Source organism: Stigmatopora nigra, chromosome 2 (assembly GCF_051989575.1).
Source record: "Stigmatopora nigra isolate UIUO_SnigA chromosome 2, RoL_Snig_1.1, whole genome shotgun sequence".
In the NCBI taxonomy this organism is placed as follows: domain Eukaryota; kingdom Metazoa; phylum Chordata; class Actinopteri; order Syngnathiformes; family Syngnathidae; genus Stigmatopora; species Stigmatopora nigra.
The window spans coordinates 7,843,440-8,050,628 of NC_135509.1; the positions used below are offsets into that span (position 1 = coordinate 7,843,440).

The 207,189-nt window shown below is 39.2% G+C and overlaps 8 protein-coding genes across 17 annotated transcripts; 2 read left to right on the forward strand and 6 right to left on the reverse strand.

The window, feature by feature from the left end:
• Positions 1-401: 401 nt before the first annotated feature.
• LOC144213128 (zinc finger protein 536-like) lies at positions 402-45,388 on the reverse strand. 6 transcript variants are annotated; one of them, XR_013329890.1, is made up of 6 exons: positions 44,110-45,385; positions 31,203-32,901; positions 21,102-21,773; positions 13,824-14,106; positions 909-1,089; positions 402-768 (listed from the first exon to the last, which is right to left on the reverse strand). XR_013329890.1 is itself a non-coding variant. In XM_077741422.1 (4 exons), the coding sequence occupies exons 2-4, from the start codon at positions 32,710-32,712 to the stop codon at positions 13,874-13,876; spliced, it is 2,415 nt and encodes an 804-aa protein (XP_077597548.1). In that variant the 5' UTR covers positions 32,713-32,901; positions 44,110-45,384; the 3' UTR covers positions 13,382-13,873. The 6 variants fall into 6 exon arrangements, 3 of the variants coding, with proteins under 3 accessions (XP_077597548.1, XP_077597555.1, XP_077597565.1); XR_013329896.1 differs by lacking the exons at positions 402-768; positions 909-1,089 and adding an exon at positions 20,153-20,237 and having other exon boundaries at positions 13,960-14,106; positions 44,110-45,388; XR_013329895.1 differs by lacking the exons at positions 402-768; positions 909-1,089 and adding an exon at positions 20,153-20,374 and having other exon boundaries at positions 14,035-14,106; positions 44,110-45,388.
• Positions 45,389-45,452: 64 nt separating this feature from the next.
• On the reverse strand, positions 45,453-51,401 carry uri1 (URI1 prefoldin like chaperone). The gene is made up of 11 exons (XM_077741462.1): positions 50,995-51,401; positions 50,163-50,197; positions 49,808-49,886; positions 49,537-49,672; positions 48,320-48,411; positions 48,179-48,239; positions 47,906-48,107; positions 47,630-47,843; positions 46,963-47,114; positions 46,671-46,902; positions 45,453-45,900 (listed from the first exon to the last, which is right to left on the reverse strand). Exons 1-11 carry the CDS (start codon positions 51,070-51,072, stop codon positions 45,712-45,714), a joined length of 1,470 nt encoding a protein of 489 aa, XP_077597588.1. The 5' UTR covers positions 51,073-51,401; the 3' UTR covers positions 45,453-45,711.
• Positions 51,402-51,563: 162 nt separating this feature from the next.
• LOC144182171 (glycine cleavage system H protein, mitochondrial-like) lies at positions 51,564-53,059 on the reverse strand. Its single transcript, XM_077710239.1, has 5 exons — positions 52,873-53,059; positions 52,632-52,714; positions 52,498-52,561; positions 52,283-52,414; positions 51,564-52,217 (listed from the first exon to the last, which is right to left on the reverse strand). The coding sequence occupies exons 1-5, from the start codon at positions 53,024-53,026 to the stop codon at positions 52,120-52,122; spliced, it is 531 nt and encodes a 176-aa protein (XP_077566365.1). The 5' UTR covers positions 53,027-53,059; the 3' UTR covers positions 51,564-52,119.
• A 440-nt stretch (positions 53,060-53,499) lies between these two features.
• Positions 53,500-69,692, reverse strand: fam107b (family with sequence similarity 107 member B). Of its 4 annotated transcripts, XM_077711951.1 has the most exons (5): positions 69,523-69,691; positions 64,629-64,789; positions 57,734-57,905; positions 54,701-54,857; positions 53,500-54,266 (listed from the first exon to the last, which is right to left on the reverse strand). In XM_077711951.1, the coding sequence occupies exons 2-5, from the start codon at positions 64,666-64,668 to the stop codon at positions 54,147-54,149; spliced, it is 489 nt and encodes a 162-aa protein (XP_077568077.1). In that variant the 5' UTR covers positions 64,669-64,789; positions 69,523-69,691; the 3' UTR covers positions 53,500-54,146. The 4 variants fall into 4 exon arrangements, with proteins under 4 accessions (XP_077568077.1, XP_077568087.1, XP_077568072.1 ...); XM_077711961.1 differs by lacking the exon at positions 64,629-64,789 and having other exon boundaries at positions 69,523-69,692; XM_077711946.1 differs by lacking the exons at positions 64,629-64,789; positions 69,523-69,691 and adding an exon at positions 59,073-59,242.
• Positions 69,693-76,688: 6,996 nt separating this feature from the next.
• Positions 76,689-77,828, reverse strand: LOC144208948 (uncharacterized). Its single transcript, XM_077735053.1, has 2 exons — positions 77,406-77,828; positions 76,689-76,817 (listed from the first exon to the last, which is right to left on the reverse strand). Exons 1-2 carry the CDS (start codon positions 77,787-77,789, stop codon positions 76,689-76,691), a joined length of 513 nt encoding a protein of 170 aa, XP_077591179.1. The 5' UTR covers positions 77,790-77,828.
• A 1,833-nt stretch (positions 77,829-79,661) lies between these two features.
• elapor2a (endosome-lysosome associated apoptosis and autophagy regulator family member 2a) lies at positions 79,662-90,467 on the forward strand. The gene is made up of 22 exons (XM_077711511.1): positions 79,662-79,958; positions 82,236-82,356; positions 83,276-83,465; positions 83,555-83,702; positions 83,917-84,006; positions 84,099-84,204; positions 84,275-84,427; positions 84,513-84,601; positions 84,676-84,856; positions 84,930-85,058; positions 85,553-85,643; positions 85,719-85,821; positions 86,215-86,352; positions 86,417-86,680; positions 86,793-86,966; positions 87,534-87,720; positions 87,800-87,896; positions 88,666-88,767; positions 88,835-88,961; positions 89,038-89,216; positions 89,771-89,942; positions 90,016-90,467. The coding sequence occupies exons 1-22, from the start codon at positions 79,818-79,820 to the stop codon at positions 90,082-90,084; spliced, it is 3,051 nt and encodes a 1,016-aa protein (XP_077567637.1). The 5' UTR covers positions 79,662-79,817; the 3' UTR covers positions 90,085-90,467.
• Positions 90,468-94,787: 4,320 nt separating this feature from the next.
• Positions 94,788-143,691, reverse strand: grm3 (glutamate receptor, metabotropic 3). 2 transcript variants are annotated; one of them, XM_077710327.1, is made up of 15 exons: positions 143,644-143,691; positions 121,426-121,522; positions 120,839-121,304; positions 118,060-118,160; positions 110,923-111,384; positions 110,711-110,854; positions 105,838-106,107; positions 105,136-105,718; positions 98,688-98,930; positions 98,414-98,603; positions 97,152-97,461; positions 96,887-97,080; positions 96,206-96,338; positions 95,836-96,016; positions 94,788-95,587 (listed from the first exon to the last, which is right to left on the reverse strand). In XM_077710327.1, the coding sequence occupies exons 5-15, from the start codon at positions 111,235-111,237 to the stop codon at positions 95,511-95,513; spliced, it is 2,640 nt and encodes an 879-aa protein (XP_077566453.1). In that variant the 5' UTR covers positions 111,238-111,384; positions 118,060-118,160; positions 120,839-121,304; positions 121,426-121,522; positions 143,644-143,691; the 3' UTR covers positions 94,788-95,510. The 2 variants fall into 2 exon arrangements, with proteins under 2 accessions (XP_077566453.1, XP_077566452.1); XM_077710326.1 differs by lacking the exon at positions 143,644-143,691 and adding an exon at positions 124,250-124,895.
• Positions 143,692-156,140: 12,449 nt separating this feature from the next.
• sema3d (sema domain, immunoglobulin domain (Ig), short basic domain, secreted, (semaphorin) 3D) lies at positions 156,141-184,645 on the forward strand. Its single transcript, XM_077735411.1, has 18 exons — positions 156,141-156,332; positions 165,213-165,448; positions 169,626-169,786; positions 172,058-172,120; positions 172,221-172,337; positions 172,586-172,679; positions 172,930-173,058; positions 174,736-174,872; positions 176,447-176,561; positions 177,446-177,515; positions 177,637-177,781; positions 178,249-178,471; positions 178,772-178,860; positions 178,961-179,002; positions 180,019-180,176; positions 180,326-180,390; positions 181,169-181,308; positions 183,372-184,645. Exons 2-18 carry the CDS (start codon positions 165,250-165,252, stop codon positions 183,789-183,791), a joined length of 2,367 nt encoding a protein of 788 aa, XP_077591537.1. The 5' UTR covers positions 156,141-156,332; positions 165,213-165,249; the 3' UTR covers positions 183,792-184,645.
• The last annotated feature ends 22,544 nt before the right edge of the window (positions 184,646-207,189 follow it).

A 207,189-nucleotide genomic window follows, 5' to 3' on the forward strand; every position in this document is an offset into this window, starting at 1 on the left:
TTTTTTTGCTGCAATTGTTTTGAGATAGCTACAATCGTTTGAGGCCTCCAACGCATTTTCATTAAAATTGGCCTTAGATTGAGTGAATAAACTTATATACTTAGATATTGTATTTTAATTTGTAGTGATGACGTTAGTGTATTCGTTGTTTTCAGTTTTGTTGTTATTATTTGGAGATAGTTACAATCATTTGAGGCCTCTACAGCATTTTCATTTAAATTGGCCTAAGATTGAGTGAATAAACTTTTACACTGAGATATTGTATATTGAATTTGTAGTGATGACATTAGTGTATTTGTTATTTTCAGTTTTGCTGTTATTGTTTGGGGAAATGTTTCAATTCCTTTAAAGGTCAATCTGAGGTCAACCAGACTTTTTGTCTCATTTTAAAACAAAATATGACGGACAGGTTCATATCACAAGAGCAACAATAGTCCTGGTTCATTCAGAGGACATCAAGCAAAGTGATGATAGAACATAACGCATCACTTCTTTTACATGTCCACACGTCAGATAATTCACGCTTTGTCTTCACCGTACAAAAAAAAATAATAAATAAATAAGTCTACCACTACTGAGGGTCAGAAAGGAAAACGTAGAAAGTGTTTATAGGCACACATCAATACATACAAAGGCGTTAAGTTTATATACCGTACTGTAGCGCTCCAAAACGCGTCGAGAATTCATTAGCTCGTAAAATACAACAATAGATAAAGCGTAAATCTTGACGGGCATCCATAATCAAGACAGGAAGCAGATGTACAATACCTGGAAGCAGCAAAAGTGGACACATTCAGCAAGTTGACGTCGGGGCAAACAGCACTTTACGGCTCACTTGGACCATTTGAATGTTTTCCCTGCGGTCCACTACAGCTCGATCAATATTTACAACATGAGCGATGGCCTACCCGAATCCGGTGTCACAGCTCGCAGCTCGGTCCTTTTGGCGAGCTAACAAACGAACACGTCGTACATCAGCAAACGCTAAATGGTTGGAGGACACTTCGGGGGTGTTGCGGATGTATTTTGCAAGTGTTCTTTCCGTTCCCCGGCTTGAAAGGAACCTTGAAAAACTGAACTCAGCTGCTTCTTCGGACAAAAAAAAAACAAAAGGGAAATATTGCAGTGTTAGCCAAAAAGCATATTTTGAAAAAGCCAAGTCAGTCAAAAATGTCTGATTGAGTTTGACATTGTGTTCGGTTTTATAAAACGATGTCATTTTAAGTTGAATTTGTAATTCTCACCAAGAAAAAAAATGCTTTCATAAAAGAAAAAAACTATTGTATAATGATTGCTATTCATTCTTATTTTTCAGTCCCACTTGTCCCTAAAAAGGTTCGCAGGGGGTGCTGGAGACACCATGAAATGTTAAACACGTTGAAATAAATACAAAAATACATTTGTAAATGGAATGGCTTGAAATTGTTGAATTTGTAATTCTCACCAAGAAAAAACAATGCTTGAAAAAAATCTATTTTATAATAACTATTCATTCATTATTTTTCAGTACTACATTTCCCTACAAGGTTCACAGGGGGTGCTGGAGACACCCTTGAATAACCTGTCAGCAAGTTTCAGGAGAAAGAAAACCATTCACACGCCTAATTTAACATCAGATTAGCTGAGGACGGAAGTAGGAGAAAACCAGAGTACCCCCGAGAAAAACCCACGCAGGCCTGGGGCCAACATGCTCTTAAACCTCTTTTAAATTCAATCCGCCATCGCGAAACCATCAAGTCATCACCGATTTGATGCCATTATGTTGCAAGCAAAACATGGCTTCCTCCTTGCCACCATCTACCTAATTTTGCATTCTGTCCACTGGCGTCCATTCGTGACGCATGTGTTTTTCCAGCCAGTTTGTCCCTCACTTAAAAGTCCAGAATGAATTATTCCCCCTTTAAAGAGATTGATTTTCCGTGACGCACACTCACTACCTGAGACTGCAACAAACCATTCACGTGAGTTAGAGAAGCCAACGGCAGGCCTGTCAAAGCCTGTCAAAGCCGCCCAGTCCGGCCGGCAACTGCTCTCGTTCGTCTCGGCTGATGGACTGGCCGCGGCTTCGTCACCCTTCCTACCTGTCGCGCTTGAGTCCAAACAGCTGCCCGCTAACGTGGCTCTACATCCAAGTTCGCCTTCACTGTCATTCTCACTCTACCGAATGACTTTGATTTTTGTTTAACTGCGGCCATTGATAGACATCCAATCCATTTCCACAGGGAGAGGCTAAATGAACGGTCGTTTAAATTACAAATATGTGACTCATAGGTATATTAAAAATAAATAGATGAATGGATAAATAAATTAAAGTTGAAAGAAAAAGGACTATGAATTCCAAAATGAAATATAAATATTAGGCGATGAAAAATAAATATTAAAAATAGGTATGTAAATGAATAGGGAAAAAATATATCATTAAATATAGGTAAAAATTAAAATAAATGTAAATAGAAAAAGAGGTTTAAAACATTAAATAAATATTGAAAAAAATACATTTAGAATTTGAATGGGTTTAAATGTTTTTTTTTAAATTTGTTTTAACAAGAAACGTGAAGTGGACACATTTTGCAAGCTGCAAATAATTAATTAGAGTAATAGATTTGGACTGGAGTTTTTTTGTCTGAAATACCAAAACTAAAACAGCTGCCAAAAACAACTTCTTGATTTGAAAAGTCTGTGTAGTAATTTGACCTAATCACATTTGCCCTGTGATTGACAGCTGATAAGGTTTAGTTAGACCCCGCCTCCACCTTTATCAAGAAAAGGATAAAAATATATATAGATATTTTTCCACTCATTCCATTAAATTACAATACAACAGCACAATCCTGAAGTCATTTCACCAGGCTACTTTCTCAATGTATGACCATTATCATAGTGTTTGTTTCCCAAAATGCACTAATATGAACATAAATATTACTACGATTTTCCAATCCAAAGCAATGTCCCATTTTCATGACAATTAATCTTCCTTCATCTGCCTTCACAAGATCTTAACATAATTCTTAGCAATGATATTTTTCATTTGATGGCTTCAATCATAATAAAGAAAAACACAGGGAAATTAGCTCACCGATTGAGCCCGCGATAAATAACCCAACGGCAAAGGGGGAGAATGTCAGCGCGATACGGCATAGTTTCCTGTGTCACTGGTCTTCCGGGTATTCTGCCTAATCCTCTTTTTCCCAGTCTTGTCTGGGAAAGGCCTTTCGCTTCGGTGGCCTGAGGGACATGAATAATTGTTGCTACAGAGACTGTCTCATAAACTCCTAACACTGTAATCGCGCTCTGACAGATGTTGGCCCACAATGTACTGCACACACACTTGGAAAGAGAATTTTAACCCCTCCTTCTCTCGCTTTACTCCACAATTCATAGCGGGGTTACGCTAGAAGATCCCAGTTTTGGACTCACGCCTATGGTTGGGTTTTGCTATGGGCAATGTGGGCGACTGCCCAAGGGTAAAATCTAGAAGGGGGTGCAGGATAGCTGTCGAAAAGACATATTTTTGCTGATATAATAGCAGTTGTCTAGACTAGGCTAAATGGTTCACAGCCTGGGGGACCAAACTTTTTACTATTCTATTGTGTTATTTACATATACATTTTATTTTTTTGGCAAAAATAATACTCGATGAAAGGTTATGACATGATTTGTGTCATTCTGTTTTGTGTTTTCATTTCTGTGTGATGATGTCGCTGAGCAAAAGGAATATTCATTCACTCATTTTCCGTATTGTTTATCCTCACAAGGGTCACAGGGTGCTGAAGCCGATCCCAGCCAATTGCAGACAGTGTGTTGAGTGGCATCTTGAATTGGTGGCCTGCCAATCGAAAGGCACCATGAGACAAACGACCATTCACTCATACATAGGTACAATTTAGCATACAATTAACCTAGCATGCATGTTTTTACGATCAATTCCAAATACCTCATAAAAATTATTGGTTGCACACAAACAAATTAATAAATAGTGGCAATGGACACAACTAAAAAGTGTGCTTTTCATCATTTACAGAAAACCCCCAAAATAAACAGCCTACTCTAGGGGTGGGCAAATTGACTTTAAAAATTTGACAGATGGGCCTGGTCAGCACAAGATATGATACATATAAAAAAGTGCATCCGTCAACAGTACATATGAAACATAAACAGAAAAAAAGGACCAAAGTATTAACATACTCATCACTCATCATTAAAGTAAGTATAAAGTACAAAGTCAAGTAAAAAGGAATGTATTAAGAAATATTAAAATGTAATTTTAAAAAAGATAGAGGGGCTATAAAACACAAAAAAACAATTAAGAGTGGACAGAGCTACTGCCACTGGCTTCCGCGTGACGGCACCATTTTAGGGAAAAATTTATATATTTGGACAACGTTGGCGGGCCGGATTAAAAAGCCTAGCAGGCCGGATGTGGTCCGCGGGCCATAGTTTGCCCCTGTCTGGCCTATTGGCTTGAATTTAGAGCGACCACCCTGTCGTTGGCGTTTTCATTAATTGCGTGGTAATCTAAAAGGAACGACATTTGTGAGGCTAACCCGAACAATGGCTGGCACCGTAACCTTTTGTCCCCCCGTTAAGTGGCGGCATCCTGGTATAGATCCCGCCACGATGAAACCTGAATAGTAATTGTTTACCTGGAGTTGCTACAATGTCAACAGTCTAATCCATCACGCCAACCCTGTCCACTTATTTATAGACAAGGGAATAAATCCAATGAGTGGATGAAAGTTGAAAAGACAAACACAAGGACACAAATGGGAGCACTATGGATAATCCTTTAAACATTTTAATCAAAACGTCAGCGACGGGGAAAGATAAATGAAGCGTCCGTCCATCCGTAATTAAACTTGTGCATCATCATAACATGATAAACATAACGTGATAAACAGCCTGACGGGCGGCTGTTGATATACGCGTGCCTATAGTAAGATGAAGGAATTCATCTAAATCATGGCTGATGTTTGCATTGTGAATGTGAAGGTAAGCAATTTGAGCTTTGTCGTCAATACAGATGAATATAATGTCAAATATTTGAAGATAACACTGAAAGATTGCGTCTCCGTGACAGCAGTGGACGTCCAATCCATTTTGACTGGGAGTCAGCGGCCTATTATTATATTATATACTATTATATATATATAAAGTCGTACCTCTAGATAAAAATAACTTTTTTCAAGTTATGAAATCTTTTAAGATGCAAATTATTGCATTGTTTGATTTGGATTGGACGTGTATTGCAGTCAATTGCGGTGAAATATGGTCCCTAAAGGCCAGCCTTAATATTTTGAACAGAATTCATGTTAATATAACTAGAATTGGTAGTTAAAGAGTTAACATAGTGTTTCTATTAACAAAATGTAACATTTTTCTACTCTTTTAAGAAGTCCAATATATTTTGACGGGGTACTTTATGAAATTTATCCTTTAAACCCTTATCAATATCAATTATTATCTTATTTTATACATATAATAGTTATTTTTTTATTTCTGCGATTGGATGTTAACCAATGCAGGGCAATAGGAGGGACTCCAGCACCCCTGCAACCCTTGTGAGGCTAAGCGGGACATTAATGAATGATGTTATTTTATGACATTAGTACATCATACCAATACATTATAATACATGACTTAAAATCACGATATTACCATTTTTATACACAAAAAAATTGACTCGATTCTAATATCTAGCTTTTTTGTCTACTCATCCCCATGCAAAAGAGTAAATTATGTACTTATATATATCATTTTTTTGCTAACATCCCATGACGTTCACACATGTATTTCCCAGCATTCACTGCAGTGTCTTTTTTTTTTAAAATATACCACATGAAGATCATTTCAGTTTGCAAGCAAAAAAAGCAAAATGTTATTTTATCATGTAACATGTTGGACATTTCCTGTAAGTGACTTAAATGTCTCCTGGGTTTCTTCAGAAACAAATGAGTCGGAAAAAAAATCCCTTTGCAATATGTTATTGTGAGCGCTTCTCGGACTGCGGCTGAATTGCTTTCAAACCAAACAGTTCATCATTTACCCAGAATATTCCCCCAAGAGCAGATAAGGAAAGAGACGCTGCTGCGGATGGCGTGTTTATCAATATTTTCCACATTTTCCGACTCGTAACATTCCACGTCAGTCTCTCGCTACCCTTCAAGACGTGTTGTCTCCCAAGTCATCACGTTTCTAGGAGAGGAGATGCTACGACACCTTCCGACGCTTGCCAATAAAATGTGAGGAAGAAAAATGGAAAACACACGTCTTTAAAAGCAGTGGTGTCAAAGGTGTGGCCCACAAACTGTAGTGGTCCACTAAAGCATGGGTCAGGAACCTTTTTTTCGACGAAGAGAGCCATAAACAATTCATATTTTCTAATGTTATTCTTTAAGAGCCATTCTCCCAATTTAAAAGTCAAAATACATATGGGTGCCTATGTTTTTTAGTAATTTCACCATAAAAACTACTTTTTACATTCTTATGGAGTTGCTAATAAATGAGAGTATGCATTCCAGTCTGATGGAATGAAAATGAAGATTAAAGTAGCTCTAGATGTAGTATCTGGTTTCCATATTTTAGTTCACAGGTTAGCGGAGAGCCAGATCAACCCATCAAAAGAGCCACATGTGGCTCCCGAGCCATAAACTTATGGCTCGGGAGCCACATGTGCCCTACCCCTGCAGTAAGGGGTCTAAATATATGGACAGCTAGTATTTTTAGTATTTTTAGTAGTTTTAAAAAAAACAAAATAGTCAACGTATAATCCGGACTATAAGACGCAAAATTTTCATAGTTTGATTTTGTCTTTTTTTTCCACTCTTCGATTTTTAGAAAAACAAAAATAACTCAAAGCTCTAATTCCATTCAAGTGAACAAAGTTACTCGACTTCCAATGACGATTAACACCATTCTTTTTAAATCTGGGCGTGTGCCAGACAGCTGGACCGCCATGCCGCTAAAACGGGATCAATATCATCGGGGGGGAAAGGGAGCAGACAATCTTTTACCCCCTTGAACTTCTGTCCCCGTGATTGATTTGTCCCCCGCCGCCGCTGAGGAGACATTAGAGACAAGAAACATGTGCGTCCGTCCGCACACGTGCGCGTGTACACCTGCATACGTGTGTTGAAAACATGTTTTGGTAAACGTGCGTGAGAGTGATTGACGATGTAAAGTGCGCACACATCATCAGCGAGGTGTGCGAGTCGGGGCTGTCATCCCCCCCCCCGCCGGCACCCCCGGCAAAGGCCACCCTCAGCGCTTGATTTATAGCAAATCGTTAAAATCTGCTTATTATTGCTGCGGTCCGCTCCCCTCTTTTGGCATCCCCGCCCCCAGAAAAATCTAACACAGAGATGGTCAGCAGCTTCTGCTGCCTTACATCCATTCTCGCAGAGCAGGGTCGGTTTTTGGTATGGGCAAAGTGGGTAATCGCCCAGGGCACATAGTCTCTTCTAAGGGTGTCAGAATCGGGTTGGTTCATGGGGCTGCTTTAACGTCAACTTGATTTCACGTAGGCCGGACCATCTTAGATATAATATTTGAATTTTTATTTTTATAAATGGATTAAAAGAACTGGATTAAAGGCCATGAATATTCAGTTTTTTATAGATCGAAAACAATGTTTGTTTTAGCTTTTTTTATATATATATTTAGATTTTACAAAATGATTTTTGAACTAAAAACACAGAAAAAAATGATAAAAAATGACAATTATTGATTTAAAAGGGGGAAAATCAGGAAATTTAATATAAATCTATACTCTTCATTTTAATTTGATCCTAAAAGAGAATGTTGGCTCATTTGTACTATTTTCCTTGCTAAAATGAACCCCTATGTTTATATGTAAGTGTATATTTGATAAACATAAATAACATAATTTAATATGGCCATTGTACATTGAAGATTGAGTATATGTCTTGGGGTGAGAGGGTTGTGCACCCAAAATTGTCCAAGAGCGCCTCTGTCGCCGTGTATTGGAATATCAAGATCCAGATGTCTTATTTCATAAACATGGCCGATGAGGGAAGCTGGCCGCGTTCCGGCACGACAGCTGGAGTCGATGCGGTGTCTGTCCTTAAAAAGCAGGCATTGGGGGGATCGGGAAAGTTGATGACACGTACGCACACCTGCGCGCCGCCGCTATTGTCTGGCGTCTTCGGATGCGTAAACGTGATGCGACTCCAACGGTGACAAGTGCGTTTGTCAGAGATGTGGCTGTCGCTTCAAATCGGACGTTTCTTGCCTTGCACCCTAATGTGTGCGCATGTTGAAAAACTAAGTGTTATTTGGGTGTCTAGTCTTGAGCCTCTTCTTAGGAAATTAAATCCTTAAAGAAGCAGTTTTTGAGTCACATTTTACATATTAAGGTCCCCAATACTACAAACTGAAGCCTTAAAAAGGATTAAAGTATACACATTTAGCATAAAATACATGCAGAACACAAAGTAAATGAGTATGTTTTAAGACATTAAAATTAAAAGACATGTAAAGATATTTTCCATTTGGGTGGATTGGCGAGACAAATGTTTGGCAGCTGAGTAAACATAAGCACGTCAACACAAAACTTGACCACATAGTTTTGAGAGTTTGGAGAGCAACTCTATCCAGGAAATTTACATTTTTGACTTTTTGAGACTTTATGTTTTGTAACTCAATTTTCTTTAGTATCCTGAGAAGCAATTTGTAACCTGAATATTGCATACGTAGATACGTTCTTAAGTAGAGGTATCACTGTACTCCCGAGCAGATCATTAGCTATAAAAAGTACACGCAGGTTCTTCCAGTGACGCATACTTCCAAAAGAAGAATCATTATCAAGGCGTGTGTCCATCTCGAGTCCATTAGCGGCAAAACAAAAGTGAGAATCAGTATTTGACGTACTTTAAAAGCGTCGCGTGAAATGATGCTGATTATTTCCACAGAAGAAGAGCAGAGAGAATCACAGCTTGTCTATTGTCGCCTCGGTTTGTCAAGCGCTTTTCAATTACAGCCTTTAACTTGAGGCACTCTCGCATCCCCATGAAGTGATTTTAATGGAGTTTTGCGGCAATTGTTTGTTATGCCAGACAGGTCTTTTCACAGGGAAGGAAATGAGAGAAATTTAGAGAGATAACGACACGAGTGGGTGAGCAGATTTTTAGATTTTAGGTGAATAGTCATTTGTTGGGTTCACGCTCTGCTCATTTTCTCCAGGGTCACCGGCGGGATGCGTAACAGTGGACTTACAGCCAGCCAATCACGCCGCATGCTTTGAAAAACAGTCATCAAGTAAAGAAACTGATGGGATTTTATACCAGGCATGGGCACACTACGGCCCACGGGCCACATACGGCCCTTTAGGCTTTTTAATCCGGCCCGCCGACGTTGTCCAAATAACCCAAAGATGGCGCCATCACGCGGAAGCCAGTTGCAGTAGTTCTGATCACTCTTATTTGTTTTTCGTGTTTTACAGCCCCTCTATCTTGTTTAAATGACATTTTATTATTTCTTAATACATTCCTTTTTACTTTATTTTGTACTTTATACTTTTTACTTTTATGATGAGTGATGAGTATGTTAATACTTTAGCCCTTTTTTCCTATTTATGTTTCATATGTACTGTTAACGGATGCACTTTTTTATATGTATCATATCTTGTACTGACCGGCCCATCTGTCCAATTTTTAAAGTCAATGTGGCCCCCGGGCCCAAAATGCATAAAATAATACCTGAAAATTATTTGGGATATTAATCACTCGGGCAGGACCAGTGGTTAGCGCGGTTCTGAGATTGAGGGTTCAATTCCTAGTGGGTTCTGACCTAGGAGTTCACATGCTCTACCCATCCCTGTGTGGGTTTTCTCTGGGTACTCCAGTTTCCTCCCACATCGGGTCCCGTTTTTTTTATTCCAAATGATCAAATAGGGCCAGTTTCTAAACAGATTTAACTCAACAAAAATTTGATTGGCACTGAATGACCACATTTTAACATTTTGACTCCCGATCAAAGCGAATCAGACGTCTTTCGCCATCCATTGAAAGTTTCTCTGTGCCTATTCCCAACAAGCACATATGTTTATTTCCCACCATCTAAATCGGCGCCCGCCGTGGTGTCAGCGCGCTCCGCCTCCCATGCCCGCATTTCCAAGACAGATAAGGCAATCTGCTTTCAATTGCCACCATGTCCCAATTTCCTCCTACTCGGTCGCCGCAATCTCATCCCCGTAAAGCTCCCGGACGGTCCGAGAGCTGTCTCGGGCACCCCCAAAGGCCACGGGAGGCCAAAAGCAGAGAGTCCGGGCGGGACGGCACGCGAGCAGAATAACAATGCCACCATTCCTCACACTGACATAATCCCCGTGTTTTATTTGTTCCCTTGTAATTCTTTTTATATCTGGGGCTTATGTTCACTGGCACCCGTTCAATCCCAGCCTGGGGGACGCGGGGCTCCATATGTGTGCCTTGCTCCACTTAACGCCTATTAGTTCCATTGCAAGTGTGACTAAACTGGCACGTCTCAGCCGGGAGATGGGTCGCTTTTGATTGACAGCCCATGTCTGGATCCTCTACTTTGAGTCTCACGCCGATGTGTCAAACACGGCCCGTGTCAAAGCATCCGCGCGTCTGACCGTGTGACTTTACATTCCGCGTCGGAGCGTGAAGTCATGGCTTGTGTTAGGTTCTTTGGGATTTGGGAGAAACGTTTTCCCTATGTTGTAATAGCAAATGTGGAGAAAATGACGAGAGGCAATTTATTGTGAATATTTGCAACTTGTGTTGCACTAAAATGATGTCATCAGTATTGGGTAGTACTACGAAATAATGATAAATATGCAATATGTACTTTGGCCGCTCTGATTTTTGACATCTGTGCTCGGACGTTTGGTCGCCGGTCTTTTGGTCACCGGTCAAATGGTGACAGAGTTTACTGTAGAAGCCAGCTCTCAAAATTATATTCATGAGAGAGAGTTAAATATCTAAGAGAGAGTTTAATATCTAAGAGAGAGAATCTAATATCTAAGTACTGTTTAATATCGAAGTACATTTGATCAACGACCAAAAGACCGGCGACCAAACGTCCAGTCACGTTTGACATCTGCTCGGCCTACCCAATATGGCCGCCTGCTACGCACAACGCAGTAAAAAAAAATTAAAAATACGTTGACGATAGACGTCCCACTGTGTACAGTCCATTCAGCTTTCTGTTGTATATTTCAATTTGGTGCCATCCCTCCCGTTTCAAATAGATTGGACAGCTAACAGAGTGGCACCCAGTTTGTTACAGCCCAAAATGCACACTGTCACCACTATCACTATTATCAATATCACTATTATATCACTATTAGATATCCAGTCCATTTGAAATGGGAGGGGCTTCAAATGTTCAAATGCTCCTATTGCAAATGAATTGGACATCTGGCATTGTCAATGGCATCCAGTGTATTAAAACTAATCATTCTTCCTCTGGTTATGATGAGTAGAGATACAATTTTAAAGTGGGAGGGTTGGCAGGGAATAAGTGAAGCTGCCCTTATCCCATTTCAAATAAATTGGACATTTAGAACCATCAATAGCATTTGGTCAGTGAACATAAAGTATAATTTTTCTTCTTCCTCTGGCCAAGATGACTTTATAGTGTAACAGTAGTGTTTTGCATCATGTGACGCCAACTTGAATATTGTTTTCACAACTGTGCAAGCTAATTACCTTTAATTTTTCATCTGCGCTCCGAGGGTTGTAGGAGACCGTGATTAGTGATTCATTACTTCTCATTACCTGACCTGTCAAACTGTTTCCTTTCCTTATTGAAGCTGATTAGCCAACACGGCCCGTCTATCTGCGCCGGGTTGAGAAAGACCTCAAGCGTGACCTGCTGTGAGTGTCTGAAGAGACACTGATAAAGAGAACCAAGAGGAAGAAGATAAGCCAGCAACACTGTTCAATTCGATCGACATCGTATGGACATTTTGGGCTATTTTACAGCCATGTTGGACGTGAGAGAAGGCCTGGCTCACAATCTGTGGCGATTGAACTTGAGGTCAGGACCAGTTTTGACAACTCCGAGTTAAGAACTACAAGCAAGAAAATAATCCAAAGGATATTTCAAAGTATTTATATAGTAATACCTCGTTTATCGAAGTTAATAGGTACCAAGACTTGTCGTAATGGTGAATGACCACATTTTTATGGTGTCTATTTCATATTATTTGGAGTTTTTAAACCCTCTCTGTACTATTATATACCTCCCAAAGGTAGACTTTGCCCCCAATTAAAGTACTCTTCAATTTGATACCCCCCTTTTCATTTTTGTCTGTACTATTTCCAATAAACTGAACAAAAATTATAGATTTTTTGTCATTTGTTTCAACATGTTTTGACCCCTCAGCTACTAAAAAGACACTTTTTAAGTGACTAATGTCTTCTAGTGTGAAACCTGAGCATTACAATGTAAGCTGAATTTAAGCTTCATGTTCAGGCCATATCCCAAAATATTTTAACCATTTGCTGCAGACCAAAAAAAACTATGTCCACCAAAAATGTGTTTTTTAGCTTGAACACATTTGATTAAAGGGATTCTAATTAGGATTTTTGACACACCTTTACGTGTAGTTGATAACAATCAAACAAATCCTCCTTGAATTGTTTTTCCAAAACTCTGTGCCCTTGTTCTAACTCAGAAGACAGTGGAGAAAAAAAGTATCGACAGCTATGACAAGACTCCGATTAGCCAGTCAGCCGGAGGCCTGGACCTTGTCACCTGTCAAATAGACAGATGAAGGCTGACGGAACAGTCGGTCGCCTTAAAAAAAGCAGGCGTGCCGAGCCGTAGAATCGGGGTCTCTACAGGGAAGAACGCCCTTAAAAGTGCGCTCGGAAGGAGGACGGTAAACAAATGTCAGATGGCAGAGCGGGCGGGTTTTGACAGACACGTCTCACCAAGACTGACGGCGCCATCAATCGCCTCGGGAAGGCCGTCCTGATTGACAGCGAGCAGGTGGCGCCTGAATGGAGTCGTCAGGACGACCGTCACTCAAAGTCACATCGCCACGGTGACGGTTCGCGTGAACGGGCGCGCAGCTGCCCAAGGTGATTTCCGGGTACAAGCGCCAGGTCGAGTCGGGCGTTTAACACCGTTTTACTTGGAGTTTGATAGAGATTGACTCCGGTTTCCTTCCATTTTCTCAGCTCGCCTTAATTGCGCGTTGTTCCGGCACGGTGGCGTAAAGTTAATGGGCAATAATTATATGTCAGAGAGCTTTTCTCCCCAGAGTAGAATCTAGAACAAATGGAAGCTCTGATGTGCAACATTCTACTTCATTACATCTGCCCCAACATCTGGTAGCACATCCTGACAGATAGACAAGGTTTGTCAACTGGAAGCAAAAAAAAAAATGGAGTGGATTTTGCCTATTTCTTTTTATATAGTAACCTAAGACAAGATATTTATTTACTGGAAAGGACAAATGCTTTAGGCAGAAATGCTTGCCATTTCCTCAAAGCTTGAACTCATAGTGAACTGCACTCATTTTTTTTTTTACACTTTCACATCACGGTGGACTTTATTATTGTCATGATTATTATATTCAACCTCAGTGCTACAGATAAATACATACTGTGGATCTTCAAGAAACATTGGAATGTACATCAACTTTTGCTGTTAATCCCACATTGCACAAAAAGAAAAAAAAATACCCTTATAATCGTTCTCTAATGGAACCGCAAAAAAAGGTCAACTTGTCTAGTACTCAAGTGTATGAACACCCCAAAGTGTTATATTATAATCCAACATAAGAAAGTGCGTAATAGCCCCTTTTAACTGAACGTCTCCGTCGTGCTTACCACAGCAATAATCGGAATTGTCCGCGTCGTTGGTTTCCACGACGACGACATCAAGTGACGCAGAGTGAAGTCGTATCGAGGGGCTCCCTCGCCCCCCGGTGGTCCTCCGCCACGCTCGGAGGCGAATGGGACGGCCGCTGCGACGTGTGTGAGCGGCGGAGACGGCGGTCGGGGTACAGGCTGTTGTCGAAGGGCTTTCTGTGGACGCAGATGACGTGGGTCTTCAGGTTGCCTTTCTGCGAGGCGCTGTAGGGGCAGTACTTGCATGGGAAGGGCTTCCGAGCTGAGAAGATGGAGAAGAATGGTGGTCACAATCAAAGTCGCTGAGAGATGACATGAACGGAATCTTTTTCCAAAGCCTTTAAGATGGATGGAAGGTTGGATGGAGATGTGGATAGATGGATGGACAGAAGACAGTTGGCAAAAAGGAGCAATGGATTGATAGATGGATGGATGGTTGGATGAATGGATCAATAAAGGGATTGGTTGATGGACAGAGAGAGGGTTGGATGGTTGGTCAGTCAGATGGATGGATAGATGGATTGATTGAAAGGATGATTCCATGGATTAATTTTTGGATGGATGGGTTAAGGGACAATTGAATGAATGGATCAATGAAGTGATTGGTTAATGGAGAGACAGATGGTTGGTTGGTCAGTCAGAGGGATGATTGATGGATTGATTGACAGATGGATAGATTGATTGAAAGGATGATTCCATGGGTTAATTTACTGATTTTTGGATGGATGGATTGAGGGACAATTGGATGAATGGATCAATAAAGTTATTGGTTGATGGAGAGACAGATGGTTGGTTGGTCAGAGGGATGATTGAGGGATTGATTGACAGATGGATGGATTGATTGAATGGATGATTCCATGGATTAATTTATTGATTTTTGAATAGATGGATTGAGGGACAGTTGGATGAATTGATTGATTGGCGGATGATTGGTGGATGTCTACAATTCATTGATTGATTGACAGTTAGGGGAATAGATGGATGGATTGACGGACAGATGAATTGTCGGTTGATCTGTCAGTTAGATGTATGGATGGGCAGTTGATGAATTATGGGAGTTTTGATTGATGGATGTGTTGGGTTGGTTGGTTGAAGGAAGGATTGATGGACAGTTAGATGTTGGATCGATCAATTGATTGAAGGATGGACAGACGGTCGATTGGTTGGTGGACTGGATTAATGGACAGATGGGTGAATTGGACAATTGGTTGGTTGACAGACAAATGGAAGATTGAAAAATAGACAAACGGATGGAAAGGGAGTCAATGATATAACGTCTGTCATCCATTTGGTCCACATTGATTTCCCTGTCTAAGACTATCCTGCCATTTTCCAAACCCATGTACAACTTACCCAACAATTTGTTTTCTTAGTCGTCAAAAGACAACTTGTTAGTCAACCCTTCACTTGTCGAGGCAGTGCTTTGGTCTGATGTTGAACATTAGATAAGAAAACCCCTTCTAATCCATTGTCATCCATTTCCTGCTCGCTAAGAATGCTTGCATACATACACACAAATAAACACGCACACACTCACGCACGAGTGTTAAGTTGAGGAATGACAGACGTCTGCAGCTGAGGAAAGGAATGCCGAAACTTCCTGCTACGAATCAGCTCCACTCGCCAACTTAAAAAATATAAAATCGACTACCATAGACACCCATAAACGTCCATTTGTACTAGAAAACGCCCTGCCATCCTCCCAGTTCAAATGAATTGGACATCTTCTCATTCCAAGAGTTGTAACCTCATTTTAACACCCACACAATCAGACGTCTATCACCCCGGGATGTAAATGACGTCCTTTTTCCCCGTCTGTCTCCCACTTGAAGGTGTTTTTCAGTGATTCAGTTTTACAGTAAACCGTGACACTGACGTCATTTGACATCACTTCCCAAAAAGCTGTCGTTTTCCCCCTCTCCCTTCACATTCCCCCCTCCCCCCTTTTTCCTTTCCATCACGCTCATCACCGGACAGCTGCGGGACGCCGAATACCGGGCCGCATGTCTCCATAAAATTCTTCCGGGGGAGGAAATGGTAGAAAACTCACAGAAGGTGCGTACCATAAAAAGCCAATGCTCCATCTGCTTGTGTATAATAACCTGATGGCCAATAAAAGGACACACACACACATACAAACTCGTCAAATTTGGACACATGTGAATGCCGTCAGAGCAGGGGGCGGAGCTTAAAGGGGATGCGGCTGCAACAGAGCCCTGGTTGCTAAGGGTAAAGGGGGCGTGGTAAGAAGAGAAAAGAATATAAAATAAAAGGTAAGATTATGTTCAGAGATATAATCTAGAACTGCTTTAATCATCATTTTTATGTTCAGAGCTATAATCTAGTGCAGGGGTAGGGAACCTATGGCTCGGGAGCCACATGTGGCTCTTTTGATGAGTGCATCTGGCTCTTTCCTAACCCGTGAGCTAAAATATGGAAACTGCTGGTGACACAACTGAGATATTACATGTAGAACTGCTTTAATTGTCATTTTTTTTGCAGTAGACTCTTCTGGTATGCATCCTCTCATTGACAGCATAAGAATCTTTTAAAAAATATTCATTTTTTTCCACTTTAAAAGTGGTGAAATTACCAAAAAAATGGAAAAACACTCATTTACATGTATGTATTTTGACTTTTAAATTCATAGTATGGCTCACAAGGAATAACATAACAAAATATGAATTGTTTATGGCTCTTTTCATCAAAAAGGTTCCCGACCCCTGATCTAGTGTTTTAGTGTAAAAATATCAGCTCGCTCAAGGGGGCCGTTGACCCTCTCCGCACCCACGTTTGTTCCGCCATTGCATCAGAGTCAAAGAAAATAGGAAGGTCTTTCACCTACATGGGGTCTTTGATTCTTACTGGCCCCCACCCGTCCCCCGGAAAAGGAGAGGGGAGGTCTGGGAGAGGGCAACCTCCAAATAAGTTCCATTAATCACACAGCAGAATCTAATGTAACTAATATTTTACAATTAGAGGAGACAGCGGAGGGCTCGCGGCCATCCATCTCGTCGGTATGCCGTCCCCTATTCGTGGCCGGCTTCTGGTCAGCGACGCAGGTTGCGCGATTCGATACTTTTACATGCGTAGATTGCAGCGGAAATGAGAAAAGAGCGACATTGAGGTGCTGACAGGAAGAGCGATGAGAGGGACACAAAACAAGCGTTGCTGACTTTGGAGGAGGCAGCAGTTGGGATTGGGAAGGGGGGGAGGAATGTTACTCGGTTGGTGCCTGTGACCGAGGTAGACGTCTAATTTAGTTGAACTTGGGATTTTGTAGGGGAATATATGGCAGCTCTAGTTACCAGAATTGCATTTAAAACAGCTATTTAAACAAAATGGAATAAAAAAACGAACTGACTTTAAAGCAAACAATGAAAAAACGACTAAAATTCTGCAAAAAGTGAAAAAAGAAACCCAAAACCTTAAAAAAAACTAAAAAATCTAAATACTAATTTAATTTTTAAACATAACTTATAAAAATGGTATGCAATTATATATATTGTATATATAAAAGACTACATGTAATGAATGCTATGAATTTTACTGTGAAAATTTGTTGAAAATATACATAATATACTATTTTACAGTACAAAAAAACTTAAGATCAAGAACATAAATATTTAAATTCATGATTTCAATGCATAAAAAACTAATACAAACAAACAAAATGAAAATATAATGACTTAAATCAACAATTAAAATAAAAAAGACCATTTAACAGTCTTCTACTCTTGCTAACTTTCAAACAAATAAACTCTTAAAAAAATCTCATATCCTGAAGCGACACAAGAGTTCAATAAAATCTCCCAAATGATACTAATAAACACCTGCCAAAACATCTTTAAAATGTATCAATGAACCAAAAAAAGACCCTATTTAATGGCCCATCTTTGACCCCCATGCTCCTCCCACGCTTGAACAACAGTCAAAAAAAAACACTGAAAAGCTCCTGCTGACCCACTCGAGCAGCGTGCACACGCACGAGCACGAGCGTGAGCCTGTGAGATAATGACCATGATGACAGTGGCGGGGCCGACGAGGGCCAGAGGAGCCGAATGGTGACGGATGACACCGCACTGAGCTCCGATGGCACCCAGACATTGAGTGATGAGCGCCCATCCTTCCCACGCAGCACTCCACCCTTCATTATCCGACCCGAGCCAGCGAGCACAAAGGAGGGCCGGCTACGTTGCCCCCTCGCTGCCCTCTCGCGACATCTGCTCGCGGAGACGCCGTCGCTCCATCCAGCCGTCCATCCATCTCCATCTCCATCTTCCATCTCCGACCATCAACAGAGGTCAGACAATAAGACCGTGACTCATCCCTATCGTACCGGGAGCCTTTTTTCTTCCTCACAGTTCTTAATCATTTCTCCATGGATCTTCTCATATTGTCATATTTTTCAGTACATTTGTCAACGGCTTCAAAGTTATCCAAGGGCGTCTTTGCAATAGAGCCGCCTCGGGAAATTGACTCAATTTAGCATAGCGACTGCTGCCATCTAGCGAACAACGTGATGCATTACAAGGGGGCTGACTTGAGAGGAAGAGGGAGGGTAATAGTGGAGCTAATGAGTATGCAGACGGGTTCAACCCGAGGTCACCATCTGGCCAATTACCAACGTTGGCACATCGGATTCGACCCGAACTGTCAGCGCCAACGCATCACTCCTTGTCCACGGTGCCCGGCAATATGTCAGCTCGCCACCCGACAGGCCAATCCGGCGTGAGAAGGACGGGGGCCGCCGGGAGATGACGGGCCCACCTGCTGGACGCCGTGGACGGGAAGGGCCACCTGCTTTTGGAGGACACCAAGCGTACTCTCAATGTCGCTCATCTGTCTACACGTCCCGTTTGATGGGCACAACTGAGTGTGGATGAAGAATGTTGCCGACCATACTTGACGACCATACTTGCTTAAGTCATTCATGTGAGATTATTTAGTGAGGAAGGATTAGTCAAACTTTTTTACTCAAAGATCTTCTTATCAAAGAGCCATTTTTCCACGATCTACCAATTTTTTCAGTGGTCCTTGACAAAGCTCAGTAAGTTATGTATGCCGATGATAAATAAACCTGAGGCCAGCAGGGGCCGAAATAGTGTAGGCATGTAGTAATTGTGCGTGGACTCACGAGGGCGCTGTTTCCCAACTAAAATCGCATATAAAAATTGTACTAAAAAGCCAATCCTTGGCTCAAATCTTACTGTGCCAGTACCTTAGCGATCAATTAGTAGCTTGCGATAGACATATTGAGCACCCCTAATATAAAGACAAGCCCTTTTAAAACTTCATTCATTATCTGCATTGAAAAGTACTGTAATACTTCGTATAATACAATGGATACCCAGTATTCAGTTCACCATGGCAAAGTTAAGCACAGGTTGGCATGAATCTTACTTCAAAACTAAAACGCCGTCGGTTCTAACGACAACAGCGAAACGACTTTGAGGAAGACGCACCTTTTTGCCACATTATAATAGCCATCTGCGAAGAATGAGACAAAATGACAAGTTACTGTTCCAATCCAAAAGAAAGAACAGATGTGAATCCTTAATGGAGCTGACAGGCTCTTTCCTGTCTTTCACGTGAACATATTGGCTTTTGGCATGAAAAGGGGGCGGGGTGTATCACCTAATACATGCATATCAAAGACCCCAGCTGTTGGATCTTCTCTCCTGAGAGGCTCCGTTATTAAATCTGCACTCTGCAAGCGGCTCCAACCGGCACAAGAGAGCATTAAGCCTTTCTATCATGGGGGGGTCTCAATTGGTTTGGGCCTCTTAGCGACCTATCGCAGAAGGAGATGATATCACTCCTTAAAGCGTGGAGCTCATCAGTGAAGCACACCTGAGTCTTACTTCCGTTTTGGCATCAATAACAAGAAAACTTACACGTACTTTTCACATTGCAACTTGCCAAAGTTTCTTTTTTTTATAACTTTCACACAGGCTGACAACCTCACACGTTTGTCACTCACGTCGAGGAAATTTGAAGTGATAGTTATACAAATCCCCTCCCACGCTCAAAGACCACAAAGCAAATGGAGTAAAATGTACTTGTTCCAGCAGAGGGCGGTGTCGAACTGAAAATTCGAATGAGAGCAAACATGCGACTATACAATAAAACAAACATTCTTAGACGATTAAGATTGTTTTAAACGTCTGTGAACAAATGAGGCGAATGTTGTTGTCAAAATTTAAACATTTTTCAGCATATCACCTTACTCTGAAAACCACACACATGCTTGTCCGAGAGCAGAACTTCAATGTCAGGACTTGGGAGTTGAAATCGAAACAACATACCTGTTAAATCCCCCGATTTGATCGTGAGAAATCCCGATTACTTGCAGTTTTCATGGCATCCGATTATCCATTACAACTCCCGATTCTTTAAAAAAAAGATACTGGTACTAAATCTGCCAATCTGTTTCCAATCGTGTTGAGTGTGGTCCGTTCAAACACCAAACTAAAGTCACGTGATAATCGCGTTCTTCCACATGTTGATTTGAATTATTGCGAGATTTCCTGAGAGAAGCAAAAAGGCAAGATGGCTGACGATAACATTACCCCAAGAAAAAAAAAGATCATCTTGGTTGACAAAAACTGACCGAGGACAAACTTTAGATTTTTGTTGGATCTGCTGTGTGCAAATGTCAATCAGCCACAGAAGTAAAAAAAATATTTTTCCCAACATGACAAAACATACATTTACTGAAAAGACAATATCTGCGTTTCCAAAATTATTTGTATTATTATTCAAACAAAGATCGTTCCGACTTTAGCATTTGAATTGAAGGGGTTTTTGGAAAACGTGGCCTTTGTTTAAATTTGGTTATCTTTCATATTAATTTAAAGTGGTTTAACCTATCACCTATTTAGTAAAAAAAAGATTTTTGCAAGAAAATAGTTATGTTTTGTTGAACTCTATGAGGTTTGGGTCTGATACACTATGAAATTTACCTTTCAGTCCTCACTGGGTTCTCCCCAGGATTGTGTGGGTTTTTTCCGGGTACTCCGATTTCCTCCCACATCCTCAAAACATGTATTCTACGCTAAATGTAGACTAAAAGATCCCTATGTGTGTCTATCTCCTTGAGCTCTGCGATTGGCTGGCAGTGTCCCACGCCTGGTGCCCATAACTAGCTGGGATAGAGTCCAGCACCCCCTGCAACTCTCGTGAGGATAATCGGTTCAAAAAATGAAGGAATGACAGTAATGAAAGGAAGTAATATCTGATGACGCACATGCTTACCTGACGCCAGATGGATGTCGCCATCAACGACACATCGTTGGCCGTCGCTTCGGTTCTTCTGCGCGCTGAGAAGCGAAAGCAGGCCGGCTTGCTGGTAGGACTCCATCCCATCCGGTAGCGGGGTCTCGGATAAAGACGTACCGCTTTCTGTCGGGGCCCGGCGACTCGTCTCGTCTTTGGCCATGTTCCACGCGACGCCTTCGACGTCTCCGTCTTCACCGTCGAGGCTTTTCCCGTCCGCGTCGCCTTCGCCGTTCATGGCGTTTGAGCCCAAATTCTGTCGCTCTTTCAGTCCCAGCAGGTCGCATTTGTACACATTTTTTGCCCCGAGCTCACCCGAATAACTAGCGTTAAGCCCGTTGCTAAAGACGCCGGACATTTGGACCAGAAGAGCTGGAGACAACGTGGAATGGGCGGAAACAGACAAATCTAAAGGCTCGTACTGGGACTTGCCAGCACGTGCGGGAGAAGGACTTTGACCAGATACGTTCTTGTCGGGCATCGTGGCTTCTCTATCGAAGGCTCCGTCGCTCCCGGGCCGGGATTTCAACCTGGAACCGGGGCTGGAGTGTCCGCTGGGTGGAGACGATGGGTCGCCGCCGTTCTGCCAGGGCGGGAAGTGGAAGCGATCCAGTTGGAAACCGATGACCGGGTAGTCGTAGACGTTGTCGCCTGGCGTACACAAAAAAGGGGGGAAAAATCAAATTCTGGGGAAGCGTTTTGTCGCCATGAAGGCGCCCGACTATTCTCGTCGTGAAAAATGTTGCAATCCCGCATGCACCGGCTTGCTTTGAATGATTTAAGCGCTGGCCCGCAGTAAATCATGCTTGTAATCAGCTTTCAGCTCCAGTGATCCATCATTTTACAGTACGGACGCCACCGCCGCGTGCAATAAATACAGCCAAAGATGTTAACGCTAAACAAGATTCCTACGGAAATAATAAAAGAGGGAAATTGTAAAAGAGGGAGGGAGAAAATGGAGGGGAAAGCTCTTGCTTCAGTGCCATTTCCGGCGATAGACGTCCAATTGTTTTTTGATGGCTGACACTCCCCGGTCTAAATGGATTGGACATCTATTAACGTCAACGGCAGAGAAATATGATCACTCATTAGGTTAAAAATAGAAATTGATTTGATGTTATGGTAATAAATAAATTCAAGTTTTGTTTTATATTATACTTATATTTGACAGGGTCTCAAACTTGAGGTTCAGGGGCCAATTACGCTACAATTTGACATCCTTTTATACTAGTATTAGTATTTTGCGATGAACAATTAAAAATAAAAATAAAAAATGTATTTTTTGGGTACCCATAGTACCAAAAAAAGGATAGAACCTGCAAACCCCCCATTGGAAGGAATTGAACCCTTGATCTCAAACCTGCGAGCCAGACATGCCAACCACTCAACCACCGTGCCTCACCACAAATTCCTTCTGTAAATTCCACTTCTCTTCATTTATTCTCTCCCATTGACATTGATGGACGACCAATCTTTTTAATTTTTTTTCCTGCAACGTTCATTTGCGCCTCCCACTGGAAACTGATTGGACGCCCATCGCCGCCAAGGGTTGGCAACAACTCACACACAGCACATACTCCATTCCCAAAATACGTGTTAATCCACATCCGAGACTGTGATTGTTTTTTTTTATTTCCCCCCTTTTGATCCACCTCAACTTTTAATTACGGCAAATTCCTACCGTCTTCTTTCTCGTGTTTACCTCCGGCGTAATCCCGGTAATGATCCCCGAAACAGCCTCCGGGGTTAAACACACTCGTCTGCGAGCGTTTGGAAAAAAGAGACGCTCGTCCTCGTACTGTCTTTAAACAGCACAGCTGTTTGGCTGCCATTCCAATTACAGTAAAAGTCATCCAACGCCATTAAGCCACAAATATTGGCAGTTTATTGCCCAACACTCTCTTGGCATTTGAAGGTCAGGCCATACATTATACTGTGTCTTTTAGGGATGCGTCTGGGATAGGCAGATAAAGCCACCACCATTAATTTAATTCCATGCATATTGATGCCTTATTGTTCTTCTTTAATGGACTAATATCGGAGTTACAAGAGTGATTCATCCCCGCCAAAGAAATATCAATTTCATACACCTCGAGATGTGACCCTGAGGTAATTCTGCACATCTAATGATCTCAAGTCGGCGCTCCACTTTGTTTCCAACTTTAATAGAAACCCACAATTGCGCAGTCAACGGTAGTAAAAGGAGCGCTTTTCTCTTTTTTTTCTTCATGTTTGGAATGCAGAAATCCATTAAATATCAACGTCCTTGAACAAAAGTCCTTCTTCTTTGTGCATTATTCTACACACTCGATATCAGGTACGTTTGCAATGTGTCTGAAAAGACTATTCTGGCCAGAATCAGTCTATGCAAATTTTTATGCCAGAGTTACTCCGTGGGATCGCAAGATGTAATCTCACCGTATCTTCTGCACTATAAGACACATCTACAATGAATGGTCTATCTTAATCCACTAAATAGAGCTGTAGTAATAGTAGTAGTAGTATTGGTGTTGGTAGAAGTAGTAGGAGAGTAGTGGTGGCAGCGGTGGTGGTGTTAGTAGTAGTAGTGGTACTAGTAGTATTAGTAGTGGGAGTAGTAGTGGTACTAGTAGTAGGAGTAGTAGTGGCACTAGTAGTAGGAGTAGTAGTGGTACTAGTAGTATTAGTAGTGGGAGTAGTAGTGGTACTAGTAGTAGGAGTAGTAGTGGTACTAGTAGTATTAGTAGTGGGAGTAGTAGTGGTACTAGTAGTATTAGTAGTAGTAGTAGTAGTGGATGTAGTAGTAGTAGTAGTGGATGTTGTAGTAGTAGTGGATGTAGTAGTAGTAGTAGTGGATGTAGTAGTAGTAGTAGTAGTGGATGTAGTAGTAGTAGTAGTAGTGGATGTAGTAGTAGTAGTAGTGGATGTAGTAGTAGTAGTAGTAGTAGTAGTAGTAGTGGATGTAGTAGTAGTAGTAGTAGTAGTAGTAGTAGTGGATGTAGTAGTAGTAGTAGTAGTAGTAGTAGTAGTGGATGTAGTAGTAGTAGTAGTAGTAGTAGTAGTAGTAGTGGATGTAGTAGTAGTAGTAGTAGTGGATGTAGTAGTAGTAGTAGTAGTGGATGTAGTAGTAGTAGTGGATGTAGTAGTAGTAGTAGTAGTAGTGGATGTAGTAGTAGTAGTAGTAGTGGATGTAGTAGTAGTAGTAGTAGTAGTGGATGTAGTAGTAGTAGTAGTAGTGGATGTAGTAGTAGTAGTAGTAGTAGTGGATGTAGTAGTAGTAGTGGATGTAGTAGTAGTGGATGTAGTAGTAGTAGTAGTAGTAGTAGTGTTATGGATCCAGTAGTTGGAGCTGTGATAAAGGGAATTTCATCCAATGACGAACCAATATTGATCCAAATATAAAGCAGGTTTTTGAGAAAATTGCAATCTTTTAGTTGTGCTTTGTAGTGCAGAAAATACAGTGGTTGGCGGGCAATTTGATTTGTAAAAGTGTCTTATGGGTTAATTTTGATATGACAAAAGTGCCCTAACAGTAAAGTGGCATTAAGAGTGGCACGCCCTTTTATCTTCAGTAAGGGAGGGACAAAAAGTCCCTAATGGAACGCTTTGAGATCCGTCAATTATTCTGCGGTTTAAATGACAAAATGTGAGCTCATCTTTTAGCCTCCTGAAGCCATTTGCCTGGTGAAGCTGCGCCGTAAAACAACCTTAGAAGAGAAGAATCTTGCTCTTTGTGCTCTCCTCTGGACCGCTTCCATCTTTGAAATTGCCCAGTTGCTGCTAACTTAATCAGCGTAAGATTTACTTACAGTGTCGGAGCTCACAATATGTGAGGGGAGTCATTTCACAGCTTAGATTTATCAAGCAAAACTCCAATTACAGCGTCATTACAAGCTGCCGCCTCTCTTGCCTCTCATAAACTAATGCATATGCGGGATCTGACCTTACAGACAAAACTGTAAATAAATGTAGGACTAAAAAAAAAAAAAGAAAGAAAATCCTGGTGAGAAAGCATTATGATTAGAGAATTTAAAAAAATGCAATGTGGACAGTCTGATTTTATTCTAATTCAGTTTTTGAATGAAGATTTTCACTTTAAACTTTACTTGCAGGATTCTCATCAGAATCTTGACTTTTAACCATTTTATCCCATTAAAATTTATAAGAGAAGTAACTGAGAATAAAGTGAGAATTATCATGCATTTCATTTAAAATGAGAATTCCAAAATCTGTCTTTAAATTGCGAATTCACTTGTCACAATTCTGACAAAATTCCCCCAAACAAACCCCATTTTATTCTAGTTTTTGAATGAAGATTTTACCTTTAAACTTTCTTATCAAAATTCTCACCAGAGTATCGACATTCACCCTTTTCCTCCCATTTGAACTTATATGACAAATATCTAAGAATAAAATGAGAATTATCATGTACTTCATTTAAAGTGTTAATCCCAAAATCTGCCTTTCAATTGACAATTCACTTGTCACAATTCTGACACAATTCCCCAAAACAAAACCCCATAGAGAACCCCGTTATTCCCCTCCCTGGCCCAAACCCAACTCATCCCAACCAGCCATTCATTTCTCTCCGAAATTGCCTTTAAGATTTATCCACGTACGTGCCCATGGACGCAATCACCGCCCGTCGTAGTACCCGCTTACGCAGCCGTTTGGCGTTTATATCGTCGACATCAAAGTCTATACACCCTACTTTTTTTTTCTTTTTTCCTATACGTGTAATCAAGCACCTGAGATGCAAAACAGTCGTCGTCGGGCATCCGCTTTGGTTTAAGATGAAACGGAGTACGAGTGGCGCGCCAGACTGCTGAGAAAAACAGGGGCGCCAGATGTTCTTTGATGTTTATAATAGCATATATTATTAATATTAATTAGAGCACATAGTCAATGACGCGTTTGGGACGTTTCCAAGTCAATTAAGCCGTGTGGCATTCAGGGTACAGTGGAAACAATATTTCAGGGCAGGTGTTCTAAACTCCCCGGGTAAATCTTTTTATCTGCACGCTAGGAAAACAAGCGTTTTGGAGCTGTATTTCGCTCTCCTATCTGCAATAATAATTAAAAAGAGGATTAAACGACAGTCAGGCGCCTGAAGCCTACAGCTTAAAGCACCCCGAGTGGCGTTTATTAAGAAGAGGAACACCTTTACCCAATACCGTGGAAACGTGGGTGAGTATTGTGGTGGATACAAAAGCCCTTGGTTGATTAGTGGAGATGATTTTGCTAATAACCTAGGGATTCTTCTGCTATGTATGAAATGATACCAAAAGAGTAAATCGTTTTTTTTTGGTGGTTTTTTCCCCCCCGACTACACCGCTGAACTCAATTACTTTATTTCCTGAATGATAAACAGGCGTCTGACGAGAAGAATATTACGATGGTATTAACGAAAATGCAAAAGCGACTCTGTTGCGTCCCTCTGCTCGAGAGGCAGAAACGTGAAACCCGCTTTTACGTCATTCGTCGATAATGAGTTTGTCGCCGAGGAATATTCCGAGTGTTGTTAATGATGTTAAAGTCGTTTTAAGCGCTAATCGTGTGCAGCTCAAGTGGTGATTCATTTAGAGTTGTACAGAAATCATCGTTCGTTTAGGGTTTGTTCGCTGCCGTCGATTGGCGTGACCGGATGTTTGGTCGCCGGTCTTTTGGTCCCCGGGTCTTTTGGTCCCCGTTGGTCGCCAATCTTTTTATTGCCAATCTTTTGGTCGCCAATCTTTTGGTCGCCAATCTTTTGGTCGCCAATCTTTTGGTCGCCAATCTTTTGGTCGCCAATTTTTTGGTCGCCAATCTTTTGGTCGCCCATCTTTTGGTCGCCCATCTTTTGGTCGCCCATCTTTTGGTCGCCCATCTTTTGGTCGCCAATCTTTTGGTCGCCCATCTTTTAGTCGGCAATCTTTTGGTCGCCTTTAGGGTTAGGGTTAGGGTTAGAGTTAGGGTTAGAGTTAGGGTAGGGTGTGTTTAAATACAAAATGGTTAGGGTTAGGGTGTGTTTAAATACAAAATGGTTAGGGTTAGAATCAGGGTTAGAGTTTATTATCTAAGTACATTTGACAACCATAACCCTAGCGGCGACCAAAAGAGCGGCGACCAAAAGACCAGTGATCAAACGTCCGAGCACCTTGGATTGGCCGCATTTTCCACTCCAATCGCCGTCGATGGCACTACAACAAAGTCCCTCTACGCCCCAAATGAATGATCAATTATTCATGGGCATGGTGGTTTTCCTTATTCATTCCTCTGTAACCGCCAACTATTTTGTTTACCGTTGTGTAAAGGGTAAGCGTTAACCTTTTCCCGCCATCAATCACCAAGCTGGTAATAGGGAACGCCAGCCACGCCAGCCAACTTTGATCGACGGCTACGTAGCTTTTTTTTTTACGGGCAATTATTAGTCCCGGCTGTCTTGATTGGACGCCTTTAAAAGAGCGAATTAAGGAGAGATCACGCGAGAGAGACGTGAAACCGTCTGCCGCCTGACCTTGAGGTTAAAAGTACTAAATGGAGCACTTAATGATTATGTGTCAGAGCATTTTAGGATTGTTTGGGGTATGTTTTCCTCTAAGCCGACGCCATGTAGGTCAGCGGCCTAAAGCGTGCATCCTTCATTAGTTGACCGTGGTTGCCTTCCTCCAATCTGCTCCGATCAGATATTGAGCCGAGCAATTTGCCTCCTATTCAAAGCGGACGGCCATTTCTAATTTGAAATGCTATTTAGAATCTAAATCCCGAGCAGTATCAGAGAATATCAAACAAAGGAGCCGTCTCTCACCCCGACAGCCGTGACTGTACTATATTTGCCTTCCATATTGAGCACATCAATAACATCATGACCACCATCGGCTATAGTATGAATAATGCAGCTAGTAATTCTGGACTAATCAATGTTCCTCAAGCTGAACATCTGGCACTGGTAATTCTTTCTCGGCATCTCCGCTCTCCTGAATTAGAAAACGCTCGCTCACATCCAAAAAAACAGCAGCAGACTCCATCGGTAACGAGATGCCCGAAACCCCCCCCCCCCAAAAAAAAAATATGCAGTGGTTGCTGGAATCTATCCCAGCCAACTGTGGGTAGTAGACAAGAGACACCTTGAATTGGTTGTCAGCCAATTGCAGAGATAGAAACTCGTTTTAACAATCAATTCTCAAGACATATTCATAACTTCAGTAAAATTAACGGTTTGCCTCTGCATAGTTGAAACCGATAAAAATATGCAGTGGTTGCTGGAACTTATCCCAGGCAACTGTGGGTAGTAGGCAGAAGACACCTTGAATTGGTTGTCAGCCAATTGCAGAGATAGGAAACTTGTATTAACAATCAATTCTCAAGTTTTTGAGCATAAATTCAGTGAAATTAACGGTTTGCCTCTGCATAGTTGAAACCGAAAAAAATAGAGACAACTTGAATTGGTTGTCAGCCAATTGCAGAGATAGAAATTTGTATTAACAATCAATTCTCAAGACTTAGGACATAACTTCAGGAAAATTAACGGTTTGCCTCTGCATAGTTGAAACCGACAACGTCATCAAAAGTAAGGATTCCAGCGGAGGGCGTATGATACAAAGGAAAATATTAGAGTAGACATGATGACTTTGAGTTGGAATATGAAATTCAATGTAGGTAAAAGGTTAAAGGTCTCAAAAAACATGATTTTGGGGATTCATTTAACGTATAGGTTCAAACCGAAGACAAATTTACAATCACTCAGTTCAAGTGCAGTGCAAGAAAGAAACGACCCGAATTATCCACTCACAACCACTGAGCGGGAATCAATCGCACGAATGAACACCGTCAGTTCAGTACGACAAATTTACCAAACGGTAATCAGCTCAAATTTACACCTCTCGACTCTAGTTAACAGATTAAAAAAACGAATAACTTATCGTCTTCAAACGACATTTTACCCATGCACTCAAAGTCAAACATTCATCAACACTCGTTAACTTCCCCTTGCAATTCATCGCAATTCGAAACCAAAAGTGGGTCATTCGCCAAAAAGAGCACCAATCCACCAAGATTTCTTCCCAAATTTGGTCGCGTGTCCTCATCACCGGCAGCCAATGAGTGAAATGAGAACCCTCAGAAAGGGTTAAACCCTCATCAAGTGGTGCGTGTTGGCCATATGTGTAGGATTTACCTATCTGTCCTGTAGCAGACCTGAGTGTTGAGCCCGGGCCAGCCGTGTGTGATTGTGTTAATTAATCTGTCATTGTGAGCGCGGGGAGCAGCTGCAGAGGTCTCAGGGATATATTGTCAGAGCTAAACAATGCGCTGCTAAGCCCCCAGAGTGAGTCTACCATTACACACGCCTAAGAACAGAGGAGGGGGGGGGGACCCAAAGAGAGAGAATGGGTAAGATAGAGAAAGAGAGAGAGAGAGAGCCCGCCGGATTCATCATTGACTAAAGCAATGACGCCTGACCTTTACAATGAATTAGTTTCCATGCTTAATATTGACTGAAATTAGAGTCTGATGCCGAATGCGCCATGTTTTTTTTTTCCTTCAGAAAGGTTTCTCGCAAATGATAGCCAACGTTCTCCCGGTTTGGCTACAATTGGGGGAAGAAAAATAATAAATACAACGCCCGGGTTAAAGCGCTAGTCTGATTTAGGCCCATACATGGAAAATATGTAGATTAGTGCTATATGTAAACAAAAGATGTAACAAGATTAGGCTGGATCTGTTTATCTGGGCGACGTGGAACGGTTCGGACTTGACTCAGGGGAAGCAGACGGGTGGAGATGATGGTGGTTTCTACTTTGGTGAAAGCGTGTTAGCGGGATGCCATGACAAGAGTGGCATTTACCCAGAGAGCCAAATCATCCAAAGCACCAGGTGGAACAGAAGACTATCAATAAAAATACCAGGTGGTAGATCAAATCATAAAAATCACTGGGTGGTATATATCAAATCATTAAAAACACCAGATGGCATGGATTAACATCTTGTGCCCCCGGAGGCAATTGGTTGAGGATGTGACAGATATAAAATAGAGGGTACTAATTATCACTACAATGCCATTATCTTTTTAGGGAAAATACACAAAAAATATAGTCCTTGTGGATGTCAGGGAAATTGAAAATACTGGCCTGCCATTTTAAGGCAAACAAAAAAATTGTACTTAAAAACAAAAGTGACAGATGGAAAATATTGAGGATCATAAATTGCAGTTTTTTTTCTCACGTCGCCGATGAGAAGACAAATGAAGATGAAACAATATTAAAGTCATGCTAACGTGATCTGCTATGAAATTTATAATGAGAAGGCTACAGGCGACGCCACTTTAAATCTGTATGGACATTTATTGCATGTTATTCGTCTGTATAATGCAAATCTAAAAAAATAAAAGATTTAATGAAAGCGGGGATGAAACGTGCCATTGGCCACATGCAGCTAATAAGCCTTTCCAAATGTTTTTGGGTGACAAAGATCATATTTGGATTTTGAAGAGCTTTTAGTAAAGTGAATCTGTGCAATTGAGTCGTTTGGAAAGGAAGACTTTTGAATATTTTGGTTGTATTTTTTATATATGAATAGTAGTAATAGTATTTAATTTGTTGACATTAATGTAAAAGGCAAATTATTCTGAAAGTTGGCAAAATAGCTGTTGTCAGGCGCTTTTTAAAAAAATGCCAAGTACGGGTCGTTAGGGGTGCTGGAGCCTATCCCAGCAAACTATGGGCAGCAGTCAGGGCACACCGTGATTTTGAAATAATAAATGGATTAAATGAACTGAATTAAAGGGCCTAAATATCCAGTGTTTTATAGATCTAAAACAATGTTTATTTGAGCTTTTTTAAAATATATTTTTAGATTTTACAAAATTATTTTTGAACTAAAAACCCAGAAAAAATTGATTACAAATGACAATTATTGATTTAAAAGGGTGAAAATCAGGAAATTTAATATACATCTATACTCTTCATTTTAATTTGACCCTAAAACAGAAAGTCAGCACTCATGATTTACTTTCTCGGGCCGCAAAAAATGATCTGGCGGGCCAGATTTGTCCCCCGGCCCGCCACTTTGACACCAGTGGTCTATTTATCTTTCTATTCTAAGCCTATCTTATTGTTTTGTTACCTGTAGCCGAAGCAGGAGAAGAGGACCGACGTTCAGGGACGCTTCCCGAGAGCGAGCTTCCGGTCTCGGCCGCCGATTCGTGGTGACTCGGGCCACTTTTGCTACCAGGCCGACTTCCCGCGTTGCCGTCTCGATCCGGCATCCCCGCCTCGCCGTCGTCGGCGGGGAGGCGTCGCTCGGACGGGAAGGAAGAGCTCTGCCGAGGGGTCTGATCGGCCGAGTTGAAGATATTCCGCGGGGGTGTCACGATCCGCCAGCCCGGGTAGATGGCCGAATCTCCCGCCTTCTGGAGATAGTCTAAGTTAGCGGCACTCAAAGGAGGGTGAAGGTGATTCAAGGCCATCAGAGAGGAGCCCTTGTCGCCCAGTGGACCCAAACTGGTGGAAACCCCACGACCTAGCATCTCTCGGACTTTAACGTCCACCTCAGCCGCGGCCAGGAGCTGACTATAATCTGACTGGTCGCTTCTCTCGGCGCCGATGAATCGGTCGTGGAGGCGAGAGATGTATTGAGAGTAGAGGTTACTCTGATATTCCTCCGTCAAACGATTGAGGCGAACGGCGCCGTCGTGATGTGGTGGCAGACGCGCCTTGGAGGCTAGTTTATTCAGGTGGACCTTCATGTGGTTTTTGAGGAACCATGGTTCCTTGAAACGCCGCCCACAGATTTGACAGCAGTGTTCGAAAGAGTCTTTATGTTTCCTCATGTGACCTTTGAGGAACCAAGCCTGGCTAAAGGTTTGTCCACAAACATCGCATGGGAAGTCGCCACCGCCTTTCCCCTTGTCGCTGACCCCCGCCGACTTCTGCCCGGCGCCGGATTCGCCGGTGATGTGCGCCGTCTCCACGTGGGCGATAAGCTCCTCCTCCTGGGCGGCGGCAAACTCGCACAAGGTGCATTTGTAGGGTTTGTGTAAGATCCGGATGTGACGTTCTAGTTCTTGACGTTTCCTGAACTTGCCCTTGCAGAAGGAGCAGCGAAAACCGCTGGGTGGGGGGCGGGGGGTTTCGTCCTGGACCGGCGGGGCTTCGGGGGAGGCGGCGGGCCGGCCGTCCGGGAAACGCGATGGGGGTCCCTGAAGTTGGGCTAAACCGGCGTGAGCGGCCCGCATATGCCGGTCCCTCAAGATAGCCCGTTCTTCCAGTTCGTGAAGCAACCTGTTCTCTTCCCGACCCCGTCCGCGGCCTTTACCCAGAATGCCTTGCTTGTGCGTACGCAGGTGTATCTTTAAGTTGCCCTTCTGCGCCGCCCTGTGGTCGCAGTAAGGGCATTTGAAGGGTTTTTCACCCGTGTGTGTGCGCATGTGGAGTGACAGAATACTGTTGAAACGGAACCGTTTGCCGCATAAGGGGCAAGGGTACTTCCTGTTTTTGCGCCCGTCGTCCTGCGGCGAGCTCACCTGGCTCACCAGGCTTTGATTGGTCACCCGTAAGAACTGCGAAAGCTCTACTCGGCCGTTCATGCTGCTGAGAATTCTGGCGTCTACCATTTGATTGGCCAGAAGCGCCATCTGGCTGCTAATTGGAAGGCCTAATGAATCTGTCCTTTCACCGCCTGGCTAAAGTTAGTGAGTAGCAGTCAGGGGTGTTTGAAAGGTCGGCAGTGAACTGAGTGCTGGCCGGCCTTGTACTTATTCAGTGTACAACAGGATGTGGATTCATGCTGATCAGATGAAATCTGGGCTTGTTGCAGCTCAGACCTAAAGAGAGAACAAAGGGAACATTAAGTGCATTCAAATTGGAGCTAAACAAAGGAAGCATTCACAGGCAGAGAAAAAATAAAATGACCCCAACTCCAATGGATCTCCAATGGAATATTTTAACTGAACTTCAGCAGGAATAAAACGGAACTTGAACGTATGTTGATTGATGGCAAAAGATGTCCTTAACATTTGAACTCTGTTTCTAAATGACGTCATATGACTGCTGTTGAATTCTAGCAAAATCCATTTAAACTCATGGACATGTATATATATTATTAATACAATATATAGTTACTGTACATTGACCTAAAATTAATATTGTTGATTTCTAATTGGAAGCCGACTAATATGGCCCGTTACAACAACAAAAAATAGTTGGAAACCACTGTTGTACATATAAATCTCATATTTTAGTGGAATGCACACAAAAATATAGGAAGAATAATTGAAAACATGAATGAATTAGAACCATTTTAAAATTGGACGTGACTTTTAAATCACCCTGCATTTTATCATGAAGCTTTTACAGTCACTTTTTGGGCTTAGAGTTGAAAGACAGACGTCCAATCCATTGATTATCTCTCTCAAATTGTCAATGGCAGGTGAGGTGTTATACGCCATTTGAAAGCACACATTTACACTTCCTTCTTCATAACACACTTAAAATAAAGCAATCAATGAACAAAAGTAGGTTAGACCAAACCCAGCAAAGACTACCTGAGACCCCCCCCCAATTGGAGAAACTGCTGATTAACTCCAAGCGCCAAAACCTTACTCAACAAACACCAAAGTCTAAGATGGAAATCTCCCACATCAAAGTCTGACCTCTCCTACTTAGCCTCTTTCTTTTACATTTTCTCAAATAGGACTTGAAAAAAAAAGATTAAAGTAAAATGCGTTCAAGCACAGGAGAGAAAAATAAACAACTTAATGATGCAAAAAATGCAAGTATTCAAATGGAAGGCTTCCCCCCCGCCCCCCAACACCAGGCACCCCCCCCCCCCTTATTTGCTTGGAGCATAGCAGCAAAACAAAGGCGGAAATTCACATGGCGCGACACTGGCAGGGGTCACATAAGCGAGCGGCGGAGGGCGGGCCAACAAAGCCTTCACTGTCCGCCTTGAATGAACACAGGCTTACATCATCCGGGCCTGCGACCGCTCATGAAAATGATGTACGCAAAAAAACGTGTGGTTAAAGGAACGGCGGCGGCCTGGCCACGTTGGGCTATTGATCAGCGATCAATGCCACCGTGCAGAGTTCGTCTAATCATATCTGACGGAGACCAAAGGGAATGTGCTTCATATTACTTAACCTTGTATTATACCCAAGCACACTTGTTTGCGTGTGCACGTTTGCATGTGTGCTTGTGCGGATTACGGTCATTTGAACTATGATTGCGGTGGCTTCTATTAATGGCAGTGGAAGGCGCCGACTGTGATAGTGATTTGAAGTATGTGCCCAGATCGATAATATGGATTTAATTTTCAAAGTCTGGCTAGGTTTTTTTTTTAGTCGGGTTGCCGTGACGGAGATAGACGTCCAATCCATTTTTGACTGGGAGGGGTGGGTGAACGGGTGTGCATGACTTGAATACACACTAGCTATTTCCTATGGGTAGATTCATTCATATCTGGCAACCTGAGGCTGGAGGTAGGCTTAGAAACTTGACTGGACGTTTAGTCGCCGGTCAAATTTAATTAGATATTAAATAGTACTTAGATATTAAACTCTCTCTCTCATGAATATAATTTTGAGAACTGGCTGCAACAGTAAACTCACTGTCACCATTTGACCGGCGACCAAAAGACCGGCGACCAACAGGGACCAAAAGACCGGCGACCAAAAGACCGGCGACCAAATGACCGGCGACCAAAAAAACAGCGACCAAAAGACTGGCGACCAAACATCCGAGCACCGTTTAAAAATAGTGACATAAATCCTTCCAAAATAGTCAATAATCTTATAAGATTTTATATTGCGTGCAATTTTAAGGAGAATTAAAAAATTACAACCAATTGCGAGGCACAATAAGACATCATCCATCACACCTATCATACATAAAGACAATTTGTTCAACCAGCTAACCTACCTTACATGTTTTTGGGTGTGGTAGGAAAGCACACTACACAAAGAAACCCCTAAATTTACCAGTCGCCCCTCCCAGTCAAAATGCATTGGACATCTAGCATCGTCAATGACAGCAGGTAAGTTAACGATTTAGGTTCAAATATAAACTAGTCCATATGAGGTCTAGTTGGCATTTACGTGGGATTTGACCCCCTTGTCTTTGCCACAAACTGACATTTTGTTCACCACCCAAATAGATAGAACCCTGGGCAGATACCCACAATGCCCGTGGCAAGAATCGGCCCTGGCTTTAAACACTACGTATTAAATTGCACTCGTTCAGGTGTTTCCCGTCCGTCAGAGTGCATTAGGCTGATTTTGGAGCTCGTTTGGGGAAGGCTACGAATCATCTGGCCTCAACGAGGAGCAGGTGCGATTACACGCAGGCAATAAAGAAGTAGAAAATGGAAGAGAGATTTAAACAAGCCGCGGGAGCGCCGCCATCCAAAATTGCCGCATTTCTTTTCCCAGGAATTTGTAAGCCGTTTAATCAAGGAGCAAGTGGAGATTGTAATCTTTTAACTTTGTCGCCGCCGTATTTTTGTCAGCCAGCCGAGATGGACAGTATTGTAAATCCATAGTGAGGTGACAGCGCTCAAGCGCGCAAATAAAATTTATGGATCAGAAGTGCATATTTCTTTTTTAACAGCAGATGCAAGGCATTAATAATTTGCTTGGTCGCTGGAGCAGAACGCAACACGCACCACAAACAGCTTCTGTAAACTGCGGAATGTAAATGATGCGTAGAAATTAAAGCTTTATGAATAAAAGCAATTATTTTCTAGACAAATAAGAAGCCGTGGAAAATCCTGCTCGAGTCACTCAAGTGCTTTTGTGACTCGCAGACAAAAATCTGACAATCGGCTTTTGCATGAAAGGAAATTATTTTTGGAGGTCAATAGTAGGACGTCACAGTCATTTGGGTTGGGGAGGGTTGGCAGCGATTGAAGGATTGCTACTTTTTGTTTTGTTTGGTTTTTAAGTGAAGATATTTTGATTTTTTTAAGATGAAAAGTGTCTTTAAAATATGAACTGTTGGGTATTTAAATACTTTTATAACTAGTAGGGCGTCCAATCCATTTGTATTCATTGCCAGTTGTCCTACTTTAAATGGATTGGACGTCTATTTGTGACAATGGAAATGAAATATGATTACCTAATACAAAATGTATTAACTTATTAAATATTGGGAAACATTAGAGGCATTACTTGAAAATTGTGTAGTTCAACTTGTAGTCATTACAATTTTTAATTATATACAAGGTGAGTAAAAATGTCAATATTAATCTTATTGAAATATTTTAGCCAACATTTAACCAACATGACGCCACCTCAAAGGCTACTTTACTAAATTCAATAGATTGAATTTGAATATTAGCACTTTTACAATTAGTTTTTTTAAATACTTCAAAATATAGGAAAATATTTGCTATTCCTAAACAAAAAATAGCATTTGGACAACTTCTACTGTCAATAAATGATCTTTTCATGATCATAAAAGCTGTCAATCCATTAATTTTTAATTATATCAATAAAAACAGCCCTCTGAATGAAACCTTAAATACAACTTATATGTCAATATGAATTGCAGTAAGGTTATTAACCATTATGCAAGAGGAAATGTCACTATTTGTTGGACAGGTAGGACAAAAATGGTAAAAATTGAGCCAGAAGCAACAGGACAACAGCCTGCGGAGTGTCCTGTCAGGGTCTTGGGGGGCCAGCGGTAGGTAACACAGCTGCCCACCCCGACTCAGACAAAAGATAGCACCCATACACTTCCCGACAAGTAGATTAATGGAAGCCCATAGGAGCTTCTCTGTAGGCCCCCCCAAATGCGTGACGGAGATAGAATAGTCTAACCGGCGCCATTCATTACTGCAGGAGCAAAGAAAGAGCGCACACAGCACTGACAAACTAGCGCCTTGTGAGTAATCGCTAAAGAACTCATAAAGGAATGCATACACAGACTAAGAAGGCATGATTTTTTGCATCAAAAATGGCGGAGAAATGAGTGGAAATCAGTGGAGATGCAGCTGGAGGCTTCCGATCAAATGCTGATTGAGTACGCAAGGCGGGAAATTGTTGGGTTCGCTGACTGTAGTTGGGAGATGGATGTCAACTGGTGAATTGACAAGTGGGTTTTGTTGTGGTTGTTTTGTTGTTGTAATCGGCGGATAATCTATTTTGACAGGGAGATGTGGGCTAGTTGACAAAAATAATGGAGTCATATTTGGAGCATTTTATATGTATTTATTTCAAAGTTGCAATTGTTGTAACAAACGACATCATTTTGGGTAGGTGGGCAAATTTTGGATTATAAATGGAACATTAAAAAGCCATCATTTGCTATTGCCAGCACCTGTAAGCCATTTGTTTAAATAATTTACAATGACATTAAAAAATACATCTGGCGTCCACATAGTTATTCGCTATCATCCTCTCCCAGTGCAAATGGATTGGACGACTTGTGCCTTCAGTTCAATAAGATGAAACCATTTTAGAAAAAAAAAATCCCAATATTGCTTGAACTTTAACTTTTGCCCACCAAATATTCATTTAAGTTTAAACTAACAAGTCTTTTCCACCAAACTGGTCCAAACCTTAATACAAAGTGTCATACTCCAACTTCCTGAGACCCTTACAATAGCACCCGTACAAAATCACACAATAATATTCGTTTTTTCGCCATCAATACTGAATATGTACAAGGCGGCCAATGAGTTAACGAGGTACCTTAAAATACCCCAAAACCAACAGGTAGTAACTGCGAAATGACCAAAAACCAGCAGAAAGTGACCAATACACAAGGAGTAGCTTGTAAATTCCCCCAAAATCAATAGGAAATGCTCCAAAATTTTAGTGCTCGGACATTTGGTCGCTGGTCTTTTTGGTCCCATTTTGGTCGCCGGTCAAATCGTGACAGAGGGTTTACTGTTGAAACCATTTCTCAAAACTAGATTCATGAGAGAGTTTAATATCTAAGAGAGAGAGTTTAATATCTAAGTACTGTTTATTATCTAAGTACATTTGACCGGCGACCAAACGTCCGGTCACAAAAAGTTTCACGAAGTGACCTGAAAGTACCCTGAAATAACAAGTGCCACAAAATGAACTCACTGCCTTCCATTGACAACAATAGACTTCCAATTCACTTAAGCCTAGCTATGGATACTCATCTTTCAGTGTCAATTCAATTGAATTAGACGTGTTGCACTGTCATTGGCGCCAAGTAAGTTCACTTTCTGGACCAAAAATAAACTAGTCCGGCCCACACGACATCTAATTGGCATGAATGTGGCCCACAAACCAAACTCAGTCCTACACCACTGGTTTAGACTTTTTTTTTCTTTTTAAATCACTAGTGTATAAACAGTTGCCGATATTTACGCTGCGCCACCTGTTCTTCCTGGACACAAACAAAGCATTTGGCGTTAAGATGTCTCCCGCGCAGGGGACGCCTTCACGCAGGCCAATCCGCCGTCAGATAGTCGGGCCCGAGCAGGACGGCGGCCAAAATCCAACAGAACTCACACGGATCTCAAAAGAATGGTTCCTTCTGGGTCGCTGACAACACATTGACACGCTTTGTGGCACTTCCTGTCCCGCGGCTGGAAAAAAAAGGCAAACTCCCGCCGCCATTTGAAAAGATGGCGAAAACCGGGAAAGCAAAGACGCCAAAGCACTAAAAACAAAAGACATTAAAGGAGTCATCACAAAACCACAGCAGGAGTCGGGTAATGCCACTTACAGTATCTCATTAAGCTATGGCATCTACGGGAAGGAAAAAAATGACAAACAAAGAGTATAATCCAAGGCACATTAACTGGCCTGATAATTCAATGAACTCTCATTTGGCAGCCATCTTTTTTTTTTTTTCGCAGTAACACACACATGCATATTCTTCCCTCTTGGACCCGCCCCTCTTCTGTGTCAAAAACAACAAAACATCCACCATTAGACAACGGGGTACCCACGTAATTAGAAAATGACTTCCTTTGCAATTCCAGCTAAGTAGTTTACACACTGTAATTACAGGGACAAAAAAATCATCTTTTCATCATTTCGCTGATTGAGCTCATCAACCCGACGGGATCATGGGACGGATCGGGGAACATCTGGTTCGCAACCCGGTTTTTGGGGGATGACCGTGACAGGGTTCGGAATGACAACTCAAAAAGGGCTTGTTCTGTTATTTTTGGAAAACGTTCAATTTCGTGGGTTGGGACGGACTTGTTCGTGGTTATTGACAAGGTTAAATGTCCAATCTGTTTTGACCGGGTAGGGGTGGGTAAATGTTTATCAATTGGAATCCAAAAGTTGAGTATTATTGACAACTTTTGCATTTTTTCCAAATTTTTGAGGAATAATTTTAAAAGGTACGATTTTGGGATTTTTCACCATTCGGTTACATTATCGGAAATTGGGCCCAATCATAGGATGCTATCTTAATATTAGCTTCCCGCAACAGCTATCAGAACGTTTAGCTTCTGATAAAGTTTACACCCGATGCTGCAAAGTACATAAATATATATATATTTTAACTCTTGGCTATATCATTGTATATTTTAAATTTTTAATGGTACTTTCTAAATGAATCAAATCCTCTAAAATCATAATATCAGGCCCAAATTCTTTTGTTTTCAGTCATTTAACCCTCACAATCAAAATAAATTGTCCATCAAGTGCTATTTAAGCGCTTTTTTGGGTCATCACGAAAATTAAAGATTGACATATCCAATCCATTCTGACTAGCAAACCCAAATAAACCTATTTTCATATTATTGCATCTCTTTTGCATGCTTCCAAAATTTACATTTTCCCCCCTATACGAATCCAATGGGATCGCGTCCAATCCTTTTTTGTCCACTCACTCCTCCTCATTAAAACGAATGAGACACTTATCACCATCAATGCCAGTTCTTTTAAAATCGCTTCTTCAGGTCAACACAAAACTTTCAAGGTCACTTCACTGGGACCATCTCCATAACATTTTCTTCCCTCGACCTTCCTATGCAACAACTTTTCTTTCTTTTTTATCCTATTTTTTTAGGTCGTAGGGGGTGTTTCTTTCTCCTAATTGTGTTTTCGGCCTTGACTTTCCAACAAACGCGTTGAAGGTGAAGTGCCTTGTCGGGCCCGTGTCCTGTGTGTTGGCAACACAAGCCAATGTTTAATGTGGCAGCTGTTAGCCTCGTGGATTCTCACTAATCACTCTCTCCTGATTACTCTGATGAGTGTATGATGCTCTTAAAAAATCAAGCCGCGGTGGAAATAAAAAATAAATAAAAAAAAAAGGAAGAAAAATAATTATCATCATCTCCCTAAGTAGTGCAGCTGCACCCGCCTGCAATAATTACAACTAGAACACAAGCGGCTTCTCCCATCACTTACAAGCACTTATTATTAGAGGTAGGGCTAATTGGCGACAATTCTTCACGGAATTTGTCGTAAAAAAAACCAAACCTCCAAAGTTACGGCGCATTAGCGGGTTCCGATCCGGGGCGTGCCGATAAAAAGGAACCCGAGGGGGGGTGGGGGATCGGAGGGGCCCCGCCAGGAGCCTCTGTCTTGGCCCCTCCCCCCCTACGTCGGGGTATCAGCCTGGCAGAAACAATTAACATTTTCATAAAAACAATTCCCTGCCTCCAATGGTCCCGTGTAATTTGTTTTCCATCTCTGTTCATTAATCATTGTTTAAATCGGCGAGCCGTCGCCTCCGCTCTGCCATCTGCACTCAGCTGTGTTACAGATATGACACCTTCCGCCTTAATGGGAGTTGACAGCCAGGAGAGGGGGGCCTGACGAACAGGAACCGCACTTCCACCTCGCCGAGTGCCGCGTGTTCTGTCGGATTTCTATACTTGTCGGAAATGGAGACTTTGTCGTTCTGCGCCGTACGTTTTTTTGCTCAATTTTGTAGATTTCAGGGCGCATTCGAACTAGGAAATGTCATAGTTCGCTTTCTCATTCCGATGTTCTGTCAGATTTTGCTAATCGGCTCAAATTGTTGCCACTTTGGATGAATGAATAAATTTCAAGGCATATTCGAACCATAAAAAGTCATTGTTCACTTAATTTTGTCCAGTGTCTTGCCAATTTTTGCAAAAAAAAAAAACGTTTCTGCAATAAAAACAAGTGTTCTACCGTACTGGAATAAGTTAATTTTGGTTTTTGACGCTGTGATGGTTGGTATACCTGGAAGGCTAAAGCTAATGTTTTGATTTGTAATTTAAAACAAATAACTACCGTATTTTCATGATTATAAGGCACACTTAAAAGTCTGAATTTTTCTCCAATATAGACAGGGTGCCTTATAATCCAGTGTGCTTTATATATGGAAAAAAAATCAAATGTGTCATTCTTTGAGAGTGCGTCTTTAAATGCATTGCGCCTTATAGTTGTGAAAATACTGTGTACAACTGTGCAATAAAGCTGGTCTCAACTAAAAACTGAGAAAATCATAAAGTGAAGGCCAAACATAAAACAAAAACATGTTTACTTTGGTGCTCAGAAATAAACGGATATAAATATACTCTCCATTTTTAGTGTTTTTTTCCCAAAGTGATATACCAAAATGTCAATTATTGTCTTTAAGTGTAATATCAGGATCAAATTGTCAAAATGGTGATATGAATAGTATCTGCAGATGAGGCAATACACACTGCTCAAATGTCTTCCATTCTATGTCCCTTCCTCACCCCTCCCCTCGTTTGTCCCCCAATAAATAGAGAAGCTGCGTGACAAACTGGGCGGCTTCTCAAAAATCGATTTCCGCATCTCCTGCTAAAAAAGCCTGACTTCAAATCTAACAAAAATCAAAACCATTACTTAGAAAACCACAATTAGACTATCCCATCTACGAGAACTAGCAAAAACCGACCAAGTAGGAAAAACCCATAATCCGAGAAAGGCGCCAAATCTGACAGGACGCCGGGGCAAGTGTGAGATAGGCTGCTGATTGGTCTCCGATGCAAACAGTCGGCAGCACACAACACTTTAGCGTGTTAAAAAAAAACAAAAGAATGCATCGGTTTGACGAGAGTGAAAAAAAGTCATGCTAATAACAACACATTCCACATTTCGACAAAGTGCTTTAGCACCCCTGCCCTCCCTTCTGGTTAAATTAGCGCAACGACAATATGCTATTGTTTTCCTGGAATTGGGAGCAAGGTTATTAATTATTCACTGTTGTGTTCTCATATCACGGGGCGATGCTTTTCACAGTATTGCCTCATAGATCAAATACTCACGCAAAATTTCCTCTAGGCAACAAAAAAGGGGGTTCAGGAGATGTAAAGTTTCCTAAAGAGTTTAACAAATGCTTAAATGTGATAGGACAGGTGGCTAAAAAAAAAGTGGGATTTCATCCATTCAAGTCACAAGTGGCGGGAAACTTGGGCGAAGCAATAAAGGCGATTTTTTGGGGTGACATTTTCTAACAAGGGCGACGTCGCACCAAAGTAAATGATGCGCATATTTGGGGTTGAATATTTCATGTTGATTGATGGCAGCCACTTCCACCCACCTGCTCCTCATCCCGTCCCACCGGAGCTGGCATGAGGAGAATTCCGTAATTGAGAGGAGCAGAGCCGACTCTCCCTTTACTCGTATGTGACAGATGGGGCATCTTCGCTTCAAAGGAGAGCATTTGGAAACAGGCGGAAGGGGCACCAAGAGCTGAAGTGGGGGGTCCGAAACCCACCCACCTAAGGCAGGTGACAAGGAACCACTTCAAATCACCTCACCTTCCAAAATAAGTCCACCCATCCCATATAAAAACTACCATCAAACTACATAAACGCTCTTATCTCAACTTACTCAACTTTAAAATAGCACATATCCCCTTATTTTAGGAAGCAACACATGGAAAAACATGTTTTTTTTCGTGAATAATGACGTTTAGTAACTTACCTCGACTTGGACAGGCGAGGATGGACGTCTGGGTGAAGAGGGGAAGGAAGGAAGGGATGTGGAGAGAAAGAGGCGGAAGTGTGTGCGAGAATGCCCCTCTTCAAAATAAATGATCAATAAAACGATCAAGTGTTGACGTGATGTCGGCTATACGTCTCGTATTCCCGTCGGCGTGGAAGAAGTGAAATGTGGTGGTTGTCCGTTGGTTGGTGCGCGTGCGCGCGTGCGTCCTCCTCATTCGGACGCGAGCGTGCGAGTGGGAGAGACGTGCGCCGTGGCGAGCGTCAAAAATGTGCGCCTCGCGCCTCATCATCATCCTCGCTCACATGCCGACGTCTCTTTGAATACATAATGGGCTATTATGCGCGTCACGTTGGAGGAGTGCCAATTGGACGCCCGCAACAACAAAAAATATTTGCGGCAAACACAAGGCCATTTTCAGAGTGCTCACTCTCTCTCTCGATAAATAGGGGCTTTTTTTTTGTTGTTGGAGGATCCCAAATTTGGATGACTTTCAGGAAATGTTTGGGGATTAAAAGAGAGAATATTGTATGTAGTGGGGTGTTCTGTTCGTTTGTTTCAACTTTTCTGTGTTACTTTGATTTTAATTTGTGCTTTGTTGATCTTTTTTTTATATCTTAATATTTTGGGATGTAAAGTAGATGATAAATGTTTTATTAGATTTTAAACTTGGCTGAAGTCTGTAGGGATTTAATGTTTTTATATATATATTTTATCCCTTTTTAAATGGAACATGACAAGACAAGAAACTTGTTTATTATAAAATGTAACGTCTTTTTAATGCTTTTATTGTGCCTAAAAATCCATAACTTTTGTCTTTTAAAAACTCTGAAAATAGACGTGGATTCCCAGATCCTATTGTAAAAAATCCATAAAATCCCCTTAAAAAAATACTGACTATATTTATTTCAAGACCAAAACCACTGAAACATTAAAACAAATTGAAAAAATACTTTTAACTTGGAATATTTGATGGGTCTCTCCATACCAACAAACAAAAAATTCTAACATACTTTCACAATAAATGCATTGCATTCATGTCTGAGATGCCTGGACTGTTGGGCTATCATGCTAACCACTTTTGTATTAAAATAGTTTAATCAAACCCATCAAAATGACAATAAAATGAGGTATACTCACCTTCAACAGTGTTTGTTCACCCCAAAAGAGCAGTACTGGTCAATGATTGCAGAAACTACTAGTATTTGTACCAATATGGTGGTTAAACAACATCAGCAAGTTTCCAACTGCTGGTGCGCTAGCCAAGATGGCCACCTTTCTAAAGGATACATGTCCAATTATGCTTTTCCTGTGTATTTAAATGTATTTATCACAAGTAGACTTCCAATCAGTTTGATGTGAAAGAGTGGCAGCTCATTCGCTAACAACCTTCCACTTCAAATAGATTGGCCAATGAGTTTAAAAAAAAGTTCTTCCTCTGGCCAAGCCTCACTCTCCCACCAATGGCTTTATCACTAATAGACATCTCTTCCATTTGATTCAAACTCATGGCCACAAATTTCAAGATTTGGTATCGCAAACTCAGACGAACGGATCCTCCAACCCGTTCTTGGACGTCTTTGACATTTTTAGGTTTGCCCCACCCCCTCTCCGCACCTGTCTGGATAACAATACTACTAGTTGGAATCCATAATCACACAACATTTCAAATCCCCTCCTAATCCCCGAGATGTAGATTTTTTATGCGTTTCATCCCAGTTTATGTGCTCATTTTTTCTTTGAAAAGTAGTTCCGCTCTGTTCCGGCACACACCTCAGGAAGATTAACCTACATTAAGACCGTTGATCTGTGTCTCGCAAGCGCAATGCTAACATTTTAAGCGTTGCCTAATCTGTCTCATGCTACCTGGATTTTCATATTGGTGAAATAATCCCGACGAGAGGAAAAATAAGGGCCGTGTCACCTCAGGATCGTTTGAAAAGCTTCTTATCGGAGACCCGCACTCCCGGCGTTCTACTAAAAAGGCCAATGATATAGCCTGGCGAGCTCACAAGCTACGGATTTAATCAAAGCAGCTTGGGTCAGAGTGAAGTTTGCTCGCCCTCAGCGTGAGAAAAAAAACTAAAGTTAGAACTTGTGTCCCAAAACAAAGAGACTGACGTCCAAGGGTCAAGTTGGAGAGACTCGGAATCATCAAAAAGTTGTCGGAAGAAGGATTTTGACATAAAAAAAAGGCCGAGTTAGGGCAGGTTGAACCTTGAAGGATTAAACAACAACGTGGATGGATTACATCCATTGGGACTTGCGAAACTTAATCTCAGAAATAACGACAATAACAAGAGCTCATGAGTCTTGACTTTTCCAGTCATATGAGCCTCCAATTCAAGGGGATTTTCAAACTTCTGTTTTCCTGAGATGTCTTTTTAAATTGGAAGATAGATGGTATTAAAAAAAAGGTTTAAAAGTTACTGAAACTGTTTAGACAACACAGGCAATTTTCAATCCTTGTTTTGGGACATGTAAACAAAATCTTTTATTGTTCTTTTCCACTTAAAGGGGCGTCATCACCTAACACAAAATCATGAAGTAGGAGAAAAGTGACCGACTTCAAACTGGAACATGATTGATATTAAGCAGGAAAAGCTTCCAAAACAATTAATGGAACCAAAGAGCAAGCGAAAGGGAGAGAAATCCACCTCTGGGAAGTGGGTTAACCTTTGTATGGGTTGTGTTTTGAGAGATGAACGTTTTTCTGGCCAGAAAAAAAAAAATCCAACCGTGTTATTTGTGTTGCATCCTGGCAGCTTTAAACTTGGAAAGCCGTTTCACGGGGGCCTGAGGAAGGTCTGCGTCTGGCGCCGTGTCCTCCTGCTTCCACTCCATGATAGTCGGGAGCGCCGGGGGACCGATGTTGAGCATCGGAAGGGTGGAGGGCATGGGGTCTTTTTCTACCACTGTACCTGAGAAGGCCTGAAAGATGAAAATGGCAGAGTGAGGTTTAACGGAATGACCAGAAGAAATATAACTCTTTGTTGAAAAAAAGGGTTGCCAGATTCATTGACAATTAATCTGGTATCTAATCAGGGGGGAAAAACTTGACCGAAATATTTTCGGAAATCTTTTTAAAAGCCTAAATTATCAAAAAGATCCTAAGGGGGTTTACAGACAACAAGCATTAAAATATTTTTTAAAGGAATGAATGAAGTAAATATTGGAAATTTACATTTTTCCACTTATTCGCAGTCACATGTTTTTTTTTTTTTATATATTTGCCAAGGGGCATTACAGACAAAAGAAGAGCCAACAAGCAGTAAACATTATATTAGTGAAACCATGAACAATAAATCAGTGTAGTAAATATAGTCAAAATGTTGTTTTAAACTTTTTCTATTGAAAAAACATTTAAATTAACTTTTTTTTTCAAAATAAAAGATAATAGACATTATTCACTTTAAAAATAAACTAAATTTTTAATCTTCACAGAAGAGCTTCTCATTTTTATATACATATATTGTTTTATCAGGTATATTGTCTCAATTATTTGAACCCAAAAAGTATTCACTTCATAATTATCAAAAAGTAAAATAAGACAATACAAATGTACATATTTTTAACGAATTGCATTTCAAATCTAACCTTAAAACATTAAAAAAAAACTTCATTTTCCTTGCTAGGCATTAAATACTAAGAAAAAAATCTACTTCTAAGGTGTATTTGCCATTTGAATGAATTAGTGTTACCTCAAAGAGTCTGGAGGACGTCCCCCTGGTGCCGTCCTCCTCCGTCAAGCTGTCACTGTTGTCGCTGGGCGCGCTTTCGTCGTGGCTAAGAGCGCGAGCGACCAGCCGCCGCTCGTCCACGTCGGCCGCGCTGCTCTCGCTTGTGTCGCTGCACACGCTGTTCTCGCGGCTGCGTGACTTCAAGATGGACTTCTTGGGGATACGTTCCCCATCTTTAACGTCCACAAACAACCTGAGGAAGCATAGGAATCCATCAAAAATGGTCTAAAACAATGCACTGCCTCACTCTCACCTGTAGATGTCAACAGGGGTGGTGATTTTGGGAACTTCGTGATGAGCGTGGCCGTGGTGGTGACCATTTCGCTTTTTCCGCTTAGAGTGCTCCTTCTGTTCTTTCCGTTCGCTGAACTTTAAAGTGGTGTTTTTATTGGTGTTGATTCTCACCTAAAGCAAAAAATAAATATAGCGGAGTATAAGTCACATTTTTTTCATAGTTTGGTTGGACTTGCATCTAATACCGTATTTTCCGGACTATAAGTCACACTTTTTTCATAGTTTGGTTGGACCTGCAACTAATACCGTATTTTCCGGACTATAATTCACATTTCTTTCATAATTTGGTTGGACTTGCAACTAATACCGTATTTTCCGGACTATAAGTCACACTTTTTTTTTTCATAGTTTGTAACCCAGATTTGGCAGAGTATATTACTGGCCATTAGTAGGCAGCGTCTACCTTTGACAGTTAAATAATATTAAAGAGAAGGTTTTACAAGTCCAAATAAAATTAATTAGACTATGAAAACAGTACTATTCAACACAATAAATGAGGTATAACCGTACATTTATTCCTCTTCATTGTGTATTATTTGGCTAGTGAGACATCTAGTCGGAAAAATACTCCCATTGAGCTTGAGTAGGAATTTCCAAAACAAAGGTTTTTTTTTTATCATGCTGACCTTCTTGGGTTCAACCGTGTGGGAAAAATATATGGTGGGCAGATTGCAGTGCTCGTCGTCTTCTTCTTCTTCTTCTTTGGTGTCTTCGCCCTGGGTTGCGGTATCTTGTGGCTTTGCGGCGAGCCCGCCCTCTAGAGGATGGGAGTCGCTTTCATTCTGCTCCTCCGAGGAAGAGGAGGAGGACGGGTCTTCGACGACTGACTTTTGGGGCAAACTGAAGGGATGACAAGAGAAATAAACCATGGGAAGGGAAGGCAAAGACGCTTGGGGATGTACCTGTCGCGTTCATTTTGGAGTTCCTCCAGTTTCTCCAGTTCATCCAGTCGAGCCCATAACTCCTCATGGGTCATTGCGCCCCCAGTGCTTCCGTTTGGTCTGGCATCTCCTTTTCCGTCGATTTCTTCTTCTTCCTCCACCAAATCCAACACAGTTTCCAGTTTGGGCTTTGAATTTGGCCTGTGAGCCACGCGACGCTTTCCTGCAAATACATTTTATTTGCTCTTAAAACAGCTAGGAATGACCGCCAATGATTTATGTTGAGGAAAATACCTTTTGTGATGGTTTGATTGTTTCCCATCACTTCTCTGATGTCGACATAGTCTCCTTTTTCCTAAAAAAGCGTAAGCAGAGTCTGTAAATACCTCTACCGCTATTAGTATTTGATTTTTTTTTTATTTTCAAGCAACGCACATTTACGATATCTTCCAAGTCCTTCACCATTTTTACTCTGGATTCAAAGTTTGTCATGGTCTTGGATAGACCGCAAAGTTCACTCTTCACATCTGTAACAAAAGGTTTTCATACATTAACATGAAAATCCCGGAAACATGTCTAATGCACGCAGTTGTTATGACGGCCAATGAGTTCATTTAAAACTACCCTTTTTTTCCCGAGTTAAGAAAATTCAGCTCAGCTTTGAAGTGAATGATGGAAAGGCCACAAATCCTCTATTTAAGCAGAGAGGAGAGAAACGATGACACTAAACGGCACAAAATATCCTCTGGCCTCAGTAGCACTCCGGATCATTAAATCTTCACAACAATTAAGCCCTTTTACAAAATGCAAGCCGAGAGCCCTTGTTTCCATGGCGATGCGGAGCCCCTTCAGTGTGTGCATCAAGTGGAAGTGAGAAAAGGTCAAAAGAGAGACGGCCTGACATGTCTGACACATTTCAACTCGCCATGTTTGCATTACAGCACTTAACACTGTAATAGCGGGAAGGGCGGTGCCACGACATTTGGGGGTAAACAGGGGGATGGTAAGGGGGGTCTCTTTCTTGCCTCACTAAACACGCCACCTTATAATAGTCTCATCAAAGACTGTCACGTATACCCGATTCTAGTCACTTGATTGGAATGAACAAAAGACAGAAAAGACATTTGATATTTTACTTCACTGGTTGTAGGAAACAGAAATACATTAAATATCATACTTGGTATACCATAGAGGAGCTCAATATGAATTAAAGGAGACGCTACAGTGTCAAAATTATATAATTTTGGAAGGGATCTATCGCTAATAATGAACAAATCATAATCCAGGATTTTTGTTCCAACTGATAAAGCATAGACAATTAAAGCAAAGAGGTCTTAAACCAGCATCATCTGATGGCAATCAACTGATTACTTTTAAGATATCAGATTGATGAAAATGTATCCTCTTTATCGGTTAGAATAAAAACCTGCACCCACTGTGGACCTTGAAGACCGGTTTAGACACCCGTGTCATAATCAATTCTTTACACTTGGGTTTGTTGCTCGCTGCAACAAACAATACCCCATTAAAGAAGTTGCCTTTCCGCTAAGACTGATGTAACAACGCCCTCTGCTGGTTATAAACCAGACCTGAAAGTGTGACAGTTTCACAAAGGGGTGTAATGATTTTATTTTTTATAAAAAGGGACTTACATTTGAGCCTGTGGTCGACGATTTTCTCAGCCTGCTTGGTGGAGCACTTGGCAAACCAGTTGTCGCCCAGTAGCACGGTGACCTCGTTGCAATGCACCAGTTTCCCAGGCATGAAAGCCATGGGGCCGAACGGCACCTGTTGGCAGGAAGGAGGATGGCATCCAAGCAAAGATTTAGCCACAAAATGTATTTTAACATCAAAATCTTGTCTCTCTATCCCAAAAAATGGATGCTAAGAACATCATACTGCATACATATCTACAATTCCTACCATGATGTCATAAGACAGCTTTTCCGGCAGCGTTTCAAGACGTTCTTTCAGGGCTTCGTAATCACCAGAGACCTTTTGCCTAAACATTCATAGATAGAAATTGAGAACTTGTGCAAATAAGTAAATGCATTATTATTAGGAAAGTGAAAGTTTATGTAGAATTGAAAAATGACCCATGTAGTTACTCGTATGTCCACAAGAGTTCACTGTTATTGATTTGAATTTGCAAAGGACTAACAAGGTAATGTTTTTCAAGTTCAATTGGCTGATTTTGCAGAATTTGGTCACCAATGCAACCAAAATGTCTAATACCTGTACCTGGTAGGATTCCTACCCTTATAGAGAGGATGCTTACCAATGCTGAATCTGGTTTTCGCAGTCCTTCACCACCTATTATTATTTGGGCAAAAAAAGTCACATTGTATGATCATAAGGAAATCATAATTCGGAAGTTGCAATGTATTCCAGGAAAATTGCCCCATCATATTCTCATTCTTGTTGAACAACAAGCAATCTCTAAATGTTAAAGTGCTATAAAAATATCAACTTAATGCTAAAGGAAATTTACATTTTAACTAGCATCAGTCAATAGAATTGCAGTTGGTTGTCTGCTCATAAAAATAGTTGGAATGTGCATGAAAAAAATGCACTTTGTATGGTACAGTTTGACATCAGTTAAAAGCAAATGAACCACATATTTTTGACAAACACAGAATAGGGAAGTCTGCAGATCAAAGCTTAAACTGAAAGTTTATATTATGCATGCAGATCTTCCTATAAAATGTGTTCTTTTGTGACGGGTGGCATGCAGAGGTGACATGCTTCCTTTAGCTAGCTTAGCTGGTTAGCACACACGTTCACCTTCGCTTAACCCACAATAAACTCTCAAAATAAAATATTTTTACATAGTAAACCCCACACTCAAATTAATTTTAATAGATCAATACGGGACTTGAGAGTTTTGAATGCTTGTCAAAAGAAGGAACGTTCTGGAAAACGAAACGTCATGTGTTGTGCACAAGTTAAACGTGACACACTGGTTTGCCAAGACGTTCCATTATTGCATAGTTGATCTAAATTTGGCCAATTGCTGTTGCAAAAACATCTCGTTGGTCCACCGCGTGGCGTGCAGCTGTTGTTTTACTCGATCCCCCCACAGCGATCGTGCTTTTTTTGTTACTATTTACCTTTTCATGCTCCTGTCGGAGCCTGAAAACTCTGCTTGGATCCTCCATACTGATCGGACTCGTCTCGGCCTTTATCATCCCAAGGGTACAGCAATATTTGAGGGGTACTTTTAATGAGCTACAAACAAAGCTCAGGGGTTGTTGTGAGTCCTAAACAAGTGTTTATGAATGCAGCAGGAGCTTCTCCTCGGACCCACTATAGTAGTCATCAACGTGTCAGCGGTAATTATCCACACTTTCAGAAGCAATAACATCTCACATTCGCATTTCAGGATCCTTGCATTATTCCCCTCTTCAAAATGCAAATTTTTGAAGAAGATGCCCAGGCAAAATATTTCCTCCTCAACGTCTGCGCCACAAACTACGGAAATACAGTGAATGTGATGGTTGTTATACCAAAACATCCGGTTATAGTCGGGGTCCCTTTCAAAATAAAACGAGAACATCTCACTTAATCGGGTGTAATAATAAACTGACGTATTATTTAATCTTTCTTAAATGTTTAAATAAAATCGAAGGTAGAAAGGGGTACTTGTATAACGTTTCATGAAATGAAAATTTAAAATACAAACAGTTTCATATTACTTTTATTCATATAACCAACAGAAACGAATAGGTTGCAATTTTTTGTTTACAAAAAACAAAAATTTAGTCTAGCAACATGTATTCTTCCCCACAGAACAAATCCCATTTTAATTTCAACTCACATTTCACAAGATTTAGGTGACTAATTTTGAAGAAACCTTTCCATTTCCTGTCATGGAACAGAATTCAGAGTATAATTTTTTTAAAAGTCATTGTTTTGATCTGGCAGTCTCTTATGCAGAGGTCCAAAAAAAAGCAACAATTTGGGAAATAAACATTTGAAAAATGTCAATCATTGATCCCACAGTGTAAATACAAATTCAAAGTGCGATTTTATTTATACTTCAATATTTTATTATTATTTATTTGCCCAGGACACTCTCCTCAAATATCAAATTGACAAATTGACTAACTTAAGCATCAGCCTTTGTCATTTGAGTGGCAGGTCCCTTAAAGTAAGTGAGCCATTAGCAGCAATTAGACTTAACAGAGCAGTGCAGCTCTGTCCGCATTTACATGAGCAGGAAAGCATAACAGGTTTCAGTCTTCTATGGATCGAATGTAGCGATCGTACGCGGCCTCGTCCATCAGCGAGTCCAGTTCCGAAGGCTTGCCGATGGTCATCTTCATTAACCAACCTGTATTGAAGACCAGTGATCAGTTGTTAGAGTGAAAAAGAAGACCAATTCCTCTTTCTGCTCACCATCTTTATAGCAGGACTTATTAACCAGGCCTGGCTTGTCAGCTAGCAGTTCATTAACCTCCACCACCTCCCCAGTCAAGGGGGAGAAAAGCTCACTGGCCGCTTTGACGCTCTCCAGAGCTCCAAATTCATCTGGGACGACGCCAGTAGACAGTTTGCAATGACATTGTACAAGTTATAGGCAACCCTTTTGATCGAATATATCCAGATCTTACCTTGTTGGGCCAGCTGCGTTCCTACTTCAGGAAGTCCACAGTAAACAACATCCCCCAGAGCCTCCTGCAAGGCAATACTTTACATTTTAAGCACATTTGGGCTTGTTGTAACCAAAATTCGGACTAACGTGTACCTGAGCAAAGTTGCTGATCCCAACAGTCCCGATGCCATCATCTTCTACCCGAATCCATTCGTGCTTGTCTGTGAATTTAAGTGCTGAAAATCCAGAGAGGACAGAAATGTCGCATTAAAAATACAAACAACGTGCGTAAATGGAGTTAGCGCGCATGCCCTTTATACTATAGCTGGAAGCTAACTAACATTAGCTAACATGCAAACGACATGTATGATGTCTGCGCTCGGAGAGGAAATACCTGCTGAAAACCGGCTCGACGAAGATAGGCTTCTTTGGAAGAACGATTTGGGGCATGGGTGATGAGATAAATGTGGTGCGGAGCGTATTAGTAAGTGCAAAACTGGAGAAAAGTTGGAAGAAACGCAGCGGCGGAGAAGTGTGCAAGAGGACATCTTTCTTCTTCGTCTGACCTGATAGCGGGTGTGGTGGGCGCAATGCTTAAGTCTTTATTGGTGCCACCTACCGGTCCGGATAAATATTGCACAGGCAAAAAGCCTGAAAGTCCTAGATTTTTCTTTCCTGTATTTTGGCCCTTTGGGAATTTTTGATTTCAGCATTAATAACATTTTGGAATACATTAATTGAAATTTCACTCTGTGATGATGTAATAGACTATTCATTTTTACGATAAAATTATGTACTTCTACACCATTTCCTACATTTATTTTAACACCTAACTGCTACTTTAATGGAGGAGACTAACTCCTTCAAATGTGAAAAAAATGAGAAGTACTCCAATAGAATGTAAACCGAATTCAAGCCTCTTGTATCAGCCATATCCAATCATATTTTAATATTATTTCTTCAACCAATAAAAAATGGCCACAATCACCCCCCCCCCCCCCCATCACAAAAAATCCAAATGTATTGAACACTTTTTATTAATACAAAACAACATAATATAATCAATAAAACCAGTCACGTCCAAGGGAGGTCTATTGCTCCAAATTGCATTAGCTGAAAACTTTTTTTTTTTTAACAAATAACTAAATAAAACCAACTCCCTTTGTCCCGTTCAGGCTTCATTAACTAAATGAATTGCTGTAAAACAAACTAAAAATACACAAAACATATAATAAAAGTGTACACGCGCACCTCCCTTCCTTGCCCAGCCTTTTTTTTTCTAGAAGTGGGCTAAAAAGCTACAAACATAAATAAAGAAAAGCACATTTTGTTTGGCTTTTTTTTTCACAATTACACAGCTTGAGTATCCATCCAGTGTCCACTTTTCCTTCCCGTGATTCTGTAAGTGAGAACCAAAAAAAAAAAAGACAAAAATACGAAAACAAGACGGACGCCGTGACAAAACGGGCAAATGACAGCTTGCTGTGCAGAAAAAGGAGAAGAAGGGGAGGAAAAAAAGGGGAAGAAAACTCCTGCGTGTTGCTAGGTTAGCTCAAACTAGTGGTGGTCCTCGGCGAGGGGGCGTCTTTAGTCTGTAAAAGTCTCTCCTCAAACGGCAGATTGCGAGGAGTGGGGGGAGTTCATGGCGGTGAGGTGGCCAGACGTCGTTTAGGTCGTTCTCTCCTCGTCATTTGTCTCCTGCTTGGTTCGGCGAAGGTTGCTTTTCATTTTCACAAATTCCGGCGTGTTCTCCTGCTCCTCCTCGTTCTTTTGTTGCTCCAACTCCAGCTGAAAGGATGAGGAAATTTGCTGTTTAATTGACTGAATTTTTAGTGTTTTGAGAAGTATGATAATCTAGGCTGAATTTAAGATTCTTGTGCGGGCCATATTCATCGATTATCTTTATTGTTATATTTGAAAATTTGACAGTGGGCCATAGTTTGGAGGCTGTTTTGTGTAAATGGATGTTTATTCGGAATTGACAGTAATCACCTGCAATTAATTCATTTAGTTTTTAATGTATTTTTGAGTTTTTAATGATTTTTTTTAACCAAAATAAGACAATTCAATTTTTGTCCAAATCATCATTAGAATGCCAAAAAACACATTCTTGCATGCTACAAACTTATTATTTTTGGAAAAAATTAAATTTTCCATAACTTGAAGTGACTATAAAATGTGTCCACAATATTGTGTCAAATCAATCCAATAGTAGCACTAACCTGTTCCAGTTTCTGTTGTCTTTTCATGAGCTCGATTTCCAAGTCGCTCCTTTTCATGTGTGCCTCCTGCTCCTCCTTCTGAGCTTTGAGGACTTGCTCTCGCTTTCTCTTTTCCAGAACCTTCTGGAGTTCAGGTTTGTTCTGAGGAGCCAGACCCCTACACACACAAAACAAAAAACAAATAGCCTGTTACCCAGATCAAGAAATCCATCGTCACAAATGGATTCATTTTGATCAATTATTAACCCTCTTTGCTGGATAGGTTAAACACAAACTTGCACCAAAAACGGCCCCGAAGACCGGTTTGCCCACCCTTGATTTAGTCTAATAAATAAAAAACTGAAATGTGAGATCGGTTCGGCCTTCATGGGGTCAAGGCACCCCGGGAGGATCTCACAAGGCGTATCCAACCAATGTCAAACATCGGTTACACTTGTTATTAATGTTCCTCGCGGTGATAACAAACGTGATGTCATGCTCTGACAATTTTGTGGGCTGAGGAAAATTGTAGAGACATGGATTCAAACACTCCTCCCCACATATGATTAATAGCAGAAAATGGGAGTGAAGCTATTGTGCCTTTGTTTAGCCAATCTTGAACAATCTCCCCTATGGTTTCCTACTTTGATGTAATAGCGTGCCGCCGCCGCCAGTCTGGACGATTTAATTAAATGTAGCAGCGAGTCTTGAACATTACATAACTGTGCTCACAATGTTCCGAGGAGGCGTGGGAGTTCTTTTTTTTCCTTTTTCTTTCTTCGACATAATTGCTTAAAGGAAGAAGAAAAGTGTGTGTGTGGTGTTCTATTGTTTTGAATTGGGAAAGGCTGGCAGTGAACATTTCAGTTCCATTGACAGTGATGGGAGCCTTTTTAAAATGCGTACCAGTCGTTAAAATGTCTATTGTAGAATTACTAGAAAGTGATTTGTATGTGAAATAGTCATTGGACGTCTTTGTTGTCAAATATGATCACACAATGCCAAACTTTACGATTGGAATGGATTTGATTTGTCAATGTAATCCTGTGGTACATGTTAAAATATATATATATTTATATATATAACTTTCCATAACAAAGACAATATGTCCAATAAATAAAAGTCAAGAAAATAACAATCAGAAGACCTCAATTAATATAAATGAAAATAATCCAATTGTTCCTTGCAAAAAATATATAGCATATTTTATAATAAATATTTTTATTTACAATAGTGAAAAAAACGTTCTCAATCAATATAAATGAAAATATTCCTATAGTTTCTTGCAAAAAATATAACGTATTGTTTCATAAATATTTATATTTACAATAGTGAAACAAACTTGCTCAATTAATATAAATGAAAATAATCCAGTAGTTTCTTGCAAAAAATATATACAGCATATTTTATAATAAATATTTATATTTACAATAGTAAAACTAACATAAATCAATAAAATAATTACACTATTTACACTAGTGAAACAAACTTGCTCAATTAATATAAATGAAAATAATCCAGTAGTTTCTTGCAAAAAATATATATAGCATATTTTATAATAAATATTTATATTTACAATAGTAAAACTAACATAAATCAATAAAATAACAACCAATTACGCCCTCTTCTAGCCCAGTCATAGTGGGCATCCCTCTAACATATGCCCCTATAGATTTTTTTCTTCAAATTGCACAACGCAGGCGGAGAAAGGCCCTCGGCTGTGACTGTTTTGTAATCTCCATTACATAACATGCCTTTTGGTGCACGCGTCTGGTCTATCCATCCGCAGCAGCAGCAGCAGCACCACCTCCTGCCCAACCCACCGGTGTTTCTATGGTCGTGACTAATTTGACATCAACACAGGGCCACGCTCTCCTTTCTAAAACGCTCCTCTCGCATTCACGTGGCCCATCGTTGCGAAGTAACTCGCTCTCAACACAGCTCCTGTGATGTAACATCTGCCGCTATTAATAACTCTGACACAAAGATGCCAACGTCCAGCCCGGGGGAAGGCGCCAACTCGGCCGGGATGATCTGTCCGCGCCCCCTTGCCGCTGACCCACGCCAACTTTTTTGCATAACGCCACTGTGACGCACTTTTATGCGATGGATTTTATGTAAGAGTCGATATGTATAAAGATTTGATTGCCCGGCCTTTGCGTAATACCACTGCTGGAGGTCGGATGACGTAATTTTTAAAAGGACAGACCCCCAATTCAAGTATTCATCAGGACCGTGAGACCAAGGACGTCTCAAGACGATTACATTGCCTCGGCCTCCATCAGTGGAGGTCACGCCGAGGTGACGTGTACATAGAGATGGCGTGAAGAGCTTTTAAAAACCTTTCAAGTCACCCCATCGGAATGCGATGAGGCGGGGACATTCCGCGTGCAACAGCTTTTCCTATTCGCTGAATTTTTGATGAGGAGTCTAAAAGTCAGGTTTTAAAATCAATGGCTGACACTGATGGAGAATGTTCACTGCATGCCATCAATTAATGATATGATAAAAAAAAAATCATGGAAAGTGAAAAAATATCAGGAAAGTTTGCCTATAAAACAGGCAATTTTGTGAAATCGATTTCCAATCATCTAGTATATTATATTTGTATATATTTTGGAAAAGGTCAAGTTCAGTTTTTCTGTGAAAATTCACTTTGGAATCCACAGTAGTGACTAACAAATCTCCAAATAATGTTTTTAATTTTATTTTATTCTCCCCATGATGGCGCCGTCACACGGAAGCCAGTGGCAGTAGCTCAGTCTACTCTTATTTGTTTCTCGTGTTTTACAGCCCCTCTATCTTTTTTTAAATTACATTTTAATATTTCTTAATACATTCCTTTTTACTTTACTTTTACTTTATATTTTTTACTTTAATAATGAGTGATGAGTATGTTAATACTTTAGTCCTTTTTTTCTGTGTATGTTTCATATGTACTGTTAACGGATGCACTTTTTTATCTGTATCGTATCTTGTGCTGACCCAGCTGTGCTAAGCAAGTAAGTTATTTCACGATTGGAAGTGCTTTTTAGCCAAGGTGCTCATACCGACCTCTTTTGGTTCATGAGCAGCTCCCGGTGCAGTTCCTGATGGTTGCGAGAGTTCTTGACAGGGTTGATCAACTTCTTGGGTTTGATGAGATCGTTGCAGTCTCCCTCCATATAGTCTGGCTCGGCCATGACACTCCTCCCTGGTGACAGCGACAGACCGGCGTCACGCGGATCTGAACACATAAGACCAAGAGTATGAGGTGGGACATTCAAAAAATGATGTTATATGGAAACGAACATTTTGTACAGTACGCTGTGGCGGTTTTTAATGACATGATAATAAGGTTTGTGTAATGAATGCTGTGTCCGGCGAGTTTTATTCCGTGGGCTGTTGCTATGTAGTCATCCTCTGGATTATGTTTAATGACTATAATGGACGAGTTACATAATCAATGGAGAGCGAACCACATGCAAAACGACAAATGACAGGAACATATACAAACTGAGGTATTGATTTTTTTTTAGATAAGCATTTGCATTACTGACCACACAGTTTGCAAGTATGCATGAAAGTATACTTCTCAGAAGCACACTACATCAAAAGTAAACAATATTTATCTCAACCAAAGCAAGTCCTAAACCAAAGTCCTTCTACATCTGTGATCAAAAGTTTTAAGACACGTTCTCATCCAACTGAATGGTGACATGTCTCAAAACCTTTGACGGAAAGTCCATACAAAACTTTCCATTTCAAATGTTAATTTGGCATTTTTAATGAGTAATTAGAAAAAAAGTGACATAATTGTTAATGAGTCAAACCCAGCGCCCAGTAATTTAAACTAAATGTAATAACAACCAATAACTTGTTGTTTTTGGGGATGTGGGAATAAATTAGATCATTTGAAGAAAAACAACACAAGTAAAACAAGAAAACCCCACACAGGAAGGTCGCAACCTACAGGATTGAGTCCTCGATTCCAGAACTGTTAGGCAGATGTGCAAACCAATTTTCCACCGGGCCACCAAATTTAATTTAGTATAATCCTATCTAAATCTTGTATTCCACAATCCAATGAAAAGAACAATATTACATTTTTATACAAATAAAAATCTTAAAATGTATGGATAACACTTGAATCAATTCTATATACGATTTGAGTATAAAACATAAACTTACATAGGTAGTCCAATACAGTTCTTTAAAAATTCGAAATTGACTTTTTTAATATTTGTACACGTTGTCCCGACATAACTTGATTTCAACACTGACCCAAATCCACCCGACCAAAACAGTTGATGTAAAAACAACAGGACAAAACCTCACGCCACTGGATATAAAACAACCAAAACCATAGAGTGTACATGACTGTATTAAAAAAAAAGTCACTTATTTAACTCACCCTGCAGATGTGGAAAGACGGGGTATCTGAACATTGTCGCCATGATTTCTATTTGGGTTTTTCAGTGTCAAGTCCTGAATGCACCGCTCTCTGATTCAAAACAGAGGCAGTCTGGATTTGTCTGTTTTATAGCTGCACTCACGCACTCTCTCTCTCTCTATCTCTCTCTGCTTGCGCACCCCCCTGATTCTCTCCCTCCCTCAATATCTGTCACTTATAAAGGATATCATATTATTTCATCCATTTAAGAGCACGCTCATGTATTTTCCATCTTATCACCTGAAATGCTTCTAAAACGCAATCCAAAATGAGGCAAGTAGGGCAACTATGCAGGGCAGTAAAAACATGTGGTTGGGATTGTTTTCCTAAAAATAATAATAACACAACCTCCTGTAAATGCAACAAACCGCCGCTAGAGGTTGACATTAAGTAGCATTCTGCGATGTCCTGTTACATAACCAAGCTGTCTGAGATAAAGATGATATGATTGGTTGATTTGACTGGGGAGACGATGTACAAAAAGGGATGTTTGCTTGATTGAAAATTTAAAGTAAAAATGCGGTCTATTTACTTTGAATTGGTTGTTTTTCCGCTATTTCAAAATTAATATGAAGGATAAATACGATAAATAGATAGATAAATATGAGTTGGTTACTATTTACTCCATTTGATACATATATCGCTGTCAATGGTAATGAAAGAGTTAACCAATAGCCATAATTGATATATTATCTAGTTGTGGAATTTTTTATTCAGCAAAATGCTTTATTTTTTTTTAAAGAGAGTGAAAGTCAAGTGTGATGAACAACCTGATGTGTGTAAACGAAGCGGGGGCCGTAAAATGGGGGTCAGGTCTGTGCGCGAGCCCAAGCATGCTGTGCACATGAAAGCTGTGTTTTGTTGGTGCCACTAGCGGGGGGCACAAGCTCTCAAAGACTGGCAGTGTTGTCAAAGTGTCCGTTAGCTTAACACATGTGCTCAAACTTCCTGTGCGGCCCCAGGCAGAGGGGAAGTGACATAGTGAGTTCAAAGGGGCCATGCAACCCCAAATTGGGGCCCTCTGCTTCATTTTGCTCTTCCCGCTGCTCTTCTTAAATGTTAGGTTTACTGTCGCCTCTGGTTACATTAAGTTAGACACATGGGTTACATTAATGGCACTGGGAAATGGTGACTAAGTCAAAAACAAAAATGACTGCACTGATGTAATTCGGCAATGCTGTTTTTTTTTGTAATCATTTTCTAGGTTTTCCAACTAAAACAATGGATCAGCGAACGCCCACTTTTTCCAGGAATTCTGGTTGTGACATCACAACCAGAAATTGAAGATTATTTCTATCTTTCCAGTGCTGCACTATCTATTTGTTGACAGAATAATAGAATAGTTGCTAAGCAACAAGATGGATACAACTATATATGCCAAGTTGACTTTGAAATGTTCAATACTTTGATAAAAGTTTAATTTTAACCCACTACTGAGCCAAACAATGTGTTGCCTTGTAAAGGGATTTGACAATTTAATCTACAAAATACTGTTGCTGCAAGGACTTGTTCGTTCAGGGTTGTACATAGCATGCCTACTGCAATGAGAATGTGACATATTTCTCATATCGAGCATGATTTTGTGAATGTTTTAGACACTAAAGCAGCAGGAGTCTTGATTATGACACAAAAATCCTGTATCAAACCCTTCATCTAGGAAAACTACATAGATTTATTTATCTTTTACCGGTTTGGTTCGTGGGCCGCTTTAACGTCAACTCAATTTCATGTGGGCCGGACCATTTTAGATATAATATTTAATTTTTTTTAAAAATATAAATGGATTAAATGACCTGGATTAAATAAAGGCCCTGAATATTAAGTTTCTTATTAAGTCGACACTCATGATTTACTTTCTCGGGCCACACAATATGATGCGGCGGGCCAGATTTGGCCCCCGGGCCGCCACTTTGACACGTGTATTAAATCATATGTCAAAGCATTTGTCAGGTTTTACATTTGCAAGATTTAACCCTAACCCCGACCCCCTTGTGTAAATCATATGTACACCTCAACCCATCTTTTCCATATCTTACTTTTTCTTACGTTTTTAAACATTTTCTTTCATTTCTCATGACCTCACCTTGATTTGTAACCCTCCTAAAGTTTATATACGTTTCAATTTTCAAGCCTAGGGCTAAATATATGTACATTTCTCAGGTCTTTAAAGACTTTGTAGCATTTCTTCCGCAGCTTACCCTCTAAAAAGGTCACAAGGGAAGCCTTACGAGGTGGCCTGAGAAAGAACTGATCGTGTCCAGACTGTGTATTTTCAATTTCAACACCTCAACAAATCTTTGTGTTCCTCCTAGGGAACTTCTTTGGGACAACGCTAACTGCTGTTCCGGGAATCCCGTTACAAGACTTTTGTTTATTGCTCTTGGGAACCAACACACCCTCTCATCCCCAGGCAACACTCCCAGTTAAGACAGAAAATGCAATGAGCTGTCCAAAAGAGGCCGGTGTATACTGCCCGGAAAAAAATAGTAAAGCATTTATAAGGATGCTCAATGAAATGCATTCAGGCATTAAAAGAGAGTGAAGTTGAAGAAGAAGGAGGAGTAAAACTGGGTCAGACAGTCACCAACCGGGAAGTGGAAAGGGGAGTTGGCCCAAGACACATTTCCAGTGTTTACCTCGCTAGCTCTTTGCCATCCGCATGACTTGCACTCACAAAAACCCACAAGCAATGAATCATCACTCTTGTGACTGCCAAAAAATATAATCAATCAATAGACAAAGCATCCGATTTCCATTAATAACATAGACACTTAGAAGGGAAAAGACAAAGTCAACTGAAACATGATTGAGATTGTACAGTGTTCCCTCGGTTATCGCGGTTAATGGGGATCGGGACCACCCGCGATAAGTGAATTTCCGCGAAGTAGGGATTCCCTTTCAAAAATGCTTAATTTGAATTTAATTCAATTTTTTTTAAATTGTTTTTTCTTTAAATATTTTTCTTACCCCCCTGTATACAGTACACCATATAGAATACGGGTAGAGAGAGTGAAATTCATGTTATAACAAAAAACTGTAAAATATTTTGTTTCAATGTAATATTTGTATTTTTTCTTCCAAAAAAATCCGCCCAAAAATTCCAAAAAACATTTCTCCGATGACCAACTTCTCAGTTTCTCTTCCCTCAAAACCCCCCCAAAAACAATAATAATAATCAAGAATTCAACCACAATATTGTGCATGTCATGCCAAAATTTGCCAAACCATAATGAATCTCCATTTGGGGGTCTTTAGACCACATTTGACATTGAACCAGTCAATAAAAAACTTTCAAATTCTATTCAAACATGACAGTTGGAAGTTACAAAACAACACCAAAACTACATTTTGCAACGGGCTAAGAAGAACAAGTTGTCACAAGGCCCAAGAAGGCATGCTCAAATACCATCATAATTACTGTCTTTTCCCCAGCAGCAATTATAGTTGCACTCTAGCAGTTCCACCATAAAGAATGCAGCGCTTAGATGAAGATAAATACATCTTTGCAGCCGACCATCTTATTTCCCCGATCAGGCTATAAAAGGGTGCTAAGGTCAAACAGCTTGGCGGTCATCTTCACCATCTCACCCCTTCTTTCCTGTCCGGGACTGTGAAGTCAACAGCGGAAGTGCTTTTTCAAGGCTTGCCGCAGGGCGGGCGAGGGGAAAATCTCTTTGGACTGGGTGCTGTTGACCACGCCCATTTTGTCATTTGTACACCAGGATGCGTTAGGGATCATGTTTGCAAAATAGAACGGTTAGCTTCTAGTTGTTTAGGTTCAATATTGAGACCTATAAGAGGGGTTTGAATTCGTTTTAGTCTTTCATTACTGTTGAATGCAAGTATATTTTGACTGGGAGAGTTGGCAGCAATTGGCGTTTGCTGCTTTCAATGGTAGTCAAATATAATAATTCAATTATTAGTTGATAATAAAGCAAAGAAAAAAACCTATATTTTGTATCTCACATTAGCAAGCATTCTTTACCGTGTAATAGACATTTTTAAATATATTCATTCAGAAAATAGGGCAAAAAGTAAATGTTTATGCTATTTTTTGCTGATATTCCCTCTTGCAAAACACACACACAAACGCCATTGTGTTAGATGCCGATCCTGGTACTCACCCAGCAGCTTGTCTGTTAATGAAGCGACCATTCAGCCATAAACACGAGAGGCCTTAATTAAAGCACACAGATATATAGACGGGCATTTAACAGACAGCTGCATGGGAGGTCCTAAGGAGGAGTTCGAGTGCGTGTGAGAGAGAGAAAGTGTGACAGAAAGAAGTGCTTGATGGAGAGGAAGCTTGCGGTAAAAATGAACTCACTTCCTGTACGAACAACGTACCAGACACGGGATCGTAGGCCACCCCCCAAAAAGTAACAGTATAGCACATTCAGTGATGTACTTCAAATTTACAAACAATACAAATGTCATATATTTTCGGCACAAGACATATTTGAAAGATGTTCAAAATTGGTATCTCATTTGTCTTGACGAATAGCAAGCGACAATGAGGTCATTTATTTCCATTTTCTCGTATTTCCTGCGTTTACGGCCTCGAAGGGACGGCCTCCCGATTCTCCCACGCTGTGCGATGTCACCAGGGATATGACGGGTTATGGGAATGTAAAAGCACAGTTTTGGGGTCATGAAAGAGAAGATGTGCAGACATTTGCACATACAAGGCCAAGATGGTGGTAGATGTCTCGAGGTATTTCCACATTCTGACTGTGGTTTTCGAGCACGCAGCATTGGGCACTTTACTGTCCTTTTTTTCCCCCCAAAATCTGCTCACTAGCAAGCTTTCGGATTTGAGTTTCTCTGGTTCTGGCACCGAGGCCAGAATGAATCAACACAGTGGTCTACTGCGTTGCATGTGGAAAAAAGCAATGTGCAGCATCAAAATATGACTTCCTTCCCGTTTTCTGTGAAATGGTGTGTTACCTCACCTTAGGAATTGATTTAGTTCTAGAAGTGGTTTCGTCACAAGTCTTTTAGTAGTCATATTTTAAATGTAAAAGCCCTGTTTTGTTCCAAAGCCCTAAAAATGACCCACAAATTTTTTTTAAAAGTGAACAAATGTATATCAATTTTGCATTTGAAACCATTAAAATGAAAAACACATGGCAAACATTGGGTTTTGGTAGCTATGCCCAAGATACATAGGCAAATATCACGATGGTGGACCAACCAGGGCCAAAAGGCATAGGTAAAATAAACAATTTCAAAATAAAATACACCAAGTGTATAAAGGTTTCCGGAAATTCGTAACTTGAATTTTTATTCATATTCAGAGACTAAATTTGTATGGGAAAGCTATTCGTAAGTTGCAATATTTGATAGTTGGGTCTTTTGTAAATTGAGGTATGACTGCAGAAACCAAGTTAAAAAATCAAAATCAAAAATTATTTGTTAAAGATTTTGACTGCCAGTCACGGCAATTGATCTCCAATCCATTTGGAATGGGAACTTCCCAGTTCAAATTGTTTATATTTGCGAAGAAGAGTACATTACCTTGTGTTGGTGATGGTAGAGATGCTGTTGTGGAACACATTCCACTTTTTCTTCCTGGTTAATTGTGAAATGATCCCAAACTTTGAGTAGTCTTGTCTTTTACCGACCCGTTCCTCCTGGATCTGATTTCTACGCGCAGTGGCGACTGACGTAATATAAGTCTGCGGGGGAAAAAAATGACCTCTGTGAAATTTCGAGCCAGATATTTGCTCTAACTATTTTTTATTTAACAATTACACTTATTTAATTCACATTACCCTGGCAAAACGAACAAAAACTCCTATACCTATCCCAACATTTTGGTTCGCTATCGCCACGCGAGCTTGAGGCAGATTACAGCATGAACAAAAGCGCTTGAAAAGCCAGCGACGCCACGTTGAGGAATGTGATGAACCAACAAAGTAATTGTCGGCAAACTACCGCTTATCCAATCACGTCTCTAACTGTTTTTTAAGCGCCGGGGGGCACGTGTGTACACTGTTCTTTCAAAAAAGTTCCAACCCAAACGCTTACCCAAAGCAAATTTTCCACCCACGCCTTGATGGGGGGCACATGTCGTGCACAATGAGGGGTTGCACCTGTCAATGCAAATGGCTCTATAGTCCACCCCTCACAGCTGAGAGGGGGGACACATGTTCCTTCCTATACGTGCATGAGAAGTCCCAGTAGAAACAGGTGGTCTGCACGTGTGTGCACAGTCAAACTGTCAGCACAGTTAGGTATGAATACTACGTCAGGGATTGCCCTTTGACCTGCTAAAACGGAATTAATACCTAAAAATGAAAAATACAAACAAACAAAAGAACAATCTTCTTTTTTACCCTATTCCTATCCTCTGAGAATCATGTGATCAGCCCTAATTTCTGATTGGATCTAGGAAAGCTCTAATTATTGCCAGGTTGTGTTGGTGTTATAATTTCTAGATACTTAAAAATCTTGCTAAACACTAAAAATGACCCAAAATAGTAAATGAGCTTAAATTTCTACAGCACTTTACAACCTTTCCATATTTTTCATGAAGTAAAATTAGCTCGTTTCCAGCATGCTGTTTGGGTTCTGGTATGGAGGAAGGAAGGAAAGGATGTTCTCTAAGAATATACCATTACAATGTATATATAACCCACACGTCCTTCTTTCCACATGATTTTAAAATGAAATATATTTCCCTGGAACCTATTAAGAGGAAAATCTACTCCTGAATGAAAGAATTAATTCAAAAGCTACATCTCCCATGCCTGTTTTACACATACTGTACGGACTGTAACCCTTTCACAAAGGGGATTATTTCAATTCTTCACAGGCAAAATCTCAACAGATTGTGTCTAACATCAGGGGTCCCACTGTACCCCGAAAGCATGAACAATCTGCATCCGGCAGCGCGCTGTCAAATGAGGTAACCCAAAAAAACAGGTCCCGTCTTTGTCACATCTCCAACTTCCACATTCAAAAGCTTTGTGCGATACTACAGTGTTTTCCCCCCCTCATGGCGGGGGGCGTCACGCCTCCCTCCTCGCTTTCCACTGGCTGAGCCCGGCGGGGATGTCCCATCTCATTGGCTACATCACTGCACACCGGGGAGGATTCGGGAGGTTCTCCTTTGTTTACGCGCTGGCTGGGAAAACCCAATAACAACTGTTACCTTAGGCAACCAGACGATCTGCAGTTATCCAGACAAGAATGTGCCTACTCTCAATCTGATGTCCTGGTCAACAATTTCTTATTTTCTGACTGTTTTTTGCATATTTCTAGTTAGGAACAACCAAGGCTTCTTTTGACTTTGTTTCTACATGTGTTAAGGAAAAAGATGTTATTGATACGGGCTAATGAGGATCTTAAAACCAATCCATATCAGGGGTGTCAAACATGTGGTGCACTTTGTGACTAGAGTGATCAAGTGAATGCACTACTGCACTTTGTTCCATTTTCCTATCCACAGTCACATTTGTTCATTTGCCCCCTGTTGTCAAAACGGCCCCTTCAAGGCCATCCTAATATCAGCAGGAACTGACAAACTAAAAAGAAGCATCCGGAAATGACCCTGGAAATGCTCCATCTCTCTATACTTGAACGGTGCTCGGACTTTTGGTCACTGGACGTTTGGTCGCCGGTCTTTTGGTCGCCGGTCTTTTGGTCGCCAGTCTTTTGGTCCCTCTTGGTCGCCGGTCAAATGGTGACGGAGTTTAGCCAGCTCTCAAAATTATATTCATGAGAGAGAGTTTCATATCTAAGAGAGAGTTTCATATCTAAGAGAGAGTTTAATATCTAAGAGAGATAGTTTAATATCTAAGTACTGTTTAATATTTCAATACATTTGACCGGAGACCAAAAGGGACCAAACGTCCGGCGACCAAACGTCCGGTCACGTATTTGAACATCTCAGATTGACAAGGATCTTGGACGTCGTGATCAGGTCCGCCATGATTGTACACTAGGTTATCTTAGAACTTTATTTAATCCCGTATTTGGGAAATTTCTTGGATCCATCTAATGGATCCATATTGTTATTGAAGCCTCCCAAATGACGGTCGCGATCAATAGGGTGCTTTGTGATAGCGGCTGCTCAATAGATGAGCATTTTATTCCATCCTTATCTTATCTCAATTATGAGTGAATCAACATACAGCATAGAACAAACGAAGCAACGTTTCTGCGTGCCTGACTTTTACGTGCCGTGGACACAACGAAAAGTCAATACCTGAATCGTGGCTTTATAATCTAAAGCCATGAAGCAAATGTAAACTGAGCTTTTGTCCTGTTATACGATTGCATCATGCTTGTTTACTTGGCGTGATAAGAGTTCATTCATATTGAAAAATAAAATAGATTAAGGAAAACCGCACAAGGCCAAAAACAAAAAAAACGGCTGCAATAGCATGGTAATCCAATATTGTCTATCTTGTGAGAGGATAAAAACAATGGTCTCAGTAGCCCACATTTGGTGACAAACAGAAAAACAAAGATAGTTGTTTAAATATTTGTAATTCATTTCCACTCATGTCACACCCCAAAAAATATTTTCAATGTAAAATAAGTAAAAGCAGGGACTTTAAGATTCTACAGATCTAACTCAATTTATCTCCTTTTTGAAAATACTGCTGATTAGTAAAGAATAAAGGAATGTAGAAATGTTTACTGTTGAAAGACAAGTCTATCTATCACTCAGTGAGGCAGAGGGCAGTGAAATAGTTTTACAGCCCCTCTATCCTATATTTCTTAATACATTCCTTTTTACTTTACTTTATACTTTTTACTTTAGTGATGAGTGATGAGTATGTTAATACTTTAGTCCTTTTTTCTGTTTAGGTTTCATATGTACTGTTAACGGATGCACTTTTTTATATGTAATTTTTCTGTTTCTTAACTTTACAGCGGGTTATTTTCACCATCTATTGATTAAAATATCTGATATCATGTTTATTTTTTATTATTTTTGCCAATTCCGGCATCAGACACATTACTTCAAAGCAATGAAAGCAACCCCTAACTTGACTTTTCCAAACAAACAGGACATTTTTTTGATTTGTAAAACAGGAAAGCCTGAACTCTAAACTCAACAGTCTCGAATAGCGAAAGTCTTGGGGATCAGTGCATTCTGCTGACTTTGCACCCACAGACGGACCAGCAGGACTGTTTTCAGCTCACACACTGGCGTGGACGCACACCCAAATCCTTTACCGAATACCGTTCTTTTTCTAGGTTAGAACACGCACCGCCAACTCGGTAATGATACGTCCCGAGAGTTGACCCAGAACCACTAATGGACATGTAGCGCGTTCTAGAATGGAAACTTGGGGTATTTCATTCACATTGAAATTCCTTTGAGCGCAATAATAAAATAAAGGCATTGCAAATGTAACGTTTGCAACACACACACAAAAAAAAGTATGTGACAGCATCCACCCTTACGGGAAAACAAGAAATGGAAAGAAAAGAGAGGGGAGGGAGTTCAAAGATCAGAAAACAGATGTAAATCCTTTAGCAAACGCCATTGCAAATGACTAACACATGTGAAAGCGACTTGGATTCGAAGTACGCCAGGACACATCCTCGAAACCCACCGGCTGTCATTTGCAACTGTCACACCCGACCGATTCCTCTAAAAAGTTGGTCAAAGTTCTGCATTCCATAGCGGCCCATTTATTAAACAGTCCACTGTAACCTGAAAAGTTTATGTACATAAGTTTGGTTAAAGTTTGACTGAAAACTGCAAATACGTACAAGTTTTAACAGACCTGTTGCAACATGAATTTGCTCAAGCCAATTGCTATGATGACAGCTCACACACCCATTATACTTGCCCCAGTACAGTGCGCTGGGCTCCAGCACCCCTGTGATTTTATTTAGGATAGTGGTCCAGAAAACGGATGAATATGGACATTTCAGGACTATTTATTAATTTTATTTTACATTAAATCTTTAAATAAGGCTATTTAAATGCAAGACATTAGCTGCGCATGTTATTTTTTTTAATACACTAAACAACAAAGGCTATCAAAACACGCAAACATTAAACAGTACTCTTCAAGTTGTCCACACAAAGATGAATGGAATACTAGAAATTGAATCAAGATAAATACTCTAGTTTGTGAGGAAACGAACCATTTGAACTACTAAACATGTTAGTACTACTCCCGTCCCGTTCGCTGACGATCACCAAAAGGAGAACAAAAGAGTTTGTATTGGTAAACCCTCTATCAGATTTTCGTTTCTTATTTTCATCTTTTCTATTTAGGGTGAAGCTTGCGACCCCCCTCAACTCCCCTACAAAAATCCGCTTTAAAACACACACCCTTGAAGCTCAATCACAACCGATCTGCTTTTGTTACAGGACGCTCGTGAACGCAACCCAGCAAGAGACCCAGACACATGCTCATAAATAGAGACGCACACTCACCACAAAGTCAACCGGCGACACCACTTTTTCTTGCAGTGGCGTTCAAACAAGTAGAGAAAGGGTCAAAAGGAGCACATCTCACGATCGCGGCTCGGCTTCGAGGTGTGCCTTCGTCTTTTGGAAACTGCTCAACTGCTCCATATGCACACTCGGACGGGAACCACAGAATATGTAAATTTCAGGCCAATGGGAGGGGCTTCTGACGTCATCTAAGAACGACACCCCTTCCTCTCATCCTTACACATGTACACGCACACGCCCCTTACATGGTCGTGGGAATTTGGAAAACTGTTTTTTTATAAATATTATTTCAAAAAAGATTATAATTCCTATCTATTGTTTTGACAAAGATTTTGGTGAGATACGGTGTAAAAGTGGAAATAAATCGAGACAAAAACAGTCAACAAAGTGTACTAGTTATTAATGTTGAATATGCGGTAAAGGTAAAGCAAAATATTCTATAATAATTAATCTCATAAATATAAAATAATGTATCATCACAAAGACGAGCTGATCAAAGTTCAATCAGATGAAGGGATTGTTTTGTTTATTTCCTACAGACACACATCCAGACATTTGAAACATGAATTGAAAACATTGGAGTAGGTTAGTATCATGGATGACATATATAAAACAAATTATATAATTTCTTATATGCCTAACTAAGTAGCATGCCCTCAAGGCTCAGTTATTTTACAAGCAAGAATGGGTTGGGAGTAACCACTGCGTGAGCAACTCATCCAACCGTTTCAGATTCATTTTTCTAAACATAGAATTGGAAGGAATGAAGACAACTCCTCATATGGAGTCCATATGTTATTAAGTCAGAATTTTTCTTAGTTCTTTAGGGAGAGGGGTTCACATTTGGGATTGTTCACATACAGTACATCTCAAAACCACTATTAGCCAGCTGGGGGACTTCAATGTGTTTACACACCAACATTGTGAAAGACGCCCCGGGACGTCTGGCAAGGAAAACGTTCATTGCAACTGCTTATTTGTTTCCAAGGAAAGTTAACGTTGCTCATTGATGAAGGTTTGCTATCATATTCACCGTAAGTTGTATATCACAACAACTTGTTATAATTGCAGTCAATTCATGGTAATGTAATTTTATCTCATCACATTTTCTGAACCGCTTTATCCTCATTAGGGTCGTATAGGGTGCTTGAGCCTATCTCCAGGCCTGAGGCAGGGGATAACCTAGCACACACCTATACCTAGGGGCAAATTAGTGTCCAATCAGCCAACCATGCATGTTTTAGGAATGTGGGAGGTAACCGGAGTACCCCGAGGAAACCCACGCAGGCCCGGTAAGTACATGCAAACTCCACAGAGGTGGACCAACCTGGATTTGAACCCAGGACCCCAGAACTGTGAGGCCGACACGCTAACCACTCGCCCCACCGGGCCACCTGTAATTCTCTCGCACTATATATTAATGTATCTAATGCTGAAACGGAAATGGAGGAAAAGTGATCTACATGGCTCAGTCAAAATATCATCAACACTCTTCTATTATTCATAATATTTCATCGTTAATGACATCCAGAGAGAAAGTTAAGTGTGTCACTCAAACTAACACAAACAACGTTAAGCCTACTGCTGATCTGTTAGCATAGCAACTATCTGGTAGCCAAGTGTGTACTTGTAAAGCAAAGATCCTTCATTTTCTGCACTGCTTATCCTCACAAGGGTCAACAAGGGTGCTGGAGCTCATCCCAGCCAGTGATGGGTAGGCGGGAAACACCCTGAAATGTTTTTCAGCCAATCACAAGACAACTATTTACGCTTATAGATTGTTCATCCATTCACTCAATTCTTTGATAGATAAGCGCGATCACTCTTCTCCTTTAATTACATCGACCCGGTCATCTGTCGCAGACGAGTATTCTTCGTGATGTAGAGTAATCTTCTTAGTGATGAGGGGTCGTGAATCTGCTTATCCACCACCCTTCTGTTAAATCTCTTCCATAAACCCCCCCAATTTTCATGGTGTCCGTTTCTCTGCTTATTTCCTGGAATCACAACATACTTGGCATCTGCCCTTCATTTTAAATCGTGACTAAAAACTTCCAATAATTACTGGAAATGACCAAAACGAAGGGAGGTGTTGTTTAAGTCAAATATCCTTGAGGACCTTTTCATAATATTGGAGCATGTGACGAATAGGAGTAATGGTGAAACAATAGGATGAGTCATCAGGGGAGGGGGGGGTGTTCATATCTGACAGAGGTGACACTTCCCTCCAAAGACCTGCCATGCACACTCAGCCTCCCACAAAGCAGGAAACAGATGTGTGTGAAAAGGAATAGCTCAGGTTTAAACGAGCAGATTCACTCATGGAACTAAAAATTTTAACTTTCACTGCTCGAAATGTGTTGAAAATAAATGGGAATTGTGCTCAGTATTTGTTTAAGACACCATTTTATCATGGCTTCCCTTTTCTGTGGTTTAAGATAAGGGATGTGCTTCTTTTACAATGAAACTGTGATGTACACAGGGTTAAATGTGTTGGGACACACCCAGATTTCTAGTTTGAGAAACTTAGGGTTCTAGAAAATACTTGAAATTCTTCCTAAAACCAGTGTGCTATTTACACTTGTGGTTTACCTTTACTGCTTTCCTTGTGTTAAAGACCGGGTGGACCTGTGTGGTTGAATTTCCGCCAACAAATATAGACTAAACGAGGGTTTTTCTCCAAGGGGTGCTTAAAAAATAATCAAAGGATTTGAGGGCCACCTTGAAATACTTCACTAAAAAGAGAATGGGTTAAAAAATAAAAAAGATCGGGTTTTAAAAATGCATTAATTCTCGTGGAAGTGAATATAATACTTTAGCTTTTTTTGTGGGAAATGAATACATTGTGCACAATTGAACTTTGTGTTTTGCTTATATTTTTTGTTAGGTGCCCAAAGATAAGTTATGAGTTTCATTATTTTTGTACTAGGTTTGCAAGGATCTACTAAGGTTAGCTTGAAAAATTGTTTACAGCTGTATTAAGCGAAATATGCAATTATGGCAAGAATTATCAAATAACTGCAATTTTTGGGGCATACAGGGATTACTGTATTATTAATTATTTAGATATGTCAGTTCACAATATGAACTATTTTCTTCTATAATTTACTGTGCCAGAAATCCTTGTCTGTACATGACAGTGTAGCTGTAATTTTTGTATACTGTACTAAATACTGTATGCAAGGAAGGGGTTCCGAACAGAATCTCACGACCCAGAACTGGACTTTTTTGCAGCCCCTGACCCCCCTCTGAGCGCCACTGTTAAAGGCAGATGTTCTGTTATCGTTTAGGCTTTCCCACAGTTCCTGTGTGTAGTAATGCACATGTGTATACATATGTGGGGGGCTTATTTTTGTTTTTGTTTTGCATACATCATCTACATACAGGATATGGTGCATATCTGCAAGTCATAGGGTGGATTTACACCTCATGGTTCTATGATTTGCTCTCAAGTGACAAACCAGAGTACGTCATGCAAGCTTTTAAATGACATTTCAAGACATCACCGAATGAGTTAAACAAGCTAAGTGATACTCAATGGCAGCCAGTGGTATAATTATATGATTGTGAATCAAGTGACTGATAAGAACTTGTTTTTCTATCATTAAGCTGCAAAAATAAGCAGGATGTGCCACCTTAAGAAAAGGAGTAAATGTTAATAATTGCACATAATTGTAGTGTGTATAAACACGCCCACCCACTCCCCCCACCAGCGACCTACTTTGAAATGACTGCTGCTTCACACCCACATTACTCCCACCATATGCTGGCACGTTTAAGAAGCATTGTTGGATGTAAATAAATAAATAATAAAATTAAACTTAAAAATGCTTTATGAATAGTTTCTTGGTAATTTTTACTACCATAATCAACATTGAATAAAGTAAAATAAGCCATTGTCGACCTTGTCTGTCATTTACAATAGAAGAAAAGTAGAAGAAAGCCATTTATATATCCAGCAGCATGTTGAAAATCATTTAAATTTCTTAGGTTTCATGTCTTCATGACTACTAAAATACTGCTCCCAATTTTTAAGAACCCCAAAGCACATATTTCACTCAAAAAATATGACACTGTCGTATTATACGGTATATAATGCCCATTCTGGATCCCATCCGAAATGGATGGCACGTCTCCTAGTGTCGGTGGCACTACGGAATGATCTTTTTCGACATTTCCAAGAGGGCTTTCACACTACTCGGGCCTTAATTAGTCCTAGTGCAAGAAGGAAACAAGGGACTTGTTGTTTCCTACCATCTTTTTAAAGGGATGCCCATTCACACGGAGCTACAAAAACGCCTGAAGACACTGTCATTTGCATACCATGGCCCAGATACGTGCGCACCAACTGCTCTTTTCACAGCCAAATCTAAAAGTGGATTCATAATAGACCCCTCAATGTGAATGTGATGTGTAATACATGTCAAGAAAGCAAATGTTGTGTACATTTGTTGTTGTTTTCCTCCAATGGAAACGTGAAAACAAATTGTACAGTTTCATCCGTGACATCCACGTGGATCGCGGTGCCTGGCGAGATGAGGTTTGTGAGGTCAGCACTGTGTCATCCCTTTAGCACACTTCTGAATTGATGGCTTGTTCTCTAGCTCCATTAGACACTCATATTCTCACAACTGAGGTTGAGCAGCAATTTGGTTGTATCCATGCACAGTCATAGTTCTGGTTGGCGTCAGTATGACATTAGCAGTGTTAATTATGTATGTAAAAGTGTGTGCAAAAATATTGTAAGCAATGTTAAAGAGTGGGAAGTGAAAAAGTACAAACACTAAAGTACCGTATTTTCAGGACTATAAGGTGCACCGCATTATAAGGCGCATCCTCAATGAATGACACATTTTTTATATATATATATATATATATATATATATATATATATATATATATATATATATATATATATATATATATATATATATATATATATATATATATATATATATATATATATATATATATATATATATATATATATATATATATATATATATATATATATATATATATATATATATATATATATATATATATATATATATATATATATATATAAAGCACACTGGATTATAAGACGCCCTGTCTATTTTGGAGAAAATTTAAGACTTTTAAGTGCGCCTTATAGTCGTGAAAATACGGTAATGATAGTTAACAACCAAATAAATCGTACTTTTCGGACTAAGTCGCATTTGAGGAAAAGTAAAAGTGTACACAATGAAGAAAGAAGAAAGATATGTAATGGAGTATAAGTTGCTTTTTGAGAGGGTAATTTTTATTTAATTTTATCAGAAAATTTGGGAATAATATAAATAAAGTAACAATATTAACATAAGGAATAACAGGCTAAATAGATATCTGTTAACATAAGAGTTTTTCAGGTGACTAAAGTCTTAAATATTGACATTACTGTGTGTTTATGGTCAGAAAAAGAAAAAAAAACATAAATATCGAGTAATCCCTCGAATATCGCGGTTAACGTAGACCAGACATGGCCGCGATAAAGGAAAAACCGCCAAGTAGGATCACCCCCATTATTAATACCACAATACTACACTGGACTTCACTATTAGTCAAATACCGAAAAAAGTCCGAAAAATAGAGGAACTAATCATCAAACATGCATTTAAATGAAACTACATTTGTTCTTTTGAAGTAGGATGGGGACCTTTGGGTACTTCAACTCCAGTACAACCATTTTTTTACCCCCTCTGTTTAAATTTGTCACAGATTCATTCTATTGAAATGCCAACGCCCAAGCACAGAGAAAATTACAGACCTGTTGCCGTTTTGTTGTTTTCCCTGACGTCTGCATGCGACATTTACATGCGTGTTCGCATGTGTTTGTAAAAACCTCGGCATACGCAAACTATACGGCATGTTCCTCCGGGGGCAGGCTGTTATTACTGGTTAGGCCAGGCAGATTTATCGAGCTTTACAGCAGCCAGCCTTTTTACTTAGTCTTAATGACTACCGTGAAGTGTGTGAGCAGATGGTAGTGTTGCTATACAGTAAAAAAAAAAGATGAAACATCCACAGAGATGTTTTAAGTTGGTAAATGCTAAGTAATGATGTGAAAAATTATCGCTCAATGCCAGAAAATCAGTCGAATCAGAATGAAATCACATCCTAAAATAAGCCATTGGTACATCCCTAATATATATATATATATTATTGAGAGAGAAAAATAAAGTCATGGAAACATGTAGCTAAACTCATGACACATTGAGACATGAAAAATATATGAGAAAAAAGCATGATGATGTCATTTCAGGTCAATTTTGTTGCTCACTGTTTCTATGGAAACCTTTTAGTAATATATGACTATTTAAAATATGATAACCCTTTATTAAACTGCAATTTGTATTTAATGGTTTGATTTTATAATGTTTTAAATCTATAATGAAAAATAAAATCATTACATACTTAGGTTTTATAATGTTTTAAATCTATAATTAAAAAGAAATCTTTAAATACTACTGGAAACTACGACTTTGATTATTTTAAATTGTTGTTTATCTGTGAGAGAAATTATGTCAGTTGTTTTTGTATGTCAACATCTTTGTGGCATGGTTAAACGGCGTTAATCCTTTAAAAGCGTCTCAAATGCTTGCCAGATCAGAAAAGCATTACAGATGTGGGTAAGTATTTCTTCCCTTGATAAAAACCAGTGCCTATATGACAATAATATAAAATGGAACAAGCAGTATGGATATAATACAATAGTGTTTTTGGTCCTCGCTTCTTGGCTAAGGTAAATTCATTACATAACAGGTAATTAAAGGGTATTCTACTGCTCTTGTGCTCTATATAGAGCCTTTTTTTAAACCCACAAATTATTCCTTGCCATGAAAAGAGACCATGGAACAAAAGATGCAGTCAACAGCTGTAGTTTTGTTTCATGCCCTCCCATTGGTTTGCTTTAATATGCATTTTGAATGCGTGACCACACATTGTCAATCACATTATTATGAATCTGCCACTTAGCTGTGTTGTTTGAGTGCCAACTTGCCATGAATCCGCCAGCTTAACACACACACACAAACACACACACACACTAGAGGTCACAAGCATGTCACCCTGTTATTTCCTCTACAATACTTTCCCCTACGTGTCCAATTCAAGTTATTTTTCCATCAGCAAAGGAAAGTTTTTTTCCAGTTAGTATCAGGCATAGGCAAAATAGCAAAGAAGAGGAAGTTGGTGTTGTTTTCCATACCTGATAAAGGCCCATCCTCTGTGTCTCCTCTGCTCGGCGCCGTTTCCTGGAATGAACGTTGGACAAGAAGACAAAGGGGAATTAAGTCAGTCATTCTAAGGTCATTGCAGAAATGTGTGTGTGTGTGTTCTTAAATGTTTTTATTTCATTTATACAGGAGAGGGGGTTCAAACCTACGTCCCAGGGCCAATGGCAATATTTTGAGGACTCATTTGAAATCCATTTGTAGTATTTAGTGTTGCTCAAGTGTATTTAGGTCATTTTTCTTCCTGAATATTTTTTTTTTTAATAAGATGGGCCTACCCCTTTCTCATCCCTGAGCCATTTCCCACTGCTGATCAACATTTGATTATTGCTCTGCTACTGTCAACACAGCTTACAGACAATGTATTTTTTATGTTGTTGTTCCATAGGCATTCGTATTTGACTGGAGATTTTATTTAAATCTGATTCCCTGTTTTTGATAGCTAATCTGTCCTAGTTTCTACTCCTTTGTCAAAATAGGCTTTGTATATATATAAGGATACTTCTCCAAGAAGCCAATAGAAGAGCTCTTTTGTGTTGTGTTTCCCTCTTGTGGACATTTACCGTAATTTCACTTCACTAAGTATACAATTGAGGTCATGCTTCTTACCTTGGGTTGTCTCACAATAATAGAAGGCCTGGGGATATAAGAGTACTTGAAATGTAGTTTAGCACTGGAATCTTCCTCCTTCTCATCAACATCATCATCGTCATCATCATCAACAACATTAACACCTGAGGACATGTGAAGGCCAATTTGACGATCAGCTTTGTCCTGAGGGTCGGTTAGAGTGTGACTTCCATCGGTGTCTTGTGTCAAGAAACAACCCATGGTTCTTTGTGACAGCTCCTGAGACAGGGGTGCCTCCGGCTGGGTGGTTATGGGTCCCGGCTTGGGATTTCGCTCATTGTGGGATTCAAGAGACGAATCGCTGTTAGGGTCGGAGGTGGAGCCAAAGCAATGGCCAAAGGATGGGCAAGGAAGTCCATGCATGATGGACGACAGATGCAAGTTCCAGTAATGAAGGAGTGGATGCCAGTTTTTCATCTGTCGAAAACAAAAACACAAAAACTAGCAATGTAAAACATCAACAATTTCCAGTCTTTGAGCAACCATCCATTATTTGGTGAGATCCAATTGGATATATTTACATAATATGATGTACTCACGTTTAACATTTACATTTTCCCAGAAGAGGTTTAAATACAAAGCTCTTAACATTTTTTTTAATGAAAACCATTGATGATTTGTGTTTTGATCGATTCAATTGTTGCTTGACCATTTAGTGTGGACTTGTAATACTACTAATATGATATGGTATTAAATACTAAAACAACATTTGAATTATTTGTAATACTTTGTCTTGAAAAAAAACTCAAAAGTGCTTTAAATTCAACTACAGTACTTTTAAAAAAAAATCTGTTGGTATAATACATTTTCACTTATGATGTGACAATTAAATCTTATTGTATAAGTAAACAATGAAGGGGTATGCAGTTTTAAAAGTTGAAAGATGGCAATTCTATAAAATAAATGCTTGGCCTGACGGAAAAGTTGGAAGTTGTTTAGAAGTTTACTTGCCTGACTTCCATGACGACCAGTCCAGAGTGTGGATTGCCCTGCCGGGATATGCTTAACTATGATCGTCTTGATACCAGCCACATAATCCAGGGCAGTCCTTGCCTTGAGTTGCTTAAACGGATGTCTTTCAAAATGGAAGAAAACAGATGGACTGTGACCATCCTCATCTCCATGCACTTTACAAATCGTCGCTCGGCAGCTTTGCGAGGGACAAGGCCGTCCACAATCCACTGTCGTCCATCATTCCCTCAGCCTCACAAAATCAGGAACAATTCTGACAACCAACCTCTCATTCTGCACATCATCTCAGTCTACCGGTCGGTGCACAAGTTTTTTTCAATTACCGTTCCATCCGGGGGTCACTTGATAACATGCTTTCTCTCCACTGTTACAGGGTTAATGAATGATTCATCGGAGCTACTTAAAAAGAAGAGGAAAGGTTACAGAAAGGTCACAGATGGTTGAATACGGACGGCAACAAGAGTGCTCCGGTTACAGGCCCGACGAGGTAAGTGATAGTCAGAAAGCGAAAGGAGAGGAGTGTTGATTTTCAATAACAGATGCACATGAGGGCAAGAACAAAAGCTACTCTAAAAATGGCTGCCATTGACAGTTATAGACGTCCAATGTATTTTGACCATCATTTGGAGCTGACTTGATCATGTTTAAAGTGAATACAATACTGTACAAGTACAACTCATGCTGTTATTTGTGGAGTTTGTGGTGATTTTCTGACGTCTGGTGGCCAAAGTAAAGACTGCAATGACAATATATTGCAAAAACGACGCCAAATTGAGAAATACTAAATATCCAGACGCACACGGTACCCATCTATACCAAGTCGTGCATTTTAATCATTCATTTTTAATTATGAAGATATATTTGGAGCACTGAGGCATTTTTTTTGCTGTATATTTTTGTTTTTTGTTTGCTTAAAAATATATAATTGTTTTCGTCGTCGACGTCACTGAGGCGTCATTCGCTACTAGGATGAGCGACCGAAGTCAAGTGAGATACTCGAGAAGGACCATTAACATGCTACAGTGCGTAAGCGTCTTCGCCGTCAAATTAAAACAAAAAATGATTTATTACAATATAAAAAATACATTTATTAGTACAAAAATCAATAGACTTTATGGTTGTAAGTCTATTAATAAGTATTACTAGTTTAAAAAAACAGAGCCAAAAATTGTTTTCAGAAAAGAATAAAGACATGTAATGCTTTATTTTGAAAATTCAAGTTCGGAAGTTAAAGTTTATCCTCTTTAATTTGATTGTCGTGAAGCTCCGCTGGAGAGCGCTATCCGGAGATAATCGCAGGTGGCGAGATTGACAAATTGACAGACGATAGAAACATGCGTTTATATGCAATTTAAACAAACAAAATAACCTAAACTGATCTCCTCCTAAATATCACCTTCGATCTTTGGATGATCGATCATGCGATCACCGGCTGGTTTCGTCGTCAGCTGGGCTCTGAGCGTCCACATCCAACACATCCTCCTCGTCGTTGTCCTCTTCTTCCTTTGCTCCGCGCTGACATTGATTGACGGGGCCGAAAATAAGCGACCCTGCACCGATGTGAGTGATGCATACTTAATTCACATTTAATTTGTTATTTATTCCGATCTTAATTGCTCTTTTTGTGCACTGATTGGGCCGCGTGTGGCGTTCAATGTCCTCTAGGGAAATCACATTTCGTGTCGATAATCCATCACAAAACAGGATTGTTCAAACTTTTTTTCTATAATATTTTCGTTGACATTCATTAAAATCATTTATAGTGATGCCTTGTAGTATTGACGGACGGATTTATTTCCGTTTCTGCACTCTTAACTCAAATCGCTCGTATTTCAAATACACTTTTCATTTTGCTGAATGTGGTTTAGTATAAGTAGGTCATCATAGTTCCAAAATGACATAATGCACTGTGATTGGATAATGGACTAGTTATTGAGATACTAGTATAGTAACTAGTGTTGTATAGTTACCGATACTGCACTAAAGGGACCTCATCAGGATAGGTGATTACCCTAAAAAAGTGTTGCACAATATGTACTTTTCTGAATATGGTTCCCAACTGTTGTAATGTAGGGTCCAACCATTTTACAGTTGTGAATATAAATGGGTGTATCAACAGTAGACGTCCAATCCATTTGAAGTGGGAGGTTGGCCGTGAATGAACGTTCATTTTGATTGGACATCTATTGGTCATACTGGCACACATTTCATTAAACAGTGTATGACAAATCTATTAAATCAATTACTTCACAATGAAGTGAGTCTGGATTAATCTAAGTTATTTCAGGCATTGTGGTGTTTATTCTTCGAAATTATTCTTTTATGCATTCATCTACTTTGGTTTCCATCATCCCATTCAAATGAATGGAAAGTATTTGCAAATCATGATATATTGTGTTCTGGTTTTGAGTTAAATGGTCCCAACTTCATTGGATTTGTTGTTTTAACGGCCTCTCTTCGATAGTTTAATAGCAATCCATGCCACAGTGACTCATGAGTGCTTCCCTACTCTCTCTCGTATGTTGAACTTGGGCGACTGTGCGCTTATCAGTTTCCTGCATAGACTGTTTTTTTCCCGTCCAACTGTTCTGGATCAACTTAACACCTCCTCCAAAGACCACTGTGGTGTCATACATGTCCTTAAGATAGAGAAGCTGCATTCCTGAACGCATTTAATGACTCTTAAGGAGGCCTTAGAATAAATTTAAATGGTGTGAGTTATTCGCTTATTGTGTAAAACTACAAACTACATTGCTAGAGGTCAACATTTTTGAATGTTTTATCATTACACAAAATATTTTCAAGAAAAAAGGCATACTATATTTTTTAGTCAGAGATTTCTGAGACATAAATTGGCAATATTTTAGCTTCAGATTTTGAGATTACAAATGTTTTTTTGAGTATTTATTGATTGCAATTATGATAACAGACATTCACATCATTTTTGCTTCAAAATCATCTTTTATTTCTCTTATTTTAATTCTATTTCCGCTTCAATTCTCCCTCACATAAATAAAGCAAAAAAAGGCAATCATCTAACCCTGTTGTTGCTTTGGCCAAGGAGGCGGAATGTTGTGTATCCAGTCAAGGAGTGCTAATGACTTGTCACACTGGTTTACAACAGTAAAAGCAGTGTACAAATTGTGTTGTAAATGCAGAAGGTTTATCTATCGTTGTTGTTAGTTAGGATGTCCTCATGCCATATTTTTGAGTCCAACTCACTCGATTTTGTTTATCTGACGATAAAAAGTGCTGATCCGAAACCTCAGAAATGTATTAAGAAGGGAAAAATATATTTTTTTTTCCAATTTGGAAATACCTATCCAACATTAAGAGAATAAAAACTATTTTTTTTTTTTTTGCAGAAAATGAGGTGGCGGATCAATTACACTTGGAAATATATTTGGTTTTGTAAATAAATTCATATTTAAAAAAAAAAGTCAAATATCATACATTGAGCGCTCATGATTGTGGATTTCTTGACTTTTATGCTGTTTTTGTTATGCAAAATGTGTTAAGTAGTGTAAATATTAATATATAGTAAATTGTTAAGTATTTTTTCAATATTCTAGTTTATAAGCAAACAATAATTGCACTCTTGATTGTAACTTTCTTCACTTTTCTGCTCTTTGTTCTGCACTTTTTTTTCCATAAATGTGTAATATAGTACTGTATTTGTATTATTATTATTTTTTTTTTTTTTGCAATATTCCTCAGCATTAATATATTTTAGATGAACATAATCTTCCATCGAGGACTATAGGAATCAAAACCATAAATTGATGATCCTGTTTTGAGTTTGGTTTCATTTATACTCTTTGTTTTGGAACTTTACAGGAAGACTACTACTTTGAGTACACCGAATGCCACAGCTCGGGCTCTCGGTGGCGGGCCGCCATCCCACACAACCCCGGAGCCTGCGTTGGATTGCCCGAACCGGTGCGCGGCACCTCATGCAGTAAGTTGCTTCAGCTCTTTTGTTTTTTGCTTCTGGGTGTCTGTGTGTGTGTGTGTGTGTGATACACACATACACAAACACAACGACGCCTCCTTATCGCCAGCTCACAATTTTCCAAAACAGAAAGCGGCTGTGATAAACAGAGGAACTAAAAAAAAAAGTAGCTGATCTGGTCGAAATGAGGGCTGAGAAAATGAGGGACCGCTTTATCATCATCTGGGATGCCATTGACAACAATAGACGTCCAAAATTAGATGTCTATTGGCGCCAATGTTAAGGAAGCGGCCATTTCCATACAATATTATTAAAATATTTCAGAATATAAACATTTATAAACATGTTTTGTCACAGGCAAACTAAACCTTGTAGCATAATAGAATTCCTAGAGTAAGCGTGCATACGTCCTAGTAAAATGAATACATTTTTGTTGAACTTCCGCTTGATTGTTTGCGGTTAAAAAAAAATAAAGACAGCAATTAGTAAAACAATGTTGCAGTCTTGCAGGTCAATTGATGAGGGAGGAATCAGGAAATAAATCTAGTTGATCAGCTGACTAATGTGGTAAGACCAGTCGGTTTGACATTGCTAAGAGGTTTATTTTTTTGCGGCGTCAACAGCGCTTCACCTCCACCTAGGAGGTGACTGTGCATTATTGATTAGTGTATGACAATATCATATATCGAGTTATGGCATCCCACATTTTTTCTTCACTTTACGAAATGCAATATGTTTTGATTATTTTTATGTTTCTCGCTCAGTTAATGTCGTAACACATTTGGTCCACTGTACTAAAATTCTTATTTCACAGAATTAATGTTAATGTTAAAGATGCACTGTCCCTCTAGTGGTACATCGTAGAAATGCAACAGAATGTAACTGAACTTAATATTCCTGTGGTGTATATTCCAATTTTTCTTAGCGTTTTCATGCAAAGCCGGCGAGTTCCTGGAAATGTCGGCGCAAGAGTGCACGCGGTGCGCGGCGGGAAGCTACTCCCTGGGCAGCGGCGTCCGCTTCGACCAGTGGGACTCCATGCCGACGGGATTCAGTAGCCTAGCCAACGCTCTGGAAAGCGGCGCCCGCCGAGACGGTGACGTCACGTGTACCAGGTATATAAAAATATACAGCACGTGTATTTGAGGTGCACTGTGTATAATTTAACGAGAATTCATTGGGTATGTTGTCGTTGTCCATGCAGCTCTTCTTGGGTGCCACAAGGAAGCTACTTGGAGTCCAACAGGGACGAGTGCACGGTCTCACTCGTGTACTCCGTCCACTTGAAGAAAAAAGGATCTGTCACGTTTGAGTACCAATACCCGGATAAAAATCTGCTCTTCGAGTTCTTTGTAAATGCACTCATATTACACATTTATTTACATTGCGGACGTTAAATGTTTTTAAGTGGAAGAAAATGCATTTAAAAAAAATCCATTCAGAATAATTGATAATATTAGTCTAAATTATACAAAAAGTGAAGTCATTATTTGGATTAGTAGACTATATTAGGGATATTTTCCCCTCCATTTTAGTAATTGTAAAATATTTATGTATAAATTGCAGATCCAGAATGATCAGTGTCAAGAAATGAATCAACCTGCTGATACCAAGTGGCTTAAACCCACCAATCAAGGAGAATGGGCCACGCAACGGGTACATTTTCATTTATGCATCTGTTAACCATCACCAGAATGACATATGTGCTCATAAGTTATATTTGAAAACACTCCATTAATTTTCACCAGATGAACCTGACTTCTGGAACTAACATCATGTACTGGAGAACCGGCGCCATCACGGTGGGGTCTACAGTGGTCAAACCTGCCCTGCTGAAAAACATCCATATTGAAGGTAGGTCATTTATGAAGCTCTCAACAACTGTTAAATACTGAACTTTTTTCCCCCCGCAACTTTCCCTCAGGGGTGGCGTACACATCCGAGTGTTTCCCTTGTAAACCGGGCACATTCAGCCGAGAGCCCGGGTCTTCCTCGTGCCAGCCCTGCCCTCGGAACACCTTTTCGGGCCATGGCGCCAGCTCGTGTTCTCTCTGCGACACCGCCACTCAGTATTCAGGTAGGACACATCTTCTCAAAGCCATGCGGTCAAGTTTAACAAGTAAAACATTTCTAATTGTGGCCCAAAAATTATTATTTTTCAGACGAGGCATCCGATAAATGTAAAGACAGACCTCCGTGCTCCAGGAAGGACTTTTTTAATATCCACACGGCTTGCGACGCGGACGGGAAGGTAAAGGAAACCTGCTGATTATCAACAGTAATCGACTTATGGATATCCTCACGCCTTCTTCCGGGTGACTTCAGACGCAGGTCCAGTACAAGTGGATCGAACCCAAGATCTGCCTGGAGAATGTGACTGGTTCTGTGACGCTACCCCCTGGTGGAGAGCGGGAGCCCTGCCCACCGTGCAATCCCGGGTTCTATAACAACGAGACATCCATCTGCTCGCCTTGCCCTGCCGGGACCTACTCAGATGGGATGAAACGTACGGAATCCGATCTTTTTCTTGTGTTTCTTCCTTTTTTTTTTAATCTGTACATTTCCACCCACTGTTGCAGCGTGCCAGCCCTGCCCGGCGGGCACTGAGCCCACCCTGGGCCTGGAGTACAAGTGGTGGAACGTTCTACCCTCCAACATGAAGACGTCTTGCTTCAACGTGGGGAACTCCAAGTGTGATGGCATGAATGGTAAAGTAAAGAATGATCATAAAACTGTTTGTTGTGAGTGTTTTTGACTCACTGCATACAAAGAAATTTTAAATCACAATGCAATTAAATATATAATACAATGATGAACGTCCTAAAAAAGTCCCCTCACCCCATCTATCCAAAATAAAGCATCCCAACCAAATCAAATTAAAAATAGCCACCAACTATTTTCATGTAAACTATTTTTTAAGTTCTGTTATTGGTCTCTCTTGTGATTTCACAAATTGTCAAATTTTTAGATTCCTATTTTTTACATAAACATGATCAATTAGAGCACAAAAATTAAGGAAGAAATTTTTATGTGTTTTTCCTTCTTTTAATTGGCATTATTTTAAACACCTTATTTTGTAGGAATTCACGCAAACGAGCCGTAACGTCAGTGGTGCTGAAAAAGTGAATTTTGGTTGCCTTCTATGGGTGTTTTTGATACCACTAAACAGTCAGCCTTATAATGAATGGATTTCTCCTTTCAGGATGGGAGGTGGCACGCGATCACATCCGGAGCGGCGCGGGAAGCTCAGATAACGACTACCTCATCCTCAGCATCCACATCCCAGGCTTCAAGTGAGCACGGTGCCCTTGCCCCTCGCCGTCACGCCTCCGCTCGTCTTACGCCGCCCTTCCTTCGTCTTTGACCAGGCTCCCGACGTCAATATCCGGTCACCCGGGTACAGAGTTTGGTCGGATTACCTTCGAGTTTGAGACTGTGTGCACCGGTGACTGTGAATTCTACTTTATGATGGTGAGGGAAAGCACTATTTTTATTCTTTTAAAGCAGTCTTATTCAGCTGTTTAGACGTGCAGAATGTGAATCTGAGTGACCTAGAACTGTTTTAATGTGCTGTGTGGGAGTTGTTCATATTGTTTGATATATAATGAGAAAACAGCAGGCAGGAAAATCAAAGTGGGAAAAGGAAGGAAGAGCAGACAAAAGAAAAAAAGGATACACAAACAAAGAAAAATATTGGTGTGAACATAAAATGAGGTTGTACACATTTTTATTCAACTAGTATAAAAAAAGTATATCTAAAAAAACATGTTTGGGGACATCTGCAATAAGAAACAAGCATGGTATCAATTCATAGTCAATTTTCTAGCCAAAATTCACTCTTTTAATTTTTTTTCCCCTATATAGGATGTGAACCGCAGAAGCACCACAGTGGTAGAATCATGGGAAAGAAGCAAGACAAGACAGACCTTCACACACATCATGACCACCAATGCCTCTGTTTCATACACGTGGGCTTTCCAGAGGACCAATCAACCCAGCGAGGTACATCAGACATTCTTCCACCCATTTTCAGCAGCCCAACACACACCCTTTAACCATTTCCTAGATCCGTCGCTTCATCAACGACGTGGCGCGCATCTACTCCATCGTCGTGAGCAACGCCCTGGACGGGGTGTCATCGGAATGCCGGGCCTGCGCCCTGAGCTCTCAGCCATCCGGTTCCGGGTGCGTGCCATGCCCGGCGGGTCACTATATCGACCCGCAGAGCAGCCGTTGCACCGAGTGCCCGCCCAACACGTACCTCATCTCGCAATCTACCCCGGGACCGGATGCCTGCAAGCCTTGTGGACCTGGAAGCCAGAGTAGCAAGGTTAGGATGACTGCACAATTAAGCCTTTAGATATTGTTAACCTCAAGATTTTTTCTTCTTCTTTAGTCAATGGTAGTTGTTAAATTGAGAATTTTTATTATTACTATTGTAGGACCACCGGATATGCTACAGCGACTGTCACTTCACACACTCGGATGGCAACGTTACTGTGACCTTTGACTTTACCCCACTTGGTTCAGTGGGAACGCTGATGAACGGGCCGAGTTTCACGTCCAAAGGAACCAAGTACTTCCACCAGTTTAACATCAGCTTGTGTGGAGGACCGGTGAGGAAAAATCATATATATACAGTGTTCCCTCGGTTATCGCGGTAAATGGGGACCGGGACCACCCGCGATAAGTGAATTTCCGTGAAGTAGGGATTCATCTTCAAAAATGCTTAATTTGAATTTAATTTTAAAAAAAAATGTTTTTTTTAACTTAAAAAAAAAAAAAAAAAAAATATATATATATATATATATATATATATATATATATATATATATATATATATATATATATATATATATATATATATATATATATATATATATATATATATATATATATATATATATATATATATATATATATATATATATATATATATATTTTACCCCCCTATATACAGTACACCATATGGAATACGGGTAGAGAGTGAAATTCATGTTATAACAAAAAAAACTGTAAGATATGTTGTTTCAATGTAATATTTGTATTTATTTTTTAATTTTTTTTCCCAAAAAAATCTGCGAAGCTCTGAGTACGCGGTAGCTGAAGTACCGGGGGAACACTGTATACACGTATATATGTTTTTATCAGTTTTAATATCCTCTACGTTTCCCTTTGTCAAGGATCGGCTGGCGTCGTGTGAAGACAATGTAACCGACTTGTCCGTGGGTGATTCTACCGGCGAGCGTAGCGAGGGAGCGGCCGCCGTCAAGACTTTCGTCTGCCAGTCGACCGTAATCCCAGCTAGTGGACGAGGCTTCAACACGGCCCTCACTTCGCAGTCCATTAACCTTGCCGACACCTTCCTCGGTGAGCTGTGGTGTTCAAAATGTCATTTGAAACGGCCGGAGACGATGTACATGCTGAAACCTGACGCGGTGTTGAACAGGGGCCACGGTTGAGACGACGCTCTCCGGCATACGGGCAAAACCGGAGCTGTATCCTAGCACCTCCAGGAAAGTGCCAGATGTCAACTTCTTCTTTAGGTAAGACACATTTCTGCTCTTGAATTATCGCTGGCGACTTTAGAGGTCCAATCCATTCTGAATGGGAGGACTGAGAGCAATTGTTCCCTCTGTATAATCTGATTTATGGTGAATAGCTAAACATATTTGTTGCATAAAATTGTGAACGAAAATACATAAAACCACACCAAACTATTGGTTTGATTGTAATTTTTTAAAATTATACATCATTATTTTTCTAATTTTTTTAATGAATTGATAAGATTCTAAATCAATAACATGTTTACCAAAATAAAATACCTATTTAAAATGGAATACATTCTGATGATAGCCTATAATAATTATAATATTAATAATTGGGCATAGGCTTTGTCATCATCATTGACTCGACAAAAGCCTAATTGTCATCATACCCAGCTGACAATTAGGCTTTTAATATTTTAATACAAAAATTGTATATTTTATATTATTTAATATTATAATATTTAATAATAATTCAATAAAACTTACAAGTTTCACTTATGAGTTTTTACATAGTAATTGAATGACTGAATCTTGTCAGAATATTTAATTATCAAGGCTCCATATCTATTGAAAATGGGCTATAAAATGTTATTTGTAACGGTTTGCCTCTGTATAGTAGAAACCAATGATGTAAAGGTAAGGAAAACTGGCAACGGTGCAAAGTAATTTTTTATGTTTTATTTTCTTTCACCCCTATTTGTCAAAACTGTTTGGACGTCTTGTCATTGTTATTTAATCAGTCCCCTATTAATGTGCATTCCCCCAGGTCATTAGAGCCCACCGCCTCTTGCGAAACAGGACGTAGCACAGTGGTTTCGGTGCGTTGCGATCCTCAAAAAAGCGCCAATGGAAAACTCTCCGTACCCAGGTAACCAACCCTGCCGTCGTGGCCGTTTACCTCCTTAACCTCAAATCTTCCGCCGTGTTTTTTTCAGTTCTTGTCCCGCCGGAACATGCGATGGGTGTACCTTTCATTTCCTATGGGAAAGCTCCGGCGCGTGTCCCACCTGCACCGAGAGAGACTACCACCGCATAGAAGGAGCTTGCAAAGCAGGACAAGCGGTTTGTTGAACCCATGCGGACTTTTCTTATTTGTTCTCTTTTGTTTTGCACTCGGGGACACCATGTTTGTTTTCAGGAACTCTTGTACGTGTGGACTGAGCCAAAGGTTTGCATAGGAGGCGTAAGCTTGCCTCAAAAGGAGACTATGCCCTGCGAAGGGATGGACTTTTGGGTACGGCTCGGCGTGGGATTGGGCGCCTTCTCCGCCGTGCTGCTTGTTTCGCTCACCTGCTACTTCTGGAAGAAGAACAAGAGGTATTTATTCATTTTTACATTTTATCTTTGCACTGGATCAAAAGCCATGCATAGTCAGTTTTTATAGATCTAAAGCAATGTTTATTTTAGCATTTTTTTCCTAGTAATGGAAAATTTCTTTTAATAATGTTTTTCCATTTCGTATGGAAACAAAATATATTTTCTAATGATGTTCAATATTAAAGTGGAAAATGGAAAATATCTATTTATTTTTAGATCTTACAAAGGGCATTTTGAACTAAAAACACAAAGGAAATAAAATTGGATTGAAAATATTGCAATGATTTCTTTTTAAAAAGGGGAAAATCAGGAAATGTATTTTACATCTATAACCATTTGAATTTGATACTAAAACAGAGAGTCGGCACTCATGATTTACTTTCTCGGGCCGCACAAAATGCTTCGGCAGGCCAGATTTGGCCCCCGGGCCTTCACTTTGACAACACTGTTGTAACCTTTCAAACAAAGTTGACTGTATTTAATAAAAAAAAAAATCTGAATGTTATATTTCAACTATTTATTAAAAATTCTATCATTTTCCATTTGTATGGCAGGTTAGAGTACAAGTACTCGCGGTTGGTCATATCCGCTAACAGCAAAGAGTGCGAGTTACCGGGTGCCGACAGCTGTGCCGTCATGGAGGGAGAAAACGAGGGTGACGTGGACGATGAAGTGGTCTACTCCAAACCATCACTGCTGGGAAAACTCAAAGCCATAGCATCCAAGGTCAGTGTTATCTAAGATTTAGCTAAAATACTTCAAATTCTCATATATATATATTTGTTTTACCTTAATGCAGAAAAACGGGGAGAACTATGAAAACATGCAGCTAAACTCATCTCATTCCAAAGCCTTGGTATGGAGTTAAAGTAACAGAGATATCAACCCTCAGGAGTTTATCCATCGGTGAAGACCCCTTTAAACCAGTCACCCACCCTTATCAGCTTTGCTGGTCATACATTTACACACTCGCACACACGGTGGCCTTCAAGCGGGTAAGAGCTCAGGGTAAGTCGGGAAGTTATGTCATTTTAGGTTTTTTCTCTATTTTTATTCAGTTTTTGTTCAGGGTGTTTTTGTTTTTTTGTGTACTGACCCCGCCCCCCCTTAGCCCACCTTGCCTGCAAACACTTGACATCTGTGTTATTGTTTTTTTTTGCTTTAACTGTTGTGCAGCGACATTTGCGCTGTGTGAAAGTGGATATGTTCAGGTTGTGTTCTTCAAATAAATTATGACTTATTTATGTAGAAGTGGATCGGGGTTGGGTGTTTTTTTATTTATTTATTCAAAGGTTTAGTCTTTAAATCTTTTGCGGATGTTGACCACCATTTTGGTGTGTAAGTCGGCATCCTGTATATCAAATTATGTTGACTAGTAGAATGATTCTTCTGGGGTAGAATGTGTAGTACTTTCTGTGGTTCTTTTTATTTAGGGTGTACAACCACTGCAGGCCACTAGAGAGCAGCACACTGTTTGCCACAAAGTTTCTATGTTAAAGACGTATAAATGAACCAGGCAGGCAATGTGTTCATTTTGCGTCTTTTTTAGGGTACTCACATGTCACTTTTGGTCCATTTTGGATCATTTTCCATTTTTTTAGTGACTTTCCAGGATGCTTTTTGTTCATTTCTCGGTTCCTGCAGATTTTTCAGCCTCCCTTTTTGTTTTATGAGGATTTTGAAGTTTCAATCCTACCTCCTAGCGGGCCATTTTTGACCCACGGGCTTCATGTTTGACCTCCATGATGTATACACTGTCATTTGTTGTGCTTGAGTACTTGTTTTTAGTACGTTAAAACACTTTACAAATATTTTTTTTATGATTCTTTATTATTCTATGTAAATCCCTGGATGGGTACTGCCGTTTCATTATTCAAATTGATCACTTTTTTTTTTTACTTGAAGGTATGGGAATGTCTCAAATGGGTGAGGGTACTTACTTTGTTGCCAGGAAGCGAACCCGCCGGCAACTCTTTTAATTGGAGTGGCCTCACTTAGGAAGCAGATTAGCGCCAGCTGCACTGGCATCTTCTAACGTGCGCTCTCAATAGAGTCCCTGTATGCGTGCGTGTGAGTGTGGGAGGGTAAAGAGCTGGTGAGGGCTTGCCAATGTTGCTGAAAAGACATCTATACACTCACTCAGCCGTCAGCGCTTTTTTTCCCCATTTTTTTTTTGCTCCATCTTTTTTGCTGATATTGAGAGTCACTTCACACGCTCGACTACTTTTTTGGGGGCTGGGGATCAGCATGCGAGCACGAATATTTATTCTTAGGACATCACATGGTTTAGTGATCAAGTGAATATTGCAACTTTAGCGCTTTGTGGGAATTTAAAAGATTTTTAAATTGTATTGCGCTTAATTGGCTTTTTCACGACTATTTGACTCCGTTTTGACATTTTTAAATATCCAATCTTTTTAATTTTTTTTTTACTATTTTTACTCAATTCCCAGAAAATTACACAATCAGGCCCAATTTGAGATCACATAATCAGATGTAAGACATTTTTCATTATAATCTAGACACATCTTCTCACAGCCATTCCTAATTGTATAAAAAAAAAAAACCTCAAACCCCAACTTTCCCAAGTCTACAGCCCATTTAGGCTTTGCTCTCCGATCTCAGGGAACGAAGAAGAGTGTGAGAGCAATTGGAACCACTCTTCGACCACTTTACAGGGGTTAAGTGCCCACATTTTTCACCCAGCCAAAATCTCATCAAGCAGTTGTGCGAGGTGCGCCCCCTGTTTCATTCCCTCATCTCTAAATCGACGTGCCGGATGCGGTCGTCCGTAGCAACCCTGCCAGCCATGCGGGATGCTTCTTTGTGGGAACGCTTGAGCTTTCAGCTAACAAAGCCGGGAGAGTGTGTGTGATTCTTTGAGCTTGCGCGGAAGCCCCCGTGACTTGCCAGACCGCTTTCCATAATCCGTCCGTAGACATTGCTGAGACGTCAGGGGCTTCTTTTCAACGAAAAAAATGTTCCATGGCTCAGTTAGTACAAATGGTGAAATTTAAAGTATTAAACCGTGTACGACGATGGTCAAAATTGTTCAAAACTGCAAAGCTATGATTTTAAAAATCTGGTTTATGGAAGCAAATTTCAGTGGCAAGTACATTGCTCAGAACTTGAGATGCCGAAGTTCAAACCAGGAGTTGGTTCAAATCTACTCTTTGCATTTGTCAAATTCTTTATTGAGATAATGAAAGGGTAAATATAACTTCCAAATTGTAAAGTTCAGAAGTCACTGTGGTCCAGTGGCAAGTACACTGCTCAGAACTGGAGATGCTGAAGTTCAAATTAGGAGTGGGTTCAAATCCACTCTTTGCAACTGTCAAATTCTTTATTGAGATAATAAAAGGATAAATATAACTTCCAAATCATTAGTTTCAGAAGTCACTGTGGTCCAGTGGCAAGTACACTGCTCAGAACTTGAGATGCTGAAGTCCAAATTGGGAGTGGGTTCAAATCCGCCGTGTTTTAAGAAAAAAAGCCTTACTATACTATGTCGTTTTTTAAGGAAAAAAGCCTTACTATACTATGTCGTTTTTTAAGAAAAAAAAGCCATACTATACTATGTCGTTATTTAAGAAAAAAAGCCATACTATACTATGTCGTTTTTTAAGAAAAAAAGCCTTACTATACTATGTCGATTTTTAAGAAAAAAAGCCATACTATACTATGTCGTTTTTTTTAAAAAAGCCTTACTATACTATACTGTCGTTTTTTTAAGAAAAAAGGCTTACTATACTATGTCGTTTTTTAATTAAAAAAGCCATTCTATACTATGTCGTTTTTTAAGAAAAAAAGCCTTACTATACTATGTCATTTTTTTAAAGGCCTTACTATACTATGTCGTTTTTTAAGGAAAAAAGCCTTACTATACTATGTCGTTTTTTAAGAAAAAAAGCCTTACTATACTATGTCGTTTTTTAAGAAAAAAAAGCCTTACTATACTATGTCGTTTTTTAAGAAAAAAAAGCCTTACTATACTATGTCGTTTTTTGAAGAGAAAAAGCCTTACTATACTATGTCGTTTTTTTTAAGAAAAAAGCCTTACTATACTATGTCGTTTTTTAAAGAAAAAAAGCCATACTATACTATGTCATTTTTTAAAAGAAAAAAGCCTTACTATACTATGTCGTTTTTTTTAAAGAAAAAAGCCTTACTATACTATGTCGTTTTTTAAAGAAAAAAGCCTTACTATACTATGTCGTTTTTTAAGAAAAAAAGCCTTATTATTCTATGTCGTTTTTTAAGAAAAAAAGCCTTACCATACTATGTCGTTTTTTACTTAAAAAAAGCCTTACTATACTAAGTCGTTTTTTAAGGAAAAAGCCTTACTATACTATGTCGTTTTTTAAGAAAAAAAGCCTTACTATACTATGTCGTTTTTTAAGAAAAAAAGCCATACTATACTATGTCGTTTTTTAAGAAAAAAAGCCTTACTATACTATGTCGTTTTTTAAGAAAAAAAGCCTTACTATACTATGTCGTTTTTTAAGGAAAAAAGCCTTACTATACTATGTCAATTTTTAAGAAAAAAAGCCATACTATACTATGTCGTTTTTTTAAAAAAGCCTTACTATACTATACTATGTCGTTTTTTAAGAAAAAAAGCCTTACTATACTATGTCGTTTTTTAAGAAAAAAAGCCTTACTATACTATGTCGTTTTTTTAAATAAAAAAAGCCTTACTATACTATGTCGTTTTTTAAGAAAAAAAGCCTTACTATACTATGTCGTTTTTTCAAAGAAAAAAGCCTTACTATACTATGTCGTTTTTTAAGAAAAAAAGCCTTACTATACTATGTCGTTTTTTTAAGAAAAAAAGCCTTACTATACTATGTAGTTTTTTAAGAAAAAAAGCCTTACTATACTATGTCGTTTTTTAAGAAAAAAAGCCTTACTATACTATGTCGTTTTTTTAAGAAAAAAAGCCCTACTATACTATGTCGTTTTTTGAAGAGAAAAAGCCTTACTATACTATGTCGTTTTTTGAAGAGACCCTAACCCTAACCATTTTGTATTTAAACACACCTTAACCCTAACAATTTTGTGTTTAAACACACACTAAACCTAAGCATTTTGTATTTAAACACACCCTGACCCTAACCCATATATTTCTTCTGGGATTTTCCAATTTTTGTTCATGTTTTCTAAAATTTCAAATATCCTTACCTTATGCAGTACACATAAATAATCATTTTTAATGTGATGTTTTTGTTGTTATCTCTTATCATAATATTATAAACTTTATTGTGGTAATATTAAGAATGTTTCATAATATTTAAAAAAATACCATTGTAAATATTTTCATCAGTAAAAATTTTATATCACGCCCTAAAAATATTTACACATTTTCTTCTTGTAATGTTGCGTTGTTTCTATTAGTTTTAAATATTTTTTTAAATCTGTCATGTGCATATAGTCTCATTATTAAATCCAATACAAACTTTATATCTTAAAGTTTTGATGTTTTTGTTATATTACACATTTTTTTGTTACATTTAAATACCTAAAGACTTTTCCTTTTATTTGTCCATCACAAAGTTGCCTTCATATTGCCAATTAATTTTTGTTCAAATGTTTTATTTTTCAGAATGATCTCCCCTACATTTACTGCTTGGGTGAACACACGTGTAGTTATGGCCATTTAGATAAAGGGATTCTATGATTACATTTCTTTAATATAAAAAATGTATCAAAAGCAACATAACTCATGATGATGCCCCTCCCCACCTTTTTTTGTACATGTTGTCCATTTCACTGACATTTAGTCCCACCCAAAAACACTGTCCCACACAAATTGTGCTATTTCAACCGTCGCCCATACTACACAAAAAGTACACACTAAAAATGCATACATTGGAGTATTATTATCATTATTACAACAAGAACCTACAAAAAGACCATGAGAATTATCATCATAACAATAATAAAAAGTCAGTAGGGTATTGCAATTGTCCACCTCTTTACCACCGTGCTGAATCTACTGTATTTACACCATAATACCAAAGCTATCAAAAAAAAACAAAAGGCTCCAAAAATTCTTCCAAAAAATGTTTTTTTTCCTTTGTATGTCCTTTTTTTTTGATGAACTACTTACAGCAATGTCCATTCCACATATGTACAAGCCTTTTTAGAAAATAATTTAATAATAGTTACACACTTTCTACAATGGGTTCGTTAATGAGGCCGTAACGTTAGGTGAGCCCAGGAAAAACCTCATTGGCTCTTTGGGCCCGGTAGGTGGGGCTAACAGTCTAACAGCAAGGAAGTCAGGAGGCGTGGTCACAGGGAGGAAGTGGTAGAGTCGACGACTTCTCTACCGTTGCAAACCGTTGGGACATAGTGGGCGCTGACGGAAGCTAAAAATAGACAAAAAAATTTAAATTATTGTCAATAAAAGATTGGTGAAATCAAAATATAAATTACAGTAATACCTCGTTTAACACGGTTAATATGTTCTAAGAACTGCTGCAATGTAGGGATTGTTTTATAGTGTCTTTTTAAAATTATTTGAATTTTATTTGAAATTTAAAAACCCTCCATGAAACATGGTAGATGGCTAATTTGTCATATATAACAGAATAAAATAATGAGTTTGACTCAATACCGTGAGAGGCGTAGGAGGTGGCGGCCGCCCCGCTGACACTGAAGCGATTGACGTTGAGCCGGTGACTGGTGACGTTCTTCTGGGGCTGGAACATGATGATGTGAACCTTGGGGGCGAACATGCAGCCCAACACCACAAAGCCACTTAAGCTAACCGATATGCACATGGTGGTCGTCTGTACCTGAAAGCAAAAAGTCAGCAAGAGTTTATTTCATGTTGGTATTCTCGTTTCGGCACTATAAACTATTTGTCGTTTCTTAAGGAAAATGCCTTACTATACTATGTCGTTTTTAAAGATTTTTAACACCATACGGCCATACGTTTAACACCACCCATACATTCATGCGAATATGTAATTCGAAAGTGGTACCCTGTAGTCGCTAGATGTGACGTAGAAGATGGGCAGGAAAGCCAGCCAGATGATGCAGGTGGTGTACATGGTGAAGCCGATGAATTTTGCCTCGTTGAAATTTTCGGGGCACTTCCTGGTCTTGAAGGCATAGCTGCATGTGGCAAAAACACAATTTAATTTCATAATAAAACTGTATTTCTTCATTGTTAATAATCCTTTATAAGGAAGTGTCTTGTTTGGGGGGGGAGTCTAATAATATACAGTGTTCCCTCGCTACTTCGCGGTTCAGCTACCGCAGACTCAGAGCTTTGTGGATTTTTTTTGGAAAAAATAAATAAAAAAAATACAAATATTACATTGAAAAAACATATTTGACAATTTTTTGTTTTAACAAGAATCTACCCGTATTCTATATGGTGTACTGTATACAGGGGGGTACATTTAAAAAAAATAAAAAAAATAATAATAATAATAATTTTTTGGGAATTAAATTCAAATTAAGCATTTTTGAAGGGGAATCCCTACTTTGCGGAAATGCACTTATCGCGGGTGGTCCCAGTCCCCATTAACTGCGATAACCGAGGGAACACTGTAGTGAGCCATCTTATGTGTGTCTTACCCTAGACACGGATATAAAATATCTAAGTCTAAAACCAAAACAAACCAAAACCACTTATTATTAGTCAAAGTGGCCCTTACACAGTACACATGATGACCAGCAGTACGTCATAGCTGAGGGATAGCAACATGCTAGAGTCGCGCACGTTGCACTTGAGGATGACGGTCTGTCGGCGCTCGGGCAACGTGAAGCGCCGCGTTCCCGGAACCTCCAACAACAGCCAGACGGACACCGTCGCCAGCTGCACCGAAATCAGGCTCAGGCAGATGAAGACCTGCAGAGCGTTGGGTGGTCACTGGCTCTCGTCGGATTCCGGCACCCTCGGGCGTTTTGACTTGGGCTGACCTGAGAGGACGGGCTGATGAAACGCGGTCTGGCGGCGCCAGCCCCGTCCTTGACGCCGCCGAAGATCCTAGCGATGCGGTTGGTCTTGGTGAGCAGCGCCGAGTAGCAGACGGCGAAGGAGGTGCCCAGGCCCAGGCGGCGTAGAGCGCAGATGGCCGGCGACGGCTTGGCCAGGAAGAGGAAGGTCATGGCGTATGACATGAAGACGCCCAGGAGGAGGATGTAGCACAACTCGCGGCCCGACGCCTTCACCAGTGGTGTGTCGTTGTGCCGGATTAGCACCCACAACACCAGGCCCGTGCACATGAAGCTGGATGGATACACCAAGAGAAACTGTATATTAGGTCACCTTCACGGCAAAATGATCTGATGCAAAAACAGTGCGAGACATTGCCCTAGAGCAAGGATGTGACGGGCCGCTTTAACGTCAACTTGATTTCACGTGGGCCGGACCATTTTAGATTAAATATTTAGATTTTTTTTTATTTTTTTTATAAATGGATTAAAATCCCTGAATATTCAGCTTTTTAGCGATCTAAAACAATGTTTATTTGAGCTTTTTTATATATATTTTTAGATTTTACAAAATGATTTTTGAACTAAAAACACACAAAAAATGATTAAAAAATTAAGATTATTGATTTAAAAGGGAAAATCAGGAAATTTAATATACAACTTTACTTTTCATTTTAATTTGATGCTAAAACAGAAAGTTGGTGCGAATGATTTAATTTCCTGGGCCACACAAAATGATGTGGGGGACCAGATTTGGCCCCCGGGCCACCACTTTGACACAGGTGTTTTAGAGCATTCAACCAACTAGTCCAGCCTGCATGTTTTGGGATGTGGGAGGAAACTGGGGTACCCGGAGAAGGATTTTTCGTGAATAAAAAAAACACACCAAAAATAATAATAAAAAAAGGCTTTTTCTTAAAAAAAAGACCATGCATAGTATGGCTATAACAATCAGATAAACCTATTTTACCATTTTACCGTTGCTACTTTGAGTTAACTTAGTTTTTGATCAAATAAAAAATTTCCCTCCCAAAAATGTGACATGTCCTCCCTTACGCCTGATATATATCAATCCTCTGTTTAGTAGGTATTCTTTGGCTGGTGCGACTCATTGTCTAAAATAAAATGTTTAGCATTTTGCGAGCAATGTAAAGGTTTTCAGTAGGATCTGCTGGAGTAAAAAGTAACAACAATGACAACAACAAGGAAAAAAATGCCCACATTGCATCCCAGCTGTCACAGCTCACCCCACACAGGCGATGGTAATGGGCCCGATGGCCCATGCATCTTCCCACATGATGTAATCTTCAGGGAGCTCATAGCAAGAGGTCAGGTCATCAGTAGGCCACTGACCCGGAGCACAGGGCGAGCACGTAAACTCATCGGCCAGGTACTCGTGAGGCTCGCAAGAGGTGCAAATCCAGCAGCAATATTCGCCTAGGAAGCACATGAGAAGGAAAAACAAAAATCGTAATAGGATTCTCTTGGCTCTCTGGCTTACAAGGCTTCTGCTTTCCTCACCTGCCTGCATTTTCTTCATCTCGTTGAGCTCGCAGGGGTCGCTGCATTGCGAAGTGGGTGCCGCCTCCTTAGGCCATTGAATAAGGCCGCCACTCAGACTCAGGCTTTCGGCCCATTCGCCCACCGGCACGTAAGAAAAGCGCTCGCCAGAGCGCTGGTAGCTGAAGATGTTGTAGCGGCCCACGCCGTCGCCCTGGGTGTCGAATTTGACGGCTGTCTCCACGCCTGCGGGGGAAAACGGAGCTGGACAAGACGGTAAATGATGAGTGGACAATAGGCAAGCGTCCTGCTATGAGAACTTTTTTTTATGGGCAATTCTCAAAGTGATCTTGAAATTTTTACACAATACTCCGCCCACATTAGACGGCAAAGGCAATGTATGTATCGTATCCTGTGCTGACCCGGCCCATCTGTCATTTTTTTTTTGTCAATGTGGCCACCGGGCCCAAAAGTTTGCCCACATCTTTTGCCCATATCTACAAGAATTTGGTGTCCCTAAACTTGATATCTCTCAACGTCCATGGCGCTCTCTCTTATTTAAATCTTGGAAAAATGATAGAGATCAGGGTGCTTTGAATAATGAGCATTTTGATTTATGATTGTGTTACGGTACTAGCTTATTATTTTTCTTATCGTGTGACCTTTACAAAAAGCAGTCGCTGCAAAATATGGTCTACTAATAAGCAGCGCGCCATTTACGAACAAAAATTCATGAGCTATCTCTAATATTTTCTCCAATAACCGAGAGTTGTCCGGCTCCAGTTTTTTTCCGTACAAGCCAACTCGGACTTGGCCACGAGTGGCGTTGAAATTAAAATGGGGGTTAGTGTCGAAAAGCTGCTCCAACGGAGGAGGAACTTTTTATGAATTCCATAAATCACGCAGACAACATAACCGTCACGTCTCCGTCACAGGAAATTTTTCTTGTCAAATCTATTTCGGAGTTTGGGGAGGTGGTGGTAGGGATAAATGTTGGGGTGACAGATAGATGAAAATGATTTAAATAAGCAAAGATAATATCTGTGGACGAGGAGGCGATATGAATCCATTATACTGCCAAGTTGGCAGATAATAAAGTCTGTTAATAACACTAAAGCAATAAGATGAGCAGAGCCCTCCTCTAGTTAGATATGCTCCAACACTAACACAATTTGTTGTTGGCCGCTGATTATTGTGCGGCTTGTTTTTAACATTCAAATCTGATGCATAATTAGCAGTGTGTGTGTGTTATGCTGCGTTCAGACCGGCCTGGTTTTGAATCGGATTGACTTTTACGTTGAAAAAAGTTGAAGTCCGGCAACTCAAACAACATCCTGTTCTCGTAACGTAAAAAAAAAGTGGTATACGGACATTTTTTTTTAGTTAGCTTCCACAAATACATACATTTTCAACACCAATTATCTTTGGGAGGGTTGCAGGGGTGCTGGAGCCTATCCCAGGTGATAAGGCAAAATATCAATGGCAGCCAATGAGTTAAAAATGGCCCCAAATAACTGATCAGGATAAAAAAAAAAAAAAAGCCTGAATAATTCTCTCCATTTTTTCCAAAAAACATAAGCGTATCCAAAACTTTTACTTGTCTTAGAATTCCAAGTTGTTTGCGAGCTCTCTAGTGTGCAGGTAACAAGGGGGTGATGTTATTCAAAAGAAAAGCTACTGGTTTATAAAAGGAAGACTTTAAAAAAAGAAGTAAAATTAAAAAAAATGAAGGTCAGAGGCATGATTGTGTTATCTGAGCCCACAATATTAATGCAAAATGCGCCCCAAACCCCCCGAGCAAGTGTCCAAATTGAGAAAGTGCTTATTATTCCAGATTAGGGGTGTGGCGGAAAGAGGCTTTTCCATTCAGAATGAGTAATTAATTATGTTCTCCAGCATGTCAGGCTAAGTCTTGCCCAAGGGGATTGTGGGTATTAAAGGAGGGCAGTGAGAGAGAACGAGAGATAGTGAGAGACCACGACAAAAGGGACGTGTTAGCTAAAAGCCAGCAGATTAAGGTTGATTTACATTTTCTTGGTGTGTCCAAGTTCAGTTTCAAACTGGGGTTAAGGTTCCAAAGTAGGTTATAAAACTGGAGTTAAATCAAGGTTTTGTAACACATGAGGTTTGAGCAATAAAATGCTGAGACCTTTTGAGTAGAGGATAGAAGACATTCAAACACCTTCATCACCATCTTCTGCTAAATGACTCAAAATAACATGAAAAATGAACTGCCGTATTTTCACGACTATAAGGCGCACCGCATTATAAGGCGCACCCTCAATGAATGACATTTTTTCCATATATAAGGCGCACTGTCTATTTTGGAGAAAATGTAAGACTTTTAAGTGCGCCTTATAGTCGTGAAAATATGGTAATTGCTATTGACTTCCAGGTATGAAGCACTCACTACACAGTCACCTCTAGAGCCAGCCATTTTTGATGTTTTGGATTTTTTTGTATAAAATCTTGCAGTGGGGGAGGAGTTATATGATGGAAGATGTTGTAAACTAAGATGGCATCTGCATATTTAACAGTATTGTTTCAGTTCAGGCGTTTGTTTTAATATCCGACAGTGGTGGTTTTTCGTTTTTGGTTTTCTGTTTTTTCCATATATAAGGCGCACTGGATTATAAAGTGCACTGTCTATTTTGGAGAAAATTTAAGACTTTTTAAGTGCGCCTTATAGTCGTGAAAATACGGTACTATTAGCAAACTTCCATTAAGGGAACCAAATAGCATTCCTAATAAATCGGCTCAAGTATTAATGCAAGCATACACCTGCACCGCATAGAACATAAAGAAGAATCAAGACACTGCAGATGCTATGGCTAACCTTTCACTGACAAACACCCGCTTTTTTTTATTGACTCCAGAGAGTTGATGACCTGACTACACCTGTGGCCAGTGCACGGCGCATAAAAGGGACCCACTTACAAATCTGGACACGGGGATGCACTCATATGTCACAAACGCGTACGCACACAGTCACTGTTTGTTCTCCCCGTGGAGTACGTCCCCCGGGTGAAAATGCGCATAATGTCAAAAATAGACTAAAGGCGAGAGACGACTGAAACAAGGAAGTGCAATGCATAGGTGGCAAGATACAGGAAACAAAGGACGGTATAATATTAGCTTAGCATCAATGTTCCCTCTAAGATGGACACATCTCTGCGCAGCAGCAATCATATGGCGCGTAGTAAATAAAATCCAAACTTTTTTTTACTCCTTTCCTCATGATGGCGCCATTTAAACGGCAGCCAGTGGCAGTAGCTCTGTCCACTCTTATGTTTTTAGTGTTTTGCAGCATGTTTTACATGAAAAATTAGAGGGGACATTGACATGCACCTACTTATGGCAGGTGCCCATAGCGAGCAATGATAATGTCGCTCACACTGGTACTCAGTGCGCTCAGGGAGCTTGTCTTTCTGCCCAATTAGTGGGAATATTGCCTAGCATGCATGTTTTTATGATATGGAAGGTTACCGGAGTACCCAGAGAAAATCCACTCATGCCTAGGGGAGAACATGCCAACTCCACGCGGGAAAGTCGAAATCCACACTTGGTTTTTGAACTCTGAGGCGGATGTGATAACCATTCCCCCTACTGGGCCGATGTCATTTATTGGATAAAAGGATATCGGCATTGGCGAGTGGTGGAATCGGTATTGGGAGCCGAAATATTAATAATAGGTGGACGATGGCGTTAAGTGGAGAAAGAATGAAGGAAGCAGTCGACAGACTGATGCAGAGAGGCGGCAAAGGCAGGAGAGCAACCTTGTGAAGTCTGAGTGGGATGTGCTGTTTTTGAATGTGTAGCGAGAGAGAGAGAACACTTTCTGGGTGTGAAAGAGAAGGAGGAGGAGGACGTGGAGGGATGAGGAAAAGAGCGACAGCGACCGAAGAGGAGGAGGAGGAGGAGGAGATGAGGAAGGTTGGTCTACGCCATCCGAACGTCGCAGTCAGCTCTCTGCTGCACAATATGGCCCTGGAGGCACAACGCCTCCGCTATTACACACACATCATACACACAGATACGAGTGTACTTTTTTTTCAACAACTTGGCTCCCTAAAAATATAGGAAGAAATGCACTTTCTCATCTTCAGGTGAATAAACACACTTCAATAGCCTGTTTGGAAGCCCAATGGCCACTCATATGGGATATCTATTCATCGGATTCTCTTCTAACCTATTTTTAAAAACATTTTTCAACCTATTTTATATTTAAGCATAATATCACTGTCATTGCCAGCCAATAGGTTCCATTTATGAAGTGCCGTACAATCAGTGCGGTCAAACCCAAAACATTTCATCTATCTTTCCTGTGATCTACAGTACGACTCCAAAAGTGTTGGTGCCATCGTCATAGCAACGAGCGAGATGAGCAGAATGCGAACAGAGGCATTGCCGCGCCGACAGCAATTCACGCTCACAGACTGTTTTCCAAAGGCCAGCATGGGAATGTCTCTCTCTCTTCTCAACACTTTTAACGCCTCTGTTGATGCCAGTGTGTGAATAGTAACTTGAAAGGGAACATTTTTTTGTAACCGTTATTCAAAGAGATAAACAAGTGCAGCCTTCTATTTCCAGTAGCACTGATCCTGTTTTGGTGGTGGATTAAGCCAATCCAAGCTGACATGAAACCTTTTTTTTTCAGGGCACTTGTTGGCAGCCATTGCTATGCTTGTCAACATAGAAGACTATACCCTAAACTGGTTGCCAGTCAGTCATAAGAACACACAGGGGGACAGCCATTTGCACTTGGAATTGATCCCACGGTGCCTGGAACCAAAGGGGTGGTCAATATGCAGTTTTCTCGGGTAGCTGCTCATGAAGTGATGCATTGATCTTGGACACTTCCAACGTGTACCGCAAATATATGCTTAAAACTAAAAAATATACAAATAATGTTGAATTATACTTATGTAGTTACACAACATACATAAACATGCTTTCATAGCATTGGCAGTGGCTCAGAAAAAAGGAAGCTAGTGATATTTTGGCTCCTTGAAAAGTAGCTTTAGCCAAAATAAAGAGTTTGAGCTGAACTGTCAGTTTTTCCATCACATTTACATAAGTTCCCTTCAAAATAAACTCCTATTTTTATTAAGATCCACATTATATTTTGTTGTATGAATATACCTAACAGATGCCAATATCCGTAGCTATAAAAAAATGCTCAACCGGGAATGCTAATTTAACTGGAGCAGTGACTCATGACGACCTTGACAACAAACCGCCAAACTAGCAAAACTTCATGAATAAGCCAACACCTTGTCGCTTAAATTTAAAGCAATACCAATGAACAAGTTTAACTATCCGCTTCATGATGAAGCACTGCCTCTACTGGTGAAAATTCTCCTATCTTAATCGTTAATTTCCCTAGCAGAGAGTGTAAAAGACTGTTTTGGAATGAGCAAAAAGCTTTGTGGCGCTCCTGTTAGCGTTGTTTTGATGTCTGGGTGCAGGAAATAAGCACCCCTACACCTGTGTCAGTCCCTGAGACGCTGCAGTTTATTTATACCGCACCCGCCGTAGTGCGATCTGTCAGTCAACGCAAATCCCCGCATGCCCCCCTCTCCCCGGCAACTCCGCCGAGAGCGTCAGATGCGGCGAGCCCGCTATAGGAGCTATTATAACGCGCAGCCAATCTCATTAGTACGAAGGGGGGTATGGCCCCCGGATTAGGCGCCGCTCTCATTGCTCAAAGCAACTTAGTGGTGCCGTGTCGCCGGTAATAGTTGTCAATAGTTGGCTGCTGTTTAACAATAGAGAGAAATTAAGCCTATTGGTCTCAGGACGGGGATGCTAAGGCGGGGGGAAGGAAAACAGCTTGATAACATTGGGTTGTCTTTCCTTTCCCTGTCCTTAAATCAGAGGTTGAAAAAGTAGTACCAAAACACTGTTGGCTGGGAATCTGAGTGCTGTCCGTGGTACTGAAACACTAATGGCCAGTTTTTTTGCAGTTTAAATGAAATGGTCATATATTATTATTATTAAAATGCTTTTTGAACTAAAAACAAAAGAAAAAATTGGATTAGAAAATTCCAATTATTGATTTTTAAAAGGGGAAAATCAGAAATTGAAATGTACATCTGTCATAATTTGAATTTGATCCTAAAACAGAAAGTCGGTACTCATGATTTGCTTTATCAGGGCCGCATAAAAAATGATGAGGCGGGCCAGATTTGGCCCCCGGGCCGGCACTTTCACACAAACATGCTATGTCGACAGGGTTTTGATCATAATAACCAAAATAGTTACGTGTCAAGTCCACATACTTCAAGTACTCTAGAGTAAAATGTGATATTAGGCATATCCCATCTAGGATACAACATAGGTTAGTGAAAAAGACTCCCTTATTGACATCCACATGAATAATCTTGTAATTATAACTTGAGAACTGATGCAAAAACTCTGCTAACCCAATTTTACCTATAGCCTATTTTTGGAGCTAACAGTGTCTTACCTGTGAAGCTGACGTTGAGGATGAATTCCCGGTAGAGTCTGCGGCCATCCAAGGCCTTCATGCTGTCGCAGAGTGAGCTAGTATTGAAGCAAAGGCTGCGCTGCATATTATGCAGGGCGTAGGCCATGGCGTACACCGCATTGACCACAAACATGATCTTTGACTCGGGCTCAAACTTGCTCATGTCCATGGATAGCTCCTCGTCGCATTTTGGCAATGCCGTTTCCCCGCTTAGCGAGCACTGGAAGCGCTGTTCCCAGAATTCCCTGAACCAGGGGTTGCGGGTGTTTTCCCCGGGCTTCAGGCTGAGGAAATAGCGGTTGAAATCCGGGACGTGGTTGGCGGCCAACTCCAGGGTAATGGCTCCTTCTGCTGTAATCTCGTTGCCCTTGACGATACTCTCTTGCGCACCCCAGCCGTCGCTGGCCACCCAGATGAAGGAGGCGTTTAGCCTACCAGCGGCGGCCAGTAGCTCTCGGGCGTCGTCGCTGCGTAAAAACAGGACAGCCACGCGAGCGTTGGGTTTCTGGAGGAGCTGGCGGATCACGGCTTCGTAGGAGTTCTTGGCGTTGGAACGTCCAACCTGTACAGATCCGAGATTTTAAGGTAAAAACGTCAATAAATGTGAATTTTAAAGATTTTTTGTAAACATTTACTGCACAGAAAAGGGAAAGTAAAGAGACCCGTTGATTATTATCTTACTTTTTCTGATGTGGCAATGCAGATGTTTCTCATACGGGCTTCTTGCTCAAAGGCTTCAATGCCCGTCTCGCCGTAGTCACCTTCCGAAGCCACGGTGGAGACGTAGGTCCAATTAAAAAAGCGCAAGATTTCAGCCATGGCCTTGGCCTGGTAGAAGTCAGGCGGAACGGTGCGGGCAAAGTAGTCGTAGCGGGTCTTGTCGCTTAACTTGGCGCTGGTGGATGCGTAGCTTATTTGAGGGATCTGGAAGAGTCTGAGAAGATTGGCGACCTAGAGGAGGGAAATATGGGAATTGGTCTTACAACTGGCAATGATGGAATCTCACTATCATCCAACCTTATTACACGAGTTCACACATACCAACCAGTAAGACGATAATTGTGATTTTTGTATATGATTTTGCAAAAGAATAATATATAATTTATATACATTTATTTCTGAAAACTCATTGACCACTAAAGTTGTTTTTGTTGCCGACCAAAAAACTGAAAAAATAACTATCTATTGTTTATATCCATCACAAACTCTTTCACTGCTGTTGAGCATGAGCTGTCAATCAAACTATTAAACCATGTCTACTGCTTTCAATGGGAGCCAATGAGTTCAAATTAAAAATAAAATAAATACAAAATATTTTATTATTATTTTTTATTTTACTGGATTCCAATCCTCTTAAAATGACGTGATCCGATTCCCGATCACACGCCTGACTCTCTTACCATTAATTCTCTAAAAAGCCATTTTAACATCCCTGGCTAGTTGTCGAATGTTGATTTCATGTGGTAAAAATGCGCGATAAAACTTGTATATATCTTTCACTTTCTTCACAGCTCTCTAATACGGCCCAATGGGAACATAAAACAAAACACACAAAGACACAAAAACACACACAAACATGAAAAGCAAAGCCTATGCAACAAAACAGTGACCATAAAAATCCTCCCAAATGTCTTTGTAAGAAATCCTTCTTGTCACACTCCAAATAAAGACACGGAGGAGCTAATGATGTGTTTCACTAATGTCAAAACACATCAAATATGGAATTATTCAGTGGATGGACATTTACAAGCACACAACACTCTGTTTCTCTTCTCACTGCTTTGCATTGGCCAGAACTGCCTTGTGTGTGTGTGTGTGTAGCTTTTTTAATTAAGCACGTTAATGAAAGTTTGATCAAAAATGACTGCTGGCCCGTCATCAAAAAAAAAAAAAAAAAACCTTGGAGTGTAAAAACCCATAAAAAAGATCCTTTAATTAATGCATTTTTTTCCCGCTTCAAAGATAAAATGTCAATACATTTGGAAAGTTGCCGCTGACGGCAGTCATGCATAATGTGATTGGCTGAAGATACCAGTAGGAAGTGAAAAGACACACACACACACACACACACACACACACACACACACACACAGAGTTTTCATGTAGTAAAAGTCTGATTTTCGATTTGCATAATAATTTGCACAATTATAGTAGGAGGGAAACAAATTGGAATCCTTTAGAATTTTTCACAATTCCGTGCGGGATCTTCCTTAAATGTTGTACGATCATCAAAATCACAAAAATTGACACTTTTCCGACTAGTAGAACACAAAACTATAACATGTTTACAAAAGCGATAGCAAAATGTGTCAAAAATCGTGAAAAACGGGGGAATACCGCGAAAAAATGAACCGCAGTAGTCCCCCGTTTTTTGACACTGCAGTTTTTGCATGTTTTCTAATTTTGCAGTGCACACAGTATCGTAATTGCACATACATCTAAATATTCCTAGGGTGGAAAAACAAATATTCTATTATCATTTATGGGCAAGAGGTCAAAGATCGCAGTAGTCAGGAATAAGAAATACATTTGGTGGAATGAGGTTTACTGTTTATAAGAAATAATTTTGACATTTTGTGCTATGAGGCAACTCTACCAAATATGGCAATGCTTTGAATTTGGCTGCTTAGGTGGATATCTGCTCTCTGAAAGTGGCTTTTTAGTTTTGCATTGCTTAAAAATGGATTTGGACGGCCTCGCAGCTAATTGAGATGTATCAAGTGGCTAATGTGGATGCCTAAATTATCCCTCGCATAAACAGTTCCTACAGAAGTGACTCATCCATCATGAGGCAGTGAACGTATCCCAAGTACACTCATACATGCGCAGATGGCCTCAAAGACATGTAAACAAAAACGATCAAACATGCAAATGAACACAGCCTTTATTTGCCATGCGCAGCTGAAAAAGCAACGGAGAAAGAAGACGCAAACATGACTAGAAGGCCAATTAAAAAGGGCGGCTGAAACATTAGCCACAAACATGGAAGGCGGATTTTCGGGATGTGCATTGAGTTATTATATTTTGTATATTTGTCTCATCTGATTTTCTGAACCGCTTTATCCTCATTAGGATGGTAGAGGGTGCTGGAGCCTGTCTTAACTGAATTCGGGCCAGAGTATATTTGTTTAATTTAAAGTGTTTTAAATCACTACAATATTTGGTAATCATTTGATTATTCTCCATTACAGGACACTGTTTTTAATTTGTGATTATACTGTAACAAATCATATTATTTTATATAATATTTTAAATAATTCAGCTTTTTTCTTGTATGAATTTGGTAACATAACACTCTTTTTAAATTGTGATTATACTTTAACAACTCATCTTATTTTATATAATATTTTAAATAAATCGTTTTTTTTTCTTGTATGAATTTGGTAAAATTATTATATATTATCATTAAAAATCAAGATCATTATTGTCATAGTTTTCTACATCCTCTAAAGTTATATACTATTTATTTTTATTTCTCCTACAATTATTGATCCCTTACATTATTTAATGTATAAAGCCATGCAAAACTTTGGCATTTAATCTTTAAAAGATGACCAATGGTGGCTGATAGGTTCATTAATAATTACATTTTTTATAGAATTATAAACAAAAATACTTATCAGGGAATTTTTGGTTTTTTTTTGGTATATTTTTTTATTTTTATTCTACTTTGTGACCTCCCATGACCCCCAACGTGTCACTTTTTCTTTCAGCAATAGCGAACTATAAAGGCACATGCGCAGACATATTGATAGCTCCTTATGAAATCGTGGGCAGATTTAATGCTTTCAAACTGGCCGCCGATTTAAATGTCAGGGAAGGTCAGAAGCGCGTTGCTCCATTAGCTGCCCCTGAACGCCCCGCACGTGCCCGCACGTGGATGACGGGGGTGAAAATACATTGTAAGAAAAAAATGGTGCAGTAGATATGCGCCGTATGAGCCGTTTCTGTTTGAAATGTGAGTCACACGCACATACGTGTGTGGCAGGACTGATACCTTCGTGTGCTGTAATTATGGAGAGGGAGTTTGAAATTTACACCTTTCAATGTGAAAAAGGAGTAGAGCGCTTTGATTGGTATTCAAAAGGTGGTGGCTGTCCAAATTGTTTTGATTGGGAGGGATGACAGTAAATCTTTTCACAAATATATTGTTTGTTTTGGTTTTCTGGATGATTAAACTTAATTTATGATCACATTGTGGAAAGATATTTCAATGGGTTAGCAAAGCCTCGCTGTCATTGGCTGTGGATTTTAGGATTGCCCCCACATTGATAGGAAGTGATTTATAACGGCTCTTTATACGGATCATGTGACTCCTTTCCTTCCTTTATGACATAAAGGAAGGAAAGGAGTCACTTGATCCTCAATCGATCCACATCATTACATAAGTTTGATTTTTTGTACAATTTCAATAATTATAGTTGTGCATGAATAGAGATAGCTTATTTTTGAATACTCTTTCATTTCTGACCCACATTGAATTTCCTATAGTATACTCATCTACATATTCTTTTTTTCCATTGAGTCAAACGGCTCCTTTTTATGTCCTAAATCGATCCACACTGTTACAGATTTAAAAAATATATATATTTTGATAATTATAGATCTGTGTTGAATAGTGATAGTTTATTTTTGAATACTATTTCACAAGAATCTATTATTTAATTAGCGTGTAAGAATCAGGGATTTTGGGAATTGGACTTCAAACATTTGGGTGCTTTGGCTAAGACTGAGTGCGCTATACTAAAGTGTAGAATTCAGGCTATTTGTCTTTTGTCTATCTTTAGTACAGCACTTGGCTCAACAAAGAGATGATTCTCTGAAACAGGGATGGCGCGCGGGTGTTTTAAGTGACTCGATGAAGAAGAAGAGGAAGAGGAGGGGTAGCGGAAGAAGCCGAGGTCAACGCACCGTCTCCAAATAACCGGCAGTGAAGCCTCACAAGGCACATAAGTTGACAAACAAGTCGGCCGTTAAGAGCCAAATACATAAAAACGGGCTTCTCTTTTGTATCAAAGTCTCCAAAGAAAAATGGAATACGTCCCTTCAAAAATAGAACCGCTTAAAGTGCGTTATTAAGGGAATTTGAAGAGGATAAAAATTTACGAGGGAAGACGTTTTATGAGAATCACAAGAAAAAGGCTGTAATAATAAGGCAAAAAAAAAAGATATTTGGTTTAATAAACTTGTGATCTATGGGAATTGAACTAAATAAAAAGTTGTTTTCAGGGGGATTATGATGAGAAAAACTATACTAGTCAAATAATAATGTCATTTAAAATAATAACATATCAATGTGTGAGTAAAGGAGAAATCCGTATACCATATTTTCCCGACTATAAGGCGCACTTAAGTCTTAAATTTTCTCCAAAATTGACAGTGCACCTTATAATCCAGTGTGCTTTATATATGGAAAAAAATTAAAATGTGTCATTCATTGAGGGTGCGCCTTATAATGAATGCACTGCGCCCTATAATGTGGTGCTCCATATATTCGTGAAAATACGTTAACAAAATTATATATGGCAATATTAAAGCATTTTGAGAATGTCACCTGTATGGAGACGCTGCTGAAAGAACCTCCGATGACGCCCGCGATGGCGAGCGGGCTGTCGTCCTGCAGAGCATACGAGCCATCCGGACAAATGAATTCCGAGTCGTCTACCTTGGTGAGCGACGCCCGCACAAACTCCAGCGCCTGCAAAAAAATAAAAAATACCAGGTGAAATTCACCGTCTTTGCCGACCAACGCAAAATTATTGTCACCTGCTCAAGTGCATAGGTATCCCGTGAGCACGTGTCCAGAATATGCACGCCGAGGGTGACGCCAGGCAACAGGTGGCGGTCGCCATTGATGGCGTCGATGGCGAACAGCATGGCTTCAAGTCGTTGGATGCCTCGGTCCTCGTTGACTCGACCGCATTCTTCCATGCCGCCGCCTTTTTCGTGTACAGGGAACAGGCCACCCAAGACCAGGTCCCCTTCCATGCGGATCTCCCGGCGGGACGGTGGGGGGTCTCCCACGGTCAGCAGAACGCCTTGACACATCATCGTCACCACCATGAAGGCATGGGACACCATGGTTGACGTGTTAGGGCGAGGGGATCGGGTGAAGGAGAGAAAGGTTAGGGGTGAGGGACTAAGGGTGGGACGGAGGGGGTCACTCGGGGGTCCATGAAAGAGTCCAAGGGGACGAGGAGAGAAGGAGACACCATTAGGATGTTAGTCCTGCAGGAAAGAAGACAACTCATCAGTTTTGACTTGAAACCCCATAATTGAATTATTTTCCAAAGTGCTGGGTCGCAGGGGGTGCTGGAGCCTATCCCAGCCAACCCAGACCGAGAACCATTTGAGTCAAGTCATGTCATGTCCGTGACCGGACGTTTGGTCTCCGGACGTTTGGTCGCCGGTCAAATTTACTTAGATATATACAAAAGACCGGCGACCAAAAGACCGGCGACCAAAAGACCTGCGACCAAAAGACCTGCGACCAAAAGACCGGCCACCAAACGTCCGATTACCGTCATGTCACGACAGAACACAACTCTTTTATCCACTGATTTACATGCCATTTGCTGGAATCCTTAACTTTAACAATGTCCTCAGTTTCAACTATGCAGAGGTGAACGATTCCATTCAGGATTATTATATAATTTCAACAGTTACGCATCTGTATGAGACTTATTTTTAAACACTCTAACAAGATTATATCACTTAGTTCGTGTGTAAAAACTCCTTACAAGCTGCTCTACAATGGTCTTAATTGGACTGTACAACCGAAACCAATGTAATATCCGCATGCATTGTGAAATTTTCCGGCCTTTTTAGATGGTCTAATATAGACACAATGTACCCCCTCAAGATACAGAACACTTAATATCAGAGAGTAGGTAAGCATGACTAACAAGGATTTAGAATTGTTTGGAGATTGTGCTTTGGTGATCTTCAATCAGCAATCCTTTTTGATCAGACGGTCAACCTTCTTCTTCTTCTTCAGGCTGTGTATGTCGTATCTGGATAAGCCAGCTTAGATGGCTGCTTGATACATGAGACTTCTCATAGCACAAATCAGGAAAGCTGCTCTAATCTGATTTTTGCTTGCAACACTCCACTCTCCTCCGGCGAGCGTGCAAAACAAGGACATCTGATACTACCAAGTTCACGACTCAATCATAGCTATCAGAGGCTGCGTTTTTGGCTGCCATACTCGACTAATGCCGTCTCAGACTTTCACAAATAGCTTTAATCGAGCAGAACATAGCACAAACACCTTGAAAATGTACACATTGGAAATCAATAGCCAGTCGATTCTTCTTGAAGTATTTTAGGTGAAACCAGGATACCGTAAAACATGGACAGGTTAGGAAATAGGATGTCCCAAAAAGAGTGGCTATTGAGTGCTCGGCACAAAGTGACTTTTCCCAATCAATGTTGGAACTATTATTGTCAAAAAAAGGGACGAGCAACAATTTTTTGTTGTTGTGGCAACACTAGTAAGTGAAACCTACAAATGCTGAGCTCATGTATTTGGTCTCATAAGTGTATTTTTTTTTCTTTATCTATGATTTAGTTCAAGATAATTGATGAACGGGTAAAGGGATGATCATAAAACCTTTGGGATATGTTAGCAATATAAAACCAAAGTGGTTTTTGGTAATCAGGTCAAATGTCATAGGTCACAGAGGTCAGAAAAAGGAATTTCTAATGACAGTTTTCTCTTTTAAAGTGCTCTAAAAGGTAAGACTGGAATTCAAAAAGACATGAGTTCTATCTCCGGTAGAGTAATACTAAAGTCTATCTGGAAATGGCTAACCGCTAACTATTTTAACTGGCTAAAACAAAGTGACATATTTTGAGCAAAAATGTACTTGGTTGTTTAATTTCTCACTTGATGTGTGGGCATGTACCCAAGAGACTGTTGTTTGTATACAAGTACTTAAAAAGGCAATTTTTCCACAAAATGTGCTTGTCTTTAAAGAAAAAAAATATTATTTTTAGCCTGGCTGAAAGAGAATCTTTTCATGTTGGGGATGCTTAATAACAGGTTCCTTAATGCACTGCAAAGTTGAATTGTGGAATCAATGACTTTTGGTGCACAAAAGGTCACAATCAATGCAGTAAAAAGGCCGGGACGTCTTGAATTCTATCATCTACTTGTTACACAGAAAACGGATGTGATTCAGCTGGTCAAGTCTGGCCTGCATGATAATGACGAGCAAGTGCAAGTCAAACATGAAGGTTACAATCAGCCAATAGAATCGAAAGGTCACGATTCAGCCACACCCCCAAATCCCATTTGCCAAAAATACGGTTACAACCACATGAATCATCATGTTTCAGTCCAATTGCTGGCAATGGATGTCTTTTCAGACCAACTATGGGCACCAAGTAGGGGACCCCCTAAATCTGGATCTGGGATGGAACCATCAAACTCAGAACTGCGAGGCAATGTCCTAACCACTCTCCAACCATCAAATATTTTGACTTTACAGACTAATTTGATCTTGGCTCGAAATCAGACCCGTGTGGCATAATTCTTTTCCCTTTGGGATACCGTATTTTCACGACTATAAGGCACACTTAAAAGTCTTAAATTTTCTCCAAAATAGACAGTGTGCCTTATAATACAGTGTGCCTTATATATGGGAAAAACAGAAAAACAAAAAACGAAAAACCACCACTGTCGGATATTAAAAAAACACAAACGCCTGCACTGAAACAATACTGTTAAATATGCAGATGCCATCTTAGTTTACAACATCTTCCATCATATAGCTCCTCCCCTACTGCAAGATTTTATAAAAAAAAAATCCAAAACATCAACAATGGCTGGCTCTAGAGGTGACTGTGTAGTGAGTGAGTGCTTCATACCTGGAAGTCAATAGCAATTACCATATTTTCACGACTATAAGGCGCGCTTAAAAGTCTTACATTTTCTCCAAAATAGACAGTGCGCCTTATAATACAGTGCGCCTTATAATACAGTGCGCATTATATATGGAAAAAATGTCATTCATTGAGGGTGCGCCTTATAATGCGGTGCGCCTTATAGTCGTGAAAATACGGTATTTTGATAACCGCATGTCACAGAGGAAGATACCTGGCTTTCAGAAGGAAGAAAAAAGCCTTCCGTATCATAAAGGCTTGGACCAAATCTCCGTTTGTGTGTGCGTGTGGGCATGTGAAAGGATGAAAGCTTTTGGATGGAGGCAGTGGAGATTTCTCTCCAGGAGGCTGCCAAATCTTTACCACTCTCCCCTGTAATACGACACACACGCAAAGACAAACATCCGCCCCCACACGCACACCTCTGCGCCTTCTCTAAGGATTTGACCTAAAAGCAGACTATTTCTATGTCTTGCCACCTCCCTCTTCTCTCGGCTCCTCAAGTCTAAAAATGCTAAGCACACCTCCTTAAAGGACCATTTCAGAAAGAAAATGAAGCACTAACAAGACATTTCAAGTGAGATTTGTATAACCAACTCGTCTTTCCCCACAGGAGACGCAATGCGCACGACATATCCTCCAAAAACAGCAAAACTTTGCGTGAGAGTCCTATTGATGTTATATAAAAGCATCTGAGGCTGTGAACAATGCCTGGAAAGTGGCTCGACAGCATTAAACACGTGTTCATGAGACCCCCCAAAGTGCAAAAAAAAAAAGCTAATTGGAGCACTTTTTTGTCCATTATATATATATTTTTTCTAAATTTTGCAGAACTTGCAGAAATAATGTGTGGTTATATTTTGGACCAATCAGCTATTGAGTTTCAAAGTGGGATACATGTGAAACTTCCCATTCATTGATTTGGATGCGCCTCATTTCAGAAACACAGAAACCACTTTATACTTGGTTTGGACACTGTAAAAACGGATTAGTTACTTCAGCTCAAACTCATTACAACAGGGGTCTTCAAACTTTTTTTCTCCTAGGACCATTTTAGGCCACTAGACCAATAATTTTGCCTAGCACTTTTCAAAATCTTGCGACGCACCACCCCTTAATTTTGTACGCCTATCACCATGAATGGCAGCCAATGAGTAACACCACTGAAGACCTGAATACATTACAGCAGATCCAAGATGGCAGATAGCAACACCTCTCAAAGAGAAACAAATAATCAGAAATGAAGAGCTCAAGACATTTACATTGCCTTCTTATGTTTCCTCTGCTTTTTTCCCCACTTTGTACCACATCTCCTCCCCTAACCAGCAGGCACGGCGGGTCGATGCCCGGACAACTGCAGTGAATGAAGCCTGGCGGGTTGCAGATTTTATTGCAGTGTACATACAAGATATGCTTGGTTGTTTTTTTCCCCTCTCAAAGGCTTTTCTGAGCCATTTACTGTCAGGGTGCACGAAGACAAACAATGGCCCGGTCTCCAGTCAATGTCAGATCACAAACGCAAGACATCTATGAACAAACAACAGACGGTTACCGGTCGATCTTAGACCATATATAGACAAACAACAGACTGGTCACCATTCGATATCGGGTTACAAAGTGTTTCTGAGTCAATGTAAGTACAGACAGACCAACAATGGATTGGTCGCTAGTCAATGTTAGATAACTCTTTGTCGTTTGGACAACAGTTGAAGTTCTGAAGAAGAATAATAAAGTCTTTTGAATAGGGTAGAATGGTGGAAGAGTGGGTAGCGTGTCTGCTTCAATGTCTTGTAATCAAGGGTTCAATACCCAGTGGGTTCCTGAGCAGACTTTTCAGTTTCTCTTTTATGCTTGCATGGGTTTTGTCCAGGTAAAATGGACATTTTAGCAATACGGGAGGAAGTTAGGTGCAATATTTAAAGACCTCAACCAGTTTCTAGTCCATAACCTTCAAAACCTTAATGTGAAGATAAAGGCAGCGACTATTTTTAGGCAGTAACAGATGTCAAATGTCTGGCCATTGTCTGTGCTCCAATTTGAAGGAATCCCTCCCATTTTTGGCAGACCTTCAAAAAAGAAGAAGAAGAAGAAAAAAAATAAAGTCCAATTCTTCAGACGAGTAGTCCATCATCTGGGTGACAGCCGGCTCGTCAAAGGCAGAATTAGCCATCTGCGGGTGAAATGTATCAACTTAAATGTCACGTAATGACCCTGGAAGCTATGGTGAAGGCATCATTCAAACGTTTGGCTGCTGGCTTCTGTTTGATTCATGTTTGGCGCTACGCGATGCAGAATGACAAAGGGGCCACAGGTACTCCATTACATTAAGACATTTGCAGAGCAAGGTGGTGTCATCTAATCTGCAGTAATATCAGCAGTTTTACACAGTACGATTGTGAGGATTGCTATCAAATCCAACACCCCCTGTAACCCCAATGAGGGGTGCTTGGACGTTTGGTCGCTGGTCTTTTGGTCGCCGGTCAAATGTTGACAGAGTTTACTGTTGAAACCAGCTCTCAAAATTATATTCATGAGACAGAGTTTAATATCTAAGAGAGAGTTTAATATCTAAGTACTGTTTAATATCTAAGTACTGTTTAATTTCTAAGTACTGCTTAATATCTAAGTACATTTGACCTGCAACCAAAAGGGACCAAAAGACCGGCGACCAAAAGACCGGCGACCAAAAGACCAGCGACCAAAAGACCAGCGACCAAAAGACCAGCGACCAAAAGACCAGCGACCAAAAGACCAGCGACCAAAAGACCAGCGACCAAAAGACCAGCGACCAAACGTCCAGTCACAGTAATGAGGATAACGCGGTTCAGAAAATGAATAAATGCATTTTTGACTAGATACATTCTTGTTAAGAATAAGACATTTTGCATGGCTTAACCTTAAAACATATATATTCCATAATCGCTAACAAGTTCCTCAAATCACTTCGTAAATTAAGAAATTAACGATCATCTTACCTAAGTAAACAATGAAATAACAGCAAAAGTACACACATGGTAATGACTATCAGTACCATCAAAACTGTGTATTTCTAGGATGAGAAAGTGTCTCAGTGGATTTTGCTTCTTATCATAATGTCTTTTCCCAATACAAACAGTGACCCACTTCTGCACCCTTTGGTCCAATTAGGTTCACAGCCAGCTGACAACATTTGGCTCTCTCAGGCCCCACGTCGCCTCAGCTGTGGACAGGCGGCAAATGTCTCACTGTTTATTTACCTGAGAGATGATGATACACACACACATACACTCCCCACTCGCTTCATCCAAAATTTAAGACGCAAACGATCGCTTCCAGCCCTCCTGGTCATAACGGATTGCACAGTTGCGCCATCAATGACACAGAAAAATGAGTATTCATAGCTAGTTCGTCTAGTTTAACTGTTATGGACGTTTATTGTTGTCAATGGTAGGTGGAGTTGAATATATACATACTGATGTGCGATTTAAAAAACAAAAAAGTCAAAGCATTCACACCTCAAACCCTATTTGTGTATGTTTGTTTTTGCCTGAGTGTGGCGGAAGCAGCCACGGTCTTCAGGCACTCTTCATGAAAACAGAAAAAACTGCAAACACAAGTACTCAAAAATACATACAAAACCCCCAAACCCCTTACAAAAAACCTTGAAAAGCAGAGAGCACTCGAGGAAGCCTCCGAGGTAATTAATTTAATGTTATAATTACGGCATGGCTGCAATGTGTTAGCTACAACTGAGTGATTTTTAAAGAAGTTGATTTTAACACTTGGAGGATACTTGATATTTGGATGAGGTGAAGTGTGATTTAGACTTGTTAAGGCTTAACTTGGCAGAGAATTGGTGAAAACTATATTGCAAAAAAAGGAAATAGCTAATTGGACAAAGCATGAAATATAATAAAATAGCCACAACATGAACCCCAATTCCCCAGAAAATAAATGCAAGTAGCTGCAACACAAATGCAAAAAGAATGAATACTACAATATTTAGTTATAGTAGTAGTGTCAATGTAAATAACTTACGTTTTCAAGCTCTTGATAATGAAAGTTTACTTGCTCCTCCCAGTCAAAATGGATTGGACGTCTTGCACCATCAATGGCAGGCAATGAGTTAAGTGAGTGACCTGAAAGGGTTAAAAAAAAATAGAAATCACAATTGTGCATAAAAGGGTTACCAAAAATAAAAAAATATATTTGCAGCCCAGTGTACAAGTGGTTAGCACATCTGCCTCACATGTTCCCCATGAGCTTGCGTGGGTTTTCTTTGGGAATTCCGGTTTTCTCCCACATCCGAAAACATGCAATGCTAATTGTGCGCTAAAATGTCCCTATAAGTAGAGTGTGAATGGTTTTCAGTCTCGTCTACCCAACGATTGGCAGGCGACCAATTTACGGTGTTCCTTGCACCGGCTGGGATTGGCTACAGCACCCTCTGCGACCCTTGAAATGAATAAGTATATACAAGTAAAACATATCCTAGTTTCCCCTATTTTGAAATAAAAAAAATGTGTAAAAAAAGGAAACCCTAGCAACAATTCTCTTTTATCCATCATTATTCCTTTTTTATTTACCAACGCATGATGTGCTTTCGCCAGCAACAAAAAATGACGCAACGGCAAGCCAGGGTTTTTAAACGAGCACGTCTGCTCCATTCCTATTGTAGGAAAGGCGTGTACCGCATACCGACAGGAGAGATGCGTTGCGTGAAATCTACAAGGCCGAGCGGGCGCACCTACACGTGCACTTGCACACATCATCATCATCATCATCATCATCCTCCTCATCACAGATGTGCTCCAACAGGAGCTCCTGTAAGCATATTCACCGGCGCAAAAGTGCTGAAACACAAGGCCGCGTGCGTTGCAGACTCGCCCACTCGCACATAAATAAACAATCTTTGAACACACATTATGCTGAACGCACACGTATTCTCGCACAAGTGTATTGTCAAGGTTTAACAAATGCATTAAATACTAGTCACAGCCACTCCTACACCTTGTTTGACCCCCCCCCCCCCCTTACTCTGTTCAAGAAACATATAAAAAAAAAATATATATATATAAAACAAAAAAGGCAGGTGTTTTTTCCCCTCTTCCCTTTTTTTGTGCCTCATAGGAAAAACCACCTCATCTCATTTTCTGAACTGCTTTATCCACGTTAGGATTGCAGGGGGTGCTGGAGCCAATCCTAGCTGTCTTCAGGCAAGAGGGGGGGGGGCACCCTGAATCGATGGCCAGCCAATCGGATGGATAGCCAGCCAATAGATGGATGACCATGCACACTTAGACTTTTGCCTAGGGGCAATTTAGAGTGTCCAATTAGCCTATCATGTATGTTTTTGGAATGTGGGAGGAAACCTGAGTACCCGGAGAAAACCCACAAAGGCTCAGGAAGAACATGCAAACTCCACATAGATGGTCATGACCTGGATTCGAACCCAGGCCCCTAATGGAGAAAACTCCAAAAATATATACTGGCAGCTGTGGTTGTTAGAATTGGACCACGTATTTTACGGACTATAAGTTGCACTTTTTTCCACAGTTCGGCTGAGGCTGCAACAAAAACTATTTATATAATTTTAAAATAAATACTTTTGAGGCTATAGAAAACTGAGCAAACTGTAAAAAGATAACTATTTAGTTCGCTGTTCTCCAGTTTACTATTGGTGCTTCAGCATATGTTTATTCCTGGTAAGACTGACTGAAAAAAAAGTGATCCCAGCCAATGGGATGAAAGGAAGACTAGCTAGGCAATAACCAATGGGAGAGCAGCTACAAATATATTTACATTGTGCAAGTTGCAACGCCTTCTGTATTTTTGTCTTTCCTATCCAGAAATTTCTTTTGTAACAAGAGGCAATATTTTCCTGTCAAGGTGTATTTTTATTTCTAACCTCTGAATTAAACTGTATGTAATCATGATATTGTCTCCTTTCTATTTTCTAGAAAAAGAATGATTTAACCATTTTCACTGCTTGCCTAACAATATTAGAAAATTCCACCTTCCTTAGAATTATGTATCATGCTTTAAAAATCGTAGTTACTCAGTCCAAACATCTAATAATATTGCAATTTTTTTTAAAACAAATGTTTTTCTTGTGATAATTTTTGTCAAAAACGATCCATGATGATGATGGACAAAAAAGGTGGGTTGTCAAACTAACCACAACTTTAACACTTCCAACATTAAAACTGATGATATTCCAGAAATACACATCTCCAAACAAATAATTATTGCCATGAAGCAGCACCTGTATTTGAATGCCTATTTCCGTCAATGGCAGCAACTCAACAACCCCCCCCCCCAATCAATTCTGCACCCAAAAAATATTTTCAAGACAAGCAGGTGCACCTCATGTTGCAGTTCTTCCCAAATATCCATCATATCACTGCGCATTCTTTTTTAAAAAAAAAGTAAGGAGAAAGCAAGGTCACACTTCCACAACACCCCATTTGTTTGATTTTTAAGTGTGCCACATTCTAACAGGCGGCAAAGTTAAGCCTATTGAAAGGGCGGCGTGACAATATTCATGCAAATGCGACGCCAGCACTCGCTACTCACAGGAAGAAAATGCAATTTGTTGACACTTTAAAAAGGATTGGAACTGCCACATCCACCTTTCCGTATATGGCGTGCATCCATTCAAAGTTCAAACACAAAACGCCTAAAAAAATGTCGAAAAAATGCCTTCCTGCGACGATGTTGAAGCAAAACAAATCAAAGTTCAATACAATTTTACACATCCTTTTTATCCGGTGGAAAAAAATGAAAGTCATAGATAGGTTGTTGCTTTTTTACTCACCGTTTGCTTGTTTGCCCGCGAATCCCTTCCCCGCTGGAAGTTTAGTCGCGATCCCAAGAGGAGTCGCGCCGAGAGAGGATGCTGCTGCTGTTGTGTGTGTGTGTGAGTGCGCAAACGTGTGTGAGTGTGTGTGTGTGTGTGAGGGAGAGAGAACGTGTGTTTGTATATGAGGGAAGGGATGACAGCGAGAAAGTGAGAAAGAGAGAAAGAGAGAAGGAGGGAGGGAGGGAAAAAAACAGACGTGGGGAGCCGAAGCCCAATGCCAAAGGATGCTTCAGTCTCCTAGCAACAACAATCGATCTAAGCACGGAGACATTTTTATTGGATAAAAAGAAAACTTAGCCATTCCAACACCCCCGCCATCCTTCTTTGCACGTTTTAACGCTCGGATCGACAACAGCCAGCAGAAAAGGAAGGGGATAAAGAGATGCACATTTCATCTTTGTCCATCTGTCCACTTCAGAGTCTGTCCAAAAAAATGACAAAAATATGTGTATAAATATATATATATGGTTTTTTTCTTCAAAATAAGGAAATGTGCAAGTGGCGATGCGGCAAATCATCAAACTTTGACGTGACGCTCTCACCCTCAGTGGATGGCGAAGGATAAAAGCATAGAAATGGAACCATCGCCCAACTGGTGGCTTGATGCTGGTTGGCCGTTGGCCCAAAAAGCTGGCAAAACTGAAAGAAAATGGCAGAAATCATTTTTTTTTCAATTGCTATCACTTTCCAGGCATTTTTAATGATGACATTTACACTTTTTTTTAGAAATCTTTCTATTTTTAGCATTTCTGAAAATGCTCTATCCCCATTAAACACAAAATTCAAGGAAATATGTCTAGATTTTTAATCCAGGCCAATTAGATCAAATTCTCTAAAATTTGCATTAATACAAACACTTTATTTTACATAATTCTTAGGCATATTTCTTCTCCAAAACAAAATTATTGCAATATTTTTAACAAAATTGCACTTAAAATGGCAAAAATACACCACTAGACACATAAGTTATTTCTTCTCTTTTTTATTAAAAAATGTCAATAGAATAGTCTAACTAATTAGATTAGAATTTCATTAACAAACTTTTTTGTCCCTTCATTCAATGCACTTGTATCCAAAACTCACTGCAATATTTCATATCACCTTTAAAATAATTTAACTATGAAATCAGGTCCTTCATTGAAACGTCCCCTAAATTTTCCATCCTGTCCAGGACCCCGAATACCGCCCTCATTTAGCTACGAGCTAACACGTGATTCCCCATTCAGACCTATTGTCTGGCCAAATGAGCATCCCCAAGCTAACATGTAAACAAGTCCAAAGCCTGAGATGGGAAGGAAGTATCTGCGAGCGAAACTTGTTTGGATGACACGGCGCTCATTAGAATGCAAGTATGCACGTCTGCAGTGCCTATTGAACAGAAAATCCTCTTCATGCATGATTGAGTCACAGAGCCTCCTCACTCTGCTCAAACACATACGGTCTGTGGAGAGGCCTGATTTCTGGATTGTAAACTTAGCCAAGTGCATCGGAATACCATGTGTGACTGCTTTCCGTTTGGAGCTAATGGCTAAGGATTAGCTTCTGTTTGAATGGCGAATTTACCTGATTAAAAATGCTTCAATGTTCAATAAAAAATGACCATATTTTAGACAAAAATCCATCTGTAAAAGTGACAGAAAATGCTTCACAATGAAACCAAAGGCTATTTTGTATTTTCTTTCTCAGCGGCCTTAGCCACACCCACAAAATAAATCTTACAACATATTATCGAGTCCAAAATGCTTCCATGTCCATGATTGCATCTTCAGAATTTGTATAGTAAAATGACTTCCATAACGTCAATGAGTCTCAACTACCATTTTCCATTGTGTTATAGGCTATCTACCCACATAATCAGCTTTAATGGCATCATCGATTTCAACTATGCAGAGGCAAACGGTTACACAAACTCATTTTACTGCAAAATTTCAATCTTCATCATTTATTTTGGAATACACATTGACAAGACTCAATGATTTAACGATTGTAAAATATCGTTATACTTGAAATGACACCCTCGCTATGACAGGAAAATCTTAGGTAATGATTGATCACTCTTGCGACCATGGACTGGTCCAAGATCTAGCTCACACCTCTACGCCGCACCTTAGCACACACACATATATCCACACATAGCGCCAGTCGCCACTTTACCCCGACGAGCGAGATGTCGTTCTCTCTAATAAGGGCCTCATTGTCTACCGTGGCATGCATATATGCGGCGAGTCCCAGAAAGCCAGCTTTGTCCAATAAGGCTCCCTCAGCGAGGGGGCTTTGTGCCCAATATTTCCCCACAGACGGATGGGCAGAAAAAAAGAAAAAGAAAGAGAAGAAAAGGTAGAAAGACTTCCATGAATGCAGGAAGAAGCTATACTTATAATAGTCGATAAAAATGGACCATTGGAGAACCACAGGACGCCAAATTTTCAATGTGTGCATGGCGACAATGTTTTTGCCTCATCGCCACTTCATTTAGCAGCAAGTAGGTGCACCGGGGCGCCGTGCGTTTCTCCTTCCCCGATTCCCCGCAGATGCTTTGCGTCCATGCGCTAATAGCATTAGCCGCGCTTCATTTCCGACCGTTACGGATGGAGTGGCGTGCATAAAAGTCCCGAGTGTTGCAATGCACTTGTCTAAGTTCCCCTTGACTTTTGCTCTCTTGGTCACTTGCGGTTAAGTTATGTTGTTGGAAGAGTTAACAAACTAAGCAATCGCAAGGAATTAGTTGACGATTTGCAGTAACTCACTTGGATGGTGCCGTATTTTGCGGACTATAAGTCGCACTAGCCAGATAATGGACAACGAACGGGGGATAAAATCATACTGGAGTTACATTTTTTGGTTCTTTTAATTGCAACGGCCCTGTGGATGAGTGTTTAGTGCGTTAGCTCCATAATTCTGAGATGGAGGGTTCGAATCCAGGTCTAGATCTTCCATTGGAGGAATTTGCATGCTCTCCCTGGGCTTACGTGGGTTTTCTCCAGGTTTTCTGGTTTCCTTCCACCTCCAAAAAACATGCATGGTAGGCTAAATATATGCTAAATTGTCAAATCTAAGTTGTCCTAACTCCACTGCAATTAACAATAAAACTCATTAAATAAAAATTCAAACTAATTCTGCACTAATATAAATTTCAAAATTGACCAAACTCTGAAAAAAAAACCAACCAAAAAACAACTTCAACAATTCAGCCATCATTAAATCAAGTATATGTTTCTTGAAGGACAAATTTTGAGGCACTTTAGTTTTGTGAGCATTTTCCCAACAAGAACCAATGAGTTCACAGTTTCCTGAATAACAAAAAAGTTGTCTCTTATTATTGTTTTGGGCTACTCGGGGTCTCCAAACGGGGGGTCTAGTAATTACCTTGTGTACGGAAGCATAGCTAACAGACTTTAGGGCTAACAAAGTCACGTCACAGGACATGCGCTGACCTGTCCTGCCCGCCTTCATCTGCTATTCATTTTCACTCCTGGAAATAAACAAAGCTACTTGAAAACTGTAAACATGTCAGAGCAGCAATCTAATTTCTAAAGAATGACGAGAAAAAAAAAACAATTAACACCCGCACAAAGACGCAGATGCCCAGGCGTAGTCCCGAATTTGGTGTGGTACAGTATGAGATTTGCGGTCTGCTCGGCGCTTTCTGACGACGAGCACAATTCATTAGTAATTGACCGCAGCAGCCTCGCTCATGAAACATTAACAGGCTTGTGGTGAATAATTGATTAATGATATGAGGCGGTCTGCAGCAGCATTCTGACAATGAGAGCAGCAGTAGAGCCAAATTCGTTTCTACTGACGGGGAATCAGATTATTTCTGTGCCATTGACGGTAATAGACGTCCGATCTAGTTCCACTCGTAGCTTTGCCGGTGAATGGGAGCTAGTTTTTTTTTACATAATTGTATTGCAATCATCTACTTTCATATTAAATGATTCATGGAATTTAAGACCAATTGATTCACATTCTCTTGGTTTCTCACAAAAGAAGCAGTTTTAATTAAATAAAAATATTGTAAGTAAGTTATAAGAAAAAAAAATTATTTGTTTGTTTCCCCCATTTTTTTCAAAATTAAAAAAAGAATGATAAAGAATGATTTTTTTTAATGAATTGGCAAGTATTCAATGAAAGATAAATGACTGAATAATGCACTTATTTTTTGTGTTCAGAAAAAGTTAAATACATGAAGAAGTAAAAATTAAAGAGAATATTTACTGTTTTAATTTAAATAATGAATCAGTTTTTTTCTTTAAAAGAAAGTATAACTCTAGAAAAAAATATATATTCCGTGTTATTTTTTTTCCTTTTTTTCAAATAAAAATTAAAATAAATAGGAAAAATCCATTTTAAAAAGTTTTTCATGTGCAATTCAACATTATTTTAAAAAAGTGAAGTTTTTTTTTAGCAAAGTACCCCTTAAACTGACATTAAAATTTGCCCAAAAGTACCAAATAATAGAAAAATAATCAATGTTAAACCCTATTTTAGACAACTATGGACACAGGAGACCAACAACAAGGACATTGTGACCAAAAATTAGCTTTCAAATTTCAGTATTCCTACGAAATTGGAGCCAAGTGACTTTCCCTACTTGTATTCGAAATCTTAAATCCTGGCAAAGAAGTGGAAAGCTCATTGGTCGCCAATCGCAATGAAAACTGAACTTAACTTACAAGCCATTTTCATTTTTCCCCCCGGATTTATGCCACAAACAAATTGCAGCTACCGAAATACTGCACTACCGAGCGACAAGGATGATCACGTGACCTGGATGCTGGTCCTGGGAGGGGAAATTTAGGATAATGACATTGATGCTGATGATAATGAGGAAGAGCTGAATGTCAGGCTGAGGGACGAGGGAGCTATTCGGAGACGAGAAAAAAAAAGCCAGACAGCCGTGATAAAACGCAGTCCAACTCGTCGTCGTCAGAGGGGTGATGAAGAGGTAGCGGTCTCAGTCTCACCCCTTTAAATGCACCCATGATTTGTCTCTGTGTGGTCTTGTAAGAGCAGAACTCCATTCACATTCACACATAATTAATATTCAATTGATGCAACGCTAAGAAATGACAGAACAGCTAGCAAAAGTTAAGAAGCGGAAATTTGAGTTACCAGGCAGTTAAATACTACAAAACCAAGGGTGTCAGACTTGGGTTGGTTCGAGGGCCGTTTTAACGTCAACTTGATTTCACGTGGACCATTTTAGATATAATATTTAGATTTTTTTTAAATGGATTAAAATACCTGTATTAAAAGGCCTGAATATCCAGTTTTTATAGATCTAAAACATCGTTTATTTTAGCTTTTTATATATATATTTTTTTAGATTTTACATTTAAGTGATTTTTGAACTAAAAACAAAGAAAAAATTGATTAAAAAATTACAATTATTGATTTAAAATGGGGAAAATGAGGACAATTAATATACATTGATACTTTTCATTCTAATTTGATCCTAAAACAGAAATTTGTCACTCGTAATTTACTTTCCCGGGCCACACAAAATGATGCGGCGGGCCAGATTTGGCCCGCGGGCCGGCACTTTGACACCACACTGTCGCTGTTTTGACTCATTTTAGTCAAATATATCATTTTATTTATTCATTATGAAATTATAAATATATTTTATATAAACAATTCCAAAAATAATATATAATAAGTTAAAATCCCACATTAATTTAAACAAATGTGGCTACAAAGTGTTTATGGAATCATCAAAAACTTTTACCACCCAGATTCAATAAAAAGATCATATTAAGATTTTTTTTGTTAATTTGAAACCTTCTCTCTATCCATATTTTACCTCTTCATTGCGTTCCCTTTGGCTGCTGCAACTCATAATAATTTGCTACTTTTCGTCCGAAAAATACAGCAATAAAAGAATACACTTGGTTTAATGAGAAATATTGGCCTAATTTTTTTGGTGATAAAGTGTGATAGTATATTTTAATCCTCCTATTTTTAGCGTACATGGTCATTATCTGCAATGAGATCCTGTTATCTCTAGCGACATGCATGCTTGAACGCCACCCAAATCATCCCCCGTCCATTAATCTCCCATCTGCTTCATTATCACAGTTGCTATTTACGAAGGCTTCGGCTCAGGTACAGCGACCCCGCCGACATTTCTGTGTCGCCGTGCTCAAGGTGGAACGCCAAACAAAGTTAGCCAAGGCCGAGCGCCACAAAAGACCCGCCCACGTGTCCCTGGCCACTATTTTTCCGAACGCTTCACTAGCTTTGAGGAGATGCCCGGGTGGGACGTCAAAAACTTGGCAAAGGAGCAACGTTTTTTTTTGGTTATCGTGGTTTTGCAGTCAGCTCCAAACTTCCAGAATTTATTATGGGATGACATGTTTGGCTCCCTAGGTATTCTAAATGTTTTTGTGTTGACAAATAACGTGCATGATGGGTGCCATAAGAAAAAAATATATCTTGGCATGAAATGGATGAAAATAAATCATCGGGACGTGAAATGGGACAAAAGAATGCTTTGGAATTCAACATGGATTATTTCAGTTTGCACTAGTGTAACCATTTGTTAAATTTTTTTACAGAATTTTTATTTTAAGTATCCTAATTTTACCTATATAATATTTGTATACAAGCTGAAAAGATACAGTAGATGCATTTTATTGGATAATATTGTTTGGTCATCAAGATTTTTTATATTTTAACTTCTTTTGACACTAATTTTGCAGGTTAATGTGAGCAAAAATGGTTATTTGTCTTATTGAGCCGTGTTATTGGCTGGCAACCAATTCAGGGTGTTCCTATTCTAGTGGGAGAGGCTCCAGCACCCCCGTGACTGTTGTGAAAATAAGCAGTATGGAGAATAAATTATTTGGACTGACTTCATGTAAAAAAATGCTATTGACAGCACTAAAATGTCAAAATATACATAAACAAGTCATCTGGGCTAGGCTCCAGCACCCCCGTGACCATTATGAGAATAAGTGTTATGGAGAATAAATGAATTGGCCTGACTTCATGTAAAAAAAATGCTATTGACAGCACTAAAATGTCAAAATATGCATAATATACATAAACAAGTCATCTGGGCTAGGCTCCAGCACCCCCGCGACCCTTTGGAGAATAAGTAGTTTGTGCTTTTTCAAAACAGACACGACAAAGTTCAAATAAAGTTGGAGTCAAATTCTCAAAGTAGACTTCACTTCCAGTTTTATGCCATGAAATTTCAAACTCCCCATTTGAAAATAAGCTCTCATACTATAATGTAAAAATGCCACCTGCTTTTGTTTGTCCTCCTCATTGATCTCGCTACTTCTAAATGGTCCACACTTTGATGACACCATATGTGCCCGCTTGTGTTTGTGTGTAATTACCTGTGCCATTTTATGCCAACGTTTAACCGAGGCGACGAAGCTGTTTTGGGAAAATTAACTTCTTAAGCGCTACATGCTCTGAAGCACATAAGTGTCGTGATTTCCTTCCCCGTTTGCATTTCCACTGCTAAAATTGCCAAAAAAACGGGCCCATTCCAAACAGATTTCTCAAATGCATCATTACCTGGATTTATTAATTTCTCTGTTTCTCTTTATTTTTTTGTTTTTAAGTTCACTCATGAACAAAAAAAATAATTATTTGGAAACTTGCAGAATGTGATTGTTGTATACTAAAACGCAGTGGGGGGCCGTCAGGGCCTTCAAAGCCTTCTCTGCTGGCCTGAGAAATATCTACACCAATCTATTATTTTTTGTCCATTAATACTTATTAAATAATTCCAAACTGTCTGTTAGCTTCCTATCATTGCTTTTTTACTCAGGTTGCACTACTTCCAGATGTGTGTTTTCATATTCAAGCATTTAACCAATCATATTTCAGCCATTATTTGTTGCTAGGTTCAGAAATCTGCCTCAAGGCCTTCACAATCAGTTCTGCAGGCCCTACTGCATTAAACAAGCGTCGATAAGACTGTTGCTTTAACCAATCAGAATTCATTGCTTTCACCAACTATAATTGGCTAGTCATAGAGTAGATTAGATTAGATAAAATGACTGTCAAAAGTATTCATGGTGCTATTTTGCGCAGTTTCCGATGCCTTATCGGAGAAGAGCGCTTTGTTATTGTATGAAATTGTTGGTGCACATTCGGGGCTAAGTATGTGAAAGCTTTGTGGAGCTTTCACATACTTATTATGATCAGACTTCTCAAAGACCAAACATTTGTGCATTTCATCACACACAAGGCGGCGTCGAGCGATGCAAAAGGCAAGACGGTTGTTTCCTGCAAGCTTCAAAATATACTCGCCGAGGGCCAAATGGGTTTCAAATGTGTTTTAAACCTAAACGAATGACTCCAGAAAATGTGTGGGTAATAAAGAAGCTGCACTGACTGCTATTTTTGCTTTTTTGTTCAAGGTTTTTTTTCTTCTTCCCCGAGCGCTGACAAATATTGATGCCTCATGTGTATTCTTTCCAGTTTGAGCGTTAGCGTCAGTTAGCTTTTTTTTTATACTCTAAACCTGTTAAGAAACGTGAGCAGGAATGCACATATACATTCACACCGAGGAAGCCTGACTGTACAGTAAAAAAATCACGTTCTACTTTCACACTGATTAATGGATAGGATAGGATCTTGTCAGAAAGGATTAAAAATAAATGATCAAGACTCACACCAATCTAAAACGATTGAAATTGTACAATAAATGTCATTTATGTCACGGTTTGCCTCTGCATAGTGGAAACCGATGTCGTAACTGCAGGTAAACATGCTCGAACGTTTGGTCGCCGGTCTTTTGGTCCCTTTTAGTCGCCGGTCAAATGATGACAAAGTTTACTGTTGAAGCTAGCTCCCAAAATTATATTAATGAGAGAGAATTTAATATCTAAGAGAGAGAGTTTGATACCTAAGTACTGTTTAATATTTTAGTACATTTGACCAAAAGACCGGCGACCAAAAGACCGGCGACCAAAAGACCGGCGACCAAAAGACCGGCGACCAAAAGACCGGCGACCAGACGTCCGGTCACGCAGGTAAGGATCTTCCAGAGGGCGTATGACTTAACAGAACACAATAATAGGGGCATGTTGATTGGCTGGCAACAAACTAAGCAATTTGGCAAACATCCAAGTATGATAGCTTGGTACGCATGCCTGAAGCGTACAATTATGTGAGAGCGTGAGTCTGGCTGGCGGCAGAGTCACAATTCTGGATTATATTAGTAGCAGCAGGAGCGTTTGACGTCCCACGGGGCTGTCTAACAGTGCAGAAAATAAAGGACGGGAATGTCTTCCAGACTCGTCGCTGAGGATTGGAACCATCTCTACCAAACTCGCGCCATACCCAGGTGTACGTTACATTTTTTGGGACCAATATTCATGGAACATAAGCGCGAGCAGAAGAATGTAGGAACTATTTGGATGTTTAAAAGAAGATACACGGTAAAATTAGACCTACAAAGTGCTTATGCGACTCCCCGAGCTTTGACATATACGTCAGACAAGTCAACCCTGTATCAGCCGGATCAAGGATGCGATAAAAGAACCCCGCCACGCTTTTAAAAGACTGCGGGCGAAGTAAATCAAATCAATCGACGAGCCACGTCAACCCACGCACCCCAAAAATCTGCGTCAAGCAAACACCACAGTGACTCATAAGGCAAAAAAAAAAATACTGTTGACACACCATTTGGTCCCGAAAATGTACTGAATAAAAATAAGGATTTATGTTCCTATTGTTGAGTACTGCGTTAAAACTGCATCGTTCAATTGTTTAAACTTGATAGAACACAAAGTTAATCAATTACATTTCGCATACAGTATCTAAAAGAATCAAGAATCTTGATTAGCATGTAGGATAAGCTGACAAACTTGGCCCAAAGTTTCCCTATAGAAACATGGCTAATACCTTAATACTTAAACAAAATGCTTACACATCCAAAATTAAAATGTGTATATGTACAATACACATTAACATGTTTTTTTTTTTATAGTTCATACTTGTTTAAATATAATTATAACGATATTCATGTGGGTAATGTGATTGCAACACACTGTGATTAATTTTGTGAAATAAAATGTAATTAGATTTCATTAATATCTATAAAATCTGTTCTTTAGTTTGTTTCTTTATTCTTTTTTTGGTCATTTTGAGTCATTACAGGAGCCATTTTTGTGCTTGGCTTAAAATGAACCATTTTTTCTGTTTTTTAACATACCTGTATGATATTTTTCTGTATGCTGCACCCATTGAATTTTTTAAAAATCCCGTACAAAATCCAGGCAAACCGTACAAGTATGAAGTAGTTTTATCGTTACCCACTGCAGCAGAAAGCTAACTAAACTATTCAATCCACCATAGTACAAACATGCCAAAGGAATTTGATTTCCCGTCCAATAGTCTGGGGTGTTAATCCATCTTTTTTTTACAAAGTCTACCACGGTCAGATTAGGGTGAGTGCATGCCTTTGAAAAATTTGCTTTCCATCGATTTATTGCACAGTTTTGTGTGTGTTTGTGCGCTTACTTTCCTCACCTGACTCACACAGCTACTACTTACTTGAACGCTGCTAAAAATCAGCATAGACCAGCATATTTCTCTGCGGTTACTATTTACTGACAGCAGCATGCCTACCTCAGCGCTTGTATTTTTTATTTATTTTTATTTTCTTGCGTGAGCGGGTCATCGAATGACTGAAGGGACCCTGAATTCTGTTTTTTTGGTTTGTTGTTTTCACTTCTGAGGGGCCGTTCACATGACAGGTTGATTGAGAACACCTACGACGTGGCAAACCCGGCAAATCTTGTCATAGTTTCTCAGCTATTGTAGCACATAAGTCAGGTTGCAGCACATTTTCTAACTTGGATACGTTTTTTTTGTTCGTTTTCTAATTTGTAGTGATTATTATACCTGGAATGCTCAACATAATGTTTCGACCTGCCATTTTTTGTCTAAAATAGTGTTCAAAATTCAGTGCTTTACATTTTTTAATATTTTTTTTCCAGATTTAGAATTTAACCAATTTGGACCAAAGCTATTTTAGACAAAAAAATTGAGATAGAATGTTATAATGAAGGCCATATATGGTTCGATTTGGATATTTTATTATTTTTTATATTATTTTTGAATTTGTGGTGATTATTATACCTGGAATGCTCAACCTTATGTTTTGAACTGCCAGTTTTTTTCCCTAAAAGACTTCAAAATTCAGTGCTAGACATCTTTTTATGTTTATTTTTTTCAGATTTAGAATGTAACCAATTTGGACCAAAGCTGGTTTAAACAAAAAAAATGAGATTGAATGTTATAATGAAGGCCATATATTATTCAAACATAAAACCAAAACATGTTTACTTTAGTTCTGAATGAAAAAAATAATAAATATATACCTTTATGTCCATTTTGATGTTTCATTTTGTAACAGATATAAGTGACATCCAAAAATCCCAATTATCGTCTTAAAATATCACATCAGGATTAATCAATATCGAATCAAATCATTACCCACGATTCGAGATGCCAGATACGAGGCAACAGGCACCCCAACCACACGCCTTACCCCACTAACGAACCGAGTATCTAAAGTTGCGAGTCAAATGTTCCTCCGTAGAAGTTATAGGGGAAGCGACAATCAGTAAAAGTTCTACTTTGAGTTAAATTCTCGCTCTGAATCAAAGTATCGGGAGGGTTACTTGGGTTCAGCTGAGAGTGCCGCTCTGCCTTTCTCCAGCCTCCTTTTTCTCGACGTTTCATGTGCAACAAAGCCATCCGGCAGCGCGCATCGCTTGGGTCGGCGCCGCGGCGGCAGCCACACTTCAAACGCACCCCATCACCTATTCCATGAACACGCGTACGGGAGAAACACACAATTGCACAACTAAATATACACACTTCTTGTCTGAAAGCTACACCTGTTTAGTTATTTAATTATACTCAGCATGTAGAACAGTTGGCATCTAATGCGCTGTCCTTGTAACTTGGCATGAGCAACAATAGCCTACTGACCAGCTATAGTAAAGAATCATCTATCTTCATATTAGTTTGGAATGGGACAGTAAATCAATTTTGTTTTTCAAAGTAAAATGTCTTCAACCCGCAATTAAATATTAAGGAAATCATGAAAATTTACATTTTTACCTTTTGACGTTATTTTTTTTAATCTATCATTACATTGTTTAAAACATAGGTGTCAAAGTGGCGACCCGGGGGCCAAATCTGGCCCACCGCTCATTTTGTGTGGCCCTAGAAAGTCAATGATGAGTGCTGACTTTCTGTTTTATGATCAAATTAAAATGATAGATATAGATGTATATTAAATTTCCTGATTTTCCCCTTTATATCTATAATTGTCATTTTTTAAATCATTTTTTTCTGTTTTTAGTTCAAAAATCATGTTGTAAAATGTAAAAATATATTAAAAATGCTCAAATAAACATTGTTTTAGATAAAACTATAAAAAAACTGAATATTCAGGGGTTTTAATCCACTTCTTTTATTCCATTTATTAAAAAATAAGTCTAAATATTATATCTAAAATTGTCCGGCCCACATAAAATCGAGTTGAATGGGTTTTAAAGAAAAAAAAGGGAAAAAATGGCAAATACCATTATTAGTAAGACTTTTTTTTAATTAAGAAACTGACATATCAATAACCGAGTATCAGTTATTATTAATACGTAACTTTTCAACAACACATTCATTCCCAAATGTACTCGTCGAAACACCCAAAAATAACTTCCAAGCCATGCCAAAATGACGTGAAGTCACGTGACCGCACTTCCTAATGCGGAGGCGTACAGTATCGCCAGCCTAGCATTAACAATTCAACGCCCGAACATCGATTCATCTGCGGCGCCGTCTCCGCGAGTCAAATATTTATTAGCTCTGATTAGCAAATTCATATTTTAGATATGGCCGCTTCTCATCAATATTCAGCATCTGATTCGCCGCCAAGATTTCCAAAGTGTTTCTGACACGCGCACAAAAGACTCGGCCACCGGGGTGAGCCACAAAAGTTTCTTTGAGTTTGACGATTCTCCCCACCGACAGACAGCATTTGCACTGAGCCTGAGTGAGATAAGACCTCCGTGGCTTGGTGAATATGTGCCATGAGTGTCGTTGGCACCCTCTTCAACTACAAATGGAGTGCCAGGGTCGTGGGAAAGCACTTGCTCACCGGCAACGCTCCCAGAAAAAACGCAAAGACCGCAAAGACCGCCCTCCACGATACATTAGCACCACTTGTTTTGGACAGCTACTTGTTGAGACTTGATGGAAAGGTCCAGTGGTTGCATTTGAGTATCCGGGTGACTACTTCAGGGTCTTGTCAAGGCATGGGAGAGAAGATACACCTCTCAACTTGAGTAAATTACCTTTGTCAATAGGTTAAATTTATAGAGCAGAGGAAACATAGTCGATTGATTGGGATAAATCATGAATGGCAAAAGGGAATATCATTAATTTTGCATGAAATGGAAGAGGTTATGAAATTTTAGGGTAATGAGGTCAAAGGGCATTGAGGCAATTCAAATTGGTCAGTGTTTAAGTAATAAGTTATGAATGAAAAGGGAGGTGTATCAATTTTCATGACCAATGTGTAATAGGAAAGGGAAGATGTGATTCATTTTGGGTTAAAGAGGTCAAAGGTCAAATGGCTACTTTGTATTTTTGGTTTAAAGAGAACTTTGGTTTAAAGCAGAAATTTGTAACATGAAAGGGAAACGGTGATTCAATTTTGGGGTCATGAGGTCAAAGCTCGGAGGACCATTTCAAATTTGTCTATTTTTGTTCAACCAAATTGTCCTACACTTGCACAATCCAAATACTACACCCAGCGTCACTTTACGACAAGCACAGTCGATGTTTTAACGAGCCCGTATTTACTTATTCCTGGTACTTAATACGTCTTGATTGCGTGTTATTTGTATCGCTGTTACGGTGTGCTGTATAACCAATTTATGCACAGACAAATGGCTGAATTAATAAAGGCTGATCATCATAAACTCATTTACTGCAACTGACGGTAATTCATGACCAATCACGTGGCTCTTTTCATTTCAAGGAGTTTTTCCACTAGTAAACGTCCAATCCATTTATAGTGGGAGAAATAACACTGAATGAACAAATAAAGACATTAACTAGTCCATTTTTTTATTCCAATATTTGAATAAAATAAAAATCTGAAATATATAAAAATACATAAATTGTTACTTGTTCAAAGTAAATTAATAGAAAATTTACTGTCTCTCCTTTTTAATTAAATAAAAAAAAGTTTTAGTATAAAAAAATGTCAATGTTTTCCCTGATTTCATTAAAAAATATAAGACAATTTGCTATTTACTGGCCCAAAAATTGATGTAGAAAAATATGTATATTTTTAAATGATCTATCGACTATTAGAAAACTTTCAATTCATAAATATATCAAATGTGGCAGCCTGGTTTGGGGACATTAAATAAAACCATAACTGGAAAACAATTGAATTCGACACCCCTTCAATCAAATACCTGACGCAAATATAAACTATGCTGACAATTGTTACCTGACATTTAATGTAGGTATGTATATTCATTTTGAAGGACTACCCCTCAAACTCTAATAATATTCCTTTTTCTGTCAAAAATCAGTCACTGGAGCTCGTGAAATGGACCAAATGAGCCAAACCTCATTTATTTGGTACATCTTAATTGGATCCTGAAATTATTGCTACATTCCGGCGAGGTACGAAAAAACAGGAGCAAGGGAATATTTTTTGCAGCCTCCACCAAAAACAATTACCCGCCTTTAAATCAGCCCACAACGCTGTGATGCATGGCCTCAATTAGGCTCATTTTGCCGGGTCGGAGTGATTTGCAATCCATTAAGCAATTTGTACCGGGCCATGTTTGTTTTGAGGGAGGGATGAGAGCAAAAGGCAGGATGGAGAAGGAGGAGAAGAAAAGAATGCATTTGTAATTGGACGATCTTGTGTAGTCTGCTTAATGAGGTTTACCCACGCGTGTGCGTCTCTGAGCACCCACATTCAAATAAAGTAGTTTGAAAAAAATGCTTAAGCGTTCCCTGTGCAAATTATACAGTTGTGTCATCGAAAAAAATCAAGATTTTGCCTTCTTGTCGATTAATGATTTAGGAATACTGTGAAATTATGGTCGCGGTACCAACATGTGGCGCTAACTTTGCTGCAAAATCATTGTTTAGTAGCCTATTATTTTTTATTAATATATTTTATTTTATCTCTTTATTAATTAATTTATTACCTATTTATTTATGCCTAAAATGTCTTTTCCTGTCTGTATTCTCACCATTTTGCTCATGTGACAATGAAATTTCCTGAATAAAGGATGAATAAAGTAATCAAATCTAAGGAATCTAATCTGATCTAAAGTAATCTAATCTAAAGTAATGTAATCTTATCTAAAGTAATCTAATCTAAAGTAATCTAATCTAGTGTAATCTAATCTAGTGTAATCTAATCTAGTGCAATCTAATCTATAGTAATCTAAATTAAAGTAATCTAATCTAAAGTCATCTAATCTAAAATCATCTAATCTAAAATCATCTAATCTAAAGTAATCTAATCTAAAGTAATCTATACTAAAGTAATGTAATCTAAAGTAATCAAATCTAAAGTAATCTAATCTAAAGTAATCTAATCGAATCGAATTTAATCTAACCTAATCTAATATCTTTATACATACATAATCTATTCTTCCGAATGCAATGCATAAAAAGACAAACAACCGTTCATGCTAGGAACTATTTAGTGTAATCATTTATCTTATTCCTCTTTTTGGGATGTGGGAGTAAACTGGAGTACCCGGAGGAAACCCACACAAACCCGAGGAGAACATGCCAACTCCACACATTGAGGACCGACCTGGGATGGAACCCTCGACCACAGAACTATGAGGCTGACATGTTAAACATTCGCCTGGATTGTAGGACTTTTTCTTTTTTTCTTTTTACATGACATGAAATCAAAGTTTCTTGATACATTTGAGCACTTTCATCACATGGATTTGGTCTCTACTGTCTAACATTGTAATGAGCTGATCCGTGTAGGCGCAGTGGGGTCCACCCCGGGTAGACCGTGTTCTCTCAGGCTGAACCATCAGCAAGCTGTCACCCTCGCCGCCACTTAATGACTTTTTGCTCCGCGGACAAGTCGGGCAAAGGAGATTACATACAGTATATCTAAGAAAGAAAATTGCCAGGGAGAAGACCAAAAGGACAAAGGTGGAATGTGGATTCTCAACTTTGAGAGTAGATTGGATCGGGCCACCGTCCATTTTGATTACCGGTCGGTAGTCTCGGTCCGAACTGCACTCGGAACGTCTGCGCTTGTTGGCGTATTCTCGTTGGCGTAAGTGAAGGCTTAAAATATTGGGATAATTCTGTTTTTGGTCCACGCGGGCGGACTTTTAGGACAATTACTTCCATGAAACAGCACCTGAATTTGACTAAAATTCAAAGTTCTGGGATCTAGGGTTCGATCCCAGGTTAGTTTTCTCCAGTTTGAATATTTCTATTGAAGTTAATTTTGCTAAACAAAAATTAACTTGATTTCCATGCAACACATATGGGGTTAAGACACTGGGATAGGCTCCGACACCCCCCTCCAAGCGAAAGTGATTGAATACATGAACTCCTTGGCATTTCAAGCAGATTTTTCTAGGAACATTTGCACCTGTGTATTGAACCCATTGTCTTCTACGTTTGTAATTTCAATATCAGACAAGCCAGGCTAATAACAATGACCCCCATAATGCAAGCAGATGTTCATTTCGGACACGAACAGGCCACTAAAGACCGACCGACAACGGCCCTGTACATAGTCGCCTCCCCTACGATGTCGCTTCGCCGGCTGGAATGCCATCCGTCCCTCTCCCGCATTGACCTGGCGGGCTCATTGTCATGCTAAACTACTTTTCATCCGCTAACGACCCTCCCGCCTGAATATATACGGCGGGGCAGGCGAATATAATGGAAATGGGTTTCCTCCAGTCCGATTGTCCGACACGTCAGCCTTCAATTACTACTCAATCTCGCCCTCGTTCGCCGGCGGCCTCGGGCCGGCGCAATTGTGACGGTCTCTCTGATATGCAAAGCGGTCATTTTACTGCACCTGGCATTCAGGCGGTCCTAATTCTCTTTGTGGAATAGGGGCGCACTCGTAAGGGACAATGCTTTGTTGATAATAGTTTTTTTTCCAGCTATAGAGTTTGCTTGCGTTTCCAATGAACAAAAGATTGGGCGGAGAAGTGTTTACAGGTGTGTTTTATATGGACAATGAAGCCACATTTGATTTGTTTCGTCCAATCACGTGGCTTCTTTTCAACCTAGGCTTGAACATGTTTTCATCTAGGCCATATTTGCGCTGCAATCTTATCACAAAAGTCACAGTTTTAACTCAAAGTAAGACAATACTTGTGGAAATTAATCATCCCTCGACATAGCTAATATCTACTAATATGTGTGGAAACACTAAGATGATGAGACAGTCAAGTTTCCTCCTAACCCAAGACTCTCTGATGCTAAATCCAAACAAGATTAGTAGGGCGTTCTCCTCTTAATCGATTACTAATGCCTGCCGTGTGTGGCCGTACAATTACTGGGAGAGAAAAATGCCAGCGGGATGGTAAGAATAAGTCAAAAGTTAAATTAGAGTTTTAAAGGCTGATGGCTGACTCGGGCATGTGACTTTTTTGGGGGCATTAAAAAGTCAAATTTCACTTCCACAGGCTATTTTTTTAATTTTTACTCAGAATTGAGCAACAAGAACATCTTTTTAAGATAGTTAATGTCTAGAAAAACAACTAAATATTCAAGATGGAATAGAATATTGTCAAAAGAAGCCAAAAAAAACCTATATGCTTTGTAATATATGAATAAAATACCAAAGATGAGTATTCAGTATCAGCAGATGCTCTAGATTTGATGGCAAAAGTACTACTAAAGTACATAGTTTAGGGTTTTAAGTGAGTTTTCACTCAAAATAGTGTTAAAAAATACACATTCGTAAAAGTAATGAAAGAGTAGATCCAAAATCAGCAAATGCACACCAAAATCATGATTTTATCATACTAACCCTCCATAAAAATACATAAAATGCGGACATCTTGTTGCCACTTGTTAACCCAACCTATTAAAATGATTGAAAAATATGAACGTGCTGTTATAAAGCCACATGAAGAAGACCAACTATGAAATTCTGTGCAGGAGCAAGCTTTTTTTTTTTTTTTCAAAGAGTTGTTAACATGGAAACAACCTTCACCTTCACGGCTGTTTGTGTGCTGCATACCTCGAAAAAATGACGCATCGCCATGACAACACAGCGAGGCGTAGGACACATGCCATTCGATTTGAAAGGAACCAAGAGATGTGTGTGTGTGTGTGTTTCTGTTCGTTTTGTAATACGTGGGGATGCAAAAGTACTGGCTGTGTATTCAAGTTTTGATGGAAATCTAGACTTGGTGAAGAGATCAACTTGAATTAAAGAAAAAAAATGGAATGCACTTAAATACAAAAGGAACTTTTACACTTAAATGGTGTTCATAGTGAGGAAATAAGTAGAAGTGTAGGATTTTATGTTATCAAAATAACATGTTCTCAGAGTTTTGCCAACATGGTTAACGGACTTACAAAAAAAATGTAGGAAAATATTGGAATTGGCTATTGAGAATAGAAATATTTCTAAGAGAAGTATTTCTTATGCACAAAACCCATTCATTTTTTTAGATGACAAGATTCAAATACTTTTATAATAGAAAAATTTGAAAAAAATATGTAAAATAAAGTTAAGTTAAAAAAACAGCAACTTAGTTATCAATTAATTAAAGTCTGAAAAATAAACTTAATAAATTGAACATTAATCATTTCTATGCTAGCCCTCCAGTCAAAAATGATTGGACGCCTATCACCATCAATGACAGCCAATGAATACTCCTATAAAAATGTAAATGCTAAAAAAAAAAAAATCACATTCCGATCGTCTAGTCAACAAATAAATTGGAATTATTTCAATTATTTTTTTTAAGTGCGCTCACGGAGACAAAAAAGTTTGGACACGGCTGATTGAAATTATGAAAACTTCACAGGCTACATTTATTTTTGCATTATAAAGACAACGAGGTCTAACAAAGTCTTTTACGTTGATCCCTTCCAAACACACAAAGCATTTGTCTGTGTCAACTAATCCATCCATTCAGGTCGTAGCTAATTTACTGCATCAACGACATACTCAATTCATTTCCTCAATTTACTCCCCCTTTAAATTTCATTTCAGTTCATTGGCTTCCAGAATAACTTCATCTGAACTTGGAAAATTGCTCATTTGCATAATTAGGAACACTTTCCTCCTTTAATTTTTCTGGTGTTTAAGTTGTAGATCAAAGAGCAGCAGCAGTGAGAGCCAGTTGAATAAATTGACATTTGCGTGATGCAATTTACCAAATCTGTGCAAACGGAGGAAAAATGGCGAGCCACATGCCATCAGGTCTGCTCGGAAAAAGAGCAAATAAGCACACTTGTGACATCCAGTGGCCGTTCACAAGTGGTGTGTTGAAAATTACATTTAAAAAATGGGTTTAGCCAACTTTCAATGATTTCTGCACATGATTTTGCAGAACCAAATATTTTTATAACAGTTTTGAAACTAATAAACGCATTGAATCTAAGCTTGTGCACAATTTTACTCTTATAAATGTAAAATATAGATTAACTACAAGCTATGTTTTACTATCAGTTGATTTCATTCTGCGTGGGCCACAAAATTAAATCATGTAAATCTCCTTTTCTCTCCTATGGGAGGTTTAAAATATAAACTACTGTAAGGTGAAAATGGATCCTCAATGAAATATCAAGGATTACAGAAACTATAGAATAATAAAAAGGTGAAATTTAAAAAAAGAGTTAGTTTTAACACTTTTTTCCAAATAAAATACATAGCTATCAACTGATAGTTTTTTTTAAATACGTTTTTTTCAACCATTTAAAAATGTGTATGCCGAATAAAAACTTTTGTACGGGAAAAAATATTTTGCAAAAAGTCTGGATCATCTCGGTCGCTGAAATCTAAAGAATCTTGAATTTAGTGCATACAACAGGCCAAATGTGTGGTGCTCAGACGTTTGGTCGCCGGTCTTTTGGTCGCCGGTCTTTTGGTCGACGGTCTTTTGGTCGCCGGTCTTTTGGTCGCCGGTCTTTTGGTCGCCGGTCTTTTGGTCGCCGGTCTTTTGGTCGCCGGTCTTTTGGTCGCCGGTCTTTTGGTCGCCGGTCTTTTGGTCGCCGGTCTTTTGGTCGCCGGTCTTTTGGTCGCCGGTCTTTTGGTCGCCGGTCTTTTGGTCGCCAGTCAAATGGTGACAGAGAGTTTACTGTTGAAGCCAGCTCTCAAAATAATATTCATGAGAGAGTTTAATATCTAAAAGAGAAGGTTTAATATCCAAGTACATTTAACCGGCGACCAAAAGACCGGCGACCAAAAGACCGGCGACCAAAAGGCCGGCGACCAAACGTCCGGTCACGAACTGCTTGGGCACCACCCCATCCACATCGAGGTAAATTTAAGACAGTATGAAAATATACAAAAACCCTGCACGATTTTATGTGCTAGGTGACTAAAAAATATAATTCGCCCAAACGAGTAGCTTTAGAATCTATATTTTTCTACTGCGGGTTAGCCATAGAAGACCACCACCACTTTTGCCCACCCGTGTGATAGTCCTTAAATGGGGTAAAATCAGAAAAGTTATTCAGGGGACAGGAGCAACCTTCAAGAAGCAAATTTGTCCGTCTATGTATGTTTTGATAACGTCAAGACTAACGACTTAAATAACATCTCCAATGACAAAATGGGGAGGCTAAAAATTTACAGCTCGTAGTTAAACAAACATTGGAATGAAATACTGGAGGGAAAAAAAATGGAATTATTGGCTGTGATTTTAACTGTCTGTAGATGTCATGTCGTCCTTGGCAACCAAATGGGTCATAGTTTAAATGTGGTAGTAATAAACCAAAAATAGTTAATTTAAAAAATATATTTTTAGTCATTTTTGCAGAGTCAGCACTCTCTGCCATTGGAAAAAAATACTGGTGTGTATAATAATGTTGTATCATGAAAATGTTACTTATAGAAATCTAATATGATTTTTTGGAACAAAAGACAACTTGTACTACCAAATGAAAGAAAGTATCAAAATGTATCAAAAAATATAAGATAAAATTCACTATACATTTTCTTTTTTGCAGAAAACCAAAAAGAAACATTCATTAAAGTAACAATAGTAATATGGGGATAAACAGTTAACAGTTTTTTAAAATAACTTTAGCCTAAAAATAACATAACAGTACGGTATATTGTGCTTTTGGGGCAGGAATAAATACAAGTTGTATTTTTTTTTGTTTATAATTTCATAAAAAATCAAGTTAAAAGTAAAAAGTTTGATTTGACAACTTTTTTTAGACCACATTTTTATCGTCCGTTTTGGTTGTGCTCACATTGTGGTGAAGGTGAAGCGGTAAGAACGTTAATGTACTGCAATCCCTGTTTTTAATTTCACACTCAATGACTTCCATGTGGTGGTGCTTAATTGGCGCATCGACGGGGGACTTTGGATGTGCAGGTTTGTGCGTGCATATCCTTATTTCAATTGCAAAACAAAAAGGTCAAAATTGCTCCTATTCATCTGTACTTATTTTAAAATAACATTTCTACTTAATGCAAGTCTATCAATGACACAAATAAGAACTCATTTACATCAAATTCATTTAAACTGGGAGGACTAGAAGTGTAACCTTATTTTTTAACACCATTCATTTGTTTTTGTTTCATTTTTAATTGTTTTTGACAACTCATGATTTTCTTGTAAAACGATTTTTAGCAAAAATGATTAAAAAACAGTGTGTACCTTTTGTAATGATTTGATTAAAAGAGAAATGTGGCAAATATATGCCAAAAATGTTACACGACTCTTAAGAGTTTAATGAATGGAATGGTCGTTCCTAAGGATTCCAGTATTTCACCCTCCATTTTGTGAGTGGCACAAAAGAGACTTTTTATAACACATCACCATCCACAAGTGCACTTAGCAAACCCTTAAAAACAACAACTTCAATGGGCTTTAGAGTGCAGAAAATCTTTTCAACAATGTCGACATCTGGAAGTGGAAACAACAAAGAGGAACCGCCTCACGTTTTAAGACCACATTTGGTCAAATGCTGAGAGACTTCAAAAGTAATGTAAATGTGTTTTAAGGGCAGTGGTCAGCAAAGTGCTTTTTAATTTTTCCTAATGGAAAAAGCGGGCTTGGAGGGATCAAAAGGGGACATCAATGTCAAGCGGTGGTTAATTACATTTCTATGCCACAGATGGCGATAGTCATCCAATCCATTTTCTCTGGGAGGCAATGGTAGCGATCGAATGATCATAAATATACAACATAATACATTTAACAAAAACACACTTGGGGATGAATCATTCATTTGTAAATGTCAGTCTAGTGAACTGAGAGGTGTTCTGGCTGCCTTTGACACTAATAAATAGACGCATAACAGAAAATGGACGGATGATATCATTGACTTGAAAGACACACTTATAAAGTAAGTGACTAAAAATAAGTAAATAAATAAACTTAACCCTTCACTAAGCTAGGTTTCAATTGTACTTATTTTTTTGTACCTTGGATATACCCTATATATAAAAATCTATGTATATATATATATATATATATATATATATATATTTTTTTTTTTAATTTTTAATTCTATAACTATATTTATATATAAAAACATGTTCTTACCCGTCATTCTCACAAGGGTCGTCGGGGGTGCTGAAGCCTATCCCAGCCAACAATGATCAATAAGTGGGGTACACCCTGATTGGTTGAGCAATTGACTGCATACTTTGACCTGCAAAAAATGTAGTATAGAATTAGCTTAGAGTACCCAGAGAAAACCCACGCAAGCCTGGCAATAACATGCATACTCCACACAGAAATATCGGAACCATCTAATTCAGAACTATGATGCTGACGTGGTAATCGCTCAGTTGTATTGATATTATAATATCAATATTGAGTCATTAATATTCTGCAAAACAAAAAGGTCGCTGCAGCCTACCCCAGCCCCTATAATGGAAGTCAATGAGTATTTTGAGTGCCCTCTAAAGGGTTAAGAACTCTGTAAAACATAACACACATTTGTTGGAGGTAAATTGGTGATTAAAGGAGATGTCACTCTGGATGTTGTGTTCAGTGAACCACTACAAAAGAGAGCCCCAAAGGAGCTCAAGTTAGTACTTGTTAATTCATTCATACGTGTAATAAGAACACACGCACGTAACTAATAACCCGCTTTAAAAGTATGTCTAATAGTGTATAGAAGCACTTCAGCAGGAAGCTAATCAAGGAAAAGCGATCTGATATTAATGTGATTTATTCCTGCTGTGCGGCCAAAACGTCAATGAACAAACTGAAATCAACTTCATTTTCAACAAACGCCATGCAGCGTGGGCCCCAAGACATGTTTGGTTTCCTCTTTGCTGAGCCCGCCTTCTTTCCTCCTGCCCCCTGGGAAGGCGAGATGGCGGGGAAGACTGCTTCAGTTAAACTTGAATGATGAATGCGAAGGCAAAGGGCGCCGTCAGCTCATTTGAGGAAGGGCGGCGGAGGAGCTAGCACAGATACAAGATTAAACGGAAAAATATGCCAAGAGAAATTCTATCGTCTATGCTACTAACATAGAGTGAAATCATTAAAAAATCCTGTACTGCTAACCAGAGAAAATCTTATGACAAATAAATAGTGATATATAAGTCATAGTCATATATAAAGTGCTACCTCTACTTACGAATGCCTCTAAAAACGAAATGTTCAGGTTACAAAACACTTCATTTTGTTTCAATATACGAAAACAGGATCAAAGTTAGAAAATCCACAAAATGTAAACATTTCCTGTAGCCTTTATTTTGATTTGAAATTGTTCTGAACCCTGCTTAACAATCCTTTAGCTTCCGATTGTAGCCTCAAAACAACAACCACAACTTTCTTTTGTCCACCATTTGCCATCCAAAAACAGGCCGCAACCCATATACAAGCATCTACTAAAAATAGTTCAGTATCTCCTTCCTTTTTACGAAGGACAAAAGATTGGAAAATATCGCACTTGTCACATCTGTGACTGGTGTAACCAAGGAGACAGGAAGTCGGGCAGTCATTACAAAAAGCGAGACAACAGAGAGAAATTCACAAGGGAGCCAAGCTAAATCCGAAAAAAAAAAAAAAAACGCAACCAAAAGCCTCGTCTTTTTTAACAACTGCGTGGTTGTTACCGTGGCGATGCTTGTAACTTCTTTTGCGTCTTTTATGACGGTGGAAACAATTAACGCTTTAAAGCGCACACGTCTCCACACAAACACAATGTTGATGATTGATGACTGGCCTTAGGCTGTCCCTCTATCTGAACTTCCTGGTTTGAAGACCCGTTTCCTGCATGGGTCATTTTAGTGTTTAGGGATGTGATTAAGCCGCCCGGATGAGGTCATGATGCACTCTAGGGGTCTTCACGCAGGTAAGAGACCTTTGAGCTGTGTCCCTAGTGGTCCAACTGGTGTTAAAAAGTCGTGAAAATGACAGTTTTTGGTCTTTTTTTGAGGCCAACTTGATAGACTAACAAGACAAGTTCGATCTGTGCCAGCCCACCGGGATTAGATGTCAAAAAGACAACTACCGTACTTTCACGACTATAAGGCGCACTGCATTATAAGGCGCACCCTCAATGAATGACATTTTTCCCATATATAAGGCGCACTGGATTATAAGGCGCACCCTCAATGAATGACACATTTTAATTTTTTCCATATATAAGGCGCACTGGATTATAAGGCGCCCTGTCTATTTTGGAGAAAAATCTAATACTTAAGTGTGCCTTATAGTCGTGAAAATACAGTACGTTTTTTTTCAGGATTTATTGTTTTTATTCTGCGTGGAGGCCACTATTGGTTGAAGTACTATTGTTTATTTTTTGCATTTATCAGTGTCAGTACAGATTTTGTTGTTTTCCAGCCTTATTCTATTTCAGACTTGACTGTAGAAGCTAAATATTGTATTTTCCATATATAAGGCGCACCACATTATAAGTCGCATCGCATTATAAGGCGCACCCTCAATGAATGGCACATTTTATTTTTTCCCATATATAAGGCGCACTGGATTATAAGGCGCCCTGTCTATTTTGGAGAAAATATAAGACTTTTAAGTCCGCCTTATAGTCGTGAAAATACGATAGCTTTTGCTACAATAATGAAGGCGCATACTTGACAAGACGGTTCAGATGTCGTACTTTGGCATCAGATCTAACGTTGGAGGAGGCCGTGAGAAAGCATGGCCGTTAGACCAGCTGTCGTTTGAACTCGCGGGGCGAGAACGTGACGGTTGGCCTGGAAGTTTTCAAAACGGCTCAGGTTAAAGAATATCGCGCCGGCATCCCCCTCGTAGAGAAACTTGTTTGCAATCACGGTAAAGTCACGACTACCTCCGGTATCACGTACATAAATGGCGTCCTCCTGAAACTCAATGCTGCATCACATAGAGCTTGTTTGCGCGCTAATTGAGTTGCGTGTTTTGACAAGCATGTGGTCTTGATTTCACTTGGCTCGTTTCGATCTAATGAGCAATCCCAGGTGGAAGGGGGAATATAAAACATTTTGCATTTACAAGTAGATCTGGCTTGTCAGATTTGACCCGAGGATTCCCAGGGGTTAAAGATGTGGACGGGTACCAATTCCGCCGAGGACTGTTAGCATCGATGAAAAGCAGATAAGGGAGGCTTTCTTTATTTGGATTTAGTGCATGGCAATGTTATGCTTCTATCCCTTTCAGTTAGAGTCTTCTACGGTGATATTGCCAATTACACTGAAAATTTAGGGCATCTTAAGTTTATTTTTCTTATCTTGTCAATTTTCAATGATTTGTTTGGAGTGTTAACAGATTAAAGTTTAAGATTATTCCATTACTTTAAGTGAATACTACTTTGTGTTCTATTAAGTAGTATTCACTTAAAGTAATGTGATATATGTATGTAAATATATATATAACTGGTCATTTTTTGAGAAAAAATATTTTCCAAGTAATATTTTGAATAAAATTCTAATCGAAATAAGGAATATTTTTGACACAATTCGTTCCAATATACTTGAACATTTTATTTTTTGACTATGGTATAAGTGATTGAAGCGTTCTCAAAGATTTTATTTATCTCACCTGTTATTTAAAATACGTATTTTTTGTATTATTATATACAAAATGTTCATTAAAATTTAAAGTTTCTTTTTAAGAATGATCGCAGCCTTCTCTCAAAATGGATTGGACGTCCATCGATATCTATGACAACCAATGAGTTAATACTTAAAAATATATATAATAGTATGAATATCTTCCCGCACCCAGACTAAGGTGGGATATGCTCCAGCACCCCACAACCCTAACATTTTTTCTTCTAATTCTGAACCTCAAAATGATCCGTGCATCCTGATTTTTTGGAAAGTGGACCTTGGAGGAAAAAGGTCTGGACACACCCCTGAGTTAATCAATCACAGTTTGTGAAAAAGACAAGTAATTGACCAAATATCCTTTACAACCACCCGTATTTTCTTCCGATCCAACAATTTTACCGTTACTTTGTTCCAAAATCTACAAATTAGCAAATCACCTTCTCATATTTTCCACATGTTTTTCAACTCGAAAGTATAGTTATCAAAATATGAATCCATTCTCATGTCCATTCCTTCCTCATATCAGACTTCACACGTTTTCACAGACATTCCAAACAAATTGTAGAAATTCCCTCCAGGAGGAAAGCAGGTCAAAAAAAGGTGAAACAAAAACTGCTTCAGGCTGCTCGGCATTCCAGATTTGTTCAGATTTTTTAGGAAACGTAGACGTGCCTTAATGCCTTAACTTTTTATGGGGCATTTGTTAACTGATTGGCTCCCAGTAACGGCGCCAAACTCCGATCCCTTTTTGATTGGGTGAAAAGTTGTAGTATCAGTACAGTTTTGTCGGTTAATTTGCTGCCATCCTTCCCACATTAAATTGATTGGGCATGTAGGGGCCGCCATTGGCAGTCAATGAGTTAAACAGTGTCATCATAACAAATTGTTTCACATTCAGGCGAGTATTCATTCATTAAAATCGTTAAAATAATTCAAATTTTTCAGTATCATTTCAGTTTTGGCTTTGGTCGATACCAAAGAGGACAAAAAAATGGTATAAAAGCAAACATTATAAATAAAAGTCAGCCATTCAGTCAGGATGATGAGAACAACCATTATACGCGCCATTGGTGATCAAACAGGGTCGTTTATTTCAGCTGCAATTTATGGGGATCATGTTTGTTGTTTTATAGAACGCCAATAAAAACCATTGACTGCATTTTGTTAAGAGTTGAAGCAATGACGTTATCAACAAATCTATCTGGTCTCCTTCTTCCCCTTCTCGTGCTCGTTCCGCTTTAGAAAACCCACAGGATGCGGGTGCAATTTACAGTGATTCATTTCGCCGGTGGCCAGAGCCAAAAACCAGTAGAAGGTCAAGAAAACCAATCCGTGTCCTTTAAATGGCTATGTAGCCTTAAAAATGTCACCTGTGACTTTTGCTTTCAAGGTAAACTGTTATTTGTGTACTGTAAAACTTTAGTTGCTGTAGCCAATGTGAAAAATAAGGAAAATAATGTAAGTATCAGTACAGTTTTGTTGGTTTCCAAAACCAATACTGGTCAGTGAAGAGATTTTGAACCCTGGCAACCAATGTCAACATTCCTTCATTTTACTATTCAAAATGTACAAGAAGCACTTTTCTATTCCATGGGAGTGTACAATTATCTTAAATTAGTCTTAGTATTGATATATTTATATTGTTTTATGTTTAAGGTGATATACTGTCCAACACTGTTACAGCTGAATTTGTTTTTACAGTCGTCTATAAATTAAGTTGAGTGGCATTTTCGAATGTTTTCTATACAATTTGTTATTTATATAGAGTGTTCAAGTTGTCAAGCTGTCTGTAAATCTGTCTACATGCGGTTAAAATATCAAATATGACCATATTATTTCACAGTAAATATGTGTCACACCCCTGTTGGGTGGGCTAATATTTTAACTATTGCAAGATGTTTTTGACACGTGGCCCACCCAACTGCAAACAGTGGGAAAGTCAATTTCATGATGGACTTGTCTTCAATTTCACTCATTTTAACTTTACATGTTACAGTGGTGCTAAAATTGGAGATTAATAGTTTCTGGATAGTTGTCAATACAGTGGACAGATTGTCAAAGGTTGACACTTGGGGTATATTAACACTCATAGTCAGTCATAGCTAGTCCATAGTTGGCTTTCTTTGGTGTGTACCAAAATATGTTGGGCTCGGTTGGACTTTTTTGGTGTTTTTACATTGCAATTTTTGCAAGCGACCTAGAATTTGACAACAAGCCTACACATAGGTAAACACTGTTCATTCGTTGGATGAAACGATCTGGATGGGGTGATAATACTGAAGTAAACAATCACGGAGTGTTCCTAGCGATATGGTTCATCTAACTACAGTAGACCCCCAAGTTACGACAATAACTAGTTCCGGAGTTGGGATGGTAAAGCTAAATTGTCGAGTGGGGCAATAGAAATTATTGGTATGGTTATGGTTTAATTAAAGTTTGAATTGACAACGCGAGAAAGAGAGAGAGAGTTTCTTTCAAGGATTGTGAGAGGCATTTTGCCCATTTTTATGATGCCGACCAATAGCAGACCAGCATTTTAGTGAAGTCGGATGCACACTAACCGCCATGTTTGAATTTTTGGTAGCCTCGTCAATGGCACGGAAACCAAAATACTTGCATTTAGCTGTTTTTTGCTGCTGAATGGAAGCCAATGAGTTAAAAAACACAATAATGCAATACACTAAGTATGCCAAAGCCACACCGAGACAGACAGTCGGGCTTGTTTGTCATATCAAAAGCGATAAAACCTGCTATCAATCTGTGCAACTCCAAAGCGGAAAAGAAAATCGTTACCATAGGATTGGAATATTTACTTAACGCAGTAAGAGCAGCTGTTGGATGCGTGAGAGGTTGCCGCGATAAAAGCGCACAGCTGCCTTGCATCAGCACGTGTACAAACGTCCAAGTAAACGCGGGAGGACGGCGCCAATGGCGTCTAAAGTCCAACTGAATATATAAAGCTTTTCCATTCTCGATGTTATTGAGATGCGATTCTGTTAGTCTATAAAATAAACAATAAAAAAGTAATTGTAGGGAATCGATTGGAATCTATTCTGACATAAATCAAATTAGATTTATATGTCATATTTTTTAAAAGCGAAGAAGAATGCGCCGAGTGTTAGAAAAAAACATTTTAGTCTGCATATTCCGCCAAAAAAAATCAACAGCAGCAGGAAAACGCCTCCGTGACGGTCACATGTTTTTTTTGGGTTGTGCAAAGTCAAATCTTTTGCTGAACTTCAATACGGATGAAGTGTGGGAGCGCATTTTCCTTTAAATAACATTCATTTTTACAAGTGAGGACAAGATAACAGCACAGCCATTTCCTCTTTCCCAACTGTGATTGGTTCTTTCCTTCTCGCTTCTGTGAGTAAGAGATTAGGAAAAGTGGTGCATGTATAGATTTAATAACATTTTCCATATTTTGGGTTCTTTTGAGGAGGGAAGTTTGTTTTTTATACAAATAAGAAGTTTGGTTAGAGAGTTTGTCATAAGTAGAACTACACAATAGTGTTGCAAAAAGTGTGCTTAAAAGGTGGACCGGTTTTCTGGAATTTTGAGATAAATAGTGTAGTACTGCCTTGAACAAATTTAATTTTAAACGATTAATAATGGCAATTATGCAGTTTTCTTTCTTCTTAGTATGGGTTTTGTAGATGCAAAATATTGAAGCACAAAATTTTGATTACAATTAGGCACAGTTCTTGACATTTTATCATATTAAAATATGGGATTTTGGAATGTTTTGCCCATTTTGAAATTAAAAAAAGACTTTTTAATCTGATTGACGACATGGATTATGATATAAATTACACAGAATAACAAAAACAAACTGTTTTAGTCTAAAACCTTGATTAATATTGGGATTTGACCTTTTCCCACCAAAATTCTAAAGCATTGATGCAAAACAAAAAGAAGAAAATACTTCAAACTCAACATTTTAACTAACTGAAATTCAGTTTAAGTCATTTAAAAGATGTGGGATTGAGTTTCAGACTAATTTCACACAATTGGTCAAACCATTGTCACAATAAACACTTAAATAAGTTAGGCTAACTAAAAAGCATCAACTTACATAACCCAAGATTTCTTTAAGTAAAATCTAAAGTTTGCATGAACAACAAAAACCATTCTTTTTTTAGGGGAGGTCATAAATAAGGAGCATAATAAGAGAACTTCTACTCCTATCTCAAGTAACCGCTACTGTATCCGTTTTTGTGACTTCCTACCCTCGGTTTGATGTGTATTGTTGTGTAAATTCCCTTCAAAAAAAGCCTCAGTTGGCAAGTACGAGCCAAGCTGTAAATAAATAAATGATCACACGCTTCAACACAAGGCCATCGCTGACAAAGTCAAAGACATGAAAAATAAAACAAAAACGTGACACTCCTCTGCGCACGCATGTGTTTTTTTTTTTGTTTATGCGCATTTAATTGGATTGAATGGATTTTGCCACAGCCCCCAATGTTTGAAGCTGTCGCCGCCATCTTGCCGGGGTCAGATCGGTGTTGGCGATACGAGCTAACGTAACAAGTCTTGTTAGTTTGGAATCCCGCTGAACATTTTGTTTAGGGATAATGATCAGCTAATGTTGGTGTGAATATGCGAGCGGTGTGGAAAAGTGGTGTGTGTAGTTGTTGTGGGAAAACTCAATGGACTGTCTTGGGGGTCCTCTAATACATTTAGGGGGACTAACCTCTATTTCCTGGTGGTGTTCTCAGCAGGAGGCAAAATAGTGAACCTCCATTAGACCTTGGGGAAGAAAAGAAAAGTGAAGATTAACTCTTTCAATGTCATGGCAGGTGTTGAATCATGAGGCTCTTAAAAATCAGAATTAAAACAGTTTTGATTAATTCATTAGTATTAGAGATTCAATTCAATTGAGCAAGAAGGGCTGGCAGAGAATAAACCAATGGGTAAAGTGTTTTTTTTTTAAACATAGACTGAAAAAGTATGGTATGTGACTATTTCAGATAAAAATAAATACTGAAGACTTGGTTTCTGCATTTAAGATCATCAAATTTATGGTTATTTAAACCAAAATATTAGCATTTTGCTTACATTTGTAGCTTAAGGGACCCAAAATGTGATGTGGTAACCAGGTTTCACTCTAAATGTCATGAAGAAACACAATTACACAAGAATAAAATATCACTAAAACATAATAAATACAGTAAAAATGAATAAAAACCAAAATACACTTGTTTTTCCCCCGAAAACCACCATAAAGTTGACCAATACTCTTTCTAATACGATTATAGAATTCAACTCATTGACTACCAGGTGTCCAATCATTTTTAACTGGGAATTTTGTCTATAAATGCACATCTTTTAAGCGCCATTTCACCGAATTGGACATTAAGCACCCTGAATGTATGCCAATGGATAAAATGAGTGTCCTATAAAGGGTTAAATCCTACTGTTTACTGCTCTTGTGAGCAGGCTTACAAATAATAGCCCTCCCTCCTTGAGTCTACTTAAGATAAGGTACATGATTGGACGTCTGACCTTGATAAAGACTTGCTCCAGCTTGTGCCTGATAGGTGGCATTGCATGTAATCTAGATAAACAAATGAGGACTAAGCTACTACGCCATTAAAAATCACACAATGTTCGTGTGTGGGAGTCGCCGGCCAACTAGTCGGCCTTTTTTTTGTTGGAGATCTTCCTGATTGCTGCTTGAAATGAGTCACAGATTGTACTCCTGTTGCTACATGAGCGTTTGTATGAAATAACTTTTAGCAAAGACAGGCAGGCTTCTCATAAAACTGGCGTTTGTGTGCTCGCACCTCATTTCGCAAAGCCTTTCGGTCACGGGGAGTCTATAAATTAACCCTCTGCGCTGCGTCACCTGCCAAAAACTTGGAGGATTACGAGCTCCGGGACACTGACAAAAGCCAAAACCATGAATAAGTGGTGGATTTTTTTTTTGGTCCAATAAAACACGAGTTAATCCCACAACATGGAAAATATTTGGCTGGCTGGCTTGTTCTCTAACCAGGGAGATAACGTAGCTGTCGTTTTTTAGAGCATTGGCGATATTTTAATGGATAATTCATTTCTTTTCATAGGGATTATCCTCTTAAGGGTCGCGGGGGGTGACGGAACATATGACGGCCAAGTCTGGGCACCTGGTAATATGTTAAAATGCATTTTGTGTGATGTTTAGGTGCACTAAAGTGTACTTTTTTGGGGGGTTTGCATTCTGCGAGGAAAGATTGATGTCATATTGACATACTTTTATATGGTTAGTTATGCAATTATGATGTCAAAAGTCTGAAATAGAAAACGTAAAAATATGTATAGTTCGATGTCAAAGTATGTCGCAAAGGACATTTTTGGATTGTGCATTCTACACAGAGATTGAGGTAATGTTGATGTACTTTTAGTACAATGAGTAAGACAGCGAGGTTGCTATTGGTGATTATGATGTTAAAAAATTAAGATGTAAATATGTATGTGTTAATGAGAGACAAAAAAACTGGAGATCAGCAGTTTTGTTGGAGGCTTCTTCACTTTGAATAAAGCCTAGCAAAGCCTAATTGGATGAAAGAACCCCTGGCTGGGCTGTCACTGAGCTTTTGCTATGGAATTTGAAACAAGTTGACAGCTGCTCAGGGAACCAGCCTCCCCAGGATACACAAACAACTCTCAATTCATTTGCAACAGAAAAAACAATGTCATTAAAAGGCGAGATACAATAGGAAAGCACTACTTTTTTTTTTTTTTTAGTGCTCCTGCTGAAAAGTATCCGAGCATCCGGACATCTGGTACTCATCTGCTTTGGCCTTGTACACATTACCTAGTATAGAAGAACCGGTTTTGTCATTTAACATGCACATTATTTTCTTATAACTGTTTTTAATTGCAAAAAAAGGCCCAAATTCATTACACTAGTCACACAGATGACATGATATTAAGTGCACCATATTAATGCTGTTTATATACATATATTTATATATGTATGTATGTGTAATTGGAAAATATGTGGAAACAATAACAAAATAAATTGATTAATTACTATTTTAAAATCCTTTTAAAAAATCTGCGACCTCATGAGAAGTGGTTCAGAAATGAATGCATTTTTATTCATTCATTTTCTGAACCACTTCTCATGAGGTCGCAGATTTTTTAAAAGGATTTTAAAATAGTAATTAATCAATTTATTTTGTTATTGTTTCCACATATTTTCCAATTTATTCTGAAATGTGATATTCTATAAAAAAAACTGCACAAGAAAGCTACTATTAAATTATCATTTGAACAGAATTACATTTTTTTTTAATTTAAATGAATAATGGTTGTTGTCTGGCATTGAAAGGTCAAAAAAAAGGCTGAACAAATTAAAAACCTCCAAAAATAGACCAGTTACTCACTAAAATGAATTGACAAACCCTCATTTATTTCCCCTCACATATACGTGTCATCCATGCTGTTCATCACCACTAGATTTATGACGCGTGTGTTATTTTAGGGGAAGTCCACACCCCGGCCACATTTCCCAGCAGGCAGGGAGGACTGTTTTGACCCATAACCTCCGCCTGGAAGGTAGGTAGCACAACCCTAAAACCACCGTGACCACAATGGCTTCTTCTAAACTTCAAAACGCATTGTCAGATGAGCGAAAAGCAATCATGTCCAAATCTACAGCTCGTGTGTTAACGGCACCCTTGTGTGTGCTTTGAAGCTTCCAACACTGTGCCAAAATGAGAAGAGGGGGAATGGGGGGGGGTATGTGTGTATGTGTATACCAGGCAAGCCAAAGAAATGAGTGTTTATTTAGAGATGAGGCTGGGGACAAAGGCCGCACACTCCTGTCTGGACGGCGTGATGCCAAGTCGTCCCGCCCGCAGAAGGAAAACGACGGTTTCCGAGGCAGATAGCGAGTTGTCATTAGACTTAAGAGATGTTTGGAACTTAGGAATTCCATTATTTTGCTCCCTTTGAGAGCCATAGGGTTCCAAGTTATTCTAACTGGGAGCTTTTCCAGTACAAAAGAATGTTGTTATTAATGTCATTTAGCTAAGATTTCTTTTAAGTATATTTTGTGTATAGTAGTTTGTATAACACAACTCAAGAATTGGACTTGTGAGTTTATGCATCACACGTTTAGTCAGAAAAAAAAAACATTTCATAACATCTAATGACAATTGCTATTTTAACCCATTGACTTCCTAATGCGTATTTGTGGTAAAATTAAAACAGTTTCACGACAGGCAAAACTGAGAAAGACAGATGCCAAAAAATGTTTAGAAGTTAGCGCCATGCTCCATTTACCCAGCAGAAACAAAAAACAAGTTTTAGAGTCCATTTGTTACCAGGCTTAAGAATTATAATCACACTCCACAAAACAGCTGTTGAAATGTAAACAAAAGATGAGAGTGGACGAATATTTTACTGAACATTTTTCGGCTTTTAAAGTTGCATGAATGGCCGAATATGTGATTCGCAGGTAAATGAAAAGTTTTCAATTTTGTAGAAAAAAATGTTCATAATAAATATATAAATTATGGAGGATATAAGCTTAAACACACCAGGATGACATCACAAACATAAAGCATGAAGATAGTTTCTCAAAATAAACCTTCACACATTCCAATTGGATTATAAACCCATATACACCAGCCCTCGGAACAAAATCTTAATCGGAATAGATTGCGTCCATTTTTATTCCAATTAGGCTTTTACCTGTGCAGGTAAACCTAGCCTATGTTATGCTAAACCTAGCCTATGTTATGCTAATTACAAAATGTACCTTAACAGACTTTTAAACCAAAAAACACCACCATTAAAATAGCTGAGAGACAACGCTACATTCTTTATCCTCTGCGTAGATTTCTAATATTACTCCCACTCATTTGCAAAAACTCCAAATGCTGAGAGGCCCCTCGGACCGCTTAGTGGTCCAATTAGAAGTGAGTGGTCTGTCCCCCTAGGGGCCAGCCTGCAGTCTAACACACACAAGCACACACACTCGCAAACACGCTTGGAGTGCACGCAGAGTTCAAGAGCGCTAGATGCAAGGGGAGTGGACATATTTTGGAGAAAAGTGCTCACACTATCAGAGTCGCTCGCTCACGTGTGTGTGTTTGGAGTTGGACGGAAGGAGTGGCAACAGTTCCTGCTGCTGCTGCTGCCGTTTATTTTCCTTTTTTTTCGCCAAATTTGAGGGCAGCTGTGGCCATGTGGCAGATGTGAGGAAGGCAAAGTTTAGCACAGGTAAGAGGCAAGATTTATTTCAATTTGGGGATGGAGGAATAATCGTTTTGAGTGGGGCTAATGTAAATGGTTGTACTTTTTAAAGGTGTTGGACCAAATTTGATGATAAATTGTCATTTTTATTACTTTGATAGTTAAAAAGCAAAAATAATCTGGAGATATTTGTGTTTTTTATCATATAGTGGGTGGAAAAACATCCAATATGCTGACAAAAAATAAAGATGAGGAAGAAGATGTTTCAAATTAATGATGATGCTACCAAACCTAAAATCTGATAAAATCTCTTAAAAAGCAGCATTTCTGTAAAATGTTGACACAGTTTTTATATGTAAGCAGTAATAATTAACCACAGGATGCCACTTTGATTAAAAAAGTGCTAAACAAGAAAAACAGCATGGCAGCAATAGCCACAATTTAACTGAATGGCTACCATTGACGGCCAAAGACGTCCACTCCATTTTGATTCCTAATCGAGATGGAATGTAAAAGCTACTACCGTCAATGGCAGCCATTAATTCAATCCCACCTCTATCTCACATAAATATTTCAACACTTTCCCACATATTCCACAGAACTTGGTCTGTTCTGCATCATTTTTTTCTCTCCTTTCCCTTCCCCACCTTATATTATTTACCTTTTCTGTCCTTGTAAAGAAAGGCACGCAAATAGCGTGTCTATTTTACTATCCAGATGACAATAAAGATCTCGATTTTAGAATCTTCAACTGACAGCATGTACATGGTTTTATTTTATGAGTCTGCATTGCGAGACGACGGATTTCACTTCACATTTTGGAGCACACCCAACCTCAAATTCACTGTGTCAAACGTTCCACTTTAAGTGTTGAACATTCAACGTGCGGTAGCACACAAAAAAGTGTGGCTTTTGTCTGGAGGACCTGCTCTCCACTTACGTTTTTTTACAATTCCCGTCACAAAAGGGCGGATCTAGAAAAATATTGTTGGGTTGGCCATTGGGGCAGGAATTTTATTGAGGGATGCCAAGTATTTTCATGATGGTATAATACATTATCCATTCATTAGAAAGTTACAGTATGCTGCAAGTATTTAATTCCAGGTCTTTTGATCAAAATATAATACAAACCAATTAGTTCAATTTGCCTTAAGTATTAAAAATTACAAATTAGTTGTGATGTGCATGAGAAATTTGGACAAGGTGGCTAAAATGAAGGTTTCTGGCAAGTTTCAAGAGAAAGATGACTCCCAAAATGACATCATTGGACGTCCCATGTGGTCTAAATACAAGGAAGTGTTGACAGGTAATGACGAGCTCTGTCCTAATCCACTTTCTATTGGAGTTGTGGAATGGGAAAGTGGAGCTGGCTCTTGTCAGGAGCTATTACGTTTTTTTTCTTCAGTTCGGGTTCTACGTGAGCACAGAGTCCGTCCCACAAGTCGAGGAGAAAGCCCATGTTCGGCAATTGTGAAGTTTGTAAAGTCCACAGTGATGAGGTGCCAAGTGCTCGCAAGCAGACATTCTGTCTAGGTTGGATAGGCCCAAGAAAATAATAGTTTAGGATGCACCTTTTTGGAGAAAAATCAAGATTTTCAATTTGAAGTGAGAATTCTAAGAATCATGTCAAAAGTGTGACTTTTTGTTGTGGTCAAAATGCAGAATGCTCACATAAAAACATTGTATTTACTCTCAGAATTCTTTATAGTTCGAATTCTGACATTAAAGTGAAAATCTTGACCATGTCAGAATTCTTTAACGCCAGAATTTTGATAATAAAATCGAAGTTCTTACTTTAAAAACATTTTTTCATCAGTTGGCCGAATCTTCGATGATTTTTAACGATTTTTATCTATAAAAATACTTGTTGGTGATCTCTATGGCAAATCTACGATCACTTTATCCCCTCTGTATCCATTATTTTTCATCCCACTCACCTCTCCCAGCCAAACATGATTGGACACCTACCACTCCCGATATCCAATAAATTAAACAGTCCAGGGGTCACAGTCAAAACATTCACTCCACATCCTCCCATTGGCTAGCATCCCTTAACATTTTTCCATTTTCCACACTTTCAACCCACGCCAAATAACCAACACCCAACCAAAACTTCACTTCCCCCCAAAAATCCCAAGTCTGGAAAAGCAATATGCAAACCACATGTAAAAATATCCATTGCGGCTACGCAACGGACAATAGCGCCGCGAGTTGGGCGCCGGTGACTATGCTTTCCTCCGGGCAACGAGAAGACAAGTGAGAGCACTTAGAGCTGTCACATAGCACTTTCATGGCCGGCTGCTCCCATCTGCCCGCTAGCCTCCCGACGGATTAAGTTCCTCGCATATGCTGGTACATGCGCGCTCATACAAATTCAGCACAACGCGGCCTGCTAGGGGTCACGGCCTGGCGGCTGTGAGTCGGGTTTCGTGTTTTATTGTCCCGCATCCACAAAGGCTTTTGGCGTTTTCATCCACGTCTTAGTTACACTGTGTTTTTTAGTCTCACTTTGTTTCCACTTTGCTCCGCTTCCATATATATCCTGATAAACACCAGATCCGGTAACCTTCTCTGTTAGTATCAGAGCCTCCGGCCATTGACTCCACACTGTATCACTTTTATATTCGCTTTGGTTTTGGAGCTTTGGCTGAAGTATTCTCAGATATTCATAACACTTTGTGACAATTTGGATGTGAAATTTGGTAAACTAGTGGTGTGCCTTCTGTTAAGAATTGTGTTTCATTGTCGGTCTTTACAGAATTTACGATTGTTCAATTTACGAAATGTTCAGGTTAGGAAACGCTTTGATTTGAAAAATCTTCTTCCTATATATACGACCATTTGTCCAATTTAGGAAAGATCAACAAAGGTATATCATATAAACATAAGGAAATGAAAGAACGCATTCTGCAGACTTCTCTTTCTGGAACCAATTAATTTTGTAAGTAGAGGAAAATCTATACGTAGCCCACTAGCTTCCAGGGATGGCGATAGATGTTCAACCTATTCTGAGTAGCCCTATTAAATTGGATTCAATTTCTATTGCCGTCATATATGGAGGTCTAAAGGTCCCTTGCTATTAAGCTATTAGTTTAGGGAGGATTTTCTGAGGTTTCCAAAGATTATCCTGAGCATGATGTCATTTACAAAGATTTTCAATGTTAACCAATATTGCAAATCCATCATGACATATTCAGATCTTGACAATTGTGCTACCTTTACACATTTCCATGTCCAATATCTGAAAATCTACAATTGCTTGATTCTTAGTTGCCTCTGTAATAGTACCCTGACTGATTATCCTATCATGGGAAGTCTATTAAGACAATGATAAACTGTTAACCCTGTTGAACATTCATCATTGCAAATCGCATAGTCAACTTGTGGTGCCTTTTTGATAAATAATAATTTTTGAAGACGTTAATAATGGAGAGTATGTAATATGCAGATATTAAAACAAAAGACAGGCTTAGCGGCACAGCTCGGGGGTTTGAAATTCTATCCATGTTCCTTGGTGCTGTCTGGAAACTTTATATCCCCTTCCAAAACAGAAGGAATTCTACTGGAACGTCCTCCCATGGGGGCATTCTTTGATTTTGGACAGAGATTACCCTGTGAGGTCATTTTTTTTCAGAGTAATATCATGAAATAAGTGATGCAAAACATGCAACACCGTGACTGTGCGTCATAAATCCAGCTCCAAATCATTTTGTGATCAAAAGAGCTGGCAGAATTATGATTGAGCGTTTTTATTAGAAATTAAAATGGCTGTGGGAAAATCAAACCTCCTTCATGGCCGCAAAACCTGTTGAAGTTTCCATGGAAAACACATTGAAGGCCTTGTATGCGGCAATGTGTCTCGCTCAGCTACTTTCATTGCTTGTGACTTCATATTTGACATTGAGATGTCCACACATTGTAATTATTTGGGCCATGGAGTTCTCATTCACGCTGATTAGCAAAAAAACAGACCATGCCGTGTAATGTCAAAGCTATGTACATAGTCGTGCTTGTTTGAGGTCAACATCCCGTTTCAATGACATTGAGTACGCTGCCTTGATCTTTAAGCTTGAGAAAAAAAGGGTTGCGGTATAAAATGTAAAAAAAAAGCAGAAGTAATCATCAAATTGCCAAAATATTTTTGTAGGATTTTGTCATTTAAGATTTTCGTCAATGAATGTACAAAGTGTTATGGTAAGAAAAAACGGTTTTGTGTACTTGGTTGCTATGTTTTTTTTGTATGGGATAGCATGTTAGTTAAATTAGGAATAGAATTTGACAACAGATGAAATGTCAAAAGTGAGTTGTGACATTAACAGTATTTAATCATCCCTTCGTTAGACATTCCAAGTTCCTCGAGTCCCAATTTTGTGATATTAATAATGTCTCCCTTATGCTCAAGGGTCGGATAAAATGTCCTGGAATTTTTGGCGAAGGGAGATGTTTTTGTCTTTTTTTTAAGAAGAGAACTGTGCATGATGCGTGTCTGTCATTGCGAGTGCTTTGGAGAGATCTTGCTGATTGGCTCAGTCAGCAAAACAAGCCAATAAGCTTTCAAAGAGGGCAAGCTTAGATTTAATGTATGTGAACAACATGGAAGTTTTACTAGTCTTAGACAGTCTTGGCAGCTTATGTGATGGAAGAGGGCTCATCAACCAGTAAGAAACAAAAACAATCAACTCACTTTACAGGAGAATATACTAAATTATATCCCTGTTTAGTTGAAAAATGATGACCCTGTGGCTAGGTGCAATGCACGCAACATCGACATGACTTCATCATTCCCACGGTGGAATACATTATTATTATTATTATTATTATGGGGTTTGATACAGCTCTCCTTGAAATGACTGGGATAGGCTTAAGCACCCAGTGACTCTTGTGAGGATAAGCGGTACAGAAAATGAATAGCACATTTGGATTTACAGCAAAAAAAAGCTAATTTAAAATGCAAGGCTTCCCATCGCTAGTTTTACAAAGAAAACAGCAGTAACGCGTCCGGGTGGCCGACCCGTGTTTTCAGAGACATGAACTCACATGGAATCACAAGGGAGTCGCATGCTTGCCTAAACGCAAGGTTAACCTGAAAAAAAAAAAAGGAAAACTGATTGAGCTCTGCCAAGAAAAACAGAAAACGTCTCGAGAGTTCGGGAACAATTATCCACGTTGTTACGTCTGCTCAGTGGTCGGGACCCGACAAATCGCCACGCTAATGCACCTTGTCACGGCGAAGATGGAAGGATTGGATAATGGCATTCTCCACGGGGCACCTGGTTTGGCACTAACTGCTTCGTTAAGGGTGGTCCACGTGTGAGAATTCCCAAGGGTGCAGAGTACTGCTGTTTGGGAAGGCCTTGCAAAAACTTTGGCGACTAATTACCAGTTGCATAAACGAATACTATTCAATTTGTATGATTGGCTGAATGGGTGGGCAGCAGATCGCAGGAGACAAGAAGACAAATAACCAATCACTCTGGGTTACTCATACTGAAGGGCAATTAAGAGCATCCAATCAGGTTAGCCTTATAAAAAGGTTATGTGATTAAACAACAAAGAGATATGTATTAGAATATAGTTGTTGTTTCCAGTGTGAAAATTTGAAAGTAAAATGGAAGAAACACTAACAAACCCAGCAAATCGACAAAAATATGATTTAAAATATCAAGTTAAATGGCAAAAATACTTTCTTTTTATCCGTAATAGTGATAGAAGGGATACTTTTGCATTTTGCAACTTTTGTTCAGTCCACATTGGGATTAAACAACAATTTAGAATCCAAAATAGAAAAAAAATCTTGCAATTTTGGTCAGACTTGGACAAGCATTTTGGTATGCAATTTTGCAACATTGATACACTGGATAGCACATTCCAGTAAGTAAATTCCTATACATCCAAAAATCTAGCGATTTCACAATATTGCAAAACATAACTGCACCATGCAGGCTAGGTAGCCTTTAAATTTGCCACGGATGTCGTCAGGTTTGTTTACTATCGCCCCGTCTTTCCCATGCGCCGACCACGTTGCCAAAGACAACAGAGTGGAGTTCAGGAGACAGCTGCCAGAAAACACTAGAGTTTATTTAACTCGCATGGCACTGAGCTGCATGCTTCTCTACCCCTGCTGTCACTCTTCATCTATTTTATTGACTCTCATGCTGTACGGACTGTGAATTGTCCCACCAAATTACGTCAGAAGGCTTTTTGTCCACTTTTATGCCACAACAGACGTCCGCTTCAAGGCTAAAACACTGTTTTGCAACTCTGGGTTTATTGAATAAAGTCATTAAGACTTCCTAAATTAGAGCAGAATGAAATTGGCACATTTTTTCAGAGCTGTGATAAAATCTTTGGTTGTCAGGCTGTACTTTTTAGAAGTGGCTACCCCACCTTAAGGCTTTCGTGGGATCAGAATTTACAACATGCACAAAGTTTCCAAGTCAAGACTCAAGATTGGAACCCAGGACCTTTAACCTTGCTTGACCTGGAAAGGGGAAAGGTTAATTTGATAGAGGAGTAGTTAGTCTTAACACTTTCAAGTGGTTAATTCCTGACTTTTGGTTGGTGATGAATTCAAAAGTAGTATACACACTACAGTAGAAGTAAGTAATAGTAAGTAGCAAAGTAAGTCATACCCAAATCTGTCCTGCCTTGCCTCTTCCTGCCTTGTCCATTTTTAGTCGACTCCTTCGTTAAATTAAGTCATTTGTAATGCTACTTACAGTGAGATAGCATATGGACACTTTCTCAAAACAATCGCCAAAGTCATTTTTCGGACCAGGTTTACCAAGAAATATACATTTTCGGGGCATTTCCCCCCCCATAAAATGATAATTTTAAGAGAATGTCGATATTGTACAATTATAGAGTAGCAATCAATGTATTTAGCACACTCTCAACAATCATAAAACTGCTAAACTTCTTTGGTAGCTCTTTTTTAAAGCCACAATTAATATAATTGTCTCTATTTATAGATGAAAAATACTAAAAAGATATTTAACATATCGCATCTAAATGGGTATTTGAATTTCTAGACTTTTGATTGAATAATGAGTTGCTGACACTTCAACCATTTCCAAAATAGAGATGATTTTTCATGGGCCAAGAGCGAGGAAAAAATACAAAAACATTTTGAAGTACATCCATTTAAATTCAAGTATTTAGCTTGATCGTACATCTATCAGGAAAAGCTTTGTATCAACATTTGAAAGTTATGTAGGCGGTTTGGTGCCACACTTTGTCATCTAAACTAAACAGCAGTCTGTTTATCGGGGTCTAATCCTCTTTGGTTTATTACTACAGTGTAACTGATAACATAGCTCTCGGTCAGTGTACTTCTCAACTTTTAAACAGTACAAGTCAAGGCTGGACAAGTGAAATACATTTTTTAAAACATGTCAAAGGGGTAGAATGGAAACTGCCTTTTTTTGTGAAGGAATAATTGCATGCATGCATTTGATATCTTGATATCTGTAATTAGTTTGACACAAGACTGTAATTATCTGAAAAACTACTTATTTAGCCTATTGTTCTCCATTTTACTGTTGTGATCTCAACGTAGGTTTGTTGTTTTCTGATCAAATGAAAAAATGCCCTTCCAAAAATTAGATTGACAGTCCAATGCAACTTGTTTTCCACTTGTTTGTGTATTTTTTGACTGTTGCAATTTATAGTGCGAAAAACACGGTTAGTTCACGCAGTCATTGAGAAGTTAATTATTTTACAAGGAAGAGAAAGCTGGAAAAAGTCAGGGAGATGTAATGATCAAGAGCTGAGGGGGGGAGGACAAGTGGGATGCGTGAGCTTCATGAAGCACGCCATTGTTTGCCTGGTTGATTAGAGGTTCAAATGGCTGTGAAACGAGCTGGAACTCAGAATTGATCAAACTGCCCAGTGTATAATTAAACATTGTAACTCAACACACGCAATCTGTTCCTGGAATATATCAATTCATCCTTAAAGTGGAAAATAATTGTTCTCAAAAAGGAGGGTAGCTGAAATGGTCCATAAAAAGATGACCAAAGATGATCAACCTAATGATTAACTGGTTACAGAGCGCCGCTTTAGTTAGAAGTCCAATCTATTTTGACAGGGAGGGTTGACGGCATTCATTTTCTGCGACTTCAATGAGTTAAATGAGGGGTGTTAAAAGAAAAAAAACAAAGGATGCAAGTGCTGGTAAAGAGTGGTCCAGCGGTCAAGTGATTATCGCATCAGCCTCATAGATCTGGGGTCAAGGGTTCGATCCCAAGTGGGTCCTCACTGTGAGTTTGGATGTTCTACTGAGCTTATGTGGGTTTTCTTTGGGTACTCTGATTTCCTTTCACATGCCCAAAACATGGATGCTAGGCTAATTGTAGGCTAAATTGTTCTAATCTATGAGTCTGATTGGTTGTTTGTCTCAACCATTGGCGGATAACCGAGTGAAGATGTTCCCATAGTTGGCTAGGATAGGCTCCAGCACCACTTCTGAGCCATGTGAGGATAAGCAGTTTGGAAAAAGACGAATGAATAAACAATCTACAAATCGCGGCGAATGAAAGTGTAACCACAATGAAAAAAATCCCATGATTTTGGCAGAGGATTAAACAAAACAACGACATTGTTTAAGACAGACTAACTACTTGTAACTTTTTTTTTGAGGGGCGGGGTGACCTTTTGTTATGAGCAAACAGGTTTAAAAGAAACACAAAAGGCAAGAGCTTGGAGGTAGGATAATCATGGAGAGAGGGCAAGATGCCTGTAGGGCTCCATGGTGAGGCCGCTCAATGGGCACAAACACAACTGTGTGTACATATCCTGCACTGGTTTTAGAATAGAACCCCCCACCCCCTAGTCTACTGCACACCCCCCCTCAGCGTATATGATTGCTCCTCCCTGGCTTCATCTTATGCGCCGGTTTCTCTCCAGGGCAACACAGAGGGGAAATCAGAGGCGTCCACGCGCCATGACGAAAGAAGGATCTCGTCGTCCAAGTCCAAATGAAGATGGGGCGCCGCGCTGCGTATCTGGCAGCAATTACGGCGCCAGGATTAGGACTCTATCCCATCCAGGAGTCACATTAGTGGGATTGATGCTGTTGGCCATCATCCCATTTGGAGTGAGCATCAAACAAAGTGTCCCTCGGGTCAAACTGAGCCAAAGAGGTAAGAGATGATATACTGTTGATTTGTATGATGGTTTTTTGGCTGTTTTATCTTATGCCGCCACCTTTTATGAGCATGGACTGCTTAGGTCTATAGAAAATTGCCTGTTATGAAATAGTAATTTATTGTTTTGGCTACAATTTCCAATGGAGATTATGCTTGAGGGAAAAATAAAATCGTCTTTTGTTGAGATTGACAGGACTAAAAAGAAAATATAAGAGGAATTAAACTTGAGAAATGTTTCTCTTTAATGCATCTTTTGAACTTTAAGTCGAAGGAGAGTATTTAAAAAGGCACATCAGACAAATAATTATGATGAAAGGGAGAAATATAATACTATAAATCTCAATGGAGTATAAATTGCCTTTTGGGGGCTGTTTTTTTAGGTTTGTTTTTCAGAAACCAGTAACAAACGTTATAAGTTTAGGCCACTGAAATGGGTCACTTTTGACCCATGGATTGCACCAACTTAACTTCAAAGTTTGTAGTTTTTTTTTATCTACGCTAAAGAATCAGTAGCAAAAACCACAGAAATTATTATCTCCGTTCTGCTCATAAAAACAAAATCCACGCAGGGACCTAAAAGTTAAGCGATGTTCCAGCGTTCTTCCCCTGGTCAAAAGGCATCCAAAAATCTGAGTGGCTACAAATAGATCCATATTTCTGTCCTGAATGTCAACCATGAATAAAATGCAAGTAGCTTTGGGAATTATGATTCTCTTCTTTAAGTGTTTACTCAGCCGTTAAGGTAGTCTTTAAATATGTGGTTCTTCTTCCCAAGCCTTTTTTGACGTCGTACGAATGCACTCGCCGGTATTTTGGCATCTTTCTCTGTTCTCAGCTGTTTCTCAAGGGACAAAACCCTTTTAGACCTCGGACTGTGGGACGATTCAAAAAATTCCATGTTTGGTTATCTTGGTCAGATGATGGACGCATCTTGGTCTCATCGGTGCACATTCTTCAAACGTTACGCTGGAGTTAGCAACCTGTGAAATCTCCGGTTCAGTCAGGGAAAGCCATCAAAGCAGCTGATTCACGGGTGAGCCTTCCGTGTCAGTCAGAATTATGTCCATGTTTAACCGTAGACGGGCCTCAAACATACTATTGTAGCTGTAGTTGGGCAAATGCATACAATTTAATTAATCCAAAATAAATTCATGCATTTAAAATGATTAAAGGGTGATTCAGTGAACGGGTGTTTAGGCCTCACAGTTCTGAAATGGAGAGTTCAATCCTTGGTGGGTACAGACATTCTGTAGGGAGTTTGAATGTTCTCCTCGGGCCTGTGTGGGTTTTCTGCAGGTACTTCAATTTCGTTTAACCCTGGGCTAAATGTATTGTCCCTAACGATGAGTTTGAATGGTTGTTTGTCTCTATTTGCCTTGCGATTGGCTGGAAACCAATTTAGCAGTTGGATTTCCAGTTCTTCCACAAATCTTTATGCATATGCCCATCATAAACAAGAAAGTCTTCAATAGCCTAATCCGCAATTCAATTCCCCTGAGATGTCTCTTAATGTTTTTACACTACAGACAGTCAGTTAAAGAAACTACCAATAAAAAAAACTCAAGAACAACACAATGATGAACAGCAAATGGAAAGACATTCAATGACAGAAAACTATTAAGGTTACCAAGGACACCAATGGTGAATATACTCAGAATAGGGGCGTCCTGGGTGATAGTCAAAGGAAAACTCAATCTCACTGTGTGGGGAGTCATTCTGAAAGGATTGACACTGTGATTAGCCTCTTGGTGTGAGGGATTGGCGAGGTTACCAACCTTCAATATTTGAACTTCTCCGTCTCATCCACTACACACAATCCGCCTTAATTCCTTCTCCAGTGCGTAAGCCTTCGCGCTCACAACCACACATGCTCAAAAGTACCCCTACTTGTTCATATCTTTCACCCCCACACTCGGGGCAAGGGAGGAAGATTAGGCCAGCTCGCCCTGTCGGTGAACGCTAATCTGTTCTGTAAATACGCGGCACAGTCAGTCCTTTTAAAATAGTCATTTAGTCGATATTTCTTCTTGCCAGGATGCTCACCTTTTCTCAAAGGAATGAACTTTGGTTGTTGATTTGGCTCACACATTGTAGCTGGAGTAAAACATCTTAATTTGGTTTATTGCATTGCTGATAAACCAGAATATGTGGTCAAACGTTTGGGAATTTTGACTAAAGTTGGCAAATCAAGTTTTTTGACCACATACTGTTAGTTTTGAAATGTAAACATTGCCACGGTGAATGACTTTATGCCATTGATTTATTGTCTGGACGTGTTTTAGCTTGATTTTGGGACATTTAAATAACAATAGTAAAATAGAGAACAGCAGGCTAAATAGGTTAAATAAAGGTTTTTTTTAAGATAACTGTAGCTATAAAAACAGTATAATAGCATGTCAGTGGTTAGAGAGAAAAATATAGGTTGTGGACCCATCCAAACTGTGATTTACAGTCCAGAAAATATGGCAATTTTTAATATTTAATTTTGTTTTTTTAACTAGAAACAAAATAGTTGATGGTCTTATGTATATTATTGCATTCATACAGGAAAATGCAGTTTCTCAATAGCAGTCACCGAGAGGGTAAAGTTCACTCAGCAGTAATTTTGTACTTTGCGGCCTAAAATGTCAGGGAATTTTTGTTTATTTTGTAGTACAAAATATTTTCAAAACCCCCTTTAAAACTGCCTGTCAAAGTTACAGTCAAGTGAATAAAAATGACGTATTTGTAAAGTCTAAACAAATTGAACTCATTGGTTAAATTACCAATTTATTTAAAATTCAGTTTCTAGCAAAAGCACTGCTCACTTGATTTGTTGCAAAGTGCTACCTACAGGATGGAGCTTAAGCCCTTAATTGGTCTACAGAGAGTTGTTAGGTGAAACAATGGGAAAGGAACGTGAAAGAATAGAAAACCCGGCCTTTTCTCAAAGGCGTGATTACAGTCTTTTTGTAAAGACTGGCTACATTTTAAGAGAAGCATAAAAAGGTGGAAGTCCACCATTGTTTTTTGTATTTTTTGTCACATTTTTCTTTGGCAATATCAAACTATTTACAGCATGAATCCAACACATTCCCCAACGGAGTCACAATGTTTCGCAATGTATTGCTGTTATGCCGAATTCAGTTTCTTTGTTATGCTTCCAACTTTAAAATGCTGTTTTGTGTTCAGACCGAATTTAACGTTGATGAACATTGAATTTTGCGTAACCCGCACAACTTCTACTTCACATCACGTAAAAATAAGTAATGAGAGGACTTCGACCTCGTAAATTCAAGATCGTTTCTCTTACTATCATTTTAATCTCTTAATATTACACCAAAAGTTTGTTTTGGTCCATTGCCAGAAAGCTCAGCCCGTGAAACCAAGCAATGTCTTAAAAATGTGATATAATTCTTGAGTTGGGATCTACTGGATGTCATGACACAGCGGCTCACTACTGCCAATCAGTGGACGGGAGTGAGAAGTGCAGCCACACATTGTTTATTTCCATCAAAAACACTTTTAAAGTTCGATTCAGATTGATTTTGAATCGATACCAGAATCGTGCAATGTACTATTGCGATAAATTTAGTAAACACCTATATTTAAGACGATCTTTTACAGTGGTTGATGGGTCTTATTTGACAACATCTGTCGTCCATTCACGGCTCATCAAATCAAGGTGTTGGATGACTGATAATGAATTATACCTGACACAAGATGGGCAAGATGGTTAAGGCTATTTTAACTTCTTATCAGTTTACTGTACAGATGGCTTGAGATGACGCATTTGCTTTTCTTCACTCAATCTACACGTTAGGAATGTAAATCCTCGACTCCAGAGATGTCTTCACGGTCGATGAATGCGCAGTAAACATACCCTGATATAGATATCCATAAACACACCCACTGAGGTAGTTGACACTTTGCTATTGTATCTTTTTTCGACGCTGATCTGGTTTCTCTGCAAAGGTGTGTTAAACTTTAGAGGACTTAGTCGTTTCTATCTCTCCCAAAAAAGGAAATCCAATGCTTGTTTTGGGGATTTTGCCTGGGTATGAAAGAATCCCTGCAATATCCTGCTGTAATATTTGCACAGATACTTTACGCCGACGTGTTTCGCTTTATTCTACATCTCTGTGATGTCATCTGTCATGAGTCTACGTTTTTCCTCATTTGTCTTGAGCAGACCTTCTGCAAACAGGCAGTGTTTCTCTCTTTTTGGGCCCCTCCGACGGCCTTCTGGCTCACTCCCTGCTGTTGGATGAGGAGAGGGGTCGTCTTCTACTGGGAGCCAGAGATCACGTTTACCTGCTTGACCCAGACAACCTGGCCAAAGGTCCCAGAAAGGTACACATTGGCGGGGGAATGCGAATACCAATACCCAAAACGTCGAAACGTCATTTGGTGTACTGTCAGCATTCTTTAGGATTGACAAATGTCTTTAAAACAGCTGTAAAAATTACTACATGCACTAAAAAGAAGGTCCAGCAGCCCATTTTTGTTAAAAACCTGAACTTTTTAAGGTAGATGGAAGCTATTCCAGGTAACTTTGTCCCTGATCATTTGTTACAAGTCAACGATGATTCTAACCATCGACTTCCAATCCACTAAAACTGGTAGGCTGGCAATGAATGATTAAGTTACACTGCTATCGACATTCAGCCTAAATGGATTGGACGTCCATGCCAACCGATTAGTTAAATATTCAGCAAATAAAGAAAACCAATCACACATCTCAAGACAAGCTTCTGTCTAAAGTTAAATCACAATTCATTGTGAAATAGTGAAAAAAATATTGGGTTCACTGTAGCATTTGCAACATCTGCTTATAACATGCTAGGAAAATGAATCATATCCTGCCATTTAAACAGTAACATGCAGTTACATTGAGACTGATGTATTCCTGCTTTCTGTCTCATTGTATACAGTGCTAGGCTCCACTAAAAAGTGCTCCGCATTGTTTCAACAACTTAACGAAAGTATCTGTCAGCTATGGGCTATTATATGTAAACACAAAAGCACGTACATTCAATAAATAGCCATTTGACACACACTTTTACATAAACAGACATTCGCATTCTCCATATGTTCTGATGTTAACACAGCCCAGGTTGACCCGTCAGTGAAGCGGACCTGTGTTTATTTGATTCTTATCTAGTTGTTTTAACTCTTCATCTAGCTGTGTGAGTGTTACCTCTCTGGTCACTGATACCGATGCTGGAAAGATTAGCACCACCAGGAACCTATTTGGGTTCTTTAGGGACCACTTTAAGACGCAAGCTTGAGGTTTTTTCTGTAAGGTGAGACTTACTGAAAAGATGTTAAAAGTCTCACTAGAATGAGTTTTACATACAAATTAAATGATAAAATCTTGTCAAAGAGTATTCAAAAGTAGTTTATCAAGACTCACACTGATCCATAACTATGACATTGCACATAAAACATAATTCGTAGTCGATACTCGTTGTTTTTACCGGGTGACGAGTCGGAATATGACATTGAAAGTTGGTCAGAGTATGTGCTGAGGAATTATTCCAGGAAAATGTTACTGAGAAAGTTAATAAATAGATAAATAAATAAAATAAAATTGCCATAACATGGCAAAAGTGACTAAAAGAAAGGGCGCGATGGCATTTCGAGTCTAAATCAACTCGGGCATTTATGCCTCTCAACTGTAAAAGCAAACATTGTGATTGAAAAACTAATAATCTATCTGAAAATATTCAAACCTGAATTTTTTCCACCTTTTTTTTAAAGAGGTCTATGTTAAAGCTGTTTAAAAATCCTCATGTGAAAGTAGGGTATTGATCTCGGTTCCAATTAAGTCCTTTCATAGGCTTATAGCGCTTTTCTGTGTGAATTCCTCACCAGTGCCTTGACTCATGAGATGCTTTAACATTGAAGGAGGTATGTTTGCATGCCTATACGATCCCGACGAAAACGTTTGGCGATAGCACCCCTTGGTAGGTTTTAAGGGGGGAGGCAACACGCTAAGCACATAAGCCTGTTATAACACATGTGTGAACACGGGGCGGTGCACCGAAGGGAAAGCGTTATGTTGACGTCTGATTTATTGCCACCGCACATGGAGGCGATAGTTACAATGCTACAGTAAAAATACCAAATTCCGCTAATGTTGTGCCACAACAGGAGGGGAACGTCAACTTTTATTAGTTTGAGATTTATCCAGCGATAATACACTTATGAACTGCAAAAACTTTAAAGGACAGAGGTCAGAATTTTGGTAAAATGTGATGATGGATTAACCGTGAAATTGATTAAAAAATGTTTATATGCTTCCTGGTTTACTTAAAAGCAGTACCAAAAGTGTGGATGCTTTGAAATTGGCTATTTGGGCAAGATATGTTCTCCCACAGGTTAAAAAAAATATTCGGAATTTTAGTGCATAGCGGGACAAGTCCAAGAAAATATTTTTGTCCAAATCATAAGTCTAAGATGTTAAATTTACACAATTACACAATGATATTGGTATTCAACATATTATGCTTTATGAATAAAAGTATGTGTACCTTTGTCTATGTTTTTTTCAGAATTTTATACAATTATACAATTTTGGTCCTAGAAATATGCTTGAGAAGTTTTCTTGTCTTTGACTAGATTTACTGGCCTGCACCTCGAGACAGAGTGGACGCATGTAAACTAGCAGGCAAAAATTCCAATGTAAGTCATGTCTGCTTTTTCCTAATTATATTGCTGCCAGCAAATTAAAAATCCCAACGCAACTGGCACCGTCCATCCATTTTTTTTTTTTTTTTGGCAGGAGTGCGCCAACTTTGTGAGAGTTATCCACAACTACAACCAGACGCACATTTATGCCTGTGGGACAGGAGCCTTCAACCCCATTTGTGCTTTTATCGAAATCAGTGGTTCTAGACAGGTAAAAATTGATGACTAAATTAATGCCTTAAATCACAGAAATGTTTGGTAGATTTCTGAGTCCATAAACATGTTTAAGCAGACTCGATTCTATAGTCAAATAAGACTAGGTATTGTAAATGAATTGGAATGGTTTCAATTTGGAATTGAAAAGCAGAGTTGAGACTATAGCTGATATTTAAAAAACAAAAATTTGGCGAGTTAAAAATAATCATGTGAATTCCTACTTTGTCCCAAATTGTTTGTCAGGATGGTGTTTTCCAGCTGCTGTCAGCTACAATGGAGTCTGGGAGATTAAAATGCCCTTTTGACCCATCACAGTCATTCACTTCAGTCCTCACAGGTATGATGACGCTCGACTAGTAAAGTGGATTTTTAAGGTGACTTTCCACTTCATTTTCATGAGAATTTCAAGAAAATACATTGCATAATCTCACAAATTGAAAATGTTATATTCTAAAGACTGTATAGCGTCAAAGGTGGGTAGTAACATGACATTTACTCCCTTACATTACAGTTTTTGAGAAAAATATACTTGTAAAAGTTGTTTTACCATAACAAACACTATCATTTTCCCCCTGTGTTGTATTCAGACCAGTTTCTATACGCGGGCACGGCTTCAGACTTCTTGGGCAAAGACACCACATTCACACGATCCCTGGGCCCGCCACCTGACCAGCACTTCATTCGCACTGACATCTCCGAGGACTATTGGATCAATGGTACACACACATTGCATTGAAAACTTATTGCGTTTCTTTCCCCCCTAAAAAAAACGTGGGATACAAAGAACCTCTCTGTGCTTCAGGGATGGTTATTGGCATTCCAGAGCCGAGGACACAGCCGGCTTGTTCATTTAGCATGACTTTTTTTTTTACGGGAACACATTGCTTGCCACACCTAGTAAGGAATTTACAGTTTACAACAAAGGTCATGCTGTTAACTGGATACAAAAAAACATATTGCAACCTGTTCTCACCATATCCATTTTCTGCACACCTCAATTTTTCACAACCATAGACTAGACCATTTTTTCAATGGGTATCATTTTACCAGCACTACTCTATTGCCCAACCCCAAAAAACTACTAGAATCTTATGGTACTTTTCTGACTTCGTCGCACCTGAGTATAAGTCGCACCCCCTAAACAATATACAATGAATGGGGAAAATATTTGTAAGTATACATTGTATTTTAGGGGAATTTTTTTAATTGATTAGAAACAGAACATTATACGCAATAGTAAAATAGGGAACAACAGTCAAAATATGCCACTGTTAATGCAACATATTACTTTTTATTTGATTAACATAGACTAAAAAAACTAAAAATTGGGAAACTGGGAGATTAAAATGTCTATAGAAGCCAACTAAAGTATCTAAATGCATAAACAGCAACAACTGAATTGCCTATGGTGCATATGACTCCACTTTATTTCGGCTATCGATGAAAAAAATCACGCATCAGCATTTGTTACCCGCAACTAAACCTTCGCACATGTTCCCCACATTTCACAACTAAACTACATGGAGAATTCAGCCCGTTGTGTATAGACAGTACTGTGTATATATATAGACGGAGAGTGCCGTGACTAGGACGGCAGGAGTTCATTATTTGGTGATGACGTTCCCTTCCTCGCGTGCCATCTTTTAAACGCAGAACTAACAATAACCTTCTGTTGTTGAGCGCATTAGCAGGCATACATTAAGCTGTTCCAGTTGGGCAGTCACTCCGGAGTTGTAGCCTCAGCTTGTAGCGCTTGAGCTGATGTTGATGGAACGTCAGACTTTGGGTTCGCCACCCACCAGATCGCCAATTGGGACACGACCTATGCCATTGTGGTTGATAATATATGATATGCGGATTTGGAGTTTTGCTAATCTAATTAACTTTTTGTCATTATTCAATAAATGGACAGTGATTCCCAAATAAAAACAAGTGTTCTGCCTGTGTACCGCTGTATCTAAATAATGTTGTACAGTACTGACTTGAATATATTATTTTTGTTATTTTAGAAGAACTCAAGCTAATGTTTTGACATCTTTTTTTTTTTAAGTAACTCTTCGTTATTGAGTGCTATACATTCTTAAAGATATTTAATATTTGGACTAAAGCTGGTTTGCACTAAGAACGGAGAAAAGGAATATAATGAAGGCCATATGTTGTATAAACATAAAACAAGACCATGTTTACTTCAGTGCTGAATGAGGTTTCAGACATAAATGGTTATAACTTATGTTTTTCCAATGCAATGTACAAAAATTGCAATTGTCGCCTTAAAATGAAGTAGCCTGGGATCAAATCGTATTGTGAGAAATGGGGCGAACTCACTCATACTTTTTACCCTCCTCCCAATAATTTGACCTCTTCCCTAAATAGTCTTTTCTGCATATCTTTAGAGGCCAAGTTCATATCGGCACACCCCATCGCCGACACCTATAATCCAGACGACGACAAAATCTATTTTTTCTTCCGAGAAGTGTCGTGGGAAGGCAACGACAAGAGCGTCCTGTCACGCGTGGCTCGTGTTTGTAAGGTGAGTGAGTGCAGGTTAAAAAAAACGACAAAAAAACGAGGCGGGGTGGTCAGTGTCAGGGAAGTGAATAGATAGGGAATGAAAAATCCTCTCACACACAAAGAGGAGCTATAACTCTTGGTGTCATCTGATAGGATAAGGATCTTTGTGTCATCCACTTTAGATGTGCTTTATCTCCCATACAAGGAGGCCTTTTTCTGGAGACAGTCTTGTTTTGCAGTCGTATGAAAGAGAGGCTTGGTGCTGCTGTCAGAAGCAGTAAATCATGTTTGGGACACTCCTTCAGCTCTGGGGGAACTTACAAAAGCAATCAGAGTGCTGTAGTTGGGATTTGGACTCCCATCATTCAGACTATTTTGATGTTGGGATTCTGTGCTGAGTTTAAAATGAATTGAGATACCAAGACTCAATTGGTCAATGAAGCAAATTATATTCATGAGTCATATTAGGCTACTAGATGGAAGTGAATGTACTACAGGTGACTGTTGTGGTTTGTACAGTGTGTGGCTGACTACCAGGGGCGGATCTAAAATGAAGTATTTATAAAAGTGGGGAAGGGGAAGCAAGAATTTTTTGGAGGGGTGAAAAATATTGGATAATGGTGGAATACATATTGATTATGCAGTGTTTTTTCAATGTGAGTGCCTAGACCAGACATGGGCAAACTACGGCCCGCGGGTCACATACGGGCCGTTAGGCTTTTTAATCCGGCCCGCGGGTCACATACGGGCCGTTAGGCTTTTTAATCCGGCCCGCCGATGTTTACGTTAAATGTTTTTTTTTAAAATATATTTCCTAATACATTCCTTTTTACTTTACTTTGTACTTTATACTTTAATGATGAGTGATAGGTATGTCCTTTTTTCTGTTTTTGTTTCATATGTACTGTTAACGGATGCACTTTTTTATATGTATCGTATCTTGTGCTGACCCGGCCCACCTGTAAAATTTTTAAAGACAATGTATTCCCCGGACCGAAAAGTTTGCCCACCCCTGGCCTAGACCGATGTCGACTAGTACTTTCGTTAGCCAACGTGTTCTCATGTTGGCCATCAATTTCCCTCCCCTTGTGGGATCCTACTTAGACAGTTTAGTACTGCCTCCTATAGTTTACAGCAAAGTTGATTTAGGATGGGAGTCCAGACAGATTAACAACTGATAACATTCATTTAAAACCTTGGGTGCAGGCCAAATGGGAGCAGCCCACCTCACGGTTAGATGTTAGCAATCGAGGGTCTGTCGCTTCATTCTCATGGAGGGAAATTACGCCCTATTTATGATTTCAGATAAAACGGGAAGGGAAGAAAACAATCGTTGATACGTTTATAGCTAGCAGCCACCTGCTTTTTTTTTCTTTGGTTAAATAGATTTTACAATACATAGAACTTCTTCATTCCAGTCTCATCTCCTGGCTGTCTTTAAATGAAGAAGAATGTAATAGCAGTCCTAATACAACAAACACAGCAAGGAAGTAGCATTTAATTAGCATATAAAATGCAGCAGCAGGGTTTGTCCAGCTGGTTTACTGCACTTTGCTTTATTTTTTTGGGATGCTGATAATGGTGATGTTTCAGAATGACGTGGGTGGCCTGAGGAGTCTGACCAACAAATGGACCACCTTTCTTAAGGCCAGACTTGTGTGCTCTGTACCTGGACCAGAAGGAGTCGATACGCACTTTGATGAACTACGTATGTCACCTTTTTCTTTTTTTTTTTTTTTAAATAACTTTTCATGGTATTAGTTTATCCTTATCTCGCTTTTGACCCTCAAAAGTCTTGGTTTTGTCGAGATTAGACAGCAATTCAAGAGTTGACACTCACTTAAAGCCTTTAAATATTGACAGAGCAAGTGACTATTTATGGTAATTTAAAAAAAAACTACACTTAAGACATTTTATAGGGCAAATTACTATTTTCGGTCAGTGAAAAAACTAAAATATTTGCAATTTTATGTATAATAGCAGTTTTAAAATGGTCAATTATTATTGTGTTTTGTAGAATATTTATTGTAGTCATATATACATTTGTTAATCTTAAAGTACATTTTTTAAAAAGGAATATTTGCCCAAGTTCTTTCATTTGCTGCTCAAAATGAATTGGACATCTAGCACTATTATGGCAGCCAATGAGTTAAATAAGTCCTCTCTAAAAGTAAAAATAATAATAGATAATACAAAAATGCATGAAAGGATTCTAAATGTTTGGAAACATTAACCTTAATTATTCCATAGTACCATACCCAGCCCGTTTACAAGTTTTAGAAATGTTATGAACTATTTACATAAATAAAGAAGTCCCTTCGGAGCTCTTAATTTATCGGAATCCAATTTACGTTCCTCTGAGAGAAATAAAAGTAGTTCAAATTGCAGTGAGGTTGACTTTTTAATATAATCTAATAGAGTGCCTTAGCAGGATAAGGTGCGATAATATTACCAGTTATGAAAGCAGTAAATTTCAGGGAGCTGCTTGACTTAAACCCAAATAAGATCCACAGTAGTAAAATAAAATCCCTATCCATCTTTCAAGGGCGACTTTACAGCATGCCTATTTAACACAGTGCGTCTTTCTTTTAGAGGACATTTTTATGCTTCCAACAAGGGATCCCAAGAACCCGACAGTCTATGCAGTCTTTACCACCTCCAGGTATTTAATTCACTTTGTTTTGAACTCTTCTACAACAAAATTTGTCTTTTAGGTGTTTTTTTCCCAAATAATTTTCCTTTACGATGATTATTTTTTACAAATACATTCTCTTTTTCCAAAGCTCCATTTTCCGGGGCTCGGCAGTGTGCGTCTACAGCATGGCGGACATTAGGGCGGCCTTTAACGGGCCCTATGCCCACAAGGAAGGGCCAGACCACCGCTGGGTCGAGTATGAGGGGAGGATACCCTATCCGCGCCCTGGGATGGTAAGTACAACGAATGAAATAGAAATAAAATGGTTCTTTATCCATCTCTCGTGGAGGAATTCACTAGCCATTGCAGCAGATAACAAATATAGGACAGTATTTTTCGGACTATAAGTCGCACTAGCCAAATAATGCACAATGCAAGGGAAAAAATATATATCGTATAACAAACCCTAATCACTTTTCCTGGATAACTTTAGCCTAAAAGGCATGATATAAGCTATAAAACTAAAGACATACATAGATAAGTGGTGCTTGAGAATAAGCCAAACTATAAAAGTTCAACTTATAGTGCGGAAAATACGGTAACATAGACAAATAACAGTCTGTAAGTCAAAATAACTAATTTGTTCCAATTGGAGTCACAGTGCCTTCGAATGAATTGACGTCTATCACCGTCAGTTATCATGTTTTGAGATTAAATTGAACTTCATGTGATTATATATTTGTATTTTTATTTTTTTTAGTGCCCCAGTAAAACGTACGATCCCCGCATCAAGACAACGAAAGATTTCCCCGACGAAGTAGTCGGCTTCATCCGTTACCACCCGCTGATGTTCCGCTCCGTCTACCCACTAAGCGGACAGCCTATTTTCACGCGGGTCCGAGTGGACTACACCCTCACTCAAGTGGTAGTGGACCGAGTTTTAGCAGAAGATGGACAGTACGAGGTCCTATTCTTGGGTACAGGTGAGTCTGTGGCAAGTGACTGGAACCCGTTTGAACCACCAGAGGGAAGTAGAGTACTAAGAAAGCCTGAGCAGCACTGTCTCAGAGTCAGAAATAAATAAAAGGAAGATAAAACCAGAAAAACTACAACATGGCTGGCAACCAAAAATGAGTTTCACAACTGGACAATAGGGGGAGCCCGAACTGCATTTTGAATAGAGAGTAATTTCATTTGTCTTGATGATTTCAGATAAATAGCTTGACAATATATTTCAAGTGCTTGTCATATCTGCCACAACAACAAATGTTTGACTTTTGTAGATGCTGGCACCGTTCTTAAGGTAGTGAGCATTACCAGAGATCAGTGGTCAACTGAGGAAGTGGTGCTTGAAGAGCTTCAAGTGTTTCAGGTTTGAAGCCAGAAAAACACACATTCAAAGTCAAAACAAAATTATAATACAAACAGAAAATGCAAGACTCCCTTTTTTGCATTTTTCTTTTCTCATACAGGTTCCCACTCCCATTCTCAGCCTGGAGATTTCCTCCAAGCAGGTTAGACCTCATTTCACATCTTTGTTTCTCAAAAAAATAAGCACTTTAGTTGTATTTGTTGTACCAGAATGGTGTCTGGATTTAAAGAATAACAATAATACAAAAAGAAAAAGCTTGGGTAAATGTGACTGGCAATTGCTATTTTTTCATAAGTGAAGTTAGAAAATAGCATTTAAATGGTTAATAAATAAAATTTAAATAAATGAATGAACTTAATCAAAACAATATTGATTAAATAACACGAAAAAACTGAAATACACTCTGGTCATATATGTCAAAATATATCACTACCTGACCTACAATTCATTAAAAAAAAAAAAATGGAAAGACGCTTGTGTTGACGTGCATCCGGAGTATGTTTTTGTATAATTAAAATAAATTGATAACGTTCCAAAAAAGTCTCAAGATAAACGCTATACTGAACTGAACTTAGAATTTTCGGGTTGACTCTTGTTTTCACAGCAGACCCTAAACAAGTTGCTGTATTTTCTTTTTTTTTCCTTTTTCACGCTCCCTTAAATCTCCTAGCGCCGATCACGTTGGTTCTACCTCCCCTCTGGGTTTGGTGCTCTCTCTTGCCGGCCTCGCGCCTCATTATCAAAAAGGTCATGGGTGTCACCAGACACTTCAGCCCTAATCAAAGCCCCCATTAATCTTTGGCTGCATTTTGACCTACTCGCATCTGAGGGGGTCGTGCTTGGAATCTCCTTCACTTTGGACACCTCGAAAACACAATAAAACCATTTCAATTGCCTTCTTTCACACATCTGCTAGAAATAAGTGAAAATAATCTTCCAATGCCTCAAGTCAATTTGACAAGAGGGACTTGCATTAAACAGAAAATAAAATAAACTGCTATGTCAAGCAATAAACATTGCTAAAGCTAAACTGCCTCCAAGTTCCGTTGCATCCGCGGGTTTGGACCCTTGCATTTTTCCCAGTCGATGTGCTCCATTGACTTTTTCTCCAATTTCAAATAAACACGTTAAATCTGTGCCTTGTCTTCGCTTATGTAGCAACAGCTGTACGCGGGTTCCAGCCAGGGTCTGGCGCAGCTTTCGCTCAGCAGATGTCACCTGTACGGCCAGGCCTGCGCCGAATGCTGCCTGGCCCGAGACCCGTACTGCGCCTGGGACGGCCTAACGTGCTCCAGATACATCCCTGCGGCCAAGAGGTGTGAATGTTTTCTGTGCACTCTTGGCCCTTTTAAACCAGGGGTGTCAAACTCCAACAAAAGTTTGGTTGGCGGGCCTCCTGTTTTAGACGAGCTTACATAGCATCCAATGACTTGGGAACTGGTTTGATTTGATTTCTGTCGTTTAGGAGAGCAAGGCGACAAGATATCAAGCATGGAGACCCTGCAAGCCAGTGCTGGGATACAAAAGACAGTATGTAGTCTGTGTTCTTAATGTTTCTTGTCATTTGCGGACTTATATTGAAGCATAGCAACGCGGCATTGGACACGATGTCTACGGTGTTAATGTTAGGCCAATGAGTTGATACCCAAACATAAGAGAATCCATTCAAAAATCCTGCTATTTTTAGAAGTCCACCTGATGGTACATTGGTTCCTTCACCAGACCTTGGTGTGGCAGGCGTGGGTTTGATTCCCACTCTGTTGAGGTGTGATTGTGAGTGCAAATGATTGTCTCAGTGCCCCCGTGACCCACGGGAGGATAAACAAAACACCCACGTGAGGATAAGCAAAGCAACACGAATGAAAAATGTCAATAGTTAAAATGCATGGCATTACTAAGTATGAATGGCATTCATATATTAAGAAATGCAGTTGTTCTGAGTGTTAAAGTATGCAAATTAGGAATTTTATGTTGAAGATAATAACATTTGAACACAAAATTATGTCAGTTTATGGGCAATCTATTTTGTGATGTCAGTTATACCCACACCAATAGACTAAGAAGGTTGAGTAAATTGGGATACTTGCATTTGATTGGGTAAAAATAAGGCATTAATAAAATGGCTGACCCCATGTCCAGGATACACTTCCTGGAAATACGAGGTTTTATGTATATTTTTCTCCACTATTACACATGGCATGCATGCTTAGTTATTGGGGATAGGCTACAGCACCCTCACGACTCTCGTGAGGCTAAATAAATGAATATTAAATGTAGTAACCTACTGTGGGATGACGTTTTCTTTCAGGTCTCGGCGTGGGACTGGTGGATGAGCGAATTCTATTGGGCGTACAGAGCAACTCAACGTTCCTAGAGTGCATCCCCAAATCTCCGCAGGCCCAAATCCGCTGGTTCCATCACAGGATTGGATCTAAAGATCGAGAGCAGGTAAAAATGATTTGAAAGTCAGACTTTTTACAAGCCAGGGGTCTCAAATTCCACTTCACAGACTTAATGAACCCTCACTTTAACTGACTTATTGGAGGCCAGAGTCTTCAATTCCAACGCAAATCACATTAAAGCAGATCCAAAGGGAAGATTAAAGAAGCCCTTTGACAAAGACGTCAGTCACTTCTCGTAGAGATGAAGCGACAACTCCCATTAGGCCACCGTGTCGTAAAATTCAATAAAAAAGGAGCGATTAGGAACCGGCGAGTTTCTTAAATTGAGTTGTCTGTGATTTTCATGAGTCTCTTGGGCTTTGGGAAATGTCGAGCTACAAGGACAAAGCAAGAACTGCAATCTATCATACCGTGATAATAATGTACTAGTTCTTGTTTGAATTACTTTGTGATTGAGGGGCCAAAAAGCAAACCACTTTTTAACATTTTCATGGAGAATGGTAGCTTTGAATTCTCTTTAATGTCAAATAGTTTTACTCTGCTGTGCAGGATTTTGAAATACTTCCATTGGTTGATTTTTTTTCCATTCAAAGAAGTAGCTGGTCAGAAAAAAATACATGATTGTTACCTTCATTTAAGATATTATAAGATATTATGTTAATGGTATTGTGATATTTTGGGTCAAAAAAGCATACTAAGATACTCCTGCCAAAAATCGCTGTATATAATTTAAAAATAAGTCAAAGTTTAATCAAAAACAGGTTTGTGTGTCTAGAATATATACCAGTTAAAAGCTAGGACCAGAAATGGGAAGACAGGAGAGACCAGGGTATGACAGGGCTGAATCATGTAATTGAATAATCATGAATATGTATTAAAGTCTTACAATCACAGATTTTTATACACTAATTAGAAGATAGAATGAAGTATCAAGACTTAAAAATAAGATTTTAAAGAGGGTATAACATAGAATTCATGGAATTTTGAAGGAGCGCCAAAAACTGAGTGACTTAATTTAAGTTGTCACTGATATACTGTAGTATGTCGTTTCACCTTGCAGCGTGTTGTCCAAAGCTGACAGCAACACGAGCGGAAGATTTGCGGCTTGCCACACACACGGCTCGTCTGAGCTCAGGACATTCCATTCAAGTTTGCCATAACATTATACGTTCACTTTGAACACACTGCGAGGTGAAAAGATTTACATTTCTGGTGGTAAAGCTGTCCAGTAACAGTCGTTGGAAGAGCGTTTTTTTTTTTTTTTTTTGCTGTAAAATTGTTTTATGGCGGCTCCAAAACATACATATGGCAGAAATGGGGGTCACCGGACAGCAGTGAAATATTTAACACGCTTTTCAATTTCTTATGAGACTTCCTGGAGGGGGTTGTTTGAGAAGAAAATGTGTGCAGTAGCAAAAACAAAATCACTTTCGAAGTAAAAGCCAGTGTAGCTAAGATACCATGTTTTTTTTTATACATTTATATCCATATTCCAAAGGCATGAAGTATATAAGATAAAATAGAAAACTTGCTGTCTGTTACTGACAACAATTAAAACCCAATTCATTAAACTGGAAGGATGGACAAACATTTATTCAATCATTCACTGCCATCTGACCTTCCTCAAATGTATTAGACATCTGCCGCCAATAGCAGCAAATGAGGTATCAAGAAAAATGCAAAAATCAGATTTTAACCACTACAAACTTTGCATCGCAACCTCTCAAATTCTTAATCTTGACTACCTTCAAAAATCTGTTCACAAGTTAAACAACTGATATATATTGTCTTTCATTTATTGTGACTTACAGTATTTTCACAACTATATGGCGCACCACATTTTAAGGCGCACCGCATTATGAGGCTCACCCTTAATGAATGACACATTTTAATTTTTTTCCATATCTAAAGCACACTGGAATATAAATCACCCTGTCCATTTTGGAGAAAATTTAAGACTTTTAAGTGCGCCTTATAGTTGTGAAAATACAGTATCTGTTGTTTTCTTACCAGAACTCACTAACCTAAAGGAACCAGTTTCCCCGACAATAAACTTTGGGATTTGTTCATACCGATCCACTCCTAACAATACCAATTAACTCCTCACAGGTCAGACTGGACGAGCGTGTGATACAAACCGACCGAGGCCTACTCATCCGATCCCTGCACGCGTCCGATATCGGCGTTTACGAGTGCGAAGCTCGGGAGCGTAGCGATTTTGCGCACACGCTACGCCGGCTCACGCTGCAGTTAATCCCGCAAGGACAACTGGAGCGAAAACCCAAGGCCACCGAGGACCCGTTGACCGAAGTGCGTCAAGGCCGGCGCTACAAAGACTACATGCGGCTCACGAGCTCCCCGTTGGGGTCTCTGGAAGAGTACTGCGACTCCCTGTGGCTCGAGAAGAGGCCGTCCAAAGCCCGCACTCGAGGCTTGGGTTCCGGAAAATGGAAACACATGCAGGAAATGAAGAAGAATCGGAATAGGAGGCATCACGGAGAGAATGAAAGAGCGACTGACAAACTGTAGGAGGTTAAACGAGAGAGGACTGTAAAAAAAAAAAATCGGAGGGATGGATCAGTCAAGTGCCAAAAATGGAAGTTCACAGTGAGAAAATATTTAGCCATTTTTGTGGACTAGTATATTTTTTTTACTCTGGTATGAAAGGTTCCACAAATACAAAATGTATGAGTTCATACAGAAATGTTCACAAATTGGTTATATTTATTCAAATATTGAGATTTGCCAAACTGGTACGAACATTGGAATCGAAATGCCGTCCACATGAAAGTCGATACTTAGATTTTTGAGTTTTCTGAATGAATTCCATTCAGTACCGCAAAAAGAAATATCCGCTGATTTTTTTAGAAAATTGGGTAAGAAATAAGTGCCATTTACTGGATAACGTTGAGACTTGCTACAAGGGTCTTAAGATTTTGTAGCAGTGTAACCAATGTCAATTGGAACAGGTATAATTATCATATTGTAGAAAATGGATCGTACATTTTCTTGCATGCTTTAAAATGAAGTAATGGTGGTGGCATTGTATGGAAATACTTGAACGTTGATGGTTTAAACCAGGGGTGTCAATTTTTGCTATGGGCCACCTCATTCTTACTTACTACATGTTTTTATCATGCTTAAAGTGCTTTACATTAGCAATCATTCACTTATACATTCACACACAAAAGGTGTGTTTTGGAGTTATTGTTGACTTCAATATTTTTTTGGCACTATTTATTTTCCCAATTTAATTTCCCTTTTAAAAGGTGGGATAACAGTAAATATTCTTTATTTTTTTTAGGAAAAATATTCTTTTTTTTATATATTTATTAGCTCACTTCTTATAATTTCATTTTTTAATAAACAAAACAAGAAAAATATCAGTGAACATTTTCTGTCTCATTTTTGGATAAAAAATAAATAACAGTAATTAATCTATTTTTATTTTAGGAAAATCGAACAAAAAATAGTAAATATTCTCAAGTATTTGGTATTTTTTGCGCAGAGTTTAGTTTATTATAAAAAAATAATAATTTTGCGGGCCATACAGGATACAGCAGTGGACCAGATTTGGTCCCGAGGGCTACCAGTTTGACACCCCTGGTTTAGATAGAATTATGATCTGGAAAGTGACACAAACCAAATTCGTAGTTTGGTCAAGACATGCAGTTTATCATTAACTTTCACCACTTCAGTGATAATTTCACAACTAGTCTCCAAAAAAACAGCACATTTTTATGTCCATTTCCAATCATACGACCCTTTTCATCTCTCTGCTGTAAATTGGAATAAAATCTTCACAAGTAGTTGTCCAATCTATTTGAATGAGGAAAGTGGCAGCACATGAACGTTCACACGGATTGGCCGTCTCTTGCTGTCAATATCGGCCAATGAACGAACAACAATAACTACTTATTGAGGCAAAAATGTACGATTTCTTCAACTTCTACCATGAACGTACAATCTATTTGGAGTGAAAATCTGGCAGCAAATATATGATCATTAACATCATTAGCTGCCATTCCTCCTACTTCAAATGAATTGGATGCTTAGCGCCAAAGAGTGAAGCAGCATCTGACCAATCACATTCAAGTGAGAATGCAGTAATTTATTATTAATGTTTTTAAACGTGGTATCAATACAGTATCGAGATTAGCCGATCCAACAAAAGCTCGGTGTCGAAACTGTTATCGTTATTTTGGCAACATTACGAATAAATCACGAAATACGAATTTCACACGTATTGATTCAATACACGAGTAGCATTTTTTTAAAATGAAACTGCTGAAATAAATGACATTTTAAACAATATTATAACTCACCGATATGTACACATGTAGTCACTTTAGTGCTCTCTCAATAAACATGTTGGCTTTAATGTCAGCCGATATTATATTTTTGTACTGTACCATCTTTTGTTCTTGTTGAAAGTATCTAAATAAATATGACTTGCGTGTGTAAAATTGTTTGAGGTCATTTTCCCCCCCAAAAATGGTAGAAATTGTTCCATTGAGGCTTTTTTCAGGTGTCCCAACATATCAAAATAGGCGTCACATTGTGTCATTATCAGTGACATTAATTAGGACAATTAACAGGGCTTTTGCGCTGAAAACGAGTCACGATATGGTTCTTGACAAAAGACATTACACCGATCCTCTATTTTGTTATGAATATTTTACACTCTTCCTCCATCGTCATTGTTTATTTATCGACTACCCCGTATAGAACAAACATACGTAGCAAAAACAGAACCGAGTCCATGAATATAATCTCATTATTCAGTAATTAATTTAGGCTTTGTTTGGAAGGAGTGGCGCTCAGACAGAAGCAGCGGGGAAGAAAAGTGAGGGGAAAAAACAGCTATTTGATGTGATTGCGTTAATGAGCATGCAGGACTGGCTCGGACCCCCCTGGAGTGGGTTTGCAAGGATCTCAAACTGAGATGGAGGCAACTAGCAGACGCCAGACTTCCTCTTGGTTAGCTGCAAGCTAGTATCGCTAAATCGGCAAATTCAGTTGCCCCAAAAACCCAGGGTCTGTCCCAGGAAATCCTGGAAGGTTTTTAAGGATCTTAAACTGAGATGCATTCACTGAATTGAAAACAGACCCTTCAAATGGCATGTCAGCTAAATTGAGAGCGGAATTGAGATGTCAAGGGGATATTTACAGCTTTAAAGATGTACGTATTTGTCAAAGAGGTGACCCTAGAACTGCATGTAGGCGGTCCGAGTTGTCGGGGCTTTCATTGTCGATGGTAGCCCGGGGGGGTTGTGTAAAAACAGGTATGCGTACAAGCCTTTCAAACAGTTGTCACCCTGCAGGTAATAACAGCTCATTGCTGATTTATTGAGGAAAAATACCACTTTTTTTCAGTGTTTTCAGTCATTTTTAACAATGGGAAAATGTGTTTACTTATTTTTGTGTAATTATTATTTAGTGTTACTTAATTTGTGTGAACAGAAAATACTTTGATTGTGATTTTATCTTTTTTTGGAATTATTTAGGTGGACAACAAGTTTTTTTTCCTATTCGTTTTTTCTCTTTTTTAATTATTTTATTCATTTTTTTAAGGGATTCTGTAGCCATTAGGTAAATAATTTTTCACATACTTTTCCTTCTGACACTTTTTTTTGTTGTTGATACCGATCTTATCATGTTTAATGATCTAACATGGAAGAATGTTGTGTGTATTCGTTGGTGGAGAAAGTTTTTATACTCCTATTCGTTCAATATTTGTGAATTTACTTTGTCACAATTCAAACCTAAACTATATCCATAAACTGACCATGTATATTTTGGTTTTATGTCAATTCGGACTTCGTTTTTGTATGGTCGAATCTAATCTCACATTCGGTCCGCGTAGAAGCAAATCAAAACATTCTTGGCACTTTTAGTAATATACATTGACATATTATACCATTTAATTGTGGTAGTAGAAGTGTTGGTCTGATTTAGACTTGAGACACTTATTAATAAACGCTCAATGTTTATCGGATTAATCTTGGAACTGTTTTGTTGATGGATGGATTAGGAAGATCTTTGATTATATGAACACACCCTGAGAATTTGCCATAGTATATTTTGAAAGTATCAACTTTACGTTTTGATTGTAACATTCTGTCAGAAGGCCTCGATGTTGTGGGTCTTTTTTTTAAACTCTAATTTTGACTAAAATGTTAAATAAATATGACTCGACATTTTAATAGTGCAATTTTAGAAAAGTTGAGCTATTTTTTTTGATAACTATCATCAAGGTCTTCCTCTCAAAACATATCATCAATAAAATATTCGTTCTAGCATAGTTTTTCATCAAATTCTGGTGTTGGATTTTATTAAATACAGTTTCTTAAAGCAGTCAACTTTTTCATGCAGTGTTGACATAAGATTTAATACATGATCGAGTCAGTGGGATTTTGTTAATGCATCGCAGATTACCAAGTTTTGTTCAAGTCCGATGCCAAAAGAGCTCAAATTTCACAGGCTTTTTGTATGCAAAAGTGTAAAAATAAGTTCCTGATGTTTAGGAGGTTTTCATAAACTTTAAAGACTGTTGAATGTAAAGGATTATGCAGGAATAGATAGTTTAGATTGTGTTTCTTCACTTTTACTGACTTTAATTTAAGTTTTAGACCTATGTATTTGCACACAAAACATATTAACATATTGTAAAGCCTATAAAATCTGTTTCCAATTTAATTTATATTTCACTTTTCAAAGTGTAAGGAGATTTTTAAAAAATGGAATGGAATATTTGACACGTAAAAGTCACGTTGCATTCGAGTTTGTAAGCATATGTAGCCACTAAACTAACAATCCATTGGAATCAGTATTTTTATTGTTAAATTGGTATGTAACCTCAATGTTTAATTAGCCGTTGTGCAAACAATTGTTATTTTCATTTGCAGTAAAACACACATTGCGGTTTGGGTTTACTGAAGTGCGAGGAGGGCCTTAAGCCAAAACACGTTGCATAAAACTACATTTGTCCAGAGTCTAATACGAAAACAGGTAATAAACTGGAATAGTGCAAAAACAACAACAACAACATGGTGAGAAATAATAGTCGGACAGTAAAACCAACATGAGGCCTCCAGTTTAAGATGTAGCAACATTCCTTCCTCATCATCATCTTTCATGAATCTGGAATGAAGTATTTGCATTTCGGTTTGTTTGCGCTATTGTCAGATTTCCAGGTGATTCGAGGCTATGTCAAAGGTGTCTGTTTGTGAGAACACAATGTAACATTGTCATTTTTGACCAATACAAGTTCAAGCTGTTATTTTATGACGGGGCAGAGTAGACGGTCCCTTATCCGTTGTCTAGCCTCAATCTCACCTGACTACAGGTTTTTCTAAACAATGTCTGGCCCACATGTTGTTTCCTAAGCAGTAGTTTTATCTCAAAAGTATAAGCTAGTACGTTTCAAATGAAAGGGAAAGCAAAAGTAGACGATGCCGTTTAATATAGTAATGGTACACGGTTATTTGTGATTCTTTTGTTGAACAATGCTTCTGACTTGTCAGGTCAACAAATCTCTGTCAATGGCATAATCACAATGACCTCAGTGTTTACTAATGATTAGTGTTATCATTCTCGGCCAGAAGGTTGCTAACTGAATTGAATTAATTTGAAGGGGCATTTTTAAAGAGGTCCCCCCCCCATCTGGTTTTCTGAATGTCTATTTATGTCTACAATTTTAAATGAAAATGTGGAAAAAAAACATCAAATTCTAACTTATTACATTTTTTAAATGTAATTAAATTAAGACACAAACATGTTAATGGAAAAAGAAGGCGATCTTTTCTAATTTATAGAAATAGACTTATTTTTAAAATGCAATGTATAATGTATATTCAAAATAAATAAACATGAACCACCCATACAAAAATGAATTTGATGTCTATCACTGTCAATGGCAAATAATGAATGGAATATTATGAGATACGTCATATTTTTGAGTCCACATTTGAGCACAGCAGGTTTTTAATTAGTTATGTTATATTTAAAATTACCAAAACGAAACCGATGCCCTATAAAGGATTATGTATCCATCAATCAAAATTTTTTTGCACTTAATCCCAGGGTTCTACTAATAATTTTTGCTCCTTTGTGTAAAATTCCTGCAAACCCCCGCAAACTTTCCCAATCCATCCATGTTTTGTCGCCGTTTCTGTCAATGTTGGTGGTCATGTTTCTTTTCCCGTCAACGACTGATTACATAAACCCCGATCTGAATGCCGATCATCAGATTGGCGACATTTTTGAAGAATCTAAACACGCGCCGACTCGTGTACGTGACGGCGAGTGGCGCACACAGTCAGCACTTTGGGGCGAGCGTGAAGGACGTGAGGCTCATCAGCCTGGACCACTCTCCCCAGGTGACAGACGACCTCGCTGGCAGACATTTTATAGCTCCTTCCGCCACGCTTAATGTTGAATTATGGCCCAGGATAAGCAGGGAGTATAATTCACAGCGGACGCAGAGGTCACACACGAGCCGTTGTGAATTTTATAGCGGTTCATATTCCGCGAAGGGTGGGGGAGAGGGGCTGAATGGACGTAATGAAACTGGCAATCTTCTTGATAAATGGCTAAACATTCTCAGTGGAACGAGTCATATCCAGAGATTCATTGGTGTCGGGGAGTCCACCTGTTTAGCTCAACCTAAGCGTGTCAATGGGGCTGCAGAACAAGTGAAAGCAGTCTTTTTAACATGGAATCCATTCGAAATTACAGATAGGATAGTGCAGTGGTGTCAAAGATAGAGGATTCGGGCCGGGAGTGGCAATCTAGGGGGTCTGATCTGGCCCATGAGGTTGTTCTGCCTGATGGGAATCATTTGTTTTGTACCTACAGAGTTAAATGCTTCCATTTTTTCAAAAACAGCGTCGCAAAAAATATGTTTTTGAATTGAGTGATCAGGTCTGCGCTTGTTTAGGTAAAATAATTAAAAATAAAAACATTTCAAAAAATAAAGGGTGTCGCTTAGTTTCGTGACCGGACGTTTGGTCGGCGGTCTTTTGGTCAAATGTACTTAGATATTAAACAGTACTTAGATATTAAAATCTCTCTCTTAGATATTAAACACTCATGAATATAATTTTGAGAGCTGGTTTCAACAGTAAACTATTTGACCGGCGATCAAAAGGGACCAAAAGACCAGCAACCGAAAGACCGGCGACCAAAAGACCGGCGACCAAAAGACCGGCGACCAAAAGACCAGCGACCAAAAGACCGGCGACCAAAAGACCGGCGATCAAACATCCGAGCACCCTTATTTTTCTCTTTTTTCACATGAACAAATTTAACTCATACGCCCAATCCGTTCTATTTGAAACCCGCAAATGGTCGCCAAATAATTTTGTTAGCGTCACGTTTGAGGAATTCCTTTTCTTTCAATGTTTTTTTTGTTCTCACCATGCATTTGCATTCCGCTGCCATCTGGCCGTTTACAACAAACAGTGATGTCACGTTTCACATGATTCTATTCATGCAAAGTGGAGGCCAAAGCTAATTGATTCCTGTCCACCGGTCTGATAGTATCTGCCGGGTGAATAAAGGTGACAGACGTTGATAGCAAAGAGGGAGGCCACCATCATCCCTCTGCGACATATTGTGAGCTTGACGCCATTATGTAGATGAGAACGTTAGAAGTAGATGCCCATCAGACGGCGCATCATTAAAGCTGTAATGGCAGTAGAGTTCAATCTGAGCAAAACCAGACCTCGTCCATTTATTGGCTCTAAGATGTTAGGCTTCTCCATATATGTATTATTTACTGGCTTTTTTGGTATACTTAGCTCATTATTTGTGCCCCCTGTTGGTTATTCAGCATTTCATCTACTAATGCAGGGAGGGATCCTTTTACATTTCAGAAAGCCAAGCCATAAAGGGCTTTCTGGCTGAGAGGTGAACATGCTCTCTCGTTCCTTATTGGCAGTCTGGTGTTGCGTTTTTGTACCTGTTAGCGGTATCAGAAAATTATGGTTCAATCAGAACACATTTGATGTCTTTTCAGTTCATTTTTGGGGGGTTTAAATGTCAGTTTTGCTCATTTTTATATTGTTTATTCATCTAATTTTATGCTTGTGCTGGTTAAACACCCACATTTATATTTATGGAGTCAATACAGAATGATATAATCTAAAAATATTCCCCCCAGAAACAATAACTGAAAATGTACCATTGCTATATAACTACTAATATCACGATGAACTACAACGTTATTGTTGATACAGTTTAGGTGGATGGATTTTGAGAGAACACATTATGCTTTCTACCCTACCTATTCCAATCGGTTTCTTGACTATCCCATAATACACTGTTTTGAAAGCCAAATATTTTCTGAGTCAAAATGAAAATATAGACAATTACCAACGGCTCATCCTATTATTGAACAGTGCAGCTGTGTGACACAAAAGGTAACAATCCACTCATGGTACTTTGTTATGATGGCAACAGTGGACCACAGTGAAAACCCATTAGCCCAATTACCCAATTATATCAAATTACCAATGATTATCAGACACTGGCCATACCACTTCTGCATGTAATGCAGCTATATGTCCAATGAATCTATTCATGTCTCTATTTTTTTGGGTTAAATCTAAATACAAAGTGCACATTGAGGAATTTTGTTGTCCTAAAAAAATATTTCTGACCTGCTATTGAAAATATCTTAGTCTATGACAAGGGTGGGCAAACTTTTGGGCCCGGGGGTCGGCCACATTTGCTTTAAAAATTTGAGAGACGAGCCGGGTCAGCACAAGATTCGATACATATAAAAAAGTGCATCCGTTAACAGTACATATGAAATATAAACAGAAAAAAGGACTAAAGTATTAACATACTCATAACTCATCATTAATGTAAAAAGTTTAGAGTACAGAGTAAAGTAAAAAGGAATGTATTAAGAAATATTAAAATGTAAAGTTTTGCTGAATCTGAAAAGGCTTTAATGCTGATTTGCATGAGTCAAAATTGTATGTTTTTGAATACTCTGACAAGATTCTATCATTTAATTGGTGTGTGAAAATCTTTTAAATGACTACAATCTGATGGGGTCTCTAAAAGGGAGAGTTGTGAGGGTCCCCACTCTCCCACTAACTGCTTGGTGGTACATAAAGGGGTGTGGCTATTCTTAGATTGTGTGTGGAGCTTGTCTCCAGGGAGCCGTCCAAGCTTCTCCATTACATACCCCCAAATGCACGCAGGTGTCCTCAGACATGTCCACTTGATCTTTATGAAGCGGTGAAAGCCAATCGGAAAGCGCAAGTATGAGCTCGCGTTTCGCCACATGTGATAACTCAATTAATCGGGCGTTGTGCAGCTTGGCTTGCCGCCAGCCAGCAGTTGTTGCGTGTTAATATATATCGGCCTGCCGGACGGAAACAAAGAGCGCGTGGCGTTTATGTGACGCTGAGATCAGCCATTCCGAAACAGCGACTCTGTAAACACAGCATTTTAAATGGGTCAGCGAACACGTTTGCAGACTTTATGGATGACATGATTACTTGAAACAGAGTTATATTTATACAGCAAACATGATCATGAGGTCAGTTTTAATGATAGATTGTGATGTCACCCGTGAACTATTCATGGGAAACATTGTCGTATGGGGAAGTCAAATTCATTTTAGCTAAAGGCCACATGGTGGTTGTCATCATATGACATTCTAATCATATAGTTAGCCAATTTATAGTCAGACAAATACAGTATTTCTACCCTTGTCATGTTACCATCCACCATATTTTAATGGGTGCTTGGACGTTTGGTCGCCGGTCTTTTGGTCCCTTTTGGTCGCCGGTCAAATGGTGACAGAGAGTTTACTGATGAAGCCAGCTCTCAAAATTATATTCATGAGAGAGAGTTTAATATCTAAGAGAGAGATTTTAATATCTAAGAGAGAGATTTTAATATCTAAGAGAGAGATTTTAATATCTAAGAGAGAAAGTTTAATATCTAAGAACTGTTTAATATTTAAGTGCATTTGACCGGCGACCAAAAGACAGGTGACCAAAAGACAGGCGACCAAAAGACAGGCGACCAAAAGACAGGCGACCAAAAGACAGGCGACCAAAAGACAGGCGACCAAAAGACAGGCGACCAAAAGACAGGCGGCCAAAAGACAGGCGGCCAAAAGACAGGCGACCAAAAAACAGGCGACCAAAAGACAGGCGGCCAAAAGACAGGCGACCAAAAGACCAGCGACCAAAAAACAGGCGACCAAAAGACCAGCGACCAAATCTCCGGTCACAATTTTAACGCTAGTATAACACAACACAAATTTTCCGATGCAATACAACCTTAGTTATGCAGTTTAGTTATTTTAGCTACTCCGCGACAATAAGCATATCGCCATTTGCTGCAGGGAGTGTAACACCTGGCAATGGTGACCCCTCCTTCCCCATCACATGTAAATCCCTACGTAGGCGTCTGGAGCACATAGCACCTCATAACAAGGGCATTGACTTACAGACCACACACAAGAGGGTACAAAATCCTGGCCATGCGTGAGGCGAGTTTGGGAGAAGGGCTGGGCTGGCTGGGGTTAGTCTCCGTGCAGCTGTCCTCAAATTATTTCACAAGTTCATTAAGGCAAATGCAGTATATTAATGAAGTGGATTTTTTCTTCATCCTTACAGCTCAGGAAAAATGAGTTTTGCATGACTCAAATTCCACTTGCCTCTTTGCCACTGTGAATTTAAATAAGTGTATCACTGGTAGATGTTTAATTAATTTGACGGCAACAAAATAGTCCTGAGTTTTAAGGACATTTTAAAATGTAGGCTATAGCGACCCTTGTGAGGATAAGCGGTACAGAAAATGAGTGCATTTAGATGTATATGAGAAAAAAGATGAATTAAAAGTTAATTAGGGACGGAAAGTGATTATATTTTTAGTTTACAAATACTGAAACAACCTTTCCAGAACAAGAAATAAATGAAAAATCAAGAAAGTTTTTCATTTGAATTTTTTTTTTGAGTGGATGATTTTTATAAAAAAAATATTTATGTAAAAGAATATACTGGAATTGTGCACATTGGAAATCATGAAGAGAGTTAAGGTTATTAGTTATATGTATCTAGTAATTAGTTATATGTATCTAGTGTTAAAGCTGAGAAATACAACAGAATATAGGGTGTATTTAACATTGTTTTTTGGCCATATTAAATGATATTTTCATTATTTCTCGACATGCCGATAAAAACAAGGCATGTGGAGTGTAGTCTGCTCAGTTAATCTGACTTTTATGTCTGATTTTATATGTATATTTCATTTTTTACAAGCACTTTGACTGACCTTGCCTTTTCCTGTTCTTGTTCTTTTTATATTCTAGTTACCATTTTAGTATTCCCAAATGTCCTTTTATTTCATTCTAAATGATCAGTTTAAAACAAGGCTCTTAATCACCCATGTTATCCTTGTACGCTAGCTAGAATCCAAAGCGATATACTCGGATATCTTGTAATTACGTACTTGATGTCGGGGGTTTTAGACAGGAAAGGTTAAAGTTGTCTTTTGGTGCTCAGCAGTGGATTGTGCGCCTACGGTCGTTTATTCTGCAAGCACAGCTCCAAAGCTCCATTTCTGTATTTAATAGCCTCCCGTGAGCCTATTCCCGTTTTTAGCAGCCGGCTCGTGTGAGGGCGGAAGAAACGAGAGTCGTGGTGCCTGAAGGGTAAAAAATATACAAGGTACAATTCCAAAAAGGCCAAGCCAAGTTCCCAATTGAAGGAAGTATTGGATACACGAATAGGAAAAGAGGTGGGGGACGCCGACAAGGGGGTAAAAAGAAACAGAGACGAGGGTCTTGCGGTGTAAGGTAACACGCTCTTGCCCAAGACCGGTGCTGATGGATGGGCTATTCGGCGGGTGATGTCTGATGACGGCTTGAAAAGGCTCAACATTAACCACATGACATCCCCTTGAACCCAATGCGCATTCCAACACAGCGCCCGTCTACAAATGTAAGAGGGGGACCTAATGTCTGCTAAATAAATCTTTTACTTTTTTAGCTACTTTCTGTATTATTTTTTGGTGAATTTTCATCACCTGACTCTGGGGATTGCACAAATGTTGGGTGACTCATACCCTAAAGCAAAACAAAACAAAAACAAAGTATTTCCTATAGCTACTTGTAGTCAATGGGGCTTGTTTGGGAGATACAATTTTTAATTGAAATGAATTCTACTTGTATATTTTTTTAAGGAGCATCAACATTATGTAAAATTAGGATTATATTATTATTAATGGCTGAGCAAGTCAACTCCTAAATTATGTATGGATGTAATAGTTAACTCCTAAATATTTTAAAATAGTTAATTAATTAAACAGCCCATGTATGAATTCTAAATAAATGTACATTAATGTTTACATGCACTTATTGCTGCTTTTGAATTTACTACAAGTGTGTACGACAATGTGATTAATTTCACACAATTAATTGCAATAAAAAAATTTATTTATTGCCCAGCTCTATTTAAAATACATATTGCTACTGGTTTTAATTATAAAATGAGGCTCAATATTACTTTTAAATGAGGATTGTGGGTATGACAATGCAATTACTTGCAGTTAAAAATAAAAATAAAAGACAATGCCTACTGTAAATATATATTTCAATTGACATTGATAACAAGTGTGCTAAATACTACTTTTCAATTCATAATATAATTGTGTGTCGGACAATGCAATTAACCGCTGTTAATCTCATACAATTAACTCTGATTACATTTGTTGCAATTGCCCAAGCCAATGCAAAACGGAAAATAATGACATCTTTCCAAAATAACCTAATTAATTGTTGGATGAGTCTCTTTCAAGTTTGCCCTAATTAACCTAATAGATTTTTGCAGTAGTCTATTTAAAGTTATGACAGCTCAGCCAGAAATTAATTAAGGCACAGCTCGACAGTAGAAGACTAATTACGGAAACTGGTACATTGCATTGAATAGTCATTCCACTTTTGCCACCCTTGACTGTTTTTTTTTTTCTAACAGGAAGTTGGTAAGAAAAATAATTTGTCTGTGGCTTTTTCGGGGTCTCACTAAAAGCCTAATTTGAGGCTCCCAGTGTAATGGAGTCAGTTACAGGGCAGAAAGTTGGGAACCAGTTTGCAAACACCATCATCGAGGATATATTTAGAATCTGTTATCCACTGGTGCCCACCAACTTCACTTAAAGGTGAAACGGTCGTTGCAGGGAAGAAAAAAAGAAGAAAAAAACAGGTTATATCTCACGTGACCTGCTTTTAAACAGACTTCCCAGATTTTACAAAGGATGTGGTTGAGGTCAGTGAAAGAGGTCAAGTCATCATGGGTCATGGTGTATTTTTATTCCCGACTTTCAGAAAGCCATGGAACAATTATCAATGTTCTGTGTAGAAGGGAATAACATCCAGCTGGGAATTAAGGAAAATTGCCTAAGGGCTATTTTAATATTTTTATGCCTATTGCATGTTCATATGGTAGTACTGCTGTGAGCACAAATAGAAAATATGTATACAAACCATATATATTGCTATGACACATTTTTCAATTGAAACAAAACTGTAAATGAAAATGTGATATTTTCCATTCAATCTATCTATTCAAAATGAAATTAAGAAACAATAATAACCCTATGTTCTGAATAATAGCATTAAATATTATAGTAATAATAATATCCCCCTAGTTTAAATGAATAGGATGTATATAGTTTTCATTTGTAGGCAGTGAGTCAATAATTATTTAGTTGGATTAAAAAGGAAGAACGTGTGCCATTATCTATTTATTTAATTTATGAGTATTTTGTTTCAGCTTTTTAAGATAATTACATCTTATAATTTTATCCTTTAAATTAGTAATGTCTTAATTTATAATTGTATGTACTCACATACATTTAAGATCATTTAGGTCATAATATTCAAATGATCCCATAATGTGAAGTCCACATATGTGCAAACTACATTTTTAACGGAGTTATTATTATTTTAAGTACCAAATAAGAGGCACATAGCCTTCAAAGAGTACACCAAAATAGTCCCTCATGTTCCTCTAAATATGACATATTCACATGTAAAATCAAATCTAATGGACCAAGGTCAACCTCTATGTATCTGCTATCCCTGATGACTCCCCCATTTGTGTGCAGAAGACATTCTTGCGTGAACTTTGACCTCACCTATCGATTCCATCCAGGCTTGTAGTCCAGCCAATAAATCGATAGGTTGCTCTTGTGTTAAATCTTTAAAACCGTGAAAGAATACGAATAAGAAGAGTAACTTTCGAGGACATAGGATAGGTAGGACAAGGTCAAGTCATCTATTGCTGTTATTTCCTGAGAGGCGTATTTTCCGCACTATAATTCACACTGTTTTTGGAATTTTGCTACCATTTGTTTTTTTCTCTCACTTTGCCTACCAACAGCATGTTATGTGGTTTTTTTTAGCCTATAATTATCCACAAAAACATTCATATTTCATATTATCAGGTGTCCCCTGGCTAGCCATCAATTAAGGTTGTCACCCACCATAGTTCGCTGGTATAGGCTACAGCACCCCCACACCGTTTGTGAGGTTAAGCGGTTAAGAAAATTAATAAACGAATGAAAAAATGTGCTTATTTAGTCTCTTAATTTAATGCTTGTTCTTGGTTACTAATTGATCAAAAACTGCCCCCAAAAATGCAACTCGAGCGCAATTTATGTATAATATTCTCCCTTTCATTGTCCAAAAAATACGGTCTTAATTTTTTCTATATGGTTAGCTCCAAAATCTGTCATACATAACCTTAAGTATATTTTACGGAATTTGGCATTTACAATAACCAGGGGTCAAACCGTGTTGTAGGGCACAGGTGTCAAACTGAGATTTGAACAACACCGCTGTAGGGAAAGTGGAAAGAGACGTAAAAAAAGGGGGCCTGGTGTTTAAACTAGAATAAAAAAAACAACCTAAACCGGAGGTTGGGTGCTGACAGCAACAGGATGCATGGACATTGTCACAGGGGCCCCGCAGTTGGCTTGGGGGCCTCCCATGGTGTCGCACACTGCGACCATTGTCCCTTCGTGACGGCTGACCACTCATTTACTCGTGTTGACCAGGTGCAGAGACCCAAGCGGTGACCCGTGTTGGAGTAAGCAACCAAAGGATTCTCTAGTCTGAGGTCACGCTACTACACTCACTACCTGTAGATCAAGAGGGCTTCCAACTTTGCACAGCCTGTGTAAACACACTTTAACACGGTCACCCGGTCTAGACGTACTTAACTTTCATTGGAAATAATAATAATGACAAATGGTTAAAGTCCAAATGAACTTTTACTAGTCCACAGCAACTCACATGCAGAACTGTACATATGTACATATCTTATATTTAAGCCATAATATTAAAATTTAGTTAACAATTGGGAGCAAAATGAGCCAAAAGGCGATGTCTACATATATGAAAGGCAGGTCGCATGTATTATTTTTTCATTACTAATACTCACTATTTATTCATATAATTTTATGAATCAATACAGTTGTAAATAAATAAAAAGTTCATCAAATTAAAAATGTATTAGAACAAATTCATCCTTGGCAGAAACCACTGTATTTTTTTTCTGAATTAAAAAAACAACAACATTTTTTAAAAAAATATTTCCCAATAATGATCATTATAATAATACAATTTTATTTTATTTAACTTTAATGATACATGTCCATGAATGACACAAACTGGGAGGACCGGCTCCTGATGTCCATCTCTCAAAGCCATTGAGGACACTTGGCGTCCAATCCACTTTTACTGACATTTAAAGCAGCAAATGAAGTTGAATTCATTCGCCCCTCCCACTCTAAATAGCCCGGGCATCTATCACCATCAATGCCATCCAATGAGTGCCCTATAACGGCCCAAATTTGACAAATTGAGCTCCTTTGTCCAATTTCTAAAGCTTCTCTATGCATACAAAACAGGAACGCTATTAACATTGCTAAATCCAAGTGCCATACGTGCACCATTGTGTGTTTAAGAGGCCGTGCAGTGTGCCAATTACCCCGGGTTTGCTGAGAAAATATTTATTGGCATTTAGCACTTTCTTTTGTTACCCTCTGGTTCTTCTCCCAACCATCCAAATATGTTTTTTCTCTCTCTCTCTGCCTGGTGCCATCTGGAGTTCCTGGAGCGTAAATCAACACTTTGCTCCACACAACACTGCATCTGGCAAAATGGTCAGTGAATAGACACCAGCTAGAAGATGTTTTGTCTAAGCAATATACATAGTGGCACATCCCGTAGGTAATTTGCCACCTGGGTAGAATGGGGTGGCAAGGACAGGCTTGCCAAACCCGTCAGCACCAATCGAAAAAATTGGGTGGGGTTAATTTTGACATTCATTAGTGCGAAACTTCAATATCCAACATATGCCATAGGTTGACACAAGGGTTCTAAAAATTACAATATATTCTGGAATATCAAACACAATTTTTCCTACTTTGGGTGAGACCACCATTAATATCCAAGTGCAACTTGTATATGTTTTTGTGCTCCCGGACCACCAACATTACTGTTTGTTATCTGTAAAAACTCTTATGACGTATTTAACCTGTTGTTTACAATTATTACTTTAACGTACTTATGTTTGTTATCAGTTTCTACTAAAATAAAAAATAATTGAACTTCAGGGTGCCATATTATATATATACACCAAATATTCACGACTATAAGGCTTTTAAAATTTAAAAAAAAAATTTAAGACTTTTAAGTGCGCCTTATAGTCGTGAAAATACGGTATATATTTTTCTCTCCATTGTGTATTCTTTGGCTGGTGCGACTTATAGTCCAAAAAATACGGTATATAAATCTAATATTTGACTACCACTGTATATTAGCCAGGAACTTCCAACCAGTACTCATTGAGAGATTATTTACAGTATTTTTGATACATTAACATTTTAACTACCCCCATGTGGTTTTCATATCTACTACCAATTGAAAGCCTTTTTTTATAAAAATCGTGTTGCCAAGGTGTGGAGTTGACTGCTTTGTTTATGGTAGCAAAGTGAATAATAGCGTTGTTGTCCGACGTGGAAACAGACACCATGACGGTAGGAGAGAATTCACCACCTACGGGCTTAAAACGTCAAATGATCTCACAGTGAGATGTAAATGTATGTGAAACAGGCAGGTAGTAACTAGGAATGATGGGCTGCGAGTGCACTGGCGTAAGCTTGGCGACAGCGGCCCACTTAATGGAATGATGTAGTGTCCAATGTTTGCTCATAAACTTGCAGCTTTTATGGAGTTTGGATGAGCTTGTAACAAGGGAGAGTGAGCGTTCATGTTGGGAATTCAAAAACTCCCGTGAATCATAATATCCGCTTTTAAAGCCATCGTAACTTTCGAGTTTGACTTTGAGGAGAAATACATTTAAGAAATAAAGTCCAATTTTTATTGACCCGCAACAAATAATGAAAAAAATCATTGAATATAGCCCGTAAAAGAAGGTTGAATTCAGTCTACAATACTTTACATTTCTTAGCTCTAACACTAGATGGAGCTAGTCACTTAAATAGTGTCTATTATTTCGAAGCAATGTAGGGGACTGTGTGGAATTTCAGTATTTTATTGTTCAAACTTAAGTATTATGTCACTGATTGCCTGTTTTTGCAAATGTTTGAGGTCAACTTGTTAAAGTAAAAACGTACTGTCGAGCCAGTTTCTAGTACAGGCAGTCATCAGTGTGCAGCAGCAAATGGGAGTCAAGTGCTTGTTGTGGCCACGTTGCCAACAAACAATGCCAGCACATATTCCTCACACTAGGGCTTCTTTGTTCAACTATCCGGATTCTGCCAGTGTGGAACTGCTTAACGGAAAGAAATTCCAGAGAAAGCAATGCTGTAGTCTTGTGTACTGTACTAACAAATAAATAAGAATCAAGTATATTAGCTTTAGCAGTCCCAGTCAGTCTAGTTTCGTCAATGGGAGCCATGAAGTTTACATTCAGTCCTTCACAACATGCAAACGCCACACAGTGAGGACCGATCTGGGATCGAAGCCTTGATTGCCTACGAAATCATCCTCAATTCATCTTAACTTTGGCGTCTGTCTATAGTTGTTGCCACTTCTGTTAAGCTGGTCACGAGAACAATGTTTTTTTACTTGAAACTAATCCCATTTTGGTCAGAACTGTGTTTGTTTCTCATTTGTCGCATGTGAAGTCTTTTGGACCTCAATGTTTTTGAACATGTGGTTGTCCTTAATCCCTGGATCTAATTCATCCTAGCCATGCCTTCTGCCTGAATGCAATTACTCCCACTACGTCTTCATTTGGATAGTTTACCAAGATCCCTGCACAGGTTCACCTGCCAGAACCATCACAGGTGACCCCAAACGTCTCGCCTTTGCAAAAATGTCACCGTTTTGTGGAAGAACAGACAATCTGGTAATGTTGTCATTGCATTAGCCACCCTGTCTGACCCTACTAACCAAACCACACTCGAGCGGACAAGCCTGCGCGTGCCGTCACGCAGCCTAAATATACATTCCAGAGTGTCCTGGCACCTGAAATGCGAATTGTTATCCGTCTACAAAAAGCTGAAGGACAAAGAGTCGTTATTTTTCTCAACGTGCCAAACAGTCTGTCTTCGTCCTGGCTTAATACACTCTAATTAGCCAAATGAGTCATTCATTTTGAGCAGGATGTTATTAAGATAAAGTTAATGAAGGTAAGGCTAATTAAGGCACGATGAATTGACATGTCCCGGGAAACATTAACGCGTTATCTAATGCTGTTTGGTTATCGCACACTCGTCAGCTTAGACTGCGATATATGGACAGTTTATTACATTATATATATTGACTTTGAGGGAAGTTTGTGTTCTCCATCTTTACAGAACTTTTTACTACAAAATACAATTGCTGTGGCTTTTGAAAACAGGTCATTTATTCCCAGTGAAAATTAGTGTGGATTTTGTGGGAAGAATTTTGGCAATACTTAAAGGTCAAAATCTTCATTTTTTTGGAACGTCAAAATGCTGGGAATCGGTCTAAGTGAAAAAGCGGACTTGGCAAAACGCTACACTGACATTTTTTTTTAAAAATTAAAGCATTATGGGCATTCTTAATACAATTCCATGATGTGGCCAAAATTCTGTGATAATACCAGAATCCATCAACAATAAAAACAACATTTCCCGGAACTGACAAGTGTGGTCACATGATAATGAATTCTACTAAAAGTGTAGTGGATCAAACCATTATTCGTCATCTAATTGGTGGCTGTCTAACTGCCTCCAAAAGAGTCAACAACTGACTTTTATCTCCATCCAGTGGAAATGTCGCATTGAACAACAAAACTGAAAGTGTTTTACTGCAACATAATTCATTAAATTCCAACACATACAGCTATCATTAAAGAGATTTATTAGTAGGATTATAACTATGCCTAATATGGCACTAAACTTTGTTTATTGGCTATTTGACTACAATTGACGGGATGAAATGTCATCCACAAATCAAAAGTTATGCAAGAGGTTGTGACAACATCCATAAATTTGCGGGAGAGTAGTCCCAATCACATATAAATTGCCCATATTTTGAGGATACCGATCCAATACCTCGGCAATTATTCTAATAAATGGTAATCAGCAGATTCCCAATAAATGTATTAAATGTTAAATGAAAAATAATCTCAAAAATATTCCAAGGGTAGGGAAAAAATTCTGGAGCAAGGAAAATGTTGCAGATTAATGGCTGAGAACAGAACCAAAGAGATGAAGTAGGTTATAAAAACTCATCTACTTGACCTCATTGGATTGGATATCGTAAACACAACACGATGTGGATGTCACACCATCTATTTTACGCAGCAGACTACGGACTTCGGGTTCATTTTTAAAGCATTCCATTTTCCAGGAGGGCTCAAATTTCTTCCTGAATGTGTATCCATGTCAAGGAAAAAAAAACAAAATGAAACATGGCGTCGCCATAGAGGCGTAGCCTAATTCAGGCCAATCATATACTGCGGTATGTCTCACTGGCAGGCCCAACTCTGATCACGAACTGCGGGGTTTCGGATCCGAGGGGGTCCTAGACCAGAATAGAAAGTCTGCGCCTTTGCTTTGCTTTCCTTTGTTTGGTTTGGAGTGCAAAGTTCCAGCGTTGTTACAACGTTTCTGCTCAGTGGAAACAAAAGCTGCCTTCATGTTCCGCCACCTGTGGGTCACTAAAAAGTCTCTGGGTGCCCTTAATGAGGCACCGAAGCCAAACAAGCTTGCTTCTTTGATGAACAGATTAAGGACGGGAAAGTGGTCAATTAAGACCACAGAGGGATGGTCTGGGCAGACTTTTTATTTGGCTTCATGTTGTCTTCTTGGCTAGTTCAGAGAGTTAAAGCTAGTTTGCCAGTTATGATGAGCTGAGGCTATTCAGGTTGGGTTTATGTGTGAGTCAAGGTTCTAGGTGAGGGGATAAATCTCAGGGGAAGAGTGGGTGGATCTTCTGTTTTGACCTCACCTTAACATCGGGAGCCGTATTAAAAGAGATGGCTATAAATCAATTGGATCATGTCACGCAGACTTCACAACTCTGAGGAAGGTCGGGGATAAGGTGCCGTAATATCGATCAAATTCGTATGTGGAATCGCACTCCAAACCTTAATGTGTTGATTTGTGTTTCCCTTCGAAAAATCTACTTACTGAATTTGTCTCACGGGTAAAGTTTATCTTTCAGCATTTATAATTGATTTGGCATGAATCAATGCCAAGAAATTCCAAATGTTTTTTGCTACTTATTTTCTTTCTCTTCTGATTCATGTACAAGTTCATATTCCATGATAAACCCAATAGCTACTTACTTCTAATACTACTTTATACTGAGTCTTAAGTTTTCTGTCTTCCATTATGCAACCATTTAGTTTTTTTAAAATGCTGATCCGCAACATTTTTTTCCTAGAATTTCAAGAACTACAGATCCGTGTGAGTTTTGATCGATTATTTTTTAACACGCTGACAAGATTGTATCATTTAATTAGTGTGTAAAAGTCTGTGATAAGTAATGCTTGAAGTGGGACTGAAATCGGTTTGAAAGGGAAAATGTACGTGTTAGAGTGAAGAAACGGTAGCTGTTGTGAATTTTTCACTACACCGCAATGTGGAGACGGGGGGGGGGGGGGGGGGGTGGCCAATTAGGTTTATAGTGAATTTAATGTTATGTCTACGACCCAAAGGAATACCATTGTATGGTAGGGCTACGGTTTTTAGGAGTTTATGATTCATTTCCGCCAACTGTTTCCAAATATTGTTCTGCTTCACACCCAAGGTTGGATCTAGATGTTTGGGTAAGCTTCAATGAGCATGAAATAGACATGAAAAGTGGAATGTATGCATACCGTTATAGTACTTTTCTCGGATATCTCTATAAAATGTCAGAACATCATTTGTGCGTTAAGTTAGGGTAAAATAGCTTTGCAGTTCTGTTGACTAATTTTAAATCAAACGTTTTTTTGCCATTAAGGACCATTAAAAAATATATGTACTGTATTTTCACGACTATAAGGCGCACTGCATTATAAGGCGCACCCTCAATGAATGACACATTTTATTTTTTTTCTTCATATATAAAGCACACTGGATTATAAGGCGCCCTGTCTATTTTGGAGAAAATGTAAGACTTTTAAATGCGCCTTATAGTCGTGAAAATACGGTAATCAAAATATGCAACTATTGTCACTCAACTTAAGTACACAGTGCGCTGCAATTTGAGTACAAATTCCGATTTTAACTTTTTTTGTTGATTATGTCGTATGTGCTCACTACAGTAGAATTATTTGGTGATATGTTAATATACTGAGTATGTTATGGTAATGTAAGCACATCCAAAAAAGGGTTTGGCAATTTCCCACCATCAATTCATCTTCATGAAGTGAAGTGGGACATTAAGCGGTTTGAATGTTTACTAGAAGGAATAAAGCTAACAGTAGTGAAAATGGAGTAGAGCCAGTCTGCGGTTAATTTGTCAAAAAAGGGACTGCATGATTTTTGTGTTTTTTTTATTCCCTAAGAGACCTAAATCAGGTAGTCCCACAGATTGAAATATTGATGGACAATGTCAGAGCATGACCTGGAAATATAAAATGTCTTGTATGGTTAAAGTTTGGCTTAACATGTACGCCTGCATCTTCTCACGCTATCTTAGAGCAGGTTTTGGTCCATGACGGGGGCGTGTTTGGGTGATCTCACCGTTGGACGTGATCCACTAGAATGTTGGCAGTAATTAATTCATGGATTTGAGGTCTTTGCTGCATTTTCATCCATTTTTCATTAGCAAACAGTAAATAACCAACAGTGTGTGGTTTATGTAGTCATGAATTGTGCATGTGCCACTCTCGCGTGTCGTCTCGGATTGAACAGCCGGCGTGGAAAAGAGTTTGCCACAATTTGTTTTGGACCACGGCAATGTCAGATAAGTTATGGTGTCATTTTGTCCCGGTTAATGCTACGTGGCTTTCGCGGCAATGGCGCACGTGTTTCTCGTGTCGAACTTATCGAGATTGCCTAAGGCGGGTCGGCGAGGAATAAAACGTGCCCTCTTTTTTCATCCATGCCTGCACACACAGCTGTCTTTCATCACCGCACGTTTACATGAGCAAATAATGCATAGGATATACATGCACTACATCACTTCTGTCATTTACTCGAACGCAATACCCACAGAGCTAGGCACTTTGTTCTTGTTTAGTGCCTTCTTTTCTGGATGAACTGCCCCAGCAGGGAATGAAGGTACAACATTTAAGAGCTTTTCAAAGTGGTGTGGTACTAGAATTCATGCAACAAAAGGCAGGACAGTGTCTGTTTGAGTTTTGATATTTTGCTTTCCTTGGTTCCAACTATTTTGTTATATAGTTCCTTTTCACATTTCCATTTTTCTGCAAACACTGTCCAATCATTGGACAAAACAGCCTGGACGGGATAGAATTATGGTAAACAATCACTGGACTCCAGTTTGTCTTCATATTTGGATAATCCAACTACAAACGTTTGCGGAATATTTGACCAAATCAGTGGGGATTCATGCAACCATGTTATTCCGCCCAAATATTTCTCATTGTTTCTCCATTTCGAACCCCAACTCACTTTAGCTGACGCACTGCTAACCAAACTACATTTCCCATAATGCCTAAGGAAACAAATAGGTGTGCAATTTCAGTTTTTGTGCAAAATATGGTATGCTCGATTCTTACATATAAATCCAACTGCACCACAATCCGGAAGTGAACAAAGACCACATCTCTGTCAAGATCTCAGACCAGCTTTTTTACCGTCATAACTGTTAAAAAGATTGGAAAATCCCATATAAAAATATGACCAAAATGTACTAATTGACATATATGTAATGATGTGCTCGATTGGAACATACAACAGTAAATAAATAGAGATGAACACGTAAATGAGAAATGTATATAATTAAAAAAAAGTGTTTAGATCCTCAACTGAACTGAAAATGGGGATCCTCATCTTATTTTTTACACGAGTATGAAAGACAACGTTTTGTATACAACTAGTCTTCAACCAACCCGAAAGTTGATTTGGAGCTTGATAAATGTGGTTCATGTTTTTTACCTGGCTCGATCGAAGTGCCCCACCGCCAGGCTAAGCTGAGCACCAGCTGGGTGGGTGGATGTACGGGGTAAACTCTGTGGGTTGGTTCTGTAAAGGAGACGTGGGCGGCCAGTTTGGTTAATTTGCTTGTCTAGATGCTTGTGGTTCATTTTGCTGAGCCAAATCCTTTCATTTGGAGGATTATGTTCCCGCGTTCATGTAGGTGGAGGTCAGAGGGGCCGTGCCATAGAAGAGGTGGAATGGAGAAAGTGGCTTTTTAGTGGCAGAGAATAGAGTATACTGTATATATGCTCGTTGGGGGAGGTAGAGAGGAAACATCTGAGGATTAGGGAACACTTGT

What these genes read in the sequence shown, in the direction of transcription:
- LOC144213128 (XM_077741422.1), bottom strand. Translation starts at nt 32,712, where the DNA reads ATGGCGCTTCTGGCCAATCAAATGGTAGACGCCAGAATTCTCAGCAGC. An exon ending in TTCTCCTGCTTCGGCTACAG is followed by an intron (nt 21,774 to 31,202) that starts GTAACAAAACAA and finishes TGTGTACGCCAG; the next exon opens with GCGACAACGTCTACGACTAC. An exon ending in CGACATCCATCTGGCGTCAG is followed by an intron (nt 14,107 to 21,101) that starts GTAAGCATGTGC and finishes CCATCTTCTCAG; the next exon opens with CTCGGAAGCCCTTCCCATGC.
- uri1 (XM_077741462.1), bottom strand. Translation starts at nt 51,072, where the DNA reads ATGATAAAGGCCGAGACGAGTCCGATCAGTATGGAGGATCCAAGCAGA. An exon ending in GAAAACCAGATTCAGCATTG is followed by an intron (nt 49,887 to 50,162) that starts GTAAGCATCCTC and finishes ATGAATGTTTAG; the next exon opens with GCAAAAGGTCTCTGGTGATT. An exon ending in AGCTGTCTTATGACATCATG is followed by an intron (nt 49,673 to 49,807) that starts GTAGGAATTGTA and finishes TCCTGCCAACAG; the next exon opens with GTGCCGTTCGGCCCCATGGC.
- LOC144182171 (XM_077710239.1), bottom strand. Translation starts at nt 53,026, where the DNA reads ATGTCCTCTTGCACACTTCTCCGCCGCTGCGTTTCTTCCAACTTTTCT. An exon ending in GTCGAGCCGGTTTTCAGCAG is followed by an intron (nt 52,715 to 52,872) that starts GTATTTCCTCTC and finishes CTGGATTTTCAG; the next exon opens with CACTTAAATTCACAGACAAG. An exon ending in GGATCAGCAACTTTGCTCAG is followed by an intron (nt 52,562 to 52,631) that starts GTACACGTTAGT and finishes ATTGCCTTGCAG; the next exon opens with GAGGCTCTGGGGGATGTTGT.
- fam107b (XM_077711946.1), bottom strand. Translation starts at nt 59,115, where the DNA reads ATGGCGACAATGTTCAGATACCCCGTCTTTCCACATCTGCAGG. An exon ending in CTGCTCATGAACCAAAAGAG is followed by an intron (nt 54,858 to 57,733) that starts GTCGGTATGAGC and finishes TTGTGTGTGTAG; the next exon opens with GGGTCTGGCTCCTCAGAACA. An exon ending in GACAACAGAAACTGGAACAG is followed by an intron (nt 54,267 to 54,700) that starts GTTAGTGCTACT and finishes TCATCCTTTCAG; the next exon opens with CTGGAGTTGGAGCAACAAAA.
- LOC144208948 (XM_077735053.1), bottom strand. Translation starts at nt 77,789, where the DNA reads ATGCATGGACTTCCTTGCCCATCCTTTGGCCATTGCTTTGGCTCCACC. An exon ending in TTATTGTGAGACAACCCAAG is followed by an intron (nt 76,818 to 77,405) that starts GTAAGAAGCATG and finishes CGTTCATTCCAG; the next exon opens with GAAACGGCGCCGAGCAGAGG.
- elapor2a (XM_077711511.1), top strand. Translation starts at nt 79,818, where the DNA reads ATGCGATCACCGGCTGGTTTCGTCGTCAGCTGGGCTCTGAGCGTCCAC. An exon ending in GGTGACGTCACGTGTACCAG is followed by an intron (nt 83,466 to 83,554) that starts GTATATAAAAAT and finishes TTGTCCATGCAG; the next exon opens with CTCTTCTTGGGTGCCACAAG. An exon ending in GAGAATGGGCCACGCAACGG is followed by an intron (nt 84,007 to 84,098) that starts GTACATTTTCAT and finishes AATTTTCACCAG; the next exon opens with ATGAACCTGACTTCTGGAAC.
- grm3 (XM_077710327.1), bottom strand. Translation starts at nt 111,237, where the DNA reads ATGGTGTCCCATGCCTTCATGGTGGTGACGATGATGTGTCAAGGCGTT. An exon ending in GCATTGCCACATCAGAAAAA is followed by an intron (nt 105,719 to 105,837) that starts GTAAGATAATAA and finishes GGATCTGTACAG; the next exon opens with GTTGGACGTTCCAACGCCAA. An exon ending in GATGAAGAAAATGCAGGCAG is followed by an intron (nt 98,604 to 98,687) that starts GTGAGGAAAGCA and finishes TGTGCTTCCTAG; the next exon opens with GCGAATATTGCTGCTGGATT.
- sema3d (XM_077735411.1), top strand. Translation starts at nt 165,250, where the DNA reads ATGACGAAAGAAGGATCTCGTCGTCCAAGTCCAAATGAAGATGGGGCG. An exon ending in GCAGTCTTTACCACCTCCAG is followed by an intron (nt 177,516 to 177,636) that starts GTATTTAATTCA and finishes CTTTTTCCAAAG; the next exon opens with CTCCATTTTCCGGGGCTCGG. An exon ending in CCTATCCGCGCCCTGGGATG is followed by an intron (nt 177,782 to 178,248) that starts GTAAGTACAACG and finishes TATTTTTTTTAG; the next exon opens with TGCCCCAGTAAAACGTACGA.